The sequence below is a fragment of the Mytilus californianus genome, unplaced genomic scaffold, assembly GCF_021869535.1.
Source record: "Mytilus californianus isolate M0D057914Y unplaced genomic scaffold, xbMytCali1.0.p SCAF_7, whole genome shotgun sequence".
NCBI lineage: Eukaryota > Metazoa > Mollusca > Bivalvia > Mytilida > Mytilidae > Mytilus > Mytilus californianus.
Window position 1 is genome coordinate 104,255,659 of NW_026262723.1, and position 288,358 is coordinate 104,544,016.

A 288,358-nucleotide genomic window follows, 5' to 3' on the forward strand; every position below is an offset into this window, starting at 1 on the left:
AGGCAAGCGTGTTGGGATTCTGAGTTTTAGATATACTATCAAATTAAAGGATTATCTTTTGTATAATGGCCATTCAAAAACGGATTCTAGAAATAACCGATATCATTTGCCATGTTCACGTTTCGTTTAATTCTGTACAAAATTGATTTTCATATTCAAAGTTTATCGATGAGAATCATAGATTTGAGTCAAATGATAAATAGTCTTATGAGTTTTAGTAAAATTGTTTGTGTTGCAAACTTTAAAACAAAACAAGGATTTCAGCATTTCTTGCCTGTCAGCATTTTACTCTGTCAAAATTATCTCCCCATTTTGCCATCCTTTTATCAATACTGAAAATGGAGGCCCTTGTAAAGATGACGTGCTGTCAATTTAGCTCTTGAAACCCAATAAATTCATACACATAGTTTCATATCAGTTGTAATTTAAAAGACAAATGAATGTATCTACTAGATATTATTAAGCATCACTTAATGTACGTTTAGGCCTTTTGTCAACTTAAAGCTACATTGTCTGATCGGTTGTCAGGGTGAATTTTCGAAAGTTCAATAAACACTGAAATTTTAATTATATATTTCGTGAAAGGTCAGAGTAAAAATTTTCAAAGATTGGTCACTTATTACCCTAGATAACACTCACAAAGTTATGCATAAATAAGATCGACAAGTTAAGTCTGTTGTCAAGGTCATTCAGTAAAAATGTAAGGGGTTTAGGTAAACGGCGTATCCGAGTATTCTTTTATTTTCGTACATGTCATGAATAAAAAAATCATTATGCCTAATTAGATTAAAACTGAGTGAACGAAAATAAGATAGAATACATGTAAGAAATACATCTCAAATTTTACCATGTGTAGTAGCACATAGCTTATTTTTGTTTGTTATTTAGTGGGGAATCTAGTTACAAAACTCAAACACAGCCTGAACATAAAGAAGAGGTGTACCAAACTTTCTCTTTTCCATGAGATTAATGCCCATTTTTAGAATTTTTCTAATTTATCTATTGGTGACGACTGTATTTTGCAATGTATATATTATTAGTTATTTAAGTTGTTCGGTTTATGTCTCATTGGCGTATAGCATTCAGTTCATTTTAATCCAATATAATATTGTTATGTCACTATTTCAGAAATATATACCCGTACGTATTTCAATATTCATTTTGAATATTACAAATATTCAAAGTGCCTATTTTCTTAATGGGCTAACTGCAAATAAATAATTTTTTGTTGTAATGTTAAAGCCTAGTTTTGGTTATTTTTTGCCATATATCTATATAAGGGCTGCCGGCTCTTTGACGTTTACCATCATAACCTCTTTTTTCCTCATGATCACATGTAAAATATTTTACCATATAGAATGCTTACATACTTACGATAGCAGTTAGGGTAGTATGTATATCCAGAACAACAGAATTTGTTTTCTCTTCGGTGACGCCTAGTAAAAGAAAATATCAGATATAAATATAAGATCAATATCGACAAAGCTTCTTTAAACAATAGATTTCTTTAAAAAAAATACATGAAATTTGCACGACAAGATGTAAACGTATTAATATCAAAAGGGAAAGTTATCCCAGATACTTGTAATTATAACTTATTGGAAACCAGATACTTGTAATTTATTTGACTTTGAAAAGAACTTTTCATTTCTCTCAAAACATGATTTGATTTGATTTGATTTTTGGTGTTTTAACGCCACTTTTGGGCTATTTCGTGGCGGCCAGTTTTTATTGGTGGAGGAAGCCGGAGTGCCCGGAGAAAACCACCGACCTTCGATAGGAAAACTGACAATCCTAGTCAATTAAGATTGCAGTCGAGTGCACCCGCACGAGCGGGGTTCGAACTCACAACCTCAGTGTTGACTGGCTAGTGATAACAGTAGTAACTACTTAGACCACTCGGCCACCGAGGCCCCCTCAAAACATGAACACAAGTTGATAATATAAAAAAAACATAAACAAAAATTGAGAAATACAATCATAACGTGAATAATTTAGTTTCTGATTTGACATTTCCTTTATAGAATAAATTTTATTACACATATCTTAAACTTACCGAGTTCCGTAGCATGTTTTCCAGCCCCAAGTACCACAATCATAACTGTATCCGGAGGGTTGTTCGTAATAGCTGGTACAAATTCTGTAAGCAGAAAATTTCGAAATATCGCATCGCTTTATTTTGTGTTAGCTTGGGATAAAGGGGACGCATTTTTTACCATAAGAAATTAGACGGAAATGACATGTGGAGTTATGAATCAAATCAACGTAATCATCCGTTTAATGTGGATAATTCATTTTGAACTAAAGTTATACAGGAATCGAACGTTTGGGCTACTCTATTTTTTTGTTCGAATCCGACTCGACAATAATGATAGTTTTATATGTCTGTTACTCTCGTGTCTTTTGAAACTTTGTTTTCTTTATTTTTACGATACTTTATCTTATTCATGTTATATGTATAATTGTATATGTATGAAGGTCTGGATGGCTTTTACAGAATAAAGACTGATTGGCACGAACACCTAAGATAAGAGAAAAGTGTTTAAAAAAAAAGAATAAAGAATATTGGGATTACTGAAATATAAAGAATTTAAATAAAAAACAAGGCTCTGTTTAACTGTTTAATGAGACGATGCATTCTAGATTTCAATTGAGCATTGTGAATAGTAGTAATAGTAGTTTAAAGCGTAGATTTATTTTATATTAATGCAAAATTGTAACGAATGTGATTAAACGCTAGAAAGAATGTATTGGGCCTAAAAAATGAAGAAAAGAAAAAATGGTCTGAAAACAAAAGAATACAGAAATGATAACCACCCACCCAACCACATCCAGACCCTCTTGTATGTTTGAAACATTTGGTTAAATCAAACTTTGACACATTCCCCATTTCCATTCTCAATTTTATTTTTTACAGAGTTTGTCTTTAGTGCCGTGTGGAGACAGTAGAGTGCCTCCCCGTGCTTCAGGTTTATGCTCTTATAATATACTAGATTATGGAGTGTGTGTCCGAGCGAGAACTTCTCTAGTTCATTACTTTAGGAATATTTATCAAAAAGTAGTATTTCAATATTCAGCCCCATTCTACTATTTAGTCAGACGTCAGTCGCTACCCTGATATACCCTTTCTTTTTCGGGTAATTAATACGGATAGCGTTTGACATCTTTAGCCGAACAGATTTATCATTTTTACCTAATTTAAATCATTGTATGCTGGTTCATATTCTGGACGCCAGTCTTTGCTCCTTTCTAATATAATTCACAAACAAAAAACAAATATGAAGCTTAGAAATGGAAAAATATTAAATACTAAACTCGTTCAAAGGGTATCTACACGTCTCAATCTTCAAAATCGCTTATCTAAAAATACTACCATCGCTAACATTTTTAACAATAATCTATCGATAAGCGTCATGCCAAAAAATGACTTACATGTCCCCGTCTTTCCACCAACAATACGGTAAGGTCCACGTTTAATGGTCGCACATTTTCTTTAAATTTTGAAACTGATATAACTTGAAAAACAAACAGTATTATTTATTTACTCACATGAAACAAACCGGGATGCGGTATTCAGTACGTAGGTGAAACTGGACGATATTTATCTAAACGCACTCAAGAACATCTGTTTCGTTTTAAAAGACCCAATAAATTCAAAAGTATCATTTATCAACACCTTAAGAAGCACAATCATCCTATTAAATATTTAGCAGTTCAACCTTTAGAAGTAGTAAATAAGCAGCCTGGTGAATCTCATTCAAAGTTTGTACGATCACGGAAAATAATTGAATTAAATTGGATTAAAAAATTACAGACAGTCTACCCTCTTGGTCTTAATGATGATATCATGGGAATTGGTAATATATCAAGAATCCATTCTGTTAACATTTTGGATATAGTTTCTAAAACTGTTCGTAAAAACCGTTCTCATGGTCGTAGAAAAAATCACAATCATACCAATATTTCGGACCTAATTTCTATTTCAAAAAACAACGGCAGACATTATCTGTTAACAAAGCTCTGTTCATTACCGGTTAATAAGTTAAATAAAATTTTAGAGGATTGCAACACAATTTCATATAGCAGTCCTAAGTATGAAATCGTTCAAATTATAATGGCATATTGTTATACTAAACTGTTTCCCAAAATTGATCGCCCTGAAGATCATAAAAAACAGTTTATTAAAATAAAGTATGTTAATAAAGGTTTTGATTTTGTAAATATGCCGGTATTTTTAACGACCATTCTGTTAAAGAACAAATTCCGGGATATTTTGATAATACTGAGCTCCCTCTTATTTGTTATATTTACAAGAAATCTACCCGGAAATTTGTGTTTAATTATAGTCAATTGTGTAAAGATGTTAATATCAGTGAAAATACACCTACTTCATGTAATTGCAGTAATTCCGAATACATTTATGGACCCATTTCCCATGTTATAACAGGAGATCTCAACATCGTTCAAGACCGAGAGTTAAAATCATTCCTCAGTAAAGGACCTAAATATCGTCCCCCGTCAATTATTAATTGGAATGAGTGTCGTAATATCATCCACGACTCACTCCATACTTACTGTTTGAAATGGATAAAACGGGAAAAAGCTGACAAAAAATCTTTGGACTCTTTTTTTAATTCAGTAATGAACATAGTTGATATACGTATTCAACATTTTAAAGAACATTTTACTCTTAACAATAACCACAATAAACCTATTTCTCGTATCAAACATAAACTAAAAGAACTAGCCAAGGAATTTGTTTTTGTCCCGGCCGATAAAGCTGCTAATAATATTATTATTGTTTGACGTAAATTTTACATTGAGGTTCTGAAAAAAGAAATCACCAATTCACCAACATTCCAACTGACTCCATTTTCAGAAAACGGCATCTGTAACAAACATAAACTTTTAGCTACCGCTTTACAAGCAGAACCAAATACAATGAAAGTCCAAACTATGTATTGGCTTCCGAAGCTACACAAAACACCTTACAAATATAGATTTATTTCGTCTTCAAGCCATTGTTCCACTACTAAATTGTCTATTCTTCTTACCAGTACACTTGGTACAATCAAAAACCTGATAATAAATTGTTCAAATAAGGCCTTCGAAAATAGTGGAATTAATTACTTTTGGAGTGTCAAGAACTCGTTGGAAGTACTTGATAAATTACATGCATATATTGGTGATTTTGAATCTGTTCAAAGTTTTGATTTTTCTACCCTATATACCACATTGCCTCACATTCTCATTTAGAAAAAATTCACACACCTAATTAAATGGGCATTTAAAAAGTCAGAATGTGAATATATATGTTCAAACTCTTTTAGGTCATTTTTTAGTAGCAATAAACAAAAAAACTATGTCAATTGGACATGCTTTGATACTATATATGCCCTTGAATTTTTACTAGATAACATTTTTGTTCGCTTTGGAGATTCCGTATATCGTCAGGTTATCGGAATTCCAATGGGGACTAACTGTGCACCACTTATTGTGGACCTTTTTTTGTATTGCTATGAGTTACAATTTATGACAAAAATCAGCAAAGACCCATCGAAACAACATCTGATACACAAATTTAATAATACTTTTAGATATTTTGATGATATTTTGGCTCTCAATAATGACGACTTCAGTATGTATACTAAAGAAATTTATCCTGTTGAACTTACTTTAAATAAAGCTAATACTAACAATGACCACTGCCCTTTCCTCGATCTTGATATCTATATCATTAATGGAAAGCTTAATACTAAAATATATGATAAAAGAGATGATTTTTCATTTCCTATCGTTAATTATCCATTTTTAGATGGTGACGTTCCCTTGTCACCATCTTACGGTGTTTATATATCTCAACTTGTACGATTCGCTCGTGTATGTAACAATGTTTTAGATTTTAACGAGAGAAATTTATGTATTACTGAAAAATTATTACATCAGGGTTTTCGATATCACAAACTAGTCAAAACATTTACTAAATTTTATCATCGGTATAAGGACATCATTCGTAAATATAGCTCAACATGCAGACTTCTTATATGTTCAGGTATTTCACATCCATTTTTTTATGGAAATATTCTTTATAAAGCACAAAAATGTCAGTATTCACCTCTGAAGCTAACAAAACCTTTAAATAGACTTATTAAGAAGGGATATAGTTACGATACTGTTGTCAGGTCATTAAAGATTGCATATTTTGGCGTTAATATTGATTCACTTATAGGGTCTTTGCATCGGCACTAAACACAATTATTTAAAAACCAGTTGTTGGCATGACACGGGTTATGTTCTTCTCATATATGTTATGATGGTATGATACTAAACCCCTAACGGGAAGGATTGTGCCTGATATTCATATGATGAAGACATAATCTTTCAATCAGTTTAATTGAAGTCTGGAGCTGGCATGTCAGTTAACTGCTAGTAGTCTGTTGTTATCTATGTATTATTGTCATTTTGTTTATTTTCTTTGGTTACATCTTCTGACATCAGACTCGGACTTCTCTTGAACTGAATTTTAATGTGCGTATTGTTATGCGTTTACTTTTCTACATTGGCTAGAGGTATAGGGGGAGGGTTGAGATCTCATAAACATGTTTAACCCCGCCGCATTTTTGCGCCTGTCCCAAGTCAGGAGCCTCTAGCCTTTGTTAGTCTTGTATTATTTTTAATTTTAGTTTCTTGTGTACAATTTAGAGTTTAGTATGGCGTTCATTATCACTAAACTAGTATATATATTTGTTTAGGGGCCAGCTGAAGGACGCCTCCGGGTGCGGGAATTTCTCGCTGCATTGAAGACCTGTTGGTGACCTTCTGCTGTTGTCTATTCTATGGTCGGGTTGTTGTCTCTTTGACACATTCCCCATTTCCATTCTCAATTTTATTGTATGGTAAACCCTTTCGTATCAAAAATTTGATGTTCACACATTGACCTAAATCCGTCCATCCGTCAATTGCAGGATATTATGCAGCATACCTGCCTAGTAAAATTATCAAAAAACTTTATATTATGTCAAGCGGCTGATAGTTTACAATATCATGATGATTTTCTGAAAATTGATTTATCGGATTGTATTTGAATGCTTTTCATGATAGAATAACGGAGAAAAACGTGTTCCGTTTGGAATCAGGTTATTTATTATGAGGTCAGTGCTACATTTAGGTGGCACGGTAGTATTTACATTCCGGAATTTAGGTTGCTCTTTTGTGTACCCTACTTAAGTCAATGTATCTGAACAGTGTGATTGGACAAAAAATACAGTATCTACTGAACATACTTTCCCAAACTGAGGGATGAATCAGGTGTAGAAAAATAATTTTACATACAGGTGAAAATGAATTTTTGAGAAATTTTTTAAATTTTGTATTCACTGCATGATAAAAGACCTAAAAGCACTAGCAGCCGTAGGTTTATAAAAATAGCAAAAAAAGTAAACGGTCATGATACATATTCAAATTCATTTCTGAATATTATAATGAAGGTACTTCAGTTTACTTTGTATGTAGAATTTTGGGCAGTGTTAGAAAGTGGTGAAAATTCTAAAAAGGCTATCATTATCCCTATGGGCCAGGAAATACTACCGTGCCACCTTTAGATAAGAGTTACAATGGCAGAGCTTAACATACTGGATGGCAAAAAGAAGCGTTAAACAATTTTATAAAGAGTTGAGTAGAGGGATAACAAAACTTCCTTATTACTAGTAGATATATAAGGGCCGACAACTCAAACCATTTCATCAAAGGATTAATCCGCTCACCTGTGTTTTAAACCGACTAATTCAGTAAAAACTTACCGAGGTATCAACAACATAGTAGGATATTTCGATACTGATATGATTTATAGTTTATTTTTCTTAAGTTTTCCGTTGATGAAATTATAAATTATTAAGAAACAACTCCTTCAGATAAAGTTACGTCCTCTTTTGCTCGATTAACTGCTGTTTGTCTTTTCGTCGTTTTTCATTTTTTTTTATCACGGCGTTGTCAGTTTGGGTTTGGTCGTTCCCAATAGTTGTAGACCAAAAAACAATCTTTTGACGCAACACATTCATAAAGTGTAAATTCTCATTTACAATATTTATGTTGATTTTTATTACAATGGTACAGTTCTTATTGCAATTATACATTGACAATATTTTAGAAACTTCTTTAATTTTCGCTAAAATGGGTTAAAATTGGTCACCAACCATTCTTTCTAGCGTTTAATCACATTCGTTACAATTTTGCATTAATATAAAATAAATCTACGCTTTAAACTACTATTCACAATGCTCAATTGAAATATAGAATGCATCGTCTCATTAAACAGAGCCTTTTTTTTAAACAAAAATATGAATCGTAGATACTTTTTTGTTTTTTTTTGTCATGAAAAATCTAACTTTGTAAAGAACCACACTGATTCCAAAAACAAATATAATACACCGGAGATGATATGATCAAAATTCTGGATAATTTGATCGACAAAATACTTGTTGGTGTGTTAATATTTAAAACTTATCTTACTTCCTATACACTTCTAGGAATATCATCAGTTAAAAGTTAACACGTGGAGACCGTGTATATTTATAAATCGGTCAGTGGGCGTGTTTTATTTTATTACACTGTTAATAGTGGTGCTACATCCCTTTATAAAAACAATACACGGTTAAAAGTAGAGTTATATTCCTCTAAAAAGAAAAACGGTGTTGTTCTCAAAGTAACATACATTGATAACAGAAATGTTGATAATCTATTTATGCTTTTAGACAAAACATGTCTAAGAGACGCATCGGTTGTCTCGTTGTCACGTGTTCGCCTCGAGTGCGGGAGGTCGTGATCGAGTTCGAACCCCGGCCGGGTCAAATCAAATTTAAAATTAGTAGTTGCTGCTTCTCCGATTAGCACGCGAAATTTAGGAGTAAGAGCAAAGATTAGTCGGCTCGGAGTCATAATAATGTGTCCGGGTAAGGTTACATGTCTTCCTTCGGACTGTTACCTTGTGAACTAGCAAGTTAAAAATCAAGCTCAGCTTGTCGTTATAGTACAAAGCAGGATTAGTATTTATATTAAGTTCTCGTCCTGAATATGTATATTAAATTGCCGCTGGACGTTTAGCAGGCATTCATCATAATCATCATCATCATCATCATCATCATCTTAGAGACGCTGATTTTCACACTAAATAATTGAATGTTCTGTTTAATGTTGTTGTAAAATTGTGATATCAAGGTTTACAACTACTTCTAAATTCCCCAAACTAGATAGTCAGTAAGAAAAATTCGTTACAGTGTGCTAGTGACCTAATACGATATATACAGGGTAAGTAAATTCCATCTGGGGCTAGATCTTCGCTTGCTCTCGCCCCATATCGAATTTAATTACACTGTATATATAGTATTAGATCACTAGTACACTGTGAAACAAATAAGACGGTAATTATTTCAATGGGCTCAACTTGTTCACCCCTACTGGCTGACTTGTTTTTGTACTCAGGTGGAACAGATTTGATGAAAAGACAATAGAAAAACATCCTACAAAGATTCTTTAATTTCACTTTTAGATATACTGATGATGTCCTGTTACATGATAGTGAGTACTTGCTTCTCAAATATCCAAGTGAACTTGAAACTGGGGATCGGCAACTAGAAAGTCTGCTTCATATCTTGGTCTTTTACCCGACATTAACATAGATAGACGACTTCAAAAACTAGAATATATGACAAACATGATGATTTCACCTTTCCAATTGTCAATTTCCAATTTCTAAGCAGTAAACTTCCATCTGTTCCATATGTGACGTTAACATATCTCAATTGATACGTAAAGTTCGTAAATGTTCACCCTATACGAACTTCATATTATAAGCAGATATACGAACTATACAGAAAAATTGAGTTACGAGAAAGCGCGACCTAAATCAGTAAGGATTGGTTGACTGATATGACATATCCGCATTTCTACTCACTAGCAACATATTGTCACAGTCTATGATGTATAAATACCAGAATAGTCGTCTAATTTGTAATCTAACCGATTGTGTCGTATTCCAGATTGTGAAATTTTTGAGTAATTAATTGTGGATTCGCATGGCGGGTGATGGGTGCATTGCAGGAGATGCTGACTATATCGACACACTCATGTCTTCTTTTTCTAGTTCATGCAATTCCCTCAGGTTTTGTTTGTTAGTTTGATTTATCTTCTTATTCGATTGATGGGATTTGAACATGGGTAAACTACTGTTGCCTACATTTCAAAATCTTACGCTAAAATGGATTATACTTTGAAGCTAAATCGTCCGACTTTTTTTTGGCTAACATCTGCTACATGTTTGTTAAATTTATCCGCTGCAACTTACGGTCTTCTTTAAAAACAGACAAGGATATATACAGTTCTTCAGCCCATGAATCGCCTCATGAGTGAGGAAAAGGTGAAAAAAATTAAACAAATACTATTAAAGATCTGCAATCCTTACATCATCGTTTAAAGGGACAAAACATCAAGATACTAAGTATAACTAAAGACAATCGCTGACCGGATTTCTAGGATTTATGAATATATGAAAATATGATGGAGTAACATTAATCCCTTATGAATTTATGAAAATATGATGGAGTAACATTAATCCCTTTTTCCTTTTAAATTCGACCTGCGGACTAACATAGAACTTAGAATAACAAATAGTAAGGAAATCGCATTCTACTGGACAGGTGAAGGTAAAAAGTAAAATAACAAAAATACCGAACTCCGAGGAAAATTCAAAACGGAAAGTCCGTAATTAAATGGCAAAATCAAAAGCTCAAACACATCAAACGAATGGATAACAACTGTCATGTTCCTGACTTGGTACAGGCATTTTCTTATGTAGAAAATGGTGGATTAAACCTGGTTTTATAGCTAGCTAAATCTCTCACTTGTGTGACAGTCGCATAAAATTCCATCATATTGACAACGAGGTGTGAAAAAAACAAACAGACATAATAGGTAAAAATGTCAAAAATAGGGGTACAGCATTTAATATTGTGTTATAATCTTAATCACTATAAAAACGAACAAATATGTATCAAAGAAACACAAAAAGGCATAGAGACAAGGCACATTAACAAAGTGAAAGACATGAATAAAAAAATGTACCATAGCACAATAACTCAATGACGGGATGTATAAGAACAGAGCCACGTCAAATGGATATCACCAAAAACAGACTAAACAGTAAAATAATATTCATAAAGGCAAATAAAAGAAATACTATAACACGTTATTAAGATGATAAACAAGGTCAGTATCCAGAATCTGTACTTTTATACCATCGTGTATTATTTGTGACGTTGATACGAAATATTTATCAACAAGGTCTTGGTACCTTCCGATGAACTTTTTTAGATAAAGGATGAGACGTTCTTTGAAATACGCCTGGTTCATTAACTTTCTACTCAGACACTGGTGACGTTTTACAAAGTCTGAGTAGCAGCTGCAAGTTTCTTGAATCTCAAAGTCTTGAATACCGACTAAGTTGGGAAATATATATTCCATATGCAGGTGAAGTTGGTATATTGCTTCTAAGGTGCTATTCATGCTAAACATCAATAAATAATATTACTTATCGTAAATTGTTGAATACATACTGAGTGTCTATTTGACCAAATGAAAAGAGGAACACAGCAAATTTGATTAAGACTGCCATCATTATCTGCAATTAAATAAATGAAATAAAAAATTATATTATCTGGTACATCTGAAAGTTTGACATTAGCAAGATGTGTTTGTCTCAAGTCATTATATAAAATAATTTGATGAAGTCGTGTTGAAATTATTTATTTCGTGTCCCCTAACTCTGATGTCATTTCATAAACAAGTCTTTAAAATGTAAGCAGATTTAAGCCTTATTACAAAATGGTATTATTTGTCGTTTGCGATAAAGAAGAATAATTCCGTATTAATCTTATCAAAACAAAAATATGTTATACAGTGAATAACAACAGAAAATAGTTGAATTTGTTGTTAAACAACATAGGAAATCATTTAAAATCAAGGAATGCATGCATATATTTGATTTCTTTCCGGGTTCGACTATATTTCATGTCCCTTTTGGCTATAAAGCTCTTAAACTATTGCATTACGTTTTAGATTTGGAATTCTTTGGCCTCGAATATCACATCATCTGGTGAAGTCAAATTAGAACCGCTAATGGGATAACACATAATTTTTTGTAATGCTTCACTAACTCATTATCATCTTTGTAGTTGTGTATCAAGATATATACCACTTCCCTACTCTCCTTTTATTCAGTTATAGATTTATTTACTTCCAATCAAGGGTAAAGGACAAACAGTACAGAAAACAACATGGAAAACCAAAAGACTGAACGTGAGCAACACGTACCCCACCAAAAACTGGGGTGATCTCCGGTGCTCCGGAAGGGTAAGCAGAATCTGCTTTACATGTTGCAACCATCATGTTGCTCATGTAAGAACAAACCAAGTGATAATTCGGTAGGTCACATAAGAGTATGTTATGTTTTGTTATACATGCGCTTGTATCTGAATTCATTCCGCACCAGAGATAAAAATGTCGTATATCAATAAATGCATTGCTAAATTAAGCACGTGTATGGAGTTTTGTTGCAAGGTATTTGTGGAAAGTGTTTTTCACGTTCCTTTTTTTTTGCGATAAGAAAATGCGTGTCTTGTTATTCTCCTTAATGTCTTTTACACTTTGCTGAGTTGATGTTAAAGTTTTTTTTTATACTGTTGTTGTTTATTCATGAGAGTAACGACTTTGTCGAACTAAAAACGTGGAACATGATCATTTTGGACGAACTGATGGCAAAGTCGGGCAAAGATTCATACTTAGCTACCTGTTATATGTTAGGCATTTTCAGAGCATACGTTTATGACTGTACAAATTACAATGGTATTGAGCAAGTAAAATGTATCCCTACGATGTTCATTCATCTCAGAAGAAAACGTTTAGATCGTTATCTTACTTTACTTATATATCGATAGAACGTATTTTGATTGTATACTTCATAAAACTTCCAAAATTCGATGAGTAGATAAATACCGAAAAAGCAGGGGGACCTGACCTCTTTATAGAGTGTGTGTAGGTCTATCGAATACGCAGAATTAATTAACTGAAAAGATTGACAATATTTCAACTGGATTATTTGAGTAATGCACACATATTATCTTCTCATTAACTCGTTAACGTATGACACATTTATTATCGAAATGCGCATCTGGTTCAGAAAAAAATGGTACCGTTCATGTTTTGTATTAGAACTTTAATGATATAAATTGTTTTATAAAATAAAACACCTATTATCATTGACACTTAAATTATGGGTTTCAGTTAAAGCGTAGCGAACGATACCAGAGGGACATTCAGACTGATATGTCGAAAACAAACAGACAACGCCATGGCTAAAAAAGAAAAAAAGATAAATAAACAAACATTAGTACACAAAACACAACATAGAAAACTAAGGACTGAGCAACACGAACCCTACCAAAAATGTGGCACCCGTCGTATTGCCCATGTTAGTACAAACCCGGTAAGGAGATTCTGGAAAAGGGTACGGGATTTAAGTAGCAACGTTATGAACATATCCGTTATCATCTGTGAAACGAATATTCCATAACGGTCAACCAACTCGTGATGGCGTCGGTAAAACTTACGAAGGGATGACTTCAACTTCACCACTTGGAACTCTTGGTTTAAAAGATTCCTTGTGAGCAGCAACTCCCTATCAAGGATACCATGATAGGAAATACAAGTCCTGGAATATCGTATCTACTGGGAGATATATGCTCCGTATGCAAGCGTTGCTGGAATGTTGCTACATAGAAATGGAAAGTTCAAAATTGGGAAGCTGAAATCATCTCTTTCATCGTAAAGTTTTGTTTTCAAGTGACCCTCATTGTCAATTTTTAGATGTAAGTCAAGATATGAGGCAGACTTAACTGAATCTGGTGTATCCTTTATCTCAAGTTCGATGGGGTAGATTCGTTCAACATAGTCACCAAATTTTTAATTGTTTAGTGAGAGAACATCATCTATACAGCGGAAAGTAAAGTTAAAGGATACTGATAACTTCTCTAACTTCTATTGTTTAACTTCGACTTGTATTTCGGTCTTAGATTTCGAAAGTATTATAAATTAAAGACTTTGTCTCCCTTGTGCATCGGTCTGATTCCTTGTTTGACAACGAAAACTAATTGAAATATAAACATTGTTAAATTTCTCCATAAAATAATGTAATCCACGTAGTGATACAGCATGCTATAGGTTTTTGAGTAAAATTTTGCTGCTTTGCAAATCAAACCTCTCGTAACAACCTCAATTAGTTTTCTACTGGATGTGCATGTCAATTCGTATATCACTAGACAAGTTCAGGAAAAAATATCAGCAAAGTCGATCAAAAAGCGGTTAAATTTAACGTTTTGGGGCAATTCAAAACTGAAATAGCTCCAATATAAGCATTTCTTAATACTAATACAAAGGCAAAAAGCAAACATAAGCAAACTACTAGTAATTGAGAATTACACCTAGTTATAAAGATCGATTACAAATAGTAAAATCTTAAGCATACTTGATTTTAAATCTGTATATTCCAACAACGACTATATTTTTTTATATTTGAAGTCTTTTTAAAAATGAAAAGGCCTACGTGCTCAAAAACATCTACGGTAAATACGCAGAAATTGGGATATTGTAAGGACCTTATGGAACCTTTGAAGATTGTGTTTTTTTTCCAGAACCGACGTTAACAAACTATTGATTTTGTCACCTTTTTCGAAAGAAGAGTTATTTTCTATTATTTTCTATCAGTTTTCTCACTGTTTCAAACAAGATTTTGTCAAACAGATGGGCACTGTGCCATATGTTATACAAACAAATGAATCCGATTGTGCATAATACGAATGTGCTAATTGCGTCGTAAATAGATTATAGAAACAAGAATTATGTTAGTGTTACGCTCTACATATTGTTCGTGTATTTCATTGAAATCAGTACAGTTGCGTAAATTATGCACACAGTAAGTAATCATTAAATGGGTTGAATTTTAAACACTGACCAAAGAGAATAGTATGTCCTTATCTAAATGCATACATTATTGCTATACATTATATATGTCATATACACTTTTTTGTAAGCGGTTCTTTTCACAAAAAAATCTTTAAGAGTAAAAATACTCGTAAGTCATACACATGTCAGTATAACTAACGATCATCGTTTTTTTGTAAAAAGAGTTTCTGGATCTAAAACTAACATGCCGTTAGGAACTTCAAAGGAAAGATTAAATTATCTTCTTTTTAAAAGAATTTGGCCGAAAACTCAAAAATGCGGATACGATAAAAGTTACCTTCCCTGAAATTGCATCATCCCAGGTGTTTCTCTAAATGTTGTCAAATTATGAACAATCTCTTCTTGTATCTTTATTTCTTTTTTTAATTTGTTTTCTTTTTTTAACCCATTTCGGTTATTTTATAGAGCAATTTTTCACTACGGTTACGCGTCCGATTTTCAAACTTTTTCAAAAGTTCGAAAGTTTTGTACGTTGGCAATGTTCATTTGTACACGAACAAAAAGTAAAAGCATGTACAATTCACCCTCATTTGGACAAATTGTTGGTGCGACTTAGGAATTGGCATATTGCATCGATTTATGACTTGTGAACAGCAGTATACTACTGTTGCTTTTGTATATTTACTTTAAGGGCATGTATAACACTATTGAAACGGCTGTCGTTCTGGTAAAGCAATATGGCTGCTATGTAAATCAGGAAATTACTAAAAATTTGTAACGTATGATGAGTTTCTTTTTTGTAATTCATAGTTTCATAATGATGTCATATTTCCTTTGGAGACTGACATTTGTTGTATCAATTGAGATAACTAGTCTTCAAAGCCTTCACATTTTAAAGTTTATTCGATATCGTGTTAAAGTTCATTGGTTATGATGCTGAGGTTTCCAGTTAAGACATGAACAGTGGGACTATATTTGTATGGGGATAAAGAACAAGAGTACTCGAAAGGTTAAGATTTTATATCTTTGAAGGTAACGGTCTCTAATACCCTCTTGTGGTTAAAAGTTTTGAATGCAATAGGTTTTGTGTAGATATATGAACTGACAGGTGTAGCCTGATCTTTTACGAAACAAGTCAATGTTTTATGCAAAGATTTTTTTTGTGAAAATATTGCTAGTATTTATAATATCCAAACACTTTTATTGTCGCTGAAAGTAGCTGTGACGGGTTTGAACAGCCTGGACGGTTGTTTTCCATTCGTTTGATGCGTTTGAGCTTTTGAATATGCCATTTGATAAGGTACATTCCGTTTTAAATTTTCCTTGGAGTTTGGTATTTTTGTTATTTTACATTTTAATAATTCGAATAAGTTGATGTCACTACACCTAGGAAGAGACAAGTCATAGTGAGTATCAAGTAAACCTGAAATGTTGCATTTATAGAAATTCTATAAAAGTCGATAAAGTGACTAGTTCTAGTAGATACAATTTTTCTATTCGTATTTGTATTTATATGAAGTTTTCTTTGTACACAAATGGCAAATATGTCAATGCAATGGTTTCTTTATTTCATACTTTTGAATCGTGTGCTTTTTAATATTTTCATGGCAGTTGTTTCAACTCCTGCACATTGGCCCGAAATTGACTTTCATCAAATAAACTATGCGTGTGCTTTCGATGCCATACTGAACAATTATGTGTTAACACAAAATTATAGCTACATTATGATAATAAACTTACCTACACGCATACCAGGTCTTCTAATTATAATTTGCTGGAATTCTTAACTTCCTGATTGAAATAGAAAAATGATACCTTCTTACTCTACCAAACATATATTGATCGTTAGCCAGGTTTGTCGAGGTGAGTTTCGAGTTACATTTATGTCTTTTGTTTAAATCTCAGATATATGTTATTATTACAATAACTATTCAACCTACATGTATTCGGTACACAAGTTTGTGCCAAAAAGTGAAGTTAGATAATAAGCTGTGATCATAAGCGTAAGACTAGTTCTTTAAAAATCCCCACGATGTCCCAATTTTTCAAAGGGGAAATTAATATTTTTTGGAATATACTACTCCAAGAAGCATGTGATATTTCCAATGGCACATTTTAGAATTAAACGATCGAAGGAATTATAGATTGGAATAAGAGAGTGTGAGTGATAAATCATACACATAATGCAAACAGATAAGAAGTCAGAACAGGAATAAGTTCTAATTCCCGTAAATCAAGTGTTCTGACGAGGTGACTCAAAAAGACAAGAATCATAAATTTTATTTTATTAAATTTTGGTCTTATATTGATTTGACTAAAGGGTCACACAAGGTACTTTATGGTCATATAGCTTTTCAACTGTCTCGGTTCTTATTCACCCTCGGCTTTCAAATGTTCGGATTTGAGAGAAACGAGAAACACTTGTGAACTACACCAACAAACAACAACCACTGAACAACAGGCTCCTGACAGGAGCATAAAGAGGTAGCAGGTTTAAACGTATTAACAGGCGCTAACTTTCTACCTTACCTGAGCCAGTAGATAAAAAGACACACTAAAAAACTATCAATTGAAATGACTTAACTCTATCAGAAAGTTATTTAAGCAAAAACAAGTAAGCATACACTGAACGAATAAGTTTGATCTATGACACAATATCAATACAATATTAATAAAAAAGATGTAGGAACACTATCAAAAAGACAACTTTAACCTAGGACATAATGGCGTTAAATAACATAACGTACACAGGTAAATTTGAATGTAATATTTTTTTGATAGTACAGAAAAAGCTTTTTACAAAGTTAATAAATTTGTTGTTCACAGTACGAATACAGAAGTGAAAATTTATCTTCATACTAAATACTTATAAAAAGTGGTACATTTCAAAATAGTGAGACGAGAAATAACACAAAATAAGTAAACATTGAATAACAGAAATGCATTAAAAATATCAACAGGTCAAAATTAACACGAAAGTACGATTTAAACGTACTCGCAGTAACAGAAAGCTAGTTTAAAGCAAAATACAATTAACATCAAGCATTCTGAGAGTATTGCATGGCAATTCAAAGTCCCCTACCGGTTCGAAATTAATTGTACTGTAACAAAATGCTAACTTGATCTATAACTTGTAATGGTGTAAACAATATATAACAAATATCAAGTCAATATCTTCAAGCATGACGGAAAACTGATTATTTAAGTCCAAGGACAATAACTCTGCACAAAATCATCAGACCGAAACAAAATTCAAACTTGGTCTGTAACTTGTCATGATAAAAGTATATACCAATTATCAAATCAATATCTTCAAGCACGAGGAAATAAAGTGTGGAAAACTGATTATTTGAGTGAATTTTGTAAGTCCAAGGAACATAACTCTGGACAAAATAATCAGACCGGAACAAAATTCAAACTTGATCTGTATCTTGTCATGATAAAACAATATACCAAATATCAAATCAATATCTTCAAGCACGAATAAAAAAGAGTGAAAACTGATTTGCCGGACTGACGGATGGACAGACAGACAGACGGAAGGAGTGTAAACCTCTTCGACTTCGTCGGTAGGAGACTAATGAAAAAAATCAAGCATTAGAGACTAAAATCAATTAAAACAAATCCCTGGGATTATTGTTCTAACGCCATGGACAGTCAAAGAAGACATGACTTGTGCAATGCCAAAATAAAAGTGTCGACAGGCTGTAAGATAATTAGGATATTACCTTATAATGAACATGTATCAATTTTTTGATACTTAAATATTTTAATTATTTCAGTTGGTATATATTTGCATTGATGATCGTTATGTTACACACAGAGGAACAATGAGAGATTACCAAAACCAAGAAAACAGACCTTGATGTATAGGAACCCAACTAAGTTAGTTTTTAACTTCAGATTTATATTAAAATTTTAATACATCCATATGACAAATTAGTACATTTCAACATGAATAACTTCACAATAATGGTACAGAGGTTGAACGGAAGAATTTATTTTTCATCTGATAAAAATACAGACGACTAACAGTTTCTTTCATTGTTTCTCGCTTGCGACGATATAATCGGTTTGATATTTTGGTTTTGTTCTATCCCATAAATCTTCATTCTTCTTAAACAGGGTAACTCGTGTCTTCTTGTTCTGCTTGTACTATTAAAATTTTTAATTCTTCCATAAAAAAAGAGGGAATTAGACACCTTATACGTGGAACAGAATTTGATTTAACAGGCAAGCAGATATATAGATCAAATACTAGTAACATGTAACTTTGCAACGACCTCGGAAACTAAACGATACTTTTTTTTACAGTGTTACACAATTAGCTATATAACTAATCTTCCATGAGGACCTCATCATAGAAAAGCATAAGCATAAACAAAAATTGTTGAAAAATGAAAATGCAAACATATACATCACATACATTAGTATAAATGTCAAGTATAATGATCACTGTTTAATACAACTGCATAAAATATCATGAAAAAATAAACCTGATAAAATAATTAATATTTTATATTTTTTCTATTGGTTGATTTAAAAAAAAATGATCCGTTAATTTGTTTTTGAAAGAAATTACATGTGCATGATTTTTTTGTGTGATGTAGGCTAATAGGTCCAGAATACATAACAGATTTCTTGAACAATTCAATTGTTGGTTTCGGGAGTATGAGATTTCAATGAGCAGCATTTCTTAAGGGATATTGATTTCTGTCTGAAACATAACCAAAGATACTAGTAGGCTATGATGGGGCATAATTTTTGATGCACTTAAATGTCATCACAAATTTGAAATATTTTATTTCACTTTTCAAATGTTTTCCACTTTAAAATACTAAACTAAGTCTTCTATGCTTTTTTAAAAATATTTTTTTAAAGAATCTATAATGTATTATTGAGAAATACAATTTCCTTCGGTGATTGTTAATCGTAAGCTAATTAACTTTTGAGCTTGTTTTTAATGTTTACCCGATCGTGATATTGATAGACAGTTAACACAGAATCATGGAACACGTGGAAAAAAGGAAATTGATAGAGCCATGTAATCCTTTTTTTTTTATATACTTTTCATGCGTTCCAATTTATTAATTTAACTTTTCAATAACAGTTGTTAAATGATTTGGTGAATATCATTTGTTTTTTAAAAGATAGGCGACGGATACCAAAGGGGAATTCAAACTCAGAAGTCGAAAAATAAACTGAAAACGCCACGGCTAAAAATCACTATTACTATTTACATTCCAGCCTATGTTCGTTTACATTCTTTCAAAACGGTTTCCCCTCCCACTTGTGCTGTGTGGTAAGCGCAGTTCTAAAATTTCTTTTAAAAGAAAGTCCACGTACACTTGTTTTATTGAACAACTTCACCAATCAAGTATATAAAATATATTCAATTTATTTTACAAAATTTGAATTATCATATGGCATTTTGAAAACTGAGATATGATATAGTGTAATATTAGATCCCAGATGCCAATCACTGTTAAGTCGATAGTTCAAGAAGTTATAAAACCGTTTAAATCTCAAACTTTCCATTGTTTTATATACTCCACAAAATGCACTGCCAACAAAAACGTATACGATTTGTTTCTATCAATGAATAAAATGTATTTGTATTGCAATCTCGTCTTGATTTGGTTAACTTTTGACTTCCCGATCTTAGAATATAGGTTTTATTGTTGCAATACACAATATCGCAATATCGCGTGGTTACAGTCAGCTATATTAGCAATTTAGTAGCTCTTATATAGCTGATCAATTTTGCTTCTTACAGTGCCTACCTATCTTTTACAGTTTTTCATTATCATTTATAGAAATTTGTCGAAAATGTACATGTTATAAGGGCAACAACTTCCAGTACAATGGTTTCGGCTTTATTAGCTTTCTTGTATATCCGGATCATCGTTTGCAGATTTTTATCTAAAATATTTAGGTTCTAGAGATATGTGACAAAAAGACGAAAAATCATCCAGAATCGTCATATTAAGATACTAATTCTTAAGAAGCCATCCAATGGTTTTGATCATAAAGCTATTTGTGGATCCTATACTGCTGACCAATTTTGATGTTTACATTTTTTTTTCTATCTTTAAAATAGTTGAGAAAACTGGCAAATGCAAAAATTCCGTCAAAATCTTGAATTAAAAGGATTATCATTCCTTAAGGAGTCATCCAATGGTTTCGGTAATATTGGCATTTTTGTAGATCCTGTAAATTTAAAAATAATATAAATAGGTCAGGTTTTTTTCAGGAGATACAAATGGCATTATACCCTATATATAAAATAATCATTTGATAAATTTAGATGATAAATCTCAAAGCGTTATACGAGAATCAAAGATAAAAAAAATAAATATAAACTTTAAGTTCACATCAAAAGAAATAATTAACGAAACTTTCAACAAGAAATAAAAAAAGCGTTTGCAAAAGATCTGTCATAGTTGTTAAAGAGAGTAACATTATCACAGAATTGATATAGATGATGCACCACCAGTTCAGTTCATGCCCCTTTGGCAAACATTAAAAGCAAGGGAGGAAACAGAATCAAAGCACGAAAGCGCTGTAAAGGCAGTTAATTACAGGTTGTGTGTATTTTAAGTCCAGTTATATCATTATCTTGCATAGTACAGTGTACTTATCAGAGGTGGCTTTCAGTATTTAAGATTTAGAGTTCTCTAATGATATTGAATAAGTTTTATGAATGTCATATTCTGAGCACTATATGAAGGCGATTGTTCTCACTTGTTTATGAACTAGTGCATTATGTCCAGTTTGTACCTTTTTTATCTATGTTTATAGTCAAATTAGTTATCAAAGGTACCAGGATTATAATTTAATACGCCAGACGTGTGTTTCGTCTACATAAGACTCATCAGTGACGTTCAGATCAAAATAGTAACAAAGCCAAACAAGTACAAAGTTGAAGAGCATTGAGGACCCAAAATTCCAAAAAGTTGTGCCAAATACGGCTAAGGTAATCTATTCCTTGGATAAGAAAATCCTTAGTTTTTTCATTGGCAATCATAACACATCTCCTTATTTATATAATGATCTATATTCAACGACCTCAGGTACAAAAAAAATGTATGTAACTAAACTATGATGGGAAACCTTTGACTTCTTTCTTTATATAAACTTTTGATTTGGTACCATAGAACTATGTAGAGTAAATGTACATTTCAACATGTCAACTCTTTCAACTCCAAGCAAAATTATATTTCCAAGCATAAAGTCATTTATGAATGAAATAAAATGCTCCGCTGGGGCGCAGCTTGATACGACCGCAGAGGTCGAACCCTGAACAGTTGGGGCAAGTATGAACACAACATTCAAGCTTGATTCAGCACTGAATTTGGATTGTAATTAAATATTTGACACAGCATAGGTTTCTGTCACAGAATGAGAGTGGTCTAAGATACTTAAAAAAATTTAATTTACCTATTCAAACCATATCATTATTATTTGCTTTTATATATAAATCAGAAATAACCAATTTAAAATGGAAAATTTTAAAGAAAAAAAAAAGGAAAAAGAATCCCCCCCCAAATTTTTTGAACCCCCTTATGATTCATCACCCAGAAACTCAATCCCAGCCTTCCCTATGTGGTATGGTACCTTGCAGTACAATTTCAGAGAGATCCATACATTTGAACACATGTTATTGTCTGGAAACTAGAAAAATGCTTGTTTTTTTGCCCCTTTTTGGTCCCAAATTCCTAAACGTTTAGGGCAATTACCCCCAAACTCAAACCCAGCTTTCCCTTTGTGATATGGAACCTTGTAGTACAATTTCATAAAGATCCATACACTTACACACAAGTTATTGCCATGAAACTAGAAAAATGCTTGTTTTTTGCCCCTTTTTGGCCCCTAATTCCTAAAATTTGGAGGCAATTACCCCCAAAATCAATCCCAGCATTCCCTTTGTGATATGGAACCATGTGATACAATGTCAGAGAGATCCATAGACTTACACACAAGTTATTGTCATGAAACTAGAAAAATGCTTGTTTTTTGTCCCTTTTTGGTCCCTAATTCCTAAAATTTGGAGGCAATTACCCCCAAAATCAATCCCAGCATTCCCTTTGTGGTATGGTACCTTGCAGTACAATTTCAGAGAGATCCATACACTTGAACACAAGTTATTGTCTGGAAACTAGAAAAATGCTTATTTTTGGCCCCTTATTCCTAAACTTTTTGGGCAATTACCCCCAAACTCAATTCCAGCTTTCCCTTTGTGATATGGAACCTTGTAGTACAATTTTATAAAGATCCATACACTTACACACAAGTTATTGCCATGAAACTAGAAAAATGATTGTTTTTTGCCCCTTTTTGGCCCCTAATTCCTAAAATTTGGAGGCAATTACCCCCAAATTCAATCCCAGCATTCCCTTTGTGATATGGAACCTTGTGATACAATGTCAGAGAGATCCATAGACTTGCACACAAGTTATTGTCATGAAACTAGAAAAATGCTTGTTTTTTGCCCCTTTTTGGCCCCTAATTCCTAAAATTTGGAGTAAATTACCCCCAAAAATCAATCCCAGCATTCCCTTTGTGATATGGAACCTTGTGGTACAATGTCAGAGAGATCCATACACTTACACACAAGTTATGTCTGGAAGTTACAAAAATGCTTATTTTTGGCCCCTTTTTCCTTAACTGTTGGTACCATAATCCCCAAAATCAATCCCCACTTTCCTTTTGTGTTATTGAACCTTATTTTAAAATTTCATTGAGATCCATTCACCTAAACTAAAGTTAGAGTGCGAAAACTAATGTGTCTTCGGACGACGACGACAACGATGACGACGCCAACGTCATACCAATATACGACCACAAAAATTTTTTTGCGGTTGTATAAAAAGGAGTTCTTAATTAAGAAATAAACTGATTCGCTGAGCGCAGCTGGATACACCCGCAGAGGTACTACCCTGAACAGCTGGGCAAAAATGGACACAATATTCAAGCTTGATACAGGTCTGAATTTGGATTGTAAATAAATATTTGACATATTATAGTTTCTGAATAAATGTAGTCAATGAACTTGAAATCGGTTATATGAATTGAATTTATATTCAATTAAAGATTTCTTGCTGTTGTGCAATACACTGTGCTGTTGTGCAATACTTAATAAATCTGTTGCCAGACTATAAACAAATAAAGTTCAATTTCTTCTCAATGTCATATTTGAAATTTATGAAAATCAATAGGGAGATTACATCAATAGCTATAAATAATTCACCAAAGTTTCATGTGAACTGCTTAAAGTATTTTTGAGTTGTTGTCCAAAAACTGGAAAATCCCCCTTTTTTAATGAATAAAACCCCATAACTCAGAAATGTAAAATCTCAAATTTATAAAATTCTAAAGGGAGCTTACGGAATGATAATTTAGTCTTAGATGCAAGATTTTTTTATCAGTTGTTAGTGGCTTTGAACTAGCTGTCAGTAACTGCGAGTACTCTCAGATTTGTACTTAGTGTCTTTTTGTTGTTTGGATGTACAACTACCCGACCACGTCCACTTGTATTTGTATTTATCCATCTGATGAGTTTAGCCTCTTTCAACTGATTTTTATAGTTCTTTCTTATATTGTACTGTTACACCACTGTCCCAGGTTAGGGGGAGGATTGGGATCCCGCTAACATGTTTAAGCCCGCCACATTCTGTATGTACATGTATGTGCCTGTCACAAGTCAGGAGCCTATAAAAGTGTAATTCAGTGGTTATCGTTTGTTTATGTGTTGCATATTTGTTATATTTGTTCATTTTTTTACATAAAATAGGCCGTTAGTTTTCTTGTTTGAATTGTTTTACATTGTCATTTCTGGGCCTTTTATAGCTGACTGTGCGGTATGGGCTTTGCTCATTGTTGAAGGCCGTACTGTGACCTATAGCTGTTAATTTCTGTGTCATTTGGTCTCTTGTGCATGTGTGGAGAGTTGTCTCATTGGCAATCATACCACATCTTCTTTTTTATATTTACATCAACAGATATAAAAAATTCACCAAAGTCAAGGTGAGACAACAAAACTTAGTTGTAAGATCTCTGAAATTTTTTACAGGGTATGAGTTTTTCTCATTGTTGGAGATTGTACGGTGACAGTAACACCTGTAACTGCTTAAACCCATTTCTTATGCACTTTAGTTTGATTAACTCACTGAATATCATACCACATCTCCTTATTTTTATATGCATTACAATTTACATGTGCATGTAATTGTAAATATATATATATCAGAACAAAATTCATTGCGTCACTTTTATTTATGCATCCTTTGGCACAATACAAGTTCTAAAATTACACAACATAAAACAACTAAATGTTATTTCAGATGAAAGTTTTGTTTCAGTTCCATTCATAGGATTTATTAGAATTTTGTATGTTTTGCCAAGTCCAATAATTCGCTCTATGTGACATAGAGACATAGTTGACTAAACCACCAGGTGTCGAACATTCAAGAATTTTCAGTGTTTCTGTTTTTATTTGATGAAAAGGTTGCCTGAGCTCTAGGAGCTTTAGGTTTTATCACGGGATATTCTGTGCTGTCAATAATAATCCAAGTCGTAGGAAACTTTAATTTGAAGTTGGATGGTGAAAAATACCTGACTATACCACTAGATGGCCAAGTGTTAGCCTCACACCACTGTTTAGACATAAAAACAATCCATGTATACACAATATTCTTAACACTAGATTCAATCTAGAATCTAGACAGTTCAAAGTTGGTTGTATGATGCCTCAATTTCATCAAAGTCATAAAAAAACTGATTTTCAACTGACACCCTATCAATTTGAAAATATATGTATCTCAAACAATGTGCTGCTGGACCAAGTGTGGTCAAAACAAATAAAAATTTAGTATACAACTCTAAACCGGTATAAAAATGCATGGCTGTGTCACGTGTCTTCATTTCAAAATTCTCTGCTGAAAACATAGGCATTGATGGTGTTTGCGTAATTCCATCTGTGAAGCTCAACATTAGCTCGGCAGTTGGTGGTGGACAGTCATAAATCCTTTCTGCAGTATGAATGACTTCTTCAGGAAAACCAACTTTACAATCAAAACTTTCCTCTAGATTTCTACTACAATATTCATCAAGTTTAGTTCTTTTGTTTTCACAGGAAACTGCCCTGATTTTTCTTTTTGCGGACGATTCAGTCTCTTGCTTGGTCCAGGAAAATAGGCTGGGAATTGCAGTAGACTTAAGTCTCTGTATGGTGGGTTTGCGCCCTGAAAAAGGTTATAAAACATTAGTTTTTTTATAATTAAATGAACTTCCATTAGCAATGTATACTTTGTACTACCTGGCGAAATATTAACTAGATTTATTCATTACAATCTGGATAAAACTTATGTTTGCCTGATTCAATGTATGTTATGTAAATCCAAAGGACAAACAATGAGAGACTTATGCAACAAACGTACATTGTTTGTACCTAAATAACTATAATATAGATGAGAGCATGTCATTGTTTTGTTCCTGTTAACATTGTCATTGATATTTTTCAAGAAAGTCTATGAGGCATAGCTTATGCATTCCTGTCATTACTACATTAGCATAATTACTGCTAAAATAATTCTCAGTATGATATACCTCTTGTAAGAAATCATTATAATTGTAGCAATCACCAAAAAATCTCAAACAGATCACATTGAATCGTAATCCAAAAAATTATGACGTCTTGAATTACCCACCCCCTTTTATTCTAAAACGATAATTGCGGTTGTTAAAAGACTTTGGTTTATTCGCATGGCGATTACATATATAACTATATATTTCACAAAGAAAATAGAGTTTTACCATGAAAAGTTTCCTGCACGTAGACTTTTTCAGTAAAACGTGCCTTGCAAACAACAGCTGATTGAGATGGACTCCACGATATCATCGTGTTCTCGTCCAATCTGCGTATGGGCCATGGCGTTGATCCAACTTTTCCTTCTTTTTAAGTCATTTGGAAATTGCATGTCCTCCTCTTAAATGACATCCAGGTACACAACAACAAGTACTTGGCATCGTTAATTAAAAATATAACTGAAATAGTTGCACAGTGCAGAAACCGGAAGTAGAGGAACAGGATCCGCAACCACGGCGCCACCTATTCAGGAACGATAATTTGCTACTTTATATAACTGCGAAAATAACGTTAGACGGGTTCACGTGCATAAACAGAATTGCGCTTTAAATTGTATAATATAATTCATGTTCAGTCGACCTTTAATTATTATATCAACGACTGAAATGATTTATAAACATCTAGATTGCAGATAACACTCGAAATTAACCCGAGCTCTTTCCACACGGAATTCAAATAATTCTAGTTTGTCAATCGGTTGACTGCTTATAATGCAAAATACTAATATATCAAAAGTTTTTAAAACTAACAAAACACAATGATCGTTTCTCTATTTCCCAATGTAAATGAAATGAAACAAAAAACATTTTATATCGCAATAAGAAGAGCAGAGAATTCAACATGTCCGGATCTACTTGGAGTCTAATGACCCCCCACGTAGATAAGTTGGCTATCGCGGAAGGAAGGATTAACCCAGCAACTAGAAAGGCATTAAAGCACTGCCTTTAAAAACAGTTACAAAACAACATTATTGAGCCATCGTACTATCCTTTGTCATCACAAATTCGGTTTTTCTGTAAAAAAAAACCAAAATTAATAGAGATACATAACAAGTATCAAGATTCGCTGTGGACTATCAAAGGCTTTTAATAGTTCAACAGGCAAATGCAAAACTTCCGTCAAAATCTTGAACTAAAGATTATTTAAGAATTGAATGCTTCTTTTTGTAAATTCATTTGGGTGTAAAAGCGTTGACCGAAGTACATTTTGTAGGAAGCTCTTCATTCTAAAAATTAAAAATGTACGCACGGTCAACGCTTTTACAACCCTATGAAATTACTAAAAGAAGCATTCAATACTCATAATTAAATTTTTTCGCTATGATCATGCAAACACGATTACTATCATTTGTTTCTTTTATTTACCTGTGCACTTTATTGTGGAAACGTGTGTAATCATGTATGTTACAATTCATGAAATTCATCTTGAAATGAAGAATGACGCGAGATTGCTGTTAGCCAATCAAAATAACGTATAATAAAGAAACATACATCTAATGTTATTATCATTCCTTAAGGAGTCATCCAATGGTTTTGATCATATTGGCATTTTTATAGATCTGTATTGGTGGTCATTTTAGTCGTTATTAAACTTGTCCATTCTAATTTTCAGTTTTGGCAAAAACACAAAAAAATCGTCAAAATCGTCTTGAATGACGATAACTGCTTTCGGAGTCATTTGATAATTATGGAGCGAAAAGGGAAAAAACGGTGACGTCCTGAGTATTTCTAATCTGTCACATTTTCTATCATTTATGATATTCAAATTATACGACAAATAATGCATTTTATCCTTAAGTTCGATTTTCAGCCATGGCGGCATAGTTTGTTGTCTTACAAAATAAAAGAATATCAGCTTCATACTAGATACCCACGGATTATTCAATCTGAGATTTGTTGAAATTGATTCAGTGGTTTCATAAAAGATCTTTGAAATGTTTACGACGACGAACTGTTTAAGAAAATGCCTGTACCAAGTCAGGAATATGACAGTTGTCCATTCGTTTGATGTGTTTGAGCTTTTGATTTTGCCATTTGATTAGGGACTTTCCGTTTTGAAGTTTTTTTTGTGATTTTACTTTTAACTATTTTATTATAAAAAGGCTATCATTCGTGTAATGTATAAATCTTTTACAATTATTTGATCCTGCTAGAAATTCCACTTCCACTCCCCGTGGTGATCAGGGGCAGATGACAGGCGGAAGTGAGATTTGTGTTATTTTATCAATAAATTATGTACAACTTTACTTGCGTTTACCTGTTTATTGGCGGGAAAAAAAATTATTGGCGCAAATGAATAAAAAAAAAAAAAAAAGAATTGGCGCAAATGAAACTATAAATTGGCGCAAATGCAAAACGCCGAAAAAATCGTTGGCAATCACTCTGATAAAGTGCCTTCTAATGATTTCGGTAAAACAATTTAATTGATTAGAATTAATTGAGTTACCTGTAGATCTTGTCTTGCTGATCATCTTTGCTATTTAAAGTGTCTATCTTTCGTAGGTTTCGAGATAATAGGCAAAAACACAAAAAAATAATTGTAAATACCGTTATTAAAGGAAAAAATACAAATATGGAGTAGACGAACGATTTCCCCAATATTATCTTAAAATACTTGATCTTCTCTTACTTTGCTTATAAGTTTTTTATTTGTCTACTTATAATTTTTAAGATATAAGGCAAAACACGCAAACAAGTTGGAAACAATCGTCATTAAAGGGAAAAAAACTTGGAGTGGTCGGACGATTTCAGCAGTGTTGACTTAATCATAGATCTTGTCCTGCTGATCATTTTTGCTATACAACGGTTGTATCTATCTATGACAGTCTTAATTAAAGATATTCGGCAAAAAAGGCAAAAAAATAAAAGAGGTAAAAACTGTCATTTAAGGACAATAACTTTTGTAAAAGTAGTCCGACAGTTTTGATGTAAATAGATAGTAGGTAGATCTCAACATTCTAAACATTTCTGCCACTGCCATTTTTTTCTATCTATAGCGGTTTTCAAGATACAGGCAAAACTTGCATGGCGGTTATTTTTCAAACTAATGTACTAACTTAAATAACTCAATTACGATTGTGCCCTCGTTTGGTTAAATTTGGTCCAGTAATTTCAGAGGAAAAGATTTTTGTAAAGGTTAGGAAGACGACGACGATGACCATGGACGACAGACACCAAGTGATAAGAAAAGCTCACTTGGCCCTGTGGGCAAGGTGAGCAAAAAGGACAAACAGTATAGCCATAGCCGGGCAGGAATAAGGGATTTGCGTGAGGGAGATATATTCCTTAATTTATTAAAATAGTATCAAAATTTTGTAACAGCTAATCCTAATAACAGAATATCCGTATGTTCATGTCAGTATCGAAGTACTGGCTACTGGGCTGGTGATACCCTCGGGATTAACAGTCCACCAGCAGAGGTATCGACCCAGTTGTAGTAATAACATTCAACTGCAGCACCAGATGCAGCTCCTATCGAGTTGGATAATACCTTATCTATTCGAGAAATTTTATTGAATGTCCCGTTAAATAATAATGACAATAATGGGACTAATTCAAATGCCAAACCAGTAGCAATAGAACAAGTACCCACAAAAATAATGAGTATAAATGAGAGGCTTACAGCAACAATAATACAGTAATTCTTGAACCAAATTTCCAAATGATGTTAAGATTTTTAGTTGGTTCAATAGTTGTAGTAAATGTTTTAAATGTCAAGGCTTTGCATAGAATTTTAAATCCTTCTGGAAACGGTATACAATTTAAAAAAATATGAATAGGTCAGGTTTTTTCAGTAGACACAAATAGTATTATACCTTAGATAAAAAATAATTATTTGGAAAATTTAGTTGATAAAAGAGGGACGAAAGATACCAGAGGAAAAGTCAAACTCATAGATCGAAAACAAACTGACAACGCCATGGCCAAAATTAAAAAGACAAACAGACAAATAATAGTACAGATGACACAACATAGAAAACTAAAGACTAAGCAAAATCTAAATCTCAAAGCGTTATACGAGAATTAAAGATAAAAATACATATAAACTGAAAGTTATACAAAAGAAATAATTAACGGAACATTCAACAAGAGATAGAAAAGTGTTTACCAAAGATCTGTCATAGTTGTAAAAGTAAGTAACATGATCACAGAATTGATACAGATGATGCACCACCAGTTTAGTTCGTGCCCCATAGGCAAACATTATAAACAAGGGTGTAAACCGAAAAACAGTTACAAAACAACATTATTGAGCAATCGAACTATCCTGTCATCACAAACTGTTTTTCTGTAAAAAAAAAAAAGATAATTAATAGAGATACATAACAAGTATCAATATTTGCTGTGGACTATCGAAGGCTTAGTAAATTAACACAAAGAGCAAAACATCGCATTCTAATGGTTAATTATGTCTTTGTAGCCCCATCTTCTCAGAGAGAAAATACCAGGCTTCGGTGCCACATGCTGTATCATTTCGGCTCAAAGAACTAATTTTTCGGTCGAAGATTGTGTCAGCTTTATGAGCATCTGCCAATTAAACGTAATTGTACAAGTGTATTTCATCATCAAAGAAACGCGGCATATGAAAGAATGAACTCATATATTTCCTAAAACTCTGAGAACTAAACTGGAAAAACAGAGAGATTGGCAAATTATATAGAATGACACCAGCTACACTTTCAAACCTGATACTCCTTTAAAGAGGACCTATTGATTTAGCATCGATACCAAAGACGTCATTGCATAAAAATCACACAGAATACCTGATTTAATTTACCAAAGACCTTGTAACCTCAAGAAAAACAACAGCAGAAACTAACTTAAACCTACATATTTACCAGGCGATAAAGGAATGTTATTTTGTAAAAAGATTAAAAATTAACATATTACACCTGAAGATGTTGAAAAATATTATTTCATCTGTATGGGTAACTTTGTTACAAAGTAAAACTCCAATCATGCCAAAAACTGAATGGGAAGAGAATTTCTTTAAACAGAACACAACGGATAAAACTCATCAAATATGTTAAGCATATAATTTTTGTATGGATAAGACTTGTCAGAAGCGATCAAATTGAGTTGAAAGGCCAAATCAAATACGAAGTTGCAGAGCATTACATACTTAAAATTCCAAAAAGTTATGCCAAATACAGGCGAAAGCAATCTGTACATGGTGGTGGAAAAAACCTTGGTGTTTCGAATAATTCAACATTTTTTATTTATTAGTATAAAAATAAGGAAAATGTGGTACATTTACCTTAAAAAGAGAAAACGACCATTACAAGAAAACAAACATAAATTCTTTGAAATGTCTGATGAATTACAAAAATTCTTTGAAATGTCTGATGAATCACAATAAACAGCTGCGCCATGAGCGCATGATACGCCCGTCGTCTTGTGTGTGAATTTTTATGCAATAAGCATAAATAGTTTCTGACATACGGCGTGACATGCGAAACCCCCCCCCCCTTTTTTTTTTACAAAAAACACAACATCTCTAAAATAAAATTTTGAATCAAAACCAAAAAGTAAACAGATCTTTAGATTAATATGACTAAGTGTGTAAAATTTTAAGCAATAATCATAAATCGTTTTTGAGATACGGCGCGACATGTGAAAAACCCCTTCCCCTTTTTTTACAAAATACTCAATAACTCAAAAATAAAATTTTGAATCATCACCAAAAAGTATACAGATCTTAGGGTTAATATAACTAAGAAGTGTGTAAAGTTTTAAGCAATAGTCATAAACTGTTTTTGAGATACGGCGCGACATGTGAAAAACCCCTCCCCCTTTTTTAACAAAATACTCAATATCTCTAAAATAAAATTTTGAATCATCACCAAAAAGTATACAGATCTTAAGATTAATATAACTAAAAAGTGTGTAAAGTTTTAAGCAATAATCATAAATTGTTTTTGAGATACGGCGCGACATGTGAAAAAATACACACACCTGTTTTAGTTACTAAGTCCCGTAACTCAAAAAGTTTTAATCTTATTATCACCAAAAAGTATACAGATCGTTTGACCATCGTAAGAAACAACTATGTTAAGTTTCATGAAATTTGGATAAGTCATTCTCAAGTTACGGTGCGACATGTTTACGCCGGACAGACAGACGGACAGACAGACAGACGGACGGACAGACAGACAGACAGACGGACGCCGGACATTTGTATACCATAATACGTCCCGTCAAAAATTTGACGGGCGTATAAAAAAATAATAGATCCAATACAGCCAAATGACGATTCAAATTTTGTACAAAGGGATAGATTTCCAGTACAGAGGCGGAGAGATTTCATGTTAAAACAATAACCAGAACCAATCAAAAATCAGCTTATCAGCCTTTAAAATGGATGAATGGTGAAGATCAGTATGCATTGTTATTTCATGGGTGACCAGATCTATATGCTATATGATCTGTATGTCATTCTTAAAAAGAAACCAGCTAGTTCCCTAAACTAACATTATGAATAACCAAGTCAGGCATTGGCAAAGTACTAGCTTTGATTACATATCTATACTGAATTCATTTTCATTCTAGCAAAGATTCATAACTGCACATTATCAAATATACACTATTGTATTGTTTTATTTATTAATAATGAATGTTTATATATATATTGTTACAATGCATCAAAATAATTCCCAGAAGAACCAAGAAGTGCTAAATGTATATAATGTTACTATAAATACCAGATTGAATCACTAAGGGTCAGGGGTTTCCATATTGTTCAAACTTTAAAAAAGGAGGGGAAGATTAATTTCCCTAAAGTCAACATTTTTGGCTCATTATTTTAACAAAGTTTAGATGCTTTCTGTAAATATTCATCAACATATGCAGATATGCTTAACAAACAGGGTTTGTATATTTGTAAAAAAAAAAGAAGGACAACCAATGAAAGAATGACATATCATAAGAATTTGTATACTTAAAAATATAAGGAATACAACGTGATGCTTTATCAACTGTGATTTTACTTAAACAAATGAGAAGTTTTGTATGATTAAGACAGAAGTTTATCCTACACCAATAAAAACGATAAAGAATAATTCGATATAAAAAATGAATTATGCATTAAGAGGTTTTTCTGTTACGTATTTTCATTGATCTGGTGGTTTCAGAGATATAAATGTAATTTTCCAAATTTGAAATGTAAACTATTTATCACCAATGCCGCCATGTTTACCATCTATCAATGAACGAGAAAATATTCTATAGCAGGTACCCCAATCATCAACATTAGAATTTCAAAGCATTTCGCCTTGTAGTTTCAGAGATTTAGAAAACTGGCCAATCAGAATAAAACCTTGCATCTCGGGGCAAGCTTTGTCATCTAATCATAGTCAAAAGAGGTCAGTATGAAGAGACTTATGATACATCAATCTCAAAGTTTGGTTGCAATCTTCCTTTCAGTTTTAGAACCTGGGCTCCCAATAAACAATCCTGGAAGTAAACTCTCAAAACATTTCGCCTTGAAGTTTCAAAGAATTTCATAGAAGACTTTTGAAAATACCATACCTCATGCATACATTGCCTCTGGAAGCCATGGTTTATTTCCAAACGAAACAGAACAAGAACCATTTGTTGATCATTATTGCAAAGATTGTTTAAACTGACCCAAAGGTGTTAGAGGAGATAAAATGATTCTAAATAGTAATACTGAAAGTAATGTTAGATATCTGAAACCATCAATGAATAATTTCAAACACATTATTCTTAGATATATAATATAAAAAATAACAAGAATGTGTCCATAGTACACAGATGCCCCACTCGCACTATCATTTTCTATTTCAGTGGAACGTCAAATTAGGGTCAAAACTCTAATTTGGCATTAAAACTAGAAAGATCATATCATAGGGAACATGTGTACTAAGTTTCAAGTTGATTGGACTTCAACTTCCATCAAAAACTACCTCGACTAAAAACTTTAACCTGAAGCAGGACAGACAGACGAACGAACAGATGCACAGACCGGAAAACATAATGCCCCTAGGTGGGGAATAAAAAGATTTTTAAGGTTATGTTATATAAATGTATTATTACAACAGTCATATTTACTACTCGATGAGAAATCAGAATGCTAATGTTATCTGAAATAACCTGAAAATTTTGCAGGTAAAGTTTATTGAAATTTCCAATACAGCTTCATGTAAACCAATGTTTTAGGTGATAATATATTTGTATGCTAGATTGATCTTAATAAGGACAGACCATCATAGGTATATTTTCTACAAGAATTTAAACAAATATACAAGTTGAATTATGATAATAGACAATAGACAATAATTTATCAGCAAACGCAATTATAACAATTGGTAAAGGCTCAATTTAGTACATTGTATAGAAATACACACAAAAAAACTAATCTGTGTCAACTCTAGTTTTAATGCATTCAATGGCAAGGGGATCAATGCCTGAAATGTTAAGGAAATAAATCCTTTTACCATGATAGTTGAAAAGTAACTGTTTAACTAAGAATGAAAAGGAAAATCCCTATATAAAAGCAAGCAACTTGTGTCTTTCAAAAACCTTATATGTGCACATATATGTAACATAAAAATTCAGTAAAATATAAATCAACTAATGATCAAGTCTGAATTATTTACACAGAAACTAGTCTTTATTCTTATAATAATATCATTCCTTGTCATAGTCTCCTACATGTATTTCATCTAGGTGGTTAAAATAGATCTAGATTTTCCTCCTCATGAACAGCAACTTCAACGTTACACATGTACTTAAGCAAATTGTGTGTTCCTTCATTTGTTTTTGAATTTTGCAACCAAGGCCTGTTTTCTCTCCTGGCTTCTGGTGTTTCACTCAAAAGTTTAGTTGTATCGTCATCGATACTATCTTGTTCACTTGTATTTCTTGTATCTGTGTTGGACTGTTGATAATGGGTCACAATGGTATTTTCTTGTCTTGATTCCAACTGAAACAAAAACAAGCTGACTTTATCAAAATGAGTATCTTTTTTTCCTGATCATTCGTTACTGTCCTTATAAACAAACACACTGGAAAACATTGAAGAAGAAGAAACTATGATACATTAAAGTGAAAAACAAAAGAGAAGCTATGGTATAATTGCTAATGATACAACTATCCACCAGACTAAGTTAAACAAAAATTGAAACCAATACTTTTTCAGAATTACACCAAAACTACGTTTAATTCACATAATTGTAGTATTGCTCAAAAGCCTTTATCACTGACTGGGCATTTGCAAAATGAGACATATTTAACACCTAACAACTTAAAAATCTTGCTGGTTTTAAAATAATTATAATTCCAAAATATCATCCTTGATAAATCCTTATTTTCATAATATACAACCACATATCATTGTGTAGTCAGATATAAACATGTTTTGCTTACATCCAATTCATTTGAACTTAGTTGGAAAGTTGTCTCATTGCCAACCATACCACATCTCCTTATCCTTATATATTAAACATTTCACTACATATTAAACATATGTTAACTATTTAAATGTGACCACAAACTACCTTAATTGAAATTTTTAACTAAAACATGAAACCGATAAGGGAAGAATGCCGACGACAAGAAAACATTATACTCCAATTCAATTGTAGGGAGGTAATAAATTAATGCAACAGTTGTTCAAACACAAAACCGATTAAAAATATACAATCAAGGTAGCAAACAAAACTGAGAGCTCATATGAACTCCACAAGAAGCATGATCCAGTACATCAACAGAATAAGTGTTTCCTGCTATGCATCCATCAACTGCCATGTGAATCCAATCTCAGTCGAAACATCTCAATGAGGAATAAATCACAATTGGTAAATTACAGATCAAATGACTATTCTGGTATCTAAAGATCTAAGACTATGAAAACATGTCACTCCCGAGATGAGACACAGACACAATACAACAAATTATCATTTATATGCCAGTTACATCAGAAGTCAGCATAGAAATATTTCTCCTACAACAAGAGTTTCTTAAATGAAAATAAAAGTTACTATTTGGTTTATCTGAAGAGCTTTTTCTGGATTTACTATTACCTTTATCAGGAACACCCAAAGATAAAAGAGAGTGAGCTGACGTTTCTGCAACATTTAATATTTTGTATACAGATAAACAATTTTTTTGTTGAAAATATGTGTTTATATATATTATTAAAAAAAAAAAAAACTAGATGTGTCAGAATGACAAGAATAGCCCCGCTAGCAAAAAAAGAGCTTGAAACCATTTTTAGGAGTGGAAATTTGTGAATGAAAGTGCGTATAACTGTTTTTTTTCCAGAAAGGAGAAAGTCCGATAAGGGCTAGTTTTGGCCTAAAATTCGAAGTACATCTGATGAAAGATTTTAAACATTTCTTAAACACTTAAGTGTCTACTTCAGTCGATTCAATAAGTTTATGTTGAAGATTGAACTGATTTGGTCATTAAAGACGCTCAAATTCAAGCTTAAATATGAAAAATCTATCAAATATGCCACAAAACGTCACTTTTTAGATGGTTTTTGTCTGAAATGGAAGTGGCAGCATTCGTGTTCAGTCTCAACCTTTATATATGTTATGTATTATCATTAAATACAACATATTTTTAAATATTAAGACTGAACACAAATGCGGTCACTTCCATTTTAGACAAAAACCGTCTTAAAATTAACACAAATGCTACAATTGTGAAGATTTCTGTAATTTTGCATGAATTTATGATGCATGTGCATTGTATGGTCAATATTTATTGAACAGAAGTATTCTACTTTTCAATAAAGAGCTAAAAGTTTGCATTTCAACAAATTTATAAAAATGCAATATTTTAGGGCCAAAAAGGGGTTTTACCGGGCCTACTCCTTCCAAAGCCTGTAATTTCGGCAAAAATTAGCAGAACGGAACCAAACCTCATCTTGATCTGTAACTCATCATAGGAGACTCACATACTAACAAGAGTGCACACCCTGAAATGTCTCGCCTTCTTTACTAATCATTGATATTATGTTGATAGTCCTAAATATAAAGCTTTATTACAACTGTCACATAAACTTCACATTAACCAAGTAAACTAAACATTGACCAATGAACCATGAAAATGAGGTCAAGGTCAGATGAACCATGCTAGGCAGGCATGTACAGCTAACAATTCTTCCATACAACAAATATAGTTGACCTATTGCTTATAGTTTAAGAAAAACAGACCAAAACACAAAAACTTAACACTGAGCAATGAACCTTGAAAATGAGGTCAAGGTCAAATAAAACCTGCGTGACTGACATATAGATCATAAAATATTTCCATACACCAAATATAGTTGAACTATTGCATATAGTATTAGAAAAAAAGACCAAAACTCAAAAACTTAACTTTGACCACTGAACCATGAAAATGAAGTCAAGGTAAGATGACACCTGCCAGCTAGACATGTACACCTTACAATCATTCCATACACCAAATATAGCTGACCTATTGCATGCAGTATTAGAAAAAAAGACCAAAACTCAAAAACTTAACTTTGACCACTGAACCATGAAAATGAGGTCAAGGTCAGATGACACCTGCCAGCTAGACATGTACACCTTACAATCATTCCATACACCTAATATAGTAGACCTATTGCATACAGTATAAGAAAAACAGACCAAAACACAAAAACTTAACTATAACCACTGAACCATGAAAATGAGGTCAAGGTCAGATGACACCTGCCAGTTGGACATGTACACCTTACAGTCCTTCCATACACCGAATATACTAGACCTATTGCTTATAGTATCTGAGATATGGACTTGACCACGAAAACTTAACCTTGTTCACTGATCCATGAAATGAGGTCGAGGTCAAGTGAAAACTGTCTGACGGGCATGAGGACCTTGCAAGGTACGCACATACCAAATATAGTTATCCTATTACTTATAATAAGAGAGAATTTAACATTACAAAAAATCTGATCTTTTTTTTCAAGTAGTCACTGAACCATGAAAATGAGGTCAAGGACATTGGACATGTGACTGACGGAAACTTCGTAACATGAGGCATCCATATACAAAGTATGAAGCATCCAGGTCTTCCATCTTCTAAAATATAAAGCTTTTAAGAAGTTAGCTAACGCCGCCGCCGCCGCCGCCGCCGGATCGCTATCCCTATGTCGAGCTTTCTGCGACAAAAGTCGCAGGCTCGACAAAAATTAGCTCAAATAAACGAAGGGGTTTAGAAAAGTCTGTATAACTGTTATTTTCATGAAATTTTCAAAGTCAAAGCCTGTTATTTCGGCAAAAATCAGTGGAGCGGAACCAAATGAGAACTCCATCTGTAACTCATCATAGTAGACTCACATACTAATAATCAGCTCAATATGTGAAGGCATTTAGAATAACTGAAGAACGGTAAAAGTGACGCTACCCATATTTGAACTTGATCTGAGTTTTGTGGTAATAAGCCTTGTGTGTAAGTCTCAAAACATTTGGTTGAGGCTAACTTTAGTAGAGAACAGTAACTAATAAAATGCTGGGGCGCAGCTTGATACGACCGCAGAGGTCGAACCCTGAACAGTTGGGGCAGGTATGGACACAACATTCAAGCTTGATACAGCACTGAATTTGGATTGTAATTAAATATTTGACACAGCATAGGTTTCTGACACAGAATGAATGTGGTCTAAGAACTTAAAAATTTGTAATTTACCTATTCAAACCATATCATTATTATTTGCTTTTATATATAAATCAGAAATAACCAATTTAAAATGGAAAATTTTAAAGAAAAAAAAATGGAAAAGAAATCCCCCCCAATTTTTTGAACCCCCTTATGATTCATCACCCCCAAACTCAATCCCAGCCTTCCCTTTGTATTATGGTACCTTGCAGTACAATTTCAGAGATCCATACACTTGAACACAAGTTATTGTCTGGAAACTAGAAAAATACTTGTTTTTTGGCCCCAAATTCCTAAACGTTTAGGGCAATTACCCCCAAACTCAAACCCAGCTTTCCCTTTGTAATATGGAACCTTGTAGTACAATTTCATAAAGATCCATACACTTACACACAAGTTATTGTCTTGAAACTAGAAAAATGCTTGTTTTTTTGCCCCTTTATGGCCCCTAATTCCTAAAAATTATGAGGGAATTACCCCCAAAATCAATCCCAGCCTTCCCTTTGTGTTATGGTACCTTGCAGTACAATTTCAGAGAGATCCATACACTTGAACACAAGTTATTGTCTGGAAACTAGAAAAATGCTTATTTTTGGCCCCTTATTCCTTAACGTTTTGGGCAATTACCCCCAATCTCAATTCAAGCTTTCCCTTTGTGATATGACCTTGTAGTACAATTTCATAAAGATCCATACACTTACACACAAGCTATTGTCTTGAAACTAGAAAAATGCTTGTTTTTTTGCCCCTTTTTGGCCCCTAATTCCTAAAATTTGGAGGCAATTACCCCCAAAATCAATCCCAGCATTCCCTTTGTGATATGGAACCTTGTGGTACAATGTCAAAGAGATCCATACACTTACACACAAGTTATTGTCATGAAACTAGAAAAATGCTTGTTTTTTGCCCCTTTTTTGCCCATAATTCCTAAACTTTGGAGGCAGTTACCCCCAAAATCAATCTCCCAGCATTCTCTTTGTGATATGGAACCTTGTGAAACAATGTCAGAGAGATCCATACACTAACACACAAGTTATGTATGGAAGTTACAAAAATGCTTATTTTTGGCCCCTAATTCCTTAACTGTTGGTACCATAACCCCCAAAATCAATCCCCACCTTCCTTTTGTGGTATTGAACCTTATGGTAAAATTTTAAAGAGATCCATTCACTTAAACTAAAGTTAGAGTGCGAAAACCAATGTGTCTTCGGACGACGACGACGACAACGACGACGACGCCAACGTCATACCAATATACGACCGCAAAATTTATTTGCAGTCGTATAAAAATTCAGCAATTTTCTATTTGTAAACACGCATAACTCTAGAACGGTTGTGTATAAGTTTTCATAACATTTGGTTGAGACAAACTAAAGTTAGAGAACGGAAACGAAAAATTCAGCAATTTTTATGTTTGTAAAGGGACATAACTCAAGAATGGTCAAAGTGTTGCCACCAAATTTCGTACTTGATCTGTATTATGTAGTAATAAGCATTGTGTATAAGTTTCATAACATTTGGTTGAGGCAAACTAAAGTTAGAAAACGGAAACAAAAATATGTACTTGATCTTAGTTTTGTGGTAATGAATATTGTGTATAGGTTTCATAATGTTTGGTTGGGGCAAACTTAAGTTACAGAATGGAAACTAAAAATTTTGCAATCTTTCGATTTATAAAGGGGCATAACTCAATAATGATTAAAGTGACACTACCCAAATTCAACTTGATCTGTTTAATCAGTGGAAGTCAAAATTAAACATTGCATTGTATAAAGCATTGATTTTAGTTGATTCAACTATAACGTACGTACGTACAGACCGACAAGGGTAAAACTTAATAAAAAAAAGTCTGTATAACTTTGATTCTCAAGAAATTTTCAAAGTCCAAAGTGCGTAATTTCGGCAAAAGTCGGAGCAGTGGAACCAAATGTAAACTTGATCTGTAACTCATCATAGTGGATTCACATACTAATATTTATCATCCTAAAATATACCTTGATGTTGAACTGTCTTAAAAACATATTTGTTAAAATGGCAGATGAGAAAGACAAATATTTACAGAGTATTTAAAATTGTAGAATGAAAAATGTTATAGTCATAATGACAAAGGAGAAGCTTAATCATCTTAATTACGTGTCATAGTGTTCTTATATTTGTCTTTGTAAATTATTACCTTTACTGTTTAGTCCATTTTTTGTAATACCCTTTGGCGTGACTCGTTACTTATACATCCTGTCATAGTGTTATTGTGCTATGGTGAATTTTTGTATTCTTGTCTTTCATTTTTGCTTATTTGCTTTGTCTATATACCATTTTGTTTTTCTTCGTTGACATGTTTGTTTTTTTAGTGATTAAGATTATAACACAATATTGACTGCTGTACCCCTATTTTTGACATTTTTGCATATTGTGTCTGTTTGTTTTGTTAACACATTGTTGTCAATATAATGGAATTTTATGTGACTGTCATACAAATGAGAGATTGAACTAGTTATAAAACCAGGTTTAATACACCATTTTCTACATAAGGAAATGCCTGTACCAGGTCAGGAATATGACTGTTGTTTTCCATTCATTTGATGTGTTTGAGCTTTTGATTTTGCCATTGACTTTCAGTTTTGAATTTTCCTTTGAGTTCGGCATTTTTGTTATTTTACTTTTTTTTAACACTATAATCAGCAGACTGATCATTTTGTTTGAAAATAAAACAACAAAAAAGACAAGAGATGATTACAATCTTCTCTCAAGGTAAGTAATGGTTTTCATAACATTTCTTTTGTATTTTCTATAATTCAACCTAGATAAGCTATTTAACAGTCCGGTTTAAAGACTGCAGAAAGGGGAAAAGGGGGTGTTTGATGGGTGCATGTTCACCCTTGCTTTGTCATGCTTTGCCAACCCTAAGCCCATAGTTGCCAACCTCTGACTATGACAAATCATGTCATGACATGACATGACATGTCAAAAAGCGTGTGAAAACGCATGACGTAGATGCGGACTTTTTAATATGAACATTATACAAATTTGTTAAAATAAAAAACAATATTCTACTGTAAACTTTTATTGTATTCAACATTGGCCTGTGTTGCTGCTTTCAAAACAACACAACTAGGCACATATTCAAAACAACTGGTTAAATTTACATGATAACAATGCACACAATGTATCATAGTTGAGTTCTGATCTGAATTCAGTGCAAATCTTCTTTATAATCGAAAATGCTCTCTTACAGTCAGAATTGCTATTTGGCAGAACTAAAATAGCTTTAGCAAGCTTTGAAAGAACATAATGTTTTTTGTCATTAAAAATGTAATCTATGTCTGCCATTGCTCCCCAGAATGTTCCTATTTCCTGGTCAAAGCTGGGTAGTTCATCAGGAGAAAACAGCTGGTACTCTGAGAACTGATCCAACAGTTCTGTGATATTCCCATATCCTATGGCCTGTGGAAATCTGTTGGCTAGATTTGAAACTGAAAAAGAAAAATAACTTTATAATTTGAATACCATTGGATGCTTTATCAAATATCTAGTTCTACTCTCACACATGTTGTTATGATGGCAAATGATTGATTATGTTTAAGATGCATAATACTTTGTAATTAATATGCCCTTCATGGCCCTTTGATTAGGAAAATAAACATATTTGATTTGATTTATTATGACATTACTAGTAAACCTGTAGAAAGTTCATGTGTATGCAGATTTCCACCAGGGATATTATTTTCTTTTTTGGTACGTATACACGTATCATTTTCGCTAAGCACTCGGCTCTTTAGACGATGGTACAGGTCCAGAAAGCGACCTCTTTCTGCGTGACATTTCCCCAAAGTGCATTTGAAAGAAAAAGAGTCACAAAACCTTAAAAACTAATCACAAACTTACCTGAAGGGCTTTTGTTGTTCGTCCATATCGAAAAATAAACAATGGCGACCCAATGAATACTTCGAAATTTTCTGTATTTATCGTCTAATTATGAAAACACCCGAGAATCGCGATATCACTAACGAAAAAACAACGAAAAAGCGTGTAATGGCCTGTAAGGTGGTGAAAAGCGTGTACATGCCATGTGACAAAATCTTCGCGTGTAAACCGTTGAAAAAGCGTGCATTGCACCTGAATATCATGTGAGTTGGCAACTATGCCTAAGCCCCTACCAGGTCCCTTTCATGTACCCTTCTGCGGCCTTAAATCAAGACATGGAACAGGCCCATGCAATATGCGGCGTGGTTAAACTAGTTTTGTTGTATCCATACCCTCCCAATTTATCTTTGTGCATGGATTTTTATTGTTGTTTTGCAAGTTGCAAATGATTTTCAGCGAGTTTTTATAAAATTTATTATTCATAAAACAACCATTTTCCAGTTTCAATAAACAAACTGTAAATAAAGAGCTTGCAGTCTTGAAGGACAATTGATTCTTTAAACCTAAAGTAAGCCCTACAATTCCTATCCCTTTACTTCCTTAATTGGTATCTTGAATTATGTCTAAAATTTTGAAACAAAAATATCAGATTAATAAATAGCTGTAAAAACGACAAAAACATTCAGATCCTTAAATACATGTAATTACTAAATTGATTAGTAATTACAGGTATTTACTGAATTGTTTAGTAATTACGTGTAATTCCTAATTTCACCTTTTTACTGTAAAATATATACTGTTTAGAAGCTATATTTACCTGTACACATCAAATATACTGAAATTGTCTGAAATGCTACTCAACAGTACTAAATTGACTGAAAGCAAATTGTTTGAACAGTGCTAAATTAATTGCAGTGGATAAGTCTGAAAATTGACAGAAAGGCTGAACATTACTGAATGATTCATTGTTCAGATTTTTCAGATGATGTTAAGATCAAAATGACTGTTCAATGAATAAAATTCATTTACTAGTGTTTTGCAAAAAAATGGTTAAAACAGTCTTTCAAAGGCAATAACTCCTATAAGAGGTTGATCGACAATTTCAGTCATGTTTGACTTATTTGTAGGTCTTACTGTACTAAAAATATTTGTCATTTAAAGTTTATCTGTATCTAGCGTATCTAGCATAGTTTATGCGAAAACTTTATCTAAAATCTAATAAAAACTGTCTTTCAAAGGCAACAATTCGTATAAGGGATTTTTGACTTATTTATAGATCTTGCTAAGTATTATTGCTGTTTAAAATTTCTCTTAAAATCTATTATTTCCGGAGCAATAACTCCAAATAGGGTGTTCAATTGGTCTGAAAATTTTGTTGCATATAAATCTTAACATGCTTATCATATTTACCTATATCAATTAGCTTTAGTTTTTGAGATATAAGCTAAAAACTGCATTGTACCCCAATATTCTATGTTTAGCCATTGAGGTCATGTTTACTGATGGAATAAGAATAAAAAAAATCATACTAGATACTCTAAGGATCATTCAGTCCAAGTTTGGTTGAAATTGGTTCAGTGGTTTCAGAGGAGATCTTTGAAAAAGTTTACACAAAACAACAGACTCAAAAGTATGGCAAAAGCTCACTTGGCCTTTTAGGCCAGGTGAATAAACTAGAGGATCTCAAGAGCCTGTGTCGCTAACCTGCATCTACTGTAGTTTTGGAAATCATGTAAAATAAGGTTAAAATCGTAATAAATAGTATTAGATACCTTAATAATGATTGAGGCGAAGTTTGGTTTAATTTGGACCAGTAGTTATATTAAAAGCAGAAGATTTTTGGAAAAAAGTTTACAAAAATTACCAATTAATTGTAGAAAAGGACTTTAAAGGCAAATAACTCCAATAAGATGTCAATTAACGATTTTGGTCATGTTGACTTATTTGTAGAACTTTCTCTGCTTGATATCTTTGCTGTTTACAGTATATCTCAATCTATAATGATATTCATGATAATTAACAAAAATTGCAAAATGATGCTGTCATGAAAATCTACCAAACGAACACCAATTGAATACCCCTCCTCTCCAAAATTTATTTCACCCAGGACCTGTATAATGCTGGAGATGCCTTTAAATGTTTTTTAGGGATTACCCTTCAAAAAAAAATTTGGGCAGGGGGATATTCATCCAATATGAGTATGTTGAAAGAGACGATATAATAATGGTTTATAGAAAAGTAACTGAATAATTCTGAAAATGGAAAATATCAAGCAGAAATTATAAGCACCCCCTCCCCCCCCCTAAAAAATTGCACCCTCCTATGGAAAAAACTCAAGTCATCCCATTGTAGTCTTACCATAGTTACTGAAGACCCCTTATAATTATTCAAATTAGTTTTCAAGTTGTGACCATTTGAAATTGTTTTTTTACAACTTTCCCATAGACTTCTATAGTAAACTCCTATGTTCTATTTTTAGCCATGACAGACATGTTGGTTGGATAGCAGGGTCATCAGATACATTTTTCAATCAAGCTACCCTATTGAAAATTGTGGCTAAGTTTAACTCTATTTGGCCCAGTATATTAAGTGGAGAAGGTTTTGTAAAAGATTACAAAAATTTACGAAAAATTGTTAAAAATTGACTATAAAGGGCAATTACCTCTGAAGGGGTCAATTTACAATTTTAGCCATGTCGACTAATTAGTTGATCTTACTTTGCTGAACATTATTACTGTTTACAGTTTATCTCTATCTATAATAATATTCAAGATAATAACCAACAAGAGTGCACACACTGAAATGTCTCGTCTTCTTTACTGACCATTGATTTTATGTTGATAGTCCTAAATATAAAGCTTTACTACAAGTATCACACAAACTTAACATGATCCAAGAAAATGAGGTCAAGGTCAGATAAACCAAAAAGGAAATACATGTACACCTTACAATCATTCAATACACCAAATATAGTTGACCTATTGCTTATAGTTTCTAAGAAACAGACTTAACCAGGAAAACTAAACATTGACCAATGAACCATGAAAATGAGGTCAAGGTCAGATGAACCATGCCAGACAGACATGTACACCTTACAATCAATCTATGCCTTAAATATAGTTGACCTATTGTTTATAGTATCTAAGAAACAAACTTAATCATGAAAACTTAACATTGACCAATGAACCATGAAAATGAGGTCAAGGTCAGATGATACCTGCCAGACAGACATATACACATTACAATCCTTCCATACACTAAAAATAGTTGACCTATTGCATATAGTTTAAGAAAAAAAGACCAAAACACAAAAACTTAACACTGAGCAATGAACCATGAAAATGAGGTCAAGGTCAAATAAAAGCAGCTAGACTGACATGTACATCATAAATATTTCCATACACCAAATATAGTTGACCTATTGCATATAGTATTAGAAAAATAGACCAAAACACAAAAACTTAACTTTGACCACTGAACCATGAAAAAGAGGTCAAGGTCAGATGACACCTGCCAGTTTGACATGTACACCTTACAATCATTCCATACACCAAATATACTAGACCTATTGCTTATAGTATCTGATATATGGACTTGACCACGAAAAACTTAACCTTGTTCACTGATCCATGAAATGAGGTTTAGGTCAGATGAAAACTGTCTGATGGGCATGAGGACCTTGCAGGGTACACACATACTAAATATAGTTATCCTATTACTCATAATAAGAAAGAAATCAACATTACAAAATATGTTAACTTTTTTTCAAGTAGTCACTGAACCATGAAAATGAGGTCAAGGACAATAGACATATGACAGACGGAAATTTCATAACATAAGGCATCTATATACAAAGTATGAAGCATCCAGGTCTTTCACCTTCTAAAATATAAAGCTTTTAAGAAGTTAATTAATGAAGCCGCCCCCGAAGCACTATCCCTATGTCAAGCTTTCTGTGACAGAAGTCGCAGGCTCGACAAAAACTGCAAAATTTCCTTAAAACTATCAATTCAGGGGCAGCAACTCAATAACGGGTTGTCTGATTCATCTGAAAATTTCAGGGCAAATAGATCTTAACCTGATGAACATTTTTACCCTATCAGAATTGCTCTTAATTCTTTAGTTTCAGAGATATCAGCCAAAAACTGCATTTCACCCCTATGTTCTATTTTTAGCCATGTCAGCCATGTTGGTTGGAAGGCAGGGTCATCGGACACAATTTTTAAACTAGATACCCTTATGATAATTGTGGCCAAGTTTGGTTAAATTTTGCCCAGTAATTTCAGAGGGAAATTTTTTGTAAAAGTTAACGGACGACGACAGATGATGAAGACGACGGATGACGGATGCCAAGTGATGAAAAAAGCTCACTTGGCCCATTGAGCCAGGTGATCTAAAAAGGAAAAAAAAAAAAAAAAACAAGAGTGCACACGCTGAAATGTCTCGCCTTCTTTTTTACTAATCATTGATATTAGGTTTATAGTCCTAAATATAAAGCTTTATTACAACTGTCACATAAACTTAACATTGACCAAGAAAACTAAACATTGACCAATGAACCATTAAAATGAGGTCAAGGTCAGATGAACCATGCCAGGCAGACATGTACAGTTAACAATTCTTCCATATAACAAATATAGTTGACCTATTGCTTATAGTTTAAGAAAAACAGACCAAAACACAACAAGAGTGCACACGCTGAAATGTCTCGCCTTCTTTACTAATCATTGATATTATGTTGATAGTCCTAAATATAAAGCTTTATTACAACTGTCACATAAACTTAACATAAACTAAGAAAACTAAACATTGATCAATGAACCATGAAAATGAGGTCAAGGTCAGATGAACCGTGCCAGGTAGACATGTACAGTTAACAATTCTTCCATATAACAAATATAGTTGACCTATTGCTTATAGTTTAAGAAAAACAGACCAAAACACAAAAACTTAACACTGAGCAATGAACCGTGATAATGAGGTCAAGGTCATATAAAACCTGTGTGACTGACATATAGATCATAAAATATTTCTATACACCAAATATAGTTGACCTATGGCATATAGTATTAGAAAAAAAGACCAAAACTCAAAAACTTAACTTTGACCACTGAACCATGAAAACGAGGTCAAGGTCAGATGACACCTGCCAGCTAGACATGTACACCTTACGATCGTTCCATACACCAAATATAGTAGACCTATTGCATACAGTATAAGAAAAACAGACCAAAACACAAAAACTTAACTATAACCACTGAACCATGAAAATGAGGTCAAGGTCAGATGACACCTGCCAGTTGGACATGTACACCTTACAGTCCTTCCATACACCGAATATACTAGACCTATTGCTTATAGTATCTGAGATATGGACTTGACCACCAAAACTTAACCTTGTTCACTGATCCATGAAATGAGGTCGAGGTCAAGTGAAAACTGTCTGACAGGCATGAGGACCTTCCAAGGTACGCACATACCAAATATAGTTATCCTACTACTTATAATAAGAGAGAATTTAACATTACAAAAAATGTTAACTTTTTGTTCAAGTAGTCACTGAACCATGAAAATGAGGTCAAGGACATTGGACATGTGACTGACGGAAACTTCGTAACATGAGGAATCCATATACAAAGTATGAAGCATCCAGGTCTTCCACCTTCTAAAATATAAAGCTTTTAAGAAGTTAGCTAAAGCCGCCGCCGCCGCCGGATCACTATCCCTATGTCGAGCTTTCTGCGACAAAAGTCGCAGGCTCGACAAAAACTTAACACTGAGCAATGAACAGTGAAAATGAGGTCAAGGTCATATAAAACCTGCGCGACTGACATATAGATCATAAAATATTTCCATACACCAAATATAGTTGACCTATTGCATATAGTATTAGAAAAAAGACCAAAACTCAAAAACTTAACTTTAACCACTGAACCATGAAAACGAGGTCAAGGTCAGATGACACCTGCCAGCTAGACATGTACACTTTACAATCATTCCATACACCAAATATAGTAGACCTATTGCATACAGTATAAGAAAAACAGACCAAAACACAAAAACTTTACTATAACCACTGAACCATGAAAATGAGGTCAAGGTCAGATGACACCTGCCAGTTTGACATGTACACCTTACAGTCCTTCCATACACCGAATATACTAGACCTATTGCTTATAGTATCTGAGATATGGACTTGACCACCAAAACTTAACCTTGTTCACTGATCCATGAAATGAGGTCGAGGTCAAGTGAAAACTGTCTGACGGGCATGAGGACCTTCCAAGGTATGCACATACCAAATATAGTTATCCTACTACTTATAATAAGAGAGAATTTAACATTACAAAAAATGTTAACTTTTTTTTCAAGTAGTCACTGAACCATGAAAATGAGGTCAAGGACATTGGACATGTGACTGACAGAAACTTCGTAACATGAGGCATCCATATACAAAGTATGAAGCATCCAGGTCTTCTACCTTCTAAAATATAAAGCTTTTAAGAAGTTAACTAACGCCGCCGCCGCCGGCTCGACAAAAATGGAGAGAACACTGATAAATTTTTGCCTTGGGCGACCTTCAAAATGAAAGAACCTTAGTGAGCGCGCTCACATACCCCACGTCCCCACATTGTCATTGGAGAAATAAAATAAGTGTAAGAAAAAAAAATTGTATCAGAAAAAAAAATTGAATCATAATTTCCTGTCAATATGCACATCTACATAGTATGTCCTTATTATCTACACAGTTTCATGAAATTCTGTTGTGTGGTTTGAGAGGAGTTGCAATGACAAAAGGTTGCAGTAGTATATTGGGCAAATAAGTTCAAAGGGGCGTAACTCCTGGGAAAAAAATTGAATCGTAATTTCCTGTCAATATGCACATCTACGTAGTATGTCCTTATTATCTGAAAAGGTTTCATGAAATTCTGTTGTGTGGTTTGAGAGGAGTTGCGATGACAAAAGGTTGCAGTAGTATATTGGGCAAATAAGTTCAAAGGGGCATAACTCCTGGAAAAAAAATTGAATCGTAATTTCCTGTCGATATGCACATCTACGTAGTATGTCCTTATTATCTGGTATGGTTTCATGAAATTCTGTTGTGTGGTTTGAGAGGAGTTGCGATGACAAACTGTTGCAGTAGTACATTAAAGTAAATAAGTTCAAAGGGGCGTAACTCCTAGAAAAAAAATTGAATCGTAATTTCCTGTCGATATGCACAACTACATAGTATGTCCTTATCTAAAAAGGTTTCGTGAAATTCTGTTGTGTGGTTTGAGAGGAGTTGCGATGACAAGAAATAGGACTGACGGACTGACGGACAGACGGACGGACGGGTCAAAAACATTATACCCTCCGCAACTTGTTGCGTGGGGTATAAAAATAAATAATATATATGTCCTATATTTATTTTAAAATAATGAAAAACTGCAGAGGCACCCAGAACTACTATGTGCATCAAGAAATCTTTCAGGTTTGAGGCAGCACGAGTGTGGAATTCCCTTTCAAATGAGGCTCGAGTCATGACCTCTTTGATCAGTTTAAATATAATACAAATAGCTTGTATGGGGGACAAAATTTAACTGCATTTCATGCAAATTTCAACCAGTTTCACAGCTGATTTGATTCTCGTTATCTGCTACATAAAAACGTTTTTGTATCTTGTATTGCTTTCCTAAAAAAATATATAAGTTGGGTTTTAATTAAGCTTTTTGTTACTGAAATTCTGCTAAGCTTTTTGTTTTCATTTATAGAACATTATTTTTTTTGCTATTTACACTAGTGCTTTTTATACGACCGCAAAAATATTGGTATCACGTCGTCGTCGTCTGAAGACATTTGGTTTCCGGACAATAACTTTAGTTTAAGTGTATGGATCTCTATGAAATTTAACCAAAAGGTTCAATATCACAAAAGGAAGGTTGGGATTGTTTTTGGGGGTGATGGTCCCAACCGTTTAGGAATTAGCGGCCAAAAAGGGGCCAAAACAAGCATTTTTCTAGTTTCAGGACAATAACTTGTGTATCAGTATTTTGATTGCTCTGAAATTGTACCACAAGGTTCAATACCACAAGTAGAAGGTTGGGATTCATTTTGGAGGTAATTGCCCAAACCGTTCAGAAATTAGGGGTCAAAAAGGGTCTAAAACAAGCATTTTTCTAGTTTTCAGACAATAACTTGTGTTTAAGTGTATGGATGTCTCTTAATTTGTACCACATTTTACAAAAAGAAAATTTCTTCAAAATTAATTTTTTTGGAAAGGGGGGGAGGGGGTAAAAAAATTTTTTGGAGGGGGGACAATTTTTTTTCCTCAAAAGAAAATTCTCTTCAAATAATATTTTTTTGGGGGGTAAAAACAAATTTTTTTTTGGGGGGATCAATTTTTTCCCTCAAGATTTAAGAAATTGTCAATTTTCCAAAGAGAAAAATTGGGGGTCACAATTTATTTCGCTAATTCTTTGTATATAGTCTGAAAACAGATTTACTAAGTATTGCACAACAGCAAGAAATCTTCAATTGAATATCAATTCAAATCATACATTTGGATTCCTGACAATAACTTTAGTTTAAGTGTATGGATCTCTATGAAATTTAAGCAAAAGGTTCAATACCACAAAAAGAAGGTTGGGATTGTTTTTGGGGGTGGTGGTCCCAACTGTTTAGGAATTAGTGGTCAAAAAGGGGCCCAAAACAAGCATTTTTCTAATTTCAGGACAATAACTTGTGTATAAGTATTTTGATTGCTCTGAAATTTTACCACAAGGTTCAATACCACAAGTAGAAGGTTGGGATTCATTTTGGGGGTAATTGCCCAAACCATTAAGGAACTAGGGGCCAAAAGGGGTCTAAAACAAGCATTTTTCTTGTTTTCAGACAATAACTTGTGTTTAAGTGTATCGATGTCTCTTAATTTGTACCACATTTTACAAAAAGAAAATTTCTTTAAAATTATTTTTTTTTAGGGGGGGCGTGGGGAAATTTTTTTCCTCAAAAGAAAATTCTCTTCAAATATTATTTTTTTTGGAGGGGGGTAAAAAAAATTTTTTAGGGGGGGGTCATTTTTTTCCCCTCAAGATTCCATGAAAAAAAATATGCTTTGTATATAGTCTGAAAACAGATTTACTTAGTATTGCGCTACAGCACAGTGTATTGCACAACAGTAAGAAATCTTCAATTGAATATAAATTCAAATCATACAACTAATTTCAAGTTCTTTGACACATTTATTCTGTGTCAGAAACCTATAATGTGTCAAATACTCAATTACAATCCAAATTCAGACCTGTATCAAGCTTGAATATTGTGTCCATTTTTGCCCCAACTGTTCAGGGTTGGACCTCTGTGGTCGTATCCAGCTGCCCTTGGCGAAGCAGTTTATTTATGTCTTGATATATATGCTATGCTGTTTATTTTGCTTTGTGTCTATGATATCATTTGTGCTCTTTAATCTTTGTTTTTATTAAGCAATTAGCAAATTTAAACTGGCATAACGGAGTTTTATATTTTATCTTTTTACAATTTATAACAAATTTATCAATTTGCAAATGATTTCAATTATCATAGCAATGTGTGTCATTTTCTGAGTAGTGTTCAGCATTTCCATTAATTCCAGTCAAAGGCAAAAGTTGACAATCACCATTGGTAAGACCCAAAAATTGCAAAGCGGTTTTACATCAGGGTGCATTCACCCTTATTGAATATCCATCAGACAACCATATAAATGGTCTCCAACATAGAACTTTTAAAAATCCATTACCTCTAAATTTTCAAAACTGTCATCATCTTCCTCATAATCTGCAAGATAGATTGTACTTATTCATTCAAAAGTTAAGTTTACAAACTAATGATTAAAACATATAATTCAATGATATAGCTATATATATATAGTGATTGCTACTTGAAATACACATAAATTCATCTTTACAAAAAAAGAAACATTTGAATCTACGAAATTCCAGTGTAACTATAAAATATAAATGTAAACGTTTTTCCGTTGTAAACAATAACGTGCATGAGGTTATCAATACAGTATTTTAAAACAAAACCATGGATAGTTAAACAGAAAAAAGTAAATCGAAGGTAAAAAACATTGTTGTTATGGCACATGAAACAGTGATTCAAGATATCATTAGCGTGAGGAGATGGAAGGCGTATTTTTCATACCACACATTTCAATTATATTGTTACAAATTATTGTCTTCTTTGTATTTATTTTCTATGCATATGAATTGTTTGAATTTATTGAAATAAGTTTTATGTCACAGTGAATTCATGACAAAGTTCTAAATAAATCAAAGTGCTGGATAGCACCTGTGGAAAGTTTGCAATGGTAGATGTGTATTATTTCAAATAGGTTGTAGATGTGTATTATTTCAAATAAGTATTTAATTGCAGCTTTGATTTTTTTTTTACTAAATCATTGTCTCATCAGCAATTATCAAAAATCAAAGTATTATCTATAGTGTTTTATTCATGCCTCCATCTGTTTTATTTGTATGCAATGTCATAGGCATAGATATATAAAAAATTATTTGCTATACATATATTTATAAAGTGATAAATAAACAAACAAACAATAACCAAAGTTATGCATGGTTTTTAAGCATTAAGAAAGTCATTTTGCTAGAAAACTTAAGACTCATTGTTTTAAACACTTTAAAATATATTAGGTAAAGCACTGTCTATATTACATGGACAAATGTTATTTAATAAGTTCTACAGCACTGGTCTTGGCACACTGGGTTATTCTAAGAAGTAGAAGCTGACTTGGCTGCTTTTAATACACTTGACTCTGTAATAAAGTAATCCTTATCCTTGTAACAGTTTGTGTAGTTGTTAATCTTAACACTTAGGAGGCTGTGAACTATCCTTGAGTCAATGTTTTTTCTGCTGTCAGTTTTGGTCCACTTGAGCATGCTGAAGATCCTTTTATCCGCATTGGAATGTGAAATAGCTAGTATTTCTTTGCTGAATTGAAAGTTTATAAATGTTTTTTGGCACCAAAACCTTCTGATCGATGTTTTGACAAAAACAATGCACTTTTCTATCAAAGCTGGTATTTACCTTTACTCATCCTTGGCGTGTGACATAGACAGAAGCAATATCGTGATATGATTATTGAGTATTTAATATCCTGTCACCTGTTTATTGTTCAATCAAACTATTATCACTTGTTAATTAGCCGCCGGCCTGGTCAAAATGTAAACATGTTGCGTAATCAATAATGTCAGTAATACCAGATATTTTCGATACACTCGGGCTTTTACGTTTTTAATAACATTTGTAAACATCGTAGTAAAAAATGGCACCGGAAAATGTTCATTCATGAAATATTTTATACACAGGATTTTTTTCTCTTCAACCGGAGGATGGGAGGAGACCCCTGAAACCGGGATAATTGTACACCTGTCAGGAGGTTCACATGTATGGATGATCTCACGCATGTCATGGGAATCCCATAGGAAAGCACACAGGTAACATAAACATACAAAATGGCTGACAGTTCAAAGTATACATAATTTATAGAGGTCAAACCTAATACCATTTACAAACGTAAAAATTGAAAAGATTACAATAAATATCAGGCCTTCTAAATTTTCTATGAATTAAACGTAGAAACTGCTGTCTCGTGTAGATTTGTATTGATTTTATCTTCCTCGCAGGGTAGATCAGCAAAGTAGTGTTTGTGATACCCATTTTCAAAATGAAGTTGAATTCATTTGAATTGTCGGTGAACATTCAGTCCATTTTTATTCAAGCTGTAAGCTTATCAAAAAAGTAGTAACTCAAAAATTTCAAAAGCACCTTCCTAGAATTAGTATTCAAACACTAGTACTACATTATCTAGGAGTAGAACAGTGGAATTAAGTTAGTCTGGCTACTCCCGGTTTGAGGCCGATGCCTTAGGAAAGTATATTGCTATAGCAAGCTATAGCAAACTTTCCAAAAATGTGCTAGGCAATAGTACTAGGCATTTCAGCGGAAAATATAAACAATGTCATATTTACGTTATGTGAGAGGGTGTACAATGAACAAGGAACAGGTGCTCAAAGTGTCACAAGCTCAAACGGGAACGTGCAGGGTTTCTTTTATTCTCAGCAGAAATTTTTTTACTGTCTTTTTTGTTTTTAGTATTGTACCATTTACCACCATCGACGCTGAATTAAATATGGTGTGCCTTTCCACTAACTGGGGCTCGTAGCTCTTATATGGTCCTTGCGATATATTTTTGGTCAATTTGCAGACCACAGACTCTATGTTCCTTAAATTGTCAAAAATATATCACAAGGATATTGAGTAACGGTTCCACAGCTACCTTAACATCGGCTAGTACATCTTTACATCTGTAATAAATGGAAGTATTTAATATGTTTCTCCAGAGACATATATACAATAAAATTGAGAATGGAAATGCGGAATGTGTCAAAGAGACAAAAACCCCACCAAAGAGCAGAATACATCCCAAGGCCACCAATGGGTCTTCAACACAGCGAGAAAATCCTGCACCCAGAAGCAGGTTCAGCTGGCCCCTAAACAAAAATGTTCAGTGAAAATGGACGTCACACTAAACTACAAAACATATAAATGAACTTAAATTAAAAAAAACCATACAAGACTAACAAAGGCCAGAGGCTCCTGACTTGGGACAGGCGCAAAATGCGGCGGGGTTAAACATGTTTTGTGAGATCTCAACCCTCCCCTTATACCTCTAGCCAATGTAGAATAAACAAACACATAGCAATACACACAGTAAAACTCAGTTTAGATAAAATGCTTCACTGAGCGCAGCTGGATTACCGCAGAGGTCCAACCCTGAACAGTTGGGGCGAAAATGGACAATACTCGCGCTTGATACAGGTCTGAATTTCGATTGTAATTAAATATTTGACACATAATAGGTTTCTGACACCGAATAACTGTAGTCAAAGAACTTAGAATTGGTTATATGATTTGAATTTATATTCAATTTTTTGCTTTTGTGCAATACACTATGCTGTTGCAAATTGACCCCCCCCCCCCCCCCAACAACAACAACAAAAAAATTTACCCCCCCCCTTTTTTTTGTACAATTTTGTTTTTGGATTACCTCCCTCACACTGCTTTTAAATTGTCCATTAACCAGGAAACCCTTGTTTTTTCCCCTTTTTTGCCCCTAATTCCTAAACGGTTTGAGCCATAACCCCCCAAAGCCAATTCTAACCATCCCTTTGTGGTATGGAAACTTGTGGTATAATTTCAGAGAGATCCTTACATTTAAACACAAGTTATTGTCTGGAAGTTACAAAAATGCTTATTTTTGGCCCCTTTCTGACCCCTAATTCCTTAACTGTTGGTACCATAACCCCAAAAATCAATCCCAACCTTCCTTTTGTGGTATTGAACCTTATGGTAAACTTTATAGAGATCCATTCACTTAAACTATAGTTATTGTGCAAAAACCAATGTGTCTTAGGACGATGACGCCAACGTCATACCAATATGCGACTGCAAAAATTTTTGAGGTCGTATAAAAAGTCAGAGTCTGATGTCAGAATAGGTAACAGAAGAAACTAAGCAAAATGACAATGATACATAAATTAAGTATATTTATATGTCTCTGGTTTCTCTAACAATAAAATGGTAGTTATTTTCCTTATATTCGTACTTTTACATTGTTTATTCTATTTAATTAAGATGAATGAATATTTTATTTTATTTTACCTATCGAGAAATTTAAGTTTTATAAACACCACACAAGTGCGTAAATGATTGTGTGTGTGTTTGTGGGTAAAAGCTAAACCATAACTGTTTTAATCTTCCAAGAGATGTATATCTTGCTTTTACCTATTTTTCCCCAGAAAATTCTTCTGGGCAACCAAAAAATATTGAAGACATTTAGTCAAAATTACTCAGAAATATAGAATACTACAGTCAATAGGGTGAAGTATTGATTCAAGGAGATTTTAATGCATATACTAGAACATCCCCAGACTTTGTGATTTCAGATGAATCTATGTATCCTCATGCTGAGGATGAAAATTATGTATATGATATATGTACACCAAGAAATAATCTTGATCATAAAAGGCCAAATAAGAGTGGCAAATTATTAATTGAGCTCTGTAAAGAAGCTGGGCTACGAGTTTTGAATGGTAGAACTATTGGTGATATACTTGGTAAATATACCTGTATAAAATATAATGGTTCTAGCGTTGTTGATCATGCAGTTGCATCTGCAAATTTATTACATGTTTATGCCATAAGTAGTTTACTGTGCATGACTTTACACCATTATCAGATCATTGTGCAATCAGCTGCACCTTGTAAACTTCTTTTTATGATAATACAAATACCCAACAAGCATATTTAGAACCACTCCCAGGTAAATTTGTATGGGATTCAGAGGCAATTAATAGTTATTCTACACTTATACAGATTATGAATTCTTAAACTAAACTGCAAGAATTTCTCAGTAGAAAATACTCAAATTGTAATAAGGCTGTAAACATTCTAAACATAATTCTTCAAGAAACAGCTTTGGCATCGGCCAAATTTAATAAAGGGCACATTAAAAAACAAACAAGTAAAACCTAAAAGAAAACCCTTGTTTTCAGGTGTATGTGAAGACTTATATAAAACTGTTAAGCACTATGCATTTCTAATAAATAAATTTCCATTTAATGGCGCTTACAGAAAAGAATACTGCTCTCAGCGCTCAAAATTGTAAACAAAAGAAAAAATATACAAAAATAAAATATGTTCAGATCTATCCCGTAATATCAATAATGACCCAAAATCCTTCTGGGACTTGCTTAATAAATTAAGACGAGCATCAGAAAATAATGCTACAGAAAAAATCAATGAGCAAACATTTTATAACTTCTTCAAAAATTAAAATTCTTGTGAAGCTCAATTAAAGGACAGTAAATTTCATAAAACTATCCTTAAAAAATTAAATGAACTAATAATTGCACTAAAAAACAAAGATATTATGTCTTATAATCAACCAATAACAGCAGATGAAATAATTAAAGCCTCTAAAACCCTGAAAAATGGTAAATCCACTGCAAAGGACTTGATTTCAAATGAAATGATCAAATATGGTATACCAGTACTAGTCGACCCAATAACTACATTATTTAACCTAATTTTCAAAGAAGGAACATTTCCTAAGTATGAAATGAAAGTTTCATTTATTTAATACACAAAAAGAGCAATAAGCTGGACCCTTCAAACTACAGAGGTATTTCTATAACCTCTAACCAAGGAAAATTATTTAACAAAGTTATCTATATGAGAATTACAAAATTTGTCAATGAACATAATATTATTAGTGAAAACAAAATTGGATTTAAAGAAAAATCCTGTACCTCACAGATTACATCTTCGCCTTAAAATCTATAATAGAAAATAAGAAAATAAGAAGCAGAAAGTGTTTGCTGCCTTCGTTGATCTCAGAAAGGCTTTTGATACAGTTTGAAGAAATGGATTATTTTATATCCTTTTGGAACTTAAATTCCCCGGTAAACTTTTTAATATAATTCATTCCATGTATATGACGATACTAGATGTAGAATTAAATTCCCCAATGGTCTCAGTGGAGAATTTGTCTCCACCCGTGGTGTTAAACAGGGAGATGTACTAAGTCAATTATTATCAATCTTTACATAAATAATCTGGTTAAAAGTCTCCAAAATGTTAATACAGATCCCATTGTAATTGGAGACACAACAATAAATTTCCTATTATTTGCAGATGATATAGTTTTGTTATCAAATTCTGAAAAGGGATTACAAACGGCTTTAAATGCTCTAAGTGTTTTTTGTCAATGCACTAACAAGACTGGAGGAATGGACAGACGCCCGTAATTTCCAGGTCCCCCACAACCATTTCGCGGGGGACAATAACCAAAAACAGAAACTTCGTAAAATTTATACATAAGGAATACATAATTTTATACTGTATGCCAAAAGTAGCTTTCAGGCCAAGTTTGGTTGAAATTGGTCCACTTGTTTCAGAAGAGAAGATCTTTGAATAAGTTTACAATGAATAAAATTGAGAATGGAAATGGGGAATATGTCAAAAAGACAACAACCCGACCAAAGAGCAGAAAACAGCCGAAGGCCACCAATGGGTCTTCAGCACAGCGAGAAAATCCCGCACCTGGAGGCAGGCTTCAGCTGGGCCCAAAACAAAAATGTGTACTAGTTCAATGAAATTGGACATCACACTAAACTCCAAAACATATAAATGAACTAAAATTAAAAAACATACAAGACTTACAAAGGCCAGAGGCTCCTGACTTGGGATAGGCGCAAAAATGCGGTGGGGTTAAACATGTTTTGTGAGATCTCAACCCTCCCCCTATACCTCTAGCCAATGTAGAATAAACAAACACACAGCAATACGCACAGTAAAACTCAGTTTAAAAGAAGTCCGAGTCCGATGTCAGAATAGGTAACAAAAGAAACTATGCAAAATGACAATGATACATAAATTAAAAAGAGTGCACACGCTGAAATGTCTCGCCTTCTTTACTAATCATTGATATTATGTTGATAGTCCTAAATATAAAGCTTTATTACAACTGTCACATAAACTTAACATTAACCAAGAAAACTAAACATTGACCAATGAACCATGAAAATGAGGTCAAGGTCAGATGAACCATGCCAGGCAGACATGTACAGTTTAACAATTCTTCCATATAACAAATATAGTTGACCTATTGCTTATAGTTTAAGAAAAACAGACCAAAACACAAAAACTTAACACTGAGCAATGAACCATGAAAATGAGGTCAAGGTCATATAAAACCTGCGCGACTGACATATAGATCATAAAATATTTCCATACACCAAATATAGTTGACCTATTGCATATAGTATTAGAAAAAAAGGCCAAAACTCAAAAACTTAACTTTGACCACTGAACCATGAAAACGAGGTCAAGGTCAGATGACACCTGCCAGCTAGACATGTACACTTTACAATCATTCCATACACCAAATATAGTAGACCTATTGCATACAGTATAAGAAAAACTGACCAAAACACAAAAACTTAACTATAACCACTGAACCATGAAAATGAGGTCAAGGTCAAATGACACCTGCCAGTTGGACATGTACACTTTACAGTCAGTCCTTCCATACACCGAATATACTAGACCTATTGCTTATAGTATCTGAGATATGGACTTGACCACCAAAACTTAACCTTGTTCACTGATCCATGAAATGAGGTCGAGGTCAAGTGAAAACTGTCTGACAGGCATGAGGACCTTGCAAGGTACACACATACCAAATATAGTTATCCTAATACTTATAATAAGAGAGAATTTAACATTACAAAAAATGTTAACTTTTTTTTCAAGTAGTCACTGAACCATGAAAATGAGGCCAAGGACATTGGACATGTGACTGACGGAAACTTCGTAACATGAGGCATCCATATACAAAGTATGAAGCATCCAGGTCTTCCACCTTCTAAAATATAAAGCTTTTAAGAAGTTAGCTAACGCCGCCGCCGGATCACTATCCCTATGTCGAGCTTTCTGCAACAAAAGTCGCAGGCTCGACAACAAAGGACTACTAGCAGTTACTGACATGCCAGCTCCAGACCTCAATTAAACTGATTGAAAGATTATGTCTTCATCATATGAAAATCAAGCACAATCCCTCCCGTTAGGGGTTTAGTATCATACCATCATAAAATATATTAGTAGAACATAACCAATATCATGCCAACAACTGGTTTTAGAAAGACCCTATGAGTGAATCAATATAAATACCAAAATATGCCATCTTTAATGACCTGACAACAGTATCGTTACTATATTGCTTCTGAATAAGTCTATTTAAAGGTTTGGTTAGCTTTTGAGGTAAATGTCGACATTTTTGTGCTTTGTATAGAATATTACCATAAAAGATTGGATGTGAAATACCTGAACGTATAAGATGTCTGCATGTTGATTTATATTTATGAATGATGTGCATGTACCGATGATAAAATTTAGTAAATGTTTTGACTAGTTTGTGATATCGAAAACCCTGGTGTGATAATTTTTCAGTAATACAGAGGTTTCTTTCGTTAAAATCAAATACGTTGTTACATACGCAAGCAAATCGAACAAGTTGAGATATATAAACATCATAAGATGGTGACAAGGGAACGTCACCATCTAAAAATGGATAATTAACAATAGGAAATGAAAAATCATCTCTTTTATCATAAATTTTGGTATTAAGCTTCCCGTTAAAGATATACATATCAAGATCCAGGACAGGGCAGATTTCCCTTTATTTAAAGTCATTTCAGCAGGATAAATCTCTTTAGTGTACATTTTGAAGTCATCATTATTGAGAGCCAATATATCATCCAAATATCTAAAAGTATTATTAAATTTTTGTATCAGATGTTGTTTCGATGGGTCTTTGCTGATTTTAGTCATAAATTGTAACTCATAACAATACAGAAACAGGTCTGGAATAAGTGGTGCACAGTTAGTCCCCATAGGAATTGCAATAACTTGACAATATACGGAATCTCCATAGCGAACAAAAATGTTATCTAGTAAAAATTCAGGGTAGTAATCGTATTTAATTAGGTGTGTGAAGATTTTGAGGCAAAGTGGTATATAGGGTAGAAAAATGAAAACTTTGAACAGATTCGAAATCACCAATATAAGCATGCAATTTATCAAGTACTTCCAACGAATTTTTAACACTCCAAAAGTAATTAATTCCACTATTTTCAAAGGCCTTATTTGAACAATTTATTACCAGGTTTTTGATTATACCATGTGTACTAGTAAGTAGAATAGACAGTTTAGTAGTGGAACAATGTCTTGAAGATGAAATAAATCTATATTTGTAAGGTGTTTTGTGCAGCTTTGGAAGCCAGTACATAGTTGGAACTTTCATTGTATTTGGTTCTGCTTGTAAAGAAGTAGCTAAAAATTTATGTTTGTTACAGATGTCATTTTCCGAAATGGAGTCAGTTTGAATGTTGGTGAATTCGTGATTTCCTTTTGCAGAACCTCAATCGTAAAATTTACATCAAACAATAATGGTATTATTAGCAGCCTTATCAGCCGGGACAAAAACAAATTCCTTGGCGAGTTCTTTTAGCTTATGTTTGATACGAGAAATAGGGCTATTATGGTTGTTGTTGGGAGTAAAATGTTCTTTAAAATGTTTAATACGAATATCAACTATGTTCATTACTGATTTAAAAAAGAATCTAAGGATTTTTTGTCAGCTTTTTCTCGTTTTATCCATTTTGAGCAGTAAGTGCGGAGTGAGTCGTGGATGATGTTACAACACTCATTCCAATTAATAATTGACGGGGGCGATATTTAGGTCCTACACTGAGGAATGATTTCAACTCTCGGTCATGAACGATGTTAAGGTCTCCTGTTGTAACATGGGAACTGGGGCCATAAATGTATTCCGAATTACTGCAATTTCATGACGTAGGTGTATTGTCACTAATATTAACATCTTTACACACTTGGCTATAATTAAACACATATTTCCCAGGATGATTTTTTGTAAACACAACAAATAAGAGGGAGTTCAGTATTATCAAAATAGCCAGGAATTTGTTCTTTAACAGAATGAGGCAATATTTACAAAATCAAAACCTTTATTGACATCTTTGATTTTAATAAAATGTTTTTTATGTTCTTCAAGGCGATCAATTTTGGGAAACAGTTTAGAATAATAATATGCAATTATAATTTGGACGATTTCATACTTAGGACTGCAATATGGAATTATGTTGCAATCCTCTAAAATTTGATGTAATTTATTAACAGGTTGGTTAACAGATAATGTCTGCCGTTGTTTTTTGAAATAGTAATTAGGTCCAAAATATTTGTATTGTTGGTACGAAATTTTCTCTGCTAGCGATTTATTCTACGCCCATGAGAACAGTTTTTACGAACAGTTTTAGAAACTATATCCAAAATGAATGGATACAAAGGAATGGTAAAAGCTCACATAGGTGAGCTAAACATTTGGCTTTTTTGGCAGTTTTTTTGTTATGCACAAAATGTAAGAAGTTTGAAGATCTATTGCCAATAGGTAAGGCAAAATTACAAAAATAATAGATACTTATGATCAACAGACTAATATCTAATGGACATCTGAAGGATGTTATCTGATTGATTTATACTACTTTTTGATTTTAATGGGAAAACAGATCCACCTTATAATACCTTCTCCTTTTAAAGGGGCACTTACCATCTGTCAAATTCATGTTGACCGATTTGACTAAATTCTCATATTTGCTTTATAACATACAACTAGAGGCTCTCAAGAGCCTGTGTCGCTCACCTGATTCTACTTTGGTTTTGGAAATCATGTAAAAATAGATTAAAATCATAACAGATACCCTAATAATGAGTGAGGCCAAATTTGGTTTAATATTGGTCCTGTAATTTAATAAAAAATCCTGGTGGCCATCTTGAACAGTAAATCGGCAACAAAGTAGCAACACTTAATCAGCACCTCATAAGAAACATTTATGCCATGTTTTGGTTTCATTCCATTCAGTGCACCTCTAGAAGAAGCATTTGTATGTATTTCCCATAGGGTCTTATGTAAAAGGAAGTCCCCCAATTGGCGGCCATCATGGATGAAGGATCAGCTTCAAAGTAACAAAACTTAGTCAGCACCTCATGAGGAACATTCATGCCATGTTTGGTTTCAATCCATTCAGTAGTTCTCTAAAAGAAGACGTTTGTATGTATTTCCCGTAGGGTCCCATGTTAAACTAAGTCCCCTGCTGGCGGCCATCTTGGATTATTGATCGGCTTCAAAGTAACAACACTCGGTCAGCACCTCATAAGGAAAATTCAAGCCATGTTTGGTTTCATTCCATTCAGTGGTTCTCTAAAAGAAGACATTTGTATGTATTTCCCATAGGGTCCCATGTTAAACTAAGTCCCCCGCTGGCGGCCATCTTGGATTATGGATCAGCTTCAAAGTAACAACACTCGGTCAGCACCTCATAAGGAACATTCATACCATGTTTGGTTTCATTCCATTCAGTGGTTCTCTAAAAGAAGACATTTGTATGTATTTCCCATAGGGTCCTATGTTAAACTAAGTCCCCCGCTGGCGGCCATCTTGGATTATGGATCGGCTTCAAAGTAACAACACTCGGTCAGCACCTCATAAAAAACATTCATGCCATGTTTGGTTTCATTCCATTCAGTGGTTCTCTAAAAGAAGACATTTGTATGTATTTCCCATAGGGTCCAATGTTAAACTAAGTCCCCTGCTGGCAGCCATCTTGGATTATGGATCAGCTTCATAGTAACAACACTTGGTCAGCACCTCATAAGGAAAATTCATGCCATGTTTGGTTTCATTCCATTCAGTGGTTCTCTAAAAGAAGACATTTGTATGTATTTCCCATAGGGTCCCATGTTAAACTAAGTCCCCCGCTGGCGGCCATCTTGGATTATGGATCAGCTTCAAAGTAACAACACTTGGTCAGCACCTCATAAGGAACATTCATACCATGTTTGGTTTCATTCCATTCAGTGGTTCTCTAAAAGAAGACATTTGTATGTATTTCCCATAGGGTCCTATGTTAAACTAAGTCCCCCGCTGGTGGCCATCTTGGATGATGGATCCGCTACAAAGTAACAACACTTGGTCAGCACCACATAAGGAACATTCATGCCATATTTGGTTTCATTCCATTCAGTGGTTCTCTAGAAGAAGTTCAAAATGTAAAAAGTTAACGCTGACGACGGACGACGGACGCCAAGTGATGAGAAAAGCGCACTTGGCCCTTCGGGCCAGGTGAGCTAAAAACGTATATCCAGATTACAAAAGGTATAAATTAACAATTTATAGTGAGCATGTGCAATTGGATTTTTCTGGGTCTCTTTGATTTCATATCATATCATACGTTAAAAAAATATGTCAATCAGTGTTTTTACCTGTATAAGAATGATTTTATTTGAGGATTGAATCAGTCAACCAAATGGTTTACCCTTGTTTCTCTTTCAATGAATACGGATTCCATGAAGTTAATTTATTGATTTGCAAGTCAATAAAACATCAGCCATGTTTTTGAGCTTATTTTGACAAATTTGGTCCAAACTGACTGCTTGAACGAATATTATTTCGGAATTCTGCTTTCATTTATGCTTGAAACAAAAAGAATTGTTCTTTAAATTTTTGTCTTAATCGTAGCTAACTTTAAGGACTTTTTTTCTTAAAGAGCTAAATTATAAGGAAACTCACTTGAAACTTTCATCTGGTTTTTCTTCTTCCTGAAAAACAAATTAAAATTAAATTTCATATACAATTAAAGAACCTTAGTGAGCGCGCTCACATACCCCACGTCCCCACATTGTCATTGGAGAAATAAAATATGTGTAAGAAGTAAGAAAAAGAAATTGTATAAGAAAAAAAATTGAATCATAATTTCCTGTCAATATGCACATCTACATAGCATGTCCTTATTATCTAAAAAGGTTTCATGAAATTCTGTTGTGTGGTTTGAGAGGAGTTGCGATGACAAACTGTTGCAGTAGTACATTGAAGCAAATAAGTTTAAAGGGGCGTAACTCCTAGAAAAAAAATTGAACTGTAATTTCCTGTCGATATGCACATCTACATAGTATGTCCTTATTATCTAAAAAGGTTTCATGAAATTCTGTTGTGTGGTATCAGAGGAGTTGCGATAACAAACTGTTGCAGTAGTACATTGAAGCAAATTAGTTCAAAGGGGCGTAACTCCTAGAAAAAAAATTGAACCGTAATTTCCTGTCGATATGCACGACTACATAGTATGTCCTTATTATCTAAAAAGGTTTCATGAAATTCTGTTGTGTGGTATCAGAGGAGTTGCGATGACAAACTGTTGCAGTAGTACATTGAAGCAAATAAGTTCAAAGGGGCGTAACTCCTAGAAAAAAAATTGAACCATGATTTCCTGTCGATATGCACAACTACATAGTATGTCCTTATTATCTAAAAAGGTTTCGTGAAATTCTGTTGTGTGGTTTGAGAGGAGTTGCGATGACAAGAAACAGGACTGACGGACTGACGGACGGACAGATGGACGGACGGGTCAAAAAAATTATACCCTCCGCAACTCGTTGCGTGGGGTATAATAAAAATAATCATTATGAATTAATGATTTTAATGGAAATCAAAGCATTGTAGGTGTTGTGATCGAGTCAGTTTATAAGCCATGTGAGCTAAAAAAGAGGTAACATAACAGGTTATTGGTTCTTTTGTATTATTTTGAAGGAACCATAATATATATCAGAAAAAGGCTAGATGAACTAATAAGTAGATATTTCAAGTGCAACAGCTCCAAAACAGGTTATTGGTTGTGTTCTAAAATTTTGAAGGCACTATCATATATATCAGAAAAAATGGCCAGCTGAGCTAAAAAGTAGATACTTCAGCGACAACATCTTCAAAACAGGTTATTGATTTGTTCTGAAATGTTCATGGTACTATTAAATACATCAGAAAAAATAATAAAATGCTCCGCTGGGGCACAGCTTGATACGACCGCAGAGGTCGAACCCTGAACAGTTGGGGCAAGTATGGACACAACATTCAAGCTTGATACAGCACTGAATTTGGATTGTAATTAAATATTTGACACAGCATAGGTTTCTGACACAGAATGAAAGTGGTCTAAGAACTTCAAAAATTTTAATTTACCTATTCAAACCATATCATTATTATTTGCTTTTATATATAAATCAGAAATAACCAATTTAAAATGGTAAATTTTAAAGAAAAAAAAGGAAACCCCCCCCCCAAAAATTTTTTGAACCCCCTTATGATTCATCACCCCCAAACTCAATCCCAGCCTTCCCTTTGTGGTATGGTACCGTGCAGCACAATTTCAGAGAGATCCATACACTTGAACACAAGTTATTGTCTGGAAACTAGAAAAATGCTTGTTTTTTGGCTCCTTTTTGGCCCAAAATTCCTAAACGTTTAGGGCAATTACCCCCAAACTCAAACCCAGCTTTCCCTTTGTGATATGGAACCTTGCAGTACAATTTCATAAAGATCCATACACTTACACACAATTTATTGTCCTGAAACTAGAAAAATGCTTGTTTTTTTGCCCTTTTATGGCTCCTAATTACTAAAATTTTGAGGGAATTACCCCCAAAATCAATCCCAGTCTTCCCTTTGTGGTATGGTACCTTGCAGTACAATTTCAGAGAGATCCATACACTTGAACACAAGTTATTGTCTGGAAACTAGAAAAATGCTTATTTTTGGCCCCTAATTCCTAAACTTTTTGGGCAATTACCCCGAAACTCAATTCCAGCTTTCCCTGTGTGATATATGGAACCTTGTAGTACAATTTCATAAAGATCCATACACTTACACACAAGTTATTGTCATGAAACTAGAAAAATGCTTGTTTTTTGCCCCTTTTTGGCCCCTTATTCCTAAAATTTTTAGGCAATTAACCCCAAAATCAATCCCAGCATTCCCTTTGTGATATGGAACCTTGTGATACAATTTCAGAGAGATCCATAGACTTACACACAAGTTATGTCTGGAAGTTACAAAAATGCTTATTTTTGGCCCCTTTTTGGCCCCTAATTCCTTAACTGTTGGTACAAGTTATTGTCATGAAATTGAAAAATGCTTGTTTTTTGCCCCTAATTCCTAAAATTTGGAGGCAATTACCCCCAAAATCAATCCCAGCATTCCCTTTGTGATATGGAACCTTGTGGTACAATGTCAGAGAGATCCATCCACTTACACACAAATTATGTCTGGAAGTTACAAAAATGCTTATTTTTTGCCCCTTTTTGGCCCCTAATTCCTTAACTGTTGGTACCATAACCCATAAAATCAATCCCAACCTTCCTTTTGTGGTATTGAACCTTATGGTAAAATTTCATTGAGATCCATTCACTTAAACTAAAGTTAGAGTGCGAAAACTAATGTGTCTTCGGACGACGACGACGCTGACGTCATACCAATATACGACCACAAAAATGTTTTTGCGGTCGTATAAAAACCTCGCAACTAATCCCTTTTTGGCAACCTTAGCAAATTATATCTGAAAAACTTCAATATCTAACCCAGGGGCCTCAGTGGCAAAGTAGTCTGAGTAGTTCAACTACGAAAAAGGCATGTAGATCTATTTATCGCTTATTTGTTTGTATCAACATATGCAAAACTGCTGAAATTTTTATCAAATAAGTAATATTATGGTAGTAATCAAACCATTTTTCAATACGTTTGGGTCACTGGCCATCTTCAGTTTCTTTTTTATCCTTCTTAACTACTGTAAATTCAGATATTATTGCGAGGTTTTTATTAATGCGGATAATGCGAATGGGTGAATATCGCAATAATAAGAACTCGCATTCTGATATCTGATACATATATCTGTATGCAGATTTTCCTGAAATCGCAATAATTAGTCTAGAGTTTTTGTCCATTTTTCAAACATCGCAATAATAAATGCATGCAATAATTTCTGAATTTACAGTATATGGTAGACATTTCACTTTCACAATTTTTTAGATGTTATACATTTAAATTAAATGATTTATCAGAAATCAACCACACAATTAACCGAAAGACATATCAGCTTTCATTAGTGATATTTTTTTTTCATAAATAATGAATATTAGAGGTAAAGTGATATCAGATGACATAACATAGATGACCTTTTGTGCAAGATGAGCTCGAAAAGTAAACAGTTAATACCTGATATAGAATGCTACTATCACAATCAAATTGATAAAAACAAGCACTGCAACTAAACCAATCAAAGCTTTAATCCAAGGAGACAATCCACAGTCTGGACAAGAACAAGCATATCCACCATACTTGTTGGTGCAGGTGTAAGAGTCTGGACAAGGTTTGCTTAGACATTCATCCACATCCTCTTCACAATGTAGTCCTGTAAACTCTGGTGGGCATTCACAGTTATAATAAAGATCAAAACTCTCAGCTCTGTGAGTATCTTCACAAGGGTAGTTGCTGGTATCCTTTTCTGGAAAAGAATAGTTTTATAATCATTATACAGGTAAAAAGTCGTAACTCGGTTATTTTTTGTCTTTGCTAAAAAAGAATTTTAAAGAATTTTAACCCTATGAAACATTCTGAGCTCTGCCAGTTTCATCACAATCATATTACTGATGTACTTAATTATACAAATGAAAACTATCACCTGTTCTCTGCTTTATTCAGGATGTATTATAGTAATAAAACTAGCCATAAACCCTCAATTCTGTCTTTTTACAACAAAGTTTACTGTTTTTAAGTATTATTAACCTGCTACATTTTAATAATTGAAATAAACAAGAATGTGTCCATAGTACACGGATGCCCCACTCGCACTACCATTTTCTATGTTCAGTGGACCGTGAAATTGGGGTCAAAACTCTAATTTTGCATTAAAATTAGAAAGATCATATCATAGGGAACATGTGTACTAAGTTTCAAGTTGATTGGACTTCAACTTCATCAAAAACTACCTTGACCAAAAACTTTAACCTGAAGCGGGACAGACGGACGGACGAACGGACGCACAGACCGAAAAAACATAATGCCCCTCTACTATCGTAGGTGGGGCATAAAAAGTGGGGAGGCCAAATCCAACATGAAAGTGAAGAGCATTAATATTGCATGCCAAAAATTCTGAAAAGTGTGCCAAATATGTTTTATGCTTTCTTTGACTGGAGGTAGAAAGTTAAAGCTGTTTAATAGGTGTTACAAATAATTCACAATTTTTTAAAGAGAAATTTACAGAAAATTATGTCAAACAACATGCTGACTACTAGACTGGTAGGCATAAAAGTAGACAATTGTGTATCTACATATTAAGATGAAATAGTATGCTGCTCTGCATAAGAAACAAATAATAAGACATTGATATTGGACAGGAACTTTTTTTATTCTAATGCTTTTGCCTTTCACATTGCTAATAGGCAAAACACTTTTTCAGGAGTCAGTGCATAAACACGTAGTAAGAAATTTACGTCACTGAAAGGAGAAGCACATCATACCTTGACACACCCCTTTATTTTGACAAGGTGACTCCATAATAGTAAACTGTACAGTAACCACTTCAGATGTGCCATTCTTATCATCAATGATGTACATCTTTAAATAGTCATAACCATAATAATCAGCTGGCTGAAAATACGTTACTTTGGTATAGATCCACAACATATCTGAAGCACTATATGGTAATGTCTGACTGAAATTTCCACAAGGTTCACTATCCATCTGAAAAAAAAACAATGTTTGGTGCTAACTTTCATAGATTCAATGAAAAAACATCAAATTACAACAATGCAATCAGTATCATTAAGCACTATAGGCCCCCAAATAAATATGTTGTTTAATATTATTTATACATATTGGCAAGATTTGCCATCTTCTATCCTATACTATTTAGTGTCTTGGTTGTTATATATAGGAGACTGAGAGTTTTATATTCCCCTGGGTTTAACAAAATAATTTAAATTATGTCTTTGTTTTTCTGCCAAGCAAAGGTCATCTGATTGTCTTAGAGTCAGAATAATGTGTCTGGGAAGGTGGACACATCTTTCTGTGGACAGTTACTTTGTGAGCTAGCAAGTTAAAATAACAAATCATAGATATAAGAAGATGTGGTATGAGTGTCAATGAGACAACTCTCCATCCAAGTCAAAATTTATAAAAGTAAACCATTATAGGTCAAAGTACGGTCTTCAACACGGAGCCTTGGCTCACACCGAACAGCAAGCTATAAAGGGCCCCAAAAATTACAAGTGTAAAACCATTCAAACGGGAAAACCAACGGTCTAATCTATATAAAAAACAAGAAATGAGAAACACTTATGAACCACATCAACAAACGACAACTACTGAACATCAGATTCCTGACTTAGGACAGGTGCAAACAACTGCAGCGGGTTTTAAACGTTTTAATGGTACCAAACCTTCACCTTTTTCTGAAACAATAGTGTAACATCACAACATAGAAAGACACACTATAGAATATCAACTGAAATGGCTTAACTCAATCAAAAGACATATTAACACCAGTGAACATACACTGAACAAATAAATTTGATCTATGATACAATGTAAATACAAAATAAATAAACTAAGGGAAGATCAGTACTTATCTATGATGATTAGAGTCATCCGTCATATGTATTAAAGATTATAAAATAAATTTAACAACAACTGTCCCATTAAAACCTTTTTTTCAATATTTAATTGACACTTTTGTCAAATTTTATGTTCATGTATGGCAGTTCTGCTGGATGACAGTTAGTTATCAACCAAAATTCCTGATAGATATCATAAATACCAAAATTTACCCAAAGTTTTGAAGCTACTGAATTTTCCCAGCAAAATTATTTTCTTTTTTCATTTTCATTTTTTGTTTTTTTCAAATCTTCTTTTTTGAGTAACATTAGCTTCATGTTTCATAGAAGTTGAAATTGTTAACAGCTGACAGTAACAGCAATAAAAGAGCTGTTCCTTTGTTTTTTGTGTTTTTTGCTAAGCATGTAATTATTTTGTGTCATGAATGGATACCCATATCTTTGTTTTCTATTATGATTAGTCCTTATTCCATATAAATATTTGTATTTTACAGATTACTTTTTAGTTGAAGTAGTTGTGGAATTTTGAAAACTTATCAAAAAGTTCTTATTGAATATACCCCTACACATTACTGTGATTCTAATCAGGAAATTGTATAATCTCACAGTAAATACATACAGCTAATGTCTGTGAACATGAACCTATTTCTGGTGGTATAACCTGTTCCTTGGATACTGTAACAATGCCATGTTCAGGTTGTGACAAAACAACAATTAAACTATCTTTCACATCAATGTCGTATCCTCCAAAAACAGCAGAGAACTGGTCAGACAAGATATGTCCAGTATGGTTCGTCATCTGTTCTAGGTAAATCTGAAAATAATAAAAAAAGAGCAATATTTCAAGTTCTTTTACATAAACCTAAAACTTTTATAAAGAACTGATATTTTTCTGCATACAATTTGTACTGGGTCACGGGAAAACATGTGTAAAAGTAAATTTTGCCATTCATAAAGGGGCATTAGCTACGAAATAAAAAAAAATAAAATATGATTTTTTTTTGTTCAATCATTAATGAAAGTGAAATAGTGAAATAATAATTCGCTTTTAGAAGCCAATCTGGTTTCATTTTGTCATTCAGCCATTAAAAGGAAAAGAATGTCAACCTTAAAATTAAAACAAGGATGAACCATTTGATTGACTGATTCAATCCACATACTTTTTAACCTACAATATGAAATCAAACAGAGTAAGAAAAATCCAATTGCAAGTGGTCACTATCTGTTTATATTTATATCAGGTTATATGACTGTCAGCAGTCTTCGCAGGTCATCTCGATGGTTAATTAGATGGCGTCTAGACAAAAATACACACGAAGTGTTGATACATATTATCCATGCATGGGTCCATGCATGGTTAATTGTTTATTTTAGACTTTTTTTTATTTGGATATACATTTTATTATGTGAGAATTTGAGTCAAATTGGTGAACATGAATTTGACAGCTAATGCCCCTTTAAAGACGGATAGACCAAAATTGTAAAGCTTTATTTTATAAAAAATATCATAAAAATGATAGAAGGGAATTTTGTGATAAGCAGTAAATCAGTGAATTATTATGAACTTAAATGAAAGAAAGTTAAAACTTGAATCACAAGTCACATTATATATGCAAACTTAGCCAATGTTGTAAAAATTTTAATGCACTTTTAGGCATGATTCTATGGGGTCTGTGCAGAAGATTTCAAAATTTAACACTATCAAGCTGCAGAACGAATATAAAATCTATCCCTTCAATAGGAGCCATGAAAAGTTTGAAAATTTTCCTTGTACAATGAGTGCTGTAAAATTTCAAACTGTTAACAAACAGGAAATGGTTGCACAATAAATGTAAAAATTGCTTACTCACAACAACTCAACATTATCAGGCTGCATACAAAAAATTTAACAGTTCCCCTGCATAGAAGCCAAGAAAACTTTGACAAAAATTTTCCTTGCACCATGAGTGTTGTAAAATTTCAAACTATTGGCAAACAGGAAGTGGCTACACAGCAGATGTAAAAATTGCTTACTTGCTACATCTCAACATTATCAAGCTGCAACCAAATATTAACTCATTCCCTTACATAAAAGCAAAAGAAAACTTTGATGAAAGTTTCCCATGGTCATTCAGACAGATAGAGGGTGTCGAGCTGTTACTAGACCTTGTGACGCAGGTAAAAACAAATTTTAATATTCAAACCCAAATAGCTACCATTATACTGAGGAAGGAGAACAACAAGGTGGTCATTTTGACTGGTTAAAAATGGACTGTTATCACACATTAGAACTTACCACAACTGGTTCGCTTGTATCCTGGAACAATAAAGAGCTACCATACTGAGGAAGGAAAACAACAAGGTGGTCATTATCACTGGTTAAAAATGGACTATTATTGTGACATAAGAACTTACCACAACTGGTTCACTTGTATCCTGGAACAATATAGAGCTACCATACTGAGTAAGAAAAACAACAGGGTGATCATTCTGACTGATGACATTGATTGTTATTGTGACATTAGAACTAGCTGCTGGGATGTCTGTCTGATCTTCTGTTAAGAGTATGTGTATATATTCTGTTCCTGTACAGTCTGTACATGGAGTATACAATAATCTTGAAAAGAAATAGATAATAGATATATACCATATTTGGTCATGTATTATACACACTTCATTACCCAAGCCCGTTGATAGAGGGGATGCATATTAAACATATCTGCATGTAGATGGTTTTAATTTTTTTTTTTTTTTATGCATAATTACGTTTTTGTCTTCATTATAGTATATTGAAGACGTTTTTTTATTTAGTTTATTGTTATAATTTTTTTAATAACATTTTTGTTCTTCATTGTTGAATATTTAAAGAACAGGTGTGATATCTAAAAGTAGTAAAGGGGAGCGGAAAAACTATCGGCCAATAACATTACTATCCCGTCTAGGTAAAATATTTACTTCCATTTCAAGAAATAGACTTTGTGATTATTTAGATGAGTTTTTAATTTTACAAGAAAATCAAGCAGGTTTTAGACCAGGATACAGGACAAATGATCATATTTTTGCTCTTTATGCCTTTTTTGAACTCTTGAAATTGAAGAAGAGAAAGTTTATTGTGCGTTTATTGATTTTCAAAGAGACTTTGATTCTATTCAAAGAAATCTCCTCTTATTCAAACTTTTGAATAAAAATATTGACCGAAAGTTTTTCCAAGTTATACAAAATATATATAAAGATATAAAATCCTGTGTTGTCTTCAATAATGAAAAATCTGACTTCTTCCCTTGTGAAATTGGTGTATGACAAGGTGCTTTGTTTTCTGTATATTTTAATGATTAACAAGCATTTTTAGAAGAGTTAGATACAAAAGGTTAGCAATCAATAAGTGCAGACATACAAAATGAATTAGATGTGTATCTCAAGATTTTACTACTATTATATGCTGATGACACTGTTTTATTAGCGGATAGTAACACTGAACTACAAAATATGTTAAACAAATTTGCCATATATTGTAACAAATGGCAACTTAAGGTAAATGTTGATAAAACAAAAGTTCTTGTTTTTACAAACGGTAGAATCCCACATAATTTGATTTTTTTTATCATTGATACTGAAATTGAGATTGTTAAAAATTATAAATATTTAGGAATATTTTTCTTTAAAAGTGGATCATTTTTACAAACTAAAAAATACTTTCGAGACCAAGGAATAAAAGCTATGTATTCTATCTTGAAGAAGAGTAGAATTAATAATTTATCTATTGAATGTCAACTGGATCTCTTTGGTAAGGCTGTTGTACCTATTTTATTATATTGGTCAGAGATTTGGGGTTTTGAAAACTTTGACCTACTAGAGCAGGTGCACCTAAAATTTTGCAAACTTATTTAACTTATGAAGCAATCTACCCCAGACTGTATAGTTTATGCTGAACTTGGCGGATTCATAATTTTTCTTTATGCAAAAGTTCGTATGATAAATTTCTGGGGCAGAATTATAAACGGTAAGTAAATGGTTGATTTATATAAAAAATGTTTTAGATAACTGTGGTATGTCAAATATTTGGGACATGCAGTTTGCAGACAAATGGGTATCAAAAAGTCTGAAACAAAAAACCAAAGATGAGTTCACACAATTATGTTTGTCACAGGTAGATAGCTTACCTAAATACCTATGTTACAGAATTTTATAAGACTAATCTGAAATTTGAGAATTATTTCAACATATTACCTAATAATTTATTATTTGTTTATTGCAAATTTAGATGTGGAAGTCATCAATTACCAATTGAGACGGGAAGATGGCGAGGCTTGTCTCGAAACGACAGACTTTTTCATCTCTCCAACTCAAGTGATATTGGTGACGAATATCATTATATCATGACTTGTAAAGCTTTGGATGTAGAGAGAAAGAAATTTTTACCAGAATATTGCTGTAAAAATCCAAATACATACAAATTTAATGGTTTATTTAATTCAGACAATACTATCGTTTTAGACAAGATTGCACACGCTGAAATGTCTCGCCTTCTTTACTGACCATTGATTTTTATGTTGATAGTCCTAATATAAAGCTTTACTACAAGTATCACATAAATTTAACATGATCCAAGAAAATGAGGTCAAGGTCAGATAAACCAAACCGGAAATACATGTACGCCTTACAATCATTCCATACACCAAATATAGTTGACCTATTGCTTATAGTTTCTAAGAAACAAACTCAACCAGGAAAATGTAACATTGACCAATGAACCATGAAAACTTAACCATGAAAATGAGGTCAAGGTCAGATGAAGTATGCCAGACAGACATGTACACCTTACAATCAATCTATGCATTAAATATAGTTGACCTAATGCTTATAGTATCTAAGAAACAAAATTAACCATGAAAACTTAACATTGACCATTGAACCATGAAAATGAGGTAAAGTACAATGGACAAATGACAGACGGAAACTTCATAACATAAGGCATCTGTATACAAAATATGAAGCATCCAGGACTTCCACCTTCTAAAATATAAAGCTTTTAAGTAGTTAGTTAACACCGCCGCGGCCACCGGATCACTATCCCTATGTCGAGCTTTCTGTGACAGAAGTCGCAAGCTCGACAAAAAATTATGTAAATTTATAAAAATTGTAGAGGTGAAAGTCAGTCCTTCAAGTTAAGTTTGTTCCCACATGTGCATATTTATATATAGATATATGTAATTGTAAATATATTTTTTCCGTAACTATGATATGTAGTTTTATTAAAATAAAGTTCATTCATATCTAGATCTTGCATCAGCTTAAGGGGTTATTAAGTGTGGTGTGTATAATAGCAATTAAATAATCATGTCAAATTTTGAAAAGAGGTCAATATAATATAGTCTGGCAGTGCTCCAAATCAACATGATAAATAAAAAGAAAATATGGAATTAAAGAGTTTTAACATTTTAAAAACTGCTAATTAATTTAATTTAGATAAGTGTTTGATCTCTATTTCTTTTTGTTCCATAATATTCCAAGTAAAGGTTAATCTATGAAAAGGTATATACTATTTAATTTACAAAATTGAAATCAATTAGATTGACATTTAAAATAATAGGTGGAGACCATGTTTAATCCTACTAGCAGTTACCATTAGGAATTATAATTGCTGCTGTAATGCCTATGGTACAATTTCAGATAATGAAAGTCATTTATCTTTAAACAGTAAATGATAAGTAACAAAAAAACAAAGGAAACTCATAGTTTCTGTTCCATGACAGTGAGCAAAAAATTAAAACACAAATTTGATACCCATTACCTTACTACATGTATAACATCCTGACAAACCAAATAAAAGTAACTGACAAACAATAGAAAAGACAAATGGATACAAATATACCCCAACTCTGTGAAACTGGTTGATCTATATGTATCAAACTATAACTTACATTCCATCAGTAGTGAGACTTGGAGTACCAATTGAGTAGGTAGAATTTTCTAAATAAAACAAAATGGTGTCTTGATCATCATCTGTAGCTTCTAGTAAATACTGAAGAGTTCCTGAAATGTATACATTGCAGTTTTAATAGTTGTCTTTACAAATTTGATTAGCAGTCAAGGCATATATGTTTAAATTTAAATACTCTAGCCTGCTAATATCTAATTGGTAGAAGACAGCAAACAATGATAAACATTATATATATATAAATATATTTCTTTATGATTGATTGTATGATTTTTGTTTGCTTAACATCCAGTGGCAAATATTTGGATAAAAGACATGTTGGTCAAGGGTTACACTTAATACCCCCATCACCTAAGGCGGGGGCATTAAAAACAAAAGGGAGCTTATTTTAATAGATATAAATCAGTCATCAAAGTTTCATGAAAACTGCTCAAAGCATTTTTGAGTTATTGTCCGAAAACTGGAAAATTCCCCCATTTTTATGATTAAAATCCCATAACTAGGAAACGTGAAATCTAAAATTTGTACAAATCGAAAGTGAGCTTGTCAATAGAATCACACAATTCACAAGTTTCATGAATATTGGTTAAAGCGTTTTTAAGTCAATGTCCAAAATGTTAACGACGGACGAACAGACATAATACGTCCCATAAAATGATCTTTTTAAAAAGATATGTGGACAGGTTAAATGCAGCTGTCCCAAATGAGGAGCTATGTTGGCCTGAAAATGTCTTTGCATATGGGTCTATGATTTTCCCTAATCATCTTTCCCATACAATTATCTGTCACCAAGAACTCAATTGCTGAAATCCTGAATGGTGTCGTTTGGTTTTATTTGTTGTCTTTGCAGTAAGTCCAGAAAAAGGACTTCAATTAGACGAGCAATGATTTGGATGCCGATTTTAGAGAGAAAAAATGTAATTTGATTAGAGGGGATCAAGGATCAGCCATCAATTTGGAGTCTTATTTTATTATCATTTCAGATCAGAATTCAATTTGAGAGAAGCTCAATCGGACTCAAAATTTATATTTTACCACTACATCCAGTGTGATAAGGCAATTTTCTGCTAAAACAGTTCAAATTTTAATGGAGATGATATGTTTACAGACCTACTCGACCCTGAAAATTCACATTAAAATGCAATCATCAAATAATATCATCTATTACCATTTGTCATGCCTGACATATGGCTTGAAGAAAATGTAAATATAAGGTTGTGTTTCAAGACATAATTTAAATTTGAAGCCATTATTGGGATTTTCTTAACAATGCAAAGCAATATATACATAAGAACAAAATATACCTCCCATAACAGCTTACCTGAATCTTCCTCCATAGTTATAGAATTAAGGCTAATCAATTTTGGTGGTGTATTGTATATAGATGATGATACCATCGATAAGGAGAACTGGGTCTCCTCTGTGAAATATTCTGTTTCTACAATAGACCTTTTCTTACGACTGTTAGTAGAATTATCACCTTTTGAACTCCAGGTTCTACAAACCTGAAATGAAAGAAAGAATCATCATTGTTAAAGTGTTCAGGATAAGTTGGCCAATAAGGCCAAAAATAGTAAAAATTGCCTTTCAAAGTCAAAAGTAAACTGACAACGCTCCATCGTCATCTATGAAACAGATATTCCATAACGGTCAACCAATTCGTGAAGGTGTCTGTAAAATTTTCAAAGGGTTGATTTCAACTTCACCACTTGGAACTCTTGGTTTAACAGCTTCCTTGTGAGCAGCAACCCTCTATCGAGGCATTTCAAGAGAATAATAACTCTTTGACTTATTTATAGATCTTTTCTTAACGATAATTTTTGCACTTCAATATTTTTCTCTATCTTTTACAGTTTTCAATATTACAACCCCTCATCCCCGAAAAAGAAAAAAACCCCAAAAAATAAGACGGTGTCAAAATGAAGGCAAACCAGGTTTTTACTATATTATTGTTATGCATTGTCAAAGTAATGAAGAACAATTACTTCAGGACATCAAAGTGAAAATAGTCAATATTGAATGAATTATCAAACTTAATAATCAGTAACCAGTAACATATATATCAAAATTTAAAAAGCCTTGGTTGAAAGGTTCATAAGTAATTTAAAAATGGAAGCAACTAGAGTCGCAGACGACATTCAACCTCAAATCTATCCCGGATTTCCATTTGGAAAACCTAGTTCAAAATGGACAAAAATTGGCATTTAAGGGAAATAATTGCTATAAGGAGTAAACTTCCCAGAAAGGCTATGTGAAATTCTTCTTAATCACTTTTGTAACTTACAGTTTCTACTTTTAAAGATAATAGCCAAGTATGCATACTAATGGTGAAAAAAAAATCTTCATTTTAGGGCAATAACTCTAAGGAATCGGGTGACTTTTCTGGTCAAAATAAACATAAGGTAGATTTTGACATTCTGAACATTTTTGCCCTGCCAGAATTTCTCGACCTATATCAGTTTTTAAGATCTTAAACCAATACTAGCATTTTATCGCTTTGTTCTATTTTTAACCAAGGCGGCAAGGGTTCATCTGACATAGTTTATAACTATAACTATAAATACATGATAGTGCATGTTTGGTTGTAATTGGCCTGATATTTCCATAGAAGATTTTATAACAGACATAAAGGGACAGACACAAAGGTGAGCTCAATTGCTAAAACATGTGAAAATCATCATTTATTCACAATAACCTATGTAATGAGTCCTCTGACAATTTTTGTCTAAATTGGTGTATAGGTAGACTGTATATTTTGATATGAAAAAAGGAGATATGAGATACATGTCAATGAAACGAACATTTTTGTCATTGCTAGATTTTCTATATGTTTATGACTTTCAAGATATAAGACAATACCTTGCATTTTTACCTTATGTTCTATAATAAGCCACAGCTGCAATTTTTCTATTTTGCTTAGCCAGAAAATAACACAGTTTAAAACTAGACACCAAGAAGATGGTTGTGGCCAAGTTTGGTCCAGATTGACCAAATAGTTTCAGGTGAAAATTGTTAAAGAAAAAATCTGTGTCCATAGGGCAACATGATAAACTTGTACAATCACATTTCCATAGTTAATTGACTGTAAAATCTTGATTAAAACCATAATTTGGTATATATATTCTACAAAGTTCTCATCATAATAACAAAAACCTATTACATCTGGATACTTAAAGCATGCACAAGGGATATAACTTCTGATTGACAAACACTTAGTTGTAGTTGATATGGTATATTAAAAGGAGATAATGATAGCAGATGCTGCAATAAATAAATGAACATTTTCAACACCATAATTTCTTCCCACAGTTAAAGATTGAAATGTCTAAGGCCTTCATGTTAAACTTGCCAGAATGGAAGTACTTCCATCAGAATTTGTAGTTTCTTTATTACTATGGTCAGCACATGTCTCACTGGTCAGCTCCCATTGATTATTCACTAAAAATATACCAGTGGATAATTAGAGAAATTTACAATAAATGATCACAATTATATCAAAATTAAACTATGACTCATGGATGGCAAACTAATATTGTGCAATGGTAAGTCAAACTAGCTATATATATAGAGACCTTTGAGAATTGTAAAGTGTGTGCAAAATTTTCAAAAATGCAAAGTTGCGACAACATTTAGGTTATTTGAAAGATCAATCAATTCTGAAAGAGAAAACATCTACATGCAGACACACTTTTTAAAATTAATTTACAAACATAATTCTGTTAAATTGGCATGCATAATTTCTGAGATACAAATTGAATCAAAAAATTTTACACTGACAACTGGAATTTCAAAAAAGGATAATTAGGCAAACAGACTATAATGGTTTACTTTTATAAAATTTGACTTGGATGGAGAGTTGTCTGTCTCATTGGCACTCATACCACATCTTCTTATATCTATATATGATAGATGGCTATATCCACCTCACACAAAACCTTAACATCAAATATAGTTATTATGGATTCATTATGTTTCATTGGATACCAATTTTCGTGGATTTCGTTGTTATAGGGGAACCACAAATTTAAATGCTCAAATTACAAATTTTCCATAGGCTTTAGCAAAACCACGAAATTAAATATCCACGAAAGTGTAAGTATCTATGAAAATTGATACCCACGAAAAATAAATGAATCCACAGTAACATATTATGTACTGTTTCTTTGATATCAACCATATCTTCAAATAAACCTGACAAATTTTCTTAAAATCTAGCTGACAAAAAAGTATGAAAGTGAGAATAGTTATCAAAGGTACCAGGATTATAATTTAATACGCCAGACGCGCGTTTCGTCTACATAAGACTCAGAAGGTGCTTTCAATATATATGATCCATAACATTTGCATTTGTAAGAGAATAAGTCCCATAATAAGGCATATAGAGGCAATACCACCACACTTTATGTCTTATAATTAAATGAAAAATCAAGCATTTTCCAAAATAAAAAATTACCAATTTAGACTTATTTAACACATGAAGTCACATTCTTTATCCATCAATTCCAACCCATTTTAGTACTCGTGTAAAAATTTGATTGCATAAAAGGAAATTAACTTGCCTGGTAGAAGGTTGAATGGCATTTTCTACTTTCAGTTTTGTTTTGAGGCCAAAGAAGTTTCTCCACTTCAAGTGTATTAAATTCTTTTTAAAACCAACTCATATAATTAAAAAAAGTTGAACTGCAAGCTACTGCTATTAAATGATATCCCTCTTATAAGATTTCAGTAAACAGGAAATTGAAGAGCAATGTATGTGAAAATGCATTACAGGGTAGTATGCTCACAGGAAAGATGATACCAAATGCATGGTGCTCTGATTCATAGTAACTGAGAAAATGCAAAGGATATTGATTGAGTAAAAATATATCAGTATTGGGAAGAAAACTCATCATACAATAAAGCATCATCAGGGGAGGCTCAGAACTAAATTTTAGGAAGCTTTGCTTGGTAGTTCCTGAGAAAAATGTGATGGAAATTTCATACAAGGTCATATAATGTGTAAGAATATAAAATTATAAGTATTTTGTAAACTAGAAGTTGATGACAAATATGAACAAAAATGTGTCCATAGTAAACGGATGTCCCACTCGCATTATCATTTTCTATGTACAGTGGACCGTGAAATTGGGGTCAAAACTCTAATTTGGCATTAACATTAGAAAGATCATATCATAGGGAACATGTGTACTAAGTTTCAAGTTGATTGGACTTCAACTTCATCAAAAACTACCTTGACCAAAAACTTTAACCTGAAGCAGGACACACAGACGAACGAACGGATGAAAGAACGAATGGACGCACAGACCGAAAAATATAATGCCCCTCTATAAAAACCTCTTATAACATGATCAATGTACTCTCAGATTTTTACTTAGTGTCTTTTTTGTTGTGGGATGTATAGATACACTGCCACGTCCATTCTGTGTTCTCGGAAGATGTTTTCTGCTTTGTATCGATCTGATGAGTTATGCCCTTTTCAACTGATTTTTATAGTTATTCTTATTTTGTAATGTTACACCACTGTCCCAGGTTAGGGGAGGGTTTGGAAACTGCAAACTAGTTTAAATGATAGTTGTATCATTGGCAATTAATATTTATCATATACCACATCTCAATAATTTTATACAGGAAGCTTTCTACCAAATTCAAGTAAGCTATGATTTGTAGTTTTTGAGCAAAATATGATGGATATTTCATTTGAAAGATGGACAGGTTTGAAACAGTGCACCCCACCTTCCTTAGCACAGAGGTATATTTATGTCTTTCTTAGTTTGCCTTGCCTTCAATGTCATAATTTTACAAGGAAAACAATTAGTTTTGCAATGAAATGTCAGGTGGATTATACACAACACAAGTGAAGTAATTTTTTTAATTTACTATTTTCACATGCAGCTGCTTGTGATGTACTAGTATCTGTGGTATTACAACTGCATATTTCAATTAATCAATATTATACCTGGATTCCAATGTGTCAACATGATCCGTTGATCTTCATCTGAAGTGGTATCAAAATAAGTTATGTTGACTGGTCCTGGCATAGGTAAATGTCCAATTGGTACCAGAGTAAAGGAAAATATACTTGTTGATAATCTGAAATAAAAGAATAAATAAATGGTCACTAGGGGCTCCCTTAATAAAGTTTATTGCAAACTTGTTTCATTGAACCTAGTGTGGTAATTAATTAATCTGATGTACGTTTTTTCTAGCATACTTACAATCCTGTTAAAAATGAAAAAAAAAAATCAATATCTCTAAAATAAAATTTTGAATCAAAACCAAAAAGTATACAAATCTTTAGATTAATATAACTAAGAAGTGTGTAAAATTTTAAGCAATAATCATAAATCTTTTTTGAGATACGGTGCAACATGTGAAAAACCCCTCCCCCTTTTTTTACAAAATAATCAATAACTCAAAAATAAAATTTTGAATCATCACCAAAAAGTAAACAGATCTTAAGATTAATATAACTAAGAAGTGTGTAAAGTTTTAAGCAATAAATTATTTTTGAGATACGGCGCGACATGTGAAAAAAAAACACTTACCTGTTTTAGTTACTAAGTCCCGTAACTCAAAAAGTTTTAATCTTATTTTCACCAAAAAGTATACAGATCGTTTGACCATCATAAGAAACAACTATCTTAAGTTTCATGAAATTTGGATAAGTCGTTCTCAAGTTACGGTGCGCCATGTTTACGCTGGACAGACAAACGGACTGACGGACAGACGACATTTGTATACCATAATACGTCCCGTCAAAATTTTGACGAGCGTATAAAAACCAACACCTATGTCTCCGCTTCTGCAGCTTTTGTTGTAGGCGAGACAACATTGATTCATATAGATTTTGTCCTTTTATTATATACACCTACCTTCTATATAGAAGTCTGTCTACTAAGTCCATTGTATCATTAGGATTTACTATATAGGGTTGGAACTCTGCTGAGGATACTGAATCATAAACAGTGGTTAAATCTGTACTATCTAATGGTTCCATCAATATACTCTGTCCAGAGGCAAGTCCTGAAAAATACCAAAAACATTTAAATCGGTTTCAGCTAATGGTTTCATCAAGATATACAAATGTCTAGAGAAAACTTTTGAACAAAAAGTAACATAGCTGTAAATGTATAAAATCAATTAAAAAGGTTAAAACTGAATTTTAATCAGCAGCACAATCAATATCGTTCCACTTCTTACCAAGATAACAAAACTTCATATGAAATACTCACCATCAGGTGTAATTAAAACAAGTGTATCCCCTAAACTCCTCCTCTTCCTCCTGTTACTAGACATATCATACTCCACCTCCAGAGGTTCACCTCCCACTGATGTCTTCATCACAGCTTTATCATTCATCATTGTAACTGTTCCCAAGGACTTATTACTACATAGATAGGCATCATTACAAGCTCTGAGGGTTATAAACAGAGTTCTCCCTGGCTCCATGTGGAATGTATTAGAAGAAGAACTACTCTGGTCTTTTCTGAGCTCATGTAAGTCATACAATTTATACTCATTCATGAAAATAGAGCCATTCTTTATTAAAACTGTACCAGACATGTTTACACTGATGTAGGTACAAGGGAAAATATCATCTTTATGTTCTGATGTTCCAATACATATATCTGAAAGTAGCATATGAACAAAAGTTAACTGTAATAAAGAAATTCCTCACTTGTGTAATTGTAGTCAGTCTATCAAGCAAGAAAAAGAGCTGATTCTTAGCTTTCGGTTATATCAGTTGCATTTTTTTACCATTTATTAATGCACAATATTTTTCTTATCAATTTCATTGATTGTCTGTCGAAAGTTTCACAGAGGTTGATGACAATATTTATATGTAATATTTATTCTTGAAATACTTGTTCACCTTTTCCCTTTCAATCTGTTTTTTATGCAACCAATCCCAATTTTAGAGCTACATTTATACATTTTTTTCTTGCCAAGTTATCAAAAAAATATTATAACTTGCCTAGTGGTTGTCAAATGTTACAGTAGTACTTTATCAATTTTCAAATTTGTTCTGCTAAATTGATATGAAAATATTCAATAGTTTAAATTGGCTTTGAACTAGCTTTCAGTAACAGCAAGTGCTCTTAGATCAATACTTTGCGTCTTTTATTAGTTTTTTTGTCTTTGTGTCAATCTGATGAGTCAGCTGTTATACTACTTCCCAGTAAGGGGGAAAAAAGCCCCTGAAAAAAACACAACATTCCGTGTGTGTCTATTCAAAGTCAGGATCCTGGTAATTCAGTGGTTCGATCTTGATGGTTGGTGTCGGTCATATTTGTTTTTCATTTACTGTTTTATTGGTTTGCTAGTTGTCTCATTGGCAATTATACTCTATCGTCTTATTTTTTAAAATGATCCCAAAAATGTGGTGTTTAGAAATCATTGTTTTGATTAAAATGCATTTTATTATTTATATCCTTGCCTTCACTGTAAAAACAAGTTGCAATAGTGATAATGCTTTCACTATGATAAATCTTACCATATCTTGTTACTCTTTTATCCTCACTCAGGGAAAATGAGAAGCCTATAGTGTCAGGGTCTGTACCACGTTTAGAATCTGAAGGGGTGACAGGTTCATCAAAATCTTCAGCTCCTACCAGTGTGGAATTGATGGCTTGAACATCAGGAGGTTCAAGAAGAGCTATCACACCTATTAAAAGTCAAATGAAATGAATTGTTGAAGACATAATACCAGTATAATCCCCTTACACGAAGAAATGTTTAAATGTCCTTCCTTTACTTCAGAAGACCTTGTGTTTAGGTTAGTGTTCAGTTTAGGAATAGGGTTAGAATAGGGTTATGATATAAGGACGTTAAAGTAAGCTATGGGTATTGGTAAGGTTTGGAGCAAGGTTAGTTTAGCATATCCCTAAAATATGCTGAGTCTCCTAGAGTATATGAAGTCCATTGTAATGGCCATTGTTCAATGCAATGCAGTATTCTTCAGCAGCAATATTTAAACAATAGCTGGGGCTACCTTAATTGGCTTCCAGTAGTAGGGAGATCCTACTTTCCAAATTATGTGCCTTCTTTATTTTCTTGTTCAAGTGTCTTTTTCATCCTGTTCCTAGCTGAAGATTTCTTTTGCACATTTTACTTTTACTGTGACTTGACTGTAAGTGTTGCTCTCCACCTATTGCATTTTTTTTTCTCAAAATTCTGACCAAATTGCAATTTGTTTTATAATACCAAACTGTTCAACAGGACAGATATTTGAACAAACTGCTGTAGAAAACCAGTCAAGTCATGAAAGTGCAAGGTGATAAAATGAAGCATACTTACAATCCTATAAGACTTCATTCCACTTCAATTATATAATGAAAAATCAGTCAACAATTTTTATACAAATTGTATTGTAATTGTCATGCTAAAGGTGATAGGTAGTAATTTTGAATTGCTATAAAAATGTCCAAACTAAGCTTTCATACAATTTTTCTTTTGAAAAGTCTTCTTCATTCATAAGAATCAGAAATCATTTGAATTAAAACATCTTATATTCAGTAAAATATATGTGAAATTACAATACGTTGTTATATATTCAAAAGAATGATGATTTTAGGTTATCTCCCATGGAAACTTTAGAGGTAGATGAATTTCCTCTTGTAAGCTATTATTCTACCTGTATTATCATTCCACTGTGTAATTTGTCCTGCTCCATTCTGACATATTATAGAGACGTAATAAGTTTGGTTACTTTGCAGTACTCCCTCTAGTGAGCTGTTTATACCAATCTGTCTGACACCTAGTGATGTAAATGGTTGTATCTCCTCTCCACCAACTGTTGTCCCAATAGCCCATGAATTATTCTGAGTTAGAAATATATCAAAATAAAGTTGTCCACCATAAGTATTTGTAAAACAAGAATGTGTCCATAGTACAGGGATGCCCCACTCGCACTATCATTTTCTATTTTCAGTGGACCGTAAAATTGGGGTCAAAACTCTAATTTGGCATTAAAATTAGAAAGATCATATCATAAGGAACATGTGTACTAAGTTTCAAGTTGACTGGACTTCAACTTCATCAAAAATGGGGCCTCGGTGGCTGAGTGGTCTAAGTAGTCGAACGTCTGTATCACTAGCCAGTCAACACTGAGGTTGTGAGTTCGAATCCAGGTCAGGTGCACTCGACTCCAATCTTAATTGACAAGGATTGTCAGTATTCCTACCAAAGGTCGATGGTTCTCTCCGGGTACTTCAGCTTCCTCCACCAATAAAAACTGACCGCCACGAAATAGCACAATAGTGTTGAAAGTGGCGTTAAACACCAATCGATCAATCAATCATCAAAAACTACCTTAACTCAAAACTTTAACCTGAAGCAGGACAGACGGACAAATGGACGGACTGACAGAAGAACGGACGCACAGACAAAATAACATAATGCCCCTCTACTATTGTAGGTGGGGCATAAAAACAAAATGGTCATGAGTACACTTGAATCTGCACATGAAAACAACTTTTGAACAACTAACAAAATAAAAAATGCCTACCTTAATAATTTGTGATGTTTCCTTTTAATACTACTCATTACTCATAAAATCCTCCTAGGAAGGCTGTTATTGACAGATTTAAGTAAATTTACAGTTAAATTGTCCCATATGTATCAGATTTCACGTTCTAGGTCTTTGGTGTTATTTATGTTTTGAGTACTTTTTTGCAATTCCCCTCATTATTTTAATGAATAGTTATGGCGGAATACTGTAGCTGTATATGAAATATATATTTCTATTGACATAAAAGTAACAAGTCTCACAAAATATCATGTAGGAGGATGTAACCTTGTTGATTGTTTATTCAATACACTGTATTTAGTAAAATCCTTGAAATGAAACTTGATCAAACTGAGAAATGTGATGGGAGCCATCACAGAGGGCCCTGTTCAGGTAAACAAGTCAATTGTAACAAGTTATTCTATTTGAACATAGCTTATACCCACAGAAGGCAGAAATTTTCTGATGCACCCCTATCTGATCCCAAAACTGCAAGGGGTTTTTAAAGTTTGAGAGCTAGAAATATTTTTTTTTACATATGCACAAGGCTTGCATACATTGCTTAGTTGTTTATATCTTATTTTCATTCTAATGCTTCTTTAGCTGTCTCTATATAATTATTTGTTTTCCATTTAGAGATATCTGGTTGTATAAAGTAGTTGAGGGTCATAAAAGTATTTTTTTAAAGGAAATCTTAATCTGATGCTTTGACTATGTTTTCATGCTGTTCAAGATAACATTTTTGAATACTTAAACCATTTCCCATATTTCCAAGGAAATTATTCCATTTTTATTTTTTTTTTTCTTATATTTAAACCACTTCAGATTTTTTTTGTTTAAAAGCTTTTACTGCAAACTGGTTGATTTGAAAAATAAATTATGTGTCCCACTGTTCATAGTCAGAACTGCTTTAAGACACCAAGATAACTGGAGTCGGTTTCACAAAAAACTTACGACTAAGATTGATCGTAAGTATACTGAATTGTTCATGACTTACAATCAATCTTAGTCGTAAGTACTTTTGTGAAACCGACTCCTGAATCCTAATTATTTCATGTATCAGATTTGTATACTATGTACTGATTTATTTGAATAAAATATTGTTTAAACTAAGATAACTTGTATTGGTCTAACTGTTAAACATTTTGTGTATTAAAATTCTATATTCATTATTCAAAACTTTTGTGTTGCCCAAAGATGAGACCTGAATAATCGATCTTTTTGCTGCAATATTACAGTACATGAAGAATAAAAAATTGCAGCTTATAACTAAGAATTTTTAAAGGGCTTAAATTACCTTGATTAAACTTTCATCATCATAACAGTACCAGAAAGCTTTAATAGTGTTACTGGATGCTTGGTACTTCACTGGTGTAAACTCTCCTTGGGTCACATCAACATAAATCTGGCTGTTCATTACATCAGGATCAAATACAGGTGGGGTAATGTCAATGTAGAATCCATCTGATGATCCTTCAGTGGTCAGGCCATTTCCTAACAATACTCTTACTAAAAATCATTACTTACACAATTAACTGATGTCAAAATTCATTTCAAACAAACATTTTCACTAAAAGATTGGAATAAATATACTTGCTAGGGTGTCCCTTCTTAACATTATTCTACCCAATTCTAATATGACGTTCTTCTTTCGCTTTGGAAACAAAGCCATGTTCTAATTCCAATAAAACATGGGCTACATGTGACTGAAGTCACAATTGAAATTGCAATGTCAGCTGTGTTTTGAACAACACCGGAAATCAAAATGGACATTTGTTTTGGTGTTGCTCGCTAGGAAATTAAATAAAATCCTTCTAAAAGTAAGTTTAAATGTATATTTTAATTTGTTTATAGTGAAACGGTTGATTTTCTATAACGTTTTAGCTTCTTCAATCAAAATTGATGCCTTTTGAACACATATTATAGGTCCCCTTTGAAGTACAAAAGTTCTAAATTTTCCTATTAGAATTGAAATAATTCTATCATGCCGTGCTCTATGCTAATTTAAACATGGGTAGGCATTATATTTGTCAACATTTCACACCTCGCTAACGCTTGGTATAAAGATACTGACAAATATAATGCCTAATCAAGTTAAAATGAGCATAGGGCATGGCATGAAAGTATTATTTCTTAATTATATCAATGAACCCTTTAGATAGCCTGTGATTGATGCAGTCAGTGTAAAAGTGTAATGCTGACTATCAAAAACTAATTAGATATAAGAAGATGTGGTATGAGTGCCAATGAGACAACTCTCCATCCAAGTCAAAATTTATAAAAGTAAACCAAGTAGACATTAAGCCTATTTATCAGTAAAATACAGGAAAAAAAAAGAAAAAACAAATCCTTCAGGTAATATTTCCTGATCTTGAAGAAGCTTCTGTTCAAGTTTCATAACATTCCATGAAGCTTCAAAATGATGTCTTAAAAATGTATTCCCAGATCGTATGTAAATGTTTAAAAATGCAAAAAAAAAAACCACCATTTATCAGTAAAATATTTTAAATTGAAAAAATACAATTTCAAAGTTTTGCTCTAGATTCTGACTTTTGATCATAAAAATTAAACAAAATGTAATGGTCTTGAAAAAACAGAATCCTTTTTGCTAGGTTTGCAATATCTTTTTGAAAAGTCTCTGCTATTGTACAACCATAGGTTTTTTTATTATTTATTATACAATCACACTTTGATAATTAGTAAAAATACCTGTTGTATAGTATATAGCACTTTTGTTGTATAAATGTCCTGTGTCATTTTCTGCTAGAGTAAAAGGTTTCAGGGCCAGATTTGACAAATTGAATGTAACAAGTGTTTGCTGATTAATATCACAATCAGAATGACAGTTTGACAAAGAGCACTGTGTATTGCATGGTATACATGGTCTATATATCTCTTTATATGGTACAACATCTGATTGTAACTTTTCTGTACCGATTCCAGCCTCATACTTTATTACTGGATTAGTACCTCCTCTGAATGGGTTACCATAGCGACATTTATTGCCAATTTTAGGTGGAATAATTAGGTCTTTGAAGTATGCTTTAGCTGAGAAGACATTAAATAAGTCAGATGTATCTGGTACATAGTTGTTACGATTCCATACATGAAGTACAAGTTTGGCAGAAGTACTAGGTGGTTCTATACCACAGATTTCTGTTAATTCTTCATCATCTGCATACACCAATATACACCAGTTTATCTGCAACGAGAAATGTAAAGAAAAAAAATCTGCTAATTTCCAGCCCCCTAAATGTTACTTTTATAAAGGAATTTATTTAAGACCCACCATCTATCTTAAATGCACCTGGACGAAATGGGACGCCCGTAAATGACACGGAAACCAGGCGTAGAAATCATACTTTATTAGGGCGTCATTGTAGTGTTTACGGAATGCATGTCCAGGTGTCAACCAGGCGTAAACCAGGCGGAAACCAAGCGTAACTGAGGCGGAAACCAGGCGTAAAATTAGGCGTAATATTTAAATGAGTACGCCTGGTCCACAGAAAACCAGGCGTTATATGCAAATGAGTACGCCTGGTCAATAAAAAAAAACAGGCGTAATATCCTTACATAATACTACACTTATTTTAAATCAGTGTATTACCCTAGCTGTGTACTTTTGTGTATTTGATACAAACTTCTGTACTATTGCTTAAATTTCTCATTGTTTGACATGAAACTTGAAATATTAACTATTAATTGAAGAAGCTATATAAATAAATACATACATGTATTGGACAGACACTGGCTCAAATAAGTTTAAGTTTAAATTAGAATTATAGCAATTAATTCTTCCTGAAATAAAACCAGCATTTTAACTAAGTTTTTTTTTTGAAAATTAATGTCATTTGAACCAAAATATCAATGATAATACTGCAATTTAACTTAATGTGAAAGATTTTAATGTTATCATCCAAGGATGAAGGTTTTCAGAATTCAAAATTACTGTTTAAAAATAAAACTTAGTTACTCACATAATTATCTTTTACCATGTATATTACTTTCCTTTTATTTCACAATTTTCATTAATCAATTTGATTCCATAATTCCAATTTCAAATTCTTCCAAATTATCCCTGAATATATAAAGCTGCCATAAGTCCAACTCTTGCAAAATAATACCAAAGAGCCAAATTTTGAAAAAAAAATCCCATGATCCTTTATCAACAAAGCATTATGGGTATTATGATTTACGCCATTACAACAGTTTTACGCCCGTAGGAAAATTTATGCCTTGCTTATTTCAATTTACGCCAGGTTTACCATATTTTCTACGCCCGTAAGGACTACAAATTTACGTTTCCTGTTCCCTTACGCCTGGATCTGGACACGTAACTACCACTTACGCCTGGTTTACGCCAGATTTCCAGGCGTAATACGCCTTATAATTTCGTACGGGCAGGGAATGGCGAATAACCCTAAACATTAACAATGTGCATTGTGGAACCCTTTTATTCACTGGTGAATAACCATTTGAGCATTTCGTTTTAATCTTAAGTTATCTACCATAAAAATGACTCTGATGAAAAGCCCTACAGAGCTTATTTTGTGTTGGTATATGTTTATCTGACTTTAAATAAATCTTTTATGCTTTATGACATCAATGAAGTATGCAAATAAACTGTTATCACAGAGATATGTCTCGCCTTTTTGTAATTTTGATAATGCAAATGTTGAAATTAAAATAGCAAAACTTTATCATGTAAGTTATGCAAATATTCAAAGTCGATTAACCATGACTGAAGGTATATGGTTAAACAATCTCCATGGAATGAGATGTGCCGATGCTAATACAACTGCATACCAAATACCATTGACTTATTATAAGTCGTTCCCTTTAAACAAACCTAAACACAAACATTAACTTGTAAACTATGTAAAAGTTTCAAAGTCAATGAACCATGATAAGGGGTGGGGCTATATAATCTCCATGGAAACGATACTTGCAAATGCCAATAAATCTGCATGCCAAATATCATTGACTTAACATTAGCAGTTCATCTTAAACTGATCTAATCACAAACTAATACATGTAAACTAAGCAAAAGTTTCAAAGTAAATAGACCATGACTGAGGGGGCGGGGCCAAATATTCTCCATGGAAATGAGATGTGCTAATGATTATACAACTGAACACCAATTAACATTGGCCTACCACTAATGGTTCCCCTTGAACTGACCTAATCATAAACTAATTCATGTTAACTTAGCAAAATTTTCAAAGTCTATAGACCATGACTTAGGGGGCGGAGCCAAATAATCTCCATGGAAATGAGATATGACAATGCTTATACAACTGCATACCAAATATCATTGACCTACCACTAGTGGTTCCCCATAAATTGACCTAATCACAAACTAATACATGTAAACTATGAAAAGTTTCAAAGTCAATAGACCTTGACTGAGGGGGCAGGGCCAAATAATCTCCATGGTACTGAGATGTGCCAATGCTAATTCAACTGCATACCAAATATCATTGACCTACCACTAGTGGTTCACCATGAACTTAACCTTATCACAAACTAATACATTGTTGACGCTGCCGCCGTCGCCGCCGGAAACAGCATACCTATGTCTCGCTTTTTGACTCCGTCAAGGCGAGACAACAAAATGGCAAAGAGTCTTTTGGACTGGTTTGGAAATTACCGTATAACGGGTTATTTTCACAGGTGTAAAATTTCAGGATTTAGGGGCATCAAAGCATACGAAAAATTTAAGCGGTTTTTATTATGGCGGATTCTTTAATCCCAATTAAATATTTTGGCGGATACTGAAATGGTTGCAGTTAAAAAGTTGTAGAAATTGACAATGTTATGGTTAAATGATTGTTTTACCTGCATGACATCTTATTTATTGATTATATTTGATACAGTTAATCAATAGAATACCGGTACTTAGAAATTGGTCACAGGTGTACAAACTTCTGGTAAATGTTACAGTTGATTAGTTACGAAATTGACCGGACCTTTGATGTACTAATTAGATCATGAATTTATCATGAGTGACTTGCGACTTATATATAATTGAAACTAATTAATAAGGATAAAATACATGACAGTATACCTTACACTCTTATATTATTAATTATTTTATTATGTAACCAATTAACCAAATAACACCTGACAGCAAGGGAACAATGGCCTTTTGCATTTATGCTGGTTAAATTAACAGAAACCATTATTGATCCGACGAACAGAAAAAATAGATAGTTTTCAAAACGCTTTAGCTATTAGAAAGAAGCGACCGTATGCATAAATTTTCACGGAATTTAATTTCGCGATTTCCCCTTACCCGCCAAAATAAGCGAAAATAAACACCCCGCAAAAATAACCCGCTATACAGTATCTCCCTTAAAAATGTAGTACCAGACTTTTATTCCTTCATGCAAATCCTCCGGTAGTATTTTTCAACTGTGTAAAGTTTCTTCACTATCTGTTTAGTTGTTAAGGGGGAGATGCACTTACAAGGAACATGGACAGACAGACAGACAGACAGACAAGACGGACAGGCAGAGATATTTCTGTATATCTCCAAAATCTTTGGTGTATAACTACATTAACAGTGTTTTTAGTCCCAAAATACATACATTTACTTCATCGTCTTTCAGAGGACTGACTACTACTTTGTACCGGTGATAGTTGGCCGATGGATCAAAAGATAAATCTATTTTAGCCTTCATTAATCTCTGTGTATTGTTGTAGGCCTGGCACCAAGTAACTACTTGAGGTACATCACCTGAAATAGTATGTTAATAACCAATTATAACTTATATATCTGATTTGAATAAATCAATCAGCACTAAATAAACAGGGGTTTTGTTTAAGGTGTAATCATTCATATAGCAACATTTGCTAGCAGCAGACTATGAAATTTCTGTGAATATATACTATTAAATAACCTATGTATCACAAAAGATTGCTGAAAGAATTTCAACAATAAAGTACAGTATACTTTTGGGCAATCTACTGTCAGCATTGACCTAGGCACCACCATTTACAAGCTGTCAAAAACCACTACAACTAAGATATTCAGGAGTAATCAATAAACTGAATATAATTCTGTTGTATTCTTCCTAGAAGTTATATCAGATCATGACTGACAAAAGATTTCAAAATAACAACAGCTCCAAACAAACAGATAATTAACAACCATAAGGCACCATTAAAGGTTTTGTAGTCAGACAGAAAGAAAATAACTCTAACCCAGGTAAGATAAACAAATCTTGTAAACGTACCTGTCAATATCTGTACACCACATGCTGTTTGTGCCACGGGAATGCCCATGTCTACAGGTTTAGTAACCACTGTTGCATCAGGACTTTTAACTATTGCATATGGAGTTTTACTTGTAGTCACAGAAGGAGGAGTGGTAGATGTCATATCACTGGCTGAACAGTTACAAAATGAGCAAGTCTGAAATTAAATGGTACAAGTATTGTAGGTAAAAATTATCTAACTGATTCATTTGTGAACAATTGCTATCTATAGTATCTTACTATAAATAAATTCAGAAACAATTCACTCTTTACAGGACTATTGAAGTCTCATAAAATCTAACTTACATCAAAGTAAGAATTTGAAATCAATGATTAATAGTTATTGGGCTCATTATTCCAAATGAGACATTTTCATTTAGTTGCAATTTGTACGAATTTGCAGATTTTTCATTAAATTATTGGTCATTTTTTCTATTTGATTGAAGGGCATAAAGCTTGAGTTAGGAAGATAACTGCTATATTTACCTTGTAACATAAAACAATATATGCCAAGTGATGGCAATAGTAGAAATGGATCAGCTGGACTGAAAATATCTACATGTCCTTGCATCTATTGAGTAACACATTATATTACTGCATTTGGTTTTGTGCATAGAAAACTCTCTTTGGTGTGACAGATTTGAATTTTCAATATCAACTCTAACTTCTACTCTTTTTTGAGACTTTTGCATAGAATCATATTAAATGATGACTATACTTTAATGGTAATATTTCTTTTTCTTTTAGCTACCACTAATTAATTATGTCAAATATTGATGTCATTGATTTGATACTGTTTCCCACACTTTTTTGTAACCTATCTTCTGCACTAGAATATTTCTCTGGACTTACCTTGCAACTGAAAAACGAAAGTTCCAAGTAAAGTTTTACAAAATAATTAGGTATTACATATGTATTGACCACAGATTTACCCTAGTTATACTTATCTATTTGGAAAATAACTGGTATACTTTTATGTTGCTCTGTTCCCAATGATGTCATTTAAAAGTGTTCTTAACAACAATGGCGTACAAGGTCAATACTCATTTTGTCAATGTCAAGCAAAATGACAGCAAATTGTTCAAGGAATGAAGAACATTTAACACTAAACAAAATCTCTGTGACACTGTAATATTCAAAGACAATAGGGAACTGTCGGGGCACTTTGTAAAAATGAAAATATTTTAGATGAGGGAATGAACATGTATGTAACCTGCAAGAGAATAATTAAAATGTTTCCACTTTTTTAAGCCATTTGTTTAATATTTTATATATAGATTATAACACATCCTTTCCCATATCTGCCCTGTTACTATCCCTCAACCCATGAGCCCTTGTCTTGAGTCTTTGGGTGATGAGGGAGTCTCAGGATAATACAATTTTTCCATATTTAAGCTTAAGAGTAACAAATTTCAAACCTCTGCCAAAGGATCTTCCAGACAACAATCACACAAATGAAGTGTCCAGTCATCTTCAGTTATGTAATTGTAAGTAGCTATACCATCTACAGGACCATCCCATAGCATGATCCCAGTAACTGGAATCCCTTTACCATCAGCTGCTTTTATTGTAATCTACAACACAAAGATAATATATTATAACAGGACCTGATGCCTTATCAACACAAATTTAGTAAAAAGGGATATATATTTAAAAGTTATCTTCAATATTTCTGTCTACCCAATTTCCCCTTTTTTAGACAACTGCCTTAGGCGTAGAATTAAATACAGGCCTTTCTCTAAACAAAAACATTTCTTAATTAAGTGTAGTTAAGTCAAAAAGCTACAATTAGGTAAAAAATAGGTCAACAAAAGTTTGGTATAGGTTCACCATTGGATGCATGATTTAAAGATTCCTACAGGAAACCATTAAGTCTATTACTAGCTGCTATGACCTTGACCTTTATTCTACTGATTCCAAAATAAACTAGAGGCTTTAAAGAGCCTGTGTAGCTCACCTTAGTCTATGTGCATATTAAACAAAGGACACAGATGGATTCATGACAAAATTGTGTTTTGGTGATGGTGATGTGTTTTGGTGATGGTGATGTGTTTGTAGATCTTACTTTACTGAACATTATTGCTCCTTACTATTATCTCTATCTATAATGAACTTGGCCCGGTAGATACAGTGGAAAATACTTTGTAAAAATTTACAAAAATTTACAAAATTTATGAAAATTGTAAAAAATTGACTATAAAGGGCAATAACTCCTTAAGGGGTCAATTGACAATTTTGGTCATGTTGCCTTATTTGTAGATCTAACTTTGCTGTACATTATTGCTGTTTACAGTTTATCTCTATCTATAATACAATTCAGGGGCAGCAACCCAACAATGTGTTGCCTGATTGGTCTGAAAATTTCAGGGCAGATAGATCTTGACCTAATGAACAATTTTACTCCCATGTCAGATTTGCTCTAAATGCTTTGGTTTCAGAGATATGAGCCAAAAACTGCATTTTACCCTATGTACTATTTTTTAGCCATGTCGGCCATCTTGGTTCGAGGGCGGGGTCATCGGACACATTTTTTAAACTAGATACCCTAATGATGATTGTTGACAAGTTTGGTTAAATTTGTCTTAGTAGTTTCAGAGGAGAAGATTTTTGTAAAAAATTACAAAAATTTACGAAAAATGGTTAAAAATTGACTATAAAGGGCAATAACTCCTTAAGGGGTCAACTGACAATTTTGGTCAAGTTGACTTATTTGTAGATCTTACTTTGCTGAACATTATTGCTGTTTACAGTTTATCTCTATCTATAATAATATTCAAGATAATAACCAAAAACGGCAAAATTTCCTTAAAATTACCAATTCAGGGGCAGCAACCCAACAATGGATTGCCTGATTGGTAAGAAAATTTCAGGGCAGATAGATTATGACCTAATGAACAATTTTATATCATCAGATTTGCTCTAAATGCTTTGGTTTCAGAGATATGAGCCAAAAACTGCATTTTACCCTATGTACTATTTTTTAGCCATGTCGGCCATCTTGGTTCACGGGCGGGGTCATCGGACACATTTTTTAAACAATATACCCTAATGATGATTGTGGACAAGTTTGGTTAAATTTGTCTTAGTAGTTTCAGAGGAGAAGATTTTTGTAAAAGATTACAAAAATTTACGAAAAATGGTTAAAAATGACTATAAAGGGCAATAACTTCTTAAGGGGTCAACTGACCATTTTGGTCAAGTTGACTTATTTGTAGATCTTACTTTGCTGAACATTATTGCTGTTTACAGTTTATCTCTATCTATAATAATATTCAAGATGATAACCAAAAACGGCAAAATTTCCTTAAAATTACCAATTCAGGGGCAGCAACCCAACAACAGGTTGTCCAATTCATCTGAAAATTTCAGGGCAGATAGATCTTGACCTAATAAACAATTTTACCCCATGTCAGATTTGCTCTAAATGCTTTGGTTTCAGAGATATAAGCCAAAATCTACATTTTACCCCTATGTTCTATTTTTAGCCATGGCGGCCATCTTGGTTGGTTGGCCGGGTCACCTGACACATTTTTTAAACTAGATACCCCAATGATGATTGTGGCCAAGTTTGGTCAAATTTGGCCCAGTAGTTTCAGAGGAGAAGATTTTTGTAAAAGTTTACGGACGACGGACGCAAAGTGATGAGAAAAGCTCACTTGACCTTTCAGGTCAGGTGAGCTAAAAAAGGGATTCTTCTTACCAAAGAACTCTTGAGTCAAAACTTAGTATAACTCAAAGAAATAAAAAGAGATTATGGCATTTCATTTGAAAGATTCTATCTGGAAACCTCAAATTCCAATCTAGCATCCTTGACTGTTCACCTACTGATCCCAAAATAAAAAAAGGGCTTCTTCTTACCAAAGAACTCTTGAGTCAAAACTTAGTATAGCTCAAAGAAATAAAAAGAGATTATGGCATTTCATTTGGGTCCGCCACCATCCTGTGAACTACAGGACCTCCTGTCCTGTAAATTTTTTGCAGCATGCAGTATTAAAATTGGGAAAAATGTGTTGCTATATCAAACACAAAATATTGTTTTCCTCCCGAGATCAATGAAAAACAATTGTCCTTATATTAATTAGGATCGCAGAAATACCCTAGTCATATATATTTATAGATATATATGGGCAACACAAATAGTAACCCAATCAGAATGCAATAATATAAAAAGCAGCCAATGAAATCACGCTTCCATTGACACACGGCGAGATTTTCTTGTCAACTATTTTATGCATTCCCTAAAAATCGGCATTTCTAATGTGACTTCTTTTTTTTTAAAACATATTATAAGACGATTTTAAGGCTCACTGGCTTGTCCCCTACTGCCTAAACCCTTTCAATATTTGAATATTTTGAAGATTTTGTATCTCGATTATCATGTCTGTTGCGTCAGTTTCCAGCATTTCTTTTTTCCCCAGTTCATTAAGCATGCACCGGAAACACATGTTGTAAACAATGCCATGCCTAGTCAAAGCACTCAGAATGCAGGATTTTGCATCTAATTTTTCAAAATTTTTCTGGGGGGGGGGGGGTGGGGGGCATGCCCCTGGACCCCCTAGCAAGTTCGCAGCGTTTCGCGCTGCTCACCAGAGATATTAAGTAGGTCCTGTAACAGCAATGAAGGTCCAGTAAAAAATATTTGTTACTGGACCTCCTGACCTGTTAAAACAATTAAAGTTTGGCTGGGTCTGGTGCCAGTGATATTCTGTTTATCTCTCCAATGGACATTTCTAAACCAAGTTGGATTAACATTTAATTTGTGGCTCAAAAGATGATGTTCAGAACTGAAAATGCACATAATTCTGAACATTATATTGCTGAGCATGTATTAGCCATTTGGGCAGTATTAAATGATTGGTGTGTCAATCCTCACATTCATTTGTCAGTTCGTTTGTTTGTAATTGCTAAAAAAACAGCGACTTGATTTAAATGAACATTTCTAACAAACAGGAGACATGGTGGTGTTAATTTGTTGGTTATGCTTACAATTTTTCTAGTTCATTGTATTATAAGCTGAATTTGATAAGCAGCTAAAAAGAAATGATTAAAATATCAAATGAATTTTATTAAAGAAATTATTTACATTTTAAAACATACTCTTACCTGATAAGTTCCACCATTTTCAAATTCAGCAGACCTGATGTATGCCCCAGTATACATTTGTTTTTTATTAACATTTCTTGCCAGCTTTATACTGATAGCGTTATCATAAACTAAGTTCTGGATATTATCTTTTCTATGGATAAGTGACCATTGTTGACCACTGGGATCTTTGAAGCCAATCTGTTGTAGTTTTCTCCAGCTTGGGTTGTTGATCATAGATACAGCCTGGTCAGGACACGGTGGACCTTCAGAATTAGCCAAATGCAAAAATGTGCCTAGAAGTTAAAATAATAAATAATTTATAGTAAGCTGGATGGAAGCCAATACAGTGGACTCTTCTCCCTGTAAATAAGAATATTGTGATGAAATTTTATATGAAATCAGGTTCTTTGCGGAAATTTAAGTGAGGAGAGGCATCACACATATAAGTGATATCCAACCTTTGTAAAGAATTGAATAACAAAGTTTTACATTGAAATATTCACTTGTAAATAGCCAAAAAGCATTTGTGAATTTTGGTACATACACATAGGGGTGACTTAGTTAAAATAAGTTTTTGACCATGACTTTCAAAGTGTGGTTTCTTCCTTGTATAATACACCTTCTAGCAGAAAATAATCATCATGCCAAGTTTCCTATAGATTGAAATAAACAATTAATTTCCCCATAGGCGACAATGATAGCCTTTTTCGAGATACAGACTTTAGAAAGTTGATTTTTTTAACGAAACCTTGCTAGAATTAAAGAAAAGTTATTAGGACAGTATTTTTTGGTCCAAAAAATATAGGTTCGCGTTGCTTTTCTTAGTGTAATTTGTACTTATCTCCCATGCCTTTCAATTTTGCACTTAAAAATACGTGTCTCCTCCTAGCGTTTAAAAGACATCTCAGTTCCGTTAGGGCTAAGGAAAATAATTTATTAGGCCTTTGGTATAATGCAGAATGCACGAAGTCTCTAATAACAAAAAATAACGGGCGCACATATCAACCAATCAGGATTAGCTATACTCTTAATTCTGAATACCATGTTATGCTCATAAAATGGCTGCGCCCATAAAATCTAATGGTGTATTGTAACCTTAATTAATCCAAACTAACTCTTTTGCTTCCCCTCCCCCCTTTTTCCCATTGTAGGTTTTCCCCTGTACTTATATACCTTAATTGTTTCTGCTGTTTGTGTGTGTTTGTGACTGTTTAACAAAAAGGAGTCCCAACCAAATCCTGAACTGAATTGAATTACTAGTCCAGTCTGGTGAGGAAACCTTGGATATGTAATCAAGGCTTGAATAAATACCAAAAGACAGGTTTGGGCCAAGTAATCCACAGTTTAATTATAAATTCCAATTAGATGCAAACATATAATTAGCAAAATATAGGCGAAAGACAAAAATACATAGATCAGCAAAATTGGGGTACTCATTACAATCAAAAACTACACAATATCTACATAAGACATAACTATAAACAAGAAAAACAAAATAACATGCAATAAACAAGAGGTGAGGTGGGTGGGAAATCAAATATAGTTTCTGCTGAAAACTTTGCTGTTTACAGCCACGCCAAATTGAAAGTGAAGTGAGCGCACTTTGTTTCAAACAATTTTTAATTAGTCATGTGACTGGTCAACATGAGAGCCACTTTCCCATTGGTTTCAGTCAGTCTCTTGACCAAATATGGACTGACGTCCAAGAGTCAGACATGCCCCAGATGTAATCCAACACCACCTTTGTATGTTGTGGAGTTTCCCTTATCAGTGCCCCATAGGATGCATATGTCTGATAGTGATTTTATTTGGATTAATAATATATTTAACTAAATACCCCGTAAACTCCATGGGTTTTTAACGTTAGATAGCATACAACAATTTGCTATAGATGGAAGGACAAACCCTGGTCACACAGATAGAGAGAGAGACAAGCTGATTACTATAGGCCTTCATACAATCAATTTAGGACCTTAATTATGTGCATTCTCTTAAAAACATAGATAGTCATAAATTACCGACTGTTTGTTTTGTATAATATTTAGAATGGTAAAAAATTCAATGACAGATAAGTAGAAATTCAAAATGACCAAACATCATCATTGCATGGCTAGCACTCATTTTAACTAAAATAAACTGTTAACACAGAGATATGTCTCGCCTATTTGTTATTTTGATAATGCAAATGTTGAAATTAAAATAGCAATACTTTAACATGTAAGTTATGCAAATATTCAAAGTCAATGAACCATGAGTGAAGGTACAGGGCTAAACAATCTCCATGGAAATGAGATGTGCCAATGCTAATACAACTGCAAACCAAATACCATTGACTTTTCATAAGTAGTTCCCTTTAAACAAACCTAAACACAAACATTTAACTTGTAAACTATGTAAAAGTTTCAAAGTCAATGAACCATAATTAAGGGGTGGGGTTATATAATCTCCATGGAAATGAAACTTGCAAATGCCAATACATTTGCATAACGAATATCATTAGCGATTCATCTTAAACTGACCTAATCACAAACTAATACATGTAAACTAAGCAAAAGTTTCAAAGTCAATAGACCATGAATGAGGGGTAAGGACCAAATATTCTCCATGGAAATGAGATGTGCTAATGATTATACAACTGCATACCAATTATCATTGACCTACCACTAACAATTCCCCTTAAACTGACCTAATCACAAACTAATACATGCAAACTAAGCAAAAGTTTCAAAGTCAATAGACCATGAATGAGGAGGCGGGTCCAAATAATCTCCATGGAAATGAGATATGCCAATGTTTATACAACTGCATATCAAATATCATTGACCTACCACTAGTGGTTCCCCATAAACTGACCTAATCACAAACTAATACATGTAAACTAAGCAAAGTTTCAAAGTCAAAAGACCTTGACTGAGGGGGCAGGGCCAAATAATCCCCATGGTAATGAGATGTGCCAATGCTAATACAAGTGCATACCAAATAACATTGACCTACCACTAGTGGTTCCCCATAAACTGACCTAATCACAAACTAATACATGTAAACTAAGCAAAGTTTCAAAGTCAATAGACCTTGACTGAGGGGGCGAGGCCAAATAATCTCCATGGTAATGAGATGTGCCAATGCTAATACAACTGCATACCAAATATCATTGATCTACCACTAGTGGTTCACCATGAACTAGACCTAATCACAAACTAATACATTGTTGACGCCGACACGGGAAACAGCATACCTATGTCTCGCTTTTTGACTCCGTCAAGGCGAGACAAAAATCTTTAATCAAAGTCATTGATGTGGAAAATGTAGATCATAATGACCTTCCTTTGTCTAAATGCTCACATATTCTCAAGGATGAAACTTATATTATTCATACACAATAGCTAACTTTTTTGCAAAAAAATATTGAAAAATATACAAATTTAATCTTGAATTTTGTGAAAGATTAATTACTGTGCATGCGAAGACAAAAACTATTATAAAAAAATGTATTTAATAAAATATAAGAAGATATTTGTTTTTCGTGCATTATTTTGTACATGAATTAGGCCGTTAGTTTTCTCATTTGAATTGTTTTACATTTGTCATTTTGGGGTCTTTTATAGCTGACTATGTGGTATGGGCTTTGCTCATTGTTGAAGGCCATACAGTGACCTATAGTTGTTAATTTATGTATCATTTGGTCTCTTGTGGAGAGTTGTCTCATTGGCAATCATACCACATTTTCTTATTTTTATATCTCATAAAGTTGGCTTTAAATTGGTGATAGCTGCGCTGTCTATATATCATCCAAATTTTACTTAAAAACTGTAGTTTTCTTACATTATCACAAACATTTCACAAAACTTTTTCTTGAGGTTCATAACATTACTTACAGATATATATAAAAGTTTAGTATGGGATACATAAATTATATCATTTCTTATATTGTAATAAACCTGCGATTTTTTTCCTTCAAAATGTCACAAATTGTGCTTTATCACTGACAACAAAGAAATTCAAAGACAGTAAATTCAAATACTTAAGACATAAGTTTGTTTACATGTATGTAGTAAAGATTCAATTTCAAGCCCATTGCTGAAAATTAATTGGAGTGATTTATGATATATAAGCATCTACTTACTTGTAACTAAAGATGCAGAACCAAACCAAACTCTGTCATTAACAAAGTCTGTACCATCAACCACATGTCCTGATGTTGGTTTTGAGGAGTCATATAATATAGGGGCAGATTCTGTACTGACAGATAGTCCAACATGATTGGTTGCAATGAGCTTTATTATATATGGAATGTTTCTCTGTAAATAAAGTTATAAATTAAAATTTTCATTTTTATGGTAAATTTTCTTTTTACATATATGTAAAACTATTCATACATAGATCACTAGGCTTTCTGCATGTTGATAGTATTAAAAAAATCAGCTGTTAGTCACAATTTTAAACTGTATATGAAACCAATTCTGTTTATCACATTGATTAGAAAATTTTCTTGTCACAATGGATGGCAATAAAAAATCATGTATTGAAAAACCCTCTTACCCCTACAGAAAATCAAATGATGATCTTATAATTAGAGGAAATTTTCCCCTTAACGACATTGGTCAAGTCTCACATTTAGGTTTTTATCTCACCCCTGATGCCCAATATATAGCAATGCTAATAGGGCTGCGGCAAAGGTGGCGTAAACAATTTATATCAAGTTATAAAGGAGGAAGTTCACAAAGGGTTAAAATTAGATTATACTGACAAATCTTGCAATCTCCATTTAATTTCATTCTTTCTGTACATTTTTTTCATACAATGTGCATTGTTCAAAGAAAAATTGAGCCAAATTTGAGGAAGGGATCTGTTTATCTTTTTGCTTTACATTTTCACTAATTTCTAACTGATTTTGTATTAGACAATAAAACCAAGATGGATGTTGGAAATGTTACATAACACAGTGAGAAATAGTTATATGTGCATTTGTATCATACAAATTCATATATATAACAAATAAGTAAACATCAATCCTCAACATTATAGCTGTCTTTTGGGGGTCTGTCACCGTACTGGAAAGTATATATTCATCAGTAATTTTAAGCCAGGGTAATTCCGACTGAATTAGGAAGGATGGATCAAATTGATGAATACAGTAGCATAAAGATGATGGTTTCTATAAATGAGAAACATAAGATTTTTCTGTGTTAAACACATCATAGCACTAATACATTTTTCAAAATGCACAACACTCTAATATCAGTTACTCTATAACTTAAAATTTTACAAATATAATATACCTCCAGTTGAAGTTCTGAAAACATATACTGAGAATAGTTTGAATCCAAAGTTATCCAGTCCACCATCAGTACTTCAGAGCTTTGATCTGAACAGGAAGACTTATTCCACAGGGATATTTTGAAAGAGGCAATATCAGATTCAAGATCAAAGAACCCCTCCCACAGTCCTGTCAAACTGCTGCTTTCAGGAGTGTATGTAACATTCTGAAAAAAGTATATAATCAATTTAGTGTGAGCTATTTCTATCTATTAAAAACGCATCCTGTTGATTTTAAGCCAAACTCCACATGACACAGACAATAAAACCTCTCCTGGTATGAAATAAATAAAATAAGGTCTTAACCCCACCACATTCTAATATGCCTGTCCAAAGTCAGGAGCCTGTAGTTCAGTGGTTGTCTTTTATATAAATTATGTTTTGTTATAAATTAGGCCGTTAGTTTCCTCAATTGTGTTGTTTCATATTTTTCATGTTGGAATTTTTATAGCCAACTAATAATACAGTATGGGTTTTTTTCATTGTTGAAGGCTTTACGGTTGCCTATAATTGCTTACATCCACTTCATTTGAACTTTGGTAGATAGTTGTCTCAATGGCAATCATACCTCATCTCCTTATTTTTATATTAATATGTATACCACTTTTAAAAAAGCTATGTTGCAATGGCAAGAGGCATATGAATGCCTATTAAGGGATCATAGATTTATTCTTATGAGGAAGCTCTGAGCATGCTCGAGGATGCTCGGAGCTTTTTAAGTAGGCTCTTCTCAGCAGTTTATGTGAAATTAATTATCATGATCCATTAAGATGTCAATCAAATCTATAGCACTTCTACAATAAGGAAAGTAGAGCATTATAGAGGAAGCTCAATTAACACCTGTGTAAACATCTGGTCGATTCAAATAAATCTTGCATTAATTTTACATAACTATAAAATAGATGGGAAATTCTTCAATAACACTGTGCAATACTATGAAAGTAATATCAAGTATTCACAGAAAGAAAATGTGTTTAAAACATTTTCTTAATAATTATCTTTTTTTTTTTTCAATACAAAAAAAAAACCCCAAAATTTATATTTAAAATATAAATATAACTTAAATTTATACTATATAAAATGAAATATAAAAGTCATCAAAGACACAAACTATGGACTTTGTGAAACTTTAAATGCTATAGCAAACTTAAATTTCGATTGAAAATGATGGCTACTTTGGGAAAAGTTGTAATTCATAGGCTAGGTTGAAAGACTTGTCACAATCGTTACGATAAATTGATTTTAGTTCAGAAATCCTCGAATTTTTTTTCTTAATAACTTTTTTTATTTGTTTTTATAATAATTAAACAGATTCAGTGGATCAAAAAACTTTATAACAAAAATTTAAAACTTAGAACTGGAATTTCTTTTGTCTATGCAATGCAACTTCTTTTCCCTAAATATTTCATATACAATATTTACATGAAAGTATTGAGAAGATGTTTTATTGATACTGTTTATGTTTCAAAAATTATACAGAGATTAAACAGAAAAAAATAAGAAATTATGAGCTTTATAATTAGGCTTCAATATAATTTCTTATAAATTTTTTAATGACCTTACTTTTCTTTTTCATAGCTACAAAATAACTCAGAAAAGTAATTCCACTGCCCAGACCAACTACCATAACCACCATTTATAACATACTATTAAATGTACAAAGTATTGAAGCATCTTTTTCTTAGCTCAATTAGCTCTCAGTTCTTAATGTTATTTTAAGGGGAAAAAGGGGAGAGAAATTGATTGGTTATTTTCTGGAGATGTTGACTTTCTTATATGCACTGACAAGTTATGTTCTATTTTTACTGTAGTACAGGACAGGATAAAACTTTACTCATGTCAAGTATTTCTTTATTTAAAACAAAGATAATATTCACACAATTTTAAAAAAAATCAATTAAAGAGAGACGTACTAGAGGGAAAACATTGGTGGTGTTACCCCCTCAAACCAGGGTTCCAATAATGAATTGCAACTTTTCCTAAAGTAGCCATAATTTTCTATAAAAAAACTAAGTTTGCTATTTTATAAAAAAACCAATGGTAATATGTTAGGGGCATTACTTAAATAAGTAATTTTCAAAATTACCTATACAAGTTATGTTGAAATCGTGGCTGTTTCAAATATTACTTCTATATCATGTATAAGTAACTTCTGTTAATATTACTTTTATAGATATCCATTCATTCACATTTTTCTTGCTTGAACAAATTTTCACAGACATCTGGTTATTTTCCCCATGAAATATAAAACTACTTAAATCCTCCTGAAACACTAATTACCTGTCTGATGCCACACTTCTTGGTCAAAGATTGGTCTCTTGGGGCTATTAAAATATTGTTTCCCTTAAAATCTTTAATAGAGATAGCCAGATATAAATAGATGTAACCTTGTGATTTATTTGAATTTATTTATAATTTGTAATCTTAATCAAAAACAATTATACATGTTCCTTAAATAATTGTAAGTACTAAGTTAAGTTTTTCAAAGACGTATAAAATAATTTATAAAAGTATTTTTTTTGTCATTATTTTTAAAGTTCCTCTCTATACTCATCTCAAATTGGATAAATACTTAATTTTATGAAATGATATAAAAATTCTTTAAAAAATTACATTTAGTACATGATTCTTTTGACATATAAAATAATTATTGAGGTATCAAATAATTTTCAAAAACAAAAAATACCTATATTAGAGAAACTTAAAAAATAACTTTAGTAATAATAATAATAATCGCCCCCTGACTTTTGTTTGTATCTGATAACTTTTATGTAGCATTTTATATAATATAAACTATATTTATATCATATCATCTAATTATAAAATTTGAGAATTTTTTTATCATAAAAAAGGAATGATTATTAAATATATCAAGAAAATATTTTAATGACTTTTACTTTTTGTGGAGACTTGAGATTTCTTTCCAAGCATTACACAGTACTGTTGAAGAATTTCTAATCTAATTTATAGTTTTGTAAAGTTTCATGCAAAATGTATTTGAATAGACCAGATGTTTACACAGGTGTTTATTGAGCTTCCTCCATAATGCTCTACTTTCCTTATTATAGAAGTGGCGTAGATTTGATTGACATCTTAATGGATCAGTATAATTATAGTCACATAAACTGCTGAGAAGAGCTTACGCAAAAGCTCCGAGCATCCTCCGAGCATGCTCGGAGCTTCCTCATAAGAATAAATCTATGATCCCTTTAAACACACAGAAACACATGTGTCTGTAAATGTGTCTTTAAAAACTCTAACCTTGTGATAATCTGGTCCACATGTTAATTCTCCTGCTTCGGGAGGTGTAGTGTCAACACTGAATGTTTGACTGGCTAGACTGCACTCTCCTGACTTGTCAGTTCCTGTAAAACGATGATGTATAAAACATTGAAATTTTCACCATACAATACATGTGTTTATTTGTAGAACAATTGAATGAAAAATGTGTTTACTTGTAGAAAAATTGAATGAAAAATGTAAAAAAATTAAACTTATTTTTTGTTTTCTTGGTTTAAGCATCTGACTTTGATTAAACATTTAAATTTTGCAGTAAAAGAGAGGCAAAAGATACTAAAACAAACGGGCAATGCCATGGCAAAAAAAGAAAAAAACCAACCAAAAGTATACAAAACACAATATAGAAAACTAAAGACTGAGCAACACAACCCCCCCCCCCCTCCAAAAAAAAAATAAAACAAGGGTAAAAAATATAATTGTTACATAAAACACATTCATTCTTAAACTGCCAATTTTATTGATCACAGTATACTTACCAAAAACCCAAACAACAAAACTTTTTCCAGATTCCAGGTTCAAATTCTCTACTTTGTAAAATGTATTCTGATTTATATTTGTGACAGGAAACACATTAAATATCCTGGATTTTTCTTCTTCTGTAGACTTTCCACCATCAATCTGTTTGAACATATAGTCAATAATAACAGTAGTTTCTAACTTATCAACAAATTGTGTTTGGAAATGTATTCCTTCTACAGAAACTGTCTCCTTTAATTTGTGGACAGACAAGTATTATACTCCCAAAGTAAGCAAGAAATGTTAGAAGCAAACTATTGTCTGCAAACTTGTTTAAGAGACACATATGATTTCACACAAATTTGTATATATCTTATTACAGAAAGAATAATGATAAGTAAAACAAACATGAACCAATAACCTTCAGGAGCTCATCAGGTAGCACCTGCATCATACTATATTAAACATTTTCAGTCCTGTCCAATTATACAGACTGGTAGACAGATCTATCATGGCTTGCTTTGGGTTATGTAATAATATTTTTTTTATTATGTGCATGTATGCCTTACATAATAACAGTAACATCCATTCATATCTTCTTTAATTTACAGCTGTTATCCTAATGCTAGCAAGTTAAAGGTTTGGTTGGCTTGCTTGCTTTGTTTGTATTAAAGTTTGCTCAAGCATTGTAATTAAGATTGATATCTGCAAACAATATAAGTAGGCGGAGTTAAACCTGTATATAGGTAAATTTGATTATTCAATAATGTCCAATCAAATTTAAACATAATGTATACAAGTTTAACTCTGCCTTTTTATATTGTTTTCATATGTCAATCTTAATTACAATGCTTGAGCAAACATTAATACAAACCAAGCGAGCAAGCAAACCAAACCTTTAACCTGCTAGCAATAAGATAACAGCTGTAAAAGTTGCATCTTTGTTATGTTTGTTTTAACAAATCACATATCGGACTTGAATATTTAGTTTGTTACACCCTGCGCTCTATGTTTCCTATGCCCGAATGTGGTTAAAATTAGGTCAACTTTGTCAGATTTTGACAATATCTCGATTTTTGGCCTTTTAGGGGGTTATCAAACACTTTATAAGAAAGGTTCAACAATAATATTTGTTTTTCACTGTCTTACATGTACATTCATCAACTTCAAACTCTTTTTCTCTTGAAACAATGGACTTAATATTTGGGGCCAAATAAGGCCATTATAGAACTTACTTCTCTATGCAACTGAAATCCTTTTCTGGATTTAACTTTATCAGGAATTCTCAAAGTAGTATACAAGTACCAAAACACTTATTATGAAACACATATAACATGTCAAGATTTGTTCAATTGTAACAAGGTTCAGTCAATTCTCAAACTCCTCAGAACTCATTTACTTATTTTAAGCTTACATAATGTTTACAGTCAGTGCCATTAACACCTGTGTAGTTAGACACAGCCACATAATACATCAATATCTCAACTTTGGAAAAAAACCCTTCAAACTGTATATCTAGATATGTATTTGTGTTGACAAAATCTTCCATTATAATAGTTCCAGCTGCAAAATATTAATTTAAATTAAGTCTACAAGATATTCATTTGAACATCTCTCAAAAGAGCTCTAGAAATTATTATTGTGCATCAGGTTGATATTAACAAGCCATATACTATTCTCTATGTATGGTAATATTGCACTATATAATCACATGTAAGTATTTCTTATGTATTTGCATTTTGAGTTTGAAAATCTAAAATTTACATGCAATATCTTGTAACTGCGTTCTATTTTTCAGCTTACATGTATACATGTGTATGTGCATTTAATAAATCATAATAATGATGTACGTATTTACATACAATCCGACATAATACGTGCAGTATTTCCACACATGTGTGTAAAATTTTAATGTGCACAAATGTTATTTAAATTTACAGTATTTCAGATATTCAACACATATATGTATTTCATTGGTTGATAAATGAGTAACCATTCAATCATGTTCATTTAACAATTCAGGGTTAAAGAAGAACTGTATCATGTATCTTGACCAGGTAAAGCCTTTATTTATTTAGTTAAGTACGGTAATCTGAATACAAACTGAACATTTAAAATTTACTTACAGGTAACCCCACCATCATCTCCAACATGAAAGCCATTTGATGTTACCATAGCAACAGAATGTGAAGCACTGTAAGCTTTGACTGTAAAGTAGTACACAGGTGTACCAGGAACCAGGTCAAGGTCATAAAAGGTAACTTTTTTGTCTTTTCCTACATTAGTAAATGGAACAATATTATCTCTGGTTTGTGTGAATCTCCTGTCTGTTCCCAAGGCAACCTCATAAAATGCTACTGCTTGGTTTTCATCCTGATTTTCAATATCACCTTCATTAACTTGAATGCCTGGATTTCCTGGAAATACAAAATTGTGTGTATCAGACAGGGTAATAACTCTGGTAAGTTCATATGAAAATGTATTTAAAAAAATAAAATAGTAGTAGATTATGCTCTGTGAAATACAAATATGAAAGGCATGATTATGCCTGACCATAGGACACCATGCCCAGCTCATACTATCTCATTCCCATATTTAGTAAATCATGAAATCTGGAACAAAACCCTGATGATGCATATATTTTATAATTTTCACTTCAGATAATCAGATGTACTGTGTTTCATGTTAATTTGACCAAAAATACAATGAAACCACAACTTTAACATAATACAGGATGGAGAGACAGACACACAAATGGATTGATGGACAAGGTGAATACAATAATACAGGTACTCCTGAACCTGTCTGATTCAGAAACAGTCAGTTATTTGATTGATTGATTGATTGTTGGTTACTTAACGTCCAGTGGCAAATATTTCATGCATATTCAGGACGAGAACAAATTAACAATAAATACAAAAGGTAGGTTCTGTAATGTAGGCCATCCGGGAAGAAGGTTGGGGAAATTTAAACTGCCACTGGAAAATGAGGGTTAATTGGATAGGGACAGCAATTTAGCCTGGCAACAGGTCACCTACGGACCCCTCAAAGAGTTGTTGCAAGGGTTCTTAACGTGCAGAGAGCGTGGCATTCTCTCTACACGAGGCATCGGATTTAACGTCCCCATTCTGACCGGACGTGGCTGCGTACTTGTACATCCCGCACAGCCAAACGGACACCCCACTTTAGCGAGGGTTTTACCGCCGGTCAGAGGAAAACCAATGGTGACCATATTTCTATTCCCCAGTCACCCTTGGGGGGGCAGTTATTTGAGAATAATAGTGTAGAAGAATTTGTCAAGAGTTGGAACCATCCCTCGCAAATAAAAACTAAAATATATGTGACACTATTGGAATCAAAATTTACTAGATTAATAGAACTACAGATTCAAATTTACTACCATTATAGTTTGTTTAAATGATCTATAAATGATTATAATTCAATCTATAAGATTTTCTCCATAGGTGGTATTTAAAAAAAAAATTATTTAGATGATGATCTTGTCAATGTAGATAGTCTGTTTCTTTGGACTTAATTCAACTGACCCCTCATCACAGTCATAAAGGAGTAGGTTCGGTAAGGTCCAAAAATGGCCCCCTTTTTTAGCTTAAATTTCAAACTAGGATTTATTGACCAATATCAAAATGAATCATAGCTAATACAGTGACTAGATAGGAAATAAGCCCTTTTGTTGAAAATTTACGTTCCTGCATTTTATTTATGACGTCACAATTAGTACTCGTTTTGATTTTCCACGTAAAAGTCAATAAAAATGGGTAAATTTCCGTCGATTATTGGACAGGAAACATAAAGCGCATACTTCGACAACAAAGATCTTTTAAAATAATGTTTGTAAAGACATTTTCATGTCTTACTCGAATATTTAGATTGTCGACGCCTGGGCTCCATGTTTCCTGATCCTAAATTTGGTTGAAATCCGGCCGAAAATTTTGTCAAATTTTGCTAAAATCTCTTACAGTGTTCCAGCTAGGATTTCAAAAGGGCAGGGTGCCAATCCTGAAAAAGGGCATTTAACGCGTGATATGATAATATGAAAAGGGCATGTTTTAATAAAGATTATAATAAAACATTGTTTGTTCATTGAATCACTGGTTATATATATATACAAGAACAACATCATTAGCCCAGAGAAAAACTATCTTTCTACTTTTTAGGCTGAAAACTTATCAAGCAGCTAGTCACACAAGTTTTAAATCATTGCTTGGCACAGTTAAGCTTTATATGCAGTATTTTTTGAAAAATGTCCTGCTTCATTTTGTTTCTATGGTCTGACACACTTTACAAGTTTCACCTTTCTACCTTTTCTGTGCTTAATGGCAATACAGCACAAAACAGCTGTAGATGCACAATGTTAGGATATAGTGAACAGTGAAAATTTGGATTGAAAATAAAAAATACAGAAAAAGATGACCAAGGCACCCTACCAACCTTGCTACTAAGACCCTCTTTAACTTTTCCCATGACTCAAAACACCTAAACATATAAATTCTAAAGCCAGAAGTATGAAGACATATTTTATAATATCTTAGTAGGTTACTCAATGCTAGGAAAAAATCAGATTGAGTTATCTTTCTTTATTTGGGTGTGCTCCTTCTTTGGAGGATAATAAACAGTACGTAGAAGATGTAAATACGATCAACAATATGGCGACCGATTTTGTTATTTTCGTATAAAAAATGAAGGCAGTCAATGAAAAATACGTCTTAATTTGCTATTTATTTCACGGAAAACAATAAGAGCAATGTTTTTAACGAGTTGATTATGGTTTTCGACTTTCTGTCAATTACGTTTTCTCCATGAAACTACCGTAAACATTGCTAATTGTGCCCAAGTTGTATAAACATTTCTTCAAGTTCAAAAACAAACAAATGCAGACTGACCGATTCTATTTGAATGAATTAATGTTGATGATCATTAAATGACCCATCCGATAAACGGATTACCTATAACAACAGGTTATGACACCTGTTGTAACCGTTGATTAGCTTGGGGTCGTAAACAAAGTCATATACTTGTCGCCAGGTAAATATTCGTAATTGGCTGATCATATCAATACGAACAAAATATATACCAATCGATCTTCAAAAAGGCAGGGCGCCCTGCAATCTGTAAAAAGGGCACAGGGCGGCACTCGGGAAAGGGCGTGCGGACCGCCCTGTGTAAACAACCTAGCTGGAACACTGTCTTATCTTGACCTATTTTAGATGTAAAAATCAACACTTTAGAATAAAACATTGACAAAAATAGTTCTATTTAACTTTCTCACATGTCTTAAAGACAACTTAAATCATTTTTCATTTTGTTGCATTGAATTTTATAATCGGGGCCAGATATGGTCCTTACCGAACTTACTCCTTTCACATATCCAACATGTAAAAAAAATAGAAATTTGGGTACAATTGTCAGTAGGCTTTAGACAGCATCTATGCAGGAAAATGTAATACTCTTCTTCTATCATGCCATAGAGCCAAACTCATTTGCTAAAAAAAGATATGCCATAAACAAAAATAATGGAAAACGTAAAATATAAACCATTTTTAAAGATGTCAGATGTTCAAGTATATCATGCCAGTTTTTTGTCCTTGTCTTGCCAGCATTTGAAATGGGACTAGGGATTACAGTTGCTGTTATCTTGCTTGAACTTTTTTTCTTTTTCTAATAACGACAAAATCAGAACAGATATACAACAAATATACCTGAAATAACATCTACTTGAGTTTGTGTACTGACTGGCAAACCAAACCCATCCCAGTTCACTGTTACCATGACTTTGGAATTGATAAAATTCAGATCATATCCTTTCACATTTCCATCAAATACTTTTCCTGGGATGAGAGGTTCTTGTTTGACAGTAACACCATTAGATCTGATCATGTAGGTGTAGTTCAAAGCATTGGTTACTCTCAGTAGAGAATAGTATAATTCTCCATTCAACATCTCCAATTCATCATTTGTTCCTGAAGTTTTAACTGTAAACAAATACATGTACATCATTTAGTTCAAAATTTTATATGCATAAAATAACAAACCAATGAATGTGAATATATACAACACAGTGTAATTTTCATGGAGACCCTTATGATGTTAACCATTTGATAGATAAATAAAACATCATCTGTCTTTATTTCTTTTGGCAAACATCATGACCTTTGAGTTGTTTTTTTTTAAAGTGTGAAGGTCATTATATCTAAAAGGATTTTCATACTTTCCATATCCATCCAATCCATGACAACCATCCCATCAAGCCTCTGTATCAGCCATTCATACTTGATGACAGGACAAGGGTCACCTGATACATCCCATGATGCTCTGTATGTGTCAGAACTCTCCTGGAAATCTCTGAAACAGGTATGAATATATACAGGAAAAATACCATGTTACAGACTTCCACAGCCAAAAATTTGCATTCTGTCTTATTTATTTACAACAAATGTACAAAAAGTAAAACAAGCACATAAATATATAAAATGAAGAACCTTTAGTGTGCTCACATTATACCCCTTCCCCTACACACTTATAAGTTTTGTTTATAAGAAGATGTGGTATAATTTCCAATGAGACAACTCTCCACTAGAGATCAAATGACATAGAAGTTGACAACTGTAGATCACCGTACGACCTTCAACAATGAACAAATCCCATACCACATTTTAAATGGAATATTATTACAAGCCCCTTCAAATCTCCCATTTACAGTTAGATTTTTGAGATTAGTGTAAATCAAAATTTGAATAGGATCTGATAACAAATGAAGGCCCTATCCCTGTGACAAAAAATAGTATGGGCTATTTTTACAAGCCCCTTCTCCTTCCTGATAAAATGTCCCCCATGCCAGATAAGTCTGGTTATGAAACTCAGTTGTATTTCTAATGAGTACCAAACTTGCATCATACCACATCGTCTTTTTATATTAAATCCAAAATTGAAAAAGATTTGACAAAATTAAGGCTCTAGCATTGCTACAACATAGTGAAGGACAGACTGTCAAAACATTATAACCTAAGAAATTCTGTTGCATTGGAGAGTTGCATTGAGGTAGCTGTGTTAGTTTTCGTTAATAGAAGGAATTTTACTTCACCAGACTTAAAGGATTTAGACCAAGATTGCTCTGATGTCTGAGGTTCTTTTGGGGGAATTGCTTTGGCCATGGGGGAGTTCATATAGTAAACATAGATATAGGAAGATGTGGTATGAGTGCCAATGAGACAACTCTCCATCCAAGTTACAATTTATAAAAGTAAACCATTATAGGTCAAGGTACGGCCTTCAACACGGAGCATTGGCTCACACCGAACAGCAAGCTATAAAGGGCCCCAAAAAATTACTAGTGTAAAACCATTCAAACGGAAAAAACAACGGTCTAATCTATATAAAAACGAGAAACGAGAAACATGTATGAACTACATAAACAGACGACAACTACTGTAATCTTAACTTTTTTTTCAAGTAGTCACTGAACCATGAAAATGAGGTCAAGGACATTGGACATGTGACTGACGGAAACTTCGTAACATGAAGCATCTATATACAAAGTATGAAGCATCCAGGTCTTCCACCTTCTAAAATATAAAGCTTTTAAAAAGTTAGCTAACGCCGCTGCCGCCGGATCACTATCCCTATGTCGAGTTGTCGCAGGCTCGACAATAAAACCAATTGTTTTAAAAATAGATTTGTTTCCATGACCCGTATGTGCAATGTACATTATTATGCTTTGGTGAAAATAAACTGTTTAACAATGCTGCACAGTTTATTATCTTTTTTAACAATAAATGTGCAATGAAGTGCCTTTGATATGCTTTGATATGCAGTATTTACCGCTTGCACAGTGATGTAAATAGATATAAGAAGATGTGGTATGAGTGCCAATGAGACAACTCTCCATCCAAGTCAAAATTTATAAAAGTAAACCATTATAGGTCAAAGTACGGTCTTCAACAGCAAGCTATAAAGGGTCCCAAAAATTACTAGTGTAAAACCATTCAAACAGGAAAACCAACGGTCTAATCTATATAAAAAACAAGAAACGAGAAACACTTATGAACCACATCAACAAACGACAACTACTGAACATCAGATTCCTGACTTAAGACAGGTGCACACTGTTTCTTTAACCTTGTTAGTTTCGTATATGCAAACCAGTTTGGGGCCCTTTACGGGTTATTTCCTTGACGCAAGTGTTAAACGTGAGAAAATATAATAATTAGAAGTAAATGCTCTTTTCCAAAATTACAAAAAACTAATGTTTGACATATAAAATTTTCAACTAAATATAAATGCCCTGTAATGTTTAACATGAATGCAAATCAATCCAAGCCGAATTACAAGTGTACACATTGGATGGTTTTTCAAAGTGAATGAGCAGGCGTCATTGTTTTTAAAATTCACCCCAAATTTAATCTAAGGCCAATGCTTGAAATCCAATCAATAATTAACACCTTTTGAGAGAGAATGGTCGTGTTTTTACATCAATTACCTGTTTGACATTTTTTACCCCGAGGCTTAAAATAGAACAAGGGGAACTTTACCTGTGTACACATCGAGGGTTATTAATCAATATCCATCAAGAAAGAAACTGTTTTAAAACTTTATTTAAACATCACAAAAGTGAATATGAAATAATTATGAAAATAATAATGCATTCAAGAAAAATATACTTACCACATTGTCGTTTCCGGTAAAAAATCTCGTCAGTTTTAACTAAGCATATATAGCTGTACCCTTTTTAGGCTATGCAGTTAACCGGATTATTTAACATTAGATGAATGGGAAATGGTTTTGTGCAGGAAAAAATCATGCAATTAACCGAATTATGCTATTAAGCGGTATGCGATTAAGTGGAGTCGACTGTAGTATGAAATCAAGGTCTGGTAATTATAACTTGCTGCAAAGGTCTCATGACAAAGCTATCAGAAGAACAAATTAAGACAGACTTAATTATGAAAGTTTTAATATATCTATGATGTCTGGAAAAAGTAAAAATAACAAACCTACATCTATTAAACCTCCACTACAAGTGAAATAAAATTCAAATAACTAAATGACAAACTTACATATCTACATTTGATAATTCTGAAACATCAGCAATACCAATATGAACCAAAGGAGGCAGTCCTTGACTAAGGTAAGACAAATATAAACCATTGGATGAGCTAACACTGGATAATCCTGCTCCATTGGTTCCTTTAATTGATACATATACCTACAAAAATATCAAGAGCAATATACTGTATAATCCTGCTCCATTTGTACCTTTAACGGATACATATACCTACAAAAATATCAAGAGTAATATACTGGATAATCCTGCTCCATTGGTACCTTTAATGGATACATATACCTACAAAAATATCAAGAGTAATATACTGGATAATCCTGCTCCATTTTACATATACCTACAAAAATATCAAGAGTAATATACTGGATAATCCTGCTCCATTGGTACCTTTAACAGATACATATACCTACAAAAATATCAAGAGTAATATACTGGATAATCCTGCTCCATTGGTACCTTTAACGGATACATATACCTACAAAAATATCAAGAGCAATATACTGGATAATCCTGCTCCATTTGTACCTTTAATGGATACAAATACCTACAAAAATATCAAGAGTAATATACTGGATAATCCTGCTCTATTGGTTCCTTTAATGGATACATATACCTACAAAAATATCAAGAGCAATATACTGGATAATCCTGCTCCATTTGTACCTTTAATGGATACATATACCTACAAAAATATCAAGAGTAATATACTGGATAATCCTGCTCTATTGGTTCCTTTAATGGATACATATACCTACAAAAATATCAAGAGTAATAAACTGGATAATCCTGCTCCATTTGTACCTTTAATGGATACATATACCTACAAAAATATCAAGAGCAATATACTGGATAATCCTGCTCCATTGGTACCTTTAACAGATACATATACCTACAAAAATATCAAGAGTAATATACTGGATAATCCTGCTCCATTGGTACCTTTAATGGATACAAATACCTACAAAAATATCAAGAGTAATATACTGGATAATCCTGCTCCATTGGTACCTTTAACAGATACATATACCTACAAAAATATCAAGAGTAATATACTGGATAATCCTGCTCCATTGGTACCTTTAATGGATACATATACCTACAAAATATCAAGAGTAATATACTGGATAATCCTGCTCCATTGGTACCTTTAATGGATACATATACCTACAAAAATATCAAGAGTAATATACTGGATAATCCTGCTCCATTGGTACCTTTAATAGATACATATACCTACGAAAATATCAAGAGTAATATACTGGATAATCCTGCTCCATTGTTCCCTTTAACAGATACATATACCTACAAAAATATCAAGAGTAATATACTGGATAATCCTGCTCCATTTGTACCTTTAATGGATACAAATACCTACAAAAATATCAAGAGTAATATACTGGATAATCCTGCTCTATTGGTTCATTTAATGGAAACATATACCTACAAAAATATCAAGAGTAATATACTGTATAATCCTGCTCCATTGGTACCTTTAACAGATACATATACCTACAAAAATATCAAGAGTAATATACTGGATAATCCTGCTCCATTTGTACCTTTAATGGATACAAATACCTACAAAAATATCAAGAGTAATATACTGGATAATCCTGCTCCATTGGTACCTTTAACAGATACGTATACCTACAAAAACATCAAGAGTAATATACTGGATAATCCTGCTCCATTGGTACCTTTAACAGATACGTATACCTACAAAAATATCAAGAGTAATATACTGGATAATCCTGCTCCATTTGTACCTTTAATGGATACAAATACCTACAAAAATATCAAGAGTAATATACTGGATAATCCTGCTCCATTGGTACCTTTAACAGATACGTATACCTACAAAAATATCAAGAGTAATATACTGGATAATCCTGCTCTATTTGTACCTTTAATGGATACATATACCTACAAAAATATCAAGAGTAATATACTGGATAATCCTGCTCTATTGGTTCCTTTAATGAATACATATACCTACAAAAATATCAAGAGTAATATACTGGATAATCCTGCTCCATTTGTACCTTTAATGGATACATATACCTACAAAAATATCAAAAGCAATATACTGGATAATCCTGCTCCATTTGTACCTTTAATGGATACATATACCTACAAAAATATCAAGAGTAATATACTGGATAATCCTGCTCCATTGGTACCTTTAATAGATACATATACCTACAAAAATATCAAGAGTAATATACTGGATAATCCTGCTCCATTTGTACCTTTAATGGATACATATACCTACAAAAATATCAAGAGTAATATACTGGATAATCCTGCTCCATTGGTACCTTTAATGGATACATATACCTACAAAAACATCAAGAGTAATATACTGGGAAATCCTGTTCCATTCCACTAAAACACTTGGCAAACAATAAAATCTTAAAAGTTCTTTATCAGTGCAGAAGTGCATGCATGCATGCTATCTGTACCTGCAAAAAAGTCCAAAATCTTTTTAAATGAAATTAATTTTTTTAACAAGCTAACATATATAATTCATTATCCAAGTACCTTTTTCAGGCCATTCAAATTCAATCCTGTGACAGAGTAATAATTTGTATCCAATGGTATGCTGAAGAAAGGTTTTACCTGACCCCCTCCAGGTGTAGTACCTACAGCCACCTCATATCTGCAATATAAAGGAACAAATAGCTTTTATATGTTCCACTGTTGAGAATTATATAAATGTTATTTTACATTATTGAAATTCTAAATCAATACCATACCAGCTAAACATTCTAGAGAGTCATAGGTAATAACTAATCCTTGAAGTACCTCAACTTTTTAAACTGCACTTTTAGCTCTAGTTTAGTTTTACTAAGAGTCACCAAAGAATCAAAAAGTTGTAATGACTTGTATGTTCTTCGTAAATTTTTTTGAATATAATAATATAAGTGAAGAATTATTGATATATGCCATAATGCATCCCGTAAGGAAATCAGCACCAAATTCAGGTGGACCATATGATGGCCCAAAATTTGTTTGTATAAGACTTATTTTAGCAGTGATTTATCATAAAGTTAACATTATCATCAATCTCAAATAGCTACCGAATTGTGTAATAAACTTATCTTATAATTTGTAAATGTAATAAACAGGCTATGCATAAGTATTCAATTACATTTTTTAGAGTCATATGAAACAGTTTTCTGGTGATTATAATGTGAAAGGAATTATAAATCCAATGCATGCATACATACTAAAATAAGTCCTCTTTGCATGGTTTTAACATTTCTCATATTGGTTGTATTATTAGTGGTTGGTCAATATAAGTGCTTGAGCCATTGGCTATAAAACATCACATATACATATGATCTGATAGTATTTATACACAATCAGTAATAAAAAAGGGGGTTTGGTTTGAATTTTTAATTCAGTTATATACAAAATATTATTTCAGTGGGCATGTCTAAAAACTGTTGTACATCATCCAGTTAAGACAAACACACATTTGTTTTTCTTTCAAAAATGTTTATACCATACCCAGCTATTCCAGATTGTTCATCAGTAAATGGTTGCCAAGTTACAGAAACTGAAGTCAGAGACTCTGAACATGTAGCATCTAGAGCATCACATTCTGAAAATGAAATAGTACAGCAACAAGATATTAATATTACCTATCAGGCATATTTGTACCATTTATATAAATTTTGTTTCAACTTCATTATCTTGACTAGCTCTTTGAAAATATTTATAGATATTTTTTCATGATATACTTTATTGTAGGATTGCTGTCTCATCACTGTTTACTTCATATCTCCTTATATTTCAAAATATTGAGATAAAATTAGGAATATGATTCAACCTGCAGGAATTTAAAAATAACTTATCATTTTTTTTTTGTTAGTAGACTTCTTGAAAGAGGTTAAAATTATATGATTGATTGATTGATTGGTTTGTTTTTAACGCCACTATCGGCGATATTGGCTTTTTCATGTCTGTCAGCTTTTATTGGTGGAAGAAAGAATTATAATCTTTGTCAGAAAACTGACAATCCTAGTCATTTAAGGTTTGAGTCAAATGCACCTGCCTCATGTTGGATTTGAACTCAACCTTAGTAGTTGAACTACTTAGATCACTGGGTCACACTGAGTTGATATGATATTATTCAATCAAAATTTACTGCAGGCATTGTACATCTTTCTGTACTGTTTATGCTGTTGCTGTATTAATTTACAGCCAATGGCATGATAGTGTTAGGTCAACAGGTTAAAATATATTTGGACAGCATTAAGTTCCTCTAGCTTGCTGGATCCTATACCATCTACATCTTGCAACTTAGACATTTTGCTATAATATGTTCTAATGAATCTGACATCAATACTTAACTTTAAATTACACAAACACTGCTTCTACAGTGTTACAGACAACACAACTACATTATTTTAAGAAAGTTTTTGCCAGACAACCATAACAGCAATGCTGACACCAATGATTACAGCATTAAGGGTATATATTGAGTGATTTTTCTATCAAAGACAATGGCACCTGCCATTATCGAATTATATAACTAGAAAGTCCTTGGGTATCAGGCTACATAATAAATATGGTTAGGGTTCAGTTTTATGAGTCAGACTTACATAAGCTCATAGACAAGCATCAATAGACTAAAGCATGGCAAGTCTTGGTTTTCAAAAAATCTTAAAAGCTCATTATTCATTTTACCAGATACAGGAATCATAAAATTAAGGACAAGGATAACTGAAAATGGTGCCAAAAACTTCAGACCATATGGCACCAATATATAAAATATTGATTTTTTAACTCTACTAACCTTTTTAAATGCAAAAGCTTTAAACATCTAGGCTGTTGCCAGAAAACACTAAATATACATCAACATAACAAAATTTATTTCAGAAAAGACAATGAAAACTACCTTCATCACTTATACAAGCTTTAGCATTCATTTGTACAGTAGCTGCATTGTCAGTCACATCCATTCTGTAGGTCGTATGAAGGTCAATCACTTTACCAGAGTCAGGAGGTGTGGTATCTATGGCAACAGGTCCAGAGAAACCGTAGGTTTGCAAACCCACTGTGTTAACAGCATTCACAGTAACATAGTAGAACTTCTCATGTGTCATCAACTCATCTGCATCTATAAAATCATATTTATGTTATAAAATCATATTTATGTTATAAAATCATTCATGCAATTGTTTCTGTTTACCTAGAACACAATATGTAGACACAAATTATTTCTTTTTTTAGTTTCTCTATATTTAATTTAAGGTAGATCAGGTGTCTAAATCAAAATTGATAGAATATTTCAATAATTTGCCAAAATATAGTATATATCATGTTTTTTTCAAAAAGATAATACAAAGTCTTAGTCACAGAGGTTTTTTTTTCAAGCTTCAGCTTGTGGGCAAATTTGTCAGATTTTGTATAGATTATACATGGAAAACCCAATTTTGTGTGATAGAAAGAAAGCTAAAAAATAGAATTTTAAGATAAAATATGAGAAAATAATTCTATTCTAATAATAATAATGTGCTTTCAGAAAATAAAAATAAAAATTAGGGTCAAAGAACTTGTTTTCTTGTTACAAATCCAATAAAAAAAATCATAAAAGAATTAAAGTAATGTTATCTGAGCTGTCAAAAAAATGTTCTGTAATTTTTAAAAACAGATCGATGAAGTAATAAAAAGATAAAACTCACAATGATCATCATTTAGATAAAAAGTCTTACAAATGACATTCTTCTCTCAAAATATGTATATTCTATTATTAAAAAATCTAGCCCTATAGTTTTCTGCTATTTTACAATCCAAGATGGCAGAAAACACCCGATCTACCCTGAATCAATAGATTTAAAAAAAACAATTTTCCTATTCAATTTAAAAATAAAATTTGTGTTTTACTTATGAATTCTAGACACTTTAGATTAAACAAAATTATGAAATTATTATAAGAATCAACAAACAGTTTTCTTAGATCTGTACTTAGTGTTCTTTTTGTTGTTAGGGATTAGAGATGGATAAATACCTTGCTACGTCCGGTCTGTGTTTATGTTTGATGTTTTTCTGCTTTGTATCGATCTGATGAGTTGAGCCTTTTTCAACTGATTTTTATTGTTTGTTCTTATGTTGTGCTGTAACACCACTGTTCTAGGTTAGGGGAGGGTTGAGCGCTCACAAACATGTTTTACCCTGCCACGTTCTTTATGTGCCTGTCCCAAGTCAGGAGCCTGTAGTTCAGTGGTTGTCGTTGGTTCATGTCTGTCATATTTGTTTTTCGTTAATTGTTTTGTTATACATTAGGCCATTAGTTTTTCTCAATTGAACTGTTTCATATTTTTCATGTCAGGGCCTTTTATAGCCGACTATACAGTATGGGTTTTTCTCATTGTTGAAGGCCGTACGGTTGCCTATAATTTCTTACATCCACTTTATTTGAACTTTGGTGGATAGTTGTCTCATTGGCAATCATACCTCATCTCTTTATTTTTATATTTTAGACTTTAAGGATGAAAATTTAATGAAAATTAGTGAAGACATGAGTTAAGAGTACTTGAAAATCTACAAAACAGTATAACACGATATGAGAAATGTTGAAAAGGCAATAACTTTTGTCAACATGCTGTATATATTTCTAACTTGGAATTGTAACATAGAGGCTACATTAATCACTTTGCAGCCATGTCTTGTGTGCAGATATTTTGTTTTCAAGTGAACTATTTAGAAAAAGTTGCCTCCTAGGCTATATTGATCTCAATTTATTTATACCAATAAAAAAAGCAAATCTTGATCAGGTTCATGATGAAAACCTATAAACCATTCTGGCTGAGAAATTTCAAAAGAAAGTTCTACTATATATATTTATCAAATCGGCAAGGAAAACTTATGGTGAATAACGTGAGTCAATATCCTACAAGTACTGTCTTGGTTTTTACTTGATGCTTATGTTTTAATGCTTCTGTGCTAAAACTGTTAAGTACTGACCATTTATAGAATAACTGAAGGTATGTCCATTAACCACTCTGTTAGTGAATACATCAGATAGTCCTTGTTGAGAACCAAGTGATATCTGGAACTCTTTTATTGGGCTTTCATTATCATGAAACCCAGTCCAGGAACACTTAACAGGAACCTTGTCCTGAAATAAAGGTAGAACAATGAATAATAAAGCTTTGAATGTTGTTTTCCTGGAGAAAAAAAACTGTTAATTATTATCTGTGATTTTTTTTGAAAAGTGTCCATTCAACTTAAGATCTTAAAGCTAGTAATAAAATCAAACTTGACTTTAAAGTACATCTTACACTACCAAACTGTGGCTCAGATAAAAACAACATAATCAGCAATGACTCCCTTATGTTGATGTATCTATTTATTTAAATGTTACATGCCTTTACATATTCAAGACAATTGACTCTGATGTACCTATAGTTATAATGCTGCCTTTTCTATAAAATCTGTGAGGACTTCTGAATCCTGATGTATCTATTGGTGACAATGCTATCTACCCCTACATATTCTGGACAGGTGACAACTCCCTGATTCTGATGTATCTATTGATTACAATGCTACCTGACTCAACCTAATCAAGACTAGTGACTACCTCCTTATTCTAATGCATCAATTGCTTAAAATGCTACCTACACCTACCTGATCAGGGTAGCTGACTACTTCCTTATTCTGATGTATCAATTGATAAGCTACCTGACCCTCCCTACTCAGGACAGGTGACTACTCCCCTGATTCTAGTGTATCTATTGATAACAATGCTACCGGTCTCTACCTAATCAGGACAGGTGAAAACTTCCTGATTCTGGTGTTTCTATTGGTGATAATGCTACCTGACTCTAGTCAATCAAGACAGTTAACTTCTCCCTGATCATGATGTATCAATCGATTGAAATGCTACCTGACTCTGCCTAATCAGTACAGGTGACAACTCCATTATTCTGGTGTACCTGTTGATAACAATGCTACCTGACTATACCTAATCAGTACAGGTGACAACTCCATTATTCTGGTGTACCTATTGATTACAATGCTACCTGACTATACCTTATCAGGACAGGTGACAACTCCATCATTCTGGTGTAGCTATTGATTACAATGCTACCTGACTCTACCTAATCAGGACAGGTGACAACTCCCTTATTCTGGTGTATCTATTGATTACAATGCCACCTGACTCTATCTAATCAGGACAGGTGACAACTCTCTGATTCTGGTGTATCTATTGATTACAATGCCACCTGACTCTATCTAATCAGGACAGGTGACAATTCCCTGATTCTAATGTATCTATTGATTACAATGCCACCTGACTCTATCTAATCAGGACAGGTGACAAATCAGGAAAGGGAACTAGGTTTTAACTCTGGTGTATATATTGGTTACAATGGTACCTACCCCTACATATTCAGGGCAAGAGACTACTCCCTGACTTGGCGGTGATATATCTATGATCACAGAGTCAAGAGTCACTTTACACTGAGATCCTGCCTTGTTTTCCGCATACACAGATATAATGTTTGGCTTTCCTATTCAATAAAGAAACAAACATTTTAATACATTAATATTTGTTTGATTAAATAACTACCATAGACAGTTCATAAAAATTGCATGTATTCAGCAACTTTTCTAGTCTTAGTTTTACTTTCAAGTGCATTCTGTACAATCAATTTCACAAATGTGCAAAATGCCATCCACTACATAATCCATAAATACATTCTTTTAAATGTTAAACAATTTAAGACAGATCATAAAATGTGGAAATCATTGATGTTAATTTAATCTATGAACCTCAGGCTCATTTAATGTACTATTTTCATTTAGTTTTAGACAAGGCATATGAGGAAAACACATTCATATCAGAATATATAGTTTGTCTGTAACTAGCATACAATTATATTTCAGCGTAGAGCTGATAAAATTTCCCGTTAATGTGTATGTTATTTGATTGAAAAAAAAATAAAAATTACCAGTTAAAAACTCTGAATGATATTTGCATTAATTTGTAATTCATCCATCTTGTCATGTACAATGCAAAAAATACAAAATTTGTTTTACATATATAGTTTTGATGATGAATATGTTGTCAAGCAATTACCCAAATGACTTTACAAGTTATCATTTTGATTTTGCTAAAAAAAAAAACATTGAAAACTAAAAGATAGTGATGGGAGCCTTCAAAGAGGGCCCTGATCAAGTGAATAAATGAATTTTAAAGCCATCATTTTAGAAGCAATCAGGTTATTCCATTTAAACAAAGCTTATAACAAGGAAGGTTAACAGTTTTCTTCCTTTTACATGAGAGACACACCTTCTAGAAGAGATGAATAATCATGCAATGTTTCAGTACTGAACTTCAAGTGATTTTAAAGTAAGAGATCAGAGTCTATTTGTGATTGACGGAAGGATTGAAGTGTAGGGACAGACAAGCTGATTACTACAGACATTCTGCCTATTAATCGACAGGAATTCTGACTTACTGAGGTATATTCTGTCAAAGGGCCAATTTTACCCTCAATTACATAGGTACTTTCATTGTTTTTTCATCATAATAATTATAAACACTATAAGCCTTAACACATGATAACGGTAGTAAAAAGGGTAAAATAAGATTACCTGTTATGTCTGGGATCACAGTAGACAATGGTACAGAACTCTGTAGATTTGATGTAATATTAACTTCTGTTACTGGAGCCACATCTCCTCCAAAAGGATAGGTCCCTACACTGAACCAAGCTCTCTGTATGCCACTCTCTTCATCAATATAATGCCATTGGGCAGATAGGATATCTATTGTTGTCTGGTAAATACTTGTTCCTCTTTCTACTTCATAGGCATCCTTATCTGTTAATCTGTAAAAAATATCATTTTTATAAATCAATGATGAGGTTTAATAACTAGAGGCTCTAAAGAGCCTGTGTCGCTCACCTTGGTCTATGTGCATATTAAACAAAGGACACAGATGGATTCATGACAAAATTGTGTTTTGGTGATGGTGATGTGTTTGTAGATCTTACTTTACTGAACATTCTTGCTGCTTACAATTATCTCTTGGCCCAGTAGTTACAGTGGAAAATATTTTGTAAAAATTTACAAAAATTTACAAAATTTATGAAAATTGTAAAAAATTTACTATAAAGGGCAATAACTCCTTAAGGGGTCAATTGAGAATTTTGGTCATGTTGACTTATTTGTAGATCTTACTTTGCTGTACATTATTGCTGTTTACAGTTTATCTCTATCTATAATAATATTCAAGATAATAACCAAAAACTTCAAAAATTCCTTCAAATTACCAATTCAGGGGCAGCAACCCAATAACGGGTTGTCCGATTCATCTGAAAATTTCAGGGCAGATAGATCTTAACCTGATAAACAATTTTACCCCCATGTCAGATTTGCTCTAAATGCTTTTGTTTCAGAGATATAAGCCAAATTCTACATTTTACCCCTATGTTCTATTTTTAGCCATGGCGGCCATCTTGGTTGGTTGGCCGGGTCACCAGACACATTTTTTAAACTAGATACCCCAATGATGATTGTGGCCAAGTAGTTTCAGAGGAGAAGATTTTTGTAAAAGTTAACGGACGACGGACGACGGCACCGGACGACGGACGCCAAGTGATGAGAAAAGCTCACTTGGCCCTTTGGGCCAGGTGAGCTAATAAAAGAATGTCACCACCATTATAGATTTTTTAAATTTATACCCACTAGATATAGAAATTCAATAATCCAAAGAATTTGTAAAATGGAAAGCAGAATAACTACCAAATTCTAAATGAAAACAAAACCTTTTTTTAGTGTTTTACAAGTTTTTAAAATTCAAACAATTTTGTTGAAGCATACTTCAATTTATAAATCAGAATAAGTTAATTTTTACTTGCATTACAGAGAGATTTAACCAAGTCATCATACAGTGTGAAACATGTTAAATTCAGCATAAGTGCATGTCCAGGGGCTTCAACTTTAGTTTTAAAATTTCAAATGATTCATCTTGATGAAGCTTACACATGTAAATAAGAATAAACCTCAATCTTCTCTATTTTCTTTATTAAGGGATATATAAAATCAACATTTGTAATATGTAAAGGTTTAAACTTAACTTCATTAGTGGTTCTTATGATTCTGTTTACTGTAAATTATCAAATGCTTCTATAAATGAATATCAACTGAATTTGTTAAGCAGAAACCTCAAGTTTCTATAGTTTCTGCATAATTTAAATTAATAAATTCAAGCATGCTAGTGATATAAATAATCATTTTTCATTTTAAGTTGACACAGTTAATTAAATTATTGAGCATGCTTTGCACAATTTATTGCTGCAAAAATTTGACAACTATCAAAAATGTAAGATTACGTAATTTGATTCTAAACAATTTTTAAAAAAAATCACGCTTTGAAAAATTTTACTAGTGTTAATAAATTTTGCCTTTTTTTTAATTTATGCAAAGACTTTTATATGGTATTTTTGACATTTCAAAATATGAAAAATGCCCACATTGCTAAATTTACTGTATCCTTCACTTTATTTTACTAACCTGTCTAGTGTGACCTCAGGTGGTGTTGTGTCAATTAAGAATCCATCAGACACAGCCTCTAAAACATTGCCTGCATTAGTAACAGCACGAACACTAGAGTAATATTTTGTTTCTGGTTTAAGGTGTAGATTGGCTTGGGCAAAACCAGAACTGGATATTCCTGTATTAAGTGAAACAAACAAATGTAAAGTTCCAGCAATGCAGCATATAGCACTACTTTTGAATCTAAATATTTGCCATCAATTCCAAAGTTGATGGCTGAAGTCACTGGCAACAGTTATGCACAATCACAGTGAGCGTTTCTGGGATATTTTTAATGATTAACATAGAATATTTTACAAGTATTGCATTATCACCTGAATAAAAGTACAGTATTACAAAAAAAGTTGCAACTATCAATTGGTGAAAACCATTTTTTCCCCCTGAAATGTCTCCGAAGAGATGAAATGTATTTATAGCAATTGTCATTTCTATATGTTTATTATTCCTCCTTATAAAGATGTATAATAATTTCATTATCGCCAAGGGCTGGTGGCCTAACATTATTTGAATAACCCAGTCATCATCGTTTGCAATCAAAGTAATGTTGCTGAAATTAATTTATTATTAGATTACTGTCCATTGGTGAAAAGGTTAAGAAGGGACGGTAACATATAAATGCCAATATTGCTGGAATATGAAAACAAAGTGCGCACACTGAAATGTCTCCCCTGCTTGACTTATCATGATTGAATTTATGTTGAAAGTGTGCAATATGTAGGTTTTGCTACACATATGACATAAACTTAACATTAGTAATGATCAATGTAAACAAGGTAAAGGTCAGATGAACCTGCAAGAAAGACATGTACACCTTACAATCACATTACACACCAAATATAGTAAGCTTATTGCTTATAATATCTAAGAAATAGACATAAATATGAAAATTGTACATTGACCAATGAACCATAAAAATGGTCTCGCTTTCCACGACTTTCGTTGCAGGCGTGACAAAAAATTAGGTCAAGGACAGTGGACATATGATTGACTGAAACTTTGCAACATAAGGCATCTGCATACCAGGATTAAGCATCCAGATTTTCTACCTGCTGAAAGATGGAGCTTTATGCAAATAGTTAAGGTTGTTGCCCCTATCGGATATGTCATAGGTCTCGCATTCTGTGACATTCATTGCAGGCAAGACAATTATGATCCATACTAAGATTTACAAATATTCTCAAGATGCTGAAAAAAGGAGTTGTACCTACTGTAGGGACTCTGTGGGATGATAACTTACCATTGCCAACAACATCTGCCTCTTCAGAATGTATCAGTCCATGAGGAGTATAGGACATAACATCCTCTCCACCTGGAGTTGTACCTACTGTAGGGACTCTGTGTGATGATAACTTACCATTGCCAACAACATCTGCCTCTTCAGAATGTACCAGTCCATGAGGAGTATAGGACATAACATCTTCTCCACCAGGAGATGTACCTACTGCCAATTCATAATCCACAACTCCATGTAAATGACTCTCAAAACCACTGAACTGTAGTGTGGTAGAAGAAAAGTCTAACTGATAATCTATATCTTCATTAAGTACTAAGGTATTACCATCACTACCCTCAGCTCCATCTATCACCAAACCTGTTAAAGAAATAAATACAATCATTTAATACGAAGGTATTACCATCAGTACCCTCAGCTCCATCTATCATCAAAACTGTTACATAGCTAAATACAATCATAAAGTACTAAGGTATTACCATCATTACCCTCAGCTCCATCTATCACCAAACCTGCTACAGAGAATAATACAATCATTGAGTACTGAGGTATTACCATCTGAATCCTCTGCTCCATCTACCCCAAAAACTGTTATAGAGATAACTACAATCATAAATACTAAGGTATTATCATCAGTACCTTTAGCTCCATCTATCACCAAATCTGTTATAGAGCTGAATACAATCAATAAGTACAAAGTATTACTTTCTGTACCCTCGTTATCAATAAACCTTTTTTAATCATGTAGATATAAATAGATTTATTTGACAGACCTGATAAAAAATTGATACTTTCTTGCTGTAATCTTTCCATATCACCTGAATTCATCATAATGCTCAATCTTATTTTTACATGGTGTTTTCATGACTATTGTTTGCTGTTGACTATGATGTTGTCTGTCGTACTTATATTAATATCTTTTCATTTGGACAAATTGTTATCTTCTTCCTTTTACACTCGTAAGTCTTAGTGTATTGATAGCCTACAGACGTTGCAAGTCTGTCATACATTTTGGTTTATCTATTCCACTATTATTAAAAGGGTCGCTCAAATATCCTGCAGTACTAGTTGCTTGTAACCATGTTTCATACCTGGTTTGTCTTCATCCACAACAACAATAGGTGTAGATGTGACAGGATTACTCTCCTGTCCTGCTCCATTCTCTGCCTTCACACTAACATAATACACTGGTGTGTAAGTTGTCAGGTCTGTCAGCTGTAGTGTTAGGTTAGGTATGTATATATCCTTCTCTTTTCCAAAAACTGTCCAAGACATAACATCTGTGCCACCTTAATACACAAAAATATTTTTAAGGACTGGTGTTAAGCTGTAATGTTAGTTCAGGATGTATATGTATTTCTTATGGAATAAAATGATAATTGAATTGCTGTTATTGATATCTAATGTATCATTTGTAGTTTGTTGGCAACTGTGCAACTGTTCTATCCAATCACTAATTTTTACATTTGAAGGTCGAAAAAACATATGGGCAAATAAAATTCTAGATCTCATATAGGTCTTAACACCATCACTGAAGCTAGCATGTTGAAAATTTAAACACTTTATTCATATTGAGTGATGAAATACTGTTACACACCCTCAACAGAATGAGAATGCTGTTTGGTCGGTATCATCAATTCAAGGTGCACCAGTACTAATTAAATTTGCTGGCTAGTTTTTTTCTATGGACTCTTATTTACGTTTTCATTCTTCACAAAATATTATTGATTGACCCTATGCAAAAGTCATGACTGAGGGGGAGGGGCAAAATAACTACTATGAAAATGAGATGTGCCAATGCTGTGAGGATTAAGCTATTTTTTAGGACACTTTTGGCCATACAGCTCCACACATATTCCAGTGTTTAAACATCCTTGGCTTTAAAATGATTTGGTTTTGAAGGTGGATTAAGAAAAGTGCTTTGAAGAAACCAAAGGAGTAGGTTCTATAAGGCCCTAAAATGGCCCCCAATTCTAGCTTAAATTTGAAATTAAGATTTATTTACCAATGTCACAATGAATCACAGCTTATACAATTACTAGATAGGAAATATGTCTTTTTGTTGAAAATTTACGTTTTTGTGTACTATTCATGATGTCACATAAAGCACTCATTTTGATTTTTCTTGAAAGTTCGATGATAACGGATAGATTTTTTAATGACTTTTTTGGACAGGAAAATTGGAGCACATGCGTCGACAAAAAAGATCTTTTATCATAGTATTTGTTATGACATTTTACATATCTGACTTGAATATTTAGTTTGTCGAAGCCTGCGCTCTATGTTACCTTGGCCTTAATTTGGTTGAAATCCAGATGATTTTGTCCATTAACCTTTGTGGGATGAAAAATCAATCCTTTAAAACATAACTTTGACAAAAATAGTTCTATTTATCTTTTTCACATGTCTTTTTATCAACTTAACACATTTTAATCGGGGCCAAATATGACCCTTACGGAACTTACTCATTTATAAAGTGATATTGTTGTTTATCTTGAATTTTATGCTGTATAAATATTTATGGAATGTTTTTTATAAACACTAACCTTTGGCAGTGCCAACTGCCACCTTAAACTCTATGATTCCTGACTGGGGATCTTCAGCTGCCCAGGCTACTTTTATTCCAGTAGTATCGGCCTGCAATACAAATCCATCTACAACATCCTCAATACTACCAGCAAGACTCCCGACATGTAACCAGTGCACCTAAAATAAAAGAATTTAACTATAGCTAAAATGCTTATCATAAATAAGAAACAACTTAAATTTTCATTTTATAGAATGAAGAAACCTTCAACAGAACAGTTCTTTACTGGCAAGGATAATTCTAGTAGGAGTAAATATTTCATAGATTAATGACATTTATATTTTTTAATTCATACAATATTCTAGTCTGGAATAAGTGCCTGATTAACATAAAAATCATTTTCTGTAAACTGTGATTATACTTGATTTCTAAATAAAACATTTGAGCTATTCTATTTGTTTGTTGGTGTTCTGCTTTGCCCTTTAAGGTTTACGTTACAAATGGTGACAAGAGCTGGGATTGCTGATTCCAAAAAATGAAAGAATACATTACCTTAGTGCAAGATTTATAATGTTTAAATTGTAATGGGAGATTCAAATGGAGACCATTCAAATTATGGCACTTTTCCTATGAATTTTACTTGTGTTGATAAGAGCAATGATCATCAAACAACTTCTAGAAATCATCAATATACTCAACTAGGAATATTTACTTCTACAAATCCAGGATGGACAATTTCTCAAAATTCGTAATTTCCTTACTACAGTCAGACGGCACTGACCTTTAACCAACAAAATCAAGACCAATGAACTCCGCCTTATACCTCTTGTAAATATTTGTATCCGGTTGTGACCAGTACCACAGTACCTGAGTGGTTTAAACATGTTAGTGACCATAGTATTATTTAACTAGAGGCTCTCAAGAGCCTGTGTCGCTCACCTGATTCTACTTTGGTTTTGGAAATCATGTAAAAATAGATTAAAATCATAACAGATACCCTAATAATGATTAAAGCCAAATTCGGTTTAATATTGGCCCCGTAATTTAATCAAAAGCAGAAGACTTTTGTAAGGTTTACAGAAATTACCAATAAATTCATTGAAATTGTAGAAAATGACTTTAAAAGGACAATAACTCCAACAAGATGTCAATTGACAATTTTGCTCATGTTGACTTATGTGTAGATCTTCTTTTCTTGATATTTTTGCAGTTTACAGTAGATCTCAATCTATAAAGATACATGTATTAAGGTCTTCATCAGCACCTCATAAGGAATATTTATGCCATGTTTGGTTTCATTTGGTGTGAGCCAAGGCTCCGTGTTGAAGACCGTATTTTGACCTATATTGGTTTGCTTTTATAAATTTTGACTTGGATGGAGAGTTGTCTCATTGGCACTCATACCACATCTTCTTATAACTATATATGCCATGTTTGGTTTCATTCTATTCAGTGGTTCTCTAGAAGAAAACATTTGTATGTATTGTCCATAGGGTCCTATGTTAAATGAAGTCCCCTGCTGGCGGCCATCTTGGATGATGGATCGGCTACAAAGTAACAACACTTGGTCAGCACCTCAAAAGGAACATTCATGCCATGTTTGGTTTCATTCCATTCAGTGGTTCTCTAGAAGAAGTTCAAAATGTTAAAAGTAAATGACGATGACGAACGCTGGACGCCAAGTGATGAGAAAAGCTCATTTGGCCCTTTGGGCCAGGTGAGCAATAAGGTGAAAACGATTCAATACGATGGAAAGGATTTTTCATTAAATGGATTATGGGAGTTGTGCTTGTTAGTGTATTAATCAGAGGATTGATAACTATGTATCTGTGTCATGAGTTGCTGGTTAAAGGTAAACTTGTAGTATTTGTACAACTGTATTTATTCTATTTTCGATGACTGTGATCATAAAAATGTCCGATGGAAATGAAACACTTAAGGTTACGGTGTATGGACTATGTTCTTGGCAGCCAAAGGATGTAAGGAATTTTGATTTCCCTGAAAAGACTTATCAAGAAAAAGACCAAAATGTGCGAAGGAAATTAACATTCTAGCCAGAAGTGTCAAGTGAATCATTACAATTTCCAAGAAAACACGAACTAAAGTCAGCTATGCATTCCACAATTCATGTGAAAAGAACATTTTTGCAGTATTAAAGGGAAATCACACTATTTATACTACTAATAATAATTCATTGAAATTTCGCATGTAGACAGATCATATTTATTAAGATATTTTAGGCGAAAAAAAAATTGGGGTCACCGATGTTGTTTTCGAGATATGACGTCATCAAAACTTAAAGAATCGCGTTATAACGAAATATAGAAATACCGCTCTAAATTGTTAAAAAAAGATTAACTTATTGAAAAACTATGTTTAACTGGAATAACAAAAACAGTCAAATGTAACTTGTACCTTATGAACATTTATTTGTCTTGGTTTCCTTATTTTTGAAGACACTTGAACATTTCCCGCCATTTTTAATTGCTATTTATAATAGATTTTTCTTGAAATAAAAAAGAATCTACTAATGTTTTTCCCTTCAAACTTCTGCAAAAGTTGCAGCTTTAGGGAAGATTTTAAAAGCATAAATAAAAAAGGGGGGTCACCGATGTTTTAAATCCGCTAAAACGGAAATAATCTTTATTATTGAATTTTGGCGGGAACTATAACCTTTTAACGTTATAGAACGACGTTGCTGGCATAACAGCATTTCTTGCAACTCTTGGGTTGAATTAAACCTTTTCACTACAAAATATTATATCATTTTTGAACATTTTTAAGGTATTTTGATTATTCATTGATATCTTTATCAATCTATCGAATCGTTAAACATAGATACAATAACAGTTTATTATAAAGTAATTGTCAAAGTTGAAGTCATCTCATTTTTTTAATTGCATTTGTTGTATGGGGAAAACGAATGTTTGCCTCATGCCGTATTATAGAAATAATTTTCGGCTTCCAGATAAAGAATCTTCTACCTCGGAAGACTGAGGGTATCCGGGCTGAAAAGTAACACGTTCCTTTTAGACTGCAGGCAGAATAATTTCGTTACCATAATTTCACTAGCTTGTCCATTCGCACCGGGAAGATAAAACCTGAAATGCCGTGTTAAAAATGCCACAAACTCAGCACTTTAAAAGAAACCTATTTTCGGTAGGAATTTAAAATTGGTTCCGTAATTACACAACGCTTCATAATTTATTCGAACTGTGGAAACCAAATTTTCTTCTGAGTTCTATCATCCCGCACCCATTTTTCATACATCGTTTCATGTTCATTGTACATAATATGTTCAATGTTCATCGCCTGTGTACTAAAACTTTATGTACATGTATTACGTATATTCTATTACCGTTCGATTAATCGCTCAACGTTGGTATGTTATGAGAAATACAATGCATCTGATAATTTAGAGTTAATTGACAATAAAATACACATCGCCATATTGATATCAGGAACATATAATGTTCCCAGTTGGTGTATTTAAAAAAATCTTTTAATTTGTAATAAACGGATCTAGTTTTTTTTCTTGTTCTGCTACATCTATCCGTGTTTCTGTGGACATGTCGATATATTTTATCTAACTCTAGTTTTTTGTCGAGCCTTCGACTTTAGTCGAAAAAGCGAGACATAGCGATCCTACATTCCGTCGTCGTCGTCGGCGTTTACAAATATTCACTCTGTGGTTAAAGTATTTGAAGTTTTAATAACTTTCTTAAACTATCCTGGATTTCTACCAAACTTGGACAGAAGCTTGTTTATGATCACAAGATAGTATCCAGAAATAAATTTTGTAAAAAAAAAAATTTATTTTTTCCGTATTTTACTTATAAATTGACTTAGTTTTTCTGCTAGGAAACAATACATTCACTCTGTGGTTAAAGTTTTTAAGATTTCAATAACTTTCTTACACTATCCTGGATATGTACCAAACTTGGACAGAAGATTGCTTATGATCAAAAGCTTGTATCTCGAAGGAAATTTTGTCAAAATTGTGTACCTGTTTATCCGTATTTTACTTATAAATGGACTTTTTCTTCCAGTCAACATTACATACAGTATGCAGTTAAAGTTTTAAAAACATTTATTAGATCCATAAACTATCCTAGATTTATACCAAACTTGGACAGAAGCTTCTTACAATCAAAAGATAGTATCGAGAGGAATATTTTTATTGATTTTTTTTCTCATTTTTGTTGAGCCTGCGATTATCAGCAAAAGTAGGCGAGACACTGGGTTCCGTGGAACCCTTACGAATTTTTTTATCAGATGACAAATGAGAGTGTGGATAACATTTGATGTAGAATAAGAGTTAGAGTTCCAGCTAAATTTAGAGTTAAAGTTCCAGTTTTATTTTTTGTTCGAATATTAATTCGAGTAAGAGTTCTAGTTAAAGCTCGAGTTCCACTTAGAAACTTCCGAGTTATACTGTAAGATAGAATAAATTCTGGTAAGAGTTAAAATTTTGAGATCTGAGATCCGATGAAATTAAAAGAAAGATTGCAGTTTCTAATTTCTGTTGATGCACCTCTCTTTCTTGAATTGTATATTCTTTTATCACATTTATGTTTCAGTATGGTATAGCCTATGTACTTTTTTTTGCCAAAACTGATTAATGATAGGTACATGTAATTGGAAAATAACTGATTGATTGTGTGTGCCACTTTCAGCACTCTGCTATATCATGTTGGCCATTATTTTTTAAAGAACCAAGGTATCAAGAGTAAATCAGCTACCTCTGTATTAAACAAATGGTTGTCCTTTACAGTCATGATCGGAATCTGACAATCTCCCTATATCACTGTTAGTTGACATGCAAGTGATCACATTGAGTGATGTGAACACGAACCAACATCTGAACTACTAGTTTTTGTTTTGTTTTTGTTTTCGTTTTTTTCTTGATTTTTGCAAAACTTTCAGTGGCAAATATCACATGAATATCAGCACAAAATTTTGTTCTATATGAGATGAATACTCTTTCACAAGACGGACCTTAATGTGATGGTTACAGATTAGCACTCTGAAAGACATGTTACTCTACAAAAAATACATGTGTGTGTATTAAATATTTCTCTTGTTGGAGTCTTGTAAAGCCAAATATACAGTGTGGATTTTTTGTTGTTGTTGTTGTAGGCAGTACGGTCATCAATAGTACAAAAATAACTAGGCATAGTGTTTGATATTCCCAGATTGCTCTGACGTCTTATTTTTTAACTTGCTGGTCGTACAGTTCGCTATAATTGACAGTTTGAAGAAATACAACAAAATATGATTTTTTTTTTGTGCCCAAATTATGTAAGCCTGAACAAAGCATTAAAGGAAGATTGAGTATAATGTACTATATAATACGGTGCTAAATTTTCTTTGATTTCGACAGACAGCAACCGATGTAAAATTTTGTATGCTTCTTTTACAGTGATGTTTAACTGGCGTTATTCTTATATAACGTTTGATATTTCAACAAATATGATTACTCTACGAATCACTCGTGTTCATGTGTTTGTGCCCCCATACCCCCCTTCCCCCCCCCAAAAAAAAAGAAACAAGAGAGAGAGAGAGAGAGAGAGAGAGAGAGAGAGATGACACCAAAGGAACATCGAAACTCATTGTTCTTATTTACATCCCTCTGTTGGAGAGAAAACTACAAATTCCGGAAGCTGTACGCTTACATGCTGTTACTCTTGGTATATTGTTATTTTGTCCAGTATATTCCCACATGCCGCATCGCGACGATACGCTGCCAACAGTTGGGTTACACTAATGACAGGACAATTGCCCGTATTGACCGGATGAGATATAAATAGTCAGAACTTTTTTGTTATTTGATAGATTATTTTAATATTTGAAGACCTTAGAAATATTAGACTATATTTTATGAATATTTAACAAAAAAAAGTTGACCGGACGGATTTCACACTCACTGATGTACGCTTTACAATATTGAACTGATCGACAAAAAGTGTTACTAGTAATATCTCTTTTGTTTTACAATATTTTTCATACAACTAAGAAATCTGCGATATTAATAGTTATCTTACATGAAAATTTAAACTTCATAGTAAAACAAAATGTTTTTCTAAAAAAAAAAGTTGACCGGACGGATTTCACATTCGCCGATGTACGCTTTGATTATACTGAAATGATCGACAAAAAGTGTTATAAATATCTTTTGTTTTTAAATATTTTTTTTCTTCGTGAAACTAAGAAATCTGCGAGATCAATAAATATGTTAATATAAGAAAATATAAACTTTCCAGTAAATAAAAAAAGTTTTTCTACAAAAAAAAGTTGAGCTGACGGATTTCGCTACAAATAATAAAGACCAGATCAACAATAAATGTTGATATTTCTCATATCTACCAATATTTTTCGGTGAAATTAATAAACCTTTAAGAAAAATAATTGTATAAATGGTATTGTATGTAAATACTAACTCAATAATAATAATAATAATATCTTTATTTAAAGAGAGTAACTCATTTGAATTAAACCCAATCGTAAGGTAATTCAAGACCATATCAAGACCACTTTCGGCTATTTTTTTGCCATACATTTTGTCCATTTCGAGTAGCATTTTCATTTTTTGCACTTAAATCAAAACGTCATTTGCTTTCTCTTGATTTAGTGAACGTCCCTTTGAGTGGGCCGCCATTTTAGAAATTAGCAACCTTTACGACGGACTCGAAACGGCGACGTCATAATACGGTCACGGCACTATAGTGGCGCCGAGAGCGATGCGTATAAACAATAGTGTGATTTCCCTTTAAGAGAACATTGCTACAGTGACCTGCTGGACAGAAGAGAGAGAATGTCTAGTTTTTCTTACTTCCTTAAGAAGTCAAGCTGAAGCTTATAATGTGCATTGGTTATCCAATAGTGATATTACAAAATATAACTCTCTTTTGCAAAAAATAGAACTTCCTTTTGAGCACTCTAATATGAAGGAAGCTTACCTAGTTGAAGCAAAATTGTGAAAACGTAAATCTGGAGAGACTTTCGGGGATCTAAGACAATCCATTAAAGATCTGTATAGACAAGCTTATCCTTTTAAGCACTGACAACAGTTAAGAAAAATAGTAGTAAGACTTTCCTTAATGCTTGTGCTGAATGAGAGGAGTTGAGACTATCTGTTAGTTGTTCTCAAACAAAAATGTTTACAAGATGCCATTACGAGTGCCATGGAGGAACAATGCATCAGGATTAGTGAAAAGCACAAGAATTTGGTGAAATAGACTGTCTATTCTGTTGAATATGAACTACAAGGATCGTTATTCTAGGAAAAGAAAAGAAAAATCAGCACAATGAGGAATACATGTTGAAAGAACCCTTAATTACTGCAAAGAAAAGGTTGAAGATAATGTTAAATGTTATAATTGAGGTGAAATTGGACATTACAGAAGCCAATGAGGTCAATTACTGACAAAAAAAGTTCACCGCTGATGAAAGCGGACGGAGAAAAGGCAGTATCACAAGTAAACAAATCACAGTCAGAGTAGTAGGCCATACTCTTACCGTAGCTTATAAGAGGCCTAGCACAAGTGTTGATAATGATATTTCCAGTAGTGAAAGTATGTCTAGAAGGAATATACGTGAGTGTGCAGGATACTCACTAGACGATTCTAAAAGGACATGCAAAACACAGCAAAACAACAAAGAAAAATCAATATAGTGAAGATTTACAGACGAATGACAGGCAAGAGAATGTAGCTGTGATAGCTACATGAAAAGAAATTCAAGGATGTAATTGATAGATTGATTAAGGGATCAGCTATATCTTGGAAAGTTGACACTGGACCCAGGAGAACATTTTTCACAGAAGAGAGCTACTATAGTATAATGCCAGAATGTAGACCTGTGTTGAGCATATATGGAAGTACACATAACATTTTAGTTTTGTTGAATTTTAAGCTGCATTTCCAATTTATATTGGAGGTGTAAAACTTAATCTATTAGGTGAAGATTTTAATTTCAAATTATAGATGTCAATGGAATTTCAACTCAGGATCCCTAGATATAAACGAATTAAGAACTCTGCTTGAGCAAAAATATGTCAATGTGCGATCTAGTAGTGTTATAGCCATGACATTCCTGCGAGATATGAAATAATTGTGAAAGCAAAGCTTAATAGAAAGCTTATCCTGAAGGGAATTCAGAATTACTGGATTTTGTAGTAATTTCATAAAGAAGTATGGATTAGCCATTGTAAGAGTTTTAGTGAATGCATCATGTTTGCATACTTATTTGAGTATCATAAATTCTTATGACACCTTTATTATTCTTTAAAAAGGAACTCATATTGGATTATTTGTTCCAGCTCAAAAAATTGTGAATAACAGTGAAAATATGGAAGAAGGAACGGTTTGTCATGGTCAGGTGGAGGTCAAAGATTCACGGAATATTTTATAGACAGACATGTACAATAATGGGAGAGAAAACCTTACCAAAAGTGAAAGCAAGAAGTTTAAAGAAATTCTGCTAAAGTATAAAGATACTTGCTGTGATTGGGCTGGACAGCCAGCAAAAACAACAATAGGTTTACATAATTTCAAATTGAAAGAAAACATTCCATTAAAGGAACCAAAGAGGAATACCTCTGTATAAACATCATGGAATTGATGATGAAATTATGAAGTATGGGGATAAGAAAGTACAATAGCCCCTGGTCATCAGGCTTAGTGTTAGTGCAAAAGAACTTTTTGGCAACTGTGCATTGATTACAGGAAATTGAAAGATAAGATGACCAAAGATGTGTATCCAATCCCTAGAACAGAGGATAACATAGACACACTGAGTGGAGCCAAGTGGATGTCAAAACTGAGCAGAATTGTTGTGTAATAGAAAAAGAAATGTTAGCAGTAGTATCTTCATACCTCGTTTCATACTGAGAACGGACCACGCTTCACTTACTTGACTTTACAAATTCAAAGACACTGGACGTTTAAATAATGAGATGGATACAACAACTTAGCAGTTATGACTTAAGATTGCTCACATACCAGGTTCAAAGCACGCAAATGCAGATGCACATTCTAGAATAATGGATAATAAAGAATTCTCTGAAAGTGCAATTTACCATAGGATTATGTGTATAACAATTCAAAAGATATAAGTGTTGTTACTTAAAGAAAAGCCTTGTTAACAACTCCCATACTCATACTGTATACTCCACCCTGATGTACTGACAACAGATACTTACAACAGGAGGTGTGGTATCTATGACAACACCATCAGTCTCAAAAGCTGCTACAAATCCTGCCTTGTTAACAGCTCCCACCCTCATACTGTATACTCCACCCTGATGTAAAGACAGACCTGTATGAGTGTAGTGGTTTATATTAACATCAGTCCCAAGATTTAACCATTCACCATAGATTACTGAAACAAACAAATTTATATTACGGCAAAGTAATTATGCAATATTTCAGAAATACCGCTAAAAACAATCTAAGACTTACAAAGTAATACTAAAGTTTTTTTCCTGAATTCCAGTAGCAAAATAAGGGTGTAGGGATTATCTATGAATGCAGAATCATACCTATTTTTACGGTGACAACAAACACAACTTTTGCATTTAATTTTTTGTAATTTGGGCTTGTTTTAACACTCATGAGGTGTTCAAAAATTATGTGTTAACTTTTTCAACCGTAAATACTTATATATGACTTGAAACTTACCCTAGTTTCACCAAGAGACAAAAAGGTTTTTGCCCTGAATTTCCAAGGCAAAAAAGGGTGTGAGTATTATACACAACTTTGTACTATTATGGCCATTGATCTCGAATATCCCAAATTTAAACAACAAGTGAAGACTTCTTTTCAAAATAGTACATTTAATAAGAACATGAATAATTGGTTTTTAAAGTAATGTTAATTTGTGATATCAAATCATGCATATATTGCCTGCTTTTTGGCATGGCTGATCTTTTTTTCTTTTTTCCCTTATTTCATATAAAAATAAGTGGCAAGATTGCAAGTGAGACATCTCTCCACCTAAGACAAAATGGCTTAGAGGGTTAGCAACTATACCTGGAAATATCTGTAATCTCACATCTTCATGATACTGATATATTTGAATTTTGTAATGGTCAAGACCAGACTCTTTGTCTATAAACTCAAAGCTACTGGATAAACTGGTCACATTAGACTGTAAAATATATATACATTACAAATATATACCAATTTCAGAAGAGCTAGTACTGAGTTACAATATTGCCAAGTTTCAACCAAAGCATTATAAATCAAAGCACGAATGTGCTGAAAAAGCAGTTACTTACAGGATTTATGATTTTATAGCCCAGATTGATTATAATCAAACATTACTTTTCAGGAAATGCTATCAACATCAGATATATAGACATTTTTCAATTTATTATTATGGCATGGAAATGATAATTCTATATTGTATTTCCAAAGAACATATTATTACATGAGTGTATTAATGCACAAATATCTTTTAATATAAAATTTTACCATCTACAGAGCAACTTATGAATGACTTTTTCTACAAACAAATTGATTTTTTGTTTTATATTCAACAAAGTGCAATTGAATATTTAGGGTCAATTTTGATTTTCACCATTTGTGGTTATTCACACTAAGTTTAAAAAAAAAACAACACTCCAGTTCGTCATGATGGTTTGGTGTGAATTTCTCTCAAAACCATTGAGTTATATGATGCATCTCTAAGTGTCCACTCTTTCCCAGGAAATCGTTATTCTTCAAAAAATTATTCTGAGCAAAACAGTAAATAATTCCAAGTATGACTCCAAGAATTGACCATGTCAGGTCACCAATTATTGTTTGTAATTGTCTACATCCAACTCTGAGAAAGCCTAACACTACCATATTTTTGTTACGTCATGTATGTAATATAAAAATAAGGAGATGTGGTATGATTGCCAATGAGACAACTATCCACCCAAGTTCAAATGAAGTGGATGTGAGCAATTATGGATGCATGTCAACTCATACCTTTGTCAACTCGTACTCAACCAACTCATACTTTTACCAATTCGTAGTTCTACCAACTCGTACTTTTACCAAATCATACTTCTACCAACTCGTACCCATTTTTGTAGCGTTGTTATTTAATATGATAAATCGTAAATTTAGTAGTAATTTTGTACTTTATAATTGATCTTGTTCGAGACATGTATAGTATACATGTTGATGATCTAGTGGTAAAAATAATAAATGATTCTTGACAATCATGATGGCTTTGATTTGGAATGACGCTTAAATCTCTTTAATTGTGAAGTAACGAATTCATCAGGATTCATCCTTGTTGGTAAATGAGGACACACATCACTTCATCTTGAGCTTGAAATCTGAGGAGTGTTTTGGAAAATTTATTGTTTGACTGATTTTTTCGTTGGGTGTGTGTTGGAGAAGTTTTTGTTTTTTTTGTTTTTTTTTTGGTATCTCTGAAGACTTTAGTAGTTTTTTTTTTTTATAGCATTAAGCTACTACACGAATTAAACAAAGCCAAATGTTTATTCAAAACATTCAATGCATTTACTGAATTTAAAATTTCAAACTTTAAAGCCATATTTTTTTTTCATTTCGGTGAAAAAAGTGATTGTAAAAGTATACCTCTAAGTCAATGAATGGACTTTGATATTCAAAGTGCTGCATTTATTTCGAAATTGATGATTTTATTTACTTCTCAATAAACTCAATTAACCCCAATTTAATCAGTTTTAGGTCCCCGTATAATGACCCTAATAAGTATATTTTATAATTATATTTCAAATCAAAATATTTAACCGTATGGCCGTAAAACCAATACCGTATAGTTGGCTATAAAAGGCCACCGACATGAAAAAGTCCAATACAAATGTAACTAATGGCCTAATTTAAAACAAATCAATTTACGAAAAACAAGTATGAAAGACACGAACCAATGACAACCACTCAACTACAGGCTCCTGACTTTGGTTGCCTATAATTGCTTACATCCACTTCATTTGAACTTTGGTGGATATTTGTCTCTTTGGCAATCATACCACATCTCCTTATTTTTATATACATAAAGAATGTGGCGGGGTTAAACATGTTTGTGAGCACTCAACCCTCCCCTACCCTAGGACAGTGGTGTAACAGCACCACATAAGAACAAACTATAATAAACTGTTAACACAGAGATATGTCTTGCCTTTTTGTAATTTTCATAATCCAAATGTTGAAATTAAAATAGCAATACTTTAACATGTAAATTATGCAAATATTCAAAGTTAATAGACCATGACTGAAAGTACATGGTTAAACAATCTCCATGGAAATGAGATGTGCCAATGCTAATACAACTGCATACCAAATACCATTGACTTATCATAAGTCGTTCCCTTTAAACACAAACTAATACTTGTAAACTATGTAAAAGTTTCAAAGTCAATGAACCATGATGAGGGGGTAGGGCTATATAATCTCCATGGAAACGAGTCTTGCAAATGCCAATAAATTTGCATACCAAATATCACTGACTTAACATTAGTGCTTCATCTTAAACTGATCTAATCACAAACTAATACATGTAAACTAAGCAAAAGTTTCAAAGTTAATAGACCATGACTGAGGGGCGGGGTCAAATAATCTCCATGGAAATGAGATGTGCTAATGCTTATACAACTGCATACAAATTAACATTGGCCTACCACTAATGGTTCCCCTTGAACTGCGCTAATCACAAACTAATACATGTAAACTAAGCGAAAGTTTCAAAGTCAATAGACCATGACTGAGGGGGCGGAGCCAAATAATCGGCATGCAGTACTGCCAACCTCCCGTTTTGAGCGGTAGTCTCCCGTGCAAACGACAAAATTCCGGAAATCTCCCGTTTGCGTCCCCTCCTGCGCAGAATAAAATCTCCAGCTTTCGGATATTTTAACCAGGATTGACCCATGTTCGTATTTCTCTGGATTTTTCAGTACTGTCAATAAAAAGAAAAACAAACAATCGACGATCACTTGAAAACTTTGTTCAGCAGCAGTGTAAAAAAGAAGAAATATAACTGCAAATGTCAAGCAGTTTTGATGACCAAGTTCACTTGGCACAATGAACCTTTATTGTGCACATTATGTTCAATCAACTTTTCGGTTGCTTCTGGTGGTCTGTACGACGTTCAAAAGCATGCTTAGTGTGAGACTCACAACAAAACCAAAATATGGAATTTTATGAGTTATGAGACTAGGAGGTACTGAAAAAGGAAAACAAAAAACAAAAAAAACCCACCTTATATTGATTACAACCATGAATAGAAGAAATAAAGTATATTTATTAAGTCTTATTGTTATTTTTTAGATGAATAAGTGTCCAGGTCATATATCTAGCTTGAAAATGTTGTTCGCGCAAATTCTCCCCCTCAGCTGTCATAGCTGAGAGGGATATTTCCCTCTTTGAAGGTTTCAGAGGTTGGCAGGTATGGGCATGGAAATGAAATGTGCCAATGCTGATACAACTGCATACCAAATATCACTGACCTACCACTAGTGGTTCAACATAAACTAGACCTTATCACAAACTATTACATTGTTGACGCCGCTGCTGCCGCCGGAAACAGCATACCTGTGTCTCACTTTTTGACTCCGTCAAGGCGAGACAAAAATCAGTTGAAAATGGCTTAACCCATTTATGAGGATCCTCCCCAACCTGCTAAAGTAATCCTAATCCTTGTAACAGTTTGTGGGGTTGATATAATGATAATCTAAACACTGGGGAGGATGTGAATTCAATTTGTCTTTGAGTCATTGCTGACCCTGCTGTCAGTTCGGAACCTCTCTATCATGCTGAAGGTCCTTTAATGTCCGCATTGGAGTGTGAAATAATGAGTATTTCTTTGCGGAATTGAGAGTTTATTTAATGACAATGTTGATTTCGTCATCAAAACCTTCCAATTGGTGACAATGTTTTGACAACATTCCACTTTTCTATTAATGCCGGTATTTACCTTTAATCATCATTGACGTGTGCCATTAACAGAAGCTGTATCGAGTAATTAATATTCGATCACTTGTTGATTGTTCTATCAAACTATTATCACTTGTTAATAAACATTGGACATATTGGGCCATTAAATCAAATAAGTTCGATACACTCAGGTTTTTACATTGTCAATTTATAGAGGTAGAAACCCGAGTGTATCAAATTTTTCACATGTCAACTTTGGCACTGTTAGTTTCGGATTTAAATGTGTCCATAGTACACGGATGCCCCACTTGCACTATCATTTTCTATGTTAAGTGGACCGTGAAATTGGGGTCAAAAATCGAATTTGACATTAAAATTAGAAAAGATCTTATCATAGGGAACATGTGTATTAAGTTTCAAGTTGATTGGACTTCAACTTCATCAAAATCTACCTTGACCAAAAACTTTAACCAAAAACTTTAACATGAAGCAGGACAGACAGACGATTGGACGGATGGACGAACAGACACACAGACCGAAAAACATAATGCCCCTAAGTGGGGCATAAAAACAAACTTTTATGGGACCTAATATATAGAAATTGTTTACCTGACAATCACTACAAAAGTCTAAAAGTCTGAAAAGACCAGTTTTTGTCTGAATTTGCATGAACTTTTACTCGACATTCTCCAAAAGTATGACTTGTGTCTTAATTTTACTTGACAAATTCTCATTTATATTAAATTTGTATGAAATTTACTCGACATATTCTCGACATTCTGAATATGGTCTTAAAATTTCTTGACAAATTCATGACATTTGAATACTGTCTTGAAATTTCTCAACATATTCTCGACATTCTTATTTTTTCTCAGTATGGCTTGACATATTCTGAACTTTTTGAATGGTGTCTTAAATTTACTTGACAGTTCTGAGTTTTACAAATCATGACCAATATTCATGATATAACTTTAATCTTTATTTCTCTTTATATGATATACTGTTGTTTCAAGTTACACTTCTTTACAACAAAAATAAAAGTTGGGCATGTAAAGTACATAAAGTAATTGAAAATTTGGGTATATAAATATTTTTACAAATGCAAATATGGCTATGAAATCTAAAGTATAAAATAATTCAAATGTGGGTGTGTTGATATAAAACAATTTCAATGTGGGTTTTTAAATAATTACAAATTTTGATTCCTAAATCTTATAAATTAAATGATTCAAACCAATCATACTGTAAACATATTTCATTCTACATTCAAAATATTCAATGTTGATATGGTAAATAATTATTATACCAAAATGTGGTTTATATAAATAGCAAATTATGATGATATACAAATCATTCATTTAACAGAAGAAAAATTTGTGTAATGTCATCTGTTGGAATATATTAAGTATTACACATGGACAGGATGTTCCCCATAAAATTAAGGTATTCCACACCCCAGAGTACACGCAACTGTCAAATAGAAGTTATTGCTTTACCTGTAATCAGCCATACAACTTATCAGTTGACCGACCATGCCACTACAATTTAAAAAGCTTGTTGATAGATGAAAATGAAAATCATCATTTTGATGAAAAAAAATTGAATTGAAATGGATGTTCCTCATCGAAATTATGAAGTTAATTATTTTAACATAAAAACAAATTGAATAATTCCCAAAGATTAAAAGAAAATTAATATCTACTCCAGGAATAATAAAAAAAATGTAGTTATAATGGGTCCCATCAATGATTTCTATAGAAATCATCGGTCTTATGAAATGGTTCTCAAACAGACATGCATAATATAGATCTAAAAATTTTTTTCTTTTCAGGAAGGAGTTATCACAAATATTCATTTTTGATAAATATAGATTCTACCACTGCATCGAGTGTGATACGATATTTATCCACTCGAGACAGTTAAATTTTCAAATTTAAAACGCGAGGCTTGCCGAGCGTTTTAAATATTTAAAATTTAACTGTCGAGAGTGGATAAATATTGTATTACACGAGATTCGGTGGTGGCATCTGTTTCTCTAATGATTTTCAAACAATACGCAGGCAAATTTATTCCTTCTTTTCGAATGATCTGCAAAAAGATGTGTTCTTTCTATGTGACGTCATCAGGCATGGTCGCCTTTTTTCATGCCGTCACAATAGGAAATTCAGAGGAAAGCAAGAAAATTCGATGTCATAATCGAATTTTAACCAATGAAGAACTGAGATGAAACGAACCACACGTTGATTAAATTTTTTTTTATACAATTGGTGCAGAAAGGGATAAATTGACGAAGAATTAGAGAAAAAATTATAAAATTCAACACTCAAATTTGAATAAAAAATGTTTTTGGGTTGTTCTAAAAAATGAATAAGGTTTTTGAATCAAGATGGGAACAAATTCTTTGACCTAAACGAAAGCCCCCCCCCTCTTTTTTTAGCCACACAAACCCAAAAGATGAATTGTGGGGTCCAAAAGAGATACAAGACACCTATTTTAGTAAAGCAAATTTGACTGGCAGTTTAGCGAACGGCAAAAATCTAAATGCTGTTTGTCAATACCTTTGACTTATATTCCAAGTGAAAACAATTACTTAAATGTTTAATAAAAATAAATCAAAATTAAACTACATGGGGGATAATTCAGGGTATTCCAACTTAGTTGCACCAAAAGGGTATCTTACTATACCAAATTAATCCTTGATTCTTCAAAGTTAAGTTTAGCCATAATAAAAAGGAGTATATAAAAGCAATAGAATGTCATAAACAGTGCAGAATAAGTCTGTTCACATTTCAGGCGAAATTTATACTGTTGAGATAGTGTCAAGACATATTTAAGACTGTCAAGAATGTGTCGAGACATATTCAGACATTATTTAGAATGTCAAGAATATGTCGAGACATATTCAGACATTATTAAGAATGTCAAGAATATGTCAAGACAGATCGAGACAAATTTAAGACAGTCAAGAATTGGTCGAGACTAATCCAGACTCTTATCAGATGATACAGGAAGTGTCGAGAAATTTTAAGACAATGTTCATACTGTCAAGACACTTGTCAAGAAAAATCAAGAACCTTATTAGACAAATTCATTCAAATGTCAAGAATTTTTAAAAATTATTCAGACAAATTAAGAATGTTGAGTAAAAATTCATGCAAATTCAGACAAAAACTGGTCTTTTCAGACTTTTTGACTTTTGTAGTGAATGGGTCTGACATGAAAAACGTGGATTTTTCTTTGAAGAACGTTTGAATGAAAACAAATATGATATACAGTAACAAATGACCACTGAATTACAGGCTCCTGATTTGGGACAGGCACATACTGAATGTGGTGGGGTTAAACTAGATTGAAGGCACCAATCCTCCCCTAACCTGGGACAGAGGTGTAACAGTACAACATAAGAACAAACTATAATCAAAGCCTTAAAGGCTGTTAAAGTAATTGCTGTCAAGTTTATGTTTTTGTGACTTTTATTTTTCATCCACATGTAATAGAGTTTTAAACCTGAAAGGAGTCTTGTCTAGTGAGAAGTAAGGATGTTTTAACTTTATATCAATAAAAGACTTATCCAGCAGAAAGTCATTTTTACAATGTTTTACATTTCCCAGGGGGATGGCACGTTTACCCTACTATATGTGCGGAAACGTATAACTCCTGGAGAAATCATAATAGATTATCTCCTTGTAGACATGGATTTTTGTATCATCTCTTACTCTTAACTTCACATCTTTCACGTTTGGACAGCTCCATTTCATCTATAAGATGATAAATCTTACTGAATTAAAGAACCTTAGTGAGCACGCTCACATACCCCACGTCCCCATATTGTCATTGGAGAAATAAAATAACTGTAAGAAAAAAAAATTGTATAAGAAAAAAAAATTGAATCATAATTTCCTGTCGATATGCACATCTACCTAGTATGTCCTTATTATCTACAAAGTTTCATGAAATTCTGTTGTGTGGTTTCAGAGGAGTTGCGATGACAAACTGTTGCAGAGGTATATTGAAGCAAATAAGTTCAAAGGGGCGTAACTCCTAGAAAAAAAATTGAATCGTAATTTCCTGTCGAAATGCACATCTACGTAGTATGTCCTTATTACCTGAAAAGGTTTCATGAAATTCTATTGTGTGGTTTGAGAGGAGTTGCGATGACAAAAGGTTGCAGTAGTATATTGGGCAAATAAGTTCAATGGGGCGTAACTCCTGGAAAAAAAATTGAATCGTAATTTCCTGTCGATATGTACATCTACGTAGTATGTCCTTATTATCTACAAAGTTTCATGAAATTTTGTTGTGTGGTTTCAGAGGAGTTGAGATGACAAACTGTTGCAGTAGTACATTAAAGTAAATAAGTTCAAAGGGGCGTAACTCCTAGAAAAAAAATTGAATCATAATTTCCTGTCGATATGCACATCTACGTAGTATGTCCTTATTATCTACAAAGTTTCATGAAATTCCGTTGTGTGGTTTCAGAGGAGTTGCGATGACAAACTGTTGCAGAGGTTTATTGAAGCAAATAAGTCCAAAGGGGCGTAACTCCTAGAAAAAAAATTGAATCGTAATTTCCTGTCGATATGCACATCTACATAGTATGTCCTTATTATCTACAAAGTTTCATGAAATTCTGTTGTGTGGTTTCAGAGGAGTTGCGATGACAAACTGTTGCAGAGGTATATTGAGCAAATAAGTTCAAAAGGGCGTAACTCCTAGAAAAAAAATTGAATCGTAATTTCCTGTCGATATGCACATCTACGTAGTATGTCCTTATTACCTGAAAAGGTTTCATGAAATTCTATTGTGTGGTTTGAGAGGAGTTGCGATGACAAAAGATTGCAGTAGTATATTGGGCAAATAAGTTCAAAGGGACGTAACTCCCGAAAAAAAATTGAATCGTAATTTCCTGTCGATATGCACATCTACGTAGTATGTCCTTATTATCTACAAAGTTTCATGAAATTTTGTAGTGTAGTTTCAGAGGAGTTGAGATGACAAACTGTTGCAGTAGTACATTAAAGTAAATAAGTTCAAAGGGGCGTAACTCCTAGAAAAAAAATTAAATTGTAATTTCCTGTCGATATGCACAACTACATAGTATGTCCTTATTATCTAAAAAGGTTTCGTGAAATTCTGTTGTGTGGTTTGAGAGGAGTTGCGATGACAAGAAACAGGACTGACGGACGGACGGACGGGTCAAAAACATTATACCCTCCGCAACTTGTTGCATGGGGTATAATTATGACATAAAAGGAAAACCAACTTATTCAATGTGTTTCTAACACAGGTTCGTTCCACAAAATTATTTGCAAAAACAACATTTCAAGGTCAGTTATTATGAGTCTATTTTTAGATACATAAACCTAGAGAATTACAGGTAATCATTATCATTTGCCTAGAGGGTCATTATATCATTTGTTTACAGAGTGGAGTCTATCAGTATCAACAGCAAATAAGAAAAACCTTAATAAATAACAGGGCCAGTAATTTCAAGAAAGTATTAAAAACATTGTAAGTGTAATTAGAACGCGTAAACTGTGCTACTTTTAATTTAAAACAAATAATGCGAGATAAGATTACATAACTATATAGTGCGTAGTGATTTTACGATAATTTTATGAATGAATGATAATTTTATGAATGAACAAGAGCAACTTGACCTCTTTCAAAAAGAAACACGAATTAAACAACATAAAACCACATAAGAGATAATCAGTCAAATTTTCAATATTAAATCAACAACTGACATGATTCAATATTTTGTTGAAACATCTCAATACGAAATCGCAGGTATAAAAATGCAATGTTTTATGATACTGTAAATTCAGAAATTATTGCGTGCATTTATTATTGCGATTTTGTCATTTTAGACTTAAATGCGATTTTAATTTTAACGATTTTGAGAAAAATCCTGTTTAGTTCATATAAAATATTTCAAAATGCGAGTTTAAATTATTGCGTTTACAACTCTGTCACATTTGTCGCAATAATAAAAACCTCGCAATAATTTCTGAATTCACAGTAGTCAAATGGTTGTCCCCTTAAATTCAAAAATACATCTACAAGAAGATATGTTGAAACTTCACAAACCCACTTATGTTTTTCAACTGTATAATGTATATCATTAGAAAACATACATAAGATTTTCAGAATAACACGAGGAATCTGCTAAAAAAAACTTTGGCTTGATCTGGGTCACAAAGATGGTTATACGCCATAGCATGAAAGCAATTGCTTTAAAAATCAGTTGAAAAGGGCTAAACTCATCAGACTGATACAAAGCAGAAAGACATATAACAAAGACATTTACTATCTGCAAATAAAAATGTGGTCTTTCAAGATCTTTTCGGCAGATTCTTTGAGTTATTGTCAAAGTGTTATATTTGACGACAATATTTCTAGTTCAAATAAAATTAGGACAAATAAGAAAGATTGATGACTATGAATCTAGTTTGTCCAACAATAATGCTGAAGCAGGATTCCCTGATTTGCATCTAAATTAGATTCAAATCAGTAATGCTTTTCCTTAACATATATAATCTTATTTCTGTATATTTCTTTCAAACCTGGAATGTTTCATCTTTTTTCAGCACAGTTCCATCTCCTAGACTGACAAGCTCGGCTGGTGTTAGGTCAACAACAAATCCATCAGTCTCATTGATAATAGAGTTCAATGCAGCATTTGTTGTTTTCAACTTAATCTTAACTTGGTCCTTGTGATGAAGGTGAAAGTTCACCCATTCTATATTATCTGTTTTACTGTGTAAGGTATGCCATTCCTTGACTACTTCATAATCTTCTGTGCTGTTACTGGAAGATATCACATAACAAGATAATGATGTGGATGGACACTAATATAGATGAATGTATGGCCTTCAACAATGAGCAATCCCACAAAGTATATAACAATGTATAAAATGGCCCTGACAGGAAACTAGAGGCTCTAAAGAGCCTGTGTCGCTCACCTTGGTATATGTGCATATTAAACAAAGGACAAAGATGGATTCATGACAAAATTGTGTTTTGGTGATGGTGATGTGTTTGTAGATCTTACTTTACTGAACATTCTTGCTGCTTACAATTATCTCTATCTATGATGAACTTGGCCCAGTAGTTACAGTGGAAAATATTTTGTAAAAATTTACAAAAATTTACAAAATTTATGAAAAAATTGTAAAAAAATTGACTATAAAGGGCAATAACTCCTTAAGGGGTCAATTGACAATTTTGGTCATGTTGACTTATTTGTAGATCTTACTTTGCTGTACATTATTGCTGTTTACAGTTTATCTCTATCTATAATAATATTAAGATAATAACCAAAAGCTGCAAAATTTTCTTAAAATTACCAATTCAGGGGCAGCAACCCAACAACGTGTTGCCTGATTGGTCTGAAAATTTCAGGGCAGATAGATCTTGACCTGATAATCAGTTTTACCCCATGTCAGATTTACTTTAAATGCTTTGGTTTCAGAGATATAAGCCAAAATCTACATTTTACCCCTATGTTCTATTTTCAGCCATGTCGGCCATCTTGGTTCGTGGGCGGGGTCATCGGACACATTTTTTAAACTATATACCCTAATGATGATTGTGTAAAAGTTTGGTTAAATTTGTCTTAGTAGTTTCAGAGGAGAAGATTTTTGTAAAAGATTACAAAAATTTACGAAAAATGGTTAAAAATTGATTATAAAGGGCAATAACTCCTTAAGGGGTCAACTGACCATTTTGGTCAAGTTGACTTAATTGCAGATCTTACTTTGCTGAACATTATTGCTGTTTACAGTTTATCTCTATCTATAATAATATTCAAGATAATAACCAAAAAAGACAAAATTTCATTAAAATTACCAATTCAGGGGCAGCAACCAAACAACGATTTGCCTGATTGGTCTGAAAATACCCAGACAGATAGATCTTGACCTGATAAACAATTTTACCCCATGTCAGATTTGCTCTAAATGCTTTGGTTTCAGAGATATGAGCCAAAAACTGCATTTTGCCCTATGTACTATTTTTTAGCCATGTCGGCCATCTTGGTTCACGGGTTGGGTCATCGGACACATTTTTTAAACTATATACCCTAATGATGATTGTGGACAAGTTTGGTTAAATTTGTCTTAGTAGTTTCAGAGGAGAAGATTTTTGTAAAAGATTACAAAAATTTACGAAAAATGGTTAAAAATTTATTATAAAGGGCAATAACTCCTTAAGGGGTCATCTGACCATTTTGGTCAAGTTGACTTAATTGTAGATCTTATTCTGCTGAACATTATTGCTGTTTACAGTTTATCTCTATCTATAATAATATTCAAGATAATAACCAAAAACGGCAAAATTTCCTTAAAATTACCAATTCAGGGGCAGCAACCCAACAACGGGTTGTCAGATTCATCTGAAAATTTCAGGCCAGATAGATCTTGACCTGATAAACAATTTTACCCCAGTCAGATTTGCTCTAAATGCTTTGGTTTCAGAGATATAAGCCAAAATCTACATTTTACCCCTATGTTCTATTTTTAGCCATGGTGGCCATCTTGGTTGGTTGACCGGATCACCGGACACATTTTTTAAACTAGATACCCCAATGATGATTGTGACCAAGTTTGGTTAAATTTGACCCAGTAGTTTCAGAGGAGAAGATTTTTGTAAAAGTTTACGGACGACGGACGCAAAGTGATGAGAAATGCTCACTTGACCTTTCAGGTCAGGTGAGCTAAAAATGTGAAACAATTCAAAAGTTCAAATGTTCGTCTTCAAACTGACCATTTAATCTTTATAGTGGTTTCTGGTTAAATATAGTAACAAGAGTGCACACCCTGAAATGTCTCGCCTTCTTTACTTACCATTGATTTTATGTTGATAGTCCTAAATATAAAGGTTTACTACAACAATCACATAAATAATTCCATACACCAAATATGCTTTAGATGTAGTTGACCTACTGCACATTCTATCTAAGAAACAAACTTAACCAGGAAAACATAACATTGATCAATGAACCATGAAAATGAGGTCAAGGTCAGATGAACCCTGCCAGACAGACATATATACCTTACAATCATTACATGCTTTAAATATAGCTGACCTATTGCAGATACTATCTATGAAATAAACTTAACCAGAAAAACTTAAGATTGACCAATGAACCATGAAAATGAGGTCAAGGTCATATGATAAGTGCCAGACAGACATATACACCTTACAATCATTCCATACACCAAATATAGTTGACCTATTGCTTATAGTATTAGAAAAACAGACCAAAAAAACAAAAACTTAACATTGAGCAATGAACTGTAAAAATGAAGTCAAGGTCAAATAATACATGCCATACTGACATGTACATCGTAAAATATTTTCATACCATACATCGTATCAAAGCTGCGGGATCTTCGGTTAATGCTATGGCACCACTATCGCCATTCACAATTGCATTATTCTATTCAAGTGCCTGATCAATTGCAATATTAGAAAACAACTTGCTGGACTTACGTACAGTGAAATTACCATTTTCAAATTCCATTGCAACCTGTGGGTGATGTTCATGAAGGGAAGCCATATCTCGGAGATGGATCGATAACCATCGAGCATAATTAACACGATCAAGACCAAACACATACGGTATCATGCTTAATATGGACTGTTTGTAAAGTTTGAAATCTGACTCACGAAATGAGCATACTACTGAAAGCACAAGAAGTTCTAAATTAATAATTGAACACCAGAAACTAAACTGTGGTCGAGATGACTCTCTTTCCTTACACCAGTCTATCAAATCATCAAACGTCACAGAGTCATCAGCTATATTTTCTGCGTTTATGCTTTCATAAGCCGACATTAACAATTCAAACAAAACACATGCAGTTATCGGATGCGCGTGTCTAGCCCTAGGTACATTTGAATCTGCTGTTCCAGGTGTTGCAATATCGACTTCAGTGAGGGCACTTGTCCATCCACTATCACGCAAAAAGTCACCCAGAATTTAAAAACCAGCCATTTCGATGTGCAATCCACCAAACATGACGATAAACTTATCTTTTCCGTACAAATCTGGCCATTCCCACTGAATTTTCTTTGCCAAAACAAAAAGGTGTTGATCTGCAATTATAATTGGTGTTTGTCCGGGATTAAGAAAGTTAACCACCTCTTTAACCTTATCCATCGAATGCTTGATCATTGCAACTGAATAGTGGCATCAAAGTCATGGTCATTGCTTCCCAGAGTGAAGAAAGGGGAGCCTCTATGTCACATAAAAATCAATTGTAAAATTGTTAAATTTAATTCGGCAACTTGGATGGTATTTTGCCTCATTCATTGTTAAAGTGCTTTCAATTCCGGAACTGTTGTTTTACCTTCTAACGTCTAGTGGTATAGGTAAGCTATTCATTTCGTGAAACTTAGGAATGTTTGTAGCCAACATTTTATAACCATCGGCGTTGATTTTAACGTTTCAAATGTGTCGTCATGACACAAACAACACTTTGACCAGTCAGTTTCCCAACTATCTGTTGAGACTGATGACAGACAAAGGGGCAAACCATAAAGAATTTGGGAGACTTTAAAATGAAAGCTGACAATGGACCCCATGCCGTTTTTATAATCAGCAGCGATTTACACCAGTATGCTCTGGTAGTGCGAGCAAATCGCTCTTTATACCTATAAATAGTTTGCGCATGCGCAAAATTGTTAAACGCATGTGTATCATAACCTTGAAAATGTTATAAAACCAATTCACAATATCATTGAAAATCCCAAAACACTAAGTATATAGTGAATAGATTAAAGGTTTTTGTTTGAATTTTGTAACCTTTTCGCGCATGCGCAAACCCTAAACATGTCAAATATTTATTTCTAGTATATAAGTCACATGTAAGGAAGGTAGCCACCAAACCTGATAATTTTTTTTCTAAAAGGAGGTCAAAGTAAAAGAGTTTTCGAGAAAAATCAGTTTTTTTCGAACTGGAAAAACAGCCATTTTAGAAAAAGGCCGTGGCCATCTTGAAAAAATGATTTTTTTTATGGCCAGCAGTTTTTTCTTAAAAAGTATATAATAATGATGCTTCATGCTAATTTTCATGCTTGTATCATGATTTGCACAATTCTCTCGATTTTGATTGCTAATATCTTCCACTATTTGCAATAATTTTGTTTTAGAGCAACAAAAAACAATTACATATTAATCTATAAATATAAAATATATGTTTTTGGATTATAAAGGACTTGTGTTTTTATTGTAGAATGTTTGGAAATACTGACCTTGAAATTTCTACCTTCACTTCATATTGTTGTATTCCAGATTCTGGGTCATGGAAACCCTTCCACTGAGTACCAACTTTAGCTGTACTGGGTGAAAACTTGAGATCTGTAAACCCTGTCTGAACCCCATCAATAACTTCTCCTGATTCTGGCTTGGTCAAATCCACAGTTACTGAAAACAAGTTGAGATTCATAGCAAATATACCAACCATCATGCACATATATTAATGTACAGCAAATAATTGGCTGCCAAATCAGCGAGAGTAAACATTGAATATTAAAGCAGTGTGTGAGAATTTCATCAGAATTTTTGAAAGCATGCTTGAATTAATGAGAGGCATATAAAAAGTTATTTATTTCTTCAAATTCATATAGAATTTTTTTTTAATCCAAAACACTTGCCTCTCAACTGGAATGCATCTTTTACTTTGTATATTTTTATAATACTTATGTTTTTATAATACTATCTTCACAATTTAGTATGTTTACTATCACTGCTTTGAAGGTGCTTACCAGCTTTTTGGAAATTAATTGTTAACATGTGCCAAAAAATACCTTTTAATTCTTCATTATTTAACATGTTCCTTAAATGAGCTATATTTTCTGCTGTCTATAGTTGACCTTTTTGTCTTATTGATCATTTTTGCTTTTTAAAGATTTTCTTTATCGTCATAGTTTTCACCATAAATAGGTGTACATCATCATTAAAGTAGCTATATATAGTTAACTGACAGTTTTGGCCATGTTGACTTATTTGTAAAATTGTCCTGCTGATCATTTTTGCTAAAAAACTTTTTTTTCTAACTATTATAGTTTCAAAAATTAAAGGCAATAAAGCAAAAAATTGGTATAATTTGTCATTAAATGGCAATAACTTCTATAAGAAGTCAACATTTCCAACATGCTGACTTATAAGCAGATTTTGTCTTGTGGATTATTTTTGCTATTAAAAGTTCGGTTTTCCAGGTAACAGGCAAAACTGCAACAAAATTAGTAAGAATTGTCATTAAAGGGCAATAACTTCTTTAAGGAGCTAACTGACGTTATTGACCTAATTGTAGATCTTTTCTTGCAGATCAATTTTGCTATTTAAAGTTTCTCTCAATCTATGTTAGTTTTCAAGATAATAAGAAAATAATTAAAAATAAATGGAGAATAAGTCCATGGGATAAAGATGATGACCTCAATTGCAAATAACTTGATAAAGGGACACAACTCTAGAACGGCAAAAGTGACGCCACCCAAATTCAAACTTGATCTGTGTTTTGTATTAATAAGCATTGTGTTAAAGTTATATAAGATTTGGTTGTGATGAACTAAAGTTAGAGAACAGAAAACAATTTCGGGACGTATGTACATACGTACGTATGGACAAGGGTAACACTTAATGCCCCTTCCCCTGTGGCAGGGGCATAAAAATTGTTAAAATTTATCATTTAATGGCAATAACTCCTTTAGTTAGATGGCTGACGGTTTTGATGTAAGTGGACAGTAGGTAGAACTCAACTTTCTGAACAAATTGATTTTCTCTATCTACAGTGGTTTTTAAGATAATAAACTTGGATTTTACCCCTATAACATATTTTCAGCCATGTTGGTTCGCAGGTAGGATCAAAGCACACATTTTTAAACTAAATACCTCAATGATGATTGTGATCAAGCTCAGTTCTAATTGGTTAAGTAATTTCAGAGGAGAAGATTTTTGTAAAAAGTAATGGACCACTGACGATGACCAACACCAAGTGATGAAAATAGCTCACTAGAACCTTTGTGTTAGGTGAGCTAACAATAAATACATACCCCCATCAGATATAGCAGCAACTTTCTGTTGAGTTATTCCTCCATTATAAGCCCACACAATGGAATAATATGTCTTGCCATGTTCTAAGTCTTTGTTGACAGACACACAGGTTGTATGGGTTTGTCTACTAATTTCTGTTGTATTAGCAATATCAGTGTTATTGATATTTCTCTCTGAACTAACTCCCACCATATACATTGATATCCCTGATTCTTGGTCATAGAAATGTCTCCAATTGGAGCATAGCTACAAAAGAAAAGGAATATTGTGCAAAATTTAAAGTAACATAAGCGATATATTTCAAATACAAATTGTACTTTCAATTTTAGCACCATTATATATACTGTAAATTCAGAAATTATTGCGATGTTTTTATTATTGCGAAAAATGCGACAGGGTTATAAACGCAATAATTTAAACTCGCATTTTGAAATTTTGTATATGAATTAAACAGGATTTTTCTCAATATCGCAAAAATTAAAATCGCATTTTAGTCTAAAATGACAAAATCGCAATTATAAATGCACGCAATAATTTCTGAATTTACAGTATATATATGTTTGAACGTTGTTTTCAATTTAGACTTGTATATATATATATATATATAAAACATCTGAATAATAGTCAACGATCTTTCCCACGAGGGCACTGGATCGTTACAAGTAACGATACATGTACACAATATATATATATATATATATATTTTACAGTGATAAAAAATACTGAAAATTCATTAATTTCCTTTCAAAGGTGTCATTATCTTCCAGTAAAGTCTTACAACAATTCTATTAACCTGATATGCTACATTTACTACCTGTAAAACTGAACAAAGCACAAAAGCTGGCAATAGTAAGCCTATTACTCATAGCAACTGAGATACTGAACTAAACATGAAAACTAATTCAACATTGCTCATTTAATTGGTTGATTCATGTCTGTCATATTTGTTGAGGGGCCTCAGTAGCAAAGTGGTCTAAGTAGTCGAAATACTGTATCACTAGCCTGTCATCACTGAGGTTGTGAGTTCAAACCCCGCATTCCTCATGTGCGCTTGACTCCAATTTTAATTGACTAGGATTGTCAGTTTTCCTATCAAAGGTTGGTGGTTCTCTCTGGGGCACTCTGGCTTCCTCCATAAATAAAAACTGACCACCATGAAATAGAACAATAGTGCTGAAAGTAGCGGTAAACACCAATCAATCAATCAGTCTGTCATATTTATTTTTTTCTTGAATTGAATTGTTATAAATTAGGCTGTTAGTTTTCTCGTCTGAATTGTTTCTTATTTTTCTTGTTGGGATCAGTTATAGTTCACCATTCAGCCTTCAACAATTGAGAAAATCCATAAGGCATAGGCTGAATGGTGTGCTATACACTACAAACCAGTAAAAGTCACATATATAATTGCTTACTTCCACATCATTTGAACTATTTTGGACAGTTTTTTCATTGGTAATCATACCACATCTCCTTATCGTTACATTGATACAAACTTAAAAAAGACCTGATAAAGAATAAAGGATATCCTGGCATCACGAAAAGTATGGGATCCCCCTCCCCAAATAATGGTTCCCCATTTCTGATTTTTCTAATTTTCAAACATTAGAGGTTTTGACTTTCATTAGTGCTTCTTCTTAAAGTCACCTAATCACAATCTATAACAATTGTTGACACTACTGTCATGGCTAGAAACTGTATATCTAAGTCTTGCCTTTGAGTTTGATGAAGTGAGACAAAACAGGACCAAACCTGTATATATATTACCTCTGCCCAAACATTGTATTAATATTTCAAATATTTAATCAAACATTATTTTATTAGTATTATCACCCTTTCACCTTATAAAAGTTTTTTCAGAACTATTTGTAATAAAAGAGCATAGCTCTTGAACTGCAAATGTTTTATCTGCTTGAAATATATTCATTTTTTTATATAATTTATTGGTAAAAAAAAAAAAAATCAAAAATGAGATGTAAAAATATTTTTTGTTTTAAATGATATATACTGAGTAAAAATTAGCAACAAATATTTTTAATCTCATAATTAAAAAATAATCATTACTTCTAAATATAATAATAAATTAATTATTGTAACAAAGAAAATAAACCATAAGGTGCCATTTTCCTTCAAACAAAAAATGATTAAACATTATTTCTAATTAAAATATATGTTGCTAAACATTTTTGAACTTAGTATATATAGTATTAGCAAAATGGTCTGGTTCATGAAATATTCATAATCTTGTCTTGCACAAATGTTATGTCTCACTGAATGATAGTTCTTGGTGTAACTTAGATCATCTCCTTGTACTGGACCATCTAAAACTTGTCCTGATATGGGTGCTGTTTTATCAATAATGATTGCTTGATCTGCTACTGCTACTGTCCTAAGATCAACTGAAAAATGTTTAAGCATTTTAACAATTGTGCTAAATACAATTTAATCTTTTAAAAACCATTGATCTATGATAATAGTAAGTCTGTGTAGGTGAAAAAATAGTCTTATACAGGTCTTCCAAAAAATATTTGAGCCAGCCGGACATTTTTTTGTCTTATTCGGATTTTAATCCCTTAAGACTTAGTAACAAAGGCAATCATGGAATCAGTTGGGCATCAATGATTGACATAAAAACGATAATTAACTTAACTTTTAACATAAATTCTATGTTCTGACTTAAACTGTTAAATTGACAGTGTATCATTCGAAGTGTGCAACATCAGCTTACTAATATCTGCCTTAGACTCTTTATTTGTGCAAAATGATGCTGTCAAAAATTTGACTTTCGTTTTAAAAAAGCACATTTTCCTAATACCACATGCTGACTTAACAAAGGTAAAATACAGACCAGAGACTGATATGCAAAATCAGTGTAATTTTACAAAGCAAGATTGAGTTAATTAGCTCTTTCCACTTTATTTCTTCAAGAAAATACTGGATATACGTTAGATAAAGGTACCAATGATAATTTAAAATTTTTGAAGAATTTGATGCAGAAATTTAAGAAAATAACTTAATATAGACCAACTAATTAACCTTGATTGTAATTAGAGGGTATTAAAGAAGGGTTTGTTTAAGAAATAATTCATGCAAGCCATAGATTTGTTGGAAATTTTCTCATGGCCTGGGCCGTTATATTCAAATTTTATCTCAAGCATTAGGGAGGGATAAATTTAACGAATATGTACAAATATATATATATATACTATTCCCCTACCACTAAATACAGGTTTGGATTTCTATTTTGGAGAACCACAGTTTTTATTACACAGCATTTATCTTTTGTATTCATGCATTACTTACATTTTGTATTTGCCTTAATTCATTTAGCTATGTTCAATTATTGTATAATTGAAATAATTACATGCATACTTAATAAACTGTGGTTAGTCTTCCCAAACCTGTCTTTGTTTGAAATATAACCAACACTGCCTTATGTTCTATTTGGCGGCTGAATCCTTCGGGTGTATCCAAACTTGATTTGGGACGTTATATAAGTCATACCATATCAAGCGTTGGCAGGGAGGCTGAAAAGAGGCAGTGTTTAGCACCATTGGCAAAGGGGGGAAGGGTGGGTCCCTATTTTCATAACATAAGATTAATGTGGATATTTTATTTAAATATATTATTAATCATGGTTGAAATTGCAGGGCAGTGATTGCATTGCAATAACATCGTATTTGGTAGCTATGTACATTGTTTATATCTCCTGCGCCTCTATATCAGAACGTTGTTCAAATTGACCAATCAGGATGGAGCATAGGTACCGTTGATATGTCTGGCATTTCATGTCAACCAATCAAGAACTAGTATTCATATTTCCCGGGTTATTAATTGGCCAATCAGATTTAAGTAAATTATCATCGTCTGGCATCATCTGCAGTTTAAGCATTCAAAATAATAACTTGCAGCAGCAAACACCTTGTTTAAACTAAGGCTAAAGATTTTTACTCCCACCCTCCCGACCCTCATTCACGTATATATGTAATGAAAATCAGTTCATGAACTGTCTTTAAGTTTGCATCTTGTCATGTTGGTTTTTTTTTGTACTGTTTATTATATATATTGTATTCATTGTATTTTCATGTGTAGTTTAGTCTTGATGTTTGAGAACCACAGTTTTTATTACACAGCATTTATCTTTTGTATTCATGCATTACTTACATTTTGTATTTGCCTTAATTCATTTAGCTATGTTCAATTATTGTATAATTGAAATAATTACATGCATACTTAATAAACTGTGGTTAGTCTTCCCTTTTCAGATCTCCATGGTACATACCCAAGAGACTTTAATGTTAAATCTCAGTGCTCTAGATGTTTTACTATTATGTAATGGGATGTTTTAAATCTGGGCTAATTAAACTAGATTAACTAAATTTGGAACAAAGGGACTAATACTTTTAGTTGTGGATTCAACTTCATCTGTAGTAAATGCATAATGTTCAGCAACTAGTCATATTAATCAGAGTTCATGTTCCCATGTTTTAAACAGGATACATTATCATATTCAACCATAAAAACATTATATACTAGAGCCTCCTCATTTCAACATGCACCTCTGGATAGACGGATTTCAAAAACCAGACCCAGTGCAGCACAACTTTCAATGAAGTGCCCATGCAGCTCAGATGTAATGTGGTCCTAAATCAGCAGTTGATGATCTTTGGAACAGTAACATGCTAATACTACAGGAACTGTTTATGAGACTGGGTTCAGAAGTTTGAGACCTTTATGTTATTGAATGGATTATAATTACTAGTTTACCTGCTGTTTCTGAGGATTTTATAATATTGCTTTAAATTCTGAGTTTACTATACTCTACCATTAATTTGTATTTATGTAGAATAAGGTAAAGGTATCTGCAAGGTAATACAAATTATCCTTTGCTGTCAGAAAGTAATACACCATAATAAGCCTTGAACATGTTTTAAATTCTGTAAATATGCTACAAAAACCAAGATATATCAGATTACCATAATTTTGATTTTAGAGAAAATGGTAATAGTCTGCAAATTTTTTTTTTTTTTAAGTTTACTGATTTGATGTTTAAGGAACTGCATGCTTTGTAGCTTTTATGGATATTTTTTTTATAGATGTGGCAAGTTTACATTTTCAAGGCCTCATATACATTTGATCCAGCTGTAAATCTATGCATTATAGATGCTGCATTTTACTCCAACTTAGTAGTTTTTAGATTAAAAAAATATCAAAAACTGTTCTGTTTAGACAGGGCATAAGCATTCAGCTACATAAATTATGGCTTAATTAAATTAATACTTATCTGCCCATACAAGATTTTATTAGAATTTATACAGTAATGTAGGAATATACTCCTATCCATCCAAATGACCCACTTTTCTTAACCATTGATAAGAAATTTTAGAAAGACATTATTTACTTATATGTTACTCAGATGATAGCTTTAGAATAGGGACAGCTTCTAGAACTGGAAAGACAAATAGAAGATCAAGCTGGTCTTCAGATATTTACAGTAGATGTATTTAGTAACACCAGTATCTATAAAATCTTTTCAAAGTAGGTTAGGTAGCTTTAAGAAAATGTTATTTCTCAAGTTCTTCATATATGTAAAAATAAGAAGAAATATGCATGAATGTTTTCAAATTAGTTTCAGTATTGTTCTGTGACTAAAGTTTATTTTTTATGTGTTATAATGAACTTATCATTATGTGATTATTCTTAGCTTTTCTTTTATGTTTTGTGTGTATTTTATATATTTTTTTTTTCTTTTTTCTCATGGCTTTATTGAAGGTATCCCCTCCCTTACATCACAAATCCTTGGGGACACTCAGCTGTTACCATCTGTGTTATGGACATTTATGAAATTTTATCACTGGTTGTTTCAAAAATTTCACTCATCCCCCAAGAATTTCTGGGGATAAACTGTCAAATTTCATACAAATTCATTCCAACACCAATTCAACATCAACACTACTTGGCTTCCTCATAGCCACATACTAGGCTTCCTCATAGCATCATTATAGGCTTCCTCATAGCCTCATAGGCTTCCTCAGACATAGCCTCATAGGCTTTCTGATAGCCTCATAGGCTTCCTGATAGCCTCATATGCTTCCTGATAGCCTCACGCATTTATTTGGAACCATAGATCCAATTGGATTGGTGTGATGTCAAGCCAGGGGTCTTTACTTTGCTACTTTTCAGTACGCACATAGGCTCTTGGCTTAGGCATGGAGCAAAAATTTTAATTTTAGCTGAGTAGATTCCCCAAGGGCCAAAATTAAGTGATGAATATAAAATAATAAAAGTTATAGTTCATTTATGATTTATGTTTCATTCAAACCTGGATACAACTGGCACTGCTACGCAATACATGTATTTTCACAGAAGTTTATTTATAATGGGATAGAGCAGGATTTTGAATTATGTTGAGTACTAAATGCTTAATTTTACATATCATGAGTTCAAATGGAGAGTTCTGAAGCAAATCAGGATAATTAAAATGTTGCTTAAATTTAATGTCTTAAGAACTCATTATGTGTGACTTTGAGGATTTTGTTCATTGGGCACACATTTCGGCAAGTTAGACTTATACTCGGACAGGTTTTTAATGTCAGGTCAAAAGATTTTTGCAAGGAGGTAACTGTTTTTCTGGATGTTTACTGAGGCGTTATATACTTTTCATTATTACAAAACACACATCCACTGACCAAAGGAGAAATATGTACAATATAAACAATAGACACTTTAATATTAAGTACAACATTACAACAAATTATGAATGGACCTTTAGAATATCTACAATCCAGAATTGGTACTCTAGTCAAACATGGAACAAATTACAGTTAAAAATAATCAGGACCATTTCTGAGGACTTTGTATAAATTCTGACTTAAACTGTTAAATTGACAGTGTATCATTCGAAGTGTGCAACATCAGCTTACTAATATCTGCCTTAGACTCTTTATTTGTGCAAAATGATGCTGTCAAAAATTTGACTTTCATTTTAAAAAAGCACATTTTCCTAATACCACATGCTGACTGAACAAAGGTAAAATACAGACCAGAGACTGATATGCAAAATCAGTGTAATTTTACAAAGCAAGATTGAGTTAATTAGCTCTTTCCACTTTATTTCTTCAAGAAAATACTGGATATACGTTAGATAAAGGTACCAATGATAATTTAAAATTTTTGAAGAATTTGGATGCAGAAATTTAAGAAAATAACTTAATATAGACCAACTAATTAACCTTGATTGTAATTAGAGGGTATTAAAGAAGGGTTTGTTTAAGAAATAATTCATGCAAGCCATAGATTTGTTGAAAATTTTCTCATGGCCTGGGCCGTTATATTCAAATTTTATCTCAAGCATTAGGGAGGGATAAATTTAACGAATATAATAGCCTAGGCGATGTGAATATAACAAATCTATGACTTGCATGAATTATTTCGATTCTAATAGGCCAAATTTGGTAATTTGAATAAATTGCTTTGCCGAGTGCAGCTGGATACGACCACAGAGGTTAAACCCTGAACAGTTGGGGCAAAAATGGACACAATATTTGTGCTTGATACAGGTCTGAATTTGGATTGAAATTAAATTTTTGACACAATAGGTTTCTGACACAGAATAACTGTAGTCAAAGAACTTAGAATTGGATATATGATTTGAATTTATATTCAATTTTTTGCTTTTGTGCAATACACTATGCTGTTGCAAATGGACCCCCCCTCAAAAAAAAAAATTTCACCCCCTTTTTTTTTTGGCAGACATTTTTTTTTCACCCCACCCCTTTTTTTTGGCAAAAAAAAAAAAAAATATTTGAAGAAATTTTCTTTTTAATTTCTGAAATCTGTAATGAGAAACAAAATTGTCCCCCCCCCCCAATTTTTTTTCACCTCCCCTCCCCCTCCCCTTTTTCCAAAAAAAAAAATCTTTCCTTCAAGATATGGTCATTATCTCAATTAAAATTTCCAATGGAGTTTGCAACCATAATTACACATTTAAATACATCATAAAAGTCTTAAAATAGAAAATGACATACATAATCATTTCTAAAAATAATATATCTTTAATCAGCATTTTTATTAGTAACTTCTAAAAATAAATTGACAGCTAATCACCTCAAGACAATACAAAATTTCTTTATACATAATTTTAAAGCAGTGCAAGGGAGGTAATCCAAATTTAACATTGTACTTAAAAGTAATTGTCCATTAACAAGGAAACCCTTGTTTTTTTTCCCTTTTTTGCCCCTAATTCCTAAACAGTTTGAGCCATTACCCCCCAAAGCCAAACCTAACCACCCCTTTGTGGTATGGAAACTTGTTGTACAATTTCAGAGAGATCCATAACTGTTCCACAAGTTATTGTCTGAAAACTAGGAAAATGCTTATTTGGGCCCCTTTTTTAGCCCCCAATTCCTAAACTGTAAGGACCATAACCCCCAAAATCAATCCCAACCTTCCTTTTGTGGTTATAAACCTTGTGTTTAAATTTCATAGATTTCTATTTACTAATACTAAAGTTATTGTCCGGAAACCAAGTGTCTTTGGACGACGACGATGACGACAAGGTGATACCAATATACGACCACAAAAATTTGTTGCGGTCGTATAAAAACTGAAGCGAGGTAAGATTGCTGTGTGTATGGCTGTTCTATTTTACCCTGTAATATAAAAGCTACAAATTTCAAATAAATCTAAGGCTTGCATGAATTATTTCTTAAATAAAAACTAGAAAAAATGTGTTCAATCCTTATAATTCTTAACCCAAACACTCTTTTTCGTTGGCTACTATTTACTGTCAAATCCAGAGTTGACATGTCGTAACTAAGGAGTGAGCCGCCATGTTGACTTGCTGAAATCCCTGAATGTGCGAATGATGCAATAGAATAGAAAATGAAACAACACCTACCTCAAAACTCCATTTTAATGTCATATTGTCCGAATTTAGAGCGTACACGCCACAGAATAATCTTCAGTTTGAAAGTTTTCATTCGTATGACGTCATGTTTTGACATGACATTAATGCACCAAGATCATTCATGAAATTTCGCGGAATTTTATTTTATTTTGATTTTAAACATTTTTTAAGATCTTATGCATTAATTCTTTTTGTTATGCATTAGATAGGAATGATGGTTCTGTAGTTTCTTTTTCAATTTCAATTTCCACATAGTGTTTGCACATAGGTTACGATACATGTGGATTTACATGGGAGATAAATATGAGTCTCTGATAAGTATAGATATGTCAAGAATTTTCACGCTGTTGTTTTCAAAGCGAAAGAAGCAGGCCATATTAGAATTTGAAAGTACTTATTCATCAAGTCACTTTAATGACTAGAAATGTGTGGCTGTTTAAGGCAAAAGGTCAGGTCAAAAAGATTGCATCAACTTCAATTTTTCCTGAATTATTTTAAAATGGCAAACCCACATTATATGTCCATTTCAGGCTTTGCACAACAAGTCAAAAATATCATTTAACAGTCCAGACAATAAGCAATGAGAGTATTTTCAATTTCTCATTTAAAACAATCTCATTATTGTGAACAAATTTATATGTTGTACCTCCATTGACACACTTGATTTTGACCCATACAGGGACACCATCTGTAAGTTGCACTGCAAACTGAATATCTGGACTATAGTCCATTCTTTTCCAGTCCATTTCATTACAGTCTCTAGCTGAATGGCCTAAACATAAATCATTGTATACCAAACCTGAATGTGGGTCACTGAAATTAGAAAAAAAGTTTTAAATTAAGCATGCAGTCCATTTTACAACTGACTAAATAATCATACAGGAAAGATAAATTACAAAGAAGAAATTACTGTGAATGAAATTTATTTACTAATCAGATAGATAAAAATACCTTAAAATTATCTTGAATAGAAAAATTAAAATCTGAATGAAGACCATGTTTGCAAACTGAGCAGATCAAAATCTTGAACAGGAACAGATACTAAAGTATCATTCCAAATGTCATCAGTATCGAAATCATTCAATTTTGAAGCAAAATCAGCTGTTTTACCAACTGAAATTTAGATTTTACCATCCTTCTTGGAAAAACAATTTTCAAATAATTTTTTAGGTTCAATGTGTTGAAAATACAGACACAACTGACCATCTTCTATGGTTTATTCTAAAGGTCTGGTTAAACATGCAATTTCACTATATTCAGGAACTTCATCATTCCTTGATTGGATTGATTGATTGTTGGTTGCTTAACGTTCAGTGAAGTCTATAGGAAAGTTTCAATGATCACTAGTGAAACAAAAAACTTTTAAACACAAGCAATTTTTGTCACTTTTGAAAATGAGTACTGGAATATTTTTATGCTTAAAACTTAAGGTTAACAATCTTGTTCTTAGCTAAGAAAAGCTTCTGTTTATCAGTAGCATGTAGCCTCTGCCTCTGACAAAGATCAATCAATGACCCAAAGTAGTCAGGCATCAGTCAACATTAGGTGGTACTAAAATATTGTAATATTAGATCAACTACTATATAATATCTCAGACAAAGTCAAATTATCAAATGCTCTGACAGAAAATTCAACATACCTGGATACATGAGAAACTTTAAGTAAGGGTAGATCTTCATCATATTCTATTCCATATACATCGTAAATCTCTGGTTTAGAGTTATCTACTGTCAGTGGTGTAGAATGACACACTGTTGTTACCAATGTTCCTCCATATTTTACATCATTTAATGCTCTAACAGTGACAAAGTACTGACCATCTAGAGAAAATAACCTTCAATTATTCTAGTCCAGAGTTTTTTTGTAACTCTGGAAAAGTAATAAAGCAAAACATAAACTGTTAACACAGAGATATGTCTCACCTTTTTGTACTTTTGATAATGGCAAAACAATTTCAAAGGGAAAGAGATGTGCCAATGCTAATACAACTGCATACCAAATACCATAGACTTATCATAAGTCGTTCATTTCAACAAACCTAAACACAAACATTGACTTGTAAACTATGTAAAAGTTTCAAAGTCAATGAACCATGATGAGGGGGTGGGGCTATATAATCTCCATGGAGACGAGACTTGCAAATGCCAATAAATTTGCATACCAAATATCACTGACTTAACATTAGCGGTTCATCTTAAACTGATCTAATCACTAACTTAATACATGTAAACTAAGCAAAAGTTTAAAAGTCAATAGACCATGACTGAGGGGGCGGGAACAAATATTCTCCATAGAAATGAGATGTGCTAATGCTTATACAATTGCATACCAATTAACATTGGCTTACCACTAATGGTTCCCCTTGAACTGACCTAATCACAAACTAATACATGTAAACTAAGCAAAAGTTTGAAAGTCAATAGACCATGACTGAGGGGGCAGGGCCAAATAATCTCCATGGAAATGAGATGTGCCAGTGCTAATACCACTGCATACCAAATATCATTGACCAACCAATAGTGGTTCACCTTAAACTAGACCTAATCACAAACTAATACATTGTTGACGCCGCAGCAGTCACCACCGCCGACGCCAGAAAAAGCATACCTATGTCTCGCTTTTTGACTCCGTCAAGGCGAGACAAAAACTGCAAAAATATTAAATTTGGAATGCAGATTTCAGGTTTCTAATAACATGAATACATTTGATTTAGCTCAATTTGACTGAAGAGTAGAAGTAATACTTGATTAAAAATGTATGATATTACTTCCTTTTTAATTACTTAAAACTAATAGAATGAAGTATTAATACCTGGTAATTTGGTGTATGGAGCAGGTATAGGGCTTATCATAGCACTGTATGTCCACTGTGATTTATCAAACAGTTGTATATGAGGATCATGATCAACATGTACATCATCTTTACATTCTGTCCGGCCAATAAGTACAGTATATCCCATAATTCCAGATTCTCTGTCTATGAAGCCATCCCAATTAGCTGAAATGAAGAAAAACATATGTTTATATCTGAAAAGACATGACAAATGTATCAATTTCACAAATCTTGTAACAGTTGGCATTTATGTTTTTTTTAGTATTCTTTAATTGAAATCTTTATCTAATTTTCTATTTTTTTAGTAGAAGTGACAGCCATGTTTGATGGGTGTTGGGGTCATCAATCTTCATTCTGAAAGGTTATCGTGAATATATTGTTAAGTCAAATTTCGTTGCAACTTGCTATCTACAGGCATTTTCTAATAACATTTTTTTACAAAAGTAATCCCCCAAAAAGAGGTAATCACTGTTGTGCAGTACATATCACATATGCCACCAACTAGAGAATATCATCATCTTTGCTAGAGAAACACCCCCTGCATTATTTTAAGAGTAGAATCTGCTCATTTAAATCATATTCAAACTAAAATGACGAATGCAATGAAAACCTACCAGACATATATCTGTTTGCTCTTGTGAACTTCAAATCAAACATTGGTATAGGACCATTAAATACTGTCTGGGAACCAGTTCCATCAACTACCAGTCTACAATTGAAATTTAAACTATCAAATTTCAAACAAAAGCTTATTACAAGGAATTATTTGAATCTGGAATAAATTTGAAGATTGGAAAATTAATAAGAAATTTATGATGAAAACTAACCCAATTAGGGAGTTCATACTGAAATATAAGTGAAAGTAACATGAACACACTAATGTTAGTTTTCATTATACACTTCTTATCAATTTTCCAGAATTCAAAATTATTCCAGATTCAAATAATTCCTTGTTTTTATCATTTACCATCAACATATAATGCTGTATTGAATCAATACTTTGTTTTAGATATAGAATTTTGATACATATATGTGTTTTCAGCTTAAATTCTATGAAAATGATTAAAATTTTCCAGCCATAGAATATACAGTGTATGAAAAGGTTGATCTAATTGGGATTTGCAAATCATTAATATTTGTGATAATATTTATATGTTGAGATTATCAGTATACATACAAGAGTGCACAGGATGACCTGTCTCACCTGCTTTAATGAGTCTACTATTATTGTAAAAACAAAATATAGTTGACCTATTACTAACAGTATCTGAGATACAGACTTTAACATGAGACTAACCCTGTTTGATAATAAACTGATCATAGATACCAGGATTGCATTTTGTATGCCAGACACACATTCCGTCTACAAAAGACTCATCTGTGACGCTCCAATCAAAAAAGTTTAAAAGGCCAATAAATTAAGAAGTTTAAGAGCATTGAGGACCCAAAATTTATAAACGTTTTTTGCCAAATACAAATGACTGACATGTAAACTTGCAATGATCCCATATACCAAATGTAGTTATCCTATCATAAAATACTCATAATAAGTGAAAATTTCATTGACCTAAAAACCATGCAAACAAAAACTTTGTAACATAAGCCATCTGTATGCAAAGTATGAAGCATCCAGGTGTGTTACCATTTGAAATATAAAGCTTTATACAAATAGCTCTAATGCCATCCCTGCCATTGGACTACCCTCACTATCTCACTTTGCGAGACAGTGATGAAAATTATTGATTCACTATTGTACATATACTCTCTACTATGAACTCATTTTTTCATACATTAGATTTCCCATGTTGGCAGATCATGACTTGTAAAAAAGTCATTAAAAAATATTAGTTTTTAAGGCCATTACCATAATCAGGGCTTGTATAGTTCGCATTGGTACATTGTCCGCATCCCCCTTCTCGCCACGAAATTTCAGGTAAAAAAACTGTTGGTAACTGTTAGAAAAAGTCTATTGAACTCAGGTAATTTCAAATCGTGTGTGGTCATTTACGGTATTTAGATGGAAAAACCGTTTTCCATCATCAAATAATTCGTAAGGGTTCCACGGAACCCAGTGTCTCGCCTACTTTTTCTGTTAATGGCAGGCTCAACAAAAATGAGGAAGTAAATCAATAAAAATATTCCTGTTGATACTATCTTTTGATTGTAAGAAGCTTCTGTCCAAGTTTGGTAAAAATCCAGGATAGTTTATGAATCTAATAAATGTTAAAAAACTTTAACTGCAGACTGAATGTAATGTTAACTGGAAGAAAACAAAATTTCCTTCTAGATACTAGCATTTGATCATAAACAAGCTTCTGTCCAAGTTTGGTACAAATCCAAAATAGTATAAGAAAGTTATTAAAATTTTAAAAACTTTAACCACAGAGTGAATGTGTTGTTTCCTGGCAGAAAATCTAAGTCCATTTAAAAGTAAAATACGGAAAAAATGGATTTATTTTTTTACAAAATTTCCTTCTAGATACTAGCTTTTGATCATAAACAAGCTTCTGTCCAAGTTTGGTACAAATCCAAAATAGTATAAGAAAGTTATTAAAATTTTAAAAACTTTAACCACAGAGTGAATGTGTTGTTTCCTGGCAGAAAATCTAAGTCCATTTAAAAGTAAAATAAGGAAAAAATGGATTTTTTTTTTTTACAAAATTTACTTCTGGATACTATCTTATGATCATAAACAAGCTACTGTCCAAGTTTGGTAGAAATCTAGGATAGTTTAAGAAAGTAATTAAAATTTCAAAAACTTTAACCACAGAGTGAATATTTGTGGACGCCGCCGACGACGCCGATGGAATGTAGGATCGCTATGTCTCGCTTTTTCGACTAAAGTCGAAGGCTCGACAATAATATCTGAAACTGCTTGTAAATGATTCTAGAACACATCAAGAGTGTTAAAATAAGTCAAAATCACACAAAAAACTATTTAGAAACTTGTGTATGTTTAAACTGGAAGTTTGAATAGCACGTGTAAAAGAAAATAAATACGGTGAGAGTGTACTGAAAATCCGTTCTAAATAGATATCACTAGAATATGACTTTGAAAGTAAAACAGTTGCATCCTTGTGTAAAACAATGTTTAATATATCTATCACATTAATGTTTGAAGGATCTTAAGCTAAAACAAAACACATGCGTCAATATGAAACACCAAAATGGAATGAATAACCGATTACGTTTTGTAGTTTATACATCATAAGCTGGTTCTCGGTTGACTCAGATAATCCACATGTCCCCCACATCCCCCTGGATAAAAACAGTTAGCATCAAGTATTTTAAAAAAGTCTAAACAAAAATTAATGTTAGTCATTAGTCAGAATCCATCAACTGACCTGAATTTTGGAGTTGTGACCGACAGGAGTCATTTTATAACCCACGATTTCAGTATCTGACCTGTTTCAACCTTATTCTAGTTGCATAAAAATTTTTGCCTTCTAAATTGCAAAATTTTCCTTTGGAATACTGACAAATTTAAGGTTTTCTTGGACCATAAGTTCAACAGTTGATCTTATTTTACTGTTTTAATATGGGTTAGACAATACTTGAGTAAATCTGAACTAAAGTAATTTTGTTACCTACGTAATATTTTTATAAAAGCATCTGTCAATAAATTCCAAATGTGTTTAATATAAAACTAACCTATGATTCTGAATTTTAGGATGTACCCCTTTACAGAGTAACTTCCACTCAGGTCTGTCTTCAGGGAATAAGTCCAAACATGGAAGTATTTCAAGGTAATCAGCAGTCTTGTTGGAAATAAAGCCTACAAAATTTAATGACAATTAATTAGAAATGAGTATAATGTTTCTAAAATATATTGTTTAAAGAGGATATAACTTTCAGCAGGTTAATCTAATACAATATTATAATAAGGAACCACATATAAAGGGCTATTTGACACATAATTAAACTATCAGTTATGATTAAGTTTATTTATAGCTAAGGTAGCCATACTGGTTTGTGTATGAGATCATTAAATATCATAACTCTATCCCATATTCTATGTTGATTGTATATATGAAAACATGACTTGAAATAAAGATGACTTTACTTTAATTCAATAAACTGTTATCACAGAGATATGTCTCGCCTTTTTGTAATTTTGATAATGCAAATGTTGAAATTAAAATAGCAATACGTTAACATGTAAGTTATGCAAATATTCAAAGTCGATGAACCATGACTGAAGGTACATGGCTAAACAATCTCCATGGAATGAGATGTGCCAATGCTTATACAACTGCATACCAAATACCATTGACTTATTATAAGTCGTTCCCTTTAAACAAACCTAAACACAAACATTAACTTGTAAACTATGTAAAAGTTTAAAAGTCAATGAACCATGATAAGGGGTGGGGCTATATAATCTCCATGGAAACGATACTTGCAAATGCCAATAAATTTGCATACCAAATATCATTGACTTAACATTAGCAGTTCATCTTAAACTGATCTAATCACAAACTAATACATGTAAACTAAGCAAAAGTTTCAAAGTAAATAGACCATGACAGAGGGGGTGGGGCCAAATATTCTCCATGGAAATGAGATGTGCTAATGCTTATACAACTGAACACCAATTAACATTGGCCTACCACTAATGGTTCCCCTTGAACTGACCTAATCACAAACTAATACATGTTAACTTAGCAAAATTTTCAAAGTCTATAGACCATGACTAAGGGGGCGGAGCCAAATAATCTCCATGGAAATGAGATATGCTAATGCTTATACAACTGCATACCACATATTATTGACCTACCACTAGTGGTTCCCCATAAATTGACCTAATCACAAACTAATACATGTAAACTATGAAAAGTTTCAAAGTCAAAGACCTTGACTGAGGGGGCGGGGCCAAATAATCTGCACGGTAATGAGATGTGCCAATGCTTATACAACTGCATACCAAATATCATTGACCTACCACTAGTGGTTCCCCATAAATTGAACTAATCACAAACTAATACATGTAAACTATGAAAAGTTTCAAAGTCAATAGACCTTGACTGAGGGGGCGGGGCCAAATAATCTCCAAGGTAATGAGATGTGCCAATGCTAATACAACTGCATACCAAATATCATTGACCTACCACTAGTGGTTCACCATGAACTAGACCTAATCAAAAACTAATACATTGTTGACGCCGTCGCCGCTGTCGCCAGAAACAGCATACCTATGTCTCGCTTTCTGACTCCGTCAAGGTGAGACAATTACATTATTATTTAAATAAGCAGGATAAACACAACAAAGTTGAAACAGTTCAATTATCCTTTTTACTTGATTATCAGATATAAAACAATTATTGAAACAACACTCCAACTAATAAAATAAAACTTTCATTGATCTATCCTTACTTCTTATGTCAAATTATTGCAATTAACATGATCAAAATGTGGTTATTTTTTATGTTCTTTCAACTTATTATGTATTGTCAAAACCAGGGCTTCCAAAATTTCCTGACGTCAGCCGGACATTTTTCAAAGAAATATTTTTGACGGTCAATGATCAGCTGGATACTTAAATGTAACTGAGAGGATGCATAAATTGATATATGTGTCTAAATAATTAGTAGTGTTATATGCAATAAAATTATTTATAACTGTTTTGTTTTCTTCATTCTAAAAATAAATAAAATATTATCCTCTGTATTGTGTCATTTTTCTGTGTATCGTAATACAGTAACCATCATTGCATCAATCAGCTTCAGTACCTGACTGTTCTCATGTTTTTGTTTCTGTTTATATAATCTATCTTCTCTCTGTGAGTACTTAACACTTTGTAAATTAAGGCCATCTTATTTGAAACTGTTGATGTTGGCTTTAATTGCAGTACAACTTGATCATCAATACACGTGATACTTTTCTTTTTGTGTATTGATTACCTGACCACGTGACTTTTACAACTGATGCGGTATTTATAGATAACATTGAGGAGGCCCAATGAAGGATATTGTTTTAAACCGTGTAAAATCTACTGAACAGTGATAACATTTTTCTTTGTACAATTTCCCAACCTGATTTAGAAAATAAGGAATAAATAAAAACATACTCAGTTGATAAATAATTTAATGAATAACAACATGATATTTTATGTAAGCATATAACAACAATAAAATATCAGAAGAGCACAATGTTGACAAACACACGCAATAAATATTACAATGAGCACATTGAAAAGAAGCACAGATCACAGCACAAGATTAGAAGTTCATTTAGTCTAATTTAAGATTTTACATTCATGAGCTTGCTAAATGCATTGTTCTGATAAACATGGCGGTTACGAACGGATTGCCATTTGCGGATAGCAGGAACAGGGTCAAAGTCTTTAACATCTACACCTACTAAGCTTATCCTCATAAGTTGATCTAAAGCGTCAATACCTAGACTACACCTTAGTTTTGTCTTGATAATGTTCTGCCTTGAAAAACCCCTTTCACATTCAACACTAGAAACCGGCAAAACACGTGAAATTTCCATTAGCGAAATTGTATTTAGGAACTGGTCTTTTCTTGAAATAATTGCAGTCAACAGATCGGCAAACGAAAGTCCCTTGTAGTTGTTGAAGATCAAATACTTAAGTATGCCCCATTCTATTTGTAGTTCTTCTTGGTTGACTATACTATAATGGTCTCCGAGACACTCTAACTGTTGTTCACCGTAGCGAGGAAGGTCGTCAACACTACTTGGAAAGTTCGACGGTTCAAATACAGAGAATGCTTCGAAAATTTTGTTGTCTGGAAATCGGTCACGAATGTTATCATGTATCAATTGGGCACATTGCACGGCTCTTGTCTTGAGATGAATGTCACGGTTGTTACGTTTAAAGGTGATAGTGTTGAAGCTGTCAGATTGGTCTGTTGATTTTAGAAATTCGGCACATAATGGTCCAAATGAAGGAATCTCGGTTAAGTACTCGGCCTCTATTGCCATAAGAAAAGAGTCAACTAATTGTTTCACGGTGGCATAAGACAAGTCACGTTTTTGAAGTGATTTGCTGAGCTGATTAATTTTACCAAACAGGTCGGATAAAAAGTAGAGCATGAAAAAGAACTTGTATGTTGTCATACTGTTGTGAAGAGAATTAGCCACGATGTCGGTGTCACTCTGGTCGCCTAACATGTTTACAATGGAGACAACAGAACGGCGGAGATTGTCTAAAGCGTTTCCCATAGAAAGCCAGCGGACTTTATGAATATCAAGCGGATTTAACAACGGATCATCTATTATTAGTTGCCATGATCGTAGTTCGGCAAGGTTTGTGGGTGAACGTTTGTAATACGAATATACAGTGCTAACAATGCTTTCTAAAAATTTAATGTCCGGAATTTCTTTTGCCGTGTCAACACAGGCTAATGCTAGGCAGTAAGCTACGCAATGAACCTCTACTAAGTGTGGAGAAGTGTCTTTTAAAAGCTGAGATACACCTCCATGCTTTCCTATCATAACCGACGCACCGTCAGACCCCATGCCGAATATTTTAGACAAGTCTACACCAAATGACTTTAAATAGGCAATTATATGTGCAGTAATTGACACGGCGGTACCAGAAGACAAGTTCAAAAGTTTTGTAAAACTAATTTTCAGTTCACCAGCTTTGAGGTATGATAAGTACAAAATTAAATGTTTTTGTGTAGCCAGATCAGTTGACTCGTCGATCATAATTCCCACGGCGGGACTTAACTTTACGTCGGACATCACCTCTTTCTCTATAACATCGGAAATTGTCTGAATAAATTCGGAGCAGGCATTGTTCTCTTGATATAATTTAGAAGTGATCACGACACCATTTAACTTAGTTAAATCATTTATTGACTGAAATTTGTCCATTGGTAAGTTTTCTTTAGCAATAAAGTAAGCATTACGGAACAAGGTGCACATTGCGTTGTCAGTCTTTTCATGAACTTTCTCAAATACTGATACAATTGGATTACTTTTGGAAGCTGTCTCTAATTTAAGAGCTTGAACGTGGTCATTGCTATTAGCATGCTCTACAACGGCTGACTTTCGAAAATTTGTCGAACCAGGCTTTACAAAGTTATTTTTAAGTTTATGTTTTTGACAAATGTCACAAAACATGGCATTTAGCATACTGTCAAATCTTAACCATAAAAACAGTTGTAACCATTTATGAATAAAGCTTCTAGCATTTTTAGCAGATTTCGAGTTTTGATCGGAATCGTCACGTTTACGTTTGCCCATGATGGCAGATTTGTAAAGTTCAATTTGAGACAAAGTCTTTATAACAGTCGGAGATTGTCATGATTGGATATTATTCTTTATGATTTTGATTATAAAAACAGTTTTTAATATGAAAACAAGAATAGAGAACGCCCCCCTTATTTATTGGACAACTCAGCTTGGTATACCCAAGCGAAGCTATTCTCGGTGTTTTTCCTATATATTTTAGTAAATTTTCCCCTTGAGAGTACCCCAGTATTTAACACGATGTACAGTGTTAAATAAAATAATATATATCATACTTATTCATTTATAAATATCCTTATTTGAAGAATAACTTTTAAATATCAGGATACTGTTTTAAACTGGATGCTCATTTAAAATAATATCTATAAATCGTAATTAAATAGGATGTTGTTCCATACACGCTTACATGTTTGACCTCGTTTACCTGATTACCTTTATGTACATTGTTATGCATCATTAATTCTATTGATAAAGACAGGCTAAGGACACCTCATCAAAGGTAACAAACCTGTAATCAGTGAATGATTTATGGCTTCAATATAACTTATTGAAGGGATAATTGTTTGACAGCTTGTTGTTATTTAAATAAAAGAAAACGTGTTTTTTCTACTTTTTATTGATGTACACAAGCTAAAGACCAAGCCGTACATTTATGTACCCAGAGGATTAGACTAACTGAGACACTTCAAAGTATCTGAAATATGCTGCTTCTGTTTTATTAAACCCAATTATGACCGAAATATCTTTGTGAAATAGATTGCCACAATTATAAACTAAAATGCCCAAACGGACATGCCCAAAGCCCCAAACGGACATTTTTATCGATCGATAGTTGGTAAAAATTGAAATGATAGTTTCATGAAAATGCCTTGAATAACAAAATGTGGCACACCAATTCTATTTGACCGTTTGAGGCTGAGAGCAGCCGGTCATTTTATGAATGTTTCGGTCAAGTCCGGAATATATGACCGTTTTGGAAGCCCTGGTCAAAACGGAATAAATGTATTTTACATAAACTAACAGAACATAAACTCTAGTATGCCAAAATTAAAATATTAACAGATAGTGTCAAAATTTGACACCCTTTAATATAACCTCTGGGTAAAAATCACAAAACAAGAATACACATGTTGATGTGCTATGCATACCCAAACTCATAATTCAAAGTATTGGAAACAGGGAGTAGATGTCTGACAAATCCTAAAAGCGCTCACACGCTATAACTTATCACTGTTAAGTTTCTTTCAGCATATATTTGATCCTCCTAAATAGTTTAAATTGTTTTTATAGCGGTTAAGATCATAACACAATGTTGACTGCTAAGCAAGAGGTTTAGCTAGCAATAAAACCAGGTTTAATACACAATTTTCTACATAAGGAAATGCCAATACCAAGTCAGGAATATGACTTGTTTTCCATTCATTTGATGTGTTTGAGCTTTTGATTTTGCCATTTTATAAAGGACTTACCGTTTTGAATCCCCCCCCCCCCCCTCCCCAAAAAAAAGACATGCACTCACAGTGGTACCCATTGACATAACACAATGATTTTTCAAAAAACAAAATTTGATAACTCCACAATGTCATATCAGAAATTCATAAAAAAACAAAAAAGGAGATTATATCGAAAGATATAAACAAGTCACCAAAGTTTCATAAGAACTTTTTAAAGCAGTTTTTAGTTATTGTCTGAAAACTGGAAAATCCCCCTCCCCTTTTATGAATAAAGTTCCAATACACCAAAACGTAAAATCAGATTTTTTTTTAATCAAAAGGGAACTTATGTCAATAAATATATAAACAATCCATCAAAGTTTCATGAAATGCTAAATGCATTTTTGAGTTAAAGTCAGAAAACTGGAAAATCCCCCATTTTTTTTATGAATAAAATCCAATAACTCTGAAACTTAAAATCTAAAATTTATAAAAATTTAAAGGGAACTTATGTCAATAGATATAAACAATACACAAAAGTTCCATGGAAATTGGTGGAAGCGTTTTTGAGTTATTATCCACAGTGTTGACAATGGACAGACAGACAGACAGACAGACAGACAACAGTATACCACAAGTCTTTAAAGAAGAGCTTATAAAAATTTTGTGGCCTATCGTATACACTGTACCTGTTTCAGGGGTAGTTGTATCTACAATGACTCCTTGTGTGGTAAGTATACTTTCATATCCTAGAACATTGACCAGTCTCAGATTGAAGTAATACGATTTATTATGTTGGAGTTGCAGATTTTCATATACAAACTGCTTAGACTTGCCAATTCCAAGTCTCTCATAATGTTCAAACAATCCAGACTTGGACCTTGAGTAGTGATGTCCCTCAATGGCTTCCATAAGCTCACATACTCCTTTACCAAAGTCATAATTAAAACTCATACACTTAGTACGAGGTAAATCTGCACAGGCCCTGGCACAATCTCCAGGACTATTTTGTTTGGTGTCAGGAGCTGATTTTGGTCCAATTAGTTTTCCAGTGTCTGATCCAGAAAATAACTGGTCAAGAACTTTTGTATTAAAAGGATCTTTCCCTGAAAAAGATGTATGCAGAAAAAATATATTGAATAAGAAAATGTAGTTTCATTTATAAACATAACAACACTGCAGGCAAATTAGGGATAAAAGCAAATGTGCTAAATTGACCCTTCAAAGAACAATATATCTCATTTTTGCTCAACCACCAAGGCCAACCTTAAAAATATGTTTGTTTGCAGTTTTCCGACTGTACCTTCAGACTGAAGGGTCGGTAGGTAGGAAAAATATTTTATTTTATCAGCCAAAATGAAGTTTATACAAGCAGTTACACAAACCAAGTTTCTTGTGAAGAAATTTTTTTTTAAAACAACAAACACTGAAAACCAACATGAAATGAACAGGCATTTTCAGATAAAAACTTTTCAACCAAAATTGAAACTATAACATGGTTTGATTATCCAATTTATGACATTATTAAATACTTGTACTGGAACACTTATAAGATCTTATAAACAAGGAATGACTAGAACTGTTTTAAAGAAATTGTTCACTGACATATGCTTCTTTACTAGAAAGTTTTCATGAGTAGAGTATTTTCATTAGGAAAGTGTAGATATCAAATATTCATAAGACAATGTAAGAGTGTTATCAATAAAAAAAATTAACCATTGAATCTTTCTCAATTAAAAAAAAAAAGGAAACTTGAAAAAATATATTTGACATCTGACTGTTTTCATAAATCTAAAAATATTTAATTATATGTAATAAGGTTATATTTTGAAAGATATGTTGATGTGATCAGGCTTTAATTAAAACGAAAAAAAATCTTAGACTTCAGGGTGAAATCAATAGCACCCCTTTAAAAGTAAATAATCTGTGCTGAAATGTTTTGACTGCATAAAAAATTGGCAGCATAGCTCCTAAGGACATGTTTTAATTCAATTCACACAAGCCACACTGTTTGGGTATATTTAATATTGTAAGAGGGAGAAGAATTGCAATGAGTGGGGTAGCTCCCCTTATCCTAAAGGAGCATACTCATTGCAATAGAAGATAGATTTAACATAGAGAAAGTATATTTATTTTTACAAGCCAACCATTCATTTTCTTTACATCTTTGTGTAGTTTCTGTGGCTTCTTATAGATTTGGCATTGTCTATCGATTATAAATTTCAAATGCGCCCTTCCTATCGTGTTTATAGGTATCCATGAAGTCATGGAGAAGTGGTTTCATCCTTGTTGTCTTCACAACGTTTTATAGAAACTATGGCATACTTCAGGCTGCTGTCAAATTGTTTAACCACTGATATTGGTTCCATAAAGTCAGGCTCAAGAGATTCTGTACCCGATCTGTTTGAGATGGAAACCGTTATCGCGTTTATGAATATCCGCTGCATCATGCGTTCTCAAATCGTCAATGATATCTGTCTGAATCTGTATAAACAGTTTACTATTAAACTTTTTTGGCTGTTATTTGTTTTAAAATTGACAGAAAACGACAGCGCAAAGTACTCATCCATGTCTTCATCGATACCTGTAAACAATCTCCATGTGCTTTATTATTAAACGGTCCCATGTACGCTTGACAAGAAGGTAAAACCGAATTTGAAACGTGTAATCGACCCAGACTTTAAAACAATTCCGGAAACGACCAGAAGTTCCGGATTGCGTCAATAGAAAAATAAAAATAATTTCTTCAAATTAAAAGCAATAAAATTTTCACAGTCGGGCGGATTTTCGAGGGTCGGTCGGTAAACTGCAAACAAACAATATTTTAATTTAAGCCCAAAGTAAGTCCGAAATCCATGAACTGCAGGGGCGGATCCAGCTATTTCTAAAAGGGGGTTACAACCATATGTCCCCAATCAAAAGAAATGAACGTTAAAAAGAAAAGGAATTTGTCATATGAGGGCCTACAGTATATGTTTTGCTCTTTGTTGAAGGCAATTCAAAAACCTATAGTTGCTTACTTTCACTTCATTTGATCTCTGTTGGAATGTTGAAGTTGTCCCAATGGCAATCATACCACATCTCCTTATTTTTACAATGACAATTGTGTTGAAAAAAGTTAAAGCAGTTTATAATTTGTGGCTAATTTGAAAAAAAATCAATAATATGCACATCCTTAGTCATTGTTAGAATACGTGTACTAACACCTTCCTTAATATAATGACAAACTGCATGTAGATTTAAACAAACCTGTACACTATGTTGGAGGACCAAACAGAGTGGGGGTAAAACAACATAGGGCAATACTAAATCTGTTTTTTGTGCAAGTAATGTTTCATAACATTGCAAGGTCAAAAGTAAAAAGAAAGAGACACCCATGAAAAAGTAAAGAAATATAGCCAAATCACGATTTCTATCTGGTAAATAAAACCAGTCATTTTTAAAAATAATTATAAACATGCAACATGGATAAGGATAATAGCCAACCAGAAGATGGAGAGGGAGTTATGCCTTTTTCAAACCTTTTAAATTGACATTTATACCTATATTATCATTGATCTCATCATGACCAAGGTCAACATCATTCCAGGCAACCATCTGGTCCCCATAGATTCCTTTCCCATATCCTGCTCCAACTTGTACAGTCTGAAGTTCTGAGTCCTCATACACCGTAACATAGGCCCTTAAAACCTCAGGGTTACTTGTAGACATAAATTCCTCCTGAAATCTTCCACCAGGAACAGTCACATCATATGTCGGTAGACTACAAAATGCTTCTGCCCTTTGACCTGAGTTGTTTTCTGCTATAAAGGTGAAGTAAATTGGAACTCCAGTTCCTTTACTTTTAAAGTTCTAGAATATCAATATTCATAATTATTGCTTATTTGATACAATCAAAGTCTTTTTTTTTATCCAAAATGACCTACATCTGTTTGCAGACATGAATAAAAGACTCCCCTGTGTTATTTTATATGATTAATTACTAAGGGGACAGTTTATAAGGGCACTCTAAAAATAATCTTAAAATAAAACAAGTACTGAAAATTCAGAAATTATTGTGAGTTTTTTATTAATATGAATAATGCGACTGCAATAATAAGAACTCACATTCTGATATCTGATACATATATAGATATAAGAAGATGTGGTATGGGTGCCAATGAGACAACTCTCCATCCAAATCACAATTTGTAAAAGTAAACCAAAGGTCAAAGTATCTGTATAAAGATTTTGTTGAAATCGCAATAATTAATCTCGAATTTTTGTCCATTTTTTAAAAATCGCAATAATAAATGCACGCAATAATTTCTGAATTTACAGTATCTTTTAAGAAGGTATTGCAATAATGTAATACTCTCAAGACACTTACTATCCTAAAAAAAAGAGCTGTTGAAAACCATCAGTCCTATCTGACCCAACCTATAGAAAACCTCACAGTCTAGTAGATGTTGGGAACTTATCTTGATAATGCCCAGTAGAAGGGAAAGACCCCTATTTATTTTGGAATCAATTGGTCAAAGTTTATAAGCTATCAATAGACTGCAATGTTGACAGAAGTTTGGTTTCCAGATGTTATGTTTTAACCATATATCCAACTTTAACTGGCATACAAACATGGTGATTCCCATCTACTCAAAATCTTTTTAGATAAAAGGAGACGTTTGGTAATATTTAAGTGGGACTGCTGTATGACACAATAAATGAAAGGACATCTAGAGGCAATTTTACAATAGACATATGTGTATAGGCTAGGTTCTATGTATAAGTTTCTGAGATCTATTGTGGTTTAGATGTGCAAGATTAGAGTGAATTAAACTTACCTCTTTGATAACTGTTGATGGTCCTCCAAGTTCATATTCATGTAACACATCAGACCCTCCTGGTACAGTTCCTACATTTAAGTACAGCTTCACTTGACTTCTGTCATCTTCAGCTCGGATAGAGATTTCAAACTCTGGTTCTGTGTAATCTATGTTTGGTGTTTGATTAACATAACAGGAAGCTGTTGATCTTTTTTTCTACAATGAAATGATAGATCATAATATATTTTGAATGACAAGTTACATGTCTTGGTAAACTTTAAAATTAAAGTAAGCTCTTTTTAACAAGAACTCTAATCATTCAAGAATGATTTCAAAGAACCTTTGTTGAGCATGCATGCTACATATCCCACGTCTCCAAAATAAAAGGGGAGAATTCTAAATCATTAGGGATCATCCTCTCATTATATGTGATAAAATATTCAACGAAGGTTGCAGTCCTATGAACAGTAGTTTTTTAGCTTATGAACAGACTACACAGATCGGAAAACATAATGTCCTTTCCTACTGTAGGTGGAGAATTAAAACCAACTCTTATAAAAGTTTATACATTAGTGCAAATATATTTATTTTTGTCATATAAAGATCATAAATAAATACTGCATCACTAGATTTTATTTCATATTTAAAGAATAAGACAACAAGACTTTACCTTTTCAGAACTATCATCAGCATTGATAACAGATGAAATTTGTGGTGGGGAAGCATCCTCTTCTTTTTTCATTGTATCGATCACTTTTTTGCTAATGGTCGGAGCTCTGTATCTCCATAGTGTAACACTGATAATTGTCTTGGTAAATTTAAATCCCCATGGAAGTCTTATTTCCAATGTAACTTTGGCCTTCAAGTTGATCTCCAAGGGAACTAGCTCCAGATACATAGACAGGCTTAAAATAAAAATTACATTAAATTTTTAATCCTCAATTTCTTCACTGTATTAGCAGTATATTCTATCACATAATATTCAATGATCTTGTGTATTCTATTATATAATACTTGATAATGTTGTGAATTATGAAATGTTAAATATCTAAGAGATTTAAATTTTGGTTATCCTTAATTTCATAAAATATAACAAAACATATGAAACAAACAGGTTTGTTTGGTACATGTGCTTTAATATAATAATTTATTTTAAAAACAATAATATTTTTTTTAAATTTTCTGAAAAATTTACTTATTCATTCTTACAGTTTTTACATCATCCCTAGTGAATCTAGAATTTATGGTCAACATCTGCCTTTAATTCAGTACCAAAGAAACTTGATTTGTAACTTTTTTGCAAAGCACATTTCTGTCATGTTTTCTTTCAAATGATTTATTTTTGGTGAGCGATAGATATCAAAATGCATCACTTGGTGTAGCGTGCTTCCATGCAGCTTGCCACTAGTTTCAGGAGGATCTGATTCAGAATTCTAGGGAAAAACGCATTGAAAATTTCATAAATGGAAATTGTGTGTATTAGCATATAAAGTATCAGGTAAACTGCAAGATTATTAGAGATGAATGTGAAAAAGCATCACACAGCATGTTATGTTCAGATGAAACTTGCTACCAAATTTTAGGAAGCTCTGATTTGTTGCTGATATTTCTAGTTAGTTTTAATTTTATTAGTTTAATAATTATTCCACTTACCCAACATCAAGGGGAAATTTGCTGAATCCTACTTCTATTGTTGAAGGAAATGCAGTATTCAGCACATGGCCATTCAACTGTAATTTACCACATAATACCCAGAAACAAAGTCCAACTGACCCATAACCTTTTGCTCCAGCATAAGGAATAACAGTGGCATATCCTTTCATCCCTAAGATTTTCACTCCAACCTCAAATTTCATTCCATAATACCCAACAACTCCAAATTCTGCAAAGATAACAAGGTTATAAAATGCTTAGTGCGAAAATGTCTTTTTATACATCATGATAAAAGTGAAAGTTTCTTCTGATATCCCTTTAACTAATGATATAAATATACTTACAAGCAGTTATTTAAAGAGTTATTTATTCATGAGTTTCATCTTATTTGACATATTAATTCATGTTTTCTCACGTTTTTTTACACATTTATTTGTGTGTTTTCACCTTACATAAAATTAGTGCATTCATACTTTATTGTTAATAATTCTTTTTGTAAAATGAGATAATTGTAAATCTAAAACAATGTTCACAATGTGTGTGTTTTATTTGTTCAACTTGACCATGGCCATCACTGGACATTTAGCAACCAACTATCAGTCGAATAATAAAATCTCTAACCCTTCGGGTAATAATGTGAAATTCTGGAGACAGAGAGTTTTAAGATGTTAAAGTAACTGAACATTAATTGACAATGAAATACTTACCAAATCTAAGTATAAGTGGACCAATTGGCATATCATGATAAAAATCTGGAAAAGGTTTAAAGTTCTGTCTTGGAAAACTAACATCTCCATTTATTATGATATCAGTTCGTTCAAAAGCATTAGTTGGATCTCCAAGAACTTTGTCCATAAACTCTGTTAGCTGTAATAAAAAACTTAGGTGAATATCAATTATTATTATTTGTTTACTCATAACACAATGAAATACTATAGAGTCATACAGTTGACTGCCCTGGGAACAACGATTGTTTGTATAGTAAAAACGCAATTTGAGGAAAGAGAAAATATTAATCAATGCAAATTCAGTGCATCTATCCTGAAAATGACAAATACATATAGTCATCTTCTCTGATTTAAATCATCCTGTATTATTTGCTGATGCCACTGAATAACCCATTTTTAACCTTCCAAATTTTCACTACAAGTTAAGAAATATATTAATTTTAAATGCATGCATTACAATACATACCAAACCCCTAGATAACTCCTTAAGTTGACCAAACAATTCTATGACAACAATTGGGTCAAGATTCCTAAGATCTAACATGGCTTTAATTTCACCAATGGTCATCTTGGCCAGTTTCTCTCCTAACATTTGAACTCCTGCATTAGACAGGCCTTTTCCTACTATAAATACTTGATCAGCACGTCCTACGATATCTGTTGCTGTTGACAACATGTCAGTTACAGATTTAGCTACAAAAAAATTAAAATGTTCTGTACTATATCAACCATTTAATAATACATAAATACTAGATCAGTTTTACTTTATCTGTTGATGTTGATAACATGTCTGTCATTGCTTATATTCTACAATAACTAGAGGCTCTAAGGATGTACACCTTTAACAAAGGCCACTCTCTAACAATTAAAACTAGAAAATAAATTATGACTAAAATCTCTTTTTTTGTTGACCGTGCCTTGCTGGTCAAAATAAAAAAAAAGTTAAAAATTGTTGTTTAATGGCAATAACTCCTGTAAGCAGTCAACTGACAATTTCGGCAATGTTGACCTTTTTGTAGATCTTGTCTTGCTTATCATTTTAACTGTTAACTGTTTATCCTATCCGTTTCAATTTTAAACAAAAATGTTAAAGTGTGCAAAAACCATGATTAAAGGGCAGTAACTACTATAAAGAGATGAGTTATATATTCAGCCATACTGACATATTGTATATCTTGTCCTGTTGATCATGTTTGCTGTTTAAAGTTTCCATCTATCCATTATAGATTTTAAGATAGTAGGCAAAAATGCCAAAAAAAATAGAAAAAAAAATCTTCATTCAAGGGCAAAAACTCAAATAAGGAGTCAACTGATGGGATCTTGCCATGCTTTTCGTTTTTGCTATTCAAAGTATTCTCCATCTATTATACTTTTCAAGATTGGTTCCAATTGGCCAAGTAGTTTTAAAGGAGAAGAGTTTTGTAAAAGTTAATGGACATTGATGAATAAAGAACGCCAAATGATGAGAAAAGCTCATCTGACCCTTTAGGGCAGGTGAATAAAGAGTAACATACTTCTGTACTAATTAAACCATTTCATAATATAAATATTTTGTCCATCTGAAGCCTTATGACTGTTACAGCTACCATGAGAGTTATTACCATCAATTCAAATATTTGTCAAATTTAGCATACTGAAAACTAGAGGCTGTAAGAAGCCTACATTGTTCACTACTTCCATGAATGATATTGACTCAACTTAAGTATCAGTAATGTAAAAACAATGTTCTTTAGTGGACGACTATATCATTAAAAACCCTTTAAAACCAACACTTCTGTAATGATGTGAGCAAAGATTGATTAAAATTTGTTGCTTGAAAGTTGTTTTATGAGATGTTGCTTTTAGGATATTTTACCATAATGCCCACTGTTAAACCATAAAAATATAATCAGCATTATTGGTCTTACTGCTGTAAAGGGTATTTGCAAATGATTAAAAAAAAAACTCCTTCTGTAGAAGCTAGCTGTAACAAGCCAAATTATTTGTATATAAATAATGAGATTTTACATATATTTTATGTTAGTACAGTAAAGGTTTGGTCGCTGGGATCATCAAACAAAGTTCTAAAAGGAACCATTAATGGACTACTTTAAAAATAAATCCAGATTTATTCCATGGACCTACAAAAGAAAGGGTTCACGAAGATGCTTTCCCATTTGTACTATTCATAATCAAAGCAAGATAGCGCTGGAAAAAGCATATGCCGTATATCTTACAGAAAATGTCAAAATCAAGATAGTTTCTTTTAAACTGTTTCCATTCGAAATACCAGGCTTCGTAAACCAGTCCGATAATGATATATCTTAAAACCACAAATTACTATGTGAAAATACACACAACTTGTTGCAGATCCGCAAACACAGCAAGGTTTACCAATACCTTTCTCGGATTAAATCAACAAAATTATTTTGATATTTTGATATTTAAACAAACAAGGGAGTCCCTATTTATTATTTTAATACAGCAAAATTTAATTCGTAAAAAACAAAAGTAACCGTGTTGGTACGCTTTAAACTGACATTTGCCTCTATTTGTATAAACCACACAATATTTGCCTCCATTTGTATAAACCATACAACATTTGGCTCTATTTGTATAAACCATCTACAAACCTCCTTTTGTGCCAGAAACAATATCTACTGTCCATATTGACGACAATACAGTTGGATTATTTGTTCCTAAAGCTTTCATGATAGACCTGGGTCCTGTAGTGATGTCATCATCCATAATCTGGCTTGGTTCCAGATTGCCTGACCTCACTTGGTTCTGTTAAATTAAATACAGATATGGATATTTTTATATCTATTTCAAAGAATACCTGAAATAATTGCTGTTTTGAAATGAACTGTGTGAAAAGTCCGTTTATTCATTTACCTTGTACAATCATGGTTTGGGCTGAATGGACTAACGATAAGTTCTGGTCATTTGCAAAAATACTAAGTGAACTAGATCAACTAGTTTTGAGGCCGTTTGACACTTATGTCCTGAAAGCAACTATTTTTCAGGTGTAAGGTTGGTGGTTTACTCTTACAAGTAAGTCATGTCCTGTATCATCTTCAACTATAACAGTTTTTTTTTAACATTTCCTTCAAAAGGAATAATTACCTGTTTCTTGTAATGTAGAACTAAAGATTAGGATTGGGGGGAAAAGGGGGGGGGGTAATTACTTCTCACCATAGAGTTATTTGCTGAAGTTAACCAAAGTTTTTTTTCTGGCAGGGATATATGTTGAGGTTGTCAGCAAAATAAAATATTAGATTAAATTCAAATGTTTCATAAGGTTAAGCACTAGCTTTCTTTTCCACCCATATGTTGAACATGAGATTAATAATTTCTGTGTGAGTTGTACTGGTAATAAGTCTATCAATGGACATTGGAAATAAGGATAATTCATAATATTGGACTCAGTCCAAATAGGACCCATACACAGGGGCTGATATCATTTGTTATGTTTTTACATACTTCTTAAGTTGGGTAAATGTCAATGAGACAGCATCCCAATCACACAAACAAATAAAAGACATTAACAGGTATGTACATTGTAATAAATGACTTCATCCATAACATGAAACTATACTTAGATACAATTCGGATTGAAAATTTTTAAAAGCACTTACTTCATATTCCTTGGCTTCTCTTAAAAACTCTTGAACTTGTTCTGAAGATGCTAGATCTTCATGCAGTTTTCTTATACCACTTTTAAGATCAGAAGGGTCAATTCTGAAAAAAATAAAGCATATAAAAATATCTATCCAAATTAGATAGTTGACAGAACAAGGAATGTAGTTTTGAGTAAGCTTGGTCAATAAATATCAAACTCTTAATTTGTACTTTCTGCAAAAAATTCAAACAAATAAGAAATTTAACAAAGATGCAGAACATGAAATGTTGGTATAAGTAGCTTAGAAACAATATATCTTAATGAAGTATAGCTCAACTGAATAAATCTGTTAATAAAGTATAGTACAATTGAATAAGTCTGTTAATAAAGTATAGCTCAACTAAATAAATCTGTTAATAAAGTATAGCTCAACTGAATAAATCTGTTAATAAAGTATAGCTATAGTATAGTTCAACTGAATAAATCTGTTAATAAAGTATAGTTCAACTGAATAAATCTGTTAATAAAGTATAGCTCAACTGAATAAATCTGTTAATAAAGTATAGCTCAACTGAATAAATCAGTAAATAAAGTATAGCTCAACTGAATAAATCTTGATAATAAAGATGAAGTTTCTAGACTTAAAGTTGCTAATAAAATGCAATAGAAATTCACAAGAGATGGATGGACTGAAATTAACTAGTTTATAAAACCTTTTTGTTGCTATGGAATAACATTAGCTCAAATACAACAATACAGGAACAATGTTCTAACGTCCCTTACTAATTCACATATCTTGATTGTCATGGATCAATATATTATATATTATAATTTTGGTTCTTTTTCATAAATATCCTACAAGATAGCTTGCTATGCAGTATGGGTTTTACTCATTGCTGAACGTCCTACATTGAGCTTTAGTTGCTTACTTCTATGTCATTTGGTCTCTGGTGGAGAGTTGTTCATTGGCGATCATACCACATCTTATTATTTCATATATGTGATGAATAACAATGTAATTTTCCTTATAACTTTAAATTCCAACTGTCATAACTTCTGTACAAATAGTTGGTCAGTGTTGATTATCAAAATTGTCTTGCTAATGTAAACCTTTGGTATAAATTTCAAAAATATCTGAAAAGAAATGTAGGCTTGAGAGCCCTTAAGGTTGCACTTTGTAAATACAGCTGTTTCACAAGCCACGCCTCTTTTGGGGAGATGTATAATATTCATAGATATTTTGTTTTGTTTACTTACTGGTTCCCAGATATGATCTCTATGTTTCATCTCATAGAGAAATAACTTTGGAATGTTACCAGTAAACAAACACATCTTTGTGGTGAGAAATGAATTCTGAGGAATTCTGAGGAAGACCTTAAGTAAAGTATAAGTTTAAACTCTTAGAAGTTCGGGGCATATAAATGTTGAAAATATGCCGCACAGCCCTATGTTTTGACCTTTGAATAAAAAAGTAGTGCATATCAACTTTCCGTTCTAGGATATAATTTTTTACGAAACTTCATAGTAAAAGAGGAACAACTTTAGCTGCAAAGGGAGTTCCTATGGGAAATTGCATTGTCTGTATTTACAGAAGTGCAAACTTAAAATGCAATTTTTCCAAATAAAATTTACAATTCTAAAGAACATAACTGTAAAGATAATTGATCAGGGCTGATTTTTAATTTGACAGAGACATTGCTGATATATAACCTTTGATATAAATTTGCTTAATACCCTAAAAGAAATGTAATGCAATTTTCAATACAATTCATATTTCTAAACTTATTTAAAATTAGTTGCAATTTGATTAGTACTGATTTTTTTATCTCATCTGAGAAATTGCTGATAGAAACCTTTGATATAAATTTCATAAAAATCTGGAAAGAATTGCATGTGTGAGAGTACTAACAAGCTGGAAAGACACCAAGTATTTCTATGTCCCTCCCACCACTGCATGGTGGGGGGGCCAAAAATAGTAAATTGTGATAATTTATATAAACGTCTACAATACATTTTTTGGTATTGTTTGTATAAAACTCATTCTGACATTATGATTCAACTCACCCATACGAAACAGCTCTCCTTTTCCTTCTTCTTTGCTGTGGTGAACAGTCTGTTTTTTTCAAGGTAACCTGTTCTACTAGTGTCAAGTTTGTACAAATGCCTCCACTCAAGTAACAGATATTGACAGACAAGGTCACTTTATACAATGAAGAGGAACTTTCTATTACAGCCATACTTAGGCTGAACACATCATTGACTCTCTCTGCCACGGTTGATCCTGTGGTAAATGTAATCAAACATATATAAAATTGTTGCACTTATAACAATAAATTAAGTCATTGGTTTAAAGCTTCTGAGTATTGGGTTTCAGATTTTGCACATGATAATCAAGAAAGATATATATGCATTTTGTCAGGTTTAAAAAGGACGACATCAAACGCACAGACCAAAAAACATAATGCCCCTAAGTGGGGCATAATCAAAGTGCTGGATAGCACCTCTGGAAAGTTTGCAACTGTAGATGTGTATTATTTTAAATAGGTTATAGACGTGTATTATTTCAAATATGTATTTAATCACAACTTTGATATTTTAACTAAACCTTTGTCTTGTCAGCAATCATCAAAAATCACTTTTTTTCATATGTTTGTCATAGAAAATTTTGATATTTTCTATTGCAACCTTAAACTGTAGATCTAAAATAATCAAATATACAGAAAGCTCTGTTAATTTCTTTATGTGCCCATGCCATGTCAAGGGCCTGTAAATTTAATATTTTTCTATTGGTTTAGGTCCTTCATATTTGTTTTTAGTCAAATGTTTTGTTACTGATTAACCCTTAAGTTTTCTTGTTTGAATTGTTCCACATGTTTCATATATATAGCTTACTATATGGTACAAGTTTTTCTCATTGTTGACGACCGTATGGTGGCCTATAGTTGTTAATATATCTTCCTCGACCTTTAAACTCTTTTGTATAGCATTGGTTCATTTGCAAAAAATACCACATTTTTTTTTAAATAAAACAGTTAACTTAAATCAATACAACTGTAATGAAAGTGAATTTATATTAAAGGTTGTGATCAATAAATAGGGAATGTGTCCATGACACAAATGATGCCCCCGCTGCATTAACGTTATTAAGGGTCACAACTCAAGAACTCTAAATATGACACTACCAAAATTTGTACTTGATCTGAGTTTTGGGGTAATAAGCATTGTGTATACATTCTTCACATTAAGTTGAGGCAAACTTAAGTTAAAGAACGGAATCGAAAAAATCAGCAATTTTTCCATTTGTAACGGGGCACAACCCTAGAGCACTAACTATATTAAACAAAGGACACACATGGATTCATGACAAAATTGTGTTTTGGGGATGGTGATGTGTTTGTAGATCTTACTTCACTGAACATTCTTGCTGCTTTCAATTATCTCTATCTATAATGAACTTTCAGTTTCAGAGGCAAATATTTTGTAATAATTTTAAAAAATTTACAACATTTATGAAAATTAAGAAGGTCCAGTAACAACAACACTTTACGGAATGCTCCAGTAATTTATTGAGATGGACATGTTTCGGTGGCTAGGCCACCGTCATCAGGATAGAAAACAATACATAAAATCATGCTGAGGTACAAAATCGGGTTGAGAAAATTAAAACGTCACAATGTTGCTATGGTGAGTAACGTTATAAATAGCAATTGAAAGAGAAAGTGAAAGTAAGTATATATGGAAGTGAACTATTAGAATAAAATAAAATAAAATAAAAATACAATGTTTTTGTTGTTAAAATGTTTGTTAAAATTGTTCTGCCATCATGTGTTAGCATTCTTGCACAGTGGAACGAATTATACAATAAATTATTGTCAGTTGCGTTCTGTGTAAATTTTGTGTTCAATTAACGTTATTTCCAAATATAGACGACATTTCACTGGCAATTCCTTACCATTTCGACTGACTTCCCTTGGCCAGAGGTACTACTCCAAATCGCGTCGGGAATGCTGTAAAGTGTTTGACGGCCAAAGGTATAGGGAAAATTAAATAAAAGGATATCGCTGGTCTATGGTCTACATTTTATGTTTTTATTGTAACGACCCTGCATACCTGAGGTATCCACTTTATAGAATCTACTGACAGAAGATTTACCAGGCGTTGGTTCACTTGTGTTTTAATTTTTTCAATTTTGATCGTTGAACCCCTGCATCCTTCGGGAACCGCCGTTGCAACCTGCGCTAATCTTGTTAGCCATCCGCACGTAGTAAAACAAACAATTATATCATTGAGGCACCAACAGGAACCGGCCTTCCTAAAATGCTATCAGGCATTCAACAGGCGCAAAGAAAGTAAATTATGATGAGCCATCTCAACCAATAACGAGTTCAAAGGAGGAAAAGAACTGTGATAAGACTATTTTTCTCTTACAGAATTAATTGGCAATTATAGACTTCTTATTATGAAATTCACTTTTAAGTAAGTTCCAGAAAATACGTTAATCATACATACTACCAACTTTACCAGATTACAAGATTACCAGCCACTTCCGATAGTTTAATGGAGGAACACAACATTTACATTCACCATAGACCAGTGATATCATTTTATTTAATTTTCCCTATACCTTCAGCCGTCAAACACTTTACAGCATTCCCGACGCGATTGGGAGTAGTACCTCTGGCCAAGGGAAGCCAGTCGAAATGGTACGGAATTGCCAGTAAAATGTCGTCTATATTTGGAAATAACGTTAATTGAACACAAAATTTACACATAACACAACTGACAATAATTTATTGTATAATTCGTTCCACTGTGCAAGAATGCTAACACATGATGGCAGAACAATTTTAACAAACATTTTAACAATAAACACATTGTATTTTTATTTTATTTTATTTTATTCTAATAGTTCACTTCCATATATACTTACTTTCACTTTCTCTTTCAATTGCTATTTATAACGTTACTTACCATAGCAACATTGTGACGTTTTAATTTTCTCAACCCGATTTTGTACCTCAGCATGATTTTATGTATTGTTTTCTATCCTGATGACGGTGGCCTAGCCACCGAAACATGTCCATCTCAATAAATTACTGGAGCATTCCGTAAAGTGTTGTTGTTACTGGACCTTCTACATTTTATGTTTTTATTGTAACGACCCTGCATACCTGAGGTATCCACTTTATGGAATCTACTGACAGAAGATTTACCAGGCGTTGGTTCACTTGTGTTTTAATTTTTTTAATTTATGAAAATTGTTAAAAATTGACTATAAAGGGCAATAACTCCTAAAGGGGTCAATTGACAATTTTGTAAATGCAAACCTATTTGTAGATCTTACTTTGCTGTACATTATTGCTGTTTACAGTTTATCTCTATCTATAATAATATTCAAGATAATAACCAAAAACGGCAAAATTTCCTTAAAATTACCAATTCAGGGGCAGCAACCAAACAACGGGTCTCCCTTTGGGCCAGGTGATCTAAAAATGACTCAACCTAAATTCAAACTTGATCTTGGTTTTATGGTTAAAAGTATTGTATATAAGTTTCATAACATTTGGTTGAGCGAACTAAAGTAAGATAACGGAAACGAAAAAATTCAGCAATTTTTACATTTGTAAAGGGGCATAACTATAGAACAGTATAACTGACGCCACCAAAATTCAAATTTGATCAGTGTTTGGTGTAATGAGCATTGTGTGTAAGTTTCATAACATTTGGTCAAGACAAAGTAAGAGAACAGGAACTAAAAATTCCAGCAACTTTTCTATTTGTAAAGGAGCATATATAACTCTAGAATGGTAAAAGTGACGCCACCAAAATTCAAACTTGACTTTTGTTTTGTGGTAATAAGCATTGCGTACAAGTTTCATACAAACAGGCAAACTCAAGTAAGAGAACAGAAATCAATTTTGGGATTTACGGACGTACGTACAAGTAAGGGACGTATATACTTACAGAAGAACAAGAATAAAACTCAATACGGTAAAATGTTCATTCATGAATGAAACGCTGTCTCGCGTAGATTTCTTTTGATTTTCTCTTCAGTGCATGGCAGATCCGTGAAGTAGTGTTTGTGATACTCATTTTCAAAATGAAGTTAAATTCATCTGAATTGTCGGTGAACATTAATTCCTGTTTCATTCAAGCTGTAAACTTTTCAAAAGAGTAGAAACTCAAAATTTCAAAAGCATCTTCCTAGAATCAGTATTCAAACACTAGTACTACATTATCTTGGAGCAGAACATTTGCGATAGTCTGTCACCGGAAGTTTGAGGCCGACGCCTTAGAAAAGTAGCTATAGCAAGCTTTAGCAAACTTTCCAAAAACAGGAATATCTTTCTTATGGCAATGTCATCAAAACAACTGAGAATATTATTTATTTGAACATACTATGGTTTTATTACAGAATTACTTTTTGAGAGATATGGACATCCTGTATGGTTTGGCCATTGATGCATGGTGATTTCTACATCTCATTTACAGTGAACTAGTTTTGTACAATCTTCTCATCGGTGAATATCCACATCTCATTTCTATCTATAGAATACTGAAGTAGATGTAAAGATATATACATTGAATGGTACAACAAGACTATTACCCTTGTTCTTTGTACAGACCATATATTGGGCACTGGATCATGGTCATTGGCATTCAAAATTAAATTAATAAACTTCCTTGTGAATAGAAAGCAAAGAGAGTACCTGTCAGTGAATCTAATCCAGTTTTGGTCCATGATTGTCTCTCAATACTGGTCACCATCTCATCACACTGTGTCAGTTGGTATGAAGTATATACATTTCTGGTACCAGTCATGAAGTTAATATCTGTACAACATTCTACACTGTGACAATCACTAGACATTTTGCATCCAGGTAAGGATGACATTGGAACTGGTACATCTGTACAACCTAAATATATGAACTTTAGTATCTATGAACCTGAACTCATTATTTGGTTTTCTGCATATTGATAATAAAATAAAATTGTGACAGAGTGCATCAAATAAGTTCAACAAGATTCATATTGTGTTGAGAAGCTGATATTTTACAATAAACCTTTTAAGCATAATCTCATTATATATATCATAGGATTAAACACATTCTTCATACATAATTGGGAATTGTGAAAATTAAGTACCAACCATTTAGAAAGTTTCCACTATATGCTGTACACTGGGAAGGTTTCCAAAACTCAAATGCCAATCCTGAAACACATGCAAAACTTTTAGGATAAAAAAATGTAACTCAAATGCAAATAAAAATTTGATGATACAAAAATAAGTGTACTTTGTAACAGCTACCCAGTCTTGTAAAACTTTACTGTCTATAGTCAACCTTAAATTTGCACTGTCTTAAATTTACAAAACATTAATTTTTTGTTCCAAATGAATAAGTTGACTTACATATATATGTATGCTGAAAAAATAGTGTTTTATTATCAGCATTTAACAAGAAGATCATTTATCATAGTCTATTACAGATACTTAGTAACCATCATATCAGCTTGATTATCTTATATAATTCTGCATAATTGTAAAGAGATCTATTAAGTTGATTTTACTTTCACTGTTTTTCAAAACAATAATAAATGTAAACACCATTCATTGAGGAGGAGTATTACTTCAAAAATGGTTATATTTTCAGGATGCATAGCATCATTCATTTATAAAAACAGCTTTAAAATTTACCTCCAAATGGAACACTATTAACATTACTACAGTCAGAGTACAAGAAATCAGCATTGGTTAGAACTGTATATTCTTTCAGACAATTGTCCTTTGCATCAAAACACAGCTTAATACTTATATCCACCAAGAACTTTCTCTCTGAAGGAATGTTGTATATACTAAACCTAAAAAAAAACATCAAAGCTTTTTTACTTACTTACAACACATTATGAAGCCAAATAAAAAAAAAAAATGTTAAAAACGGATAGAAAACATTTTCATTTATTCCTTTAAAATATCTACTGTGTATTCCTATGACTTTTGCAAGACTTTCAATGAAAATATTAAATAGCTACATGACATAATGTCTAACTGAGGAAATTATTCATATATTTCAATAGAAGTACAAACCTTAAAAATTTGCTCACAAAAGCTTGAAGCTCTGGTGTTAATTCGTCTATATATATGTTTGCACTTATGTTGTCAAGTCTCCACAAAAATTTTACATGCAGAAGTTTTTGAAAATGATGCAAAATAGTAAACTCAATCCAAAGGAAAAATATTTGTGCTTCGAAAAAAAGTTACAGGTATTATTACAAGTCTATTTGTACTGTTTGTTGTTGGTTGCTGTTGGTCATATTTGTTTTTCTTGACTTGATTTGTCATAAATCAGGCCATTTTCTTGATTGAATTGTTTCATATCTTATCATGCCATGGGCCTTATAGCTGACTATTTAGTATGAGTTGTGCTCATTGTGGAAGATTGTATGGACACCTATAATTACTTATATCTACATCATTCAGTCTCTGGTGGATAGTTGTCTCATTGGCAATCATACCACATCTCCTTATTTTTATAACACACAATGGAGACACTTAATGCCCTTGTCACACTACCACAAGATACTGGTTTGAAAAACTATTTTAATTCTTGGACTGACCTGATCTGGAACACCCCATGAAGTGTTATGACTTCACTTTTACCTAGAATAAAAATTTAAGAAAAAATTTATTATTTGCACAATTGTAAAACAGTATAATCTAATATAACATCTGGATACTGAATACACATATTTAAACTGACTAATTTTATGTGGAGAGGCAGTATCACTATATCAATATATTTCATTTCGTTGGAAATTGAGTTTTTCACGTTTGCTATTTGTAGTACTTATATATAGATGGGAACTAGTATAACTAGTTCTGCAACAGTACTTACTATCTATAAAGTTTGATGTTAGGTGCATAAGGCACAAGAAAAGTTTTGGCGGTTTCTACAGGTGGGGTTTTATGCTACTTTATAAAGTTTGGAATTTAAATGTATTAGTATGGAAGGTGCTGGCAGTTACGTCGAATCGAAGTTAGTCACATTAGTATTTATACAGTTGCTGCTATGTTTATTACATGTATCCATATGTTGTTTGAAATTAGGTAAAATAAAATATTGTATCGCAAGAGAATATAATATGTTACTGCGAGCAACTAATCCTATTTCTGTGTTTGTCTTGTTTATAGCCAATTGAATTTAGAGTAGAAATACTTTAATTTCGGACAAGCAGGGCGAGGGAGAATTTAACAAAATTTATCCCATATTCTATGCATTATCAGAATATCACATGTCAGTAAATATATGAGTAAGTCCAGTTAAACAGAATTGGCTTCAATGCAGTGAAACTTGCATAATCAAAACCCTGTATCCAGAACCCCAAACACTTAAGTACCAGAATGAAAAGTGATTTTATTAAGTAATTGTGCAAACTGAGCACCTGTTTCCAAAAACACAACTGCTTCAGTCCAGTTTAGATGCATTGTACTTACTAAACCAAATGTTTAATGAAAAGTCATAGAACATAAAAATCAGCAAGAGTGAAATGACTCTGTCCTGATAAACAATGAAACTAACCCCATTGATAGTTCAATAGATTAATTTCATGGTGTAGATTTTCTATCCTCACAGCTAGTTTATATGTACAGGTATCCAGTTTAAGACTGGTCTGTAGAGATCTTTTTAGAATATCAACATGCACACAACAAGATACTTCCGACTTAGTTGGTGATAAATAACAGGTTATCTCTTCAGGTAAGGATGGTTGAGTCACATTACGGAAAGAAGTCTCTAAAAAAGAAAAAAAACAATATTTAAATCTCAACATGAATTATACAATATATCTGTACTAGTAGCTCTTAAAGAATAATTCAAAAGATGGTAGAATCTCATTACAAAATTCCTGTAAATTTGATGTAAAAATTGACTTTGAAACTAAAAACAAATAAACTTTTAACACAGAGATATGTCTCGCCTATTTGTTATTTTGATAATGCAAATGTTGAAATTAAAATTACAATACTTTAACATGCAAATTATGCAAATATTCAAAGTCAATGAACCATGACTGAATGTACAGGACTAAACAGTCTCCATGGAAATGAGATGTGCCAATGCTAATACAACTGCAAACCAAATACCATTGACTTTTCAAAAGTCGTTCCCTTTAAACAAACCTAAACACAAACATTAACTTGTAAACTATGTAAAAGTTTCAAAGTCAATGAACCATAATTAGGGGGTGGGGTTATATAATCTCCATGGAAATGAAACTTGCAAATGCCAATACATTTGCATACCGAATATCATTGACTTAACATTAGTGGTTCATCTTAAACTGACCTTATCACAAACTAATACATGAAAACTAAGCAAAAGTTTCAAAGTCAATAGACCATGACTGAGAAGTAAGGACCAAATATTCTCCATGGAAATAAGATGTGCTAATGCTTCTACAACTGCATACCAATTATCATTGACCTACCACTAACGGTTCCCCTTAAACTGACCTAATCACAAACTAATACATGTAAACTAAGCAAAAGTTTTAAAGTCAATAGATCATGACTGAGGGGGCAGGGCCAAATAATCTCCATGGAAATGAGATATACCAATGCTTATACAACTGCATACCAAATATCATTGACCTACCACTAGTGGTTCCCCATAAACTGACCTAATAACAAACTTATACATGTAAACTAAGCAAAGTTTCAAAGTCAATAGACCTTGACTGAGGGGATGGGGCCAAATAATCTCCATGGTAATGAGATGTGCCAATGCTAACACAACTGCACACCAAATATCATTGACCTACCACTAACGGTTCCCCATAAACTGACCTAATCACAAACTAATACATGTAAACTAAGCAAAGTTTTAAAGTCAATAGATCATGACTGAGGGGGCAGGGCCAAATAATCTCCATGAAAATGAGATATACCAATGCTTATACAACTGCATACCAAATATCATTGACCTACCACTAGTGGTTCCCCATAAACTGACCTAATCACAAACTAATACATGTAAACTAAGCAAAGTTTCAAAGTCAATAGACCTTGACTGAGGGGATGGGGCCAAATAATCTCCATGGTAATGAGATGTGCCAATGCTAACACAACTGCACACCAAATATCATTAACCTACCATTAGTGGTTCCCCATAAACTGACCTAATCACAAACTAATACATGTAAACTAAGCAAAGTTTCAAAGTCAATAGACCTTGACTGAGGGGGTGGGGCCAAATAATCTCCATGGTAATGAGATGTGCCAATGTTAATACAACTGCATACCAAATATCATTGACCTACCACTAGTGGTTCACCATGAACTAGACCTAATCACAAACTGATACATTGTTGACGCCGCTGCCGACGCCGGAAAAAGCATACCTATGTCTCGCTTTTTGACTCTGTCAAGGCGAGACAAAAATTGGGTTATACAAAAAATTGGGTTATACAATCAGAATTAAATCATTCAAGTGTTCACAAATTTTCTTGCAGGTTGTCTGCAAATCATCTTATTTGTTAACTGAAACATGTACACCTAACATATTCTCCCTAACTGTCCTACACACAGAAAAAAACCCCAATTGAAGCCTCCAAGATCGTTAGGCCTGATCATAACAAACTCATGTCATCAACTGGAAATCATTAACTTTACCATTTTGAATTAATTAAAGGGGCATAACCCTGGAAAGTAAAAAACAATCACAAAGAACATCAAATTTGCACAGAATTTCATAGTACAAATCAATTTAAAAAAAAAATATAACTTCTAACTCAAAACAAGCTAACTTTATTTTGTATGCAGGTCAAGGCATATAACTTTGAAAAGTAATTGAAGCAATAGTCATAATCAAACCTGACTAGTACTTCTTTCTAGCTTAAATTTGGTTTGAAGTAGGACATTCCATTAGGAAAAGATCCTACTTCACATTAATCATCAAGACACTGTTTTTACCATAATGAAACACTTCAAGGGGGAATTATTTACACAGTAAATGAAACAACAATGAAAACCTAACTTAGCCTGCATTTAGTACTGGTAGTAAAATGCAAATTAAAAGGTCCTTCTCCAAACCAAACTTCAATTATCATCATGGCAGAAATAGTTTTTACCCTTTTGAGAAACTTCTTTACATTTGTAGGTAGTAATGCTGCAAAGTGAAAAGGTCCTACCCCAAAACTAAACTTACGTATCATCTGGAAGACATATAAAGTGGTCAATATATTTTCCCTGAAATGTTTCCTTGAAGCAAATATTAGGTATTGAAACAAAAAATGCTCTGATGAAACTATGATCAATCTAATATGTTCACATTAATTATGTTTTGTTTTTACTTGAGGAATACTGACTTCATATCACAGGTATGACTAATCTAATAAATGACATTGAAAACTCTAAAACATCTAGATTTTGAAATTTTGCAGGAAAATTAGAAAATGTATTCTTCATCAACACTTACCATTATTAAGTACAACTTCAGTGTTAAGGTAAGGAGACACTGTCAAGTCACACTTGTCTGAGAAATCCATGTAATCAGATAATCCTAAATCCATTATCAGGTCATTGGCAACTTTATCTGATACACTTGAATTTTTGTTTAATCCTTTTTCTCCTAACCAATGGTTTAAAGAAAACTCTGAAAACAGTAAAGATACTCAATTTCTTTTAGATTAATATATATATTTAGTTTCAATCAAGTTCTTCAGTACAGTCTATTCTTTGATTAATGTGTTTAAACAAGAGGCTCTCAAGAGCCTGAATCGCTCACCTGTTATTTTTTTTGCTTAAATCTTTCATCAATGATTATTTTTGCTTTTTACCCATATGTTCCATTTTAGCCATAGTGTCTATGTTTCTTGACATACAAGGAAATGAAATACAAAATTTATACTAGATTCATTTGAGAAGATTTTTAAAGTTAAAATACATAAAACAACTTGTGTAAAATTGTCCTTAAAGGGCAATAACTCCTTAAAGGGTCAATTGACAATTTTGGTCATATAAAAACTTTTTTGTAGATCTTACTTTGCTGAACATTTTTGCTGTTTACAGTTTATCTTTATCTTCAATAATATTCAAGATAATAACCAAAAACTGCAAAATTTCCTTAAAACAACCAATTTAGTGGCAGCAACCCAACAATGGGTTGTTCGGTGTGTCTGAAAATTTCAGTCCTGATAGATCTTGACCTTTTGAACATTTTTACCCCATGTCAAATTTGCTCTAAATGCTTTAGTTTCTGAGATATAAGCCAAAAAACTGCATTTCCCCCCGTTGTTCTATTTTTAGCCATGGCGGCCATGTTTGTTGATGGATTAAAATTTCGGATACAATTTATAAACTATATATCCTAAGGGACATTTAGATGCAGTTTGAAGGTATTTGGCCCAGTAGTTTCAGAGGAGAAGATTTTTAAATGTTAGTAAACTTGATGAACAAATTGTGTAAAATTGTCTTTAAAGGGCAAGAACTCCTTAAGGGGTCAATTGACAATTTTGGTCATATAAAACTTTTTTGTAGATCTTACTTTGCTGAACATTATTGCTGTTTACAGTTTATATCTATCTATAATAATATTCAAGATAATAACAAAAAACTGCAAAATTTCCTTAAAACTACCAATTTAGTGGCAGCAACCCAACAATGAGTTGTTCGATTCGTCTGAAAATTTCAGGGCTGATAGATCTTGACCAATTGAAAATTTTACCCCATGTCAGATTTGCTCTAAAAGCTTTAGTTTTTGAGATATAAGCAAAAAACTGCATTTGACCCCTATGTTCTATTTTTAGCCATGGCGGCCATGTTTGTCGATGGATCAAAACTTCGGATACAATTTATAAACTAGATACCCATTTAGTTAAAGTTTGAAGGTATTTGGCCCAGTAGTTTCAGAGGAGAAGATTTTTGAAATAGTTAACGACGACAGACGACGATGGACGCCAAGCGATGGCATAAGCTCACATGGGGCCCTTCGGGCCCCGGTGAGCTTAAAACCTTTCTTCAACATGTTGACTATCTCAATACATTCATTAAAATATGCAAAAACATTTATAGTTCTCTGTGCTCAATGTTCTCTCATAAGAACTTGAAATGTAGCTTGCTATTGACCAATTTATAAAGAATACCTAATGAAAAAAACTTTCTTGGGGATACAAATTCTCTTTATCTTTTTTTAGAAGAAGTTATTATGTCCCTACATAATATTCTTAAATTCCATGGTCATTTAAAAAGGTTTTTGAAAATATGAAAATACAGTTGTGGAACTGTGTACCTGCTTCTCACAAACAATTATAAAATGTAATATTTCACCTGATAAAGGAAAACATTTCCAAGTTATCAATATCATATACATCAACGTGATTGAATGTTATACAAAAGAAGTGATTTCAATTTTCACATTGTGAACTTTCCACTTCTGTATAGTAACAATCAAGTAAGTTCCTGGCATATGGAGTGTATATCTCCCAGTAAATACAACAGTATTGCAGGGCTGGCTTTTCCTATCATGATTTCCTTGATAGAGGGTTGCTGCTAACAACTAGACTTTTAACCAAGGATCCACAATGGTCAAATCAAAGATATTCCTTGGGAAGTTTTATGGACACCATCTTAATTTGGTTGACTGTTATGACCAATGCTATGTTCAACTTGCTGTATTCCGCATGGCCCTGGTTGAACAATAACTGCTTACCCTTTTTGAACACCTGAGTTTACCTCCCTGATTAAGGGTGGGGGTTTATGGGTTCAATCTTTAGTTTTTTCTGTAGTCTTTTTGGATTGATGCTTGTTTTTTGTTGTTATCTCTCTATTTGGTCGTGGTATTTTTCTTCTACTTTTGGTTTTTATTGCACTGTTGGTATCTTCTTCCTCTTTTTTTAAAACAAAGACTTGAAATCATTTTGTTTAAATTCTTTTTACATCCAATAGTAGTACAAGTATGCATTCCTTCTTACAGTTATATTATTCATCATGTATCATATTTTGATAAATCATGTAATATTTCAGTGCAATTACAGTAATATTCAAGGTTTAAAATAAATAGACACACCTGAATTAAGAAATCCTGAAGTTAGTTCGCAGGTACTACCATTAATAACTGTATCTGACCACAGCTGTACATTATAATCACATGGAAGTGTATCACTGTAGCATACTGAGATATTCAGATCTACTCCATACTGGTTCTCTTTCTCTAATGCATTTATTTCATACCTAGAGAAAGGTCAGAATATTTTTCAACTGCTTCTTTGATTGCTGCATATTTACATGTAATTTTTTTTCTTCAATATAAAGTTGGGATAAACCCAATCACATTTTGTGCCTGTCAGACAATCTGGACCATGAGTTCTTGGTTGTTTTTTGTCTTGGTTTGATCAATGTATTTGAGGATCTGGTTTTTGGTGGTTGGTTTCCACTGTTGTATTGTCAAATGTTGTTAGTAATAACCTTCATCCTTGTTGTGTATAATTTTTTATTTGACATGAACAAGAGCACCCTAATCCAAATAATTAGAGTTACAGTTTTCTAAATTTGTTTTGTTTCTTTATTGACTTCTAACTACTGATGATTGCAAAGTAATGATGTCATCCTTTTATAACAGCAATAATTGGCATTTAGCTGGAAGAAATTGAACCATGTCATTTGGTCTTAATCATGGTCAGATTTAGTTGAAGAGCATTGCCCTTATTGTTTTGAAATGCACACTGAGATAAAAAGCCACTCTTCATGCATTTTTTTTTTCTAATATAAAAATCCTATTTCCATAAAAATTTACCCAGTGTTTCTAATAGATTTCAATCATTGGCAAAAAAATAAAATAATTATCTTTGCAAATGACAAGCTTAAAAGACAAGAAATACAATCATAACACTATTGGTTGCTGCACTATGTAGATTTTTATGGTGTGTTCTAGTTTTAAGACATATAGTTTAGATTTACAGATGGAGGGTTTAGTACATGGATAACTGATTTAACCCTTTCAAATTTTGTTCCTGTACCAAGCCAGATTATCTGGACAGAGTTTTGTTCATTGTTGTTTAACTTTGTTTGAATTACTGCTTTTTGGCAGAGTCAGGTGTTGGTGGCTGATTTGGTCTGTAGTGCCGTGCTCTATTTTTAGCCATGGTTTCCTGTTAGCCCTTTTTATATGTTACACATTAGTACTTACATGACCTTTACAATACCAAACAGAGAAAATGTATGATTCTTATCTGAAAAAAAATTAAAAAATAAAACGATAAAACACATAAATATGCATTATTGATTCGTTTGTTTTATTTCATTTCTATCAGATTTGGAACTTTTTCAAATTAATTCTTTTTTCTATGACAGGTGACATGAACCCATACAGTTGTCAACATTTCAGTTTCTGCACTACATCTCTCAAACCATATATCACGGTCACTTTTTGAATCATACAACAACCTTTTTAACCTTAAACACTATAACCCCCTCCCCTGGGGTATAAATATAAACTTTACCTACCAAATTCAAATCTATTTAGTTTGATCTTTGTTGTTTGCTGTCCAATCTTTAACTGTAATGTATTTCTACAATTTTCTATTCTAAGAACAACTTCTACAGACTTGTTAATTCTAAGCAGATAAACACAGCATTCTATACCATTACAAGAGGATGGCATTGAACAAGACAACCAGTCAGGTAGATCTGGTACTGAGAAACTACAATCTGTAAAATACAATCAGCTATGTTCACACTTGTCTTAGCAGTTTGAAGAAGTCAACACAGCATTCTATATAATTAATGGCTGATGAAAAAAAAACAAAACAGTAAGACAGGTAGGTATGTGTTAAACTAGATATGTATCTGACCTAAGCTTGAAGTTTTTGTGTCCCAATTCTATAGTTTTGCATCAGTTGTAAACATGATCAACATATCCAATAAATAATTTATTAGCATATCAAACCTGAACTTGTATCTTTTTGCAAAGTAGAGCAAGCACTGTCTGACAAAAATCTGGATACTGCCCACATTTGCATAAGCTGGAGAACTGCCCATTGTGGTAACGGATCATCATTTGATGACAGATCATTCTCAGTTATCCAATTATCCATACTAAAGTCTGAAAAATAAACAAACCTTCATAAAGTTACACATTAGTAAGTCATCAATATACTGTAAATTCATAAATCATTGCATCCATTTATCATTGCGATTTCCACATAAAGACCGGATTTGTGAGAATAATTATTACAATTACAGGAAATGCTGCACACAAATATATGTGTCAGATATCAGAATGCAAGTTCTTTTCATTGCAATACTCACCCAGTCGCATTATTCGCTATAATAAATATCTCTCAATAATTTCTGAATTTACACCTGTGACTATAAGTAGTCAAAATTATTATAAACGTCACCTTTATTCAGTGAAAACCTGTCTTGTCAAGCTGTACTCTTATTGTCCCACTGTAGAAATACCTACAAGTATTGAACCTAAATTCAATGATCAGCGACTCTTTTCTCAAAAAATCTTACGATTAAAATTGATCATAAGTTATACTGAAATGTGTATGATCTACAAGTATTTTTGCTCTTAAGATTTTTTTGTGAAAAAAGCCACAGGTCCTTACAAGGCTAGTTTTCTTTGGTCCTAAGGATGACCTTTTTATGCAGGTTTTGTGTACTGTGAAATTTCATGCCAATCAAAAAATTGGAACTATTAAGATACAATGATAATTCAGCACCAAAGGAGTAGGCCCGGTAAGACCCTTTTTTGGCCTTAAAATATAGCATTTTTACAAAGTTTTTACAAATGTAAACCTTTAGCTTTTTATTGGAAAGTAGAATACTTTTGTACCATAAATATGGGCAGTTTTTGATAATACAATGGACATGCATCAGGCACTAGCATCATTATTTCATGCAAAAATACTTAAATCTTTACAATTTTAGCATTTGTGCTAGTTTTAAGATGTTTTGTCTAAAATGGAAGTGGTCTCACTAGTGTTCAGTCTTAATATTAAAAAATATGTTGTTTTTAACGATAATACATAACTTATATAAATGTTGAGATTGAACAAGAATGTGGCCACTTCCATTTAAGACAAAAACTATCTGAAAAGTGACGTTTAATGGGATACTTGATAGATTTTTCATATTTAGGCTTGCATATGAGGTTTTTAATGACCAAATCAGTTCAAATCTTTAACATAAACTAATTGAATCGACTGGAAGTAGACAACTTAAGTGTTTACAAAATGTCCAAAATCTTTTATCAGATGTACTTTAAATTTTAGGCCGAAATTAGCCCTTACCACACCTTCTCCTTTGTAAGATAACGATGATGAAATTGCTGTTAAACATCCAGTGTTAAATATAACATGCATACCAGAACAAGAACATGTTGAAGTAACATATATCTGGTTTAATTTTTCAGGATTAGGGCTATTCCTCAGTAACTTTATTTCAGTTCAACAATATGAAAAGAATAACTAGCGAGAAAGAAGGCAAGCAAGAATTTAAAAAGAAAAACTCAGATATAAAGGTAATTCTTTTCCAGTACAATTGTTACATACCTTTTACAGGGAAATTGATATTCCAATCACACACAGATTTGGGCAGCTTGTAATCCTTAAACACTACAATGGACTGGAAACAAGGTATGGATACATCTGCATCAAGACAAGCTTTCAATGTCATGTCTACCAGAAAGTTTCCTTCCGATTCCAAGTTATTCACTGTTAGCCTGGAAAATAAAATGTCCATTCAAAATGTACATATTTTAAATGGGAAAAATGAAATAACAAGACTGTGGTGACATACTTTGTTGGAGCATTATTTCATTGGTATTCATACAATATCTTCTTGTTTCTATATATATATTGTTCACAGATGGTTTTTTTTCAGCCACAAGTTACTTCAATTCTAAATTGAGAAAAAATCTTAAATATTAATTTCATTGAAAAATTTCTGCATAGTCTGATATGATTTAGACAGAGAATTACATATTTTGGATAATGCAAGCATGGGAAAGAATCCCCTTGTCATTCTTAAATAAGTGCAGGATATTTGAAAAATTTTCAAACCTAAGTCCTTTAACTCTGGAAAACACGTCCCAAATTATTTCCAAAATCAAATGGGAGTATACATCATCAATTCAATGATCCATACAAGTTTCATGACAATTGATTATAGCATTCTATTGATTTTTTTCAACATATAGACAAATGGACAAACAACAGTATACCATACTATGTTCCATCTTAGAAAGACAAATAAAAAAGCTCAACCCAAACAAAATTGATATCTAATCTGTAACTTCTTTTGATATGACTGTACAAATACATGTAAATACCAAATATCTAACTGTTTCTGGAATTAGTAATGAAATTTTTTTTCAAGCAAATTTCTATGTCCTACTGTCCAAAAACTTCAGCAAAAATCACTCAGCCAGAACGAAATTTATAATTGATCTGTAACTTCCAATATTTGGGGTCAGTATGCATAATTCATTTCCCATAGGTGGTAATGGTAACATTTTCTTCTGTAGCTCAGTCCATATCATAAACTTGGATATGTATGATGGCTCGTTTTGAAGCTGAGACATTTTTACATATGTGGTTAAATTTTCCGGCTACGAAGTGAGATTCATTTTCCGTAAATTAGCACAACCCGAAAATCCTTTCGTGATGTGGCTCCTCGAGGTAAAAAATCCCTTTTTTCACACAATAAGTTCTTTGAAAATTTAGTACTTTGCATAAATTAAATAACTCCATAGTTTTTACACATTTATTCTATGGTCTTCTTCTTTCCAAATCATCACAAATGGTTAAGCTCAGTCACTTGTTAAAAATAGAAACATGTCCAATATCACTACACAGAGATTTTTTGTTTACGTACAACTTCTGTGTTCCTCATTTTGAGGCGCATTAGAGATATTGACCCACTTAATCAATAGACTGAAGCATTACAGAGTAAAATATGGAACATACTAAAACTTAGAAGGACAGTCAGATTGCAACCTTTAGTTCTCTCACTTCCGCTTTACTGATATGGTATTAAAAAGACGTCTGAGCTAGCGTTAACTTTCTATTCTAGTATCTTTCTTAATTTTAAAACTTAGGAAACATTACAAACTTACTCCAGTCTAAGCAGGCCAAACAGCCACATTTCCACTGGTGCCCCCCACTGGAAATCTAACAGATTTTTCTGCATTGTAATTTTTTCTATTGAAACTGTCAGTAGTGATCTACACGAATCAATCTCAACAGAGGCTTGGAATGATTGTCCTATCTTGTCCACACTAAAACAACAGGACACTGAGGTACAGGTCTCTTGAATATGACAGACAGTTGTCCCTGGTAACAGTGAAAGGTCTGAGGTCAAAGTATCACAATCTGAAAAGGCAATTGAAAATGCAAACTTTAGTATAATACAATCGTATCTGCTTTATAAAGAACAATTTTTTAATCCACTTATGGTAAATTGTAAACCTGTCTCCTAAAACTTTCAATTCTAAAATTTTCCTTTCTTCATGAGAATAGCAGAAATCAATTTATGGTTGCTAGTCTTGGATATTGGTCAAAGAAACCAAAAATTATAAATCTGACATAGCAATATTATAAAACCCAAATAATTGTAAAAGGGATCATGAAATAATGTAAGATCATAATTTAGATTATTTTGCATTTTTCTAAATCCTGTATTAAATATTGTCAATATGTTTAAAATCTATCATTATGTAAGTTGTTGCATATATTATTTCAGACAGATGCAATTTAAATCAGGAGTCTGCAAGAAGTATTATAGTATCATTACTATTAGTCCATCCACTACCAGGATATGGTGCTTTCCCAGAACTACATGGGACTTTGTTTATAAAATCTGTCACTCCTAATTTATCCATTAAATCCTTTCTCTGGTAATCTGTTAAACTATCTCCATCATGTAAATCATATTCATCTTTTTTAAACTTCAAAAGGGAGAATTCTAAAACAAAATGTATATAAAAATGATATTGTTTTGGTTGATTCTATTTTACTAGATATTTCTAATTAATATTGGGTTATTGCATAAAAATTTAGTGAATACTGTCTGGAGTGAATTTTTATATTGTACACGCCCATGTAATTACTAATATTCATGCAATAACCTCTATATTATAATGCTCGACAAACTGCTTAAAATAAATTTTTTTCACTGATGATTTCACTAATTTGGAGCCGTTTTTTTTTTTTTGCACTAGTGCAATATGATATATTATTAAATGATATGAACAAATCAGCCCTAATACGGATAAATCATCATGTGCAATACTAGTGATCTATCGTGAATGCGAAAAGACAAGTTCAGATATGAATTTCTGAATCTTCTTCATGGTAAGTTTCTTAGTTTAATCGAAGAATTAAAATCATTTAATAAAAGTGTTATAAACTGGCTGTTTCTGTATTGGCCCTGTTATAGATTCTCAATCAGCTGTATTGGCCCTCGACTCTAGAGTCTCGGGTCCAATACAGCTAACCATGAATCTATAACAGGGCCAATACAGAAACAGCCAGTTAATAACACTATATTATTGCACGTTAATTTTTGATTTTTTTCTTAAGAAATATGGTGTAGCTATACAATTATTCAAATAGCACCCATTGATTATACAATAACAAAAGGTTATTGAATATATATTGGAAAATCTTGTCCAAAGTAGATATGTATATTGCACTAGCTGGCAAGTGCACTATGTATTCTACGATGGATAATGATAATACTGACCAATATTTATACAATAACCCTGTTATTGTATAGAAAAGATTGAAAAACAGTTTAAAACATATTTTTGTCACTGATGACATCAAATTTAAAGCTATATTTGCACTAGCGCAATATCATAGAATATTGCATGTTTACTCTTCGTTACATTCTGTTTGAAATTTTATGTATTACTACAAAAATATAACAGAAATCACATTATATTTGATTAATTTATAGTATATAACTTTTTTTTACACACATATTAATAACACTTCAAAATACCATTTTTATCAATAACTATGGAAACTTTATATGTCCCGATTTCTACAGGAATGTCTTCAAAACAATCATTTATAAACATGTACCTGGATCTATGAAATTACTTTTCCAGTCACAGACAGACTTAGGTAGAATGGTATTAGTGAGTACAGGGATACTGATTGTACAAGGTCCTGTTGCTTCAAAACAAACACTCAGATGCAGATTGACAACATACTGTCTCTTGTATCTCAGGTCATCTATGTCATAGCTATAAATAAGAAAAACATATGAAAGGTTTTAAAATATTAAACACATATATCTATATATAATTCCAATAAAGTCATATAAAAATTACTTCCCAATCTTGTGTAGTCAATTAAAAATATCAAACCAGCTGAAAATACCTACTGTTGTTAGCCACACAATCTGACTTGATAGCAAAAGCATAACATCTATATACATGTAAATTATTTCATTAAATCATTTCTTAATTAACGGCTTCTTCAAAGTAGGTTCATGTATATATCTCAAGTTCAGAATATTGTCCCTGTTTGTCTTTTGTTACATCTAAATGATTTTCTGTCTTTTTAGGAAAATATTTTTATGGCAGGTCTGTGATAGATGAAAATATGATGATGATGATCTCTACATCGTTAAAAAAGTCTAAATTATTTTACAAGAGCAAAGATAATTCCACACATTGTCAGAGGTAAAACTTTTAAGTGTTGGGTTTTAAACTAATTTTAGAAGTCTATGATATAAAAAATATTATTTTTCAATTATGTACTGACTTTGGCCAAAAGATGTCCTTGTTTGACAAATAATTTAACAAAACCACCTCTTAACATTCCTACTTACATTAACAGGGTCTACTGAATACTAATTTCTTTGAAATGAAAATTTATGCAATGGACTTCAGGCTTTACACAATATAATTGCATTGCAACATATCACAAGTAAAAGGAGTTGTTGTGTATATAGTTAAGTTTACAATAATGTTACTTACTCAAGACGTACAACTCCAAATAAATATACACCATCTTGTTTACCAAACTGATAATCAACTAAACTAATGTTGACAAGAAGTTTCTCTATCTGCACTTGTAAGGTATATTCACAGGGATCCAGTTTTAGACTGGTACTGATAGATCTACGGAGCAGATCTACATCTGTACAACAGGTAACTCCAATGCAGTCATCAGACAAGTGACAGGTGGTGCCATTAGATACAGCTGGGAGATTTACTTTCTCTAAACAATCTGAAAAAAAATCAAAAGTCAAAATCAATAAACATGGTATACATTATATTTATAAAACAAACTATTCATATTCACTCTGTACGTTGGTCCCTTTGGAGAATGCAAGAAATAAAAAAAAATAATAATGATTACTCTTGTATGTGCTCTTTCAAAAACATTTGCAGAAGTTTTCAATAGAAGGAAATGTCAAATAATTTAGACAGTTTTAATAATACTTTTGAGCTCTGTAACTCATTGTTGATAACCTTAAAGAAACCACCAAGATGAAGAACATTCATATAAGAGTTGTTTCAATGAGATCAAATTTCCCAATATTTAATGAGATATTTGTCTCAGCTACATCCAACTTTCAACCTGTCTTTCTCATTTTTGTTTAAATCTGGGAAAGAATTTCACCATTCAATAGAAGAAATCATTTGTGAGTGTGTGAGCATAAAAATGTACAAATCTATCAGAATCCTTAAAAATAACATATGTAAGGACTTTAAATGTAGCTTTCTTGTAACAATATGTTAATACCAAAAAATCATAATTCTATTTTGCATCATTTAAATCATTGTTATAAAGGGGAAAAGATTATCATAGTTTTCTCTGATTTAAACAAACATTTTAATGCTGCTTTGAATAAAATTTACCATTATTCCATCCATCTTGGTTAGGTATATATGGGGTATCTGCTCTGTTACACTGGTTTTCCACATAGAATGAAGCTATTCCAAGTTTGTTTGACAGCTGTAATAATACTTCTGTTGGTATCTCAATTAGTGCTGGACTTAATCCTTTACTGGATAGAAAGTTTTTTAAAGAAAAGTCTGAAAATTATAATTCATAATAAGTAACATTTAAAGGGGCACTAGCTACGAGATATATAAAATTTTTTAAATATGATTTGTTTTGTTCAATCATTAATTAAAGTGAAAAAGTGAAATAATAATTCGCTTTTAACAGCCAGTATGGTACAATTTTGTCAAAATAAGCTAAGAAATATCGATGATGAATTATTCACTTGCAAGTGATAACATATATTGTTAACCTATAATATGAAATTAAACAGACCTATAAAAATCCAATTGCACGAGTTCTTTATCTATTTATATCTATAGTTATGTTTATATCGCTTATATGACCATCGACAGTCTTCGGAGTTAATTAGATGGCGTCTAGACTAAAATACACACGAAACGATGATACAAATTATCGAGCCCATGCCTTGCAAATTGTTTATTTTAGACTTTTCATAATTTGAATATACGTTTTAGTATGTTATAAATCAAATACGAGAATTTGAGTCAAATCGGTGAACATGAATTTGACAGCCAATGCCCCCTTAAAGCTGGCAATATTCTAAAAATAATTGCCAGGACTTTCCTAAGCCTGCTGCTTGGGCTAATAATATTTGCAAAGCAATCAATTTGTCTGTGACATCATATGTTTATAACTGTGATGAACAGAAATTAAAAGATGAAGTTTTATTTCTTTTAATTTTAATGATTACATTTTTCTTATATCTGTTTGGTGGATGAGTTTTAATCCTATAGAAACAAATTGTGCTACTCTTCTGGTCAATTGTTCCTTATTTCACAAAAGGTAGACTTCATAAAGATTAATTTCCTCTGATAAGACAGGTGTTGAACATGGCCAAATTTCATTTCAAAACAACTGTGAAGAACTGTGAGTGAACTCACAAAAGGGAACCCTAGTAACACAAATCTTATTTTCTCCCCTTTTTAAATCTGGATTAAATGTTGGACTGGGTTATAGTACTTAATGCATATCCTTCAGTAGGGTCTACAACTCGGTAAAGTTGCATCAATATGCATCAAGCTTCTTTGGAGTTGTGCTGACAAGGCAAATGGACAGACGTTTAGACAAAAAATCTGTTTGACTGTTATTTTCACAGTCCAAAGACCGTAACTTTGTCAAAAATCAGCAGAGTGAAACCAAACATAAACTCGATCTGTAACTCATCATAGTTGACTCACATACCATAAAATCAGCTCAATATGTGAAGGGGTTAAGAAAACAAGTCTGTATAACTGTTATTTTCACAGTCAAAAGTCTGTAATTTCCATAAAAATCAGCGGCGCGGAATAGAATGTAAACTCAATCTGTAACTCATCATAGTACACTCACAAACTAAAAATCAGCTCAATTAGTGAGTTTAGAAAAAAAGTCTGTATACTTGTTCATTGCAGAATGACGGAATGACGAAATGACATCAAAGGTAAAACTAAATGGCCCAATCACTAAGAGGCAAGGCCTTAAAAATTTTCAAAAGACAGGCTGGTTTCTATTCATATCCCCTAAGATAAAGAGATGGGGCCATAAATCTGATGTTTTGTCTTATTTTTCAACTATTTGTATTTGGACGATGTGTTACACTTAATGTTGCAATGATCACTGTTCTAATTAGAGGAAACCCAATACCTGGTATAATGAAGCCATTTTTCCAGTTACAGACTGGTTTAGGTAACCTGGCATCTTTGAGTACATTCAGAATTACTTCACATGGACCAGCTCTCTCCATACATACAGATATATCCATGGTTACCAGAAACTTCTCGTCAACAAGATTTTGAACTGTGAATCTGAAAGCATATCAATTCCATCTTCTTTTAATATGATATAAAAAGGAGTGTTATAAGTAGTAAAACTTTCAAATAAAAAGATATTTACAGATATTTGATACTACATGTATAGGACAAAAAATTTCAAAGTTACAATTTCAGGGTAGTTTCCCTTATTGCTTTATTTCTTGTCAGTTCAATATCCACATTAATTGTCTGACTTAGAGGTTGCACTTCTGTAAATATAGACATTTCAATTTCCCATAGGAACTGCTTTTACGGCTAAAACTGTATCACTTTTACTATGAAGTTTCGTAAAACATTATATCCTAGAATAGAAAGTTCATATTATGCCTTTCTATTTTTTCAAAGGTCAAAATATAGGGCTGTGCAGCATATTTTCAACATTTATATGCCCCAAACTTCTTCAGAGTTTAAACTTATACTCAAATTCTGTACTACACCTCCCTTCACTTTGGGTCTTCCTAAGAATTCAATTTTTCCGCTATTCATGTATATTTATACTGGTAACATTCCCAAGTTATGTCTCTATGAGATGAAACATAGAGATCATATCTGGGAACCAGTAGGTAAACATCATAAAATATCTATGAATATTATGTGTCTCCCCAAAATAGGTACGGTTTGTGAAAGAGCTGTATTTACAAGGTGCAACCTTTACTAGTTACATAGTTTTTCATCTGTAACTTAGCCAGTTTTACTTTGTAAATCCATTTTTCATTCACCATTTACCCTCAGACTTCACTTGCCACTTACCATATAACTTTACTAATTACTTGCCCTCACGGTTTAATGTAACTTACACAACATTAAAGAGTCCAAACAAAGAATATGTTTGTGTGTGTCCCCATTCGTAATCAATCAGTGAGTATTCCAGATGAACTTTCTCAATATCCACAGTCAGTTTATAATTACAAGTGTCTATGTCAACAGAAACATGAATATTTCTGTGTAATCCAGGCAGATTTACACAGCAGTCTATACTGGTACAAGTATGTGGTATATAACATACACCATAGGGTGAGAGGTCAATCTTGTCTTGAATGGAACAATCTGAAAAAAAAAATATTCAAAAAAAGCTTGAAAAGATTTTTCCAAAAAAATCTGCCCTACATCAGTAATTCTAAAGCATACAAAATCAATATCTTAACTTGTATGAAATGAAGAAGAGAGCACTGTTTATCAACCATTTTTTTATTACAAAGACATGACAGAAAGAAAAGCCTAGGAAAGATGGAGCAACCGTTTAAGTATAAATAATTACATCTAATTAAGGTTCCTGCTTTCTTATTATAATTTTGCCAGAGGTTTTATTCTACTTTTACAAATAAGCCATTTAATATAAAAATATGAAGAAAGAGCAAAACCCATACCATATAGTCAGCTATAAAATGCCCTGAAATTTACATTTCATAAATACATTTTTTCTACTAGTAATTATCTTCCCTATTTTTGATTTACAATCATTACTGCTAAAAGTAAATTATGATAATTCATCTTTAAGTCAAACACTTTACTGTAAAAAGATATGTATGGGGCATAAATATAATTCAATTAATGTTTCAATAAATGCAATTTTATATTCTAATAACTACACTTTGTAAAGTTGCAAGCACAAAAAAGTTTTCTCACTTGATACTCAGTGGATGATATCTGGTACTTGTGTATGCAAGCAAATTTGTTGTTAATAGTACTCAGTACAAAAAGTTCAAAATGAACTTTTGTTAATTACATATTAATTTATATACAGTTTAACAAATATCCTTTTTACAAATAAAATGACAATACAAAATACAAACCATCAGTCCATCCATTAACAGAAGTGTTATATGGTAGCTGTGTCATGTCACACTGTTCTGACAGTAGGTATTCAGATACACCTAAATAATCCATTAACTTTGACACAGAAAAACTGTCAAGGGTAGATAATCCACTATCAGACATAAATTTGGCTAGGGAGAAATCTACAAAAAAAATGAAGAGAACATTTACCAAATCAATAAAGTACATTCAAGAGTAGACATGCAGTAAGTTTCACCAATGTTAATGATAAATGGATGGGTTTATGGATGGTAGTTAATTGTTTAGTTGGTCTTCTATAAACCATGTTGAATATGAACTATACAATGAACTGTTTTTAAACACTGAAGTTTAAGTTAAGTTTTTTTTTCCCAGGAAGACAAGTTAACAAACCCAGACACATCATTCTTAATCCAAAACAACCTGTTGTTATTAATTATTATGAGCTTATTGTTTTTTTGCTTTGTATCAATCTGATGAGTTAAGTCCTTTTCAACTGATCTTTATAGTTTGTTCTTATGTTGTACGGTTACACCACTCTCCCAAGTTAGGGGGAGGGTTTGGCGCCAGCAAACTAGTTTAACCCTGCCACATTCTATATGTGCCTGTCCCAAGTCAGGAGTCTATAATTCAGTGGTTGTCGTTTGTTGCTGTATATTATATTTGTTTTTGGTTCATTGTTTTGTAACATAAATCAGTAATAAATTAGTTTTCTCGATTGAATTGTTTTACATTTGTCATTTTGGGACCTTTTATAGCTGACTATGAGGCATAGGTTTTGCTCATTGTTGAAGGCCGTACAGTGACATAATAGTTGTTAACTTATATGTCATTTGGTCTCTGGTGGAGAGTTGTCTCATCGACAATCATACCACATCCTCTTATTTCTATATAAGCTTATTAGCTGCAAATGGGTCAAGATCCCTAATGTGCCTTAAAGTGAGGAACTCAAAAGTAGTGTGTTAACAAAAAATCTCTGTGCAGTGATACTGGACATGTTTCAATTTTAAATTAAAGAACCTTAGTGAGCACGCTCACATACCCCACGTCCCAACATTGTCACTGGAGAAATAAAATAACTGTAAGAAAAACAAGAGTGCACACGCTGAAATGTCTCGCCTTCTTTACTAATCATTGATATTATGTTGATAGTCCTAAATATAAAGCTTTATTACAACTGTCACATAAACTTAACATTAACCAAGTAAACTAAACATTGACCAATGAACCATGAAAATGAGGTCAAGGTCAGATGAACCATGCTAGGCAGGCATGTACAGCTACCAATTCTTCCATACAACAAATATAATTGACCTATTGCTTATAGTTTAAGAAAAACAGACCAAAACACAAAAACTTAACACTGAGCAATGAACCTTGAAAATGAGGTCAAGGTCAAATAAAACCTGTGTGACTGCCAAATAGATCATAAAATATTTCCATACACCAAATATAGTTGAACTATTGCATATAGTATTAGAAAAAAGGACCAAAACTCAAAAAACTTAACTTTGACCACTGAACCATGAAAATGAGGTCAAGGTCAGATGACACCTGCCCGCTAGACATGTACACCTTACAATCATTCCATACACCAAATATAGTAGACCTATGGCATACAGTATAAGAAAAACAAACCAAAACACAAAAACTTAACTATAACCACTGAACCATGAAAATGAGGTCAAGGTCGGATGACACCTGCCAGTTGGACATGTACACCTTACAGTCCTTCCATACACCGAATATACTAGACCTATTGCTTATAGTATCTGAGATATGGACTTGACCACCAAAACTTAACATTGTTCACTGATCCATGAAATGAGGTCAAGGTCAAGTGAAAACTGTCTGACGGGCATGAGGACCTTGCAAGGTACGCACATACCAAATATAGTTGAACTATTGCATATAGTATTAGAAAAAAAGACCAAAACTCAAAAACTTAACTTTGACCACTGAACCATGAAAATGAGGTCAAGGTCAGATGACACCTGCCCGCTAGACATGTACACCTTACAATCATTCCATACACCAAATATAGTAGACCTATGGCATATAGTATAAGAAAAACAGACCAAAACACAAAAACTTAACTATAACCACTGAACCATGAAAATGAGGTCAAGGTCGGATGACACCTGCCAGTTGGACATGTACACCTTACAGTCCTTCCATACACCGAATATACTAGACCTATTGCTTATAGTATCTGAGATATGGACTTGACGACCAAAACTTAACCTTGTTCACTGATCCATGAAATGAGGTCGAGGTCAAGTGAAAACTGTCTGACGGGCATGAGGACCTTGCAAGGTACGCACATACCAAATATAGTTATCCTATTACTTATAATAAGAGAGAATCTAACATTACAAAAAATCTTAACTTTTTTTTCAAGTAGTCACTGAACCATGAAAATGAGGTCAAGGACATTGGACATGTGACTGACGGAAACTTCGTAACATGAGGCATCCATATACAAAGTATGAAGCATCCAGACCTTCCACCTTCTAAAATATAAAGCTTTTAAGAAGTTAGCTAACGCCGCCGCCGCCGTAGCCGCCGGATCACTATCCCTATGTCGAGCTTTCTGCGACAAAAGTCGCAGGCTCGACAAAAAATTGTATAAGAAAAAAAAATTGAATCATAATTTCCTATCGATATGCACATCTACATAGTATGTCCTTATTATCTACAAAGTTTCATGAAATTCTGTTGTGTGGTTTTAGAGGAGTTGCAATGACAAACTGTTGCAGAGGTATATTGAAGCAAATAAGTTCAAAGGGGCGTAACTCTTACAAAAAAAATTGAATCGTAATTTCCTGTCGATATGCACATCTACGTAGTATGTCCTTATTATCTGAAAAGGTTTCATGAAATTCTATTGTGTGGTTTGAGAGGAGTTGCGATGACAAAATGTTGCAGTAGTATATTGGGCAAATAAGTTCAATGGGGCGTAACTCCTGGAAAAAAAATTGAATCGTAATTTCCTGTCGATATGCACATCTACGTAGTATGTCCTTATTATCTACAAAGTTTCATGAAATTTTGTTGTGTGGTTTCAGAGGAGTTGAGATGACAAACTGTTGCAGTAGTACATTAAAGTAAATAAGTTCAAAGGGGCGTAACTCCTAGAAAAAAAATTGAATCATAATTTCCTGTCGATATGCACATCTACATAGTATTTCCTTATTATCTACAAAGTTTCATGAAATTCTGTTGTGTGGTTTCAGAGGAGTTGCGATGACAAACTGTTGCAGAGGATTATTGAAGCAAATAAGTTCAAAGGGGCATAACTCCTAGAAAAAAAATTGAATCATAATTTCCTGTCGATATGCACATCTACGTAGTATTTCCTTATTATCTACAAAGTTTCATGAAATTCTGTTGTGTGGTTTCAGAGGAGTTGCGATGACAAACTGTTGCAGAGGTTTATTGAAGCAAATAAGTTCAAAGGGGCGTAACTCCTAGAAAAAAAATTGAATCGTAATTTCCTGTCGATATGCACATCTACGTAGTATGTCCTTATTATCTACAAAGTTTCATGAAATTTTGTTGTGTGGTTTCAGAGGAGTTGAGATGACAAACTGTTGCAGTAGTACATTAAAGTAAATAAGTTCAAAGGGGCGTAACTCCTAGAAAAAAAATTAAATCGTAATTTCCTGTCGATATGCACAACTACATAGTATGTCCTTATTATCTAAAAAGGTTTCGTGAAATTCTGTTGTGTGGTTTGAGAGGAGTTGCGATGACAAGAAACAGGACTGACGGACTGACGGACGGACAGACGGACGGACAGATGGACGGGTCAAAAACATTATACCCTCCGCAACTCGTTGAGTGGGGTATAACAAGTGACTGAGTTTAACCATATGTGCTGGTTTGGAGAGCAGAAGACCATAGAATAAATGTGTAAACACTATGGAGTTATTAAATATATGCAAAGAACTAAATTTTCAAAGAACTTATTGTGTAAAAAAAGGGATTTTTTACATTGAGAAGCCACATCACAAAAGGCTTTTTGGGGTATGCTAAATTACAATAAAATTAATCTCACTTCGTACCCTGTAATTTAACCACATATGTGAAAATGTCTAAGCTTTAATGGGAAATGTCTCAGCTTCAAAGCAAGCCATCATACATATCCAAGTTTATGATTGGGCAGAGAAATTAAGGAAAAGGCTATCATTGCCGCCTACCTGAAATGAATTGTGCATCTTTACCCAAATATCTATTTCCTAATCTTTATTAGAATCGCCTGAGATTGAATATATGACCTCCAGCATTCAGAGCAAGGATATCATCAACAGATCATCAGGTCACCTGATGTGAATCAGCAGTTACATAAACAGTAATTCATAAATTTAAATCCATAAAATGTTACAGTATGTGCAAAACTGAATCATGGAAATTCATATAATACACATCTGACAACAATTTTGTAAATACTAAATAGATAACTTTTGAATTGGTGCACTTTCCCATAAATTGCATATGTCACAATGCTTAAGTTATTAATTCACAGCAAGAACTAATTATTCGATGAAGTCGATTATGCTGATTGACCCGGGTCAACCAGTGTAACTCATTTATAAAAAAAGAAGAATGTGTCCGAGGACACGAATGTCCCTGCTCAAGCTGTGCAATTTTCCAAATTAAAAAGGTGCATTTGAACTCTACAACAAAAAATGACTCACTGCCCAAATCTGAACTCTGACTGTGTGTTGTGGTTCTTAGCATTGTGCATGAGTTTCATGAAATTATCATGAGGCAAACTTAAGTTTAGAGTGTGGAAACCGAAAAATTTACAATTTTCCAAGTTATAATGGGACATAACTCTGCAACGGTAAGTGACTCACTGCCCAAATTCAAACTCCGTCTGCAAGTTTTGGTTCTGAGCTTCGTGTATGAGTTTCATCAAATTTGGTTGAGACAAACTTAAGTTAGAGTGTGAACTTAATGCCCCACAACGTGAGATTGGTGTATAGTTAACATAATAGGGAAAAAGCATATTTAATACTATCTACTACTTTTTTCTACTAGTAAAGTCTAGAAGAGATAATAACTTAATTCTCACCCTTAGTACATTCTACAGATTTAGTCACAAGTTCAGGTAAAGTTGTATTCAGTTCACTGTATTCTGTATTGATGAAATGATCTGGTTGATATGCTGTTGTATTGAGAAGATCTACATCAATGCCAGATCCTATCCCTACTGTTATAATTCTGACATTCTTACTGCTACATAAGGCTGCCTTATCTATGGCTTTGTTCCTGTCTGACTTTCCATCAGTTATTAATACAAGATAATTCTCAACATGGGTTCTCTCCCCTTTTGCCGTCTGAAACATTTCTTCACAAGCAAATTGGAATGCATCGGCAATATCTGTGGTAGTTCCCTTCTGATAGACAGCTGATAAAAGCCATGATCTTATTTCAGTTTTATTATAACTACTGTTCAGATCAAACAATGTCCTTGATGTTCCAGTCCCTTCAAATAAGGTCATGCCGACACGGATCAAGTCTTCACGAATAACCAATGTATCTATGGTATCTCCAATGACATCCATTGTATCTCTAAAATTTTCCTCACCCACACTACCAGATTCATCAACAACAAACACAATATCAGCTGGTTTAATGGCATTACAACCTGTAACAGTTATCACAGATAATAAAAGTTAAAGTGAAGGACGGAATAGTTATCTAAAATAAATCCTTCTTCTGCCGCATTTATCTAATACTGTATGGGTCACATTACTATTTTTCACTTTAGGCCAATTAAAATTAATTGTTAGATTTTCATCCACGCTCGCCCGCCCTTCTGAAATCGTCTCGCCCCAATTTTTTTTTATTTTTAAAAATTTCCAATTTCCAGATTTTGTTCATTTCCGTTACCAGTCACAACTGATAATTTCATTTCATTTAAAACTTCCTGTTTCAAATTTCGATTTTTCATATTTTTTCGAGTAATATAAGTCGACATATTCTGATGCTCAATGATGACAAAATTATCTTCTGAGAATATAGACTGATTACTAGAAGGGCATGACATATTCGGGTTATGAGTAATAGGCGGTGCCCAAGAACGCTAATCACGGTATGTCACAAATTTCAGTGATTAGAAAACCGTGGATTTTTTTTATTTATACAAAAACTTTGTGTCAGGAAATTCGTACTGTGAATGATACCCAAAGCGCAAGAATCGTGGAACACGTTGGTACAAAAACATGACTGGAATAAAGTAATTGACAAAAGCACGAACTTGTGCGATTTATGACCGTATATTGAGTACAGAGAGTCCGCCAATGGCAACGTACAAAATGTATTATAGCAAGCCCATAGATTTACCCCAAGGCTGTCCTTTTTGTTTACAAACAGCAAACACCCTCTGTCCCCAGCCCCTCAATAGAGTCTTTTAACAACTTCTTTTTGGTTCAGTTCATGTTTTACATTGTAATTATATTTGCACTTTGCATAAGAATCTTAAAAGCATCAACCCTAGTATTTTCAACATAGTTTGAGTTTTCATTTTACTCTGTACTCATAGTTGTGTTGCATACCAATGCATATGTTTCATTTTATGAGCACTACAAATCATAGCTTATAAAGCAAAATAAATTTGATCAAGGTAGCGTAAAAGAGAACATTTCTCCACGTTTTTGTTATTTACTAAAAATAGGTTTCTAAAGCGGCAATTACATGTAGAAGAGTGGTTGCCAATCAGGAATATTAATTTAAGAATTTGAAAAATAATGTATAATTCATTATATATACATGATATTAGCTTGTTATTAACCTTGCATATGAACATCACATCACAAAAGGGTTTAAGAGGAAGTAAAAATTAAAAAATAAAATCCTCCAACCCGCCCCATTTTTTTCAAAAATCTGCATGAAAATCTACTAATCAATTTTAGTTGGCCTTACAAGTTGTGCATAATTGCCCAATTTTGCATAGATTATTCATGAAAATCACTTTTTTTGTGAAAAGAAAAAAATCTATGAGATAGAATTTTGAAATAAAATATGAAAAGATAGGTTTTGTAATATGCTGTAAAAAAAGAAAAAGAAAAAAATGGTGTCACTAAACCTGTTTTCTTTCTACAGTTAAAAAAATGGAAATTTCATTAATATTCCTTTATAAAAAATTTAGTATAAGATTTATCTCCACTTATATAGCTGCAATAATCACTTATTTTTCTTTATTTAAATAACCAGTCTTACACATTACTTGCCAATATGTCTAAAAATTTACAGATTTCAGCAAAAAACTAGATCAATTGTGAACTGCTATTTTATGATCCAAGATGCCAGTATACAGTTAATCTATCTTAAATAGGTATTGTGGGATTAACCTCTTTATTTTTAAAATTTATCATAAAAAAATCAGACATCTTAACCATTAATTGACAAAAAACAAAAAGGATATCCAGGTTCAAAATGACATCTGACTTATATGAATAATAAATTCACTCATATGAATATACAACACTTCTTCTTGATGAATTTCATAATCTGCTTTATAAACTTTGTATCTTACCTGGGATAATATAAGGTTTGTTCCAGTTACAGTTAGGTTTGGGAAGCAGTACATTATTAAATATAACATGGTGATCACAGTCTTGTACATCTGACTCCCAACACAGACTCACTGTCATGGAGAATAAGTTACTTTGTATCTTACCTGGGATATTATAAGGTTTATTCCAGTTACAGGTAGGTTTGGGTAGCAGTACATTATTAAATATAACATGGTGATCACAGTCTTGTCCATCTGACTCCCAGCACAGACTCTGTGTCATGGAGAATAAGTACATGTGTTGTGCTGGTAAATCATCAATCATATACCTAAAATAATGTATAAAAGGAAAAACAAATAATAATAATAAATTAAATATGAAAGAGCCTGTGTTGCTCACCTGCATTTTCAACAATGGCCACTTTTTAGTAAAAATCATCATTAAAGGGGAATAACTCTATTAAGAGTTAACTGACAATTTCAGTCATGTTTACATTTTTGTAGATCTTATCCTGCTAATAATTTTTCCTTTTTAAAGTTTCTATTTATATATGATGGACTCGAATGGTACTTGTTCTTGGTATACATATGCTAAGAATATTTCACCAAACCCAGACCTTTAATATAAAGTAAATAATTGTAGGGACTTGAATGAAGTAAACCCTTTAAAGACCTTGATTAAAAGTGAATTTAAAAAAATATATAAATATGTTTTTGAAAATAGAATAAATAGTTATGATGAAAATACTAAATTGTTACTTTAGAAAAATTTAAAACTTAGCTTGGATAGAGAATTTTATTTAGCTTCCAATAACTTTTCTATAAGAAAATGCTTCACGAAGTTGAGAATAAGTGACCATAATTTAGAAATAGAAAAGGGTAGCTTTTATAAAATTCGTAGAAAGGATAGAATATGTAAACTGTGGCACTTGTTGGAGGATGAAAAACACTTCCTCCTTGAATGCAAAAAATTAAGAAAAATTAACAGATTTGAAAATTGTTTACCTTCTCATAATTTTATATCTCTTGCCCAAGAACAAAAAGTAAAAGAAATGCTTAACCCCTCTTTCATGGAACATGTTAAAATATTGGCTCCTTAATAAAATAGTCATTAGAACTGAGGGCAGAAGTCTTATATTTTTTTTCCATGTGATCATTTCTTATAGAATTTTTATTTCTTTGCTATATTAAGTTTGTTTTTTGTCACAAACTAATTATGTTTGTATGACAATTAAGATATTATTATTGTTTTAAAGATAAAAGGCAAAAAATGCATAAAAATGTAAAAAAAATATCATGCAAGGGCAACAACTCAAAAAAGAATCGACTGAATATTTCGGCCATTATGGCTTATTTGTAGATCTTGTCTTGCTGATTTTTTGCACTATTAAAAGTTTCTATCTATCTATTACAGGTTCAAGATAATAAGCAAAAATGGGGGAAATCATCATTAAAGGGCAATAACTTCAATAATTAGTTGACTAATGATTTCCGTTATGGTGACTTATTTGAAGATCTTGTCTTGCTGATCATTTTTTCATTTTAAAGTTTCTATCATCTATTATAGTTTTTAAGATAAAAGGCAAAAACGCCCAAAAAAAATTGTCATTGAAGGGCAATAACTTTAATAATTAGTCGACAGATTTCGGCTATGTTGACTTATTTGTGGATCCCATCGTGCTGATCATTTTTGCTTTAAAGATTCTATCTATCTATTATAGTTTTTAAGATATTAGGCAATAATGCAAAAAATTGGTAAAAATCATCACTGAAGGACAATAACTCTAATAAGGAGTCGTCTGACGATTTTGATCATGTTAACTTATAGTAGATTTTGTCTTGCTGATCTTTTTTGCTATTTAAAGTCTCTGTCTCTATTATAATTTTTTGAGATAATAGGGAAAAAAATCTTAAAATGGTAAAATTTTTCATTTAAGGGCAATAACTCCTATAAGAAGTCATCTGACAGTTTTGACTTAAATAGACAATATGAAGAGCTCATCATTCTAAACATATTTGCTTCTGTCAGAATTTCTCTATTTATAGTAGTTTTCAAAATAATAGGCAAAACTTGCATTTTACCCCTATGTTCTATTTTTAGCCATGTCTGCCATCTTGGTTGACAGGCGAGGTCATCGGACACATTTATAAAACCAGATACCCTAAAAATGATTGTGGTCAAGTTTGGTTAAATTTTCTTCAGCAGTTTCAGAGGAGAAGATTTTTGTAAAATTTAACGGACAACGACAACGGACGACAGAAGGCATTTGATGAGAAAAGCTCACATGGCCTTTTGGCCAGGTGAGCTAAAAAAAAAACAATAGAAACAATCATTCTTAATAATGATAAAAAAAAAATAAATGTGGATAGTGTCCACATGTGGACACAGATGATGCCCCCGCTTGCATATCATATAGTTATAAAGGGACATAACTGAAGAACAGTAAAAGTGACGCTACCCAAATTTGAACTTGATCTGAGTTTTGTGTGTAAGTCTCATAACATTTGGTTGAGGCTAACTTAAGTAGAGAACAGAAACTAAAAATTCAGCAATTTTTCTATTTATAAAGGGGCATAACTCAATAATGGTTAAAGTGACACTACCCAAATTCAACTTGATCTGTGTTTTATCAGATGAAGTCAAAATTAAACATTGCATTGTTTAAAGCATTGATTGTAGTTGATTCAACTATAATCATGGACAAAGGAAGATAACTCCAATTTTAAAAATAACTTGATATTTAGAAGAAAATAAAAAATTTGCAATTTTTTCCATTTATAAAGGGGCATAACTCTAGAACGATTAAAGTGACGCCACCAAAATTCAAACTTGATCTGTGTTTTGTGGTAATAAGCATTGTGTATAAGTTTCATAACATTTGGTTGAGGCGAACTTAAGTTAGAGAACAGAAACTAAAAAGTTTGCAATTTTTCCATTTATAAAGGGGCATAACTCTAGAACGGTTAAAGTGACGCCACCAAAATTCAAATTGGATCTGTGTTTTGTGGTAATAAGCCTTGTGTATAAGTTTCATAACATTTAGTTGAGGCAAACTTAAGTTAGAGGACGGAAACTAAAAATTTTGCAATTTTTCCATTTATAAAGGGGCATAACTCTAGAACGGTTAAAGTGACGCCACCAAAATTCAAACTTGATCTGTGTTTTGTGGTAATAAGCCTTGTGTGTAAGTTTTATAACATTTGGTTGAGGCAAACTTAAGTTCGAGAACGGAAACTAAAAATTTAGCAATTTTTCCATTTATAAAGGGGCATAACTCTAGAACGGTAAAAGTGACGCCACCAAAATTCAAACTTGATCTGTGTTTTGTGGTAATAAGCATTGTGTATAAGTTTCATAACATTTGGTTGAGGCAAACTCAAGTTAGAGAACGGAAACCAATTTTGGGACGTACGGACGTACGTACGTACGTACGTACGTACAGACGGACAAGGGTAAAACTTAATGCCCCCACCGCTACGGCGGGGGCATAAAAACAAGTATTATTGGAAGTAAACAAAGTATGGTATCGATTTACTGCAAATAGACTAGTGATAATTAATACCAATTTCATACTATTCTAATATGATATCTTCACTAAACTATAAAAATCTCATACTTTCTGACATAAGAAAACAATAAAAGAAATCAAGTTTCCTACCAAACTTTTTAAATTGGAGCTGGCAGGCAATTACTTTTTTTTATTTTTTATTTCATTGAACTTTTAAAAATGTGAAATGTGAAGTAAACTAGATGTGGCTGTATAGGAATATATATCATGCTGATGCAAATTCAGGGTGAGAATCAATTAGATATCAAACTAAAAGAAGATGATAGTCTAGATACTTTCACTGCCAATGGAAATAGACAAACGTGGTAGGATTGGGAATCTTCCCTGCTTAAAAAGGGTTCACAAGTGTGTTGACAGAATGGCATTCTTATGAAAGGTCCTCAAATTTTACATTCCCATGTATCTATTCATTTAATCTCCTCTCTTTAAGAATGGATCCTACTCTTAACCATTTAAGGTTAGAAAGCAATTTCTTACAAAATAATTCATTTGTTTTACACCCCTAATTCCTTGAGGTTAAAAACGAGTATGAAATAATTCTCAACCAATGTTTATGATATTTGATAAATTTTAGTTGTAAGAATTTTTCTGAAAAAAATGCAGGATTTTGATAGTCAATCACCATTTGAATCCATCATAAACATTTTGAAAGATTTTTTACAAAAACTCTCAGTATATCTAGGCATTGATACATTTCGTTTTATCTAAATGTTTGGAGCATTTGTTATTTTCATATTATTTTGCTAGTATTGAAAGAATTACCTGACAGTAACAACTCCATACAAATCAAACTGTTCCCATACACCCCACTCATAATCATCTAAAGTCACTTCAAACTCTAACTTCTCCACTCCAAACTTTAAGATGTAGTTACATGTATCTACTGTCAGGTAACTGTGGAATGACCGACTGATAAAGTCTACATCCCAACAACACTGTATACCCATACAGGTAGAATCAAGGTAACAGGTAAGGTAGGCAGGAAAGTCAGGTAACTCTATCTTACTGTCAGGACAATCTGAAAATAAACAGGTAGAATCCTGGTAACAGGTAAGGTAGTCAGGTAACTTTATCTTACTATCAGGACATACTGAAAATAAACAGATACAATCCTGGTAACAGGTTGGTAATCAGGTAAAGTCAGGTAGCTTTATCTTACTGTCAGGATAAACTGAAAATAAACGGATACAATCCTGGTAACAGGTAAGGTAATCAGGTAAGTCAGGTAATTTTATCTTACTGTCAGGACAAACTGAAAATAAACAGATAAATTCCTGGTAACAGGTAAGGTAATCAGGTAAGTCAGGCAACTCTATCTTACTGACAGGACAATCTGAAAATAAACAGGAAGAATCCAGGTAATAGGTAAGGTTATTAGGTAAGTCAGGTAACTTTATCGTACTGTCAGGACAATCTGAAAATAAACAGGTAGAATCCATGTAACAGGTAAAGTAATCAGGTAAGTCAGGTAGTTATATCTTACTGTTAGGTCAATCTGAAAATAAACAAGTAAAATCAAGGTAACAAGGTGAATATTCCATGCAGTCATAGTGTAATATTGTGTACTTTTCATATATCTAGGGCTACAATAGTATGCATACTATGATACCTGAATTCAGCTATTTTGCAAGGTATCATTAATTTATCAATGGATTATTTTATAAGATTTACCAGAAGTCCATCCATGGTAGGAATTGACAAACACTGACTCTGAGTCTGTATAATCACATTTATCATTGTATAAAAACTTTGACAGTCCCAGGTCAAACATCAGCTGAGATATTTCATCTGTTGTCAGTCGTCCTTTGAAACCAGTCTGGTTAAACCAATTGGATAAGGACCAGTCTGCAATAATGAATTGAGAACAAAACGTAATGTAATGTTAACCTGCAAAAGTGATAAATCTCTATTTTCCAAAGTATTCACTCACAATTTTTGTGGATTGAGGGAAAATTGTATTTTCGTGAATATTTGATGTTTTATGTTAAAAAAAAATTGCCAAAGTCTGCATACAAGCTTCTAGAAAATTTGTATTTCATTGAACATTTAAATACGTGGTTCACATACACCCACATAAATTAGTTCCATGAATCCACAGTAGTTTTCACTTTGCCATTTAAGATACTATACATTTTTAAACAATTCCACTACATGTGTTAACAAATGTATGAAAGTAGGTTTTATATGTTTTAGAGTTTAGTGTGACGTCCATTTTCACTGAACTAGCACACAATTTTATTTAGGGGCCAGCTGAGGACCACCTCCAGGTGCAGGATTTTCTCGCTGCATTGAAGACCCATTGGTGGCCTTCGGCTGTTGTCTGCTCTTTGGTCGGGTTGTTGTCTCTTTGACATATTCCCCATTTCCATTTTCAATTTTATTTACTTTACCAAGAGCCTAATCTGTATCATCAGTGGTACAGTGGTAATTTTGTAAGGCTTATCATAATCTACTGCCAATAAATGCTACTAAATCAAGTCCATTTATTTATTTGGTCTTACCTAGATAATTTTGCTAGTAGTGTACTTACTTGGATCAAGGAAACCTTTCTGCCAACTACACTGTATTTTTGGCAGCTTTGTATTGGAGAAGATATTGGCCTGTATCAGACAAGGTCCTTCATCATTAAAACAAACTTTTATACTCAGATCCATAAAGTAAACTCTTTCTCCAGCCATATCACTGATTATATAGCTGTAACACACAAAAAGATAAAATAAACTTTTATGCATAGGTCCATATAGTAAACTCTCTCTCCAGTTATATCACTGATCTTATAGCTGTAACACATAAAAAGATAAAACAGACTTTTATACTGAGATCCATATACCGGTAGTAAACTCTTTCTCCAGTCATATCACTGATCTTATAGCTATAACACATAAAAAAGATAAAACAAACTTTAATACTAAAATCCATACACCGCTACATTGACAACAACACTTAAGTAAACTGCATCTTTTATTGTCAACATGTTTCGCTGATTATATCGGCGTCATCAGGACAAAGTATACAACATTAGAACCCCTGAAGTACAAAAAAACGGTATCTTGTAGGATTTACGTTCTTTGAATCTTACTTCTTTTTTGTTTAATTTCCTGTAGGTTCTAAATAGTACTTAAAGTCTATCTTGGCTTTTTTGTGTCATCTCCATTTAACGTAAATCCTTCCCACCACCATTACCAGTTCAACCAACATTGCCAAGAAATTTTGTGACAGTAAACCACTTTACGGCATTCCCGACGCGATTGGAAGTAGTACCTCTGGCCAAAGGGAAGCTAGTCGAAGTGGTAGGGGTGTGCCCTAAAAGTGTTGTCCAAATTAGGAAGAAACTTTATACAAACTGTACAGTGACTGACATTGTACTTACATTCATGTTACACATATTTTTTTATTCAAAAACACATTTTATTTATACACTTACCATTAGAATAGTTTACAACCATTTTTAAGATAAAGGCAATTAGAACAATTATAGATTAACTCTAAATTTAGTAACTTTATTTGCACTGTACTATGTTTGATTCATTTTCTGTTCAACATTTCATAATGATATAGAGTATCCTATAGCAACGTCAACAATGGACAATTATGACGTCACATACAAGATGCCGTTTTTTTGTACTTCAGGGGTTCTAATTTTGAATACTTTGTCCTGATGACGCCGATCTAATCGGCGAAACATGTCGACAATAAAAGATGCAGTTTACTTAAGTGTTGTTGTCAATGTAGCGGTATTTGATTTTTTTATCTGACAACCCTGCATACCATCTGGTATCCACTTAAGGGAACTCTACCAGCACAAAACATAGGAGGCGTTGGTTCAGCAGCTCTTTATTTAAAATGCATACAGTAAACTCTCCAAAGCAACATCCCTGATCTTATAGCCGTAACAGAAAATGATTTGCTAAGCTGGACATAAATTATATCTTGACCATAGCAAATTAAATAGAAATTTACAGTATTTATATGTTTATATGTACCGATTATCAGGTTGTCTGCATATTGATATTGTAAAATATCAGCTGTGAGTCACAATATGAAGCTTCTTGTCGAGTGAGCGCAGTGAACGAGTTCAAAAAGGCTTCATATAATTTATTTTACATGATAGAAACAAGTGTTTTCTAGCAAACCTGAAGATGACTTAATAAGTTCGAGTCAAACTTATCAACGTCTGATCATTCATTATGACGTTGGTGATATGTATAGGTCAAAGTTATTAAGGTCGGGTCAACGTATTTGACGTCACAAAGCCGTGATATGCAATTTTATTAAAAGCTGAGCAGAGTGATACAGACAGTGGAACAACCGATAAATATTAATATCAATATATTTGAAGTGGACAATCATACAGTACACTGAAATTGATATTTTGTAAAAAGCCATTACCTTTTTTGGTCATGTAGTTGCATGTAGTGCTGTTACTGACTTTTAATTTTTTTTAAAGCCAAGATTAAAAGCTGATCTTTTAAAACACATAATCTAAAATTTCAATAATCATTACTATCATAAGCAAAGGAATAGATGTTAACTTACTCTATTTCTAAAACCCCTCCAATATGAAATTGTTTCTGCAGATTAATGTCTGTCTCATACAGAGAAAATTCAAATTTATAATTCTCAATACCAAGACTGAATGTTTGGTTACATGGCTCTACAGTGAGGAAGAAATGTATGTTTCTGCTGATCAGCCCTACATGTGCACAACAGGAAACAGATGTACAGGAAGAGTCAAGGTGACATACTACATCATCAGCCAAGTCAGGTAACACAGCACTTGGGCAAGCTGAAAAAGACATGTATAAAACAATCAATTCAGGTACAGGTAGAATCAAGTTGACATACTACATCATCAGGCAAGTCAGGTAATACAGACTTGGGTAAGCTGAAAAATACATGAAAACAATTAACCTAGGAACAGGTAGAATCAAGTTGATATACTACATCATCAGGCAAGTCAGGAAGTACAGCACTTGGGCAAGCTGAAAAATACAGGTATAAAACAATTAACCTAGGTACAGGTAGAATCAAGATGGCATACTACATTATCAGGCAAGTCAGGTAAAATACAGCACATGGGCAAGGTGAAAAATACAGGTATAAAACAATTAACTCAGGTACAGGTAGAATCAAGGTGATATACTACATCATCAGGCAAGTCAGGTAATAAAGACTTAGGCAAGCTGAAAAAAATATGTACAAAACAATCTTTTTATGTTGTAATGTTACACTGCTGTCTCATGTTAGGGTGAAGGTTGGCACGTTAAAACGTTTAAACCCGCTGCATTTTTATGCATCTATCCTAAGCCAGGAGCCTGTTGATCAGTAGTTGTTGTTTGTTGGTGTGGTTCATAAGTGTTTCTCGTTTTTTATATAGATTAGACCGTTGGTTTTCCTGTTTGAATTGTTTTACACTAGTCATGTTGGGGCCCTTTATAGCTTGCTGTTCGATGTGAGCCAAGGCTCTGTGTTGAAGGCCTACTTTGACCTATAATTGTTTACTTTTTATACATTGTGAATTGGATGGAGAGTTGTCCCATTGGCACTCATACCACATCTTCTTATTTAAATATAAAACAATTATTAAACCTAGGTACAGGAAGAATCAAGGTGGCATACTACATTATCAGGCAAGTTAGGTAATACAGCACTTGGGCAAGGTAAAAAATACAGGTATAAAACAATTAACTTTGGTACAGGTAGAATCAAGGTGATATACTACATCATCAGGTAAGTTAGGTAATACAGCACTTTGGCAAGGTGAAAAATACAGGTATAATGCAATAAATTGGCGTACAGGTAAAATCAAGGTGACATACAACATCTTTGGGCTAGCTAGGTAATACAGGTATAAAACCATGAACTTATGAAACAGGTAAAATCAAGAGTCATACTACATCATTTGGCATTTAAGACATCTTAAATCCATCTACACATCAGTTACCTGTTGTATGCAACTATTTTTCAGCTTGTTTCTGTGGTGAGTTACCTCACTTTAAGGGCATATGATAGTTTTGATCCCACGGTGGTTTGTTTACGAAAATATGCATACCAGCTATTTTTCACCTTGTCACTACAAATATGTAATAAAAAATATACCTTCATGTGCTACATCTAGAGATAAATGGGGTCGAAATTTTAGACATTTACTCAAAATTTCGGTTTCTTGGACATTTCTCTCCTTGGGACAGACATACTTAACTTTTTTTGTTTTAAAATATAAACACATGTGGATTTTTTTTTTAAGTTTTGGAATATCTTCTTTACAAAAGTATGCTCTTACTTTGTGTAACAATTCTTTGGAAATGGTTCATTTTTATTTAATGTCTAGTTATCTAATTTAAAAAAATTCATCTGTGATTCCTGCATAAAAATTGGAACAAATAATCTTCATATGGTATCAAGTCAAATGTAATTCATACAAGCATTCTGAGAGTATTGCATGGCAATACATAGTCCCCTACCGGTTAAATATTCATTGTACTGAAACAGAATGCTAACTTGATCTATAACTTGTCATGGTGTAAACTATATAACAAATATCAAGTCAATATCTTCAAGCATGACGAAAAAAAGTGTGGAAAACTAATTATTTAAGTTAAATTTATAAGTCCAAGGACCATAACTCTGCACAAAATCATCAATCTGGAACAAAATTTAAACTTCAAGCACAAAGAAAAAAAGTGTGGAAAACTGATTTGCCGGACTGACAGATGGACAGACAGACGGACAGACAGAGTGCAAACCCCATATTCCACTTCCACTTTGTCGGTAGGGGACTAAAAAGAGGGGTCCATGTACTTGTTTTCACGCTGATGATTGGAATCATTTGAAAAAAATATTTTTTTCTGATATGTCACAATTTGACATCGCATAAAAATAACATTTTTCGTTAGTAATGTCATTACCTCCCTTGCAACTGTATTGTATGCCCTTAACTGTTGCTATAGCATGTTTACTGTATTTTTTATCTTTCTTAAGCGCTGTATAACTGTATGACTTAATGATATTGTATGTAGTCTGGATTCTACCTGAGCATCAGTTAACTGTTTTATATTTGTATTTTAATATTTTAATGAGTGAATAGGAAAGACCTTAAAATGTAAGTTTTCATACCTGAATTCCAGCCATTACTTTGTGCATTACTGAATACTATATCTGTTTCAGGATTACAGCTTGGTTCTTGTAGGTATTCAGCTATACCCAGATCTTCTAGAAGCTTTGATGCCATTAAATCAGAGAGTTGTGATAAATTTGGCAATAAATCATGCTCTGTTAGCCAGGAATTCAATTTAAAATCTGAAAAGAAACCACACACAAATTAATTATAATCTATTTTTTTTTTAAACTTTGAAAATCAAATTTACATTCAAAATAATAGTTTCTTACCCCTGAGTTTTCTTTCTACAAGATTGGAAGGTAAAAAAATAATATGAAATTTGTTCTATTCATATTATATTTAAAGCCATAAATGGCCTTAGCCAAAAATGGCACACAGTTTTGGAATTTTTGTTATATTAATAATAACAATAATAAATAAGTATACTAGATGACCTTTGATTCCCTGAAAAATGCATGACCTAATCACTAAAATGATCCTAAATGTAAGTTACAGTGATTCTTCAAAGATATGACATTTACTTTTTCAGTCAAGTAAATATAGGGCAGAAAAAGTACATAACACTGTAAACATATAAAATACAAGAATATAACAGATCTGAATTTGAAACAGTTGTCCATTTTAGCAATTTGGTTAATTGTCCAGATAATGAGTACCATAAGAAAATATTTTGAATTAAATAATGAAAAGATTTTTTTGGTTATTCAAAATCCATTGCTGCTGACCTTCAGACTAATGTACAGACCATATCCTGAAAATTTACTGGTGTGTGTAAATGATGTCAAGGTCATATGACATATGTCACATACATATACACTTCTTAAACCAAATCAACATAACAAACCTTACCTGTTTTATATTCTAATTGAGAAAAAGATCAAATCTAAATCTACAACCAGTTTGGAATATAATGGAGATGATTTCAAGGTCATATGGCAGATGGAAGACAGACATAAACTCCTTAAAAGGACTAAAAAAAGTGGGAAAATACAAAGAAGGCGATTACTATTAGTTAAAGAAAAACTAACAACAAAATGGCAAAAAGTTGAAAAACAGAAAGACAAACACAGTAAACTAAAGATTGAGCAACGCAGTCATTAGCTCCAGAAGGGTAAGCAGTTTCTGCAATACTACAGTGGGACCTGTCATAATCAACTAAATATAGCAAATTATACTTCTACATACTTGGTACGACAAATCCTCCTGTCCAATCACATGGCTGTTTAGATATTTTATAATCATCAAATATTACATAGTTATATATACAATCTCCATTACTCTCCATACAAAAGTTTATTGTTAAACTGAAAGATAGCTTCTCCTCAGCTTCCAAATCTTCTATGGAATAACTGAAATTTAAGAAAATAATCAACTTGGTAGTACATTTGTAATAAAAGTAGTAACATGAGACCAACCTGAGCAACTTAGACTAAACACTTGCCTTTTTTATAAGCAGCCCTAAATTAAGCTAAAATAGAACTTATCATGTGCAAGAAATATAGATTCCACCACTGCATCATGTGTGTTACGATATTTCTCCACTCGAGACAATTAAATTTTTAAATTTAAAACGCGAGGCTGGCCGACCTTTTTAAATATTCAAAATTTAACTGTTCAAAGTAGAGAAATATCGTAATACATGAGATATAGGGTGGAATCTGTTTCTCTGATGATTTTAAGACGATATCTTAACTAGTTTATCCTTCCTCTTCAAAGATTTGCAGAAAGTTCTGTTCGTTATATATGATGTCATCAGCCATGGTCGCCTTTTTTCATGACGTCACAATAGGAAATTCAGAAGAAATCAAGAAAATTTGACGTCATAATTGAAATTTCAACAAATCATTTGACAAGAACCAAGTTTTCTCTAGAGATGAGAAATATTTTTCTCACACCGATCGAGACATGCGAAAATAGCATGAAAATTCGAGAAAAATTGGTTAATATGATTTCAGTTGCACAAAATCTCTAACGATTTTGTGTCAATCTGTGTCAAGCTTAAAAATATACAAATGCCCCAAAATAAGACAAAACAAATATGACTGTGACAATAAATATTTTGCAGTATTTTACAAAACTTTATTCATTTGGATTTAATACCAATTTTAACTGCATAACAATAGGAATAACAGCACTGATTTCTAAAAAAAAATGTTGCCAACATCTGGGATTTGAGGCCAGCAACTAACTCTTCCCACACAGTATTAATATTCTTCAACTTATTATCAACAATATCCTCCTGTTTAAAAATCTGTATGAGGACCAACCATTTTTTATCATATCATAAAAATGACATATCTATTTTTTCCCATACCTCAATCTTATCATGCTACCTAGAGACATCTTCTTCTCAGTGTTAAAGCTGTAATCAGACAAAGATTCATTGATGACAAGGTTCTCCAGTCCAATACTAAGTTTGAGGTTACAGATGTCAATCAGAACATGGAATTCTACAGACATATCCAACAGTGGTATGTATAAACAACACTGGATCCCTGTACAAAAGTCTGGTAACTGACATGCCATGTTGGATGGTAATGTTGGCAATGATAAGTCTGCATCACAGGCTGAAAATAAAACAGAGATATCATAGACTACATTCATGAACAACACTGGATCTCTGAACAGTAGACTGGTAAAAGACATGCCTTGTTGGGAGGTAAACAGAAAAATTAAGGTCAATTAATTGTGCTATCAAAAAGAGGTCATGGTCTTCTGACCAATCTGCAAGATTGACTAATACAATGATCTTATAACCCTAATATATCACATCTAGTATCTATGTAACTTAGTACTGACCACTGACCCATAATTTTGAGCTTGAAATCATGTGAATACTATTAGAAAAAAACATGTTCACCTTTCAATGATTCTATTTAATGAAACAGGAAAGTGTTTCATCTATAATATCTTATATAGCAATTGAGAAACTCACCCTAATCAGGAAAAACTTAACATTGGTTTTAGTAAGCTGAATAATAATGAAAGTTAGATCTGACAAACAATATATGCTAAATAGAAATTAAGCCATCTCTTTAACAAAATATGAATTGTCCAGCTCTTTTACATTATTAAATAGTCAGCTGTTTTTTTACAAAAAGTCTATGCTTTTGTTACTTATCACTTTTAGATTAGTACTCATTTTACCACCTTCATTTCCTTTGTTGCCAGCTAGACAATCTGTTTAAATGTAGAAAATTACATCCAATATTCTATCCATTTATAATAGTTTCAGTAACAAAAAAAATCAAGGTATCATTGGCATATGGTAGGCAACGCCTTCAGGCATTATTGGGCATGCGCCAGGTGATGCCACAAGGCTCATTGTGGACAAAAGGGTTAATGTAAGAACTTACACTCAGTATTCCATCCATTAGTACCACCTTGATAGGCAGACACCTGACATTGAGGATTCAGTAGCAAACCAGTTATACCTAATCAGTCTTAATATAAGTACTTACATCCAACATTCCATCCATTAGCCTTAGTTTGATAGGCAGACACCTGACATTGAGGATTCAGCAGATAACCAGCTATACCCAATTCTTCCATCAACCTATCAACATCATAGGATTGTAGCTGTTGTCCCAGATCTATCTTGTTACTATCTACCCATTCAGCAAAGGAAAATCCTGTCAAATATAAACAAAGTCATATTCTCAGCCTATCTGTGTCTCAGCCTATCTGTGAGTACCATCAGACCATTTTCTATTTTTTAAAGTTCAAAGGGTAATAATGTAAGGCAACTAAAAATCTAATAGCAAATTACACAATTCAGTAAAATCTTCCTTTAATAACTGGACCTACATGCAGATTTCAAAGGATTCAAAATTCTGTCCTAAATTCAATACAGAGATATATTTCAGAAAAGGTACACCTTTACTATGCCATGCCGGTAAATAATATAAAACTGCGCCTATTTTCCTAGTAATATCTTCTCATCTTAAGTACCAAAATTTACTTTAAATTCAACTGAAAATCATGCAAAGTTTTTTAAATTACAGTTCAAAATATCAACTATCAATAGCAAACTTTCCCATTGGCCTAATTATAAACAAAATATATTTTACTTTAAAAAATAATCATAGAAGCTTTTATTATTTATATTTTATAGTTTGCAAGTAAATTACCCAATATACATGCAATAACCCTTTCATTGTATAGCAAAGCTTCAAACACCTTTTAAAAACATTTCGAGTCACTAATGACATCACTTATTTGAAGCTTTATTATCACTAGTAAAATATGATATATCATTGTAAGCTAACTTTTGGTTACAGTCTGAATGAAATATGTTGTTGCTATGCAATAACAATATATATTATGCTTCAAAACTCCTACAAACCATAAAGAATAGCTTCCTATTAGAGAGCTTATATTTTCATTTTAACAAGAATGAACACAATTGTGACAATAAGATATCTGATCTGCTTAACTGATCATGACTGAATTTTTTTAAGTATTCACTGAACCATGAAAATGAAGTCAAGGACAATGAACATATGACAGACAGAAACTTCATAATATAATGCCTCTTTATACTAGGTATGAGGCATCCAGGTCTTCTATCTATTGAGCTTTATAAAAAATAGTTTATGCCATTGTTGCCAAGGATAAGCATCGTTATGTCTCCCATTGGCAAGTGTGATAAAAATTATCCTGCTTGTTTGGTAGAGGTTAGGCACAACCATTTATTTGCACGCACTGTTTGTAATCTCACCTGGATTTCCTTGACTGAAATCACAGAAAGGTATTGGAAGTTTATTATTTTCAAGTATTATCATCTCCAAAGCACAAGGACCATTAGCTTCATAACAAATACTGATGGTCAGACTGACAATAAACATCCTCTCATTGTAGAATTCTTCAATCTTGTAACTGAAAGAAAAGAAGAATTTATTGTAAAACGAAATGTTTTGGATTCATAACTTATATTGATATTCAGATCAATAAAAAAATCCTCTCATTGTTGTTACTGAATTTGATGCTCCAAGGACACTGAATGACTCATCTGGCAAGAATATGCCATAGTTACTTATAAATCAGGGATAAAAAAAATGTATTAACAAAATCTTCCAACCCCAAAATCATCCTAGAATTCCTTCCTATCCATTCGCTAAAAATCAACTGACTCTTCCCAAAGAAGTCATCAATACTTAATTGCTGACATCCACTTCATTTGAACTTTGTTGGATATTTGTCTCATTGGCAATCATACCACATCTCCTTATTTTCATATCAAAATATAATAATAAAAAATGATCTATTTGCTTGTTTATCAATTTTGATGTCCACTTTTTGCATATCTTTTACATTTATTTGTTCCAGGTAAAGTTGGAAAAATCATCACCAAATGGCTAAAAAGTCAGCCAGGAATCAAGAGAAAGTTTCATCATACTGGTATTTCTATATATCTTATAATGCTGTCATCAAAATATTAACAGCAATGACATGTTGTACAGGCCTCAATTTGTTTGGTTATCAATTTTCTGGGTTTCTGTTAATAACAGTTTTCATGATATAGGGCAAAAAATGTGTAAAAAACCATCATTTAACTTAAAGAGCAATAACTACTTTAAAGAGTTCATATTAAAATGGTTTCAGACATATTTGCATTTTTGTAAATCTTGTATAGCTGATCATTTTTTCTGTAAAAGTCCATATACACAATTTCCAAAGTTAAAGGCAAAATAGATAAAATTGTGTCAAATATTCTGCAAATTGGTGAAATTTTGAAATGTATTGGATTTCCTGGTAATTTTTAATCCAAAATCATCCCTTTTCCTTCATTATATCAACCTCAAATCCAACCATACTGAAGAAAACATTTGTATTCACAATAATAAATTTACCTCACTCTAAAAAATCCCATCATAGAGAAAGTTTGTATTTCACCAAGGTCAATATCCAGCATGGTTGTAGTATGTTTAAAGTTCTCTACACCAACAGTAAAGGTGTTGTGACAGGCATCCAGCAGTACATAGGCATTGACAGATAATCCTAGTTTATCTACCTGTATACAACAATCTATACCTGTACAGGTATCAGACAGGTAACAGGAGATCCCAGCAGGTAAAGATACAGGTATATCTACAGAACTGTTACATTCTAAAATAGAAATTAATCATTTTAGCACTGCAGTAACTGCACACTTCAAGTTGTTAATTACTGCTACAGTACAGGTTAAGAGGTTGGTTCCTGTTACTTTCAAGAAAGGTGAGGTGCAATTATATGAACAAATATGGCATGATTTCATTTGTACAGTAAAAAGGATGATTGCATGACAAACTTACTATCTAGATTCCATCCCATGTTGTTTGCAGGTTTATATGGAGGCTGATTTCTGTCACACTGTGGATTCTTCATGTAGTCATCAATGCCAAGTTTATAGAGAAGCTGTGTAACAAAAACTTCCTGTAATGTACCAGTGTCTGTTAAACTGTTTTCTGTCATCCAAATACCCAAGGAAAAGTCTACAAAAATTATTTACAAAGTAACAATCAACAGGAGAACAGAAATATTTAAAGCTGATTCTCATAATTCTCTTTTAAAATACTTAAACCTTTCCCCAGAATCAATTGAATTTTACCGGTGCATATATATGTGCATCAATAATGTGTAAGAATAAGGCATATGTGATATCTTTAAACTACATAGCATTTTTCTTGTTGATACTTGCTCTTAGCTTATTACTGTGACCAATATCTTCCTTCTTTACATATAAATGTTCATTAACTGATATCCTTGGCTTCAGTTATCTGCATAAAGCAGACATTACTGAAATTTATAAGAGTAAAGTCTAAAAAAATCTAAATCTCAACCTGTTTTTCTTGATACATTTTATGAAACCATTAACTCAGCTTGAAATTATCTTACCGGACTGCAAAAATCCCATATTCCAGTCACATAAAGGTTTGGATAATTTAGCGTTGGTCAGGATCTGTAAATCAACTATACAGTTGCTTGGGTCCTTCTCCATACAAACATGGAAACTCAAGTCTACCATAAACATCTTCTCATTCTTCAAGTCAAAAACGCTATACCTAACAACAATAATGCATAAAACATTAGAACAAAGATCCATTTCCACAGGAAAAGGCAATAATCAAAATCATTGTAAATTATTATGTCTATAAAGATTGCACATGCTTTAATATAATGCTTATGGGAAAACAAGACGAAGATATTTGACTGTTCCTGAAAAAACTCACATTTTCTAACACACCACTGTCAGAATGCTGACCAATTATGGAGTCATTCTGTACCATAGTTTTTGAGAAAATTGTGATAAATAATTGTGTTCATTCAACATGTTGAAAAACTGAGTATTGGCAAACAGGAAGCAGGTGTCACATTGATTCAATCAAAGCGCGAAAGCACTGTAAAGGCAGTTAATTACAGGTTGTGTGTATTTTTAGTCCAGTTATATCATTATCTTGCATAGTACATTGTACTTATCAGAGGTGGCTTTCAGTATTTAAGATTTAGAGTTCTCTAATGATATTGAACAAGTTTTATGAATGTCATATTCTGAGCACTATATGAAGGCGATTGTTCTCACTTGTTTATGAACTAGTGCATTATGTCCAGTTTGTACCTTTTTTATCTATGTTTATAGTCAAATACTGTTTAAAATAGTTTGGCATTTTCTTTTTAGTAATAAGTAAATGTTATCAACTGTATTTTATTCAACTTTGCAAATGTGGTTTGTTACTGATAAGTACAATGTATGGATGATAGTTGTTTCATTGGCAATCATAACACATCTCCTTATTTATATAATGACCTATATTCAACGACCTCAGGTACAAAAAAATTGTATGTAACTAAACTATGATGGGAAACCTTTGACTTCTTTCTTTTATATAAACTTTTGATTTGGTACCATAGAACTATGTAGAATAAATGTACATTGCAACATGTCAACTCTTTCAATGACAATACTTTTTTTAGAAACTATAACTCCAAGCAAAATTATATTTCCAAGTATAAAGTAATTTATGAATGAAACAAGAGTGCACAGGCTGAAATGTCTCGCCTTCTTTACTAATCATTGCTATTATGTTGATAGTCCTAAATATAAAGCTTTATTACAACTGTCACATAAACTTAACATTAACCAAGTAAACTAAACATTGACCAATGAACCAAGAAAATGAGGTCAAGGTCAGATGAACCATGCTAGGCAGGCATGTACAGCTAACAATTCTTCCATACAACAAATATAGTTGACCTATTGCTTATAGTTTAAGAAAAACAGACCAAAACACAAAAACTTGAAACTGAGCAATGAACCTTGAAAATGAGGTCAAGGTAAAAAAAAACCTGCGTGACTGACAAATAGATCATAAAATATTTCCATACACCAAATATAGTTGAACTATTGCATATAGCTATATATATAGTATTAGAAAAAAAGACCAAAACTCAAAAACTTAACTTTGACCACTGAACAATGAAAATGAGGTCAAGGTCAGATGACACCTGCCAGCTAGACATGTACACCTTACAATCATTCCATTCACCAAATATAGTAGACCTATTGCATACAGTATAAGAAAAACAGACCAAAACACAAAAACTTAACTATAACCACTGAACCATGAAAATGAGGTCAAGGTCAGATGACACCTGCCAGTTGGACATGTACATCTTACAGTCCTTCCATACAGCGAATATACTAGACCTATTGCTTATAGTATCTGAGATATGGACTTGACCACCAAAACTTAACCTTGTTCACTGATCCATGAAATGAGGTCGAGGTCAAGTGAAAACTGTCTGACGGGAATGAGGACCTTGTAAGGTATGCACATACCAAATATAGTTATCATATTACTTATAATAAGAGAGAATTTAACATTACAAAAAATCTTAACTTTTTTTTCAAGTAGTCACTGAACCATGCAAATGAGGTCAAGGACATTGGACATGTGACTGACGGAAACTTCGTAACATGAGGCATCCATATACAAAGTATGAAGCATCCAGACCTTCCACCTTCTAAAATATAAAGCTTTTAAGAAGTGAGCTAACGCCGCCGCGGGATCACTATCCCTATGTCAAGCTTTCTGCGACAAAAGTCGCAGGCTCGACAAAAAGGAGTTCTTGATTAAGAAATAACTGATTCGCTGAGCCCAGCTGAATACACCCGCAGAGGTCAAACCCTGAACAGTTGGGGCAAAAATGGACACAACATTCAAGCTTGATACAGGTCTGAATTTGGATTGTAATTAAATATTTGACATATTATAGTTTCTGAATAAATGTAGTCAAAGAACTTGAAATCGGTTATATGAATTGAATTTATATTCAATTTAAGATTTCTTGCTGTTGTGCAATACTTAATAAATCTGTTGCCAGACTATAAACAAATAAAGTTCAATTTCTTCTCAATGTCATATTTGAAATTTATGAAAATCAATAGGGAGATTACATCAATAGCTATAAATAATTCACCAAAGTTTCATGCGAACTGCTTAAAGCATTTTTGAGTTGTTGTCCAAAAACTGGAAAATCCCCCCTTTTTTAATGAATAAAACCCCATAACTCAGAAATGTAAAATCTAAAATTTATAAAATTCTAAAGGGAGCTTAAGGATTGATAATTTAGTCTTAGATGCAAGATTTTTTTATCAGTTGTTAGTGGCTTTGAACTAGCTGTCAGTAAATGCGAGTACTCTCAGATCTGTACTTAGTGTCTTTTTGTTGTTTGGATGTACAACTACACCGGCCATGTCCACTTGTATTTGTATTTATCCATCTGATGAGTTAAGCCTCTTTCAACTGATTTTTATAGTTCGTTCTTATATTGTACTGTTACACCACTGTCCCAGGTTAGGTGGTGGGTTGGGATCCCGCTAACATGTTTAACCCCGCCACATTCTGTCTGTACATGTATGTGCCTGTCCCAAGTCAGGAGCCTGTAATTCAGTGGTTGTTGTTTGTTTATGTGTTGCTTATTTGTTATTCGTTCATTTTTTGTACATAAAATTAGGCCGTTAGTTTTCTTGTTTGAATTGTTTTACATTGTCATATCGGGGCCTTTTATATTTCACTGTGCGGTATGTGCTTTGCTCATTGTTGAAGGCCGTACTGTGACCTATAGCTGTTAATTTCTGTGTCATTTGGTCTCTTGTGGAGAGTTGTCTCATTGGCAATCATACCACATCTTCTTTTTTTATATTAACATCAACAGATATAAACAATTCACCAAAGTCAAGGTGAGACAACAAAACTTAGTTGTAAGATCTCTGAAATTTTTTACACGGTACAAGTTTTTCTAATTGTTGGAGATTGTACAGTGACAGTAACACCTGTAACTGCTTCATCTATTTCTTATGCACTTTGGTTAGATCAACTCACTGAATATCATACCACATCTCCTTATTTTTATATGCATTACAATTTACATGTGCATGTTATTGTAAATAATATTTATATATATATATATCAGAACAAACTTCATTGCGTCACTTTTATTTATGCATCCTTTGGCACAATACAAGTTTTAAAATTACACAATAAAACAACTAAATGTTATTTCAGATGAAAGTTTTGTTTCAGTTCCATTCATAGGATTTATTAGAATTTTGTATGTTTTGCCAAGTCCAATAATTAGCTCTATGTGCACGTGTTAATTGGAGACTTTTCTATCCCGTATAGGAGTTTTGGAACTAATTCTGTTTCTTTTTTTGAAAAAAGTGAGCAAACAAATCTTGCACATTTAAACCTTTGTCTGCCATCACACTGTCACCTGGATCACATAATTGAACTATTCTACATCTTTCAACTATTTCGCAGTCACTGGTACAACCAACATATGCATTAGAGACATAGTTGACTAAACCACCAGGTGACAAACATACAAGTATTTTCAGTGTTTCTGTTTTTATATGATGAAAAGGTTGCCTGAGCTCTAGGAACTTTAGGTTTTATCAAGGGATATTCTGTGCTGTCAATAAAAATCCAAGTTGTAGGAAACTTTAATTTGAAGTTGGATGGCGAAAAATACCTGACTAAACCACTAAATGGCCAAGTGTTAGCCTCACGCCACTGTTTAGACATAAAAACAATCCATGTTTACACAATATTCTTAACACTACAATGTAGTTTCAATCTAGAATCTAGACAGTTCAAAGTTGGTTGTATAATGCCTCAATTTCATCAAAGTCATAAAAAAACTGATTTTCAAATGACACCCTATCAATTTGAAAATATATGTATCTCAAACAATGTGCTGCTGGACCAAGTGTGGTCAAAACAAATAAAAATTTAGTATACAACTCTAAACCGGTATAAAAATGCATGGCTGTGTCACGTGTCTTCATTTCAAAATTCTCTGCTGAAAATATAGGCATTGATGGTGTTTGCGTAATTCCATCTGTGAAGCTCACCATTAGCTCGGCAGTTGGTGGTGGACAGTCATAAATCCTGTCTGCAGTATGAATGACTTCTTCATGAAAACCAACTTTACAATCGAAACTTTCCTCTAGATTTCTACTACAATATTCATCAAGTTTAGTTCTTTTGTTTTCACAGGAAACTGCCCTGATTTTTCTTTTTGCGGACGATTCAGTCTCTTGCTTGGTCCAGGAAAATAGGCTGGGAATGGCAGTAGACTTAAGTCTCTGTATGGTGGGTTTGCGCCCTGAAAAAGGTTATAAAACATTAGTTTTTTGATAATTAAATGAACTTCCATTAGCAATGCATACTTTGTACTACCTGGCAAAATATTAACTAGATTTATTCATTACAATCTGGATAAAACTATGTTAGCCTGATTCAATCATTGTTGTCAATGTACATCAATATGTATGTTATGTAAATCCAAAGGACAAACAATGAGAGTTGTATGCAACAAACATACATTGTTTGTACCTAAATAACTATAATATAGATGAGAGCATGTCATTGTTTTGTTTTGTTTTGTTAACATTGTCATTGATATTTTTCAAGAAAGTCTATGAGGCATAGCTTATGCATTCCTGTCATTACTACATTAGCATAATTACTGCTAAAATAATTCTCAGTATGATATACCTCTTATAAGAAATCATTATAATTGTAGCAAGCACCAAAAAATCTCAAACAGATCACATTGAATCGTAATCCAAAAAATTATGACGTCTTGAATTAACCACCCCCTTTTATTCTAAAACGATAATTGCGGTTGTAAACAGACTTTGGTTTATTCGCATGGCGATTACATATATAACTATATATTTTAAAAAGAAAATAGAGTTTTACCATGAATAGTTTCCTGCACATAGTCTTTTTCAGTAAAATGTGCCTTGCAAACAACAGCTGATTGAGATGGACTCCACGATTTCATTGTGTTCTCGTCCAATCTGCGTATGGGCCATGGCGTTGATCCAACTTTTCCTTCTTTTTAAGTCATTTGGAAATGCATGTCCTCCTCTTAAATGACATCCAGGTACACAACAACAAGTACTTGGCATCGTTAATTAAAAATTCCTTATATGTAAACAGTGTAAACAAATTCCGGTTTACTTTTTTGTTTGTTTTTGTTTTGATCGTCAAACAGAGTCTCTGTGATTAAATAGGTAATAATATCCTATCTATCAATCCTTACACCTTATATAATATGGCTTCCTAGTGTGTTTATCCTGTGTCCTTGAGTCGCCCAAGGAACGAAGATCTAATTTGTCATCAACTACTAACTGTCTTATTAAACATGTTATGAATGTGTATGAGAGTCACCATCCTTCTCTTCACTGATTATATTTTTTGTGACACTTAGACTCTGTCAAAATGTTTAAACATAGCTTAGTAGTGATTTGCTCAACATTTTTTATTTTTCTGAGCACAGTCAATGAGTTTAATATACAAAATAATATACTAGAATCCAACAAATATGAGGGTATCACTATCAGCCTTCAATGTCAGTAGTTCCTTCTCTTAAATTAAAAAAAAATCGTGTTTAAGAACTATTCTTCCATTTATCTGTTATCTGGCGTCATCTAAGGACAGACTTCTTATATTTGATATAATTTTAAAATACAGTAAAAAAAATTCGTCTTAATCTCATATATACATTATACGAAATTTATAATTTGACATTACTATTTGTAAGGACTAAAATTGGGCTAAAAGTTTTTATAGATGTTATATATCAGGATTTTTTTTCCTTGCACATATAGCTCACTTTTATTTAAAAATCATACCTCTCATCAGGTAATTCTATTTTGAACCCTAACTCATATTCAGTACTTTCTGATAGTTCAGCTTTTTCCTTAAGCTTCAATATAAATGATAATCATGAAAATTTTGGAGACCCAGTTGCTACATCATCACCAAAACCACCAGTAACGAAGCAATTAAAAAATAAGAATATTAATAGACAAAACTCATTAAGAGTTCTTCAGATCAATTTTAGAAGTTGTAAAAATAAAGTTCCTCAAATTGAAAATTTATTAACGTCATCTAAACCAGATATTATTATTGGTAATGAAACTTGGCTAAACAAAGATGTATTATCTTCTGAAATTTTTCCAAACACACTATTTGAAGATGTATTCCGAAACGACCGGGTCGGAAAAGAAGGTGGAGGTGTATTAATGGCCATTAAAAAAGGTATTATTTGCCAAGAAGTATATAAAAGCAAAAATGTAGAACTTATTGCTGCCCAAATTAATATAACTGATACTAAATCCTTAGTTATTATTTCTGCATATAGACCACCAAATAAAAATGATATAGACTATCTCAAACAAATTATCATTGAAATTAATGAACTTAAATTAAAATTTAAAAATTCCACCTTCTGGCTTGGTGGTGACTTTAACCTTCCAGACATAAAATGGCCGGAGCAAAATATATCTGGCTCATTGTATACTAAGGAGCTGAATGAAGCATTTATAGATATGCTGAACAACTTAGGCATTGAACAAATGGTTGATTTTCCAACTAGGAAAGATAATATCCTTGACCTTTTCTGCACAAACCAACCTGCATTGATAACAAAAATAAAATCCATACCAGGTATATCTGACCATGATATTGTATTAGTGGATGCAATCTGCAAGCCCCAAAGATCTAAACAATCACAACATAAAATTTATTTATGGAAAAAGGTTGATATTAAAAAGATAAAAGACATAACATCTCATTTTATATCTGAACTTATATCTCAGGCTAATGAAAATTTAAATATTGACCAATTATGGAATAAATTCAAAGAAGGTAGTAATAAAATAATAGATGATAATGTACCAAGCAAAATAACTAAATCTAAGTACACCAACCCTTGGGCAAATAGGGATATAGACCATTTATGTAAAAAACAACGTAAAGCTTACAACAAAGCTAAAAAAACTGGTAAACAAGAACATAAAGATAAATATAAAAAGTTAAAAGCTACTGCTCAAAGAGAAATAAGAAGAGCCCAGAGCACGTACATGCAAGAAATAATTAGCCCCCAGTTTGAAGAAAAACCTAAATCTTTCTGGCAATTTATAAAAAGTAAAAAAACAGAAACATCTGGTGTTTCACCATTAAGAGGAAAGGATGGCTTATTATATAGTGAGCCGAATACACAAGCTAACATCCTAAATGAACAATTTAAAAAGGCTTTTACTACCGAAGATACATCCTCTATGCCAAATAAAGGTACAAGTCCCCACCCCACTATGCCAGACATATTTATTAGTAATAATGGCTTATTAAAGTTACTTAAAAACTTAAATCCACACAAAGCCACTGGCCCTGATAATCTGCCAGCATATTTTTTACATAATTTTGCAGAAGAATTGTCTCCATTTTTGACATTCTTTTTCCAAAAATCTATTGATACTGGTAAAATCCCAACTGATTGGAAGCAGGCTAATGTTGTACCAATATTTAAAAAAGGTGACAAGCATAACGCTATTAATTATAGACCAGTTTCACTAACTGCAATATGTTGCAAATTTCTAGAACACATTATAACAAGCAACATAAGGAAACATCTTACAATTAATAACATATTAAATGATAGTCAACATGGGTTTAGAAGTAAAAGGTCTTGTGAGACCCAACTTATCATCAGTTTACAAGATCTTGCAAAATCATTGGGATATGGTAACCAAATAGATGTTATACTTTTAGATTTTTCCAAAGCTTTCGATAAAGTCCCCCATCAAAGATTAGCCCAGAAATTAAACTTTTATGGTATTAGGAATCAAAATTTAAATTGGATAAATGACTTTTTAGCTGACAGGCAACAGCAGGTACTATCAAATGGTGTTAAATCTTCAAAATTAGCTGTTGATTCTGGTGTCCCTCAGGGAACAGTTTTAGGCCCAACATTATTTTTACTCTTTATTAATGACCTACCCGAACATGTAACTTGCAATGCAAGACTTTTTGCAGATGACTGTTTATTGTATAGAAATGTTAATAATAGTTCTGATGCCAAATTACTTCAAAAAGATTTATCTAGTTTAGTACAATGGGAAGAGGACTGGCAAATCAATTTAATACTGAGAAGTGTTATGTTATTCATATTTCTAAAAAAGTAAACCTTCCACTTTTGATTATATATTGCACAATCATGTTTTAGAAGCAGTAAAAGATAGTAAATATTTAGGCGTAACTATAAGCCATGATCTTGATTGGGGAACACATATAAACAATATTACCTGTAAGGCAAATAAAACCTTAGGTTTTCTTCGTAGGAACTTAAAAAACTGCACACGTAAGGTTAAAAACCTTACCTACACATCACTTGTCCGTCCAGTCGTCGAATACTCTTCCCCTGTATGGGATCCGTACAAAAAGCAACACATCACTCAGGTTGAGCAGGTACAGCGTAAGGCAGCCAGGTTTGTCTTCAATGATTATAAAGACAGATCACCTGGAGCAGTTTCAAATTTTATTAAATCATTGGAATGGGAAAATTTAGAAATAAGAAGGAAAAAAGCTAGATTAACTATGCTATATAAAATAAATTGGGGGTTAGTGGAAGTTCCTAAGGACAATTTAACAATATCTGATAGACGTACTAGGGGGAAACATAAATTTAGGCAAATATCAACAAATAAAGATTTCTATAAATTTTCTTTTTATCCTCGCACTATTTCGGACTGGAACTCACTACCTGAAGCAATAGGTATGTCTGACACCCTGGAATCCTTCAAAAGTGGCATATCCACTCTAACATTTGAAGGAGCCACAACAACTTATTAAACTACAAAGCCACTGTACATAATGTATATATGTTATTGTTAATGATTTTTCTTTGTCATATTATTTTTAAATTAAGTCCATATGTACATAGCACACAAGTTCCGGGAAGTTTTACACTTCTACCTAGGAGTCTACTCCCGTATTCGAAAGAAGAAGAAGAAGAAGAAGAAGTAATAGTTGCACAGTGCAGAAACCGGAAGTTGAAGAACAGGATCGGCTACCATGGCGCCACCTATTCAGGAACGATAATTTGCTACTTATATAACTGCGGAATAACAATAACGTTAGACGGGTTCGCGTGCATAAACAGAAATGCGCTTTAAACTGTATAATATAATTCATGTTCAGTCGACCTTTAATTATTATATCAACGACTGAAATGATTTATAAACATCTAGATTGCAGATAACACTCGAAATTAACCCGACCTCTTTCAACACGGAATTCAAATAATTCTAGTTTGTCAATCGGTTGACTGCTTATAATGTAAAATACAAATATATCAAAAGTTTTTAAAACTAACAAAACACAATGATCGTTTCTCTATTTCCCAATGTAAATGAAATGAAACAAAGAACATTTTATATCACAATAAGAAGAGGAGAGAATCAACATTTTCCGGATCTACTTGGAGCCTAATGACCCCCCACGTAGATAAGTTGGATATCGCGGAAAGAAAGATTAACACGGCAACTAGAAAGGCATTAAAGCACTGCCTTTAAAAAGCACAAAAGGGCTCTGGTGGATAGTTGTCTAGCTGACAATCATACCACTCCTTATTTTTAAGATTTTTAATTTCTTAAGCAAATGATTTTGATTACATTATCTTCATCATAAGAATGAAAATGCAATGAATAAGCGAGTTTGTTCAATTGGATTTCCACGAAAACAAGGATCTAAATCAAGTAGTCAAATGGTGGCAATAATTAAACCGGAATCCTAGCTCATAAATGAGGCAAAGCTGATTAATTTAGAGGCAATAGTTAACTGATATTCACATTCCATGAGTACTTTAATAACATACTTTGTAAGTCAACTCGAAGGTAAAACACAATAAACTGTTGACACAGAGAGATGTCTCGCCTGTCAGCAGAAAATTTGAAAAAAAGACAATCTGATGGACAACAACATTGCTTTTTGTTTCAAAGTCACTGAACCATGATATAGTGGGCAGGGCCTCAAAATAGTTGTCAAACAAATATTTAATGATAGTAATGCAACTTTAAACAAAATATTATTGATCTATCACAAGAAGTTTAAAACTGACTTAAGCAGAAAACTTAACAATTGTTGGTGCATCCACCACTGCCAACACTGCTTGAAAAGCAACACCTATGTCTCGCTTTCTGCAACTTTCCTTGCTGGTGACACAAAAACAGAGAACCCAGGCTACTCCAAGAATATTTTAATATACTCAAACCTCTTAATTGATACCTCTAAATAGTGGACACCTCTATTTTACGGCCTTTGCAGCAAGGGCAGCCTTATAATGAAGGAACTTCTGTAATTGATTACATTGTAACTACAGTTTATACATACTTTATAATAATGCCACCTTGAAGTGAGAACTTGTGAGTTTCTCCCCATGTATATTTCAGCAGAGATATCTTTACATGTAGTTTCTCTAAAGTTAAGGACATAGTATATGTACAAGGATCTATATAGATCTTGGACATGATGGCGTGACTGATTAACTTGACGTCCATACAGCATGATAAAGCAGAACAGCTTGGTGGTATTACACAGGATACTGATGAAGGTAAGGACAAGGTCAAATAACTACTAGTACATTCTGTAACAAAAACAAATTAAACAGCTTTTTGAAAATGTGTATAATCAAATGTTTTAGAAAACACTTGGTTTCATCTGACTGACATGATCAAATCTGTTAAACTAAGTTTCATTGAAATAAAAGAATACCAATGCACATATCTGTCAAAGAACAGTAACTTTAATTTTTGTTGTTGTTATTTCAAACTTTTTAAAAAATATCTTACAAGAAATGTAGACATGATATAGCTTTCAATGCATTTTTTCATATAATTTCTATTTCTAAGGGGCATAAATTCTGTAAAATTAGTTGATCGAAGCTGACTATTGAACTCTTTCAAAACCTTGCGGATATGAATTTCATAATAATCTAACAAGAATTGAACACATGAAAGCACTCACAAGACTGAATGTATGGACACTTTGAAACTCAGACATAAGCGCAGTCTCAATATGTCCCCTGCACTAAGTTGCAGCAGGGGACAATAGAAATCTTTCTATATAAAAAATCACTGTAAATTCTTCAAAACCATGTTATTTTAAAAATAAAAAAACTGCACATTTTGATGCCTGGTTCTGTTATTTATTCTGTTATTTTGATTGGTGTTTGCTTTATGCCACCTCAGCATATTCTGTTATATATATAGAATTGTTCACAAATTTATCCTTTGGTCTTTATGGTTGTTTCATTGGTGGCAACCATACTACATCTTCCTTTTTACTTTATTATTAGTTCCAGTAAAGAACTTACCATTGACAAATGGATTAGTTGTTACATTACATGGAGAATCTAATAGAAAATCACTCAGTCCAAGTTTCTCTAGTAAAATCTGTCTAACTGCTGTAGGTAACTGCTCTGATAAAGTTTCTTTCTGTTCTTCCAACATCTTTGTTAGGGAAAAATCTATTAATGCATAAAGAAATTATTCCAAAATTGTAGCTTTGTAAACATTTCTTTTTAAGAAATTCTAAAAATCAGTTATGTATGTGTATATACAATTATGAATTCCTGAGGACTGATGGAATCATAAAGAATAAATTATGCAATTATTCTAAATTGAGTAAACTGAAAGAAAATGATTTTTTTAAACAACAGATTTATGTCTACATAAAAGTTCTAAGAGGGTTCATTGATGGTGCATACCTTCTATAATGATAGGTATCAAATGAAAGTTCATTTAGTGAGCATGCTCACAAACCCGACTACCCTCTCCCCTTGTAAAAGGGAAGAGCTTACAACAACCTGCTCACATGTGTTTTGTTTACTTTTAGGTATTTTTCTGATTATTGAATTTTCAAGTGTCAAACTTTGGATTTATACCTTAAATAATATTTAATCATTTGCCAGTAAAAGATAATGCAGGTAATACATGGGAAATTAAAATCCCGTGCCTAAATACTCTGAAAGTTTTAAGTAATACCTTTAATATTAAATCCTGTTCCAGAGATAAGTTAAATGTACATTACACCTAGATTATTTAATGCTGTGCATAATTTACAGAAAAGTTTCAATAATACCTTGAATATCAAACTCTATATCAGAGTCCAAGAAAACTTGTGTTCAATTCTTGTAATAATCAAATCTTGTGCCCTCCATATTCTCAGTAACAAAAAACTTATTTGATACCTAGAAAATTAAATTGTGTACCCCTCCTCATTCTCAGTTACAGAAATCTTATGGGAACATCTGGAAAAATAAATCTTGTGTCCCCATTCCTCAGTAACAGAAATGTAATGGGTATACCTGAAATAATAAATCTTGTGTCCCTCATCAATAACCAAAATTTCATGAGACTACCTGGAATATTAAATCCTGTACTCCAGTCACAAAATGCTTATGGGACTACTTGGAATATTAAATCCTGTATCCCTGTCATACAGAAAACTTATGTGAATAACTGGAATATTAAATCCTGTGCCCCACTCACAAAAAACTTATGGTAATAACTGGAATATTAAATCCAGTGGCCGTGTCATACAGAAAACTTATGGGAATACCTTGAATATTAAATCCTGTGCCCCACTCACAGAAAACTCATGTGAATACCTGAAATATGAAATAATAAGCTCTAGTTGTAGACCACTAATGTGAATACCTGGATAAATATATCCCGTGCCCCAAACACAGAAAACTTTTGTGCATACCTGGATTATTTAATCCTGTGCCTCAATCAAAGAAAACTTTTGTGAATACCTGGATTTTTAAATCCTGTTCCCCAGTCACAGAAAACTTTAGGTAATCTGTAACCATTGAATATGTTCATGGCAAAGTAACAACTTTTCTGTGATTCAAAACAAATACTCATGTTCAAATCTATCTCATACTCCTGATCAGCTGATATGTCTTCTATCCTGTACCTTAAAAAAATAGATAGATTTTCAATTGTCATGCCCACAGAACAATTTCAAAGTGTTCAATTTAGGGAAGTTAATTAATTAAAATTATTTGGAAATTTGGTGCTGATGACACTTTGTGTAAAGAATAATTCACACTTTGTAAAGGCTCTGGTAGTCAGATGCTGCTCTGATTTCTGATGGCCTTTATAGGACTGTTGGGGCAATATGGACGTCAGATCCCAGTCCATACAAAAAACATAGAAATTGCCAACCCAGATTTGGGGCAATAATTGACCTATTTTCAAGAAGATAAATCATTCATCATTTAATTCCTTACTCATTTTACTCCACGAATATGTAACTTTTATTCATTTGCTAACTCACTAAAAAAATTGGAAACTTTTTTAAATCAAAATGTAAAGTTTTAACTAAATTTATCAAAGTATACTCAAGTCATGGTACAACATATGAAAAACTAATTTAAATCTGACAGTCAAAGTCCAGTAATTATAGAATGACAAACAAGAAAATATTCAAAATCAAAAGGTAGTTTCCTTTAAGAAATCTCAATACTGTGTAAAGTTTTGAGTAAATCAATCTAATCTATCAAATTTAATGTATTGACAAATATGACATCGAAAACCAGTAAGAACAAACATGAAAACAATTTACTTACTCTATTCTAATAACGTTCATGAGGTATTTCTTTTCAAGAGTACCTACAATAAAAGACAAATATGAATTTCATTTCATTATTACAGTAATACACAATATGTTTTGTAATGCTTGTACATATTTTTATTAGGATGTCCCTTTTTTGTATTTTATCCTATCAGCATTTGGGTTTTCATTCACTTCTGTATGTGCTTCTCATTAACCAATTGTTTTTCAAGATCAAAGTAATTAGCCAAACAGAAATTATATGTTTTAATTACTGTGGATTCATTTATTTTTGTGGGTACCAATTTTCTTGAATTAAGGGGAAAATGTATTTTTGAGGATATTTGGTTTTGTGGTTTTGCCAAAGTCTGCATACAAGTCTATAGAAAATTTATATTTTGTTGAGGATTTAAATTTGTGATTCACGATTACCCACAAAATCAACACAAGAGTGCACACGCTGAAATGTCTCGCCTGTTTTACTGACCATTGATCTTAAGCTGAAAGTCTTAAAGATAAAGGTTTTACTACAAGTATCACATAAACTTAACATTCTTAAAGATCCATGACAATGAGGTCAAGGTCAGATAAAAACTGTCACACAGACATGTACACCTTACAATTATTCCATACACCAAATATAGATGACCCATTGCTTATGGTAATCGAAAAACAAATCAAAACACAAAAACTTAATGTTATCCAATGAACCATGGAAATGAGGTCAAGAGACAGACATGTACCCCTTACAATTATTCCATACGCCACATATAGCTGACCTGCTGCTTGTAGTATCTGAGAAACAGACCTATTCACGTAACTTTAACCTTGATCACTGATCCATGAATTGAGGTCGATGTCAGGATTACCCTGTCTGACGGACATGTAGACATTGCAAGGAACCCATATACCAAGGCTGAAATGTCTCGCCTGTTTTACTGATCATTGATTTTATGTTGAAAGTCTTAGAGATAAAGGTTTTACTACAAGTATCACATAAACTTAACATTCTTAAAGATCCATGACAATGAGGTCAAGGTCAGATAAAAACTGTCACACAGACATGTACACCTTACAATTATTCCATACACCAAATATAGTTGACCCATTGCTTATGGTAATCGAAAAACAAATCAAAACACAAAATCTTAATGTTAACCAATGAACCATGGAAATGAGGTCAAGGTCAGATGATACTGGCTAGACAGACATGTACACCTTACAATCGTTCCATACACCAATTATAGTTGACCTATTGCTATTAGTATTTGAAAAACAGACCAAAACACAAAAACTTAACATTGACCAATGAACCATGAAAATGAGGTCAAGGTCAGATGACACCAGCTAGACAGAATGTACACCTTACAATCATTTCATACATTAAATAAAGTTGACCTATTGCTTAAAGTACTTGAAAAACTGATCAAAACACAAAAAATTAACAATGACCAATGAACCATGAAAATGAGGTCAAGGTCAGATGAAACCTGCCAGTCTGACATGCACCCCTTAAAATCATTCCATACGCCACATATAGTTGTCATGCTGTGTAGTATCTGAGAAATGGACCTAATCATGTAACTTTAACCTTGATCACTGATCCATGAATTGAGGTCGAGGTCAGGTTAACCCTGTCTGACGGACATGTAGACGTTGCAAGGAACCCATATACCAAATATAGTTATCCTATTACTCATAATAAGTGAGAAATTCACATGACAAAAAAACAATAACTTTTTTTCAAGCAGTCACTGAACCATGAAAATGAGGTCAAGGACAACAGGAATATGACAGAAGGAAACTTCCTAACATAAGGTATCTGCATACAAGGTATGAAGCATCCAGGCCTTCTACCTTCTGAAATATAAAGCTTTATACAAATAGTTTACGCCGTCGCCGCCGCATAGTAAGGGATCATAGATTTATTCTTACGAGGAAGCTCTGAGCATGCTCGGAGGATGCTCGGAGCTTTTTAAGTAGGCTCTTCTCAGCAGTTTATGTGACAATAATTATCATGATCCATTAAGATGTCAATCAAATCTATAGCACTTTTATAATAAGGAAAGTAGAGCATTATAGAGGAAGCTCCATTAACACCTGTGTAAACATCTGGTCTATTCAAACAAATCTTGCATTAATTTTACAAAACTATAAAATAGATGAGAAATTCTTCAATATTACTGTACAATGCTTGGTATCAAGTCTTCACAGAAAGAAAATGATTTTAAACATTTTCTTAATAATCATCATTCTTTAAAAAACGCTCAAATTTTATATTTGAAATATAAATATATTTTAAATTTATACTATATAAAATGAAATATAAAAGTCATCAAAGACACAAACTATGGTTATTGATTTATTACCATACTACCAAAACATGGTACATTCAGTTTCATGCGAAAAAGGGTTGATCTTTTTTTATATTCCATTTAATTTGACAGTTGTTCGAAATTATCCCTCCATTTCATTGCAGAAAAGTTTTTTTGAGTCATAAACATGTTTCTTGGGTGTTTCAAAGCAATAAAAATATACTATATTCTATAGGGAAAAAAGGGGGAGAGAATTTGATTGGTTAACTTCTGGTGATGTTTACTTTCTTATATCATTGTATATGCACTGAAAAGTTATGCTATATTTTCACTGTAGTACAGTACATTTATTTATGTCAAGTATTTCTTTATTTAAAACATAGATAAATTCTGCACATTTTTTTTGAAATATAACAATCATGACAATTAAACAAGGACATATAGGGGGAAAATAATTTTACTCATGCCAAGTATTTCTTTATTTAAAACAAAGCTAAATCTGCACAATTAAAAAAAAATTCCAAGTAAAGAGAGACTTACTAGAGGGAAAACAATGGTGGTATTACCCCCTCAAACCAGGCTTCCACTAATGAATTACAACTTTTCTTCAAGTAGCCATAATTTTCTATAAAAGAACTTAGTTTGCTATTTTATAAAAAAAAAACATATTACCATTGTTTAGTTAGGGGCATTACTTAAACAAGTAATTTTCAAAATTACCTATACAAGTTATGTTGAAAACGAGGCTGTTTCAAATATAACTTCTATATCATGAATAAGTAACTTCTGTTAATATTATTTTTATAGGTGTCCATTCATACAGGTTTTACTATCTTTAACAAATTTTCACAGACATCTGGTTATTTTCCCCATGAAACTATTTAAATCCTCAACAACACTAATTGCTTTTCTGATGCCACACTTCTTGTTGGTCAAAGATTAGCCTCTTGGGGCTATTAAAATATCATTTCCCCTTAGAATCTTAGAGATAGACAGTTATCACTAGATATGGAACCTTTAACTTGAAATTATTTATAATTTGAATCTTAATCAAAAGCAATTACATATATTCCTTAAATAATTGTAAGTACTAAGTTTTTTGAAGTTGTATAAAATAATTTATTAAAGTAATATTTTTGTCATTATTTTTTAAAGTAACCTCTCTATACTTATCTAAAATTGGATAAATACTTAATTTTATTTAATGAAATGATCTAAAAATTCTTAAAAACTAAATTTAGTCCATGCTTTATTTGACATTAAAAATAATTTGAGTTATTAAATAATTTTTAAAAACAAAAAATACTTATAAAAGTGACTAAAAAAAATTGCTTGTTTAGTATCGACACCTGACTGCTGTTTGTGTCTTGATAACTTTTATGTAGCATATTATATAATATAAACTATTTTTAAATCATATCATCTAATTATAAAAATTTGAGAATTTTTTTATTATAAAAAAAGGAATGATTATTAAATATAATAAGAAAATATTTAAATGACTTTTACTTTTTGTGGAGACTTAATATTTCTTTCAAAGCATTACACAGCACAGTTGAAGAATTTCTAATCTATTTTATAGTTTTGTAAAATTTCATGTAAAATGTATTTGAATAGACCAGATGTTTACACAGGTGTTTATGGAGCTTCCTCTATAATGCTCTACTTTCCTTATCATAGAAGTGGTGTAGATTTGATTGACATCTTAATGGATCATGATAATTATTGTCACATTAATAACTGAGAAGAGCCTACTTAAAAAGCTCCGAGCATCCTCCGAGCATGCTCGGAGCTTCCTCGTAAGAATAAATCTATGATCCCTAATACCTATGTCTCTCATACTGCGACGAATAGGTGAGACACACAATTGGTATCCCTTGAATAATAATGAATCCACAGTACCCAATCAGTGCTTAATTAACAGGAATATTGTTGGCACATGCACCTAATAATTTCTACAGCATCCCTTGCTTGGAGAAGACATCAAATTTCTTCACTACCTTTATATAGTAACCAGTTTGTATATCTTGGTCCCTGACTGATTTCTGATCAGTGTAAATCAGATGCTTTATCTGCACTGTCATTTCTCACCGTTCTGAGCGGTCTCCAAGGGATGGTGAACTGTGTTATTGGCACCACTGGCCTTATATCAAAAGCATTCAGATATTGAAGATCAGGAGGGACAGGTTTTGTGGATTGATTAAGAAAATAAGTAAAATAAACTTTAGTTCCGATTTATCATCAATCCCAGGCATGAATACATAATTACTTATTTTATGTATCCATGACTTACAAGTTTTAATCTATATTATGGTAATGACAAGTCTTTTCTAATTACTCCAACTAAAACTGATCACACATACCCCACTGATAGTCAAAAAGATCAATCTGTTCAGTTAGCTTCTCAATACCAAACTTAAGGTAGTGATTACAGGTATCTATCTCCACAAAGGTTGAAAATGATTTTTTCAGAAATCCAACATCCATACAACATTTCACACCAGTACAAGTATCATCTAGTACACACACAGCTGTATTTGGTAGAGCTGGCAATGACAAGGTCTGTTCACATTCTATAAGAAAGGAAAATTTCAAAAACTGACAAAACATTTAGGGACAATACAAATTGTCAGATATATCTTCCTATATATGACCCTTACCTTATGTGAAGTTGTCTAAGGTAATATAACCTTGGTTTTCATGATTGATTGATTGCTGCTTACTTTAAAATGTCCAGAGGCAAATATTACATGCATAATCAGGATTAGAATGAAATAAACTTTAGTGAACAAGCTAACATAAACTTAAGTTCGAGAACGAAAACAAAAATACAACATTTTTTTCATTTGTAAAGGGGCATAGCTCTAGAAGGGTAAAAGTGACGCCACCCAAATTCAGACTTGATCTTTGTTTGTTGTAACAAACATGGTGTATAGTTTCATAACATTTGCTTGAGGCAACCTTAAGTTAGAGAACAGAAACCAATTTCAGGACATACCTACGGATGACGAACGGGAGGAAAAACAGTCAAGGGAATCACTACATGCCCCCTTTGCCTAGTGGCAGGCACATAAAAATTGTCCCCTATTTCATATTGTCTGATTATTGAACTCATTCAAAGTTTTGAAGAGTGGAAAACTTCAATCAAATGGAAGAGGATACGATAAAAATTGAAGGCACTATCTCAGGGATTAACAAAACCAATACAGGGTCTGGACCTGTGTCACTGCCATTGATTGAGGTAACATATATACTGGAGCAAAACTGATCATTTCCATTCACTGAAGCCAGGAAAACTTTAAGAAAAATTTTCCTTGTACAATGAGTGTTGTAAAATTTCCAACTATCTGAAAAACAAGAAGTGGCTACACAGTAGATATAAAAATTGGTTACTCGCTACAACTCAACATTGTGAAGCTGCAGACCAAATATTACACCATTCCCTTCAATAGGAGCCCAGAAACTTTGACAAAAATTTTCCTTATACAATGAGTGTTACAAAATTTCAAACTATCTGCAATCAGGAAGTGGGTACATCGCAAAGGAAAAAAAATGCTTAAGTGCTACAACTCAACACTATAAAGCTGCAGACCAAATATTAAATCATTCCCTTTTATAGAAGACAAGAAAACTTTGACAAAAGATTTCTTTGGGACAGATGGACGGAAACGAGCTTTACTGGTCTAGTACTTCCGCTTTGGCGTCACAGGTAAAGAAGATTTCTACAGAGCCCTGCCATAAAATGGTTCCCAAATTTCAGATTTTCTGATTATAAAATTTATCTCTGGTTTTGATGAATGGGAACATTCATTCATATTTGATGAGGATTTGACAATAAATGAAGGTGCTAGCATTAAAACAACAAAGTGATGACAGACAGAAGGACTGAAAGAAGAAAGATATACCCACCTGATTTCCACCCCTGATAATTTGGTGTGTAGTCAACTGATGTATTGTTACACGGATCATCATTCAGGTAGCTAGATATACCGAGATCTTCCATCAGTTTCTGTATAAAAGGTTTTGTCAAGCTGTTCATTACTTCACCTGCATCTGCTGTGTACTTCTCCAGAGAAAAGTCTAAATTGTAGAAATTAATTTGTTAGTAACTTGAATCATTGGTCTTTTATAATCAAATAGAAAGAGGTAAACTATCCAATTTTTAAATTAAGGAAAGGTTTTCTCAGTGCTTTTTGCCTTACTGTTACCATACATGTATTAAAAGAAATTTAATTTCTAGAAACACAAGTGTTCCAATGTCCCTCAGCACAGCAAATATCTATTGTCCAAGGGCACTAACTGTAACATTTTTTGTTTGTAATTTTAAACTTTTTCATGATAATCTGAGATGAAAGATTTGAGAGGGCTTCCAATGCAGTTTTCTATACAATTTCTATTTCCAAGGGGCATTACCCCTAAGAAATATTTGAAAGCACCGATTTTGAACTTGTCTGACACATTGCTGCCCTAAACTTTTTTTAATCAAACTGGATGGATGCACAGACACAGCATATTTCCCCCATTCTCTGATCCAGCGAGAGATAAAACTGACTTTTTGTTTAGAGTAAACAATATACAGGAACTAAAAAATCAATGGGTTGGTTTGATCACTTGGAAAAATGCTGCAGGTTTAACCTTACAACTGTTAAAAGGTATATTTAAATTTTCTTTCAGAACTAGTTATTACTATCTTCCTTCCACATTGCTTTACTTTTTCTTCTATTATTGCATATGGAAAAGCTGTCAGTTAAGTTGAATACTATTTTTATGTTTTCCATCAAAATTGAAAATTCTTATCAAATTGAAAATTCGTTAAACTTATATAAGATCGAACTTGAGTTTTTCTATTCCCAGTTTGAATGTGTTGTCACATGTTTTCAAATCCATGTACAATGTAAAATAATTATTGCTAACCTGGAATAGAGAAGTTGGCTTCCCAATCACAAAGTATTTTAGGTACCAGAGCATCTTTAAACAGGACAATTTCATACAGGCAAGGTTCATTTGACTCAAAACAAATACTCAGGTTCAAGTCAACACGGAACTTTCTCTGTATATTCAAATCTTCTATTCTATACCTAGGAAAAAAATTTATATGATCCTTTAATAAACTCATTCTTAAAGGTTATCAATTTAACACTGTAGTAAGATCTTTAAATATTGTTTTTATCGGTACAAACATTGATTTTCTCTTTGATAAATTTAAACATAACTAAATATTTATTACTATATATTTACAGTTATGAGTACTCATGATCCTACACCCTGTCAAAATTATTTACTTTCATTTTGGCATTGCACAAGGTCATGTGTTTCTCAGACTGTTTGTGACATCTTCACACTAAACCCATTAGATGTAATAGGCTTTGAACTAGCTTTCAGTAACTGCAAGAATTCATATATCGGTGCTTTGTATCTATTGTTTTAATTTAGTTTTTATTGTGTTGCACACAGATGTATTGAGTAAAGCCAATTGCAACTGTTTTTACAGTTTGTTCTTATTTTGTGATCTAACACCACTGTCGCAGGTTAGGGGAGGGTTGAAAGCTCACAAACATGTTTAACCATGGTTCATGTCCGTCATATTTGTTTTTCGTAAATTGTACTGTTTAAATTAAGCTTTCTTATTTGAATTATTTCACATTTTTCATGTTGGGGGCCTTTTATAGTTAACTATATGGTATGGGTTTTTCTTATTATTATTGTAACCTATAAATCTGTTATTTTCATCAACTCTGGTTAATAGTTGTTTTATTGGAAATCATACCACATCTCCTTTTTTTTATATATAATATTACTACATTAGACTGTCTATAAAGATACATAAGGATTTGTTTATTTCTCACATAGAATCTAGACAAATAAATGTTCTGTGGAGCAACTATATTTTTCTTTTTCAAAACATCATAACGTACATCACTGCTTACTTCAGGCATTTATTTCTATAATATTGACAGTTCATCCTTAAAATTGTCTATAAGTGGAAAAAGACAATCTTTGCAAAATGGATAACTTACCCTATTCTTACAATTCCTTTAAAATTGAAGTACTCAATGGTCCCTAAAAAGAGAGCAAGTGAAGCAATCAAACCCAAAATTCAAAATTTATCATTTGCTACTAAACACTACTAAATTATTACAATGCACATTTGATGCTTAAAAACAATGTTTAAGTAAAAGCATTCCATAGTAAAAAGCTAAGCTTCTAACTGTACAATAACAATATCCCCTTATTAAAAGAAATGGATGCCGAAAAACACAACACATTTTTTTAATGATTCTTTATCTTTTTTTATGTTTTCCATCAAAAAAGAAAATTCTTACCAAACTGATAATCTGTCAAACTTATAGGATCCAACTTGAGTTTTTCTATTCCCAGTTTGAATGTGTTTTCACATGTGTTAAGATCAATGTAGGCGTGGAATGAACGATGTAAGAAATCCACATCTATACAGCAATCCACAGCTGTACAGTGGGACGAAATATAACAGGAGGCTGGAATGGTCAGGTCTGGGAAAGGGACAGCTAGTGGACATTCTGAAATAGAAAATAATTATACAAAAAAGTTATGTTTCATCCATCCACCACTGTCAAATGTAACAGGAGGCTGGAATGGTCAGGTTTGGAAAGGGGACGTTCAATGGACATTCAGAAATAGAACAAAACAAGTGAAACTGCAAGCTGCTGCTCACTGATGATACCCCAGCCCAAATATGCATTTGTTGTTGGGTGATGAATCTGAAAAAGCATCACACGGTATAGCTGACTTATATAAACCCTGAATTCAAATTTCAAAAATCCTTATGATGTAGTTCCTGAGAAAAATATTCATGGGACTGACGAACGGACGGACGGATGGATGGACAGACGGACAGACGGACAGAGGTAAAACAGTATACCCCCACTTTTTTAAAGTGGGGTATAATAACTAGAGGCTCTCAAGAGCCTGTGTCGCTCACCTGATTCTACTTTGGTTTTGGAAATCATGTAAAAATAGATTAAAATCATAACAGATACCCTAATAATGAGTGAGGCCAAATTTGGTTTAATATTGGTCCTGTAATTTAATAAAAAATCCTGGTGGCCATCTTGAACAGTAAATCGGCAACAAAGTAGCAACACTTAATCAGCACCTCATAAGAAACATTTATGCCATGTTTTGGTTTCATTCCATTCAGTGCACCTCTAGAAGAAGCATTTGTATGTATTTCCCATAGGGTCTTATGTTAAAGGAAGTCCCCCCATTGGCGGCCATCATGGATGAAGGATCAGCTTCAAAGTAACAAGACTTGGTCAGCACCTCAAAAGGAACATGCATGCCATGTTTGGTTTCATTCCATTCAGTGGTTCTTTAAAAGAAGACATTTGTATGTATTTCCCATAGGGTCCTATGTTAAACTAAGTCCACCGCTGGCGTCCATCTTGGATTATGGATCGGCTTCAAAGTAACAACACTCGGTCAGCACCTCATAAGAAACATTCATGCCATGTTTGGTTTCATTCCATTCAGTGGTTCTCTAAAAGAAGACTTTTGTATGTATTTCCCATAGGGTCCTATGTTAAACTAAGTCCACCGCTGGCGGCCATCTTGGATGATGGATCCGCTACAAAGTAACAACACTTGGTCAGCACCTCATAAGGAACATTCATGCCATGTTTGGTTTCATTGCATTCAGTGGTTCTCTAAAAGAAGACATTTGTATGTATTTCCCATAGGGTCCTATGTTAAACTAAGTCCACCGCTGGCGGCCATCTTGGATGATGGATCCGCTACAAAGTAACAACACTTGGTCAGCACCTCATAAGGAACATTCATACCATGTTTGGTTTCATTCCATTCAGTGGTTCTCTAAAAGAAGACATTTGTATGTATTTCCCATAGGGTCCTATGTTAAACTAAGTCCCCCGCTGGCGTCCATCTTGGATTATGGATCGGCTTCAAAGTAACAACACTCGGTCAGCACCTCATAAGAAACATGCATGCCATGTTTGGTTTCATTCCATTCAGTGGTTCTCTAAAAGAAGACATTTGTATGTATTTCCCATAGGGTCCTATGTTAAACCAAGTCCACCGCTGGCGGCCATCTTGGATGATGGATCCGCTACAAAGTAACAACACTTGGTCAGCACCTCATAAGGAACATTCATGCCATGTTTGGTTTCATTGCATTCAGTGGTTCTCTAAAAGAAGACATTTGTATGTATTTCCCATAGGGTCCTATGTTAAACTAAGTCCACCGCTGGCGGCCATCTTGGATGATGGATCGGCTACAAAGTAACAACACTTGGTCAGCACCTCATAAGGAACATTCATGCCATGTTTGGTTTCATTCCATTCAGTGGTTCTCTAGAAGAAGTTCAAAATGTAAAAAGTTTACGCCGACGACGGACGACGCCGGACGACGGACGACGGACGCCAAGTGATGAGAAAAGCTCACTTGGCCCTTCGGGCCAGGTGAGCTAAAAATGGATGCTTGAGGAGACTGCCATAAATTATTCCCCTCATTACTTTAATCTTGAAATATCTTTTGACATTGCCTTGATTTCAAGAACAGTATCTATAAAATTACCATTTTTCCAACCATTGATAGAAGGACTATATACAGAGCTTGTTCTCTGACAAGGTTTATCTTGAAGTAAGCTCCCTATTCCTAACTCTTCAACTAGTTTACCAGCCATTAATTCAGTCAGCTGATCTTTACTTGGCAGAGATAACTGGTTTATGTAAGACTGCAAAGAAAATTCTGCAAGAAACAAAAACAAGAGTGAAATTCAAGTGTTTTGGAATAAATTACTGTTATTTATAAGCTTAATCAATTTTGCAAATAAGGTCAAGCTGAGGTGACAATGATATATGCATTAAGGGAAATTATCTGATCACCCTTTTTTCATTGCGCGTATGTTAGATACTACCAAATAAGGTTGAGCGCTCACTGACACCTTTATTCTTACAACATTATTTAAGTCCAGGTCAGGAGCCTATAATTCAGTAGTAGTTTTTGTCATATTTGTTTTTGTTTAATGTTTCTACGTAAATCAGACCCTTATTTTTTGCCTTGTGTATTGTCCTATTCAAATAAAAGTTTCTTAACATGCTGTATGGTATAAACTCCACAAATGCTTTGAATCATGTAATATAGATTGTTTTCCAGATATATGACAGATGCATGGATAATTGGATGTTTGTTTGTAAATACAGTTATTTTAAAACTTCATTTTAAAATTACAACATATATGAATTCCCTATTCCATACCTTTAATAATGAATCCAGTATTCCATTCACATGGTATTCTTACCAAAGTAGCACCTTCCAACAATACAGATTTATAAAGAACTGTTTCATCATCCAGTTGTATGGTGACATTGAGGTTTACTCTGAATTCATTCTTATCTTCTGTGTTGTCTATGGTATAACTAAGGGAAAAAAATCATGGGTGAGTACTATCATTTTTATGTAAACAAACAGAATGAATTCAAAATATTCCTCCTCTTTCACAGGTTAATAACACTTGCCTCATATTACTTCCTGGTAATCAGTTACATATGGTAATTGCAGGAAATTGCATGCTCCTTTACGATGTAATCTGATAGAAAATTGCGGGAAATCGTAAAAACCAGAACAGATTTCAGCCTAAATAAAAGAGTCAGAAAACTTAAATAGATAGACTATGGAATCACTAGTATATTGATATTTTCTATTGATTTTTCTACTGCTATAAGGACCTCATCCTCTATTATGGTTTTAAAAGAGTGAAATTGTGCTTCAATGACATTTTAACTCCTTTGCATGCTTGTTCTGAGGTTATCAGTTAATATAAAGCATTTCAAATGTTAGGTCAACACTTCATCAAAAATGAATATCACTAATATGTCATTAAACTTACTCTAAGGACACAAAATCAAGAAGTTTGAGTTTTCCTCCAATATCTGAAAAAAAAAGAAATCATGTATCTTTCACACTGATGAATAAATCAAAGAGCTGAAAGCTCTGAGGAAAAATAACGCCACTGTCTCTAATATTGTGATATTTTTTATGCAAGTCTTGATTTTCACATACCGTAATTAGTTTAACATTCCAACATGTCTCATAAGCATATTGTTGATATTCGTATATGTGTGTGTGTTATGTGAAGATGACAACTGGCTGTTTTTTTAGTACAAATGTATAGGTCAAGACTACCTGAATGATCTACAGTATCCAATGACTACTGGCTGTTTTTTTCTATAAATAAATAGGTCAAGACTACCACAATGATCTTCAATATCCAATGACTACTGGCTGTTCTTTTGTACTAATAAATAGGTCAAGACTATTTGAATGATCTACAATATCCAATGACTACTGGCTGTTCTTTTGTACATATAAATAAAGACTACCTGAATGATCTAAAGTATTCTAAGTAATGTGATTTTTGTCTTGCAATTACATTTTTCTAAATCAAGAATATAGACTACTAGTATCCTTTTCAAACCAAATGATTATGAAGAGCCTGTTGTTATCAAGCTCCTATACCCCACATACTCATTAAATAAGTTACTAGTGACCTAGTTATTTCTGTTACTTGAAGCAAATTATATTTCTGTAGATTTAGACAATAGTATAATATTGTTTTACTAGTTTTATTTCACCTTGAAGATTAGACAAATAGGGATACTCCTTTGATTTTTTATTTCATGTCAGTCAGGTCGCTTTATATGAAACTTGAAACCACTTCTCTGCCATATTGTTATTTCATAACAACTCTGCCCTTGACCATGTTGACCCATGTAATTGATATTCATTCTTTAACCATATATCATAGTCAGTTAGTTTTTGATTTTGCACTCCCACACCACCTTTCAGGTCAAATGTCGGTCTCCATTTAAGTTAATGACATTGAACAATCATGGTATTAAACACAATTCCAATAGTGATAATGCTGTTCTAGTAGGTCACCATATATTCAACTCGGGTAGCATTCCAGTTATTGAAATTTGTGTCAGATTAGAACAATGATCTAGACCTTTAGGAATGGATCTTACAATTTAATATGGAGCCATAGTATGGGACCCCTACACGGTAACAAAAAAAAAAAAACAAGCTTGAAAAGATACGTCAAGCGGCAAAATCTATCACCAGAAATTACAAGTCAAGAGAGGATGGACGGGATACGTCTCTAAAATGCTTGCCTAACTGGAACTACAACAAGATCTCCAGACAAGACGAACAAGGAGTTGAAGCCAGAAGTTAATATTTATGTAAAAAGTAGTTGAGGGGCTGATTCCCGCTATTGAACCATACTGTCATTCTATAATATTATTGCGTAAGTATTTCTGTATTGTCCTTGTTATTGGTCCATGTCTTGGTGTATTGGTCTGAGGCGAAGCCGAAGGCCAATACTGCTGGCCGAGGACCAACAATAAGGCCAATACAGAAATACATGTAATAGTATCTTTATTTATTAACTACAGTGTTACAATATTTTTTTATTTCATTTCACAAGAGATAAACATTTTTACCTTGAAGTGGAACTATCCAAATCTCAGTTTCTTTTTATAAGATGCAATATCTAATGATTTGGTGCCGTTTCCATGCATCTTCAGCCTTTTCTCATCTGATGAATTTTTCTACCCTTTCCAGTCACTATAAAGTGTTACAACTTTAATTTAGACACAACACATAAATAGTAATTGGAAAGGTACTGCCATTGCATGTGTAATGCAAATATATTTTAAAAAAAAATAATGTAAGAGTTGAAATTGATACAACTATCCATAAGCCAATTGACCAAAGAACGAAGATTTGCGCAATTACAGAATGCATATGCCTGGTTCGGGTTTAAAAATAAAAGACCGTTTACAAAACATGAGAAGCGAAAGTGAACAGTAAAAATCGACATGATGAAATTATGAGGTCGTCAAGAAATGAACTTTGTGATAATTTACTCGTTCCCTAAACCTGAAATAATTCCATCGCCTACTTTCAAAATGCTTTTCAGATGAATGGGACCGTCTTTAACCTAAAATATATGCCATACTGAACGTTTCAGCTTGTTTAAATTATGGTGAGTAAATAAAAACTGCGTCGTACAAACAACTGTTTACTTTCAGTTTGAGTTTATCGTGACTTACGATCTAAAAACTAGAGACGTTCCGAAATCCTGTTTTGGCCGGATCAGAACTCGGCCAATACGGAAAAAAAATCTGTATTGGCCGAGTTGACATCTTATATTGCAGTTTTCATCATTTTAAGTACAATAACAGTGTAGTTAATTAATAATGATACAGTTACAGACTCTGCTGCTATAACTTTGTGAACAAAGATTCATACGCACCGCGTGGGTATAACCGTATTACTAATTTCCAATTATTAAAATCTTCGTAAATCTTGATAAAGACCAGTTTCTATCCAATGGATATCAAAATGATTCTGATTATTACTTTTTTAATGATTGTAAAGTTGAAATGGCAAGAAAGGCTGACATTATTTAGGAGAACTATTTTGTCTAGCGATTGCTGATCATTGGAGGGTAAAAAGTCCAACACCATAACAAAACGGATCTATTTATCATGTATACATACCGATTGTTTACGATTGTAAGATATGTGCATAAAAGTGAAAGCTCGAATAAATATGAAAAATATAACAAAGGGATAGCTCCAAATACCATTTAATAACAAAAAACATATGGACAGGTCAAGATATCTTTTCGGTAAGTAAAATAACGTATGTAAACTGGTTCCCGTCCGACTACAACACTTTAACAAAGACTTTGTTCGAGTGTAGCGTAATACAAGCAGATTCCAGTTAGTATGTAAAATAGTAAATATGAAACCGAGTGCGGTAGGCGGAGGCATAATCAACTTCCGTTAGTTCTGGTCAATGGTATCGGAAACATGCCGCTGATAGCGTTATTTTCCAAAAACAAGTGAAACTGTGAGCTACTGCTCACTGATGATACCCCGCTGCCCAATGTAAGTGTTCGGTAAACAGGAAGTTGTTGAGTGATGAATCAGAAAACGCATCACACAGTATAGCTGACTTATATAAACCCTGAAACCAAATTTCAGAAATCCTTGTAATGTAGTTCCTGAGAAAGATGCGACGAAAAATATTCATGGGACAGACGGACGGACTGACGGACAGACAGAGGTAAAACAGTATACCCCCACTTTTTTAAAGTGGGGGTATAATAAGGATATTAAATTTTAGTTTTAGTAAGAGGCCTACCTGATTACAACCATGCATTTCCATATTTTCATAGGATTCAATGAATTAAGTGATCCTACAGACAGAAATAAATTAAAAATATTTAAAATATTTGCCTAGGACCATACATCAATAGGAAACATCATTAGGTTATTGGCTTCAACATTTTAGAAAAGTAATGAAGTTGTGACCTGGAAGTGATTTGAATTTTGGTTAGGTTATTGAAAAGTGTGAGTTCTGTTTCTAATCATGGGTCTCCTGTCATCCAGATGACAATGAAATATTACAGAAGTGATCTTTTAGTGCCAATACAGTTTACCTGTCTAGCACACAATGAATTTAAGGAGTATCAAAGTCAATATAAATTAAGAAAAAAAGACATTGTTGTAAGGCAAGCCTGAGAACATTTTTTAATCATGTATTTTTAACAGTGAAACTACAAAATAAATTTGTTTGTCATATTTTCTTCAAATTCAATATATTTTAGTCAAATTTGATACTAGTATTGAGACAAAAAGTCAACTATCATGTAATCTTTTGCCTTAAATCATGAAATTTGTATCTCTTGCAGGAAAGTCAAAACCATAAAATATGAGAAAGGGTGAAATCTAAGCCTTATCATCCTCATTATTCTTTTATACCTAAATTATAGTTAAATATGGTTAAATCTTGCTTCAGTTTTTCAATAGCAAATGAGATTCTTCTTGAGCAGACATCAATATCTAGCTCTAAATGTATATTTCTCTTCAAGAAATCAACCCCAATACAACAATCAACTTTTGTGCAGGTATCATCTATCCTACAGGTAAAAGATGAGGGAAGATTTGGTAAGGTCATGTTGATCACTTCTGCTGGACAATCTGTGAAAAAAAAGACAAAAAGTCATTTACATAACAGCATTTATATGACATGAAAATTCAACTTAAAACTCTAGTACGCAAAAATTAGGGGCCTACTTCGATGAACTTGGAATAAAACCTGGGGTGATGCAGGTTTAATAGAAATGCAAAATGGTGACAAAAAAGAACAGCAGGAAAAGTATGATACAAAATAAGTGACATTTTACCAAATACAGCCAAAGAAAGGAGGCTGTTAAGTGAAATTTATTTTTTGGTTGTATTTTGGAATTAACAAATATTTTTCATGTGTAAATACTGTCAGTGATGTTAATCAATAGAACAGAAACAAGAGACTCTAAAGAGCCTGTGTCACTCACCTAGGTCTATTCCTCCATATTGTCCTAAATGTAGATCTTGTCTAACTTTAGTTTCTATCTATCTATTATAACTTGTAAGATATAAGGCAAAAACGCAAAAAATTGGTAAAAATAGTCATCAAAGGGCAATAACTCTAATAAGGAGTCGACTGATCATGTATACTTATTTGTTTATCTTGTCTTCCTGATCATTTTGTAACTTAAAGTTTCTCTTTATTTACTGTATTGTTCAAGATAATATGCAAAAATGAAAAAAATGATAAAATTTGTCATTTAAGTGCAATAACTCCTATAAGAAGTTGCCTGACAGTTTTGACATTAATAGATAGAGCTCAACATTCTGAACATTTCTGCTCTTGCAGATTTTCTCTATTTATAATTTTCTCTATTTATAACGGTTTTCAAAATAATAGATGAAACCTGGATTTCACCCCCATGTTCTATTTTTAGCCATATCAGCCATCTTAGTTGGCAGGCAAGGTCGTCACATTTTTCAAACTATATACCCGAATGATGATTGTGGCCAAGTTTTATCAAATTTGGTATAGTAGTTTTAGGGGAGAAGAATTTTGTAAAAGTAAACGGACGACGACGAAGGACAACAGACGCCAAGTGATGACAAAATCTCACTTGGCCAGGTGAGCTAAAAGTATAATTTCGGTACTTTTGAGATACTAAAAAAAATGTGAATTTATTACGAAACTCCATTCCATTTACTTAAGGGACAACAATGCAGGAGGATTTTGAAAACATACCGCTGGCCTGGTAGGAACTGAAAATAAATAAATGATAGTTCTTTAATTTAATTATGTTACAAATTTGAACATAAAGTTGTTCACTGTCGATGCCTTAAAAGAACATAAACAATCTATATCTATATCTTTTATTTTGATAGGCAACTCAAGTAGAGAGTTTTCACTTAGATTCCGGGAGGTTAGGCACATGAGCATTAGCACTGATTTTTTAACTGTAGTCAACCAGAGTTGGAAGAATCGAAGAAGGCCAGGAATACAAAATACCTCTAAGTTCACCCTTTCAAAAGTTCTAGAACAATGATTAAGAAAATTGTGTATCAATATAAGGCCAAGTATAAAATAACCGGTTCTGATATACTACATTTATAATAAATATATGTACAATCACTTTAATCCTTTCAACGATACATACCGTTTATCCATCCATTCACACTTGGTGTGTAATCCCCTAGATCACATTCTGGTGTTAATAGATAGTCAATCATGCCCATTTTCTCTAGCACCTGGGAAAGAATTTCATCTGGTAGATTGTCTGTTACTGTAAACCCACTATCTTGTAACAGCTTGGAGGGAGAAAAATCTGTGCAAAAAATAATTAAACAATAAAGTTTCAAGTACCGAAGTATTTCTAACCATTTTGTTTACAACCTGATTTATTCAATAATCAAGTTTTCTTATACTTTCAGGCTTTGAAATCATAATTAAACAAAAAACAAAATAACAGAAGAAACTAGAGATTAAAGGTACTACAAGCAAAACTCACAAATTGATATTCCAAGATTTGCTAAGGGAAACCAAAAAATTATTCAGAAGAAAAAAATAAAATAGGAGGTGCCTATTAGAATGTAGAAATTTCAACAAGATTGCTATATATATACATATATGCTGTAGTGAAATTTCCCCTGTGCTGTATAAATGAGGAATTTATGTGGTAAAAGTCCCATAACTCCCATAAAAATGTTCAAATCAAAATGACTGTACAATATTGTCAACTACACAAACTCCATGCTTTGGTAAGGGAAACCAAAAAACTAATTTCGGACAAACAAAAAATATGGGAGGTGCACAATTTGATTATAAGAATATAAGACTCTGAGAAAGTTTCATAAAAGTTTAGGATGAGAAGGGAAACAAGTATGGACTTTAGTACGCAGATATGACAAAGTTCATGTCATCCCAAAAATCATTAAAATGAAGAAATGAAACAGGAAGTGTAAAAGTACATAACATAAGTAAGATTCTGTTAAGGGGCTCAGCAGTTGCAAATACAATAGTGGGACAGAAGAATGAACGTACAGATGAACAGACAAAGGAATGGACGGACAGACTCCCCCATTAATGTTTACCACTTTAGAAAGCAGGGAGTAAAATTAATTACAGTCTTTCATATTGATACACTCAAATAACTTGATGTGTAAGTATTACAGGAATGCATAATGCATAAAAAGAAACTTACTATAAAACTCCCCGCTCCACTCTGAAGAATCTGTATTTTAACAAAGTAAATGTAAGACTTTCATTGAGATATTATTGTGTCTGGGAGACACAAATGATGCCCCCGCAGATGCAAAGTGTTATTTTAAAATACACAAAGTTGAGCCTGAGAGCACATAGGTCTATGGTTCACGGTAGGAGGAGTTATCCGGAAACGCTATGCACCTCTTATGCGAGTATATACTCCAAAATGACAAAGTTCAACTATCTCCCACAAGAGCAAATATTAATAAAAATCAAAACCATGACCACATGCACACCTTCAATGTATGTACAAAACAGCCAGCAAAGTGAAAACTTCCTAGCATTCAAACTGTAGGAGGGGTTATGTGGAATAACTATATACCCATAATGGGACAGATAGACGGAAGGACGGACGGACGACAGGGGTAAAACAATATGCCCCCTAACTTTTAGTTACGGTGGCATAAAAATGTGTTTCAACCAACCTTTGAGTGCAATACCAGTAAGAGTGTTGTAAGACCAATATTTCATCATACCAGAAAAATTTGTATCCAATCACACAAAAATAATTAGTGTAACTGACTGACAGACAAAGGTAAATCAGTATACCACAACTCTGTTGGTATCTTCTGCAAAGTGGACAAACAAGGAAGAAGGGCAGGAGATTTCAACTGCCCTGTAAAATGGGGTCAAATATTTGCCTTGCCATGGACTATCATAAGACTCCTAAAACGTTTTTGCAAGGGTTCTATAAAATGCAGTCAGCCTGACACTCTACCTACACAAAGGTATCAAATTTAGCATTTCCATTCTGAAAATACTTGAGGACTTATTTATACATCAAGCAATGCAAAAGGGACAACCCATCCACATGGGTTTTACTATAGGTCAACCCTTGTGGTTAACTTACCAGCCATACTTATATTCCAATCACATCCAAGTTTAGGTAAATAAACATCCCCTAGAATGTCCCATGTAAAGATACTTACCAGACATACTTATATTCCAATCACATCCAAATTTAGGTATATAAACATCTTTAAGAATGTCCCATGTAAAGATACTTACCAGTCATACTTATATTCCAATCACATCCAAGTTTAGGTAAATAAACATCCTTGAGAATGTCCCATGTAAAGATACTTACCAGCCATACTTTTATGCCAATCAGATCCATAATACATGATGGTCTTGAAGTATAGATTCTGCATACTGACGTTGTTTATCATCTTAACAACGTGTAATATTGTTCTTTCATTTGTCTTTGTTCTATTATTAATATTACTTTTACTGTTTGGTTTGTTTTCTGTGATATCCATTTGACGTGGCTAGGTACTTATACATCCTGTCAATGTGTTTGTATTATCTTTCATTTTTGCTGGTGTGTTTTGTATATGCGACTTTTTGTGTTTCTGTGGTTCTTATAACGTGACTCTGTACTTTAAAAGATCCTGTCATTATGTTATTGTTCTATTATATGTCATTATGTTATTGTTCTATTATAAATTTGAAAATACTTTGAACGACAAATGACAAATTTATTTTACTCGCGTAGTGGTATTTACCATATGTGGATTCTTAAAAATTCTAAAGAACTTCTGGACAATTTTAAATCTCGGTCTATTTCTGAAATTAATTCTAACATAACTTTTGATTTTTTAACCCTGTATACCAACATTCCCCATGTGAAATTATAAAATTGTTTTGAATAAACATTGAATGACAAACTTTTTTCTTATGTGACGTTTACATTTTCTGACGTCAGACACGCGAAGCAAGTTTAGGTAAATAAACATCCTTGAGAATGTCCCATGTAAAGATACTTACCAGCCATACTTATATTCCAATCACATCCAAATTTAGGTATATAAACATCTTTAAGAATGTCCCATGTAAAGATACTTACCAGTCATACTTATATTCCAATCACAGCCAAGTTTAGGTAAATAAACATCCTTGAGAATGTCCCATGCAAAGATACTTACCAGCCATACTTATATGCCAATCAGATCCAAGTTTAGGTAAATAAACATTCTTGAGAATGTCCCATGTAAAGATACTTACCAGCCATACTTATATTCCAATTACATCCAAGTTTTGTCCCATGTAAAGATACTTACCAGCCATACTTATATACCAATCACATCCAAGTTTAGGTAAATACACATCCTTTAGAATGTCCCATGTAAAGATACTTACCAGCCATACTTATATTCCAATCACATCCAAGTTTAGGTAAAGACACATCCTGTAGAATGTCCCATGTAAAGATATTTACCAGCCATACTTATATTCCAATCACAGCCAAGTTTAGGTAAATAAACATTCTTGAGAATGTCCCATGTAAAGATACTTACCAGCCATACTTATATTCCAATCACATCCAAGTTTAGGTATATAAACATCTTTAAGAATGTCCCATGTAAAGATACTTACCAGCCATACTTATATTTCAATCACAGCCAAGTTTAGGTAAATAAACATCCTTGAGAATGTCCCATGTAAAGATACTTACCAGCCATACTTATATTCCAATCAGATCCTAGGTTAGGTAAATAAACATCCTTTAGAATGTCCCATGTAAAGATACTCACCAGCCATACTTATATCCCAATCACATCCAAGTTTAGGTAAATAAACATCATTGAGAATGTCCCATGTAAAGATACTTACCAACCATACTCGTATCCCAATCACATCCAAGTTTTGTCCCATGTAAAGATACTTACCAGCCATACTTATATTCCAATCACATCCAAGTTTAGGTAAATAAACATCCTTTAGAATGTCCCATGTAAAGATACTTACCAGCCATACTTGTATTCCAATCACATCCAAGTTTAAGTAAATAAACATCCTTTAGAATGTCCCATGTAAAGATACTTACCAGCCATACTTATAATCCAATCACATCCAAGTTTAGGTAAATAAACATCCTTAAGAATGTCCCATGTAAAGATACTTACCAGCTATACTTATGTTCCAATCACATCCAAGTTAAGGTTAATACACCAATCACATCCAAGATTAGGTAAATAGACATCCTTTAGAATGTCCCATGTAAAGATACTTACCAGCCATACTTATATACCAATCACAGCCAAGTTTAGATAAATAAACATCCTTTAGAATGTCCCATGTAAAGATAATTACCAGCCATACTTGTATTCCAATCACAGCCAAGTTTAGGTAAATACACATCCTTTAGAATGTCCCATGTAAAGATACTTACCAGCCATACTTATTTTCCAATCACATCCAAGTTTAGGTAAATAAACATCCTTGAGAATGTCCCATGTAAAGATACTTACCAGCCATACTTATATTCCAATCACATCCAAGTTTAGGTAAATAAACATCCTTAGGATGTCCCATGTAAAGATACTTACCAGCCATACTTGTATTCCAATCACATCCAAGTTTAGGTAAATACACATCCTTTAGAATGTCCCATGTAAAGATACTTACCAGCCATACTTATATTCCAATCACATCCAAGTTTAGGTAAATAAACATCCTTTAGAATGTCCCATGTAAAGATACTTACCAGCCATACTTATATTCCAATCACATCCAAGTTAAGGTTAATACACCAATCACATCCAAGTTTAGGTAAATAGACATCCTTTAGAATGTCCCATGTAAAGATACTTACCAGACATACTTGTATTCCAATCACATCCAAGTTTAGGTAAATAAACATCCTTTAGAATGTCCCATGTAAAGATGCAAGATCCCAAAGGTTCCAAACAAACTGTAATGTTCATATTGACAATGTACTTCTTCTTTCCATCCAGATCACTCACTGAATACCTGTAAATGGATAACACAAGTATCAAAATTGTTTCTATACTGTGTAGATTCCAAGTCATCTAAATTGATCAAATTGGCCAATATTGTTTTTTAATATAAAAATAAATTGAGAATGTGTCAATGGGACACAGATGTTCCAGATCAAAAATATATGCCAAATTCTGCAATTTTTCAATTTACAAAGGGACATAACTCAAGAACAGCGAAAGTGACTTCACCCAAATTTAAACTTGATCTGTGATTGGTGGTAATAAGCATTCTTTATAAGTTTTAGAAACATTTGGTTGAGGTTTGATAGAGTGTGGAAACAACAAATTTAGCAATTTTTCCATTTCTAAAGGGGAACGGTGAAAGTGACGCCACCCAAATTCAAACTTGATCTGTGTTTGGTGGTAATAAGCATTGTGTATAAGCTTTATAACATTTGTTTGAGGCAAACTAAAGTTAGAGAATGGAAACCAATTTTAGGACGTATGTACGGACATACAAGGGTAAAACTTAATGCCCCTCCGTCACAGCAGGGGCATAAAAAGTTATCTACTGTGGATTCACTATTACTCGTGGGATATTTATTTTCGTTGATTCCGTTGGTACAGATGAACCTAAAATTTCAAATTTTGTATAGGCTTGTATGCAGACCATGGCAAAACCATGAAACTAAATATCCACGAAAATGCAAGTTTTCCTCAATCCATGAAAATTGGTACCCATGAAAATAAATGAATTCACAGTACTTGGAATATGTTATAATTATAAATGAACATAGAATATTTGAATCTGACCAAAAGAGGAATACTACAAAAGTGTATTCAAACTACAGCTGTAGCTAGGTACTTGGAGTAGTTAGCACATTTTGACCCTGCTTTCCAAGTTATGTGCCATTTTCTATTTCCTTGTTAAAGTTAGTTATCATCTTAACGTTAGCTGCAATGTGCACATACTGTCTTGATAGGTTAAGGGGCAGGTTTGTACACATGTTAAACTGATTTTACCCCACACATGTTTTTTCAAAGGAGTCTGATGTGGTGGTTGATGTGGTTTGTTGTACTGTCTACTTTTTGTTTTACCTGTACCTGGTATCCTGTTCATGTATTACTAAATGGAGAATATCACACTTACTGTAAGGTTAAAAGCTTGCTTAGCCTTATCTCATGGACTTTATCTGAAAAATAATGTATGTACATAAGTGTAAATTAAAAAGGTCACTTATAAAAACTAGCCGCCATGATATTGCCAAGAGTACTGAAAGTGGCATTAAACACCAACAATCCATCAATCAATCAATCATCTTTATTTGCACATCCAACTCATAAACCAAGCACATTGAATTAAATAAGTTGTTTTCTTTATTTATGAATGAATTTGATTGATAATATTTATCATGAATACTTTGATAAACAAAGACATAATAAATCAATTTATCAATATGAAACAACTTTTTTTCGAATTATTAAGTAATTTAAATATTTAATTTTTTCTTCTTCAAATTTCACACTGTTAAGCTGCTGACAAAATATAGTCATTCTGTTCAATAGTTCCTGAGAAAAAGTGTTAAATTATTTCTATGAAAATTACATTTATATTACATAAAGGAGATGCAAACCGAAGTTACTTCATTTTGTTAATACTTGAGTATAGTAAACAATGACAATACATTTGTACGTACCAAACTCAAAGTTAAAGTAAGCTTGATCTAATCCCAGGTTTTCTATTCCTATTTTAAGTCTGTGTGAACAAGCATCTAATAACAAATAGACATGGAAGGTACGACCAATCTGTGGGATCTCTACACAACAGTCTATACCAGTACAGTAATCGGGAATTGTACAGCTTAAATTTCCTGTCAAACCTTGGAGAGGTATGTTTGAAGGGCACACTGTAAAATACAATTTTAAAAATCTTGATACACTCAGTGTGTTTAAGAGTTGAGGATAAATAGGTCTGAAGGGCACACTGTAAAATAGAAGAGTCAAAATTTTACTGGCTAAGTAGTGCTTACAAGTAAGGAATTAATAGGAAGAGCCAAAATCTCCTAACAACTATGTGAAAGTATGTTGGATAGACATCAGTGACAAAATATTATAATCATCTTGCAAAAACTTTTTTTTATTCTAGTTGTTTAATTTAAATCTGACAGGCATGCTATAAAATAAGTAAGTATTATATCCATACAGGAACTACTCTATGCTTTTATCATACTTTGCAAGTAAAATAGACGTATTTACACTTGTACACAAATTTGCCGCCATTACGTAAAATTACACAAGTTCCTGTAAAATTTGACATCACAATTTTAAAAGTTTGACATCACAATTTTAAAAATTTGACATCACAATTAAAAAGTGATTATTGCTTGACATCAGAAGGTTATTCCGAGCAGATCTAAGGTCATTTGGAGACAAAATTCAGCAAAATACCAAAAGTGTAAATACGTTTATTTACAAAACTACAAAAATCAAAAGATTATTTCACTATTATATTTGAAAGACCAATATTAACAACAAGACTCAATGAGATACCTAAATTGTATTTTTCGATCAATATGTTATAGCCATTTTATCAACTATTGACTTTTGGAACATCACATTTATTCCCGTAATATTTTGTTGTCACAAAAGAAAACATCTTGACGCCAAAAAGTAAGAGTGGATGCCATATGACATCAATATTTCAAGTGTTTCTAGGGTCATGTGTCACCAATTCTATAATAGCAATATGGTCTTTAGAAGGATGTATATTAAAAACAAATAACCTACATATTTTCCATCCTTTGACATTAGGTGTATATTGTGATGACTGTCTACTACATGGTACATCCTGCATCCATTGAGATATACCAAGTCTCTCTAGTAATATGTCAGCAGCATATGATGGTAACTGTTGTGTAACATCCAACAGTAGGTTCTCAACTAATTCTTTAAAGGATATGTCTGTAATATAAAGGCATTAATCATAACATTACTCTCATAGCTTTATCAAAAAGGGAATCAGTATACAATAATTAATATCCAAAATTTAACATCTATACATTAAAATTGGTTAATTAATGTCCACAGTGGCAAATACTTCATATTGATCAAAAAGCTTGCAAACAAATTTTTGCTTTTTTTGCTTTACCATCAATTGAACTGAATTATTGCTGTTATTAATCTTGACAGTTCCAGATAAGTCTTCATTGATCAATTTATATCACAAGGATGATCTTTATTGTTGACTGTATTATTTACTCACCTCATTAAAGTTTAAGGGGACCATCCTTAACTTATGCAGCCACTAGTAAATGGGAGATTAATCAGGTTTATCAAATGAGAATCTGAACTTTGAAACATTTGTACATTTTTGTTTGTTTTAAAAGTTAGTTCTAGCTACATGATTATTACAACATCAATAAAACCATAGTCCAATTGAAACATTGTTATTGAATAAATGAAAATCTGATTCATTTCCATGTGCATAAACGTTTGATTGCTGATTCCTGACTCCTTTTATACATATCCCTTTTTCTCCTGCCCACAAACATATATACATGGATATACAGAGTAAAATTTTTAAATCTGTACCTTCAAAAGACAAATTACTTCTCAGGTCACATATAGGTTTAGGTAACCTAGCACTGTTCATGACTGTTGATGTGAAGACACATGGTGAATTAGCTTCAAAACATACACTGACATCCATGTCCACTACAAACTGCTTCTCCATTGATAAATCTATGATGGAATAACTGAGAAAAAAGAATATTTATGCAAATAAAATGGAAACTTCCATATAAAAACAAACAATTCCATATAAAAATAAGAAGATGAAGTACTTTTTTATTGGAATATATTAATTCATTTTAGCCAGATGGGGAGGGGTCTTAGTTAAAAATAGATTGAATTTTCTGATACTTTGTCAAAATGTACTTTAGCCTTTATCATGTTTTTTGGCAAAAATATAATAAACATAAAATTGAGAATGGAAATGGGGAATATGACAAAGAGACAACAACCCGACCAAAGAGCAGACAACAGCCGAAGGCCACCAAAGATTTTTCAAGCTTCTGGTTGTGCAAAAATGTCAGATTTTGTATTGAAAAAAACAACTTTTGAGCGAATAAAAATTTTGTTTAGACTTAAATATGAGAAGACGGCTCCTATCTCATGGGTGTTATTTTGGGTCAGAAAAGGCTTATGTCAAAAGTCCAAACTTCAATCAGAATCTCGTTTAATAGTTTTTACTAATAATTGTTCATTTTTCATCTGGAGCCTTTCAGCCAAACTGTCTTAAAAACAAACACTGATTACAGGTATCTTGTCTTTTGGTTCCTGAGATTCAGTCAGACTCTCACGTACCTTGGCACCACCTTTTTGAGTCCTAGATAAGATCTACTGGCTGTTGTGTGGCAGAGTCATTGTAAGTATTATAAGGAAAGATTAAACACTTTTTATACATTGTAAGGCTGTCTATATTGCACCATCTTTCCTTATCTAGTTGGTGTAATATAAATTTGCTCTAATGATGTGATGTTTAAAAGTGACCTGTATGATTTTGTAAAATAGGTATTTACTAGCCCATGGACGGATTGGCTTGGATCTGAAAAACAGCATCAATATTTCCTTGGCTCACAAGGAATCAGAAGCCATTGAAGGACTAGCCAATTTATATAATCACTAAATTGGTATATGCCGTTGAGATACAAATTTACTGATGCATATATAGTTTGTTATACTGAATCAATCCAAACATAACTTTAAAGATGATCTGGTAGACTATATGTTAGAGGTTTTTGGCTGATTATCAATGGGGAAAATTAGGTTAAAATCTGGGAAAAAAACAGACAGTTTTGCATTGGGAATAGGGGACAATATTTGGCTAAAAATCATTGGTAGGAAACAGTTACTAATAATTTACATTCTCTAATGATTGTGGCCTATTATCTATTTCTTGCATGAATAGATATTTCTCGTATCACACTGCACAGAGTGTGATATGAAATAATGATACTAAAACTGTTTTAATTTTGATTGGCTTATACAGCATCAGGAGACGATATTGCGATATTTCCATTGGACATTCTTTAGGTCATTGTTAACTTTCAAAGGTTGAGGCGATGTACATTTCGTCCATGGCATCGGACATATGTGATTTCTTCAATAATATACAAAACACACACACTTTTTGCCTGGAAATCTTCTTTTAATAAAATTTTATTAATTTCTGAAGCATACAAAAAAATTTTAAAAGTCTAATGTTAAAGTTTGACTACAGAAAAGGACATATGACATCATACTGGTATGTGCAAAAGACTAGATCAATGATTCGCTAAAATATTTTATTTAACGCAATGAGAGTGTTGATCATAGGAGAAATAGATTTAACAACTCGTGAGAATTGGATATCGCTTGATATCAACTCTCGTTATTTAATTTAAATAGTAATAATAAACTCACCAAAGGCCCGATAATTTTTATATTAAAATTAAATAACTCGAGTTGATATCAAGCGATATCCATTTCTCGCTCGTTATGAAACCTATAAGTATCACTGCACCCAGAATCAAAGTCTGTTATTTAACTGTTAGTGGATCATTTTGGATTGAATTGATTGCAAATTACAATCCATTCACATATTGTGTTTGAGGAATGTTCAATCAAATTAAATTAATTTTCAATATGAAATCAATCAAAAATATACCTTTACATGATCTTGAAATAGCTAAAGAATGAAAAAACTTGTGCACTCCATTTCAGGTCACATGATGCCAATAAAGGTAATGCCTTTAATAAGAATTTTAAACATTCCGTTATTCCAAAAAATAGTCATTTTTCAAATGTTGTTTCTAACCAAACTTAAAGATCAGCAAAGGTAAAACCTTCCAAAGTATGAACTTACTCAATCCTGAAGATATTCTTCAACCTGAAGCTATGCTTCTGACCAAACTCATAATTCAATAGAGGTAGGGAATCTGACAACTTACTCAATCCTGAAGATATTTTTCAGTCTGAAGCTTTGTTTCTGACCAAACTCGTAATTCAGTAGAGGCACATCAAATGTAAGTTTCTCTATTCCTGCTGTCAGTTTGTAGTTACAGGCATCCAATTTGATGTAAACATTGATAGATCTACTGATCTGGTCCACATCTATACAACAATCTATACCTGTACAGG

General features: G+C 32.8%; 4 protein-coding genes and 2 long non-coding RNA genes across 6 annotated transcripts in view; all 6 read right to left on the minus strand.

Moving 5' to 3' along the window:
• Positions 1-25,526: 25,526 nt before the first annotated feature.
• LOC127709797 (uncharacterized) lies at positions 25,527-27,090 on the minus strand. Its single transcript, XM_052215440.1, has 2 exons — positions 26,824-27,090; positions 25,527-26,252 (listed from the first exon to the last, which is right to left on the minus strand). Exons 1-2 carry the CDS (start codon positions 26,906-26,908, stop codon positions 25,738-25,740), a joined length of 600 nt encoding a protein of 199 aa, XP_052071400.1. The 5' UTR covers positions 26,909-27,090; the 3' UTR covers positions 25,527-25,737.
• A 6,144-nt stretch (positions 27,091-33,234) lies between these two features.
• Positions 33,235-220,701, minus strand: LOC127709607 (uncharacterized). The gene is made up of 82 exons (XM_052215208.1): positions 220,689-220,701; positions 220,295-220,459; positions 219,299-219,548; positions 218,335-218,495; positions 216,543-216,719; positions 215,655-215,907; positions 214,753-214,916; positions 213,458-213,628; positions 212,781-213,036; positions 211,216-211,385; positions 209,604-209,759; positions 209,162-209,365; positions 208,845-208,887; positions 207,726-207,889; positions 205,137-205,313; positions 202,242-202,454; positions 201,280-201,322; positions 200,360-200,523; positions 199,814-199,876; positions 199,374-199,580; positions 194,728-194,944; positions 192,680-192,782; positions 191,675-191,828; positions 189,529-189,755; positions 189,042-189,201; positions 188,335-188,563; positions 187,352-187,586; positions 186,700-186,897; positions 185,422-185,731; positions 182,569-182,985; positions 175,875-175,998; positions 172,838-172,932; positions 172,203-172,388; positions 171,031-171,211; positions 170,038-170,204; positions 162,755-162,882; positions 160,486-160,732; positions 158,686-158,857; positions 153,993-154,236; positions 143,548-143,665; positions 142,719-142,897; positions 133,536-133,695; positions 132,081-132,278; positions 131,113-131,349; positions 129,717-129,876; positions 127,794-128,029; positions 126,576-126,706; positions 125,157-125,310; positions 123,088-123,309; positions 121,695-121,788; positions 120,723-120,840; positions 119,259-119,277; positions 118,177-118,306; positions 115,332-115,465; positions 114,823-115,095; positions 111,232-111,522; positions 110,520-110,668; positions 109,126-109,267; positions 108,611-108,714; positions 105,313-105,516; positions 104,157-104,331; positions 100,052-100,326; positions 96,367-96,522; positions 94,928-95,105; positions 94,280-94,428; positions 90,399-90,891; positions 88,987-89,198; positions 86,817-87,003; positions 85,677-85,847; positions 84,415-84,810; positions 84,055-84,205; positions 83,139-83,272; positions 80,532-80,620; positions 78,504-78,687; positions 77,166-77,277; positions 73,660-73,861; positions 71,885-72,079; positions 70,171-70,393; positions 68,867-69,155; positions 65,399-65,427; positions 52,910-52,947; positions 33,235-35,599 (listed from the first exon to the last, which is right to left on the minus strand). Exons 1-82 carry the CDS (start codon positions 220,699-220,701, stop codon positions 35,348-35,350), a joined length of 14,751 nt encoding a protein of 4,916 aa, XP_052071168.1. The 3' UTR covers positions 33,235-35,347.
• A 12,178-nt stretch (positions 220,702-232,879) lies between these two features.
• LOC127709608 (uncharacterized) lies at positions 232,880-257,366 on the minus strand. The gene is made up of 14 exons (XM_052215210.1): positions 257,218-257,366; positions 256,236-256,488; positions 245,386-245,552; positions 244,803-244,982; positions 244,362-244,617; positions 243,230-243,387; positions 241,971-242,141; positions 240,824-241,076; positions 239,695-239,858; positions 238,506-238,688; positions 235,926-236,175; positions 233,920-234,083; positions 233,061-233,234; positions 232,880-232,884 (listed from the first exon to the last, which is right to left on the minus strand). Exons 1-14 carry the CDS (start codon positions 257,351-257,353, stop codon positions 232,880-232,882), a joined length of 2,514 nt encoding a protein of 837 aa, XP_052071170.1. The 5' UTR covers positions 257,354-257,366.
• Positions 248,972-250,976, minus strand: LOC127709799 (uncharacterized). The gene is made up of 2 exons (XR_007985770.1): positions 250,758-250,976; positions 248,972-250,158 (listed from the first exon to the last, which is right to left on the minus strand). It is a non-coding gene; the product is annotated as an uncharacterized LOC127709799 (long non-coding RNA).
• A 6,778-nt stretch (positions 257,367-264,144) lies between the features above and the next one.
• Positions 264,145-267,835, minus strand: LOC127709798 (uncharacterized). Its single transcript, XR_007985769.1, has 4 exons — positions 267,796-267,835; positions 266,693-266,856; positions 265,688-265,858; positions 264,145-264,351 (listed from the first exon to the last, which is right to left on the minus strand). It is a non-coding gene; the product is annotated as an uncharacterized LOC127709798 (long non-coding RNA).
• Positions 267,836-280,864: 13,029 nt separating this feature from the next.
• LOC127709609 (uncharacterized) overlaps positions 280,865-288,358 on the minus strand; it is a 15,227-nt gene continuing 7,733 nt past the window's right edge. Inside the window, exons 5-11 of the mRNA XM_052215211.1 lie at positions 288,169-288,358; positions 285,770-285,933; positions 284,966-285,139; positions 283,876-284,085; positions 283,329-283,371; positions 282,052-282,209; positions 280,865-280,938 (exon numbers count right to left, since the gene is read on the minus strand). The exon at positions 288,169-288,358 is cut by the window's right edge and continues 69 nt beyond it. Coding sequence (XP_052071171.1) covers positions 280,865-280,938; positions 282,052-282,209; positions 283,329-283,371; positions 283,876-284,085; positions 284,966-285,139; positions 285,770-285,933; positions 288,169-288,358 — 1,013 coding nt within the window. The remainder of the gene's footprint in view (positions 280,939-282,051; positions 282,210-283,328; positions 283,372-283,875; positions 284,086-284,965; positions 285,140-285,769; positions 285,934-288,168) is intronic.

Coding starts and splice junctions, on each gene's coding strand:
- LOC127709797 (XM_052215440.1), bottom strand. CDS start 26,908: ATGATATCGTGGAGTCCATCTCAATCAGCTGTTGTTTGCAAGGCACGT. Junction 26,253..26,823: donor CGTGCAGGAAACTTTTCATG/GTAAAACTCTAT, acceptor AACCTTTTTCAG/GGCGCAAACCCACCATACAG.
- LOC127709607 (XM_052215208.1), bottom strand. Junction 84,811..85,676: donor TAAAAGAGTAACAAGATATG/GTAAGATTTATC, acceptor TGCTACTTTCAG/ATATATGTATTGGAACATCA. Junction 73,862..77,165: donor AGTCTCACTACTGATGGAAT/GTAAGTTATAGT, acceptor TTTCTTTTCAAG/ATTATTGTATACTCCATGTA.
- LOC127709608 (XM_052215210.1), bottom strand. CDS start 257,353: ATGTTGGAAGAACAGAAAGAAACTTTATCAGAGCAGTTACCTACAGCA. Junction 242,142..243,229: donor TTTCAGTCAAGGAAATCCAG/GTGAGATTACAA, acceptor TATATTTGACAG/GATTTTCCTTTGCTGAATGG. Junction 233,235..233,919: donor GAAAGGTTTCCTTGATCCAA/GTAAGTACACTA, acceptor TCATTATTGCAG/ACTGGTCCTTATCCAATTGG.